This window comes from Geotrypetes seraphini, chromosome 8 (genome assembly GCF_902459505.1).
Source record: "Geotrypetes seraphini chromosome 8, aGeoSer1.1, whole genome shotgun sequence".
Classification (NCBI taxonomy): Eukaryota; Metazoa; Chordata; class Amphibia; order Gymnophiona; family Dermophiidae; genus Geotrypetes; species Geotrypetes seraphini.
Window position 1 is genome coordinate 193,146,763 of NC_047091.1, and position 237,017 is coordinate 193,383,779.

At 44.4% G+C, this 237,017-nt stretch overlaps 1 protein-coding gene across 1 annotated transcript; it reads right to left on the reverse strand.

The window, feature by feature from the left end:
• Nucleotides 1-27,063: 27,063 nt before the first annotated feature.
• On the reverse strand, nucleotides 27,064-215,081 carry SCARF2 (scavenger receptor class F member 2). The gene is made up of 11 exons (XM_033953915.1): nucleotides 214,651-215,081; nucleotides 178,389-178,450; nucleotides 150,390-150,491; nucleotides 140,276-140,795; nucleotides 127,699-127,917; nucleotides 118,123-118,251; nucleotides 67,642-67,745; nucleotides 53,148-53,268; nucleotides 46,262-46,383; nucleotides 31,917-32,069; nucleotides 27,064-29,173 (listed from the first exon to the last, which is right to left on the reverse strand). Exons 1-11 carry the CDS (start codon nucleotides 214,797-214,799, stop codon nucleotides 27,918-27,920), a joined length of 2,937 nt encoding a protein of 978 aa, XP_033809806.1. The 5' UTR covers nucleotides 214,800-215,081; the 3' UTR covers nucleotides 27,064-27,917.
• Nucleotides 215,082-237,017: the final 21,936 nt, after the last annotated feature.

Here is a 237,017-nt window from a genome sequence, read left to right on the forward strand (position 1 = left end):
CTGGGAAAGCCGTTATACTCACGTTACCCCTCTCCTACATTCACTTCATTGACTTCCCATCCATTTCTGAATACAATTCAAACTCCCCTTACTGACCTACAAATGCACTCACTCAGCTGCCCCTCATGATCTCTCTTTGCTTATCTCCCCCTATGATCCCTCCCATGAGTTCCACTCAGCTGGTAAGTCCCTCATATCTGTGTTCTTCTCTTCAATTGCCAACTCCAGACTCCATCCCTTCTGCCATGCTGCACCATATGCTTGGAACAAGCTGCCCAAATCCTTACGGCGGCCTCCATCTCAGGCAATGTTCAAGGCCCAGTTAAAAGCCCACTTCTTTGAGAGTGCTTTTGACTCCTAACTCCTCTCACCTTGGGTTCTGCATCTCCAACCCTATATGTCATGTCTATCTGTCCAAGTTAGATTGTAAGCTCATCCGAGCCGGGACCATCTATAAATGTCAAAAGGTACAGGGCTGCGTACGCCTTTCAGCGCTATATAAGTGATAAGTAGTAGTAACAGAGTCGTGGAGATCCCAATATTCAATGCAGTATAAGAGGGCAGAAGAGACTCTATTGGCAATCAAAGGCTGAAACTGGAGTAAACAGGCAGATAGACAAGGGTGACCTGGTCGACATTGTATATCTGGATTTTCAGAAGGCATTCAACAAGGTCCCGCATGAACGACTACTTAAAAAAATTGTGAGCCATGGAATCAAGGGTGAAATACTCACATAGATTTTTATAAGTGGCTGACGGATAGGAAACAGAGAGTGGGGGTAAATGGACAATACTCGGACTGGAAAAACGTCACGAGTGGAGTGCTGCAGGGTTCGGTGCTTGGACTCGTGCTCTTCAACATATTTATAAACGACCTGGAAATTGATACGACGAGCGAGGTGATTAAATTTACAGACGATACAAAGTTATTCAGAGTAGTGAAGGATTGCAAAGGAATTGCGAAGGATTGCGAAGACCTGCAACATGACATAAACACGCTCGAGAAATTTGCTGCGACATGGCAAATGAGTTTTAACGTGGATAAGTGTAAGGTGATGCATGTCGGTAACAAAAATCTTATACACGAATACAGGATGTCCGGTGCAGTACTCGGAGAGACCCCCCAGGAAAAACTTGGGAGTACTGGTCGACAACTTATTTGTCCAGGCAAATACTGACTATAATTAAGGAAGAAACTAAGAATTTTAACACTGATGTTGTTATCCATCTGGGAACAAATGACCTGGCCAACAACTCCACACTTGCAGCACAGAAAGCTTTTCGGGAGCTTGGTGAGGGCGTGAAACCTTTTGTAAAGACTTTAGCTTTTTCTGAAATACTGCCTGCATATGGAAAAGGAGAACAAAGAGTGAAAAACACAGAGGACTTTAATAGATGGCTCAGAGCCTGGTGTCATCAAGAAGGCTTCAGGTACATAGGAGGATGGGGAAATACATGGAAGGACAAGAAGCTATATTGCACTGATGGGCTACATATTACTACAGCAGGAAAAAGAAACCTTGCAGAGAAATTTAGACAATATTTTTCTAGGCATTTAAACTAGAAGGTGGGGGTGGTGTATGTACGAAGGACAATTATAGAGACCACCCCCGGCAAAAGAAAAGATGTGATAGTAGTAAAGGCTGCAACATAAGCAATATCAGCAACTCATTTCTTAGTATTGCAACGGAAAGTGAAACGACACAAAAATCCATACGAAAAAGGAGATTATCGCTGAAAAATAGCTGGAAAGCGATGACCACAAATGCTCGCAGTCTAAGCAACAAAGTTCATGATCTGCAAGCCCTGATATTAGAGGCAGATCTAGATATTGTTGCTATCACAGAGACATGGTTCAGTGAATCACATGGATGGGATGCAAACATACCGGGATATAATCTTTTTAGGAAGGACAGAGATGGTCATAAAGGTGGAGAAGTAGCTCTCTATGTAAAGATCAATATCCAAGTGACCGAAATGCAAGGGACCTGGGGAGAGGAAGAAGCGATATGGATTGCTCTGAAAAGAGAAGATGAAACTTCTATCTACGTGGGTGTAGTCTACAGACCTCCGACTCAATCGCAGCAAATTGATAAGGATCTGATTGTGGATATCCAAAAGTTTGGAAGGAAAGAGGAGGTTCTGCTGTTGGGAGATTTCAACCTGCCGGATGCGGACTGGAATGTTCCGTCTGCGGAATTGGAAAGAAGTAGGGAGATTGTGGATGCCTTTCAAGAGGCTCTGCTCAGACAAATGGTGAAGGAACCCACAAGGAAAAAAGCGATATTGGATCTGGTCCTCTCAAATGGAGAGAGTATCTCTAATGTTTGAGTGGATGCTCACCTGGGTAGTAGCGATCATCAAACGGTTTGGTTTGATATAACAGCTAAAGTTGAGAGCGGCCGCACGATACTTAAAGTCCTAGATTTCAAACGTACGGACTTTAATGCAATGGGAAAGTACCTGAAGAAAGAGCTGTTAGGATGGGAGGACATAACAGAAGTGGAAAGACAGTGGTCTAAGCTGAAAGGAGCGATAAAAATGGCTACGGACCTTTATGTGAAGAAAATCAATAAAAACAAGAGAAAAAGGAAGCCAATATGGTTCTCCAACCTAGTGGCTGAGAAAATAAAGGCGAAAGAGTTGGCGTTCATGAAATATAAAAAAACCCAAGAAGAGGAGAGCAGAAAGGACTACAGGGTGAAACTGAAAGAAGCCAAGAGAGAGATACATTTGGCGAAGGCACAGGCGGAAGAACAAATGGCTAAAAATGTAAAAAAGGGAGATAAAAATTTTTTCAGATATATTAGTGAAAGGAGGAAGATAAAAAATGGAATTGCTAGGCTAAAAGATGCTGGGAACAAATATGTGGAGAGTGATGAGGAGAAAGCAAATGTGCTAAACAAATACTTCTGTTCTGTGTTCACAGAAGAAAATCCTGGAGAAGGACCGAGATTGTCTGGCAAAGTTACACGAGAAAATGGAGTAGATTCTGCGCCGTTCACGGAGGAGGGTGTTTATGAGCAACTTGAAAAACTGAAGGTGGACAAAGCGATGGGACCAGACGGGATCCATCCCAGGATACTAAGGGAGCTCAGAGAGGTTCTGGCGAGTCCTATTAAAGACTTGTTCAATAAATCTCTGGAGACGGGAGTGATTCCTGGGGATTGGAGGAGAGCAGATGTGGTCCCTATTCATAAAAGTGGTCACAGGGATGAAGCAGGAAACTACAGGCCGGTGAGCCTCACTTCAGTTGTTGGAAAAATAATGGAAGTGTTGCTGAAAGAAAGGATAGTGTATTTCCTTGAATCTAATGGGTTACAGGATCCAAGGCAACATGGCTTTACAAAAGGTAAATCGTGCCAAACGAACCTGATTGAATTTTTTGATTGGGTGACCAGAGAGCTGGATCGAGGACATATGCTAGATGTAATTTACTTGGATTTCAGCAAAGCCTTTGATACAGTTCCTCATAGGAGGCTGTTGAACAAACTTGAAGGGCTGAAGTTAGGACCCAAAGTGGTGAACTGGGTCAGAAACTGGCTGTCGGACAGACACCAGAGGGTGGTGGTTAATGGAAGTCGCTCGAAGGAAGGAAAGGTGACTAGTGGAGTCCCTCAGGGTTCGGTGCTGGGGCCAATCCTGTTCAATATGTATGTACCGTATTTTCGCGGATATAACGCGCGCGTTATACGTGATTTTACGTACCGCGCATACCCCTCGCGCGTTATATGCCTGAGCGCGGTATACAAAAGTTTTTAAACATAGTTCCCACCCCGCCCGACGCCCGATTCACCCCCCCAGCAGGACCGCTCGCACCCCCACCCCGAACGACCGCTCGCACGCGCTCCCACCCGCACCCGCATCCACGATCGGAGCAAGAGGGAGCCCAAGCCCTCTTGCCCGGCCGACTCCCCGACGTCCGATACATCCCCCCCCCCCGGCAGGACCACTCGCACCCCCACCCCGAAGGACCGCCGACTCCCCAACAATATCGGGCCAGGAGGGAGCCCAAACCCTCCTGGCCACGGCGACCCCCCTAACCCCACCCCGCACTACATTACGGGCAGGAGGGATCCCAGGCCCTCCTGCCCTCGACGCAAACCCCCTCCCCCCAACGACCGCCCCCCCCAAGAACCTCCGCCCGTCCCCCAGCCGACCCGCGACCCCCCTGGCCGACCCCCACGACACCCCCACCCGCCTTCCCCGTACTTTGTGTAGTTGGGCCAGAAGGGGGCCCAAACCCTCCTGGCCACGGCGACCCCCTAACCCCACCCCGCACTACATTACGGGCAGGAGGGATCCCAGGCCCTCCTGCCCTCGACGCAAACCCCCCTCCCTCCAACGACCGACCCCCCCCAAGAACCTCCGACCGCCCCCCCAGCCGACCCGCGACCCCCCTGGCCGACCCCCACGACCCCCCACCCGCCTTCCCCGTACCTTTGGAAGTTGGCCGGACAGACGGGAGCCAAACCCGCCTGTCCGGCAGGCAGCCAACGAAGGAATGAGGCCGGATTGGCCCATCCGTCCTAAAGCTCCGCCTACTGGTGGGGCCTAAGGCGCGTGGGCCAATCAGAATAGGCCCTGGAGCCTTAGGTCCCACCTGGGGGCGCGGCCTGAGGCACATGGGCCAAACCCGACCATGTGTCTCAGGCCGCGCCCCCAGGTGGGACCTAAGGCTCCAGGGCCTATTCTGATTGGCCCACGCGCCTTAGGCCCCACCAGTAGGCGGAGCTTTAGGACGGATGGGCCAATCCGGCCTCATTCCTTCGTTGGCTGCCTGCCGGACAGGCGGGTTTGGCTCCCGTCTGTCCGGCCAACTTCCAAAGGTACGGGGAAGGGGGGTGGGGGGGGTCGTGGGGGTCGGCTGGAGGGTCGCGGGTCGGCTGGGGGGGAGGGGGGTTTGCGTCGAGGGCAGGAGGGCCTGGGATCCCTCCTGCCCGTAATGTAGTGCGGGGTGGGGTTAGGGGGTCGCCGTGGCCAGGAGGATTTGGGCTCCCTCCTGGCCCAATATTGTCGGGGAGTCGGCGGTCCTTCGGGGTGGGGGTGCGAGTGGTCCTGCCGAGGGGGGAGAAGAATCGGACGTCGAGGGGGGGCATCAGGCTTTCAGGATGGGGACAGGACTTCAAGGGGGGACAGGCAGATCTTCAAGGGGGACAGGCAGACCTTCAAGGGGGGACAGGCAGACCTTCAAGGGGGGACAGGACTTCAAGGGGGACAGGCACGGAGAGGCGGGGCAGTGCACCGAAAGTCAGGGCGGGTGAACGGTGAGTCGGGGCAACCAGAGGAGAGTCGGGGCAGTGCACCGAAAGTCAGGGTGAGTCGGGGCAACCAGAGGAGAGTCGGGGCAGTGCACCGAAAGTCAGGGTGAGTCGGGGCAACCAGATGAGAGTCGGGGAGGGCGAAAGGAGAGTCGGGGTGGCCAGAGGAGAGTCGGGGAGAGCGAAAGGAGAGTCGGGGTGGCCAGAGGAGAGTCGGGCAGCATGCGCGTTATATGCCTGAGCGCGGTATAGAAAAGTTTTTGTACATATCATCGTGATTTCTGCGCGCTATACCCCTGTGCGCGTTTTACAATGGTGCGCGTTATATCCGCGAAAATACGGTAAGTGACATTGCTGAAGGGTTAGAAGGAAAAGTGTGCCTTTTTGCAGATGATACCAAGATTTGTAACAGAGTAGACACCGAAGAGGGAGTGGAAAATATGAAAAAGGATCTGCAAAAGTTAGAGGAATGGTCTAATGCCTGGCAACTAAAATTCAATGCAAAGAAATGCAGAGTAATGCATTTGGGGATTAATAATAGGAAGGAACCGTATATGCTGGGAGGAGAGAAGCTGATATGCACGGACGGGGAGAGGGACCTTGGGGTGATAGTGTCCGAAGATCTAAAGGCGAAAAAACAGTGTGACAAGGCAGTGGCTGCTGCCAGAATGATTCTGGGCTGTATAAAGAGAGGCGTAGTCAGTAGAAGGAAGAAGGTGTTGATGCCCCTGTACAGGTCATTGGTGAGGCCCCACTTGGAGTATTGTGTTCAGTTTTGGAGACCGTATCTGGCGAAAGATGTAAGAAGACTTGAGGCGGTCCAGAGGAGGGCGACGAAAATGATAGGAGGCTTGCGCCAGAAGACGTATGAGGAGAGACTGGAAGCCCTGAATATGTATACCCTAGAGCAGTGATTCCCAACCCTGTCCTGGAGGAACACCAGGCCAATCGGGTTTTCAGGTTAGCCCTAATGAATATTCATGAGAGAGATTTGCATATGATGGAAGTGATAGGCATGCAAATTTGCTTCATGCATATTCATTAGGGCTAACCTGAAAACCCAATTGGCCTGGTGTTCCTCCAGGACAGGGTTGGGAACCACTGCCCTAGAGGAAAGGAGAGACAGGGGAGATATGATTCAGACGTTCAAATACTTAAAGGGTATTAACGTAGAACAAAATCTTTTCCAGAGAAAGGAAAATGGTAAAACCAGAGGACATAATTTGAGGTTGAGGGGTGGTAGATTCAGGGGCAATGTTAGGAAATTCTACTTTACGGAGAGGGTGGTGGATGCCTGGAATGCGCTCCCAAGAGAGGTGGTGGAGAGTAAAACTGTGACTGAGTTCAAAGAAGCGTGGGATGAACACAGAAGATTTAGAATCAGAAAATAATATTAAAGATTGAACTAGGCCAGTTACTGGGCAGACTTGCACGGTCTGTGTCTGTGTATGGCCGTTTGGAGGAGGATGGGCAGGGGAGGGCTTCAATGGCTGGGAGGGTGTAGATGGGCTGGAGTAAGTCTTAACAGAGATTTTGGCAGTTGGAACCCAAGCACAGTACCGGGTAAAGCTTTGGATTCTCGCCCGGAAATAGCTAAGAAGAAAAAAAAAAAATTTAAATTGAATCAGGTTGGGCAGACTGGATGGACCATTCGGGTCTTTATCTGCCGTCATCTACTATGTTACTATGTTACTATGTATGTACAATCACTGAACAGGAGCAAATGCCAACCATCCCTCCCTCCCACCCACCCGCTCCAAGTCAAAGATCAACAAACTCAATTGTCCAGAGTCCAAAATGGGTGTCCAATCACGGGTTCAACAGGTGACTGCGAGTCTTTGTGGTCAAGGTAAGCCAAAAAGGCTCCCAGATGGTGGAAAACTTATGATCCGAATCAGTATCCCGGTGCGCACAACAAAGGCGCTCCATAGATGCATATTGAAGCATAAGACTGCACCAATGAGTCAATGTTGGTGGGTCTGGTGTTATCCAGCAATGTAATATGTTTTTCTTCCCCAATAAGATTGCACTTTCCAAAAAGCCCTGAAAACCCCTTGGAGTCGTGCGTGGGAGAAACCCCAAGGTAAACAACATGGCAGGACAAAGAGTATATCCATAATTCCACATGTTAATAGTGTGCTGATGAACCTGCATCCAAAAGGTTTGCACAAGACCAGAATTGATGTCCCAAAGTAGCTGGAGATTGCCTGCATTTAAGGCATTGATTGGTAGCACACAGCTTTGCACGATACATGTTTGCTGGGGATCTATAAAGGCGTAACATAAATTTGTAATTTGTTTCAATCAACAGAACCTACGGTGTAATGCACGAGGTATGATGAAGGCTAGCCTTAAGGTCTGTTGCCGTAACTACACAAGGCAGATCCCCAGTCCATTTAACTGTGTAACGTTCATATGAGAGTTCCCCCATAGTCTCTTGCAGATATCTATGATGAAACCTTAATGGGATCTGAGTCTGTGCAGACAAGCTCAGAGCTTCCGATATAGACTCCCGTCTTCTGTTGGTTTGACTGTCCCTAGGCAAGGACCGCACATACAATGACATCTGGGAGTAAGAAAACCAATCCACAGCTTTCCAATGTAGATCTGATTGTAAAGTAGCCTGCAAGTCCAAAGAGCCAGTGGAAGTAACCACCTGAAATATATATTGTGTGTTAGTAGTCCACCACACCGAGTTAGGAAACTGAGAAGTGCCAGGAGGAAAGTCGCAATTGTCCAGCAATGGTAAAAAAAGTGTAGTGAAAAATGGAATACTCATAGCCTTACAAATGGTCCGCCAAACCTGGTGCAGAGATTTAAACAAGATATCTCCTGTAGGAGGCGGGTGTACCGGGAGACGTCTTGTATGTAGAAGGTAACTGAAATGGTAAGGTACAGCATATATCTTTAATGTTTAACTATTTTTTAGATGATCGTGTGCATGTTACTTCTGACTGATTGGTTTGAAAGATGGCTTTCTTGAAAGTTGGGGGTCAGCCATCTTGTGACTGGATGTTCTGAGGTGAAAACCCCGGATGCACCTATCTAGTAAAACAAAGAATCCTTGTCTGCTGACCTAATAATTGAAGGTGTTAGTTTTGAAGACAAAAGTTGTGTTTTTTAATTTTTTTTTACTTATTTAGTGTGTGCATTTCAGACAGACATTTCCTATTAGTTTGTGTTTTCATTAGGGATCATTTGGAAATCTATTTTGTCAAGGATTGTTTTTGGCCATTTGGTGATCTTTTTCTCCTCTTGGGTCAGACCAATGGTCCATTTAACCCAGAGTCCTGGCCAATCCAGGTCACAAGTACCTAGCAGAAATATATTGATCTATGATGGATTTCACCAATTAAAGATTCAGTTTTATCCCAGATTGCCAACAGAAAGATAGAAAATGCTGAGGCCTCCACATTATTCAAATATGATTTCATGTCAGCTTGTCTTCCAGTCCACAATCTGTAGTAAAGTGGTTGTATGTAGTAATAATATAATTTTGCTGCCCTCTAGTTGTTTAGTGGTAATTGAAATCACCCATTATCATTGTGTTCCCTAATTTCTGTTAAAATTTAATCATGTCTGTTCATTCTGGCCTGGGAACAGGATTTTCTTTCTTTCACACATAGAATTTTTATCCATAAGTTCCCTCTTTAACATATAGTACCACTCCTCCTCCAATTTGATCTACTCTATCATTGTGTTATAATTTTATCCTGGTATCATAGCGTTCTGTTTTCTTTCTTCTTCCAGGTCTCTAAGATGCATTGAATGAAGAGGTAGATACATATATTATTCTTCCCATCTTGTTTTTTAGGCTTCTAGCATTTGTATACACACATTTCAAAGTATGTTTTATTTCGGTTTTATTCATAACCTGCTTAGCAGTTGATAGGAATAATTTGCAATGTTCACTCTGCTCTTCCCTTAAACGCTCCTGGGTTACTTACCGGTATGTCTTTGTTGACACTTGTCACTATGCCCCACATTTCCTGTTGTGATATTATCCTTGAAAGATCCCTCACTCCAATTCATACTTTCTTCTGGGTTCTAGTTTAAAAGCTGTTCTATCTCCTTTTTAAAAGTTAGAACCATCAGCCTGGTTTTACCCTGGTTAATAGGCCCCCACTTCACCAAAATGTTGCCCCACTTGCTAACAAATCCAAATCCCTCTTCCCTGCACCATTGTTGATCAAAGCAAGATTATAATGATTGTGGTATCGCTTGATTTCACTGCTCCTTTCATGACCTGCTTCTTTGTAGACATTCCAGGCACATCTTGAACTAATTTACCTTTTTCTGTGCAACTGTTCTTTTCAGGTGTAACCAAATGGTTTGTGCAGGTCAAATCTCCCAGCAAACTAATATTCATTTACCCAGAGAGGCTTCCTCTGCTGACAGAATCCCCTCTTTTACTTGGGCAAAGAATATGGAATACATGCTCCACAATCAAGTCCTCAGTTGCAAGATGCTTGACCCAGAGGGAACAGTTGCCGTCAAACTTGGACAACGATGCAGAAGAGGCGGTTATGCAGTCTCGCACCTGAGTCCACTACAGACTCACCAGCATAACATGGCTACAAGGAATGAACTCGTCCATTGACATTTCATGTACATAGGTGATTTGTAGTGGTCTAGGTTTGACCATGTTTCTCATTTTTTTGAAGCAATTGCACTGGCTTCCTGTTAAAAGTAGAATTGTTTTTAAATGACTTTTCAGGCAATTCATTTTGGAATACCATGGTATCTGTCTCAGGTAATGACATGGTACTGTTGCATTGTTTTTATATCTCCCCTCTCCTGCCTTTCCTCCAAAGTATACAGCTTGAGATCTTTAAGTCTGTCCCCATACGCCTTATGACGAAGAACATACACCATTTTATATCTTTTTGAAGGTACGGCTTCTAGAATTGTACACAATATTCTAAATGAGGTCTCACCAGAATCTTATACAGGGGCATAAATACCTCCTTTTTCCTACTAGCCAAACCCCTCGCTATGCCCCCTAGCATCCTTCTAGCTTTCGCCATCACCTTTTCAACCCGTTTGGCCACCTTAAGATCATCACATACAATCACACCCCAATCCTGCTCTTCTGTCGTGCACATAAGTTCTTCACCCCCTAAACTGTACCGTTCCCTCTGGTTTTTGCAGCCCAAATGGATGACCTTGCATTTCTTAGCATTAAATATTAGCTGCCAAATTTCAGACCATTCTTCAAGCTTCGTCAGGTCCTTTTTCATGTTATTCACACCATCCTGTCTACTCTATTGCAGATTTTGGTATCATCTACAAAGAGACAAATCTTAGCCGACAGCCTTGCAGCAATATCATTTATAAAAATGTTAAAAAGAACAGACCCAAGAACAGAAACTTGAGGCACACCCCTGGTAACATCCCTTTCTTCAGAATGATCTCCATTGATCACTACCCTCAGTTGTCTTCCACTCAACCAGTTCTTGACCCAGCCTGTCACTTTGGTACCCATCCCGAGGGCACTCCATTTATTTATTAGACGTCTGTGTGGAACACTGTTGGAGGCACTCCCTCTATCCAATTCTCTAGTCACCCAATCAAAGAAAGTGACCTCTAGTGAATCCATGTTGCCTCCGTTCCTGTAATCCACAGGATTCCAGAAACTTCACCATTCTCTGTTTTAAAAGCATTTCCATTAATTTGCTTATCACAATAGTCAGACTTATCAGCCTGTAATTCCCTACTTTCTCTGTGTTTTCTATCTTTCAATCAGTTCTTAATCCATAAAAGGACATTACCTCCTATCTCATGACTTTCTAATTTCCTCAGAAGTCTTTCATGAGGTACTTTGTCAAAGGCCTTTTGAAAGTCCAAATACAGACTATCAACCATTTTGCCTTTATCCAAACGTTCATTCACCCCTTCAAAGAAATGTAGTAGATTGGTGAGGCAAGATTGCCCTTGACTAAATCCATGTTGGCTTTCTCTCATTAATCCATGCTTATGTATATCCGGCTGCATTAGGGAGGCCAAGTTCCTGGATGCTGTAGGCAATTGCTTCATGGAACAACTTGTCAAGGAAAAGACAAGAGGAAATTCAATACTGGACTTAATTCTAAACGGACTATGAGGACCGGCACAAGATATAGCACAACACGATCTGCTTCGACCTGGACGCAGGGGCGAAATATCAGTCCAGAACAACAGCCACGGCATTGAACTTACGAAAAGGGAATTACGAAGGGATGAGACTCATGGTGTGGAAGAAGATTAAGAAGAGGATAAGCACTGTAAAAACGCTAGAGCAAGCTTGGTCAGTCCCTTTTTAAGGACACAGTCACCGAGGCGCAAAATCTACATTTACCGTGTATCAACAAAGGATCCAAGAGGAAAAAGAACAAAGAACTAATGTGGCTCACTGTAGAGGAAGCAATCAGAGACAAGAAAACTTCATTTAAGGAATGGAAAAGGTCAAAAACGGATGAAAACTGGAATAAGCACAAACATCATCAACGTAGGTGCCATAAGGCGGTAAAAAGGGCCAAAAGAGACTACGAAGAAAAAAATAACCAAAGAGGCGAAAAACTTCAAGCCATTCTTTCGATACATTAAGGGGAAACAACCCACAGAGGAAGCGGTGGGGCCGTTGGATGACCGTGGAATAAAGGGAGTGCTAAAGGAAGATAAAGAAATCGTTGACAAACTAAACACATTTTTTCCATCTGTATTTACCAAAGAGGATATACGCAATATACGGGAACCATCAGGCTCTATGACATAAACAAGCTTGAAGAATGGGCATCAACATGGCAAATGAGGTTCAATGTAGATAAGTGTAAAGTGATGCATGTCGGTAACAAAAATTTGATGCACGAATACAGGATGTCCGGGGCGGTACTCGGAGAGACCGCCCAGGAAAGAGACTTGGGAGTTCTGATCAACAAGTCAATGAAGCCGTCTGTGCAATGTGTGGCAGCAGCAAAAATGGCGAACAGAATGCTAGGAATGATTAAAAAGGGGATCACGAACAGATCAGAGAGGGTTATCATGCCGCTGTACCAGGCCATGGTGCGCCCTCACCTGGAGTACTGCATCCAGCACTGGTTGCCATACATGAAGGAGGACATGGTACTACTCGAAAGAGTCCAGAAAAGAGCGACTAAATTGGTTAAGGGGGCTGGCGGAGTTGCCATACAATGAGAGATTGGAGAAACTGGGCCTCTTCTCCCTTGAAAAAAGGAGACTGCGAGGGGACTTGATCGAAACGTTCAAAATACTGAAGGGAATAGACTTAGTAAACAAAGACAGACTATTCACCCTTTCCAAGGTAGGGGAACGAGAGGGCACTTTCTAAAGCTGAAAAGGGATAGATTCCGTACAAATATAAGGAAATTCTTCTTCACCCAGAGAGTGGTGGAAACCTGGAATGCTCTTCCGGAAACTGTTATAGGGGAAAACACCCTCCAGGGTTTCAAGACAAAGTTGGACAAGTTCCTGCTGAACTGGAATGTATGCAGGTGAGGCTGGACTCATTTAGAGCACTGGTCTTTGACCTGAGGGCCGCTGTGTGAGTAGACTGCTGGGCAGGATGGACCACTGGTCTGACCCAGCAGCGGCAGTTCATATGTTCTTATGCTCTTTTGAGCGATTGTCAGCTTTACTCGAGTTTCTAGTTTAAAAGCTGCTCTATCTCCTTTTTAAATGTTGATGGCAGCAGCCTGGTTAAGGTGGAGTCCATCTATGCGGACTAGGCTCCCCCTTCCCTAGTGAACTGCACAGTTCCTAACAAATCTAAAACCCACCTTCCTGCACCATCACCTCATCCACGCATTGCGATTCTGGAGCTGTGTTTTTCTGCTTGCGATCTTGCCAGGTACTTGTGACCTGGGTTGGCCACTGTTTCAAACAGGATACTGGACTTGATGGACCTTTGGTCTGTCCCAGTATGGCAACTTGTATAACACAAGGAACAAGGCAAAGTGTTCCAGAACAATGAAACGTAACAAGAATACATTATGAATGAGTAAAAGAAAAGTCTTCTATCTTCAACAGAGGCCAAGATATATGTTTACTGTGAACATGAATGTAGCTGATGAGGCAACATATATAAACATACGCATTCTAATGAGGAATAACATCATAACTTAAACAAGAACATAAGTGTGAAATTTTATTATTTTTTAAAAAATATTGTACATTCTTCTCAATAGGCAACAACTGCAGCTGACCAAGGCAGGAGAGAGAAGATCTGACCTTGTAAGATTCAAATCAGCCAAGCAGCAGCAACTGAAGGAAATGGGGCAGACCAACAGGCAAATCAATGGCGTATCAAGGGGGGGGAGGTCCGCCCCGGGTGCAGGCTTAGTGGGGTGCACAGCCGGCCAAGTCCGGAAAATTCAGCAGTGAATTTGAAACAGCTCCCTTTCTCCCTCCCTGCCCCTTACCTTCGTGGCCGTGAGTCTAAATTACCTTCTTACAGCAGCTGGAGTTGTGTGTGGAGCCATAAAGGTCATCTCTGACGCAACCGGAAGTTGCATCAGACGACCTTTACGGCAGCCATACAGCAGCCGGCTGCTGTACGAAGGTAGTTTAGACGTCGCCGGCCACAGGGCAAGGACATTTGTCGGACCGGGCCTGTTGTCTGGGGGGGGGGGGGGGAATAAAGCGCCATGAAGGTAAGGGGCGAGGAGGGAGAAAGGGAGGAAAGGTGGGATGGAGAGGAAAAGACGCTGAAGGGAAATGGGTAAGACAGAGGGGGAGAGAAGGATACTGAAAGCACATGGGGAAGACAGAGGGGGCGAGAAGGACACTGAAAGCACATGGGGAAGACAGAGGGGGCGAGAAGGACGCTGAAAGCACATAGGGAAGACATAGGGGGAGAAGGACGCTGAAAGCACATGGGGAAGACATAGGGGGAGAAGGACGCTGAAAGCACATGGGGAAGACATAGGGGGAGGACGTTGAAAGCACATGGGAAAGACAGGGGGTAAGAAGGACGCTGAAAGCACATGGGGAAGACAGAGGGGGGAGAAGGACGCTGAAAGCACATGGGGAAGACGGGGGGGGAGAAGGACGCTGAAAGCACATGGGGAAGACAGAGGGGGAGAAGGACGCTGAAAGCACATGGGGAAGACAGAGAGGGAGAAGGACGCTGAAAGCACATGGGGAAGACATAGGGGGAGAAGGACGCTGAAAGCACATGGGGAAGACAGAGGGGGAGAAGGACGCTGAAAGCACATGGGGAAGATAGAGGGGGAGAAGGACGCTGAAAGCACATGGGGAAGACAGAGGGGGAGAAGGACACTGAAAGCACATGGGGAAGACGGGGGGAGAAGGACACTGAAAGCACATGGGGAAGACAGAGGGGGAGAAGGACGCTGAAAGCACATGGGGAAGACAGAGGGGGAGAAGGACACTGAAAGCATATGGGGAAGACAGAGGGGGGAGAGAAGGATGCTGATAGCACATGGGGAAGACATAGGGGGAGAAGGACGCTGAAAGCACATGGGGAAGACAGAGGGGGGAGAAGGACGCTGAAAGCACATGGGGATGACAGAGGGGGGAAGAAGGACGCTGAAAGCACATGGGGAAGACAGAGGGGGAGAAGGACGCTGAAAGCACATGGGGAAGATAGAGGGGGAGAAGGACGCTGAAAGCACATGGGGAAGACAGAGGGGGGGAGAAGGACACTGAAAGCACATGGGGAAGACAGAGGAGGGGAGAAGGACGCTGAAAGCACATGGGGAAGACATAGGGGGGAGGACGCTGAAAGGACATGGGGAAGAGAGAGTGGGGAGAAGATGTTGGCAGGGAAGACAGAGATGCCAGACTATGGGGAAAGTAGAGGGAAGATGACGAGTGCCAGACCAATTTGGAAGGGGGGGAGAAAGAGAGAGGCACAGTAACAGAGCAAATGGAAGAAGCAGAGAGAAGAGAGACAGTGGATGGAAGGAATTGAATGAGAAGATGAGGAAAGCAGAAATCAGAGAAGACAAAGGTAGAACAAAAATTTTCTATTTATTTATTGCTTTAGGATACATGTGTCACTGTTTCTGTGGTGTGGTGTTGCATTGTATGCAGAGTCCAGCTTCTTGCTGGTTCAATTTAACCTTTGTCTATGTATTTCTATTTTATCCCCCCTTTTACAAAACTGTGGAGCCGTGGTGGTAGCAGCTCTGATGCTCTGAATTCTATGAGCGTCAGAGCTGTTACCACCGTGGCTAAAATCCACACTACAGTTTTATAAAAGGGGGAGGGGTTAGTTTGTGATGACATATTCCATATTAAGCGAAGGTGTTTTCTGTGTTCTGTGTGTTCGAAAGACATGGTTTTCTGTTAGGATTGACGGTGTAGGATTGATCTGTACTAGTCTGGCTTTAGTTTTACAATGGGTGTATTGATGTTGTACTGCTCACTGCAGTATGTAAGATGCTGCCTTTTCCTAGGTACTCATGTGTGACGTGTGGCTTGTTACTAAAAATCATGTTTTTTGTACCGATGAGGGGGGGTGTGTGCCAAAAAAAATGATGGGCCCCGGGTGTCACATATGCTAGGTACGCCACTGAGGCAAACCTTGGAAAACCACATTTCCAAAATTGTATATAGATCAGAATCTGCTAAGATGGCATGCCTGGCCATCCCACCAGATGTGCCACCTAAAATCTGGCACTGCTCAGAAGAGAAGCAACATAGTACCATAGTAGATGACAGCAGATAAAGACTTGAATGGTCCATCTTGTCTGCCCAACCTGATTCAATCTAAAAATTTGTGTTTTTCTTTCTTCTTCTTCTTAGCTATTTCTGGGCAAGAATCCAAAGCTCTGTCTGGTACTGTTCTTAGATTCCAACCACTGAAGTCTCCATCAAAGCTCACTCCAATCCATCTACACCAGGGGTGTCAAAGTCCCTCCTCGAGGGCCGCAATCCAGTCGGGTTTTCAGGATTTCCCCAATGAATATGCATAAGATCTATTTGTATGGACTTCTTTCATTGTATGCTAATAGATCTCATGCATATTCATTGGGGAAATCCTGAAAACCTGACTGGATTGTGGCCCTCGAGGAGGGACTGTGACACCCCTGACCTACACCCTCCCAGCCATTGATGCCCTCCCCAGCCCATCCTCCCCCTTACGACCATATACAGACACAGACTGTGCAAGTCTGCCCAGTACAGGCCTTAGTTCTTCAATATTTACTATTATTTTCTGATTCTAGATCAGGGGTGGGCAACTCCGGTCCTTGAGGGCTGGAATCCAATCAGGTTTTCAGGATTTCCCCAATGAATATGAATGAGATCTATTTGCATGCACTGTTTTCAATGCATATTCATTGTGGAAATCCTGAAAACCCTATTGGATTCTGGCCCTCGAGGACCAGAGTTGCCCATGTCTGTTCTAGATCCTCTGTGTTCATCCCAGCTTTTTTGAACTCTGTCACCGTTTTCCTCTCCACTACCTCTCTCGGGAGCGCATTCCAGGGATCCACCACCCTCTCCGTAAAGAAGAATTTCCTTGCATTGCTCTTGAGTCTCCCACCCCATAACCTCAAATTATGAATGAATGATGACAGCTTACAATTCATTTTAAGCAGATGCTCACTGCATCCAGGAATGAAACATTTTTGTTTGCTTGATTAAGGCCTCTTGATAAACACTAGGGGCTGTGGAAAGATCTGTCTTCCTCCTCATCTGCCTTGAGAGGCTGTAATGGCTTTCCACGTCACTCCCTGCCCAAAATAAGCCCATATGTAGATGTATGGGGGAATATAATGTCAATAAAAGTATTAAAGAAAATAAAACACACATCATGCTTTTGAAAATTTTATTGCAAAAAAAATATCCTTTTGGTCAGAAAGATGGCAAACACCCATAGAAGTGAAAAGGTTACTGTCATTATTCTTAGGTACCACACAACACAAGTCAAAACCAGCTTGACTTTTTCATTCTAACAAAAGGAGGAGACGCAGGAGCAAGACATCTCCTGCTTTCTGCATAACCAAACCATAACCATTCACCAAATGACACAATATCAAAATACACAGAAAAAGTAAAAACTCTTGGGTCAATATTCAAAAGAACGCCCCTAGTTAACATCGGCTCTTCTGCAAGTACTTAAAAAAGAAATCTCCCATGCTGAATTAATATTTCCTGTTTATCATTTTTCCACTATCTGAATAAATTTGTGCATTCTGGGTGCTGCACACATACTCCACATAACCTGGCTTAGGCGTGAGGTTCAGACCTGCCACGGTAGGTGCAAAAGTCAGAGCTAAGCAGACTGACGTGTTGCTGAGCATCTAATAAGAAAAAAGCCTCAAACCTCACATCGATAAGATGGAAATGTGCAAAAGGCTTTGCCTGAAAAGAACCAAAACGGACCAGGTTGTTGAATACTGGGAATAAAGATAAGCAAATAAAGCAACAACTTATTTATTCAATTGATTCAGGACCTGAAGCATTTCCCCTGTCTGTCCCAGTGGACTCACAATATAACTAATGAATCTGGGGCAATGGGGGGATTAAGGCCCAAATTTTGTAACCAGCGCCTATCGAAATTGAATAACAAGCTCAATTAAGCTTTTTAATCAGCGCTAATTGAAACATAGGCGCCTATCAAGAAAGAGCGATTCTGTAACAAGGCGGCCTTCAAAAAATAGGCGCTATGCATGTAAGGCGCCTTGTTGCAGAATCGCTGCCTTTAAGCATGCTTAAGCGCTTTTAGTTGTGCCTAGAGCTGGCCTATTTCTTGGGCGTGATTCATTAAACAGCACCCAATTTTACTTGAATCGCTAATTAGGCACCTAACTTTTGGGCCTTTGGTGACTTGCCTGGGGTCACAAGGAGCAGCACGGGTTTGAGCCCACTGCGTTAGGGTGCCACACTCTCTTCCCACATAGAAGCTGTCTTTGAATATTGACCCCTACAGAAATCAGAGAAATTATTTGAAACGGAAGAAAACAACTGTTGCAAAACTTTCTCGGCGCTTGCATCACATGGAAAGTTAAAAGGCCAGACTGAGTGCTTGTACTATATCAGAAAGGCTTGAGCACAGAACAGTTTACGAAACCATTGATGAGAACCTGTGAACATAGATAACATTAAGATGAGGCAGCAGGTCACCCTTCAAAGACTTTCTCCAGACAATGTTTGCAATTGACCAGACCAACCTGAAGAGTTACAATTTTTCTCAACTCAGTGAACTTGTTACCTGGTCATGGATTCATTTTGTCTGGTTAGCGATGATGATCAGTGCTGGCTGGGCAGCCTAACTGGAAAAGGATGTCTGGTTAATTTTAGACCAGATGTTGAGCTCAAGTGGATGCGAGCTAAATATCTGATAAAATTTAACTCGGTTAGTTTTGCCTGAACACTCCGTGGCTCATAAAAATAATAATTTTTTTAAAGAAACCCCATACAAAAGTGGCCTATGTTGGTACTTGGATGATCAAAAAGACAGATCGTCCAAGTACCAATAATCAAAACTGGTTTTAGGACATATCCAAAACCGGCTTAGGCCTTTACCCTGCCTCTGTACGCTTAGAGTGAAAAGGGGCGTTTTTGGAGGAGTGGATAATAATAATAATAATAATAATAACTTTATTTTTCTATACCGCCATAGTCAGACGATAGGGCGGGAGGTGGGCCGACCTAAACTTAATCGTCTGGCAGCCATATCCAAAAAGGTTGGACAGGTTGCCAGACACAACTTATACGTTTTGACTTAGACCAAGTTAAAACAGGTATAAGTTCTGAATCAAGCTGCTGAGCTGATCGCGGCTGCCGCAATCAGCTCAGCAGCCCAGGCAACCCATCCCCCCACACTGGTAACAATTGCCTAATCTTTCCTGCTGCGATCCCTCCTAAACCCCCCGGCAGGAGAGATGCCCAATCTCTCCTGAACCCCCACGATTACCGGCAGGAGGGTGCCCAAGTCCTATTGTCAGATAGAACCCTCCCCTGCACCGCTCACCAGTAGGAGGGAGCCAAAGCCCTCCTGCCAGACAACTTCCCCCCGAACCCCCTTCCCCCTGACCGAGCCCCCCCTAAACCCCCCAACCACTCCGGACCCCCCCCCCAATAATCTTAATTGATGGCCAGCTGGATGGGTCCTCCTTCCGTCTGTCCGGAAGGCCTGCCTTCCTCGGAATGGTGGGCCTGCCCCTTCCCGGTGCATTGTGGGATGCACCGGGGAGGGGCCTTGGGCCTGATTGGCCCAGGTGCTTAAGGCCCCACCCATAGGAAGGGCCTTAGGCACCTAGGCCAGCCGGACTTGGGCCAGTTGCCTAATGCTCCTATGGGCAGGGCCTTAGGCACCTGGGCCAATCAGGCCCTAGGCCCCTCCACGGTACATCCCACAATGCACTGGGAAGGGGCAGGCCTGTTAGTCTGAGGAAGGCGGGCTGGCCAGCTGGAGGGAGGACCAGTCCGGCCATCGATTAAGGTTAGTGGGGATGTCCGGTGGAATGTGGAAGGAAGTCCGCAGGGGCGGGTTTGAGAGATTTAGGGGGTCTGGCAGAGTGTGGAGGGGGATCTGGGGGGGGCCTCAGTCAGGAGGAAGGTGGTTCGGGGGTAGGTTGTCTGGCAGGAGGGCTTTGGCTCCTACTGGTGAGCGGTGCGGGGGAGGGTTCTGTCTGGCAGGAGAGATTTGGCATCTCTCCTGCCGCGATGGTGTGTGTGTTGGGGGAGGGTGGGAGACACAGTTCCAGGATTCTATAACTGGCGTTGTTTATGACAGATGCTGGCTACAGACTGGCCCCTCCTTTGCCTAAAAGGTTTTGTTTTGGGTGTTTGGGCAATTTTTTGTTGGGAATGTATTTTAAGGATAGATGTGAGGGTGGTCTGGGCAATTAAACTGCTGAATATAGAGGTAGGCCATTCTATTAAAAGAACACCTGGATTTGGACTTTTGTTTTGAGAATGGACATTTCCCTGCTGCCCACTTTCTACGTCTAGGGACTTAGACGTTTCTTTTGATTATGCCCGCTCCACCTCCGCATCAGGCATTAGACCCTGACTGTTTTCAGCTTTGGCTAAGGGCCAGATGATGCAAAAGTACATAAAATATTAACCTGGAAGCAAAAGTATTCTTTCCCACTCACTTAGGTCTATGAATGAACCACAGGTGACAGTAGGGTCTGCTCCAGAAGCAGAGGGACTGTCCTACTGCCTAAGGCCACCCAATTTCAGTCACAAGGCGGCCTGAGAAGGATGTATTGTCATGTATTTGATAGACGTACAATCAAAGCACTTTACATACAGTTTACAGTGGTACCTCGATGTACGAGCGCCTCCCCCCGCAATCCGGCACCCTCACCCACCCGAACACTTCGCTTACCCTCCATCTGGCACCAACGCACAGGACATGCCGGTGCCGGTGCCCGAAGATCTGCAGTCCTTTTTGCTGGGCCTTGAGCATCTGCGCTTGCTCAAGGCCTTCGAGAATCTCGGAGAGACCGGGAACTCGAAGGCCTTGAGCATGCGCAGATGCTCAAGGCCCAGCAAAAAGGACTGCAGATCTTCGGGCACCGGCATGTCCTGTGCGTTGGTGCCGGTGCCGGGTGCCAGATGGAGGGTAAACAAAGTGTTCGGGTGGGTGGGGGGGTGCCGGATCGCGGCATGGGAGGGTGCTGGATCATGGTGGGGGGGGGGGGGAGTGCCGAATCGCGTGGGGGATGCCGGATCGTGGTGGTGGGGATTCCAGATCACGAGGGGGGGAGGGGCCTTCTTGAGCGGGGGTAGCAATGCCGGTTATCATCAGAGATGCGGCAAAGCAAATCAGGGCAGTAGAGGCCGCAAAGCATCGTGTTTACAGTGCTGCGGCCGCTGCTGGAGCCAGGAGGTTTCTCGACTTCCGGAAGGGAAGGGGGTGGTGGCGGCGGCAAGGGACTAAGGGAGCTGGCCAGACCGCGAAAAGGGAAAGTCGGATGGGAGGGTCAGACCGTGGTGGGAGGCTCAATGGGGATTCAGGTGTGTGTGGGGGGGGGCGAAGACGACGACGAAGATGAACTGAAAAGAACTCTAGGCGTGCATCCGCACTACTCCTGCGGCCATTGACCTACATCTCACAGATCAGGGAAAACGGAAGCGTGCAAGTAGGAGTGCGCATACGCGGCTAGCGTTTTATTATATAGGATACTGTACGTGGAAATGTTCAGTACTTTAATTCCATCGTCATGTGTTTATCTCATGTCTTTTTCAATTGAGTCATTTGTACAGAGACATTTGTATAAACCAGTAGCAGAGCCCTAAGCGAAAAGCTCAAACCCAGCCCTGATCTTCATATTTAGGCCGCCTTCATCGAGATGAACTTTCAGCCACTGCCTGTGATGATCTAAGGAAAGGGAGTAATGTGTTAACGGAACTGGAAGAGATGCTACGTTGTCTGTAAATACTCGTAAAGACTGAGGAACCAGCTTTACAATGTTACATGGATTCTGATAGTGATACCTCGATTTTCAAAAGGCTTTCGACAAGGTGCCACATGAAAGGCTGCTTAAGAAGCTGTGGAGCCACGGGGTGGGAGGGGATGTGCACAGATGGATCAAGCACTGGTTGTCGGGTAGACTGCAGAGGGTCGGAGTAAAGGGTCAATATTCTGACTGGCGGGGAGTCACAAGCGGTGTGCCACAGGGGTCGGTGCTGGGGCCGTTACTCTTTAACATATTTATCAATGACCTGGAAAAGGAGGCAAAGTGCGAGGTTATAAAATTTGCAGACGATACCAAACTGTGCGGCAGAGTTAAGACCAGGGAGGAGTGTGAGGACCTACAAAGGGACCTGGACAAGCTGGAAGACTGGGCAAACAAATGGCAAATGCGCTTTAACGTGGACAAATGCAAGGTCATGCATATAGGGAAAAAGAACCCGTTGTTCAACTACAAATTGGGGGGGGTATTGTTGGGAGACAGCAGACTTGAGAGAGACTTGGGTGTGCTGGTGGATGCATCACTGAAGCCATCTGCACAGTGCGCAGCAGCCTCGAAAAAAGCCAGCAGGATGCTGGGCATCATAAAGAGGGGCATAACAACCAGAACACGGGAAGTCATCATGCCATTGTATCGAGCGATGGTGCGTCCACATCTGGAATACTGCGTTCAGTATTGGTCGCCGCACCTCAAGAAGGACATGGCGGTACTTGAGAGAGTCCAAAGGAGAGCAACGAAAATGGTAAAAGGGCTGGAACACTGCCCATATGCCGAGAAGTTGGATAGGCTGGGGCTCTTCTCTCTGGAGAAGAGGAGGCTCAGGGGAGATATGATAGAGACCTTCAAGATCATGAGGGGCATAGAGAGGGTGGATAGGGACAGATTCTTCAGACTGAAAGGGACATGCGGAGAAACTGAAGGGAGATAGGTTCAAAACAAATGCAAGGAAGTTTTTTTTCACCCAAAGGGTCGTGGACACTTGGAATGCGCTACCGGAGGAAGTAATCAGGCAGAGTACGGTACAGGGATTCAAACAGGGATTAGACGGATTCCTGAGGGATAAAGGGATCGTGGGATACTGAGGGAGGAGCTGGGATGTAACACAAGTATAGAAAGCTAACCAAGTAATGAGTATAGAAACCACACCAGGTCGTGCATGTGCAAGACCGGAAGGTTAGGACTTCGATAGGAAGACAGGACTTAAATGAGAAACCAAGGTGGCAAGGGAGCCTCTTCTGGTGATACAGACAGGTCATGACCAGTTTGGGCCGCCGCGGGAGCGGACTGCCGGGCAGGATGGACCTCTGGTCTGCCCCAGCGGAGGCAACTTCTTATGTTCTTAATCTCCCTTAGAGATCCAACATACTTGTCCCAAACTTTCTTGAATGCAGATACACTTTTTGTCTCCGCCACCCTTGTTCTGAGTCTATTCCCTTTCACCTTCATCCTATTCCAGAGCTTCCTTTCACTTGACTATCTTTTATCTCAAAAGTGGTCGATCAGCTGGTCTGTGCCCTGGAAAAAGTATAGCATTTACAGTATTTCTGAGACATTTAGAGAAAACTTTTTTATAAAGATCAGTTAGTAAGTGCATTTAAACAGGTTTCTAACAGTGCAACATCATCTGATGTACGCTGAACTGTATAGAGTATTTGAATGTCATCTGCCTCCAAGATGCACCCCAACCCAAAGTCTGATTAATAATGGCAGCAGAGATATAAAAATATATAAACAGGAAGGGTGCTGGCAGTGATCCTTGAGCGACCTCTCAAAGAGCTTGTAATGAGGAGGAAAAAGCTCCTTCAAGCCCAGGATTCTGTTTCCAACGGTCCGAAATACCTAGCTAGATCCAAAGTAGTAAAACAGATTTTATGCTGCCAGTGGCATAGTAGGAGTGAGCGGCGCCCCTCTCCTGCTCCCCCTGCCGCGCACGTGCGCCCCCTACCTTCTTTGGTGAAAAAAGGTAACTTGATAAAGACTAGGTTCATCTGGGTTAGAGTTAATTGGTTTTGGATGGGGCAAATCACAGCATCAGACTCTTCTATCAAAGGGCAAATAACTACAGCAGTTGAAGAACTCTACGGCTTAAAGAACCCAAGACGGCTTCAACAACTTCAGAAGCTTTTCCACAAACGCCTGAGCACCTATTAGTATTAGTTACCTTATTCACATTGAATTGCCCACTACATAATACTGCTTTATTTATTTTCCCCCCAGTTCGAGGTTGTATTTATAAGAAGTTCCAGCAGGTCTCGTTCTTACATACATTTCAGATCATTCTTGTTTATCAAATTTATAGAGAATTAAATTGATTAATGATTACTCTGTAGTTCACTGGGAAGGTCGAGTTTTTTCATCGATCTGTGAGGTTTTGTGGTCTAGAAATGTAATGTAACAAGACTGTATTGTATCATCCACTGACAAAGTGCTCCTTGCTGTGAAGGATTTATGGAGTTTCCCTTAAAGTAGCAATTGTATTTTACCAAAGCAGTGGACTTAGCAAGTGGAGGAACTGAATATGTATACCCTGGAGGAAAGGAGAAACAGGGGAGATATGATTCAGATGTTCAAATACTTGAAGGGTATTAACATAGAACAAAATCTTTTCCAGGGAAAGGAAAATGGTAAAACCAGAGGACATAATTTGAGGTTGAGGGGTGATAAATTCAGGGGCAATGTTAGGAAATTCTACTTTACGGAGAGGGTAGTGGATGCCTGGAATGCGCTCCTGAGAGAGGTGGTGGAGAGTAAAACTGTGACTGAGTTCAAAGAAGCGTGGGATGAACACAGAAGATTTAGAATCAGAAAATAATATTAAATAGTGAACTAGGCCAGTTACTGGGAAGACTTGCACGGTCTGTGTCTGTATATGGCCGTTTGGTGGAGGATGGGCTGGGGAGGGCTTCAATGGCTGGGAGGGTGTAGATGGGCTGGAGTAAGTCTTAACAGAGATTTCGGCAGTTGGAATTCAAGCACAGTACTGGGTAAAGCTTTGGATTCTTGCCCAGAAATAGCTAAGAAGAAAAAATTTAAAAAATGTAAATTGAATCAGGTTGGGCAGATTGGATAGACCATTAGAGTCTTTATCTGCCGTCATCTACTCTGTTACTATGTTACTATGAGCTCCTCAGGCGCTAATGTAAAATTTTATAAGTGGGCATTTCTATTTATGCACCCCGATGACGAGCAGTGGAAGCCTTGTCTGTAAGAGTCTCACGATGCAGAGAGTTTGTTAACCCGATATTGGTACATTTTATATTTACACATAATTGCAGATGTGTAAACGTACTAGATACCCTGGTAGTGGTTAAGTGTCGAGTGACATGCATTACGGTTAGTGTTCTATACCTTAACCCACACATGAGGTACACCTAGTTGAAAGAACTGCCTTTAGCTGTTGGCTTTATCAGCTTGATTAGTTTTTTAAATGTGGACCTAAAAGTGAAGAAATTGTTTCTTGTTTAACTTGGATTCTTTGCATATTGTGCTGATACCTTTTACTATGGGAGAGATGGTGAAATGCAAGGTTTTGGGGATCTCAAACAAGATATAGTAGAATTAGAAAAGGGTGATAAAAATGATAAAAGGGATGGGACAACTTCCCTATGAGGAAAGGCTAAAGTGGCTAGGGCTCTTCAGCTTGCAGCAAAGATATTGTCAGGGGTGATTTGATAGAGGTCTATAAAATATTAAATGGAGTGAAAAAGATAGATGTGAATCGCTTGTTCACTCTTTCCAAAAATACGAGGACTAGGGATCATGCGATGAAGCTACTAAGTAGTAGATTTAAAACAAACCGGAGAAAATTTTTCTTTACACAACATGTAATTAAACTCTGGAATATGTTGCCAGAGAATGTGGTGAAATCAGTTAGCTTAGCGGGGTTTAAAAAAGGTTTGGATAATTACCTAAAAGAGAAGTCCATAGGCCATTATTGAGATGGGGTGGGGAAATCCTAGGATAAGCAGCATAAAATCTTGAGATCTTGCCAGGTACTTTGTGACCTGGGTTGACCACTGTTGGAAACAGGATACTAGACTTGATGGACCTTCGGTCTGTCCCAGTATGGCAACTCTTATGATCATTGCGTAAGTGAGTAGAGGCTGAAATGAAGGGCCATGTACAGGGCTGGTCCTGTCTATTGGATCATCATAATTGTTTTCCAGAGATGTTCTTCTACATGAGCTTTTGAGACCTCCAAATTTCCCTTCTTCAGATGTGACCATTTTGCTCATTGCTCAGTCTCTGTGTGGTTGTTCTCTACAGATAATCTCAACAGCTCATGCAAAAGAGCTTTCACAGCCCATCGGAGAGGAAGATACATACAAGTTCCTGGGTCTTCACCATGAAAAGGTGTCACATTTCCATGATTCAAGTCATATTTCCAGCATCTTAACTGGCACATATTGTTTGCTTTGAACCAAAACTAGAGAGTAGGAAGCAAAGATAAAAGTGACGTTTGGCACTTGCGTTCAGGTGGTCATTCCACTTTCCCCACTAGAGGGCTCCAAGACAGCTGTGGCAACCCATACATTACATAAGAATAGCCTTACTGGGTCAGACCAAAGGTCCATCAAGCCCAGTAGCCCATTCTCACCATGACCATGGTTGCAGGAAAGCACGATAGCACTATTAGATGTACAGAGTGCTGGACACAAACAGAGACAGTCCCTGCTCAACAGAGTTTACAATCTATTCAAAACAAGACAACTAAGGGATTAGGGATTACATTTATTATTGGTTTGGAAGAGATGAAAAGGGATCAAGAGTCAACTTGGATTTGAATAGGTCCAGAGTGGCTGGAAGGAGCACAGGGCACCAGAAGCAGAGGCCACCCTGGGAGAATAGGAGATAGGACAGCTCAATTGAAACTGTAGTATGCAGCCCCCCCAAAACTTGAAATTGTTACAACTGTGGGTGATGGTAATGGGGGAGGAGGGAGTTATGCCTCGGAAGCTCTCCTGCTTTCTAAGCAGCTGTCTGCAAGACTGCTAATATTCCCAGTGAAACTGCATCTCATTACTTATCTCTGTGGAATGAGGTTTTCAGGCTCCCATAGCGGTTTGTGCTCTCTTACCTACAAACTGACTGAGAAGAGGCTAAGGTGTCAGGACTTTTTTTTTTTTTTTGCTGTGGCCTCCATAATTATTTTTCTAAAACACATACATACGTTAGCCAGTAGGAACTCAAAGTAATGGTCTCAGAGGTGATTCTCTTGCACTCCTAGTTTGCTGAACAAAATCTTTTACGATTGACTGAGAACCTCTTTGAACTTATAGCCAAAATAGAAGGATAAAACCTCAAACTGGTATCTTTTTATGAAAATAACCACTGAATGGATTTCACCTCCCCCTTCCCCCCCCCCCCCCCCCCGCAAACAAAAAGCTAATTTATCTGTTATTGCATATAATGGTAGAGTAAAAAAAAAGTATTTTATATTAAAATAAGCACTGCTTATGCATTCATAATACTGTTGCTAAAGTTGACTTGTTTCGGTGCTGTTGAGCTAACTCCCTATCATCATGACATGCGAGTCTAGTCCTGGATTCTAAACTCAGCTTCAAACAGAAGGACCGGAAAGAAGTGGGTTGAAAAGTACCAAAGCTTGTCCATCCCAACACCTAAAAGCCTTGCCAAGGCTCACTGTGGGTGGAAGTCAGATGTGTTTTGGCTTCCAAGCAAAACCATATTCAAATAGTCATTGTTTCACCTTCCGAACCCAGGACTGAAAGTGCTCATGAGGACAGGGTTGGCTCAATCAATACGACTTCTACTGCTTTGGAGTCCCAACCAGAAAACCCAGTTACATACTCTCCAAAGCACTGTACCTCAGTCCTCGCACTGGAGAAGCCTGTAATGGCCAGTACAATGTTCAAGTCTTTTCATTTCACTATAAAAAGTACCAAAGAAACACTTTACTAATATAATTTAAAAAATTTGTCTCATATAAGGATATATTAAATATGAATAGTCAGAAATCATAAGGGAAGTTATTGCAGTTGCTGGAGTGGAAGAGGTCCCATTGCATGGAAGTGCAAGATTTGTAGACTGCAGAGTTGGTCATCTTCTGGGCTGGCTTATCCCACAATTCAGCTAGCACTTGAACACTGTTTACCGGTACTTTTATCTGCACTTTGGTTCACAGTTGGCAAAGAGCAAAGCTTATCTCCTCAACAAGCTTCCCTCGTTGGACTCCCTGTTCTCTTTGTACAAGTCACTGGAAGGGTCTTGCTTAATGCCTCTTTTGAAACAATGCTCATTATTTTACTGTTTGAGGGGGCATGATCGCTGTTTTCACTTCATTCTTAGCATCACAGTCCAAGGTTGCTTCTCTGCTCTTCTTTCGTGGGGGTTTTTTAATGGGTGTCTTTTTTACTGCTGGGTCACTCGTGTTCTGCTTGGCACTCGGAGCCTGCTCCTGGCTGCTGTTTGAATTCGGTTTCTCAACATTCTTGTCTTCACTGGGAACGGTTTCCGATACTGGACTGACCATTTTCTGTAGACTGGTTGTTGTGGGCAGAACAGCTTTGCTTGACTTCTGGTTGGCATTTGCCACAGAACGCTTGGCCTTTTGAGGAGGGGTTGGTTTCTCTTTCTGGGCCTGAAGAGGCCCCATTCCATTCAGCTTTGTGCCTTCCTCACTCCTGTTCAGGCTCTGAGTCTTTTCCTTCAGCTGTGCAGCCAGCAATGTGGCCGCCTCAAAAGACAAATGAGGGTGAACCACCTCAGATCGCAATTTACTATGGTTTGGGCTTTTGGGGGCTTCTCCTCCCTTTTTTTCAACATGGAGGTTTCCAATTTTCTTCAGGGCATTCTGCACTGCTCCATTGATATGTTCCATCTGGTCCTGGCTTGTTTTGGTTCTGGGTTTGGCTCTGGTGGGGGACTGTAGCTCCTCAGGGTTTGGGGACTCACTCCAGCTCAGATCTTTATGATGCTTGCGTGCTTTGTCTTTATTTCTCAGAATTACTTTGTCCTCAGTTTTAGTCGGGGGAGAAGCAGATGTATTGCTGGGGGTTCTCTTTCTGTTCTGCTCCTTAACATGCATCTGACTGCCCTCAGTGCCATCTGACTGGCTCACTGCTTTGTCAGATGATCTGCTCATAACAGGCAAGGAATTGGTTTGGCTGGGGTTGTATTTGCCATGAATCCAAGAGATTTTGGGCTTTGTGGATGGATCAGGGGGAGGGGGCTTTGTTCTTTCAGGTGAGGGGGGCTTGCCACCAATTGTGGCACTTTTGATGTCTATTATACTTTCGTCCTCATCCTTGGACTGCTTGGACAGACGGGCGATCTTGGCATATAGGGCACCTGCAGTAGATCCCGAGCCACAGGATGACCTTTCACTGTCAGAAGATTTCAGCAACGGCATTTCACTGTTGTCCGCCTGGAAGGCTTTGGTGGAATCCATTTCTTTCAGAAACGTGTACTCACCAGCTTCGTCTTCACGAATTGGCAGGGCTACCTTTTCTACTGGGATGGGGCTTCCTTTTTCTTTACTCTCAGACACTGAATCTGTAACAAGAGTTAGAAAAATGTCACATTGGAAACTAGAGAAAGAAACCAACTTGATCCATGAAGGGATGAGATAATAAAAATTAAATCTAGCTTGCAGGAGGCTCTCACATAATTCATCTTTTTAGTTAAAATCAAGAAACATTTCTTAGCATGGTTTCTTTTATTATCGACTATAAGGGTCACAATATTGACCGATGGCTACAGGAAAGGCCTGAGAAATCCTTCAGCCTTGCAGAACTCAGAACAGCCAAAAGCTCTTCCAGGAAGAAGTCATAAATCCGTATAACAATTATGTTACATCATCAAAGCACTCTCTATCTAATATAATAAAACGCTAGGCCACACATGCGCACTTCCTATGTGTTCGCAGGTTTTCCGTGAGCTGTAGCAACACATAGGAAGTGCGCATGCGCGGCTTACGCTCTGTCCTGCTCCCTGTTGAAAGACGCAGCGTCTCCCTTCCACTAACTTTGCCGTCGCCGCCTCTCCGTCTCTCTCTTCCTCCCCCCCCGAGGCGGATGGCCAGCGGCTTACGCGCATGCGCTGGCTTGGCGCACCAGAGGGCAAGATGAAGGGGGTGCAGAGCAGCGCTGGCGGCGGCAGTGTCCGGTAAGGAACACGTCCACGAGTCCCCCCTCCCGCATCAACTGCTGCTGCTCCTGTTTGAAGCGGCATGCTGAGGTTGCGGCTGGCTGTAGCGAACCTCGCAGGCCGCTCTCCACATGGAGCACGTTCCCGCTGACGTGATTGCGTCAGAGGGAACATGCTACCATATGGAGAGCAGCCTGCGAGGTTCACTACAGCCGTTCGTGAACCTAAGCAGGCCGCTTTGAACAGGTGCGGCAGCGGCGGAAGCAAACATGGGTGGATGGAGGGAGGGGAAGAACGGGAGGGAAAGCGAAAAATAAGGGCTATGGAGCAGGCAGGAAAGAGGGCTGCTTTGGGGGGGGAGGGGTGTGCTGGGGCCAGACAGCAATCGGGGGGGGGGGGGGAGGAACAGATGGGGGCCATGAAGCAGGCAGGCATTGCACAACAGGGGGAAAGGGGGCTGCTTTGGAGGGAGAGTTGTGCTGGGGGCAGACAGCAATCGGGGGGAGGGAGGAACAGAAGGGGGGCCACGAAGCAGGCAGGCATTGCACAACAGGGGGAGAGGTGAAAGGGGGCTGCTTTGGCAAGCAGGGGGGGGCAGGGAGACAGACAGAAAGAAAGACGCAGAGACAGGGGACCTGGGACAGACAGACACAGACACAAAGAATGACAGACAGACAGCGTCCAGGGAGAGAGACAAATAAAAAAAACAACAACACACCATACAGACATTTACTCTAGCACCCATTAATGTAACGGGCTTAAAGACTAGTGTAATAATAATATTGTCAATACATACGAGGGGGGGGGGGGGTTGTACAGAACAGTTTTCAGCCCGTCCAACAAAGTTGAGGCAGTCTCCATCAAGACTATAGACTCAGTCCAGTGATTTTCCACTTTTTTGTTCTGTCGAGACAATATGGAATAAAAAAATGGAAAATCCCTTGATGGAGACTGCCCCGGCTTTGTTGGTTGGGCTGAGAACTTTTCAGCAGCTCCTTGTACTATTCTGAAAGAGGATTTAATTATTTCACTTATTTTCAAACTAAAAACCATGGACTCCACAGCAGTTAATAGAATCTATTTGCCTGCTCTAGCTAGGTAGGTTTCTCACGTGCAGCAGTTTGTGAACCATGGCTGTAAGGAAATCCAACTCCATTGGTTCATTCTAGTTGATTTCAGTTTATGTTGTATATATATGAATTTTTCCATTCAAGTGTTTTTATAGTGTTTATATGTTATCAATTAATTTCTGTATATATGAACTGTGTGTTCAACCACTTAATTTTGTCATTTGTCAAAAAAGCAAACAGGAAGCTAGGTCTTATTAGGAAATTAATGGTACCATGAGATCAGGATTATAACGCCTTTGCATCGTTCCATGGTGCGAACTTACCTGAGTATTGTGTTCAGTTCTGGACACCTTATCTCAAAAAAGATATAGCGCACTAGAAAGGTTCCAAAGAAGAGTGACCAAGATGATAAAGGGGATGGAACTCCTCTCATATGAGGAAAGACTAAAGAAGGTTAGGGCTCTTCAGCTCAACACCTGCATGACAGGCAGGATTTATATCACCAAAGCTAATATTTTATACCTGTGTTTATGTTTATAAGACAGCTCTTCACCATAAACCATGTGTCCTGCCATAGTGTATTTTGGATACTGTAGGTGAATCTCTTCATAATAAATCTCAATAAATAAAATCTAGAACCTGGTTTCACTACATGAGCCTCTGATCTGCTGTTAAATTGCACTCCACAGCTCCCTCTATCCTTTGGGCTAAGAACTGCTGCCCTCACAACATCCTCAGCTCCAGCCTCTGGCAACCCTCTGGCAATCTTAATTGTGTAGAGACTTTATAGCCCATCAATTAGCAAATCATCCTGGCAGGATACAAAGCAAACATCAGAAATAAGACATATAATAAAAGAAAATAGCATGAAATTTCCCATCCCTCAGAATATCCACATTGAATTTGCAAACTTGATTTGCATACACTGCCTCCATTATATGCAAATGTCTTTCATGCATATTCATTGTGGATATTTTGAAAACCTGACTGGCAAGGGGGGGACTTCAGGACCGAGTTGAGAAATACTGCCTTAGAGCACTTTGGATCCTCCTTTCCTTTGGATCTCCACTTTCACTTACCCTCATGTGGGACACAGTAGACGGGCCCCTCATCTGTGGTATCGAATGATGAAAAGGACTCTCGTGAAGACCAGGATGGGGACGGCAGTTCCACAACAGAAGGTGGCTCAATGAAGCTACAGTTAAGGGTATTTTCCACGTCGTGATGTGCCACTGAAAATAAGGAGGAATGAGAGCATGAGAAGGGAGGTGATCCACTGAGCCCAGGATCCTGTTTCCAGGATAGGCTATGTGTGTGCCTGGAAGAAGTAGCCCAGGAGACGAGGTGGGACAGATTCACTCGCTTTTCTTCCTACCCATCTCCAGCAGTAAGAGGCAGTGTTTGTGATTAGACAACCTGGTGAAGAGTTAAATGGCCAAACCATTTTAAAATCGATCTATACTGCTTGCGTTGAGCATATACTGTGGCAAGAAATTCAATGAAAAACTACTTTCTTAAACTTGTTCTAAATCTACTAGCAGATAATCTCATGGTATGTTCCTTAGATCTAGGATTACTTTAAAAATTTCTATCATATGCCCTCTCAGTCATCTCTTCTCTAGGCTTACTGGAAGTCACAAGGAAGAAGAAAGACAGAGAGGAAACCACAGGAGAGGGGCAGAAAAATGGAGGGACACAAGAGGAAGGAAGCGAAAGGAAAGAGGGAAAGAGTACAGGAAGATCACAGAGTACAGAGGGGGCAAAGGAGAAGCAGAAAATGATTTAAGAGGCGTGACTGTGGAGAGGTGTGCAGGTGAATAAGAATGACAAATTGAGGAAGCGAGAGCGTCAGAAAGGCTCATGGGGAAGACAGACAGGGCACAGGAATGGGGAAGACAAGCATTAGTAGAATGAATAACAGAATGGTGATGGTGAGAGAGGTATTGAAAACAGAAAGCAAACATGGCACAATGGAGGACTATCATGGAAATAAGTTTTGTTTCAGCTTTTGGCATGGTGAGAACGCGTGGAGGGGCATAATCAAAAAAACCGTCTAAGTCCCTTTTTGGCCTAAGTCCTTAAACGTTCAAAGCAGAAGCAGGGAAAGTGTCCATAACCAAACCAAACGTCCTTGTTTTGATTATGGCTTTCCTCTGCCTAAACGCCCAATCACCACTACGTCTAAAAGTACACCCATACAACGTCTACACTTTAGCCATAATGAAACCAAAAAACGCCTAAGCCCCAAACGTCCAACAGAAGGGCTTTTAGGCGAAGGAGGAGCAAGGCCTTCGCCCAAAAGCTGGATTCTGTAACCGGTGTCTGTCAAAAACAACACCGGTTACAGAATCCCCCCCCACAACGTGCCAAAGCCCTCCTGCCATGTCGAACTGCCAATCCCCCCCCCCCCGACAACATCGGGGCAAGAGGGAGCCCAAGCCCTCTTGCCCCGCGGCAGCCACAGCACCCCCGATGATCCCCGGTGATCGTGCCCCCCCCTCCCCGCCGAGTACGATCGGGCCAGGAGGGAGCACCAAACCCTCCTGGCCCGCGGCGACCCCCGACTCGAGTGGGCCAGGAGAGAGCCCAGGCTCTCCTGGCCCCGACGACCCCCCCCCCCCCGCCGCTACTGGAATGGGCCAGGAGGGAGCCCAAGCCCCCCTGTCCCTGGCGACTCCCTACCCCTCACTACAATACGGGCAGGAGGGATCCCAGGCCATCCTGCCCTCGACGCAACCCCCCTCCCCCCAACGATCGCCCCCCCCCGCCGACCTGCAACCCCCCAGCTGACCCCACGACCCCCCCACCCCCACCCCCCTTCCCCGTACCTTTTCCAAGTTGGCCAAACAGACGGGTGCCAAACCCACCCGCCCACAGGAGGGGTCTAAGGCTCCCAGGCCTATTCTGATTGGCCCAGGCGCATTAGGCCCCACCTGTGGGCGGGGCTTTGGGACGGCTGGGCCAATCCACCCGTCTGTCTGGCCAACTTGGAAAAGGTACGGGGAAAGGGGGTGGGGGATCGTGGGGTCGGCCGGGGGGGTCGCGGGTCGGCGGGGGGGCGATCGGGGGTTCAGGGGGGCGATCATTGGGGGAAGGGGGGTTGCGTCGAGGGCAGGAGGGCCTGGGATCCCTCCTGCCCGTATTGTAGTGGGGGGTGGGGGGTAGGGGGTCGCCGGGGCCAGGGGGGCTTGGGCAGGCCCATTCCAGTAGCATGGGGGGTCACCGGGGCCAGGAGGGTTTGGGCTCCCTCCTGGCCCATTCCAGGAGCGGCGGGGGGGTCGCCGGGGCCAGGAGCGTTTGGGCTCCCTCCTGGCCCATTCCAGTAGTTGCAGGGGGGTCGCCGGGGCCAGGAGGGCTTGGGCTCCCTCCTGGCTCGATCGTACTCGGGGGGGGGTCACCGCGGGCCAGGAGAGCTTGGGCTCTCTCCTGGCCCGATGTTAATTGCGATGGGGGGTGATGGATCGCGGAAGGAGAGATGCCTCATCTCCCCTACCGCGATGCCATCACTCCTCTACCGGAACTGCTGCGACCCGCGGCAGGAGAGATAGGGCATCTCTCTTGCCGTGGGTTGCGGCAGTTCGGGTAGAGGAGTGATGGCATCGCGGTAGGGGAGATGAGGCATCTCTCCTGCCGCGATGGTTAGGTTGACGGGCCGCTGAACTGATGGCGCCAGCGGCCATCAGCTCAGCGGCCCCTTTTTCGGCACTTAGACCTGGTTTGACTACGTCTAAGTCAAAAAGGTCTAAGTGCTGACTATGCAACCTGTAAATGTTTTGGTTATACCTGTTGTACGCCTAGGTGTAGGTCGGCCCACCTCCCGCCCACTGCCCGCCCTTTCCCCTCCTCTAAACACACCTCTTTTCTCTCTGTGCATCTAGAGGCAGGGAAAAGGCCTAAGCTGTTTTTAGATACGTCTAAAAACCAGCTTTGGTTATGGGTACTTGGACGATCAGGCTTTTTGATCGTCCAAGTAGCCATTTAGGACACTTTTTAGATGTGGTTTTTTTTTTAAATTATTATTACCCCCATTTGTTTACAGACAAGCCCAAACAAGAAATATGCTATTATCCTATGTTGGTAGATTCATTGGCTTCTTCTTCAGTTGACCCCTGATGCAGTTGGGAATGCTGAAACACGGCTTTTGTCGGGTTCAATAATAAACCTGGAACTTGAAGACCCTTTGTGCTTTTTTTTTTTTTTTTGCTTCTTGAGTGCTTTCTTTGGCAGCTATTCACACGTCCTGAGGACATGGGCCCAGATATTTTTCATTGGTAGAATTTTGGTCATTAGTCCATTATTCATCATAGGGCTGGGTCAGACCCAGAGTCCATCCAGCCTAGTGTCCTGTTTCCAAGAGTGGACAGTCAAGGTTACAAGTACAGTGTGGAAGAAGAAGATACGTCAGTGGTGATCCATGTGGGGACGAACAACGTGAACAATTGGAACTACAACAGGGAAGTACAGAAGGACCAGTTCCAGATGCTAGGAAGGAAGCTGAAGACCAGAACGCAGAGAATAGCATTCTTGGAGATCCTGCCAGTACCCAGGGCTGATGAGAAGAGGCAGATGGAGCTGCATGCAGTCAACGGGTGGATGAGGCGCTGGTGTGAGGAAGAAGGATTCCACTTCGTACACAACTGGATAACGTTCTGGGGGAAGAGCAAGCTATACAGGAAGGACGGACTCCACCTCAGCAGAGATGGAACGAGGCTACATGCAAGCACATCAAGAGAGAAGTTGAGAAATTTTTAAACTAGGAAGAAGGGGAAAGCCGACAGTCAACCGAGAGAGTCGATGGTTCGAGAACCGGTATACCCAGAGGATACCATGCAAGAAGATAGAGGGAAAGATTCACCGGATCACAAGCAAGACAGATCGAAAAAGACACAAGAGGGAAGGAAATGCAAGAAAGGAACAGGCCGCAAACTCAAGTGTATGTACACAAACGCAAGGAGCCTGGGTGAATGGGTGAATTAGAAGCTATGCAACAAAGATAACGTTGACATCATAGGCATCACGGAAACATGGTGGACTGAGAAAAACATCTGGGATACTGTGCTACTGGGATACAAACTATACCGCAGAGACAGAGTGGCTCAAAAAGGTGGGGGCATTGGCATATAAGTCAAAGAGGGAATTGAATCTACTGTCATCTATTTTGTTTAGTATTTTGATAAACTCTCTTGGTTCAATTTCCATAGAAGGGAGTGTGTGGTGTAGTGGTTAGAGCTACAGTTCCAGCACCCTGGGGTTGTGGGTTCAAATCCTGCACTGCTCCTTGGGACCCTGGGCAAGTGCCCAGATACATTAGACAGACAGGGAAAAATGCTTGAGTACGTGAATAATTGTAATCCATATAGAACTGTAGGATATGCAGACTGTTAAAAAAAAAAAGGCAAGGACACCTTCTTCTTTTCTATTACACTACATTAGTATTTATGGCTTGTTAATATGCCCCAGGAGGAGTTCAATGCGATTTACAATTTAGAAGAGCCTGGACATATCCAGGGATTACATTATTTCATTAGGGTACATGACCCACATAAATTGTTTTGTGTTTGTGTAGGTGTATCATTATGGTAGATGATTTGGAGAGAAGATTGGCTATATCTGGTGTTGTAGTCTTAATATTATGGGTTCTAGTATGGGTGTCACTTATTCTGCAGGGTGTTAGCCATAATTTAGATGGGGTTGGTGGAACATCTGATTTAGATTCTCAACTTTTACAGATTTCTTCTACTCTAGGAAGCTCCTAAGAATCTTTCAGTTTATGTTCTTTAATTTCTTTAGCTAAGACCATTATAGAAATGAATTCCTTATTTTATGATCTTGGCCCTATACTGTCGGATTGGTACAAATTATCTATGCATGGCTTATCTCCTTTTTCACTTGCTACGGTAAATCAAAGTTTAAACTTAGGCATTGTTCCAAAATACTGGAAGCAATCATTGATTCATCAGATTTTGAAAAATGCTTTGGTAGATACCACTGTGTCATCAAATTAAAGACTTATAGCCAACTTATCTTTTCCGGCAATGTCCATTGTTTACCATTATTTAGAATTTAGGAGTACAATTTTTATTAGACTTTATGCTGATGATTTTTATTAGACAAGGCATTTCATTCAAGTGAAATAACAGCCCCTCTGGCAATCAAAGCAAACATTTGCATCCTCCTTTCCTTTCTTTTCTGAAAGGGTGGGAACGAGCTTCCTGTTGAAAGGTCCTGATTAAGTTCTTCAAAAGATAGGACAGGCAGAGAAAGGAGACTACATAGGGAAAAGGAAAATCAATAAACCATAGAAACAGGCATTAGACAAGATTACTCTCCTGGAAATAGGAAATGTAATGAAACCTCATCCCAGCCCCAAGTTTAGAAGATGCAAGGGGCATGCTCAAGATGGCATTCACGTGAGGACTCATGGAGTTCCCTTGCTCATCCTCTGATATGGGGAAAAAATGAAAGGGCCAGAGCTGGAAGCCCGATCCTTGGATCACTGGACTCTTTTCTCCTTCGTGGGAACTCAGGACAAGGAACTCCAAGTGCAATGCTGGCTTTGCAAGACCCTGGGAAAAGTTTGCCAGGTTCTTTCGCTTTTCAGCAAAACCACTTTAACACTGGAGAAGCGGAGTAAACCACTCCAGCCTGGATTGCTTCCTCCTGTGGATTCCCATCCAGGAGGTGCCTGACTCAAGTCGGTTGGAGATGAGGCTGAAGCAAGGGGCTGGATGCACCCATAGCCAAACATTGTGTCTTCAGATCGTTCAAATCCTTGTAGAACATGGCGCCAGGCTACATGAAAATCCAGCTTCTGCCGTACATGACGAACAGGTCCCTCCACTCCCAGGATGAAATATGCCTCAAATGGTGATGGGATAATCGCGCGTGAGACACCAGCGCGCTGACAATCCAGCGCAAGACAGAAGCGCGCTGCTGAAAGCTGCCGAAAAATGTATTTTTTAAGAGCTCCAATGGTGGGTGTGGGGGGGAACCCCCCCACTTTAATGCATAGTGTTCGCTCTGCCGTGGGGGGGTGTGTGCAACCCCTCACATTATAAACAAAACGGAACTTTCCCTGAAAAAAATCGGAAACTGTTCCGTTTTGTCTATAATGTGGGGGGTTGCACACACACCCCCCACGGCAGAGCGAACACTATGCATTAAAGTGTGGGGGGGGGAGGTTCCCCCCACACACCCTGCATCGGAGCTCTTAAAAACTAAGTTTTTCAGCGGCTTTCAGCAGCGCGCTTCTGTCTTGCGCTGGATTGTCGGCGCGCTAGTGTCTTGCGTGCTACTGACTATGAACCCCTCAAAACACCCTCTAATTATGCGTTTCAACTGCAAAATGCCAAATGACGTTCCTACTCCCACTTCATACCAAGCCACCGGAATCGACTGCCCCCGCAGATCAGATCCCTTGAAGGTCTCCTCAACTTTAAGAAAACGATAAAAACTTTCTTGCATATAGGGAGAAAGAACCCGATGTTCAGCTACCAAATGGGGGGATTAGTATTAGAGGGAAGTAACCTTGAAAGAGATTTGGGTGTACTGGTGGATACAACAATGAAGTCAACGGCGCAATGCGCAGCAGCCGCAAAGAAGGCAAACAGAATGTTGGGTATTATTAAAAATGGTATTACGACCAGAACAAAAGAAGTTATCCTGCCGTTGTATCGGGCAATGGTGCGCCCGCACCTGGAGTACTGTGTTCAGTATTGGTCACTGTACCTTAAGAAGGATATGGCAATACTTGAGAGGGTCCAGAGGAGAGCGACACGAATGATTAAGGGCATGGAAAACCTTTCATACACTGAAAGATTGGAGAGGCTGGAGCTCTTCTCCCTGGAAAAGCGGAGACTCAGAGGAGACATGATAGAGACCTACAAGATCATGAAGGGCATAGAGAAAGTAGAGAGAGATAGATTCTTCAAATTTTCAAAACATAAAAGAACAAGAGGGCATTCAGAAAAATTGGAAGGGGATAGATTCAAAACAAATGCTAGGAAGTTTTTCTTTACTCAGAGGGTGGTGGACACCTGGAATGCGCTTCCAGAGGACGTAATAGGGCAGAGTACGGTACTGGGGTTTAAGAAAGGATTGGACAATTTCCTGTTGGAAAAGGGGATAGAGGGGTATAGATAGAGGATTACTGCACAGGTCCTGGACCTGTTGGGCCGCCGCGTGAGCAGACTGCTGGGCACGATGGACCTCAGGTCTGACCCGGCAGAGGCATTGCTTATGTTCTTATGTACCTCTTCACCTAACTCCCCTGCTTATGACGATGGATTACAAAGAAACGTATATTGGTGCTAGATCTTCAATATGTCGTGTTAGGATATAAACTTGTATTGATAAATCTTACACTGTAACTATGGCACATTTAACCTGTAAACTGTATATTATGTACAGTGGTGCCTCGCATAACGGACGCCTCGCACAGCGAACGCTGCGCACAACGAACTTTATGTCTTGATTCGTACAACGAACTTCGTTTCACACAACGAAGTCGCCCGAGCTGCATCCTTCCGCGCAGGCACTGCGCTTAACTGCCCTCTCTCCGCCTGGCTCCCTCTTGCCCCCCCCGACTCCCCGACACGATCGGGGCAAGAGGGAGCCCAAGCCCTCTTGCCCCCCCCGACTCCCCGACACGATCGGGGCAAGAGGGAGCTCAAGCCCTCTTGCCCCCCCGACTCCCCGACACGATCGGGCCAGGAGGGAGCCCAAGTCCTCCTGGCCACGGCGACCCCCTAACCCCACCCTGCACTACATTACGGGCAGGAGGGATCCCAGGCCCTCCTGCCCTCGACGCAAACCCCCCCTCCCCCCAACGACCGCCCCCCCCCAAGAACCTCCGACCGCCACCCAGCCGACCCGCGACCCCCCTGGCCGACCCCCACGACACCCCCAACCCCCTTCCCCGTACCTTTCTGTAGTTGGCCGGACAGACGGGAGCCAAACCCGCCTGTCCGGCAGGCAGCCAACGACGGAATGAGGCCGGATTGGCCCATCCGTCCCAAAGCTCCGCCTACTGGTGGGGCCTAAGGCGCCTGGGCCAATCAGAATAGGCCCGGGAGCCTTAGGTCCCTCCTGGGGGCGGGGCCTGAGGCACATGGGCCCAACCCGACCATGTGCCTCAGGCCCTGCCCCCAGGAGGGACCTAAGGCTCCCGGGCCTATTCTGATTGGCCCAGGCGCCTTAGGCCCCACCAGTAGGCGGAGCTTTGGGACGGATGGGCCAATCCGGCCTCATTCCGTCGTTGGCTGCCTGCCGGACAGGCGGGTTTGGCTCCCGTCTGTCCGGCCAACTACAGAAAGGTACGGGGAAGGGGGTTGGGGGTGTCGTGGGGGTCGGCCAGGGGGGTCGCGGGTCGGCTGGGGGGGGCGGTCGGAGGTTCTTGGGGGGGGGCGGTCGTTGGGGGGGGGGGGGGGTTTGCGTCGAGGGCAGGAGGGCCGGGGATCCCTCCTGCCCGTAATGTAGTGCAGGGTGGGGTTAGGGGGTCGCCGTGGCCAGGAGGACTTGGGCTCCCTCCTGGCCCGATATTGTCGGGGAGTTGGGGAATCGGCGGGGCAAGAGGGCTTGGGCTCCCTCTTGCCCCGATCGTGTCGGGGAGTCGGGGGGGCAAGAGGGCTTGGGCCCCCTCTTGCCCCGATCGTGTCGGGGAGTCGGGGGGCAAGAGGGCTTGGGCTCCCTCTTGCCCCGATCGTGTCGGGGAGTCGGGGGGGGGGGCAAGAGGGCTTGGGCTCCCTCTTGCCCCGATCGTGTCGGGGAGTCGGGGGGGCAAGAGGGCTTGGGCTCCCTCTTGCCCCGATCGTGTCGGGGAGTCGGGGGGCAAGAGGACTTGGGCTCCCTCTTGCCCCGATCGTGTCGGGGGGGCAAGAGGGCTTGAGCTCCCTCTTGCCCCGATCGTGTCGGGGGTGCCAGGGACCACACGGAGTCACCCACCGTACCACCCGATTCGGGTAAGCGCAGGTATCGGTGGGTGGCTTATTTGCGGGGGGGTGCCTTATTTTACATTTTTTTCTAAAAAGGGGGGGCTGTCTTATTTGATGGCCCTGCCTTATCATCGGGGAAACACGGTAGAAAAAAAAAAAAAATGAACAGTTAAGTCCCAGTTTTTGCCGCTGAGACTCTGCCCTCTCTCACTGTAAAATTAGACTCTACTTAGTCTGTCTTTAAATTTAAAAAATGTGTGTTGTTTTAAAAAACAATTATGTTTTTAGATGTATCTAAATAAAAATAATAACCAAAAATTTATCTTTTTTTATGTCATCTTAGCATATTTTATGCTGCAGAACGAATTATTTTTTTTTACATGTATTCTTATGGGAAAACGCGTTTCACATAACGAACGTTTCGCATAACAAACTTGCTCCTGGAACCAATTAAGTTCGTTGTGTGAGGCACCACTGTATATTGGTATTAGATCCCTAGTAAGTGTCAAGTTACGATAAAAACTTGTACCAAAACACAAACAAACTTGAACTGTAATGATGGAAAATTGTAACCTGTTAACTCTCTATTATGTATGTTAACCTGTAACTCGTTCTGAACTCTTTGGGAAGAACGGGATAGAAAATGAATTAAATAAATAAAGTTATTTGTTTTCTCCTGATTCTTTTCCTCTTTTTTCTCAACAAGTTATGTTATTTATTTTTATTTATCCCATCCCCCATTAACTTGAGAAGATGATATAACTCCAAGCTTCCTAACATCTAAAAAAAGACGGGATCCAAGATGGCCGCAGGCTACACGGACTGAGTAACACGCTCTAGAGTACAACCTCTTCACTTTTTTATTAGAGCTTTGCTTGAAAATGCCGAAGAGAAGAGGCCGGAGTGCCGCTGGTGCTGTGAAGCAGCTCCCCTTGGCAACACTGAGGAGCTCCTACGGCGTATGCAATCAGCCCACTGGAGACACTCGGGAGAGGTGGGACCGAAGCTTGAAACAACTCTAAGCCCTGACAGAAGAGAGCCACCCCAGCCTCCTCAGAAAACCAAAAGGTTAATTGTTTTCTTCTCCAAAGGCGAGAGAGATGACATCGGAGGCTTGGTAGAGGGCAACTAGCAACAGCTAGGAAGCCCCAAATTGGTATCTGAGGATTTGATAGCTTTGGGGGAACAACAAATCCAGAAGGAAGATCAGCAGCACAATCAACAGGAAGACTTGGATTCTCAGTGTTTTTTTTTCATAAAGCAACAGCAATTTCCCATGACTAAACCACCTGAAGTGACGCTAGAATCTCTTTGGGATCTTGTGGCTAACCTAGGCAAGTCCATAAGTCCCCAATTTCAACATATTGAAGGGAAACTTATAGAACATTCAAAAGAAATAAGCAATTTAAAATCGGTTATAAAAGTCTCTAAATCACAAACTGAGAAAATTGAACAAGATTTAAGTTCTTCTAAACAAATCCAGGAAATCTTAATGAAGGATAATAAGAATCTCAGAGGGAAAACTGAAGCACTAGAAAACAATTCTGGATGTAATTGTGTTCAATTCTGGTCTCCTTATCTCAAGAAAGATATAGTGGCACTAGAAAAGGTTCAAAGAAGAGCGACCAAGATGATAAAGGGAATGAACTCCTCTCATATGTGGAAAGACTAAAACGGTTAGGGCTCTTCAGCTTGGAAAAGAGACGGCTGAGGGGAGATATGATTGAAGTCTACAAAATCCTGAGTGGAGTAGAACAGGTACAAGTGGATCGATTTTTCGCTCTTTCAAAAATTACAAAGACTAGGGGGACACTCGATGAGGTTACAGGGAAATACTCTTAAAACCAATAGGAGGAAATTTTTTCACTCAGAGATTAGTTAAGCTCTGGAAAAACATTGCCAGAGGTTGTGGTAAGAACGGATAACATAGCTGGTTTTAAGAAGTTCCTGGAGGAAAAGTCCATAGTCTGTTATTGAGAAAGACATGGGGGAAGCCACTGCTTGCCCTGGATCGGTAGCATGGAATATTGTTACTGCTTGGGTTTTTGCTAGGTACTAGTGACCGTGAGAACGGGCTACTGGGCTTGATGGACCATTGGTCTGACCCAGTAAGGCTATTCTTATGTTGAGATTGATTAATTTCCCAAGGGTCACAACTGTGACTCAGAGAGATGCTAAACTAGAAATTTGAGGTTCCTGAAGAATCTATACCTCCATTCTGAAAAGTCTATTATCTACCAGAAAAAGCCCAAAACCAGCAAAAGATTTTTCCATCTGAGCAATTGCTTTGCCTATGATTTATTCTCTAAAATATCAAGATTAAAGGCACATTAACTAAGACACTGATGAATTTAGATAATAAATCACTACTTGTGTACTTTTGATCTGGGTGTTTCTAGCATTATACTTATTTTAACCTGAAATACACTGTGAACTGAAAAAAAAACTAACCAAAATGTTTTTTGTCGCATCTTCCACAGAACTCAGCCGTTTCTTCTGAAATTTAGTGCATGAATGAAGTCGATGTAAAATGCTGTAAATATTTCCCACAGCAACATCAAAAAGTTTTATGGCGTATCTTGCAGAAAAATGTAAAGTCAAAACGTAATGTTTCACTTAAGCAGATGTTCAAAGTGCGCTCTCTTTGTACGAAGGCACACCCTCAGCCTTGGTGGCCACTCATCTATGGACTTGTCAACGACGCTCTATTTCAGCTTAGCCCAAAGAGAGATGAGCCATTGTTTGTCAACAACGCTCTACTTCAGTTTAGCCCAAAGAGAGATGAGCCATTGTTTGTCAACAACGCTCTACTTCAGTTTAGCCCAAAGAGAGATGAGCCATTGTTTAAGGTCTTCAGTATCAGATTATGATGTCTGATAAACGCATTCCTCTATCAGCCCCTAGATCCGGTATTCAACTGGGTTTAGATCTGCTAAAGTCGCAGACCAAAGGTCTGGAACAATGAAGTCTGGGGTCTCCCGATGTAGCAGTTCTATGGTATCCTTTCCCGATGCGCTGGGGCAACAGGTTCTGCATCAAAGGGACGTCCTGGTAGTATGTGCCATTCATCTTAACTCCAGGATCAATGAAGACCAGATTTGTGAATCCGAGTTTCAAGGTTGTGACCAAGACCATGACTGATTGGTGTTGTTGAAGGCATGTACAGGCGATCATTCTGTGTGTTATTCGGTGGAGCTACTATAAATATCTTTTCATCTGTAAACAAGATGAAGCTGTGCTCCGGGTACTTGACAAAAGCTGCTTGCACCATTTCAGGCATGTGTCTTTGTTCTGTAAAGTTAACTCTTGGGCATGACGCTTTTTAAAACACTTTAATTTCAGATCATCATGAATTATCTTAAGCACAGTTGTCTGGCTCATTTGTGTTTTTCTTGCTATTTGGCAAGTTGTTCGGTGTGTTTGTGGTGTGTCCTCCTAGCTCATTAAAAGATCACATACAACATCAGTGTGCTCTTGTGCGTGAATCGAGCATGGTTGTCCGCTGCCTGTTGCTTGGATCTTGCACAGCAGCACGTTGAGGCTGTTTTTGTTCCAACCCTTCTGTGGGAACTCTTTCAACAATCGTTGACTGCGGTAACTTTTTAGCAGTACCAAGTTCTTTATCAGAATTTGGTCTTCTGCAGTGAAAGCCATTTTGATACAGAGACTGTTTTCAAACTGTTGGCTGCTTCTGGGTGTATCCCATAGCAACAATTCATTTTCTCAAAGTAGTGTTGTGGTGTGGAGGGAAATATTTACAATTTTTTATATCAACTTCTTTCAGAACACGATGCACTAACCGCCCCTTTTACAAAACAGTAGCGTGGTTTTTAGCCCCAGCCCCAGTGGTAAGAGCTCCGACACTCATAGAATTCCTATGAGCATCGGAGCTGTTACTGCTGTGGCTAAAAACTGTTCTACAGTTTTGTAAGAGGGCGGAAATTTCATAATAATCGTCTGAGTTCTGTGGAAGATACGACAAAAAACATTTTGGTGTGTTTTTTTCAGTTCACAGTGTAGAGAAACATATTTATAAAACTGCTTTTCATAAAATGCCATCAGGGTAATATGCCAAAAAATACCATAAGTCAATAGCCAACAAATATGAAAATAATCCAACAAAAAATATAGGCCCTTGCTGTAGAAGCAACCCATTTTAGAACAGAGACCCAGGTCCAACATCTCCCTCCCTCTCTCCTACCTCTCCAGTCATAGTGTCTCCCACTTTATCCCCTTCGTCTAGCATCCCTCCCCTCCACTCTCGCAGGTTCATCCTCTCCCCCTCTATCTCCTCTTATCTCCCCCAGATCCATCTATCTTCCCCACTGTCTCCATTTGCCTTTCCCAAGTCCAGCATCTCTACCCTTTCTCCCACCTTCCTTTCCCTAGGTCCATCATCTCCTCTACTCTCTCCCTTTACCTTCCCTGGCTCTACCATCATAACCCCCTCTCTTTCCTCTCACCTCATCTCGGTCCAGCATTCTTCCCTCTCTCCCCTTTTCCTTCCCCTAGGTTCGTCATATCACCTTAACTTTCCTCTTACCTCGCCCTGGTCCATCATATCCCCTTAATTCCTCTTATCTCCCCCAGATCCATCTATCTCCCCCTCGCCTCTTACCTTTCCCAGGTCTATCATCTCCCTCTCTCAAATTTCTCACCCTGCCACAGCAAAAGAAGAAACAGGATTTGTGCTGTAGAGACTTCATACCCCGATGCTGTTGAAAGCTCTTTCATATCCCTGTTCCTCTGACATACACTTCTGGTTGTCACTGGGACAAGAAATTGATCAATATCACATGATATGAAGGCTCCGTGGCTCATATTATGTACAATCATTGTGCAAAGAAGCAGTAGCACAGACAGGAAAGAAGGTTTGAGGGAAGATATTGGACCCTGGGAGGTAGGGGAACAGGGAAAAGAAAGAGAGAAGAGGCTGTGGTGGTGGCAGCAGCAGCAGGGAATGGGTTACAAATTGGACAGGCTAAGGACTGCAGAGTTTGAGGAGCACATCACTCCCTGGTCCCCTTCTCCTAAAGTAAAGCCATGCATTTGATATATTTCTAATGGCAAAATTTTTCCACAACTGTGGTACTGCACACATAGGACAACAGAGGAAATCTAAGACCACCACCATTCCAGTGAAAGAGCAGCCTCTATGACATCATGAGAGTTATACCATACTGGCATCTAATAAGTGGAGTACAAGAATAGGCTGAGGACCAGGAGAATCTAGTTCAAATCCTACTGTGGGTCCTTGTGATTTTGAACTAGTCACCTAACCCTCCATTGCTCCAGGTATGAACCCACTAGGGACAGGAAAATACCTATTGTACCTGATCACAGGTAAAACACTACATCTCCCTGTTACTGTGGCTCTGCCACTGACTCATTACGACCAAGAACTAGGCAGAATTATTTAGTTGTTTGATAGCATCATGAGTCCTTGATATTACACAGCAAGTCTGCACTGTAATCTAGCGGTGGAGTCTTACCTACAACTTTTGGCAGGTTCTGGCGACGCAGTGGGATACAAGGAAGCTTCATGGTGATTCTGCTGAAGCAGCCACATAGGCGTCTCTGGGCTTTGGCGGCTGTAGCTTGTTCTTGGTTTGTGCTGTAAAAATAGAAGTTTTATTAACAGAGCAGTTCTCAAGATGTATAAGAGAAATCCAGAAAACTCTGGATGAAGAGGAAGGGTGATGATAGGAGATAGGTGGTAGCTTTCCACATCTGGACTCTGTCTCTTTATCTCCTGTATTCCTGGCGATAGATGAGTACTGTATGTATAATGATTGATCAAGTTTCAAGTTTATTAGGATTTTATATACCGCCTATCAAGGTTATCTAAGCGGTTTTCACAATCAGGTACTCAAGCATTTTCCCTATCTGTCCCGGTGGGCTCACAATCTATCTAACGTACCTGGAGCTATGGAGGATTAAGTGACTTGCCCAGGGTCACAAGGAGCAGCGGCGGGGTTTGAACCCACAACCGCAGGGTGCTGAGGCTGTAGATCCAACCACTGCGCCACACACTCCTCCACAATTGATCAATGTGAACCGCCTAGAACTCCCGGGTATGGCGGTATATAAAAATAAACTATTATTATTATTAATAAAAATAAACTATCAGTGAAAGCCAAAATGGGAATGCACTGACTTTAGCCTGTATTCATCCAGGGAGGTTGGGGTTTTGTTTCCTTTCATTTGTTTACTGTACAGATAGGACAGGAACGACCATCCAAATCTTCAGAGGAGCTGCTGGTTCCAGACAGGTGACAGGACAACAACTCAGCAGTACCCAAAGGAAGAAAATGGCAAAACCAGTGAAACCAGGTTTTTGTTTTTTTTTTAAATACTTTATTTTTGTATGCCCTTATATACACTTTTTGTATTTTATTGAACTTTGAGACTCTCTCTGGTTTTATAAGAGTCACCTAGTCAAATACTTACCTGTAGTTCTGAATATCCTGGAACAAAGTTGGTATTAAGCTGAAAGGCATGACATGTTTGTTTGAGGTTTGAATATGATCACTAGTGACCTCCTCTACGGGCAAGCGAAATAAACCCACCCCATTCTCACGCTCTTCTTCTTTTTCTTTTTCTCTTCAACAGGATAGCCGTTCATCAATACCACAGCTAACTCTCAGAAATAGATTTCAAATCCTACAAGATGGAACCACCGAGGAAATAGCAGAAGAGGCTCATGAGGATACCCAGCACACAACGTCAAATCCAGAGCACACAGACAGACCCCCTCGAAAGGAACGAAGAGTGGTAGTCATTGGTGACTCCATGCTAAGGGGCACCGAGGGACCAATTTGCAGGCCTAATTTACAGTTAAGAGAGGTCTGCTGTCTCCCTGGAGCCAGGATCCAGGATATTACCACTATCCTAGACAAAATTCTAAAACCTAATGATCATTTTCCCATGTTTCTCATCCATGTAGGCACAAACGACACTGCTAGGAACCACACAGAGAACATCCCCAGAGATTTTGGAGCGCTGGGAAAGAAGCTGAAGCAGACAGGAGCACAGGTGGTCTTTTCATCAATTCTTCCAGTGAGAAACAGAGGCAGAGCTAGAGAAGAGCGTATTCAACGGACTAACGAATGGCTCCGAGAATGGTGCATAGAAATGAACTTCAGATTCCTGAACCACGGCGATACGCTCCAGGGACTGCAGGGACCAGACGGACTCCACCTGACCAGAAGAGGTAGAAATGTATTTGGACATCGATTGGCCCGCCTACTCCACAGGGCTTTAAACTAGGTAAGTTGGGGGAGGGTACATACTTATATCCCAGAGCAGTAAGAAACCACCCTGAGGAGGCGAGTCGCACTCACACTACCAAATCTAAGGTAAGTACCAATGATATCCACAATAATTCAGGGAGAAAAATCACTGATAATTTAGGAGCCACACTAACTCATAAAGGAATCTCTTCACAGATATGGAGGGCTATGTATGTTAATGCACACTGCTTGGGCAATAAAATTCTAGAATTAGAGACTGAGATAACAAACGCCGATCTTGACGTGATAGCGATATCCGAAACCTGGTTCACGGAATCGCATGAGTGGGATATGGTTATACCAGGGTACAACCTACTTCGTTGCGACCGAGTGGGTAAATTGGGGGGAGGAGTAGCGCTATACACTAAGGAAAGCATCAAAACCACCAGAATCACAGATGTTAGATACATCGGGGAATCCATCTGGGTGAACCTGGCCAGAGGAAATGAAAAATGCCTATACCTTGGTGTGATATATAGACCTCCCAGGCAACAGGAGGACAAAGACATAGAATTAATCGAGGACATAGAGAACATCACACTGCGCGGGGACTCAGTAATGCTAGGAGACTTCAACATGCCAGATGCAGATTGGAACACACTCTCCGCGACTACGGGTAGCAGCAAAAGAATATTAAACTCCATAAAGGGTGCACGTCTCAAGCAATTGGTATTGGAGCCCACCAGGGACCAGGCGTTACTAGACCTAGTTCTCACCAACGGAGATAGCGTCACGGAAGTCTCAGTAGGAGACACACTGGCCTCCAGCGACCATAATATGGTATGGCTCAACCTCAAGAAAGGTTTCCCTAAGACAAACACAGCAACAAGGGTTCTCAAATTTAGAGGTACAGACTTCAACCGCATGGGAGATTTTGTCCATCAGGAGCTACATAAACAAGCAAAATCTGACAATGTGGAGGACATGTGGACGTCTCTGAAGTCCATACTACACGAAGCAACAGACCGATACATAAAGACAGTAAGTAAACGCAGGAGAAACAAAAGGCCCCAATGGTTCAGTAAAGAAATTTCAGACCTAGTTAAACAGAAAAAAGACGCATTTATCACCTACAAACATTTAGGCAGAGAGGGGGCAAAAGAGGACTATCTAGACAGATCTAAAGCTGTCAAAACAGCAGTCAGAGAGGCCAAACTCCGAATGGAGGAAGAGCTAGCACGGAAAATTAAGAAAGGGGATAAATCTTTCTTCAGCTATATTAGTGACAGGAAAAGAAATAAAGATGGGATAGTATGCCTGAAGAAATTGGACGGTAACTTTGCAGAATCAGATTCTGAGAAGGCAGAACTACTAAACCAATACTTCTGTTCAGTGTTCACCCGCGAAATGCCGGGAGCTGGTCCACAGCTGCAGACGGGAGATAACCAGAAAGACCCGTTTCAAGATTTCGAATTTACGCCCAGTAGCGTCTACGACGAACTATCAAGACTCAAAGTAAACAAAGCCATGGGACCGGATAACCTACATCCCAGAATGCTCAGGGAGTTAAGGGAATTCCTGGCTGAACCATTATCTGTTCTTTTCAATCTTTCTCTAAGCACAGGAAGAGTCCCCTTGGACTGGAAAACCGCCAACGTAATCCCACTCCACAAGAAGGGCTGCAGGACAGAGACAGCAAACTACAGACCAGTGAGTCTCACGTCTATAGTGTGTAAACTCATGGAAACACTGATCAAACAGAATATTGACACAATCCTAGACGAAAAAAAAACTGCGTGATCCACACCAACACGGGTTCACCCAGGGAAGATCCTGCCAATCTAATCTGATTAGCTTTTTTGACTGGGTTACTAGACAACTGGATGCCGGAGAGTCACTGGACGTGGTATATTTGGACTTCAGTAAAGCATTTGATAGCGTCCCTCATCGAAGATTACTGAACAAGCTGAAATCGATAGGATTAGGAGACACTCTAACTACATGGGTTGGGGATTGGCTGAGCGGTAGACTTCAGAAGGTGGTGGTGAACGGTACCCCATCCGAAGCATCTGACGTGATCAGTGGAGTGCCGCAGGGCTCGGTCCTGGGCCCGATTCTATTCAACTTATTCATAAGAGATATGACGCAGGGACTTAGAGGAAGGGTATCACTGTTCGCCGACGCCGCCAAACTTTGCAACATAGTAGGCAGAAGCTTATTACCTGATGATATGACACACGACCTACTGCTTCTGGAACAATGGTCGACTACTTGGCAGCTAGGCTTCAATGCTAAAAAATGCAAGATAATACACCTGGGTAAGAGAAACCCGCGCAGAACTTATGTACTAAATGGTGAGACCTTGGTTAGGACCACGGCGGAACGCGATCTAGGAGTGATCATTAGTGAGGACATGAAGGTTGCCAATCAAGTGGAGAAGGCTACCTCCAGGGCAAGACAAATGATGGGATGTATCCGCAGAGGTTTTGTCAGCAGGAGACCTGAAGTTATGATGCCGTTGTACAGAGCCATGGTGAGGCCTCACTTGGAGTACTGTCTTCAGTTTTGGAGACCACACTACCGAAAGGACGTGCTGAGGATCGAGTTGGTGCAGCGAACAGTCACCAGGATGGTCTTGGGGTTCAGGGATCTCACGTATGAAGAAAGACTAAAGAAATTGCGGCTGTACTCACTTGAGGAAAGAAGAGAACGGGGAGATATGATTGAAACGTATAAGTACATCACGGGACGCATCGAGTCAGAAGATGATATCTTCTGGCTCATGGGACCCTCGACCACCAGAGGGCATCCGCTGAAAATCAGGGGAGGGAGGTTTCATGGCGACTCCAGGAAGTACTTCTTCACCGAAAGAGTGGTGGATCATTGGAACAGACTCCCACTCCAGGTGATAAAGGCCAACAGCGTGACGGATTTTAAGAGAAAATGGGATACTCATGTGGGATCTTTAAGGGAGTAAATTCAGGGGAGGGGATACTTGGAATGGGCAGACTTGGTGGGCTATAGCCCTTTTCTGCCGCTTTTTTCTATGTTGCTAACTATAATGGTGTTATCAATGTAAATTTGGTCACACGTGAATGCTAAATTAGCTTTGCTATTAATTTATATTTAAATTTAATTTACCTTGTTTAAACAACATCTGCTAACAACAATTGGACATACCTATTTAGTTTTATCTCACCATCAATTATTATTGTTTTGGTAAGTTGCAACAAATAAATACAACTATTTAAATGTTTAACCTCTGTGTTGGCATGAATTGAAGGAGAAACCTATTGAAACATCTGACCGTGATTATAATATCTCATATATTTAATTGTAACAATTAAATTTTAATGTCATTGCATCATACCACCACTAGGGGTTTTTTTTGTTGTTTTTTTTTGCACTGAACAAATACCAAAGTTAACGACAGCTCCTCCCTCTTGAAAGCACATTTTAAATAGTTCCTTGAGACTGCAGTTGAAATGTCCAGGTCAGGACATGCTCGGTTAGTTCCTCCTGTATTTTATAAAATGCTCTGTTGGATGTGAAGTCTTCTGAAAAATACATGTAATGATTTGAATTCCAGGGCTGTTTCTGAAACTGTTTCATGGTGGTTGTATTAAGTTTTAATCTACTGATTTTTAACTTTACCTCATTCATTGTATTTATGTACTGTATAAATCTGATCTTTTTATTACTGTTATGCTGATAACAAAATCGTAAGTTTTATGTTGAATTATAGCAGCTGTGCACCGCCTTGGGTGAATTTCTTCATATAGGCGGTTAATGAAGCCCAATAAATAAATGAAGCTATGCGTGCATGCAGCACATACAGAAGGGTGAATGATTCTGTAATTACAGATGCAAAGGAAGAGGGTTATCTACTCATAGCTTCCATCATGTATAGGCTCTTTCCCAGTCCATTAGGAGCATCTGCTGTCATTTACCCCGTTACTTATTATAGAGAATCTTTGTCTGGAGCTCACTAACTCTTTTGCAGTGGAGGAAGAATGGATTGAAAACAGGGAAGCCAGGGCTCAAATCCTGCTGCTACTTCTTCTGATCTTGGGCAAGTCCTTTAATCTTTCATTTCCTGAGGTACAAAGTCTTGGACAGAAAATATTCATAGGTAGCCCATACAAGAGGTTTGGGGAGGCTAAGCATCCCCAGCCCTGAATGCCCATCATGACCAGCATGAGAGCCCCCCCCCTCCTTCCGCGGTTCCCCTGTACTTTGCTGCTTAAGTTGAGTAGCCAGAGATAAGCAGTGGCAAGGGTGACTAAGACACAAAGAAATGCAGAGCTTTTTTCCTATACTTATGCTGGAGGCTGATGTGTCCCTGTGTCAACGTGGGAGGGAATACGGCAGGCCTCTAGCGCAGGCACAGAGTGAAAAGCTCAACACTTCTTGCTATTTTGTCTGCTTCTGCCTAACTGCAGCAATATAGTACAGGGAATTAGGGAAGACAAAAGGAGAGATGCTGGACTGGAGGGTGGGGTGACAGGGGGTGCGGAATTATGGATTGGAGAAGAGACAGCAGTAAGATGTTGGGTTGCATGTGGGAAGCAGAAGACAGACAGGAGAGATACTGGACCATGAGGGGGGAGGAGGTGCTGGACTATGTGGGTAGAAGGTGAGCCAAAAGCCTTCTAACCTTGCCAACTCTGCCCACCGTGGGAGATGAACCTCATCGGGTCAGTGCTGCCTCCCATGAAGTAACTCCCCCCCCCCCCCCCCAGGTCTTCCCATAGAGTAGGGGTTCCCAGTCTGGATTTCAGGTTATCCAGAACAACAATGCAAGAGACAGACGCAAATCGGTCTTGGGCAAATTCATTGAGGATATCCTGAAAACTGGGTGTGTCCATAGCCAGTGAGGGACTACAGACCAATTTCTTTGGTTTCTCTTTCACTTTTACTTAAACCACTCTAACATTTCTGTAAAACATAGGCTCTAACTAACCGACATTTACAAGCCTTCCAAGAAGATGTTCACAGGTTTTGCTGTTTCCTAGGTGAATCCAATAAGAGAAGTTGGGCAAATGCTTTAGTGTGTTTCACTTTCAAATTGGACATTTAGGGACAAGCTTTTGAATACAATGGATAAAACAGGTGCAGAGGGAGAGAAAGCGTGTATAGTACTCACTTCATCAGCCCTTCTTTTTTGCGACAGATGCAGCAGCAGCAGCAGAAGAGACTCAGGAAAAGAATCAGCAGCATCGTTACCAGAACCCCAGCTCCTATGACCCCCATGCGCTGGTTCACTTCTGTAAAGAGAACGAGGACCAGATGAATACAAATAGCAGCCAAGTGTTTGAAATCACATCCAGATGTTTCATGCTGAAAATCTACTGCAATGCAGTGGCGTACCTAGGGGGGGGCGGGGGGGGCGGGCCGCCCCGGGTACCAGCCCTAAGGGGGTGTTCCCGGCCTTGCCGTTCAGTCCCCCGCCACCCCCGAAGGACCGCTCGCCCCCCTGGCCTCCCCGCACCACCTATGAACAGCCGCAGCAGGATCGCGAAGTCAGCGTCAGCATCCCTGCGCTGCTTCCTACGACGCGATCCCGCCCCTCCTCTGACATCAGAGGAGGGGCGGGACCGTGGCGCAGGAAGCAGCAGGGATCGCTGACGCTGACTTCGCGATCCTGCTGCGGCTGTTCATAGGTGGTGCGGGGAGGCCAGGGGGGCGAGCGGTCCTTCGGGGGTGGCGGGGGACTGAACGGCAAGGCCGGGAACACCCCCTTAGGGCTGGTACCCGACGCTGACTTCGCGATCCTGCTGCGGCTGTTCATAGGTGGTGCGGGGAGGCCAGGGGGGCGAGCGGTCCTTCGGGGTGGGTCGGGGCATCAGGCCTTCAGGGTGGGGCGGGCGGACAGGCAAGCAGGCTTTCAAGGGGGAGGGGGTGACAGGCAGGCAGGCAGGCCTTCAAGGGGGGACAGGCCTTCGGGGGGGGGGTGCAGACATTCAAGGGGTGCAGGCCTTCAAGGGGGGCAGGCAGGCCTTCAGGGGGGTGCAGACCTTCGGGGGGGGGTGTAGGCCTTTGGGGGGGTGCAGACCTTCAAGGGGGTGCAGGCCTTCAAGGGGGGAAAGGCAGGCAGGCCTTCAAGGGGGGGACAGGCCTACAAGGGGGGGGACAGGCCTACAAGGGGGGGGGACAGGCCTTCAAGGGGGGGTGCAGGCCTTCAAGGGGGGGTGCAGGCCTTCAAGGGGGGTGCAGGCCTTCAAGGGGGAGACAGGCCTTCAAGGGGGGGAAAGGCAGGCAGGCAGGCCTTAAAGGGGGGACAGGCCTACAAGGGGGTGGGACAGGCCTTCAAGGGGGGGACAGGCCTTCGGGGGGGTGCAGACCTTCAAGGGGGGAAAGGCAGGCAGGCCTTCAAGGGGGGGACAGGCCTACAAGGGGGGGGACAGGCCTACAAGGGGGGGGACAGGCCTACAAGGGGGGGGACAGGCCTTCAAGGGGGGGTGCAGGCCTTCAAGGGGGGGACAGGCCTTCGGGGGGGTGCAGCCCTTCAAGGGAGTGCAGGCCTTCGGGGGGGGTGCAGTCCTTCAGGGGTGGGGTTTAGGCCTTCAGAGGGGGACAGACCTTCGGGTGGGAGGTAAAGTCCTTCGGGGGGTGCAGGTCTTCAGGGGTGGGGTGTAGCCCTTCGGAGGGGGGACAGACCTTCGGGGGAGGGGGGGTCCTGGTGTAAAAGTACACAGAGGGAGAGAGGGAAGGGGGGGGTTCAAAGATACATGCATATGCCAGACTTTGGGGGTTAGAAATAATGGGTCTAAAAACAGAGGAGTGGGAGAGAGATGGTGCATAATGGGATTTAGGGAGGGAAGGAACAGAAAGGGAGAGAACTTGGAAACAGGGGATGGTGTGGAGGGGGGATAGAGATACTGGATAGGAGGATAGTTGGGAACAGAAAGGGAGAGATGGTGGATCCTGGGGTGGTGGGGAGTTGAGAAAAGGTGAATCTGTGGATGGAGACAAAAAAAAGGAAAGATGCCAGATCTCCGGGAGAGGGAAGGGAAACGGAAGGGGAGAACAGAGATGGCAGACGGATGGTTAGCACGGAGAAAGGAGACCCTGGCAAGCAAGACAACAAGAGCCTGGGACCAACAAGATTTGAATATTGATCAGAGAACAAAAGGTAGAAAAAATAATTTTATTTTCTGTTTTGTGATTACAATATGTTAGATTTGAAAAGTGTACATGAGACAGCTTGAAATGGGAACTTTTCTATTTTTGTGAATGGCAAGGCTGAGTTCAGTTAAAATATATGCTTTATAAGAAAATATAATAATGTGTTTTATAAAGTTTATAAGCATTGCTGGCATACTCGGTGAGGTGTTCCTAGTGTTGGTGGTGGTGGTAGCATGTCAGTGTGTTGAGAGGAAGAGGTAGTCTGGGAAATTCTGCTGAGCAAACTCTGGGCCCATTTCCACCCCCAGTTAGTCCACTCCACTCAACTGGTTCACACACTGAGTGGGTCTTTGGGTGTTATTTCTGGGTAGTTGTTTTAGAATCTCTTCCAGTGGTTTGTCATTATCTCCTTCTGGTCCAAGGAAGGAAACTTTGTCAACCTTAGCATTGACCTTCAGAATATGTTTGTAACAGCGCTGCTTGTGTGGCATTAGGCTATGTAGTGATCGAAAGAAAAAAACAGACCTTTGCACATTTTTGCACTATATGGTGGGTGTATGAGGAGATTCATTTCCTGCACAGTTAAGTCCATTTTTTCTACTGAATAATAGTATAGGTACAATGAAAGTAAATAGCAAAAATGTTTGAGTAGATAATTAAGGAAATCTTTTTCATATTGCTTGCTTATGGACTGGGAAAAAAGACTGTTCAAGCAAATGTCTCCAGAACTGCTTTAATGGAAAAATGTGATTTTTTTTTTTTTTAAGTACTTTGTGAAATTTATTGTTGTTGTGAAATTTATTGTTATACTTTGTTTAAACTTAAAAAGCGGTGTCATTAACAGTGAATCTAATCGAAAAATCGATTCAACAGGGTGAATCGGATCGAATGAAATATTTTTCTCTGAATCGGGCAGCACTATTGGCTACCATGAGAATGGGCTACTGGGCATGATGGACCATTGGTGTGACCCAGTTAGGCTATTCTTATGTTATGTTCTCATCTGTAGGGGCCTTTGTTTTCACTTCTTATTTTAATGTATTTTTTTCCTGGGAACTTATCAGTGTTTTTTTATAATGGGAACAAAAATGGAAGAGAATTAATGTGTGTGGAATGGGGGGGGGTAACTAATTTCTTCAGCTAAATAATTCAATCCACTTCAAACAGACATAGGAGAACTCACGCACCATTCACACACCCTCCAACCAAAAACGTCAAAAGAAAAAACTGTTCGACAACCTCCTAGCCATTCGAGCTGCAACACTTGACCCCCAACTCTACAACCTATTGACCTCGACCACAAACTACAAAACCTTAAAAAAAGAAATAAAAACCCTTCTATTAAAAAAACACATAAAACCAAACTAACATAATCAGAACTGTCCCAAGCATCACCTGCAACTACTCCATATGTACTTCTGATGTCATGACAATTCAGACATAATTTATGTTATGTTATGTTTGGAATAATGGTTACATAAATGAGGTTCAATAAAAGAAAATTTTCTGTGGGAGCATTTGTTGGAACTTCTGTTATCCTGATTTCTTCTATCTGTGGGCTTTCTTTAGCTAACCTACTTATCTGGGGCTTTCCACTTCTGCAGCTGCCCTTTTCACGGTCCACTTTGCGCTTGCACTCTCTGGGGAGGGGGGGTTGGGTCTGGGCTTGGTGGGGTAGGTGTGTCTGGTAGTTTTGTCTGGGTGGTGGCTGGGTGTTTCTTGGGTGCTTGTTGTGCGGATTGGTGTGTCTGGTGAGCGGTCTGGGTGTTGTTGCTTGTGGGGGTTTTTTTCATTATAAAATATGGCTGAGGGTCTAGTCCGGCTTATTATTCTTGTGGGTTCTGGGGTGGGATTTGTTTGCTTGCCCCAAGTTTTGGCCTTTTGTTGTGTATTGCTATGCCTCTCATTGGCAATTTTCTCTTGGGAGAGGCTTGTTCATGCTTGTTGTTGCTGTTACTCTCATTCTGTGTTCTTTTTGATAATGTATAAGTTTCTGTACAGACCATGGTTGCTTGTCTGGACCTTTTGCCATTCTCAATAAAAATACTTTGGAAAAAAAAAAAAAAAAAAAAAAAGAAAATTTTCACTGCCTGTTTCTATTCTGACCATTTATTCCATTTCATGGTTATTGCAAAAAAAAAAAAAAAAAAAAAAATTTACATGAGGGGGGGGGGGGGGGGGTGTCAAAAAATGATGGGCCCCGGGTGCCACATACCCTAGGTACGCCACTGCTGCAATGAATCAACTTTTTAGGACCATCAAATGGATATTTGGGACAAATGTTTAGCATAAAGGGCCTGATGACCACAGGTCCAAGGACATATTTTAAGCCTGTTTTTTAACAGCGTCTTGGGTGCCTTTGCATCTCCCGCCCCTGTAGGGTAGAAATCTCACCGCACACATATTGCCCAATCCAAACTACAATTAAGAAAGCTAAATTTTACATGGGTCACAAAGTTATCCGCCAAAAAACAAGCACTGAGCTAGAATTTTATAACAGCAGAGTCTGTTATAGAATCCTAATATTGGAGTAACACGCCAAACTTAGGCACAAGCGCTTCTGACATGTCCACGGCTGGCGTAAATTTGGCAGTTGGGTATGTAAATGCAATTATTCTATAAAATGCGTGCAAGAATAGTCAGAATGCTCCTTACATGCCCATGCCCTGCCCACATTAACGCATTTGCTGGCGGCTCATAGAATATGGGCAAAGTCTCTTCTACGCACAACTTCACATTAGCGCCAGTTAGAGCTTAACACCAATTATGTGTGCTATAACTGTGACCAACTAGGTGCCCAACGAGGATAGTGACCGTACTTCTCACCTGACTGTAGGGTTGCACTTTTTAATAGAAGCCCTTTTCTATGTGTCATATAGGCTTTATCTGCTGGATTCTACAGAGGGCAGATCCATATGTAAATTAATCAATTAGGTGATAATCAATTATTGATATTAACATTTGGGGATTAATAATTGGAAGGAACCGTATATGCTGGGAGGTGAGAAGCTGATATGCACAGACGGGGAGAGGGACCTTGGGTTGATAGTGTCCGAAGATCTAAAGGTGAAAAAATAGTGTGACAAGGCGGTGGCTGCTGCCAGAAGCATGCTGTGCTGTATAAAGAGAGGCATAGCCAGTAAAAGGAAGAAGGTGTTGATGCCCCTGTACAGGGCATTGGTAAGGCCCCACTTGGAGTATTGTGTTCGGTTTTGGAGACCGTATCTGGCGAAGGACGTAAGAAGACTTGAAGCGGTCCAGAGGAGGGCGACGAAAATGATAGGAGGCTTGCGCCAGAAGATGTATGAGGAGAGACTGGAAGTCCTGAATATGTATACCCTAGAGGAAAGGAGGGACATTGGAGATATGATTCAGACGTTCAAATACTTGAAGAGTATTAACGTAGAACCAAATATTTTCCAGAGAAAGGAAAATGGTAAAACCAGAGGACATAATTTGAGGTTGAGGGGTGGTAGATTCATGAGCAATGTTAGGAAATTCTACTTTACAGAGAGGGTGGTGGATGCCTGGAATGTGCTCCCGAGAGAGGTGGTGGAGAGGAAAACGGTGACTGAGTTCAAAGAAGCAAGGGATGAACAAAGATGATCTAGATTTAGAAAATAATATTAAATATTGAACTAAGGCCAGTACTGGGCAGACTTCCACGGTCTGTGTCTGTATATGGCCGTTTGGGAGAGGATAAAAACATAAGAAGTTGCCACCACTGGGTCAGACCAGAGGTCCATCGCTCCCAGCGGTGCGCTCCCGCGGCGGCCCATCAGGTCTGTGACCTGTGAAGTGGTTCCTGACCATTTCTGTAACCTGCCTCTACATTTATCTATAACCCTCAATCCCCTCATCCTTTAGGAACCTATCTAAACATTCCTTGAATCCCTGTAATGTGCTCTGGCCTATCACAACCTCTGGAAGCGCGTTCCATGTGTCCACCACCCTCTGGGTAAAAAAGAACTTCCTCCCATTTGTTCTAAACCTGTCCCCTCTCAATTTCTCCGAGTGACCCCTTGTACTTGTGGTTCCCCACAGTCTGAAGAATCTGTTCCTGTCCACCTTCTCTATGCCCCTCAGGATTTTGAAGGTTTCTATCATGTCTCCTGTAAGTCTCCGCTTTTCCAGGGAGAACAGCCCCAGCATTTTCAACCTGTCAGCGTATGAAAAGTTTTCCATACCATTTACCAGTTTAGTTGCTCTCCTCTGGACCCCCTCAAGTACTGCCATGTCCTTCTTGAGGTACGGCGACCAGTACTGGACACAGTACTCCAGATGTGGGCGCACCATTGCACGATATAGTGGCATGATGACTTCCTTCGTCCTGGTCGTGATACCCTTTTTAATGATGCCCAACATTCTGTTCACTTTCTTTGAGGCTGTCGCACATTGTGCTGATGCTTTCATCACCATCACCCCCAGGTCTCTTTCAAGGTTGCTCACCCCTAGCAGTGATCCTCCCATTTTGTAGCTGAACATCGGGTTCTTTTTCCCTACATGCATGACCTTGCATTTCTCTATGTTAAAACTCATCTGCCACTTTTTTGCCCACTCTTCCAGTCTCGTTAGGTCTCTTTGCAGGTCTTCGCAGTCTTCCGTGTTTCTAACCCTGCTGCAGAGTTTGGTGTCATCAGCAAATTTAATAACCTCACATTTCGTCCCCGTCTCCAGGTCATTGATAAATATATTGAACAGGAGAGGTCCCAATACCGACCCCTGTGGAATTCCGCTCGTGACCCATTGCCAGTCTGAGTAATGGCCCTTTACTCCAACCCTCTGTTTCCTGCCTGCCAGCCAGTGTTTGATCCATCGGTGGACATCCCCCTGCACCCCGTGGCTCCACAGCTTCCTAAGCAGTCTTTCGTGAGGTACCTTGTCGAAGGCCTTTTGGAAGTCAAGGTAAATGATGTCTATGGCTTCTCCTTTATCCACCTGGCTGTTTATTCCCTCAAAGAAATACAGTAAGTTCGTGAGGCATGACCTTCCCTTGCAGAAGCCATGCTGGCTCGCCTTCAGTTGTCCATTGTTTTCTATGTGTTCGTAGATTGTGTCCTTGACCAGTGCTTCCATCATCTTTCCCGGAACCGAGGTCAAGCTCACCGGCCTGTAGTTTCCCGGGTCACCTCTTGATCCAGTCCTCTGGGATCTCCCCAGTTTTCAAGGATAGGTTACAAATTTGACATAGTGTTTCCGCTATTTCATTTCTCAGTTCCTTTAATACCCTTGGGTTGGATGCCTTCCGGACCTGGTGATTTGTCGCTCTTCAGTCTGTCTATCTGTCTGAGAACATCCTCTTTGCTTACTTCTAGTTGGACCAGCTTTTCATCATGGTCTCCGTTTATGTTCTCCTCGGGTTCTGGGATATTGGATGTGTCCACTCTCGTGAAGACTGACGAGAAGAACTTGTTTAATCTGTCAGCTCTCTCTTTTTCCTCCTTAACCACTCCCTTCCTGTCTCCATCGTCCAAAGGTCCCACTTCCTCCCTGGCTGGTTGTTTCTCCTTCACATACCTGAAGAATGATTTGAAGTTTTTTGCTTCCCCCGCCAGTCTCTCCTCATATTCTCTTTTTGCTTTCCTAACCACTCAGTGACAGTCCTTTTGTGCTCCTTCTAATTGTCCTTAGTTTGGTCCTTTTTCTATTTTCTAAATGATGTTTTCTTGACACTTATCGCCTTTCTCACTGCATTTGTTATTCACGCCGGGCTGGAGAGGGATTCAATGGCTGGGAGGGTTTAGATGAGCTGGAGTAGGTTTTAACAGAGATTTCGGCAGGTGGAACCCAAGCACAGTACCGGGTAGAGCTTTGGATTCTTGCCCAGAAATAGCTAAGAAGAAAAAATAAAAAAAATTTAAATTGAATCAGGTTGGGCAGACTGAATGGACCATTTGGGTCTTTATTTGCCGTCATCTACTATGTTACTACGTATAAGAACATAAGAATTGCTGCTGCTGGGTCAGACCAGTGGTCCATCGTGCCCAGCAGTCTGCTTACGCGGCGGCCCCCAGGTCAAAGACCAATGCTCTAAATGAGTCCAGCCTCACCTGTGTACATTCCAGCACTTAATTAGTAGTACAATAATTAGGAGTTAAGCATGGATCTGCCCCATACCAGATTCTATAACATGTGCGCCTAAATTTCATAATGCACAACTTCAAAGGGAGAGGTTATAGAAAACCTGCACTTATGCACCTCCTTAGTTGGGCAGGCATGAATGCTGGTACCCACAGTTAGTCTTCTAGGGGATTTCGCAGATGAGCTGACAGGAATAGTGATAGCCAAACCAACTACTATCTACTTGCAATCAAAGGCCAAAAGCCTTGCAAATGATTTTATAAAATGCATTTAGAATAAACAAATATCCTTGGATAAATATTTGTGCCAACCATATGGACAGCAGAGACCAACACGAGCCCCCTGAGCCCCCCTTAGTCTAAAAAATCTGTTACTAAACTCACATCTTCAAAATTGAAAAGTAAAAATGCATCAGAATCCTTTGAAACAAGAGAGGCATTCAAATAGAAGGAGAACACTTTACTCAGATCCAAGGAAAGAAACTCTCCAACAACCGATGTGGATCAAAGAAAGGTTATTGGCAACTTCACACTCCGACTTTATACATCAACAAGGTAGGATGGAAAATGCCAGACAGTGGCTTAACTGAAGGTTCTAAAGGAGCCCACTCCCACATTTATGACCTAATCACTAACCATGGTTCACTGAAAACTGCCTTCATTAGTGGAGAATTAATTAATGTCTACTGACCCTGCTCTTGAAAGTGTCATTATACACACACTCACAGGACAATCAGCTTCATAGGTGACCCTAAAAGGGTCATCAAAAGGCCAAGCTCTAAGATATAAGGAGGGCCATTTTCGAGCTGACATCCAAATCCAAGTTTTGACATTTTGCAGAAGATGCACAAAAATCCAGTTCCAAACATGCCCCTTTTCAAAACTGCATAATGTCTATCTTGTTCTTTTGAAAATGGACATTTTTCACTTGTGTGCCTATCTTTTAGAACAATTTTCGTAAAACACATGTCCAAAAGAAAACCATACATAACAAGCTATTGGGATGTAGTAGGGGTCAGCATTTGTAGTAGACTGTCCACATGGACATCCCAGCAGAACATAAAAAGTCCCAGGTACACATCTCACCATAGACCTCCTTAGATTATGTGGTACGCCCTCCAAAATCCACCCCAAACCTACTGGACCCAACTGTACACCACCACAATAGCCCTTATGCTTGCAAGTGGCAGTTATATGATGGTCCAGTAGGCTTTGGGTGGATTTTGGTGGATTCAAAGATTCCACACCATGTAGTAGTTAGAGTGGGATATGGGCCTGAGTCTCCTTCTCTGCAGTCTATTGCACTGACCACCAGGTTACTCCAGAGACCTGCTTGCTGCTCCACTAGGACTGCCCATAAAACCTGAAGCTGGCATACAGGCAGGTATGTACTTTTTTTATTTACATTGTGACAGACCTACTGCAATTCCAAGGTTTATCACAGGGAAATATAGGAAAACATATAAACCCTGGTGCAGAAGGACAGACCAGGTCAGAGCCCATGACAGTAATTTAGCTGACTACCCTATGAAGCAGTGAAGATGAGACTGAGAGAACAAGAAAGGTTTGTCTTACCTAAGGCAGTGCCAAAGCAAAGCAGGAAATCTCTGCCATACTATTATCCAGTTCCAATAAAGCAGCAAACAGACAGATAGTTTTCCCTCAGAGAAAACCTGTCCCAGGCTGAGGAAGGAAAGCCCTTCCTCCCACTGAAGCTGAGGGTGTGTGGGTTTTTTCCTCAGTTTAAAGTGAGGCTCAGCAGAGAGCAGAGAGGAGGGCAGGAGGACAGACAGGAAGCTCAGAACGGGACTGAGCTTACCCCAGACCAGGCAGGTAGTCCTGACCGGGAAATGAGAGAGGAGCAGGCTGAAGAAAACCTGTCTTCAGAGCTGGATGAGGCAATGATAGTGGAAGACAGCAGTGCTGTAGCTGAGGTTTGGTCAGAGCAAATGGAAGTGGCTTGAAATAAACTTGGATGTTTTCCATGGCTGTTTTTTTTCTCTCTGGTAAGCAGACTGTATGGGCTACCAGAGAGGGTAATTTTTTGACTGTAAAGTTTTCTACATTTTTTCTCTGTACTTTAAGCAAAGGGACAGTATTCTTCACTGTATAAAACAGTGATTAAATTGAGCCAAACGCTGGGCAAGAATTTTAGCCTGTTAGTTACTGTGACTCACTGGTCACAGAGCTCCGTAGGAGAACACCAGCTGTTAGCTGTTACTATAGCAGCCTGTTAATTACATTTAGCCTTCATGCTTCTCAGAAACGTCTTGAAAATCGCCGAGTGTAAAATGGCTATGTTTTCTCTGTTAAAAACCATCCCCAGTTTTGGATTGAGTTCATCTTTGAGAACCAGTATTTGCTGTCTCCTTCCTAAATGCTACAAAGCTGTCTGTGTGCCTTGCTAAAGAACTTGCTGCACAGAAGTGTAAATTGTTCTGTCTCATCCTCATGGTTACTGGTGCAGCAGACCAGTATTGCTGGCTTATTAATCACTGCCATAGTCTCCCATCCTGCAGCTAAGGAACAGAGAGCTGCTTATTCTAACTGTTGTAAAACAGTGAAGCATTTAAACTATATGATTGTATTCTTTTCCTGCATAAAGTATGTCTAACCTTAAGACTCTGGTGAAGAGGACTGTATATAATTTGCCTACTAAAATCCAGAGCTGGCAATAGAATTAAAGATTGTTTTGAGGAACCTTTTCTTTTTGGTTATATTTTCATGCTCACCTTGAGGCCAGTGGCCAAATAAAGTTTATATTTCTTCATTAAGGCCATTCTGACTAAAGGATATTCTTTGTAAGACCTTTGAAAGAGCAATTATAGGCTGTTGCCTAGAGGTAAAAATTCTGAGAGGCTCCCCTAGTTCCAGGGGGACCACGCCGGATTGGAGCAACGTGTCACTAACTGACTGCCCATTACGCTCTTTGGGGGCACAGGTGTGACAACATCTATGTGAGGAGGGAGGGGTCAGTGCCCACTGGGGGAATATAGGGTAATAGTTTGGCTTTGTGACTGGGATCCTTTGGCACACAATGATATTATGGCCTGTGATGTGGATCCATTGGTATAGGGTGATGCAGAATGAAAAAAACTGACTTGCTTCTGTTACTGGAAACTGGGCTCACAACGCTCCCAGAGAACCCAGGGCTGGGTCTAGGATAATTCATTGTCCCACCATGAACTACAGCAATAGTGCAGCTTTCCTTGGGACAATTCAGCATTTGGGGGGGCAACCCCCCCCCCCAAAAAAAAAAATTCTACCCTTCCCCTCTGCTCCCTCTCCATGATCCAGCACCTCTCCCTCAAGCTCTCTCACCTTTTTTTCCATGGTGTCAGTGTGAGCTCTGCCTTCTTTGAAAGTCACACTTTTGAAGATAGTGTTAATCCCTTTTACTCGAAGAGGAGAAAAAATAGAAGACACTGAAGCGAGAGACGAGGTCAAGGAGTGCCAGCCTCCCTCTTCCCTCACCTCTTCCTCACTGCCTTGTTTCTCAACAGCAATCTTTAATTGCAACTAATGGGGATAACTTTAAAACAAAGAAGCTGGAGATCCGCGAACTCCTCAGGATTTTGTGCCAGGAACCTCACAGAGGAAAGAGGGGGGAGAGGGAATGGGGCTGCAATGAAATGTCCACGCTGAATCCAAGTTGGCCTTTGCCTATTTTCCTTATCTGACATGCCCGGTACACAATGTTTTAGCATTAAATCCACCTGCCACCTCCCTTTCACCTTGACCAGGTTCTGTGTATGTGCAGATTCGCTGATTGGTTATTCGGACCAGGTCCTACCCTGTTTATCCTGGGCAGAGCAAGAGTATGTTTGTAGCTAGGCACTGCTATTTTTCAGAGGGATCTTTTCTAGGAGCTTTTTTTTTTTTTTCTTTCTATTTTTTTTGCTCCAAGTTCCATCTTTATGCATTGTGGGGGCTTAGCAGCAAGTCTCTGCAGTCCAGACCTTTCATGCCTCCTCCCTCAGCTATGAAGATCCTGTGGACTGTCTTGTCATCGGAGAAGGCTCTTCATTACCTTCACTTTCTGTTCAAACTTCAGCCGACACGACTCTACTTCCTTTTAGCTCCTTTAATAGCTTCAAAATGCCCACTTTATCTCAACTACTTCTCAATTTACAATCTCTTAATCCCTCTAATAACCCCTTGGAAAGTATCCCTCCAATACTTCTTAAAAAATTCTACTCTTTTTTCGGCTCATACCTTTGGGAAATGATTTCCAAATCTCCCTCCGAGAGCTTGGTCCCAATTGCCTGGAAAACAGCACTCATCTTTCCTAAACTCAAACAAAATAATACAGATCCCACTCTACCTAAAAACTATCGACCTATAGCTAATTTACCCTTAGTTTCTAAACTTACAGAAAAAATTATTCATTCGCAATTAACAGATTTTTTCGAAAAAACCCATGCACTACATCCATGTCAAACTGGTTTTCGTTCTTCACACTCCACAGAACTATCACTCTTAGGACTTATCTCAACCATACACTACTATCAGGATCATCAGAAATCTACAATTTTAATTTCTCTCGACCTGTCCGCGGCTTTTGACACTATCGATTACTCCCTTCTTCTCCTCAGATTAAAAGACAGTGGTATAACAGGAAGTGCCCTCTCCTGGTTCATATCCTATTTTCACGAACGATGCTCCAAAATTCAAGCAAAAAACGAAACTGCTCCTACCATACCCCAAACATTTGGAATTCCTCAAGGTTCAATCTTATCTCCTCTACTTTTCAACATATTTCTATCTCCACTTCTTACTCTGGCGCAATCCATAGGATTTACTATCTACGCTTATGCTGACGACATACAACTCCTTCACCCTATCAATACTACTAACGCTTTAGACATAACCGAAATAAACAATAAATTAAACATCATAAGCGACTGGTTACATTCAAATAAACTCTCACTTAACATTGATAAATCTTGTGGACTTCTTCTTCCCATCAAATCATCTGAATCATTATTAGGAACAATCTCAATCAAATCTTTACCTTTACAAATGCTAACTAAAATTAAACTTCTCGGCGTCATCTTCGACAGAGAACTATCTTTTCACGACCACATAAGTTCGGTCGTTAAAATTTGTTATTTTAAACTTCGGATTATTCGATCACTCTGTCCTATCCTAAATACTGACTCAATCAACACCTTGACCCATTCCCTAGTCATCTCCCAATTAGACTACTGTAACTCCCTCCTTAACGGACTCCCTCAAAAAGAACTACGACGACTGCAATTAATACAAAATTCCGCAATAAAACTAATATATAAAAAAGGTAAATTTGAACATGTCACTCCCCTTCTTAAAGAGGCCCATTGGCTTCCCATCAATCATCGCATCACCTACAAAATCATCCTACTCTCTTTTAAAATTAAACTTTCCCATCAACCATTATTCCTCGATAAACTACTAATTCCACAAAGTTCCCCTCGTATATTAAGATCTACCGACCAAAAACTCTTGTTTATTCCTTCTTTAAAAGAATTTTACTACACCAGAAAAACCAACTTCGCAGTAACTGCCCCCACACTATGGAATTCTCTTCCACAATCTCCACGGGACGAACAAAATCTAACTAAATTCAAGTCTGGCTTAAAGACATTCTTATTTCAAGATGCTTTCAATTGAACCTAGATCACTTCTTTTCTCTTTTCATATCTTCTTTTTTTTTTTTTTTTTTGTCTCTTTCTCTCCTTTTTTCTACCTCTTACTGCGAATAAATACTTGCTCCAACAATGCCACCCTATCCCTCACGTTCTACCCCTTCCCCTCCCCCCCTCTTTCACTAAATTTTGTAACTTCTCCCCTACTCCCCTTACATTCCTCACTATCCAGTTTGTCTAGTCTTTGTCATCCATGTTCACTTTATCTTATAACATTTTTAGCCTATACAAAACATTGTTAACCGGCCAGATATTCACGTGATGGTCGGGATATTAAAAACTAATAAACTTGGAACTTGGAGAAAGATATTTGTGTCTTCTTCCTGGGGAATTGTGTATGTCTGTAATTTATGTACAAAAGACCCTAACAAAGGTATCAGCGGATACCTCAGCTGTTCTAAATCATAGGATCCCTTGGTAGAGACTGATATCATTTGGCTTAGAGTAATAATTTTGGGGCTTGCGACTGGGATCCAATGGTGCAGGGAATTCAGGACCGGGATTTGATGTGCAGACTCAAGTGGCTTAGTGACGATCTCATAATGATATTCCAATGGTGCAGGGAATTCAGGTCTGGGATTTGATGTGCAGACTCAAGTGGCTTAGTGACGATCTCATAATGATATTCTCCATAATTAGGTGCATTGCTGCATTTTAAATACAATCCAGGCTACTTTGGCAGCTCTCTTTCTCTGTTTAGGAAATGAGAACAGTGAGGACTGAGTGTGCAAAATATCACACTTACCCATACGGCAGGCTCCAGTAACAGGATCACACCGGTCATTGTGGCAGTCACAAAACTGCTCACAGTTGACTCCAAACTGTCCAGCGGGGCAGGTCACATTGCAGCTAGGGAGAGAAGAGCATAAAAGATTTTGAGTCGAAGAACATTCAGTTAGACAAACTACCACAGCCAAGCCTAGGCCCTCCAAAGCAGCAGCAACTCAGAACTTCCATTCCCACTGGAGCGAGAGGCGAAACAAGTACAAGAGATGCTATAAAGAGCAAGTGCAATAGAAAGATAACAGAAAAGCAAAGGATAATTCAAACTTGAATATAAACCAAGATAATTAATAATAACCAAAAGTTCTAGGCGGTTTACACTCAAAAGAGCTGGACAATCAGCAAAATACCCCAAAATAGGGGTCTCAGTTTATATTCGAGGCTTCCCCTTCTCAGACCCATCAGAGGCCTCTTCCTGGGCCTACCTTAAGCCCTGCTGGTCCAGTGATGAGCCTGGGCAAGAGCAGTCTCACTCCTCAAAGGGGCTGATGTGACTTCCCACAGTGCTTGCTAGGTTTATTTACTGCCTTTTCATGAAGATATTCACCCCCAAACTGTTACAATACATTGAATAGTATTATCTGTCCCTGCAGGTTCACAATCAGTAGCGTAATAAGGGGAATGCAAGAGGGGGGGTGCTGGCACCCTTCCTACTCTCCGCCCCCTTTCCACTCCTCTTCCTGCTGTGTGCGTGACTCTTCCCTTCCCCCCGTACCTTTTTAATTCCAGTGTGAGCAGCAATGAACAAGCGCTCGCGTTGGCTTTGGCGCTCTCACTGATGTCACTTCCGGGACCCACGCCTAGTTCGTGGCTGCTTGCGCTGAATATAAAAGGTACGAGGAAGGGATGCATACACACGGCAGGGGAGGCAGGAGAGAGGCGCCGCTTACCCCCTCTACACCACTGCTCACAGTCTAACTGGGGCAATGGAGGGATTAAAGTGACTTGAGCAGAGTCACAAGAAGGAGGCTGGGATTGAACTCAGAACCTCAGGTTGCAGAGGCAACAGCTCTAACCACAGGGCCACTCACTCCCACAGTAATCTTGTAAGACCGATGCGAGTTCAGTTTAGGCAGGAGAGGGGAGATATGATAGAGACGTTTAAATACCTACGTAATGTAAATGCGCATGAGTTGAGTCTCTTTCATTTGAAAGGAAACTCTGCAATGGGAGGGCATAGGATGAAGTGAAGAGGTGATAAGCTCCAGAGTAATCTGAAGAAATACTTTTTTATGGAAAGGGTGGTAGATGCGTGGAACAGTCTCCCAGAAGAGGTGGTGGAGACAGAGACTGTATCTGAATTCAAGAAAGCCTGGGCTAGGCACGTGGGATCTCTTAGAGAGAGAAAGAGATAATGGTTACTACGGATGGGCCATTTGGCCTTTATCTGCCATCATGTTTCTATAACCATAAAACTCTATGATCTCACAATGCGGGTGGAAAGAGCCTTAGCCTATAGGAAGAGGAGATGCAAATGTTAAGAGCCTTAGCCAATAGGGAGAGGAGGAGATAGTGGATGCTGCGGATGGGCCATTTGGCCTTTATCAGCCGTCATGTTTCTATAACCATAAAGTCCTGTGACATCACAATGCAGGTGGAAAGAGCCTTAGCCTATAGGAAGAGGAGATGCAAATGTTAAGAGCCTTAGCCAATAGGGAGAGAAGGAGATAGTGGATGCTGCGGATGGACCATTTGGCCTTTATCTGCCATCATGTTTCTATAACCATAAAGCCCTGTGACATCACAATGCAGGTGGAAAGAGCCTTAGCCTATAGGAAGAGGAGATGCAAATGTTAAGAGCCTTAGCCAATAGGGAGAGAAGGAGATAGTGGATGCTGCGGATGGACCATTTGGCCTTTATCTGCCATCATGTTTCTATAACCATAAAGCCCTGTGACATCACAATGCAGGTGGAAAGAGCCTTAGCCTATAGGAAGAGGAGATGCAAATGTTAAGAGCCTTAGCCAATAGGGAGAGGAGGAGATAGTGGATGCTGCCGGTGGACCATTTGGCCTTTATCTGTCGTCATGTTTTTATATTCAAGTCAATCTTTTTTCCCCTTTTTATGGGAAAAAGGTTACCTCAGTTTATATTTGGATGGGTTTGTAATTGAGTATATGCAGTATTAATAAAAGAAGACAGTAATTTTCAAAAGCCATCATCAATGCGCAGAATGACCTTCTGGAGAGTAACAACCTTGTGGTAAGTAAAAGTACATCTTTTTCTATAATCTCAGTGCAATGATTACAGAATACAGCAATTAAATGCCTGAATGTTACGCTCGTGTGTCAGCGCACAGGACGCATAGCATGTAATTGTATGGGGGATTCTTAGGGGGAGGTGCTTGGATGGTGCACTTGTGGGTCTCACTCTAGAATAATATAGATTATGGGCTAAAATACATCATTTCTTTTATTTTGTATTAAAATTCTCTTATATTTTGTAAACACTAAGGGCTCCTTTTACAAAGCCGCGCTAGTGGTTTGATCGCACGCACCGGATTAGTGCGCGCTCGCCAGAAATCTACCGCCTGCTCAAAAGTGGCTAGCGCACATGGCAATTTTGCACGCACTCTTCCGCACGTTAAGGCCTTAGCGCGGCTTTGTAAAAGGAGCCCTAAGTTTCTCTGCAGATTCCAACTAAGAGAAAGTCCAATTAGGAATCCTAATGAGATCTAATTAATCTTAACTACTTTCTAAATAATTCTTTAAACATCTTTCTAAATATTAGATAGTTTTGAATCATTCTAATGTGTGGAGGAAGCGAGTTCTAATCAAAAATGCAAATAACCAGGCTGAGAACCGGAATCCAAAATGAAGCAGCAAAACCCAGATGAAGGTGGCAGGAGACTAATGCATGATTGGTTTTAAGCCAAATTTCTACGATTTGATATGATGCAGCACTGATGTAGGCTGCTGAAACACGGTCCGTGTCGGGTCCTTAGTACATTTTGCTGCTTTAGTTTTCATATAGTGGTTTTCATACCACTATAGTGCTCTCATCCTGGTGAATAGTGGCTTTTCCAGCCTTTGCATTTTTGATTTGACTTTTGTGGTTTGCTGGCCCTTTGTTTTTCCGGAAGCAACTTCTAATCCATCACTGCTTGATAGGATAAGACTGATGGAAAAACATTTAGGAAAATGGGAAGGCAGGGGGTTCCGCTTAGGTGACAGGACCTAAATGTTGATGCACAAATGGTGACTTTTGCTCGATACTGTAATGGAATCTGGACAACCAAATGTCTTACAGAATTCACACTCAGTGTTATAGAACAGAATCCCCCTCCCCCAATAGTGCACCAGGATGTGATGTCAAAAGGGAAGCCGTCATGAAAGGGATTCAAGAAAGGGTTAGATAAGTTTCTGCTGAACTAGAACGTACGCAGGTTAGGTTAGACTCAAATCAGGCACTTGTCTTTGACCTAAGGGCCACCGCGTGAGCGGAGTGCTGGGCACGATGGACCACTGGTCTGACCCAGCAGCGGCAATTCTTATGTGATTCTTGATTGTGACCATCTTTGCCATTTTCAACTCCGACTGTAGAAGTCTGCCTTCCCTATTTCTCTTAAGGGAAGAAGTTATCAATATGGGCTTCCATCAAGATGGGGTATTTTACCACTAACTTGGGCTATTTTAGTACAAGTCCATTTTTATACAGGGAGACATAGTTACTAATAACTGGGGTTAACACTAAAATAACCCTTCGGAATGATAGCACATATTGATAATGTTCCATAAGAACATAAGAACCTAAGAAATGCCTCTGCTGGGTCAGACCCGAGGTCCATCATGCCCAGCAGTCCGCTCACGCGGTGGCCCAACAGGTCCCGGACCTGTGTAGTAATCTTCTATCTATACCCCTCTATCCCCATTTCCAGTAGGAATTTGTCCAATCCTTTCTTGAACCCCAGTACCGTACTCTGCCTTATAACGTCCTCTGGAAGCGCATTCCAGGTGTCCACCACACGTTGGGTAAAGAAGAACTTCCTAGCATTTGTTTTGAATCTGTCTCCTATCAGCTTTTCCCCTTAAATTAAAAAAAGAACTATCTCTATGGAGATGATGCGGTATATAAACTTAAGGTTTAGATTATGTCATGGGGGAAGTGATCAACATGGGCTACAAATTGGACCCCTGAGGAAGGAGTGTTTTTTTGGAACACGGACCGTGTCGGGTCCCGGTTCATCTACCACTTGGACCATATGTTGGATACAAACTGTTTTTTGCTTATTTTTATGTTTACTGAGTAAAGCAGGGGTGGGCAACTCCGGTCCTCGAGTGACGGAATCCAGTGGGGTTTTCAGGATTTCCCCAATGAATATGCATTGAAAGCAGTGCATGCAAATAGATCTCATGCATATTCATTGGGGAAATCCTGAAAATCCCACTGGATTCCGGCTTTTGCGGACTGGAGTTGCCCACCTCTGGATTAAAGTCTTGGCATCTTGTACACCATTCTTGCAGTTTTTTCCTTTTTTTGTTGATTTATCATCCATAAAGATCAATTCTATAACTAGGTGCTCACGGGTACATGCCCCTTTGCACACACAACACGTGTAAATAAAAATACCACTTATGCATGTCAATGCTTTCTCTATGCATGAGTACAGGTGGGTATAGAGTGCAGTTGTAGAATTTTGGATGCAACGAGCAGGACGGGGCTCTCAGTTGCAGAATTTTGCATGTCACTTGCAAGTAGGGGCTCCCAGTTGCAGAATGCCGAATGTAACGTGCAGGATATTGGATAGTAAGGCCTTAACTATATATCAACCCTATAAAAGTAACCAAATAGATAAAGGGAAGATAACCTATTAAATGTGTGGGATAATTAAATCATTAAACCTACATCATTCATAATAAAATGAAAGGCCACTATAGCTTATAATTAAATAACCTAAATCAAAATATGAATAAACAAAGTATAATTAAAATTAAATTATCATCCTAATTGAGTATATGAGTGTTTAAAAAGAACCGTGGTAGACATATCATAAATTATACAGACTTCAGACCATTCCAAGTTCCAGTCTTGTATATTGTTGTAATCATCTATGTCCACCACCCCCTACCAATTAAACATCTTTTTAAATTTATTTAAATACTATTGTATTAATCACATTAAATAGTTATAATTACTTGATTTACTGAATTCACTACTGTTATAAATACTAATTTTAAGTACTTAACATAAGAACATAAGCAATGCCTCTGCTGGGTCAGACCTGAGGTCCATCGTGCCCAGCAGTCCGCTCATGCGGCGGCCCAACAGATCCAGGACCTGTGCAGTAATCCTTTATCTATACCCCTCTATCCCCTTTTCCAGCAGGAATTTGTCCAATCCTTTCTTGAACCCCAGTACCGTACTCTGCCCTATTACGCCCTCTGGAAGCGCATTCCAGGTGTCCACCACACGTTGAGTGAAGAAAAACTTCCTAGCATTCGTTTTGAATCTGTCTCCTTTCAACTTTTCTGAATGCCCTCTTGTTCTTTTATTATTCGAAAGTTTGAAGAATCTGTCCCTCTCTACTCTCTCTATGCCCTTCATGATCTTGTAAGTCTCTATCATATAATAATAATAATAATAATAATAATAATAATAATAACAGCTTATATACCGCAATACCGTGAAGTTCTATGCAGTTTACAAAGATTAAGCAAAGGTACAAATTGATTGACTTTAAGAGGGGAGGAAGAAAGAGGGTTAATAGGACAGGAAATCCATTTTTGAGGAGAGAGTGATCAATAGAACAAGTTAATCGCTATAGAGGTGAGAGAGAAGAGAGGATCAGTTGTCTAGATACTTTAGGAACAAGTGTGTTTTCAGACGTTTCCTAAATTCCTCATAAGTAGTGGGCGAAAGCAATTGTTCTAGGTCATATCCCCTCTAAGTCTCCTCTTCTCCAGGGAAAAGAGACCCAGTTTCTCTAATCTTTCAGCGTATGAAAGGTTTTCCATCCCCTTTATCAGATGCGTCGCTCTCCTCTGAACCCTCTCGAGTAACGCCATGTCCTTTTTAAGGTACGGTGACCAATATTGGACGCAGTACTCCAGATGCAGATGCAACACCACCTGATATAATGGCAGGATAACTTCTTTCGTTCTGGTTGTAATACCCTTCTTGATTATGCCTAGCATTCTGTTTGCCTTCTTAGAGGCCGCTGCGCACTGTGCCGTCGGCTTCATTGTCATGTCCACCATTACCCCCAAGTCCTTTTTTTGGGTACTCTCATTTAATAACATCCCTTCCATCATATAGTTGTACCTCGGGTTTCTGTTTCCTACATGTAATACTTTACATTTCTCAATGTTGAACTTCATCTGCCATCTCGTTGCCCATTCCCCATCATGCACTCCTCATCCTACCTCAACTTCAGAAAACTAATCAAAACCGACTCTTCAATCGATTCGTGACCAGGAATGCCTAAAGTCTTCCCCTCACTGTATGATCTACCCTTCTTCGTAAATCTCCTCGATCTACTTCCCATTGACCAAGTTCTCCCAAAACCTTCACTGCTTACTCCTCTGTACGACCTGCTCCCCTTTGACTTACTCTTATTGTAAACCCGTCCCTACAAGGTTACCTTACTCTATACAAACAGCCATGTACTCAAAGACTTCATTATTTCTTTTTCGCTGTTTGTCCAGCTCTTCTATACTGCACTGCATTGTATTGTACTCAAAGACTTCATTGTTTTTTTGCTGTATGTCCAGCTCTTCTTTATTGTAAACCGCCTCGAACTACCTTGGCTTTGGCGGTATATAAACAATAAATTATTATTATTATTAGTTTGTTCAAATCCCTTTGCAATTCTTCGCAGTCCTCTTTAGTCTGAGCTCCATTAAATAGTTTGGTGTCGTCTGCAAATTTTATTATTTCGCACTTCGTCCCTGTTTCTAGACCATTTATGAATATATTAAATAGCAGTGGCCTGAGCACCGAGCCCTGCGGGAACCCACTCATGACCCTCCTCCAGTCTGAGTAGTGGCCCTTCACTCCTACCCTCTGTTTCCTACCCGCCAACCAGTTTCTGATCCATCTATGTACGTCTCCTTCCACCCCATGGTTTTTCAGTTTCCGGAGTAGGCATTCATGGGGCACCTTGTCAAAGGCTTTTTAGAAATCTAGATATATGATGTCTATGGGGTCTCCTTTATCCATCCGTTTGTTAATTCCTTCGAAGAAGTGCAATAAGTTCGTTAGGCACGATCTCCCCTTGCATAAACCATGTTGGCTGGTTATCAGAAGTTCGTTTCTTTCAAAATGTTCATCGATGTTTTCTTTTATCAGTGCTTCTGCCATTTTCCCTGGAACTGAGGTTTCCCGGGTCACCTCTTGATCCCTTTTTAAAGATGGGCGTAACATTGGCTATCTTCCAGTCCTCCAGGATCCCGCCTGTTTTCAGGGATAGATTGCAAATTTGCTGCAGTAGTTCCGCTATCTCCTCCTTTAATTCCTTCAGAACCCTTGGATGGATTCCGTCCGAACCCGGGGATTTGTCAGTTTTTAGTTTTTCTATCTGCCTGCGTACATCTTCAAGGCTCACTTCCATGGATGTTAATTTTTCTGCTTGATTTCCATTGAAGAATTGCTCAGGTTCCGGTATGTTGGATGTGTCTTCGTTTGTGAATACAGACGAAAAGAACATGCTAAGTCTTTCTGCCACTTCTTTCACCACTCCCTTCCTGTCTCCGTCGTCCAGCGGTCCCACCTCCTCCCTAGCCGATTGCTTCCCTTTAACATATCTAAAGAATGGTTTGAAATTTCGTGCTTCCCTGGCTAGCCTCTCTTCATACTCTCTTTTGGCTTTTCGAACCACTCGGTGACATTCTTTTTGATACTTCCTGTGCTCTTTCCAGTTCCCCTCAGTTTTGTCCTTTTTCCATTTCCTGAATGAATTTTTCTTATTGCCTGTCACTTCCTTCACTATTTTAGTTATCCACGCCGGGTCTTTTGTTCGACTCTTTTTGCACCCCTTTCTGAATCTGGGGATATACAGATTTTGCGCCTCGCTCACCGTGTTCTTGAGAAAAGACCAGACATGTTCTACCGTTTGCCATTTTTTGGAAGTGTTCCTAAGTTTCTTCCTTATCATTTCCCTCATTGCTTCATAGTTTCCTTTCCTGAAGTTGAAAGTTGTCGCTATGGTTCTCTTTCCTTTTGGTATTCCTACCTCAACCATGAACTTGATTATGTTATGATTGCTGTTTCCCAACGGTCCCACTACCTCTACTTCCTTTGCAGGTCCCCTTAACCCATTTAGGATTAGATCCAGAGTGGCATTTCCTCTCGGTTCTCTAACAAGCTGCTCCATGAAACAATCTTGTATAACCTCCAGGAATTCTGTCTCCCTAGTGCATTTTGAGCTTCCAAGACTCCAGTCTATCCCGGGGTAGTTAAAGTCTCCCATAATAACCGTGTTACCGCTTTTGCATTCTCGCTTCATCTCGGCTTCCATTTCTTCATCGATATCTCCAGTTTGCCCGGGTGGACGATAGTATAGGCCCATCTTTATTACAAGCTCTTTCCATCCCGATATTTTAACCCTTAGCGATTCCATCTTGTTGGTCAACTCTGCTGTGTCCATTTTTGTCGATTGTATGCTTTCTTTTATGCATAGGGCTATTCCACCTCCTTTCTGTCCTGACCTGGAGCTTGTACCCTGGCAGTGCTGTATCCCATTTGTTTTCTTCATTCCACCACGTTTCAGAGACTCCAATGATGTCTATGTCCTCTGCATTGGCCATGGCTTCTAATTCCCCCATTTTGATTCTTAGGCTCCTTGCATTAGTATATATGCAATTTAGATCCTGGTATTTTCTTGTCTTCATTTCCTTTCCCAGTGCTTCGGTCTTTAGTTTCTTCTCTTTTGTTACAATCCTTCTAACCTCCTCTTCTGGGTTAGTCGACTCCTGTAATTTGTCCATTGTTTCTTCCCAGACTTTTTTCCCCTCAGTATCTTCACGGGATACCTTCTTCCGAATCAATGCCTATTCAAGTTCCCATGCTTTTAAAGTTATATATTTTGTTCTGTTTACAACCATCAAATTTACTTAAATTAATTAATTTCATTTTTTATATATATATGCACTTTTTGCACTTTAGATTTTTAAATTTTTATAGCATGGGAACTTGAATAGGCATTAAAAATTAAATTCCATTTAGTACTTTCATACATGTGATTATTATTATTTTTAAATAATTTACAAGTACTTAAAATTAGAATTCAAAACAGTAGTGAATCCAATAAATCAAGTAATTATAACTATTTAATGTGATTAATACAACAGTATTTAAATAAATTTAAAAAGATGTTTAATTGGTAGGGGGTGGTGGACATAGATGATTACAACAATATACAAGACTGGAACTTGGAATGGTCTGAAGTCTGTATAATTTATGATATGTCTACCACGGTTCTTTTTAAACACTCTCAATTAGCATTATTATAATTTAATTTCAATTATACTTTGTTTATTCATATTTTGATTTAGGTTATTTAATTATAAGCTATAGTGGCCTTTTATTTTATTATGAATGATGTAGGTTTAATGATTTAATTGTCCCACTTCCCTTTATCTATTTGGAATGTAACATGCAGGGCAGGGCTCCCAGTTGCAGAATTTGGGATGTAATAAGCTGGGCGGGGCTCCCAGTTGCAGAATTTGGGATGTAATAAGCTGGGCGGGGCTCCCAGTTGCAGAATTTGGGATGTAATAAGCTGGGCGGGGCTCCCAGTTGCAGAATTTGGGATGTAATAAGCTGGGCGGGGCTCCCAGTTGCATATTGCCCAAAATACTTAGATCCATTTCTTGCACTTTCTTCTCAGCAGTAAGCAGAATTATTCCAAGATGTACTTGGATAATAATTATCCTATGGTCATTTGCCTAAACCTCTTTGAAATGTTACGAGATATGCCTTGACCCCTGTCCTTTAGAAATAAATTCCACAGTTTCTCCAATTTAATTCGTTTCAAGGAATTTTCCCTTATAGTGCAGTTTGGAGGGACAAATAACTGTTCACTCTTTACTTATTCCACCTTTCTCATGATTTTGTTACTCAGCTGAACAGCCTAATCTTTCCGCCTTCCTTCTTATCTACTACTAATCATTTCTATAGCGTTACTAGATATACACAGTGCTATACATCAAAACACAGAAGAGACAGTCCCTGCTCAAAAGAGCTTACAATCTAGTCAAGACAGACAAACTGGACAAGAAGGTGCATCAATACACTGTTCTCAAGTGGGTGAATTCCAGAGGGAATGAGAGGAAAGATATTGGTGCTTAGCAGGTGGGTTGGAGTGTGGAATTGAAGTCATTTCACTTTTCCCCGCTCTTCCTCAATCATTTAATGCTTCCCTGGGTTTCTCTGCCACATATGCATGATTCTTTGTGGAACTGCTTCTAATTCTTGCATTATGTTACAAACCTAGCTCACTTATCTGAGTTATCAGTCTGTTCGACTGAATTTGCATGCGATCAAAGTCTTGGAAAATGTCAGGCTCCTTTCAAGAAGAAAAATAAACAGCAGCTCTAAGAGCTGTTCTGCGGTTTTTCTGTTTTGTCAACCTGATATTTTCTTTCTAAAGGGTTGGAGAAACTCTTTCTGATCTAAATGGAGGGAGTCAGAGACCCTTTCACACCCTAGAAGTTCTGGGAGTCATTTCAAGCCGAGGGTTAACAAATTCTAGGCAGGCAGCAGAGAGAGGCCACAAATGTAAGGATCTGAATGTGGAAACTATGCTCCCAGCACAAGCCGGAAAATGTACAAAGCAATTTTGTGGCCTTGGAGCCATTATTATATACCATTTCATTTCATAGAGCAGGGCTGCTTTTTTTGTTGGAGAAAAGCTATTACCACAAAACCCATTGAGGAAAAAGAAGACAGCAAAGCCTTCTCCGTCGTGCAAGTTGCAACCTACCGTGTGCTTTGTTGTGTCTATTCCAGCTGCACATCCTGGTGGAAGCCAAGGTCGTAAAGCTCTCTTGGCTTGACTCGGTGACTTTTCGTTGGCATGAACCCAGATTTTCTGTGTGGTGAAGTTACTTCCAAAGCAAGACGGGGTTTTCAGCACATTGAAAGGAGGAAAAGAGGTTAACTTCAGCACACTTTGCATGTTAATGTATGCAAATGGACTCCAGATGGATGAATAGCACCTAATTTTGCTTTCATTGTCCCCCTGACGTTTTAACCATAAAAAAGGCACATCTCTGTTAAGTGCCAAAACATACGAGCATGTCTAGTGTCAGGAAATATTTCAGACTATACGTATTGTTTTAAAACTGTCCAGTATCTTTAGTTAATAACAGATCGACAAAAGAAATACCTACAAAACAATTCAGGATAACAACATTAGTTTGAAATCTTTTCCTGCCCTTTGGAACAAGACATTCCCTTTTGAGGATTTTCTGTACAAGGACCTTGAAGAAAGCTTAGCGGGTAAAGATTTCACAGTTGTGTTATTCCTGACAGTTTTTTTTGAGAAAAGAGAAACTTTGAATAGATTTAAGATCTTTTTACGGCTAATTGTATTTGGAGAAACCTGGCATTCACCGTGATGCTTCACTAGCCTTTCCTTCAGGAGAACGCTACCAGGACAAAAAAAGCTCCACCCTATCCCAGCCAAGTCTTCTGACTGAGACCCTGGGCGCCTGCACTTTGTAGAACATCTGAATTCAGCCAAAACTGCTCAAGCATTACATTGACTTGACTCCTGTCCCCTTTCAGTCAGCCATCAATCATATCCTTGTCGCTTTATTCATAAGAACATAAGAATAGATTTACTGGGTCAGACCAATGGTCCATCAAGCCCAGTAGACCGTTCTCATGGTGGCCAATCCGGGTCCCTAGTACCTGGCCAAAACACAAGGAGTAGCAACATTCCAGAATCCCAAAGAGTAACAAAAGATTCTAGAACCCCAAAGAGTATCAAGATTCCATCCAGAATCTCAAAGAATAGCAAGATTCAGGAACCCCAATGAGAGCAACATTCCAGAGCTGAGATTGTGATGTCATAATGCCTCATCCCACAGTGCCTCAGATCCAACTTCATTGAAGGAAGCGGTGGGACCGTTGCATGACCATGGAATAAAGGGAATGATAAAGGAGGACTGAACACATTTTTTTGCGTCTGTATTTACCGAAGAGGATATACACAGCATACCAGAACCCATCAGGCTAAATGCTGGAAACGAAGATGGGAAACTGGCAGGGTTGACGGTCAGTCTAGAGGAGGTATGTAGGCAGATTGTTAGACTTAAAAGCGATAAATCCCCGGGACCAGATGGCATCCATTCGAGGATCATCAAGGAACTGAAACGGACTATAGCTGGACTGTTTCAACTAATAGCCAATCTGTCAATCAAATTGGGAACGATGCCGGAAGACTGGAAGGTGATGAATGTTACGCCGATCTTCAAGAAAGGTTCGAGGGGAGATCCAGGAAACTACAGACGGGTGAGTCTGACCTCGGTACCAGGAAAGATGGTAGAGGTGCTGATAAAAGACCACATCATTGATCGCCTTGACGGACACGGGCTGATGAGGACCAGTCAGCACGGTTTCAGCAAAGGCAGATCGCGTTTGATGAACTTGCTGCACTTCTTTGAGGGAATAAACAGGCAGATAGATAAGGGCAACCTGGTCGACACTATATATCTGGATTTTCAGAAGGTGTTTGACAAGGTTCCACATGAACGACTACTTCAAAAAATTTCAAGCCATGGAATCGAGGGTGAAATACTCACGTGAATTAAAAACTAACTGGAGCATAGGAAATAGAGAGTGGGGGTAAATAGACAATACTCAGACTGGAAAAGCATCACCAGTGGGGTGCCAAAGGGCTCGGTGCTTGGACCCGTGCTCTTCAACATCTTTATAAACGATCTGGACATTGGTACAACGAGTGAGGTGATTAAATTTGCGGATGATACGAAGTTATTCAGAGTAGTGAAGACACAGGGGGATTGCGAAGATCTACAACACGACATAATCAAGCTTGAGAAATGGGCATCGACATGGCAAATGAGGTTCAACATGGATAAGTGTAAAGTGATGCATGTCGGTAACAAAAATCTCATGCACGAATACAGGATGTCCAGGACGGTAGATGAAGAGACCTCCCAGGAAAGAGACTTGGGAGTTCTGAATGACAAGTCGATGAAGCCATTCGTGCAATGCATGGTGGCAGCAAAAAGGGCGAATTGAATGCTAGAAATGATAAAGAAGGGGATCACGAACAGATCGGAGAAGGTTATCATGCCGCTGTACCAGGCCATGGTGTGCCCTCACCTGGAGTACTGCGTCCAGCACTGGTCACCGTACATGAAGTAAATGGTACTACTTGAAAGGATCCAGAGAAGACCGACTAAAATGGTTAAAGGGCTGGAGGAGTTGCCATAGAGTGAGAGATTGGAGAAATTGGGCCTCTTCTCCCTTGAAAAGAGGACATGATCAAAACATTCAAGATACTGAAGGGAATAGACTTAATAGATAAAGACAGATTGTTCATCTTCTCCGAGGTAGGGAGAACAAGAGGGCACTCCCTAAAGCTGAAAGGGGATATATTCTGTACAAATGTAAGGAAGTTCTTCTTCACCTAAAGAGTGGTAGACAACTGGAACGCTCTTCCAGAGTCTGTTATAGGGGAAAACACCCTTCAGGGATTCAAGACAAAGTTGGACAAGTTCCTGCTAAACTGGAACGCGCGCAGGTGATGCTGGACTCATTTAGAGCACTGGTCTTTGACCTAAGGGCCGCCGTGTGAGCAGAATGCTGGGCAAGATGGACCACTGGTCTGACCCAGCAGTGGCAATTCTTATGTTCTTATGTTAGTGATGTTACAATGTCTTGATTGTCCTATACTTAGCACACCTAAGAGCATAAGAATATCCTTACTGGGTCAGACCAATGGTCCATCAAACCCAGTAGCCCAGTCTCATAGTGGCCAATCCACTAGTACCGGGCCAAAACCCAAGGAGTAGCAACATTCCATATAGAAGCTCAAAGACTAGCAAGATTCTGGAATCCCAAAGAGTAACAACATTCTAGAATCCCAAAGAGTAACAAGATTCTGGAATCCCAAAGAGTAACAAGATTCTGGAATCCCAAAGAGTAACAAGATTCTGGAATCCCAAAGAGTAACAAGATTCTAGAATCCCAAAGAGTAACAAGATTCTGGAATCCCAAAGAGTAACAAGATTCTAGAATCCCAAAGAGTAACAAGATTCTGGAATCCCAAAGAGTAACAAGATTCTGGAATCCCAAAGAGTAACAAGATTCTAGAATCCCAAAGAGTAACAAGATTCTGGAATCCCAAAGAGTAACAAGATTCTAGAATCCCAAAGAGTAACAAGATTCTGGAATCCCAAAGAGTAACAAGATTCTAGAATCCCAAAGAGTAACAAGATTCTGGAATCCCAAAGAGTAACAAGATTCTAGAATCCCAAAGAGTAGCAACATCCATGCTACCGATCCAGGGCAAGCAGTGGCTTCCCCTCATGTCTTTCTCAGTAGCAGACTATGGAGTTTTCCCTCCAGGAAATTGTCCAAACCTTTCTTAAAACTAACTACGCTATCTGCTCTTGCCACAACTTCTGGCAATACGTTCCAGAGCATCCCCAAAATTCATCACTATTTTCCTTTTTATCACTTCCAATCCTAAACTACTTTGAAGTCTCAGCCCCTCAGATATGAAAAGATCTTATTTCTAAATTTCAATGTTTATCAAACTCGAATATATATATTTATAAAATCAGGTGAAATCTCTTAAAAGAAACCCGGTGCAGTTGTGGGCACTGTTCAATGGGTCAATCCTAAAAGTTCACACGTTTCTTTATAAAATGATTGAAAGGAAAAGCAACCACCGAGAACTGTATCTCCTTTTTCTACAGGTACTTCTTCCATACAAAACAAAAATGGTTTTGAAAATGAAAACTTGTATGTGATTGTTCTCTATGGCCTAAACGGTCATGAAAATGTGAGAAAAATTCCACTTGTTATGGAACAGCCCATAGTCTTATCTGCATCCAAGAAGAGCTGTTTGCCAGCAGCTCTTTCATCTGGTATATACATGGGGTAAGTTTAGACTGGCAGCTGGTACACAGAGCAGAAGGCTGCAGCCAGGCAGGGACCATATTGTTGAATTTTCACTACCAGGACAACGGAAAGTGCTTGCTTGAAAGCGAGTCTTATGTCGAGGTAGAATTGGGGACCAGATACTGACTACGGTTATCTCAAGCAAGAGAAAAACGAGGTGGGTAGAAGGACCTGGCAGAGTCTACACTTCTGTGTATTTGGAAGCTAACATCTGTCTTCCTCCTGTTATACAAACGTGCCAAAAATGGGGAAGTTTTCCTCAGAGAAAGTACAGTCTGTACTGAGGCACTCAGCGACTCGGAAACTGCCTGGGAAAAGTATGACACAGATTCCTTCCTAGTACCAGTCAGTATCTTGCAGACTCTGACAAAGACTCCAGGTCTAAGCATTTACTGTACCTTGTGCCAGAGAAAAACACCGGGTAACACCGTTGCAGAGCAGTTCTACGATGTGCATGGCAATTACATTAGAATAATGGCATATGTACATAGAAACATAGAGTATGACGGCACTCGAAGAACCCTCCCCCTAAGTACTTCCTCGAAGTGAACCCACATGTTTATCCCATTTTTTCTTAAAATCGAGCACGTTGCTGGCCTCAACTACCAGAAGTGGAAAATCATTCCAACGATCAATCACCCTTTCGGTGAAGAAATGCTTCCTAATGTCACCATGAAATCTCCCACCCTTGATTTTTAATGGATGCCCTCTTCTTGCCATGGGTCCTGTAAGGAAAAAGATGTGAAAATGATAAGAACATAAGCATTACCTCTGCCGAGTCAGACCATAGATCCATCACGCCCAGCAGTCCGCTCCCGCGGCGGCCCCCCAGGTCAAGGACCTGTAGTGATCTATTACTCAAGGGCGTTTTGTATTGTATAGTAACCCTCTAATTATACCCCTGGATCCCCTTTCCCTTCAGGAACTCGTCCAATCCCTTTTTGAAACCCAAAATCGTACTCTGCTCAACCACCTCCTCTGGAAGCGCATTCCAGGTGTCCACCACCCTCTGGGTGAAGAAGAACTTCCTAGCATTTGTTCTAAATCTATCTCCCCTCAATTTTTTTCAGTGCCCTCTAGTTTTTGTTGCCCCCGCCAGTCTGAAGAATCTGTCTCTCTCTACCTTCACCATACCCTTCATGATCTTATAAGTTTCTATCATATCCCCTCTAAGTCTCCGCTTTTCCAGGGAAAAGAGCCCCAGCTTCTCCAGCCTCTCAGCATATGAGAGGTTTTCCATGCCCTTTATCATTTTTGTTGCTCTTCTCTGGACCCTCTCGAGTATCGCCATATCTTTCTTTAGGTACGGCGACCAGTACTGGACGCAGTATTCCAGATGCAGTCGCACCATTGCCCTGTACAGCGGGAGGATAACTTCCTTGGTTCTGGTAGTGATACCTTTTTTAATAATGCCCAACATTCTGTTCACCTTTTTTGAGGCCGCTGCGCATTGTGCTGCCAGTTTCATTGTTCTATCCACCAAAATCCCCAAGTCCTTTTCTAGGTTGCCTTTTCCCAATGTCACACCCCCCATTGTGTAATTATACATTGGGTTCCCTTTCCCTATGTGCATAACTTTACATTTCTCTACATTGAAGCTCATCTGCCATTTATTTGTCCACTAGGTCAGTTTGTTCAGGCCCCTTTGGAGTTCTTTACATTCCTCAACAGATCTAACAGTACCGGAAAGTTTTGTGTCATCCGCAAATTTTACAACTTCACACTTTGTCCCTGTTTCCAAGTCATTAATAAATATATTGAATAGCAGTGGTCCTAGCACTGACCCCTGTGGGACGCCACTTGTAACCCCTTTCCAGTCAGAATAGTGTCCCTTTATTTCTACCCTCTGTTTCCTGTTTGCTAGCCAGTTTCTGATCCATCTGTGTATTTCCCCTTCCACCCCGTGGTTCCACAGTTTCTTTAGAAGGCGCTCATGAGGTACCTTGTCGAAGGCTTTCTGGAAGTCCAGGTATACTATGTCTATGGGGTCACCTTTGTCCAAATGTTCGCTTATCCCCTCGAAGAAGTGCAGCAGGTTTGTTTGGCAAGATCTTCCAGTACAGAAACCATGCTGGCTTGTTCTCATCAGCTTATTTTTTTCTATGTGCTCACTGATACTGTCCTTGATTAATGATTCGGCCATCTTTCCCGGAACTGAGGTTAAGCTGACCGGTCTATAATTCCCGGGTCGCCTCTGGATCCCTTCTTGAAGATAGGTGTAACATTCGCTATCCTCCAGTCTTCTGGTATTACCCCTATTTTCAGGGATAGGTTGCAAATCTGCTGCAATAACTCCGCTATTTCGTCTCTAAGTTCTTTTAGTATTCTTGGGTGAATTCTGTCCGGGCCCGGAGATTTTTCAGTTTTTAGCCCATCTATCTGTTTGAGTACGTCTTCGAGGCTTACCTCCATGTACGATAATTTTTCCTCTTGGTCCCCCTTGAAGAATATTTCTGGTTCCGGAACCTTGGATGTGTCTTCTTTCGTGAAGACTGACGAGAAGAATGTGTTTAATCTGTCTGCCACTTCCTTCTCCTCCTTTACCACTCCTTTCCTATCTCCCTCATCTAGGGGTCCCACCTCCTCCCTCGCCGGCTGTTTCCCTTTCACATATCGAAAGAAAGTTTTAAAGTTCCGTGCCTCCTTTGCAAGTCTCTCTTCATACTCTTTCTTTGCTGTTCTGACCACACGGTGACTTTCTTTTTGGTGCTTCCTGTGCTCTTTCCAATTTTCCTCAGTTTTATCCTTTTTCCACATCCTGAAAGATTTTTTCTTATCTCCTACCACCTTTTTAACTTCTTTTGTTAACCATGCTGGGTCTTTTGCATGACCCTTTCTGCCCCCTTTTCTAAATCTGGGTATATACCGGTTTTGCGCCTCGTTCACCGTGTCCTTGAATAAGGTCCAGGCTTGGTCCACCGTCTGTGTCTTTCTGGAGCTGTTCTTGAGTTTTCTCTTTACCATGCATCTCATGGCATCATAGTTCCCTTTCCTGAAGTTGAACGTTGTTACAGTGGTTCTCCTCCCCTTTGGCATACTTAGTTCCACTTTGAATTGAATTGTGTTATGGTCACTGTTCCCCAAAGGTCCCGCAACTTCCACTTTTTGGGCAGGTCCTCTCAGCCCGTTGAGGATTAAATCCAGAATAGCTGTCCCTCTTGTTGGTTCCATGACGAGCTGTTCCAAGTAGCAGTCCCCTACAGCCTCTAAGAACTCTAATTCCTTTGAACAATTGGAAACTCCATGGCTCCAGTCTATCCCTGGGTAGTTGAAATCTCCCATCACTATGGTGTTTGCATTTTTACATTCTCGCCTCAACTCGGCTCTCAGTTCTTCATCTATTGCTTCTGTTTGCCTGGATGGGCGGTAGTACAGCCCCATCTTTATCTCGGTTCCCTTTCTTCCTGGTATTTTAACCCATATTGATTCCAGTTGGCCATTAGTTGTTGGTGCGACCACTCCGGTCGATTGAATTGTATCAGTTACGTAAAGTGCTATTCCTCCTCCTTTCTGATGTGTCCTGTCTCTTCGGTAGAGCTTGTACCCTGGTAGTGCTGTGTCCCATTTGTTGTCCTCGTTCCACCATGTTTCCGTGATTGCTATGATGTCTAGATTCTCATCTTTGGCCCTGATTTCTAGTTCCCCCATTTTGTTCGTCAGGTTTCTTGCATTAGCGTACATACATTTTAAGTCTCGATAGTTTTGCTTTCTTGTTGGTTTCCCTTTTGATTCATTATTCTTTCATTTTTGCATAATTTCTTAGACATTCCAGGTGGGTAAATAGGATGCTATGCTATACAAAACGTGTAGCTAGTTGTTGATTTTCCATATGAAATTATACAATTTTTCACTACTGCTTTCTGAAATTATGGCATCTCCAAAACTGATGCATCCTCAAACTACATGCTGTCTGGAAAAAAGGGATTCCTGCCCCTTAGGCAGTGGAACGCTTTTTTGTTTGGAGGCACCACAAGCTCCGCCCCAGAGCCCGCCCCATAACAGTACTAATTGTAATGCCATTTTTTCCATATATACACACATTATAATCTTATTAACAATACATAATGGTTAATCAAAGGAAGATGTGGGAGAGTTGCCAGTGCCAGAAATGGTATTCAATTCAGATGAATCAGAGAAACTTAAAGAAATCTCTGTAACACTGGATGAAGTAATGGGTCAATTTGACAAATTGAACAGTAGCAAATTGCCTGGACCAGATGGTATACATCCCAGAGTGCTGATAGAATTGAAAAAAGAACTTGCAGAGCTATTATTAGAAATTTATCATTTCTGTTTAAAATCCAGTATAGTACTGGGAGACTGGAGGGTGCAAACGTGACACTAATTTTTAAAAAGGGTTCCAGAGGTGATCTTGGAAATTATAGATTGGTGAGTCTAACATTGCTGCCAGGCAAAATAGTAGAGACTATTATAAAGAACAAAGTGACAGAACATATACATAACCATGTATTAATAAGAGAACGCCAACATAGATTTAGTCGCGGTAAATTTTACCTTACAATCTACTACATTTCTTTGAAGGGGTGAATAAACATGTGGATAAAGGTGAACTGGATGATATTGTGTATTTGGAATTTCATGAAAGACTTCTGAGGAAATTAGAAAGTTATGGGATAGGAGGTGATGTCCTATTATGGATTAAGAACTGGTTGAAAGACAGAATGGTCAATATTCTGAATGGAGAAGGGTAAATAGTGGAGTTTCCTGCATCTTAACATATTTATCAATGACCGAGAGAGAATTAAATTTGCCCTGGAACAGAAATTGACATCAGAGGGGCAAAGGACTGCAGAGCCGGCAGTGTGCGCTTGAGCAGAATGGCCCTACGTGTTTCTTCGTCCTTTGCCGTTATGACGGCAGATCGCAAGGGAGGTGGGACTGGTGGTTGGGAAAAGAGTGTTCAGACCATGTAATTGCATCCCTAGACAACTGCGCCTGTATGGCTGCACTGCCTGCATAGCCCTTGGGGTAGCTCTGCTTGACGGGTTGGGGCTTACTCCTTAAAAAGAATTTGAATGCTCAATTGCAGATTCGATCACATTTCTCCTGTACTTCATTGGTTGCCTCTTTTCTATTGTTTGATTCTTCTCCAGACTTGTTACATGATTTTCCATATAATAACGTAACATAGTGATGTAACAAATGAGCTTCAATCCTACCAACATATCGGTCCGTCATCCACTTCCTATTCCCTACATGAGCACTTCCATCCACACATACTGGATGCCCCTTCCTGATCCGATTAGGTTGGGAAGCTTTTGAAAACCCGGACAAAGTACCTGGTTTTGAAAAGCCGTCCAGACATCTGGTAACCCTAAGTAAAGCAGCACCCCCACTGGCAGGACTGTAGGTGAAAGACTCCTGCGCAGCTTAAACAGGCCAGTGGACCCTTCCCCAGGCCACTCACTTATATGCTTCCTTTGAGAAATAGTATCAAAGGCTTTCCTGAAATCTAAGTAGACCACATCCTGCTCATTCTGTTTGTCTAGTTTTGTGGTCACCCATTTGAAGGAATCAGTCATTTGGTTTGGCGCAAATAGCGTTGGCACAGTCGCTCTGTGATTAAATTGTGTATGTACCATTTGAGTAATGTCCAATGATATCCGATACTGGAAACATCTTTTTCATAGAGCTGACATATGACCCCTGACTCAAGCAATCCCCCAAAACAGGGGCCAAGTCGGGTCTTTGAATAAACATTTCTTTTGCAATGTCTCCTCCTGTCCTGTAGCCCACTGCATTTGTTTTAATCTTCTCTAGTTGGCTGGATTCATTTGGCACAGTTGTTTTGGATCTCGCAACTCAGAAAATGAACTCTCCTTCCGCAGCGTCTCCGGTACTTTTCCTGCCACAGAGGTGAGGCTCTCTGGCTCACGTCCTCAAAAGAACCTCCTATATCTGAAGTATAATATTCTCAGTTTGGTTGGGAGCTATTAGGTGTAATATTTCCCACTCCCACTTCGGACTTCCTGAAGTTAGCCAGGAAGAGGGTTTTGTGCTGGGCATTGAGTTTGTATTAGTTGATGATAACTTAGGGAACGGCCTCGGAAAGGAAGGTCAAAGGTAAGGAGAAAACGATGTCATTGTCATACTGGAATTCAAAGTGAAGGTAGTGAAATCATAGCAGAGATGTGCTTGAGTGATTTGGCAAGATGCAGACCCCTTTTTTTTTTTTTTTTTTTTACTGGAGACAACCGAGTAGCCAGAGTGATCTCGCCTCAAATCCTGTGCAGAAACTTCTACTTAAACACAGATGTTTGGCTCAGGAGAGGAATTTTTCCTTCCCTATTGGTTCTTTGTGCAAGAGTTGGAAATCAGTTGCATATTTTGCTTTTTTTTCTGTAGGTTTGCTCTGTCTCAGCTCTCACTGCCTTGCCATGACCTGGACAGGATTTGGCTCTCAGTATTAGCCAAAACTGTCAGTATATTGGCAATCTGTGGGGAGTTCTATAATTGGGTGTTAGGTAGGAGCCTTTTCTGTAGAGAATACAGACACCTACCATCCCTTATAGAATACTAGTGTAACCGTGAAAATAGGTGCCTATAATGTAGCCATGACATAGAGCTAGAAAGAATGTCTGCACCTCAGGGCCAGAGATAAGCGCATAACTTATACACAGTGTAAAAAGTGTCCCCTTACTTAGTTTCAAAAGACTTTGCAATTATTTAAACATTTAGGTCCGGATGCACTAAACTCTCCAATTATCTAAGAATTGTCATTAAACCAGTTTGACTGGTTTACCAACAACCAAATTTGCTGACCCAATGTACACAGTGGCTTTTCTGCGTGCGTTCATACATCCTCTGACTCTGCCATGCAAACAACTTCTGATTGGCCCAGATACCTAAGGCCCCTCTCATAGGAAGGGCTTAAGGTATCTGAACCAATCAGAGTCTTAGGCCCTCCCAGTACATCCCAGGATGCCATAGATATCCGGGCCAGTCAGGTGGGAGTGCCTGACATGAGAATTCAAGGGAGCCAGTCAAAGAAGCCTCTGAGCACCGAGCAGGCAGCGCCAGAGTGCGCTCCTGCTGGTTGCCGCTCAGCGGTAGAAGAAATCAGCTGCCACTGACTGGGAGGAGGTAGGAGGATGGGGCAGGGTTCACTGCAGAGCCTGGGAGGGAGGGGGGGCTGGGTGCACTGCAGAATCAAACAGGGGTTGGGAGGAAAGGGAGCTGGGTGCAGAGTCTGACAGGGGAGGGAGGGAAGGAAGGAAGTGGGCTGGGTAAAGAGCCTGACAGGGGTTGGGAGGGAAGGAAGGAAGGGGGCTGGGTGAAGAGCCTGACAGGGGTTGGGAGGGAAGGGGGCTGGGTGCAGAGTCTGACAGGGGAGGGAGGGAAGGAAAGAAGGAAGGAAGGAAGGGGGCTGGGTGAAGAGCCTGACAGGGGTTGGGAGGGAAGGAAGGAAGGGGGCTGGGTGAAGAGCCTGACAGGGATTGGGAGGGAAGGGGGCTGGGTGCAGAGTCTGACAGGGGAGGGAGGGAAGGAAAGAAGGAAGGAAGGAAGGGGGCTGGGTGAAGAGCCTGACAGGGGAGGGAGGGAAGAGGGCTGGGTGCAATGCCTGACAGGGGATGGAGGTGGCTGGGTGCAAAGCCTAGCAGGAAGACGCTGGGTGCAAGGGGTGAGGAGTTGGGAAGGCAAGGAGGACAGATGCTCAGGGGGAAAAGAGAGATGCTGCACAGGTAGAGTAGTGGGAAGGGAGATAAATAAATGCTGGTGAAGGGGTAGGGAAAAGGAACGGAGAATTGTTGGACATAGGTGTGTGGTGTGAGAGGGAAAGAGAGATGATGTATATGGGGGAAAGGAAGAAAAAGGGAGAATTGTTGGACATGATAGTGGTGGAGAGGAGGGAGGGAGGAGTGATGACCCAAAGAAGGGAGAGATGTCAGACTACTGGAATGGGAAGGAAAGAGAGAGAGAGATGCCAGACCACAGAATGGAAGGGAAGGATGGGAGAGAGAGATGCCAGACTGCAGAAAGGAGAGGAGAGAGATGTTAGACCTTGGGAAGAGGGAGTGAAGGAGAGAGAGATGCCAGACCATGGGAGAGGAGAAAGATTCCAAGCTTTGGGAAGGAGGAGAAAGATGCCAGACCATATAAGGGAGGAAGGGGGAAGGCAGATGTCTGACCAAGGGAGAGGGATAAGATGGTGTATAGCAGTGGCCTCAAAGTCACAGCCCGCCAGGTACTATTTTGAGGCCCTCGGTATGTTTATCATAATCACAAAAGTAAAATAAAACAGTTTCTTGATCATATATCTCTTTAGCTATAAATTACAATATTATTATTAAGACTTAGCCAAAAGGAAAGGTTTATAAACTATAAAGAGTTTTACCTCATGTAAAATTGTTGTTTCTTCAATAAGACATTAACTATTTTTTTCTGCGGCCCTACAAGTACCTACAAATCCAAAATGTGGCCCTGCAAAGGGTTTGAGTTTGAGACCACTGGTGTATAGGGATGGAAGGGAAGGGGAGACAGAGGGAGAAAATGGTGCACAGCGATGGGTGTGACAGGGAAGAGATAAGAAGAAATGCTTCTTATGAATAGATTGGGAGTAGGGGGAGAAGAAAGAGGGAGGAGATTATGCACATGTTTAGATGGGAAGGGAAGGCATGGAAAAGTAGATTTTGAGAAGAAAGCAGAAAAATGGAAGAAAGTTGAATGTTAAAAGTTAATGCTAAAGACGGATGTATGGAAGAAAGTGAAAGAGAGAAAAACAGCAAATGGATAAGGTGGCCCTGGATATACAGTTAAGAGCACAGACAGGACGTGCAGCCAGAGACTGGGGAAGATGGTTTGAAAACCAAAATCACTAGGTAACAAAGGTAGGAGAAATTATTTATTTTCAATTTAGTAATTGAATTGTGTTAGTTTTGAGAAATGACATCTGCTGTCTATATTTTGCACTGTTCAGGAAGAAATGCATTTGTTTCTATTTCTCTGGGGGTTTACTGCCGGGTGTTCTGGTAGGAATGAATGTTGAGAAACATACAATGTGCTTTGCGTAGTTCAATTTTTTGATTAACCATTATGTATTGTTAATAAGATTATAATGTGTGTATATATGGAAAAAATGGCATTACAATTAGTACTGTTATGGGGCGGGCTCTGGGGCGGAGCTTGTGGTGCCTCCAAACAAAAAAGCGTTCCACTGCCTATGGGGCAGGAATCCCTTTTTTCCAGACAGCATGTAGTTTGAGGATGCATCAGTTTTGGAGATGCCATAATTTCAGAAAGCAGTAGTGAAAAATTGTATAATTTCATATGGAAAATCAACAACTAGCTACACGTTTTGTATAGCATAGCATCCTATTTACCCACCTGGAATGTCGAAGAAATTATGCAAAAATGAAAGAATAATGAATCAAAAGGGAAACCAACAAGAAAGCAAAACTATCGAGACTTAAAATGTATGTACGCTAATGCAAGAAACCTGACGAACAAAATGGGGGAACTAGAAATCAGGGCCAAAGATGAGCATCTAGACATCATAGCAATCACGGACCAAAGCAAAGAATTAATTTAATCTCTCCGCTACGGCCTTGTCTCCCTGAGAGCCCCCTTTTCCCTTGGTCATCTACTGGTCCAACCGATTCTTCCTTTTAATAAACCTAAAAAAGTTTTTATTATGTGTTTTTACCTCCAACCCAATCTTCTTTTCAAGGTCTCTCTTTGCCTTCCTTATCAGCCCCTCACATCTGCCTTATGCTGTTACCTATTATTTTCAGTTGGATCCTTCTTCCACTTTCTGAAGGATTTTCTTTGGTTCTAATAGCTTCCTTCACCAGTTAACCATACTGGCTGTTGATTGGCCTTTCTTCCTCCTTTTTTAATATATGGAATATATCTAGTCTGGGCTTCCAGGATGGTATTTTTAAATAACATCCACAACTGAAGTAAATTTATGACTTTTGTAGCTACTCCTCTCTTTTTCTTTTTTTATCATTCTTCTCATGTTATCATAGTCTCCTTTTTTAAAGTTAAATGCTGTTGTATTAGATTTCCTGTGTAAACTTATTCCAGGGATTATATCAAATCTGATCATATTGTAATCACTGTTATCAAGTGGCCCCAGCACCATTACCTCCCTCACCAATTCATATGCTCCACTAAGAACTAGATCTAGAATTGCTTCACCTCTTGTTGGTTCCTGAACCAGCTGCTCTATTTCATCAAGGAATTTTATCTCTCTAGCATGCCCTGATGATACATTTACCCAGTCAATATCGGGGTAGTTGATGGGTGATTAAGCTGCACTTGCTATTTTTGAGCATATGCTATATTGGTTGACTGAAGTCTTTTTTCACCACTATTTGGGTGCTGTATGCAGTAGCAGTCCCTCTGTTCCTACGGGTGAGAATAGAGTAAAAATTATTGTGTGAAAATTTGGTAGTTGAAATCACCCATTATTACTGTGTCACCCAGTTTGTTAGTCTCCCTAATTTCTGATAACATTTCAGCATCTGTTCATTCATCCTGGTCAGGTGGACAGTAGTGCACTCCTATCACTATATTTTTCCCCCTTAACCATGAAATTTCTACCCCTTAGGGATTACAAGGTATGTTTCTGCTCCTGTAGAATTTTTAGTCCGTTTGATTCAAGGCCTTCCTTAACATATAACACTACACCTCCGCTTATTCGATCCATCCTATCACTACAATATATCATGAACGCTGATATGACAGTGTCCCATTGGTCCCCAATTTATAGAAAAATACTTAATTCCCTATGAGCCAATAGATCTTCTAAGATCTGCAGACCGTAGATTATTAACTGTACTATCTCTATGTATTATAGGCACCAAGCATTAAGCTATCTTCTCAGTGGTGGCCCCCCAGCTTTGGAACATCCTTCCCACCTTTGTCAGAGAAGAAAACAACTTAGATCGTTTTAAAGTCCTTCTTAAAACACACTTCTTTAAGGATGCCTTCAATACTTAATTCCTCCCTTGGGATATTTCTGTTCTTTTTGTCAATAGACTCTCTCTCTTATTAAAGAATCAGTTCTTAGTACTTCCTTTCCCTTTGCTTTGCTCCTTTTTTGTTTTCTATCCTATATAAATTGTATTTCTACCGCTACTCCTGCTGTGTCATGTCAGTTTGTTATTTGTCCTTTTTTGTAATGCCATTTTACTTAAGTTGTATCTTTTTAATTGTACTGTCAGACGTTTTTTATTTTTTGTTTTGTTTCCCTGTTTTTATCTGTAAATCGCTTAGAATATATATGTGATAGCATAAAATTTTAATAAAAACTTGAAACTTCTTTCCACCAGGTTTCAGAGGTACCTATTATATCTATCTTTCATTTAGTGCAATATATTCTAACTCTCCCATTTTGTTTCTTAGGCTTCTGGCATTTGCATACAGATAATTCAATGTTTGTCATATCTATTTACAATTTACTCAGCAGTTGGCATGGATAATTTGCAATCTTTAAAATCAGCCTGCTCTGTATTTAAGGAAACCTGGTCTACTGTGGCCTGTATTGCAATCTCATTATTGAGATGCTCTGCTTTCCCTTTTATGATGATATCTTTTAAAGATACCTTGTCCCAAACCATGCTCTTTGAGTGACTGTCAGCCTTCCCTCAGTTTCTAGTTTAAAAAGCTGATCTATCTCCTTTTTAAATGTTGACACCAGCAGCCTGGTTCCATCCTGGTTAAGGTGGAGCCCATCTTTGCGGAATAGGCTTTCCCTTCTTCAGTATATAATAATAATAATAATAATTTATTCTTGTATACCGCCATACCCAAGAAGTTCTAGGCGGTTCACATCAGTTAATTAAGATCCGTGATGACACACGGATTTACAATATTTTGTCAAAGTTACAAGCAACAAAGAAGGGTGTGTGGGGACGTTTTAGCACCCTGTTTCTAACAAATCTAAAACCCTCTTCCCTGCACCATCACCTCATCCACCCATTGAGACTCTGGAGCTCTGCCTGTCTTATGGAACCTGAACGTGGGACAGGGAGCACTTCTGAAAATGCTACCCTGGAAGTTCCGGATTTTAACTTCCTACCTAAGTGTCTAGAGGAAAGCTGAAAGCAGAGACTGGGACCAACATGATCAGAAAAATTAAATGGCTAGACAACAAGGTAGAAAAAAGAATGTTATTTTTAATTATGAATAAAATACAAAGCTCACAATTGAAAGTCTGATCATGGGGGGAGAGCGGGGGCAGTGCAAGAAAGGATGGGGGTGGCAGAATATTGGGCAAGTCACTCGGGGAGCAATTATGACTTCCTACGTTTCTTCCAATAAGCAAAGAATTACAGTAATTCAACTTATTAAAAATAAGTGACTAAATCAAATACAAGAGATCCTTATTTACCAGGGCAAGTCCCTCCTATCGGCACCCTTCTCCTCCACTGCCAATTCCAGACTCTGTCCCTTATATCTTGCTGCACCGTATACATGGAAAAGACTGCCCGAGTCATTATGTCGTGCTCTGTCTCTATCAGTATTCAAATCCAAGCAAAAAAGTCCACTTTTTCAAGGTTGTTTTGAACTCCTAACTCCCACTCACTGTAAAACTACCATTATCCATCCTATCATTCTCTCTGCAAGTGACTCCACAATCCTTATATGTCCTGTCTGTCTAAATTAGACTGTAAGCTCTTCTGAGCAGGGACCGTCTATTGCATATTAAATGTACAGTGCTGTGCCCGCCTTTCAGTGCTATAGAAATGATAAATAGTAGTACAGAGGTAAAAAATCTAGCAGTGTTACTTTCCACAGGCTGAAAAAGGCAAGAGTGAATCACGCCTGAAATACTCTTACTGAAAGTCAAGGAGGGGTCTAATTCTATCCCAAGAAATTAGGGTGAGTTGATCTGGAATATGAAGTCACAGTGGCCAAAGATGATTTTCAAGAAAATAAACTACAAACCAATTTATCAGGATGAAATTTTAGCTTGTGAGCTTGAAATTAGTTTGTGATCACAGTTAAAAAACAACTTAACCCCCCCCCACACACACTTTTTACTAAGCTGCAGTAGATGTTTATACCTTGGCCTGGGGAGCTAAATGCTCCAATGCTCACAGAATTCCTACGAGTCTCAGAGCATTTAGCGCTCTGGGCCACAGTAGAAACCTTTACCACCACTTAGTAAAATGGAGGGTGGGAGGGTGGGAGTGGGGAGGTAAGTGGATTAAGATTAGAACTGAAGGGAAAATAGAAGCAAACTTTGAATGAAGGATAACGGTGGAAATATAAACATATTAGAAAATATAGAGGCACAGTCTAGTGGTTTGTGGACTGACATATGATTAAGCCAACAGTCCTGAAGGGATCTCCCTATTAAAAAAGAACATAACAATAGCCTTACTGGGTCAGACCCATGGTCCATCAAGCCCAGTAGCCCGTTCTCATGGTGGTCAATCCAGGTCACTAGTACCTGACCAAAACCCAAGGAGTAGCAATATTCCTTGCTAAACCACTGAAGAATCATTCCACCAAGGCAATCAATTAAATCAAAAGCTGAACTTAGGTCAACATTTACCATGATCAAAATCCTGTCTGAGTTATGGTAAACCAGATTCTGGTTCACCATAAGAACATAAGATTTGCCACTGCTGGGTCAGACCAGTGGTCCATCGTACCCAGCAGTCTGCTCACGCGGCGGCCCTTAGGTCAAAGACTAGTGCCCTAGTTGAGTCTAGCCTGTATGTTCTGTTCCAGTAGGAACTTATCCAACCTTGTCTTGAATCCCTGAAGGGTGCTTTCCCCTATAACAGTCTCCGGAAGAGTGTTCCAGATTTCTACCACTCTCTGGGTGAAGAAGAACTTCTTTACGTTTGTACGGAATCTTTTCCCTTCCGACTTTAGCGAGTGCCCTCTCACTCGCTTCACCTTGAAGAGGTGAACAATCTCTCTTTCCACAGAAAGAAGAGAAGACTTGACCCTTCAGAAATGAACATCCCACTTGTTCAAGAAAGTCCTTCAAATGTTAGAGGTCAGCCTTCTCTAGAATCAAGACAGTAGCTGAAGACCAGTGAGGGATAATTGCAGTTTTCCAGCAATCTAGATTACCCCTTAAGATAGTCTAGAATTTATCATAGCTTTATTAGTAATTCTAAAGAAGTGTTTTGACTAAATAAGGGAGGAGAGGGTCTCGACTAGATGAGGAAGAGAGAGTTTTCCCAATAGCAATGTAAGACCAGTGTGAGGAAGAGATCATCATGCAGGAGAAGACAGCATCTGTCTAACATAAGATACCTTGTCTTGGAAAATGTTAATAAACGCATCAGATGTTAATGTAATAGATGTAATGTAATCTGACGGATGAGGAAGATGAGCCAGAAAGAAGATAGAAAAAACATCTTTTAGCATGATTGTTACTGAGGGAAATCAGAGAGCTAAAGTATTTTCTTTTAAGACATTTAACTGTAGCTCTGTAGCTAGATGATCTTTCCTTATATAAAAGGAGAGGGGGGGGGGACATTCCAAGCATTCTGTCATTTCATTTCTGCATGGTGGACTTGTCTTTTTAGAGATGAGAACTAAAAAAAAATGAAATTTTATTGGTGCCAGAGTATTAAGAGCCTTAGATAGAGCAGTGTACCAGCATAAGTCTATCTTGCCTGTCCTGGGAGCTTACCTATAGCAGCTGTTCACTGAAGACAGCAGGATAGAAATGTGGGAGAAAATTTCCATTTGGGCTCTGTCAGATGATGTCACCTAAGTGTGTGTGAGAAGTCTTATCCCACTGTCCGTGGAGAACATCTGCTAATAGGGTATTTCTTGTAAATCCACGCTCTGTTCCTGGGCAAGTGGGTTATGGATCCCCAGTCGCGAGACTGCTTGTAAGAAGCCTCATTTACATCATTTTTTCAAACCCTCCCATCCTTCATCTCAGGACTGCCCTCAGGTATTCAGTTGCTTTCCTACAAGCGAGACAGTAGGAGGTAGTCTTTTCTGAGCTTCAGGCTTTATCCTGCTGGATCCATTTCTTAGGCTCACAGATTCCGGTGTGATTCTGCGCACTGTTCCCTTCTTTCTTCCCAAAGTGGTCTCTGCCTTCCATGTTAATCAGGAGGTCTGGCTTCCTTTCATTATGTCCTTCGGTTCGAGGGAACAGGACCAGGTGTTGTGGTCCTTGGATGCATGCAGGATCCTGTTGTGGTACCTGGAGGTCACAAACGAGTTTTGTGTCTTTGATCATCTGTTTGTACTGATGGGTCCCTCCCGTAAGGGCAGGTCAGCTTCCAAAGCCACTATTTTCAGATGGATCCATATGGCTATTCCCTCTGCTTACATAACGGCCAGTAAGAAGCCTCCTCTTTCGGTGGTGGCTCACTCTACCAGAGGTGTTTCTTCTCTTGAGCAGAGTCATTGTCGATCTCTTTGGAGGAGATTTGCAGGGCTGTTACCAGGTCCTCTTTGCATACTTTCACCAAGTTCTACAGGATCGATGTGGTGACCAAGCAGGATGCTGCTTTTGGCTCCTCCGTTTTGGCAGCAGGTTCATCAGTCCCACCCTGACTCTACAGGACTGCTCTGTTATGTCCCACTAGTCCTGGAATAGAGCGGAATTGTACCAGAATGAAAGATTAGGTTCTTACCTTTGCTAATCTTCTTTCTTGTATATCCACGCTCTATTTCTGGAACCCACCCTGGGAGTTGCTGATTTGCCGATTGTCTATCTTTACAAGTAAGGGTAAGCTGGACTTCTGGTTTCCTGATCAGCCTTTCTACAAGTACCATCTGAATATGTTTTGCACTTGACCTTGGGGTGACCCTAGTTGTAGCACCCCCTTCTGTTAGTGCAGGCTCTGTCTCCTTACAGCATGGTTTATGTCAGGTTTAAACTGTTTAATAACCTGTTTTGATTGTTTCAATTGTTTATGATTGTTAAGATATTTCATGTTAGAGTACCCTGCCGGATTTAGCTGGCAGGGTCATAACATTAGCTGAACTGAGGAAGAGAAGGAAAGGGTATGGTTAGGGGGGGGGAGGAGAGGGGAGGGTGAACTAATAGGAAAGATAGGCGAGGTGTGGGATTGGTGGAAATAGTTGTTAGGAAAGGGAGATAGTGGAATGAAGCATAGGGATTGGTTAACAGGGGTAGAGATTGGAATCTTGAGGAAAAAGGTTTTTGGCGGTTTAATTCATTTTCGGGTTTTGGTAGGAGAGGGTGGATGTGATGGAGGAGGGGTGGAAGGAGTGTTTCCCGCCCTCCCTCCCTGTGATGGTCTGGGTTAGCTGCTGATTTTGGATAGGGTAAAGGGGTGGGGAGGGAGTGATGTGGTGGGGGGTGGGGCGGTCGCAGCTGAAAAAAGGGAAATGTGCATAAAACATGGGGGATATTGTTTGATGTGGCTGAAAGGGGAATTGAATACATGTGATGGGGAAAATAAAGGAATTACTCATGGGCGTCACTGCCATGAGTTGGGGTGTGTGTGACCTGACGAAACCGTGGGTCATGCTATGGGGTAAAGTGGCAAGGAGTTGCCTGAGGGGCTCATGGAGGGAGGGGGGGAAAGAGGGGTTTCTGGTACAGCCGAGTTTACTGTCGTGATATGTTACCAATATAAGAATTAATTGTTGAAATGTTAAAGTTGGGGGTTCTAAATAAAAGCTGCGGCCAAACATTTTCCAGTAAAACAGTGTCTGTGATTTATTAGAGTAAATGTCTTAAGGGTTGACTGAAGATGACGAAATGTGAATGCTAATGTTATGAGCAGATGAGACTGATTTGTTGGGGCGTTTCCCCATACCTCTCCCTTTTGTCTGTGTCTTCTGCAAGTGACTATCTGATTTTCTACATACTAAATACCTGAGGGCAGTCCTGAGGTAAGAGGGGAGAGTCTGAAAAAGTGATGTAAATGAGACTTCCTACAAGCAGTCTCTTGGCTGGGGATGCATAACCCACTTGTCCAGAAACAGAGTGTGGATTTACAAGAAAGAACATTAGCAAATCCCCAACCCTATATGTCATGTCTGTCTGTCCAAATTAGATTGTAAGCTCTTCCGAGCAGGGATTGTTTGTAAAGCACTGCGTACGCCTTTCAGCTTCCGCTTCTCAAACCTTTAATTCTTGTGAAGCCTTGAAACATCAAATGCTTCTTCTGAAGCAATCCCCATCCTAATGTTTAGCCATTCCCCATTTACATTCCTTTTTTAATTAATTTTACTTTGATGTATTTTAAACAACCTTTCACTCCCCAAATTCCTTTTTGTTCCATGTATATTAATGTGAATTCGTCTAGTATTTTTAAAATTTGATAAAATATTGCTTTATTTAGTTATTTTAATTGTTTTCTACAATCTTTTTAGATTGTACACTGTTTAGACACTTGTTTTGATAGAAGGTATATCAAAAATAAAGAAACTTGAAACTATATAAATGATAAGTAGTGATAACAGTAGTTTGCTATTTAGACAGACATGGGGGATGCCACTGCTTGCCCTGGATTGGTGGCATGGAATGATGCTATTATTTTGATTTTGCTAGATACTAGTGACTTGGATTGGCCACCGTGAAGACGGGATACTGAGCTGGATGGACCATTGGTCTGACCCAGTAAGACTAGTCTTATGTTCTTCCCCAGGAGCAAGGGCCATTAATGTGCAGCCTCTTAAGGAGCATAGAACCATCAACCACCTCCCCCACATGAAGAATATAAGAATAGCCTTATTGGGTCAGACCAATGGTCCATCAAGCCCAGTAGCCCGTTCTCATGGTGGTCAGTCCAGATCCCTAGTAACTGGCCAAAACCCAAGGAGTAGCAACATTCCATACAGAATCTCAAAGAATAGCAAGATTCTGGTATCCCAAAGAGTAACAAAAGATTCCAGAACCCCAAAGAGTAGCAACATTCCATGCTAGCGATCCAGGGCAAGCAGTGGCTTCCCCCATGTCTTTCTCAATAACAGACTATGGACTTTTTCTCCAGGAACTTGTCCAAATCTTTCTTAAAACCAGTAGTACCTGAGGAGAAGCCAGGGGAGTGGATGTGCTCGCACTGGCCTGGCTTCCTCTGAAATCACTTCTGGGTTGCGGGGCCAGAAAGTTATATCAGAGGGAAAGCCAATGCCAGTGTGTGAAGCAGGCCAGAGATGCTGCTCACGCTGGCAAAGATTTAAAGAGGTACATGGGTGGGAAGGGGCCATTACTCAGAATGGCAATGGGTCACGAGTGGAGTCCCACAGGGGTCGGTGCTGGGACCGCTCCTGTTCAATATATTTATTAACGACTTGGAGACAGGGACGAACTGTGAGGTCATTAAATTTGCGGACGACACCAAACTCTACAGCAGGGTTAGAACCAAGGAAGACTGTGAAAACCTGCAAAGGGACTTAACGAGATTGGAAGACTGGGCAAAAAAATGGCAAATGAGTTTTAACACTGAGAAATGCAAAGTCATGCATGTAGGGAAAAAGAACCCGATGTTCAACTATAAAATGGGGGGATCGTTGCTGGGGGTGAGCAAACTTGAAAGAGACCTGGGGGTGATGGTAGACACAACATTGAAAGCATCAGCACAGTGTGCGACAGCCTCAAAGAAAGCGAACAGAATGTTGGGTATCATCAAAATGGGTATCACGACCAGGACGAAGGAAGTCATTTTGCCGCTATATCGGGCGATGGTGTGCCCACATCTGGAGTACTGTGTCCAGTACTGGTCGCCGTACCTCAAAAAGGACATGGCGGTACTTGAGGGAGTCCAGAGAAGAGCGACAAAGTTGATAAAGGGTATGGAAAACTTCTCATATGCGGACAGATTGGAAATGCTGGGGCTATTCTCTCTGGAAAAGCGGAGACTTAGGGGAGATATGATAGAAACCTTCAAAATCATGAAGGGTATAGAAAAGGTAGACAGGGACAAATTCTTCAGGCTGTGGGGAGCCACAAGCACAAGGGGGCACTCGGAGAAATTGAAAAAGGACAGGTTTAGAACAAATGTTAGGAGGTTCTTTTTCACTCAGAGGGTGGTGGACACATGGAACGCGCTCCCGGAGGCTGTAATAGGCCAGAGCACGCTACAGGGGATCAAGGAAGGTCTAGATAAGTTCCTAAAAGATAAGGGAATTGAGGGGTACAGAAAGAAGTAGAGGTAGGTTATAGGATTAGACAGAAACCACTTCACAGGTCACGGACCTGATGGGCCGCCGCGGGAGTGGGCCACTGGGTGCGATGGACCTCTGGTCTGACCCAGTGGAGGCAACTTCTTATGTTCTTAAGGGAGAGTGTTAGTGTGGCATGGAGGCCTAGACGGAACGGAGGGGGAGGGGGCCTCCTGCCCTCGCTATGCCACTGGCGACAATAGACTTCCTACCTTGACTGTTCTTCTCACATCCACTTCCCTGGCTTCTCCTCAGGTACCACAGCCCTCTCCCTCCTGGAGATCTCTTCCCCCAGAGCCTCCCTGAGCCCCTTGATTCAGCAGGCTTGTCCCATCTATCCTAAGGTAGCTTATTCTTAGCGTCTGTGAATTAGCACCCCCTACTGTAAGGTGGCATAATTGCAATATCAGTGAAGGCGTGCTCTCCACTATCCCACTCACTTGCCTCACAGTGAGATAACATTACAAATTGTCCTACTAAATTGTAAGAGAAAAATGGAGAGGCAACAGGCCACAAAAAAAAATATAACCCAGAAGTGGAGTAAAAGCAACGACAATTATTCTGTGAAGTTTTTGTTAAAACGTAAATATACTCTGACAGTGGTTTGACCTTTTTTGGCTTCTGAGACCACACCACTTATCTAAATGCAATTTATCAAATGTATAACTCCTAAATAACAGCTGCAAACTCCTTCCATTTCTCATTTCAAGCAGGCAACACAGCAGCCACATCTTTGACCCTATTAATGAGCATCTGATGCAGCCCCCAGTTTCAAAGCCCTGAAGATGGGCTTGCTGGAGCTGGAGCTCAAGTGAAGCTGCTTGCTAGGACAGTTTTGCTGGGAAGCTGCTTTTCAGTTGATGGGATTGGCGCAATGGAGACACAACGTGACATAAGTAGGATCCATGCTAATGAGACACAGGATTAGGCAGATGGAGCTAGGAGGAGACTGATGAGGCCACTGCTGTGGTGTTGCAATGTGTGCTCCAATGACACATCATTACAGCAGTAGGACTGATGCTATGCTGATGGAGCATTTTATTCAGTGGCCCGGGTGCAGAGGGAGCAGGTAAAACTACATTGACCTAAAACCAGTTTCAAAAATTCCAGAATTTACACTGTGAAGAAACAAATTCCAACCTTTGCCATATCCTTTTAAAGAAGCCCAGATTTGTTTTCTAAAGACAACTGGAATGACTAACTCTTGACCTCATCTATATTTAACATCTCTGCAAGGGCTCTGCCTGCTGACAGCTCCATTCCCACTCCATAATTCCTCAGCCAGGTTTAGCCTGCAATTCACTGTGTGCACAAAGGATAGAAACAAGCAACTCGCTTCCTGAGAAGCCATGGGGATCAGACTCATCCGGCTACCCTGAATTTCTATCTGCAGAACTCAGATTTTTCACACATGCTGCTCTTCGGAGCTCTCCACACACGCCACTCATAATAACATAAGAATAGCCTTACTGGGTCAGACCAATGGTAGCCCGTTCTCACAGTGGCCAATCCAGGTCACTAGTACCTAGACAAAACCCAAGGTGTAGCAATATTCCATTCTACCGATACAGGGCAAGCAGTGGCTTTCCCCTTGTCTTTCTCAATACCAGACTATGGATTTTTCCTCCAGAAACTTGTCCAAACCTTTCTTAAAACCAACTACTCTAACCGCTCTTACCACATCCTCTGGCAACGAGTTCCAGAGCTTAACTATTCTCTGAGTAAAAAAATATTTCCTCCTATTGATTTTATAAATATTCCCCTGTAACTTCATCGATTGTCCCCTAGTGTCTGTAATTTTTGATGGAGTGAAAAATTGATCCACCTGTACCCGTTCTACTGCACTCAGGATTTTGTAGACCAGTCATATCTCCCCTCAGCCATCTATTTTCCAAACTGAAGAGCCCTAACTGTTTTAGTCTTTCCTCATACGAGAGGAATTCCATCCCCTTTACCATCTTGGTCACTTTTCTTTGAACCCTTTCTAGCGCCACTATATCTTTCTTGAGATAAGGAAACCAGAATTGAACACAATACTCCAGATGAAATTGCTCCATGGAGCAATACAGGGGCATTATGACATTCTTAGTCTTGTTAACCATCTCTTTTTTAATAATTCCCAGCATCCTGTTTGTTTTCTTGGCTGCCACCACACATTGGGCAGAAGGTTTCATCATATTGTCTACAGATATGTGGAATACATCTGGTCTGGGCTTCCACAATGGTATTTTTAAATAACATCCATACCTGGTTTACAGTCCTAATCTTTGCAACCAATCCTTTTAGCTTCTTTTTAATCATTTTCCTCATTTTATCATAGTCGTCCTTTTGAAAATTAAATGCCTCTACAGTAGATTTCTTCTGTGACGTTACTCCCGGTATCAGCTCAAATCTGATCACATTATGATCACTGTCAATGTTGGGGTAATTGAAGTCCTTGGCCATAGTAATTAAAATTCCCCATTATTATAGTGTTGCCCAATTCTCCAGCTTTCCTAATCTCTGAAAACATTTCTTCATCTGTCTGCTCGTTTTGGCCCGGGGGACAGTAGTATAATCCAACCTTTATATTCCTTCTCTTCACACATGGAATTTCTATCCATATGGATTCCACACTGCTATCTATGCCATGCAGGATGTTTATTTTATTTGATTCAATTCCCTCTTTAACTATTATTATTATTAATAATAATAATAATAATAACAACTTTATTTTTCTATACCACCAACACCCAAAAAGTTCTAGGCTGTTCACAGAATAAAAATAAAAATAATAATTTTATTCTTATATACCACCAAAGCCGTAGTAGTTCAAGGCGGTTTACAACAAAGAAGAGCTGGACAATCAGCGAATATAGGTACAATGTATAGTTATCAAAATATAGGTGAACAGGATACAGAGGTAAGGCATAAGAGATCTTAGGAAACAATTCGGTTAGAGTTGGAGAGATAAGGCTTAAGAGGTCTTAGGTTACAAATCAGTTAAACAAGTTTGTTTTTACTAATTTTCTGAAACTTAGGTAGGATAAGGAGTGCATGATAATGTTACCCAGCCAATCGTTTAGTTGATGATACAAAGCACACAGAAAGCAATACAATATTTCAATAGTGAAAAAACAATAAGAAACTATGACAGTCATCAATCAAGTAACACATTTTTGAACAGATAGGTCTTAACCAGTTTTCTAAAGGTGCAATAAGATGCAGATTGTTGAATCAAATAGCGCAACCCCCCCCCCTCCAATTTGATCTACTCTATCCTTGTGATATAATTTGTACCTAGGTAACACAGTGTTCCATTGATTGTCCTCCTTCTACCAGGTCTCTGAGATGCCTATAGTATCTACCTCATCATTCAGTGCTATATACTCTAACTCTCCTATTTTATTTTTTAGGCATAAGAAATGCCTCTGCTGGGTCAGATCAGAGGTCCATCATGCCCAGCAGTCTGCTCACGCGGGGGCCCACCAGGTCCAGGACCTATATAGTAACCCTCTATCTATCCTTCTATCCCCTTGTCCTTCAGAAAATTGTCCAAACCCTTCTTGAACTCTAATACCATATCTTGTCCTATCACGCCCTCTGGAAGTGCATTCCAGTTGTCCACCACCCATTGGGTGAAGAAGAACTTCCTAGTATTGGTTCTGAATCTGTCCCCTCTTAATTTTTCCGAATTGCCTCTCGTTCATGTAGTTTTCGAAAGTTTGAAGAATCTGTCCCTCTCCACTTTCTCTATGCCCTTCCAGATTTTGTAAGTCTCTATCATGTCCCCTCTAAGTCTCTGCTTCTCCAGGGAAAAGAACCCCAGTTTTCTCCAATCTTTCGGCATATGAAAGGTTTTCCATACCTTTTATCATATGTGTCGCTCCCTTCTGAACCCTCTCGAGTATCGCTATATCCTTCTTTAGCTATGGAGACCAATATTGGACGCATTACTCCAGATGTGGGCGCATCATCCGCCCGATACAATGGCAGGATAACTTCTTTCGTTCTGGTTGTAATACCCTTCTTGATTATACCTAGCATTCTATTTGCTCTTTTAGCGGCCGCTGCGCACTGCGCCGACGGCTTCATTGTCTTGTCGACTATTACCCCCAAGTCCCTTTCTTGGGTACTCTCACTCAATAACAGCCCTCCCATAGTGTAGCTGTATCTCGGGTTTCTGCTTCCTACGTGCAAGACTTTACATTTCTCTACATTAAACTTCATCTGCCATCTCATCGCCCACTCCCCTAGTTTGTTCAGGTCCCTTTGTAAACCTTCGCAGTCCTCTATAGTCCTAGCCCCACTAAATAGTTTGGTGTCGTCTGTGAATTTTATTACTTCGCACTTCGTCCCTGTTTCTAGATCATTTATGAATACATTGAATAGCAGCGGTCTGAGCACCGACCCCTGCAGAAACCATTCATGACCCTAGTCCAGTCAGCGTAGTGGCCCTTCACTCCTACCCTCTGTTTCCTACCTGCCAACCAATTCCTGATCCATCTGTGCACGTCTCCTTCCACCCCATGGTTCTTCAGTTTCCGAAGTAGGCGTTCAAAGGCTTTTTGGAAGTCTAAGTATACGATGTCAATGGGGTCCCCTTTGTCCATCCGTTTGTTAATTCCTTTGAAGAAATGCAATAAGTTCGTTAGGCACAATCTTCCCTTGCAGAAGCCATGTTGGCTTTCATGTTGTTTTCATAAGTTTATTCCTTTCTAGATGCTCCTCGATAGTATCTTTTATCAGTGCTTCAACCATTTTCCCCGGAACTGAGGTCAGACTTACCAGTCTGTAGTTCCCCGGGTCACCTCTTGGTCCCTTTTTAAAGATGGGCGTTACGTTGGCTATCTTCCAATCCTCCGGGATCACGCCTGTTTTCAGGGATAGATTACAAACTTGCTGTAGTAGTTCCGCTATTTCCTCCTTAAGCTCTTTCAGCACCCTAGGGTGGATTCCGCCCAGGTGATTTGTCAATTTTTAATTTTTCTAATTGCCTGTATACGTCTTCAAGGATTACTTCCATGGATCTTAATTTTTCTTCTTGTTCTCCTTTGAAGAATTGTTCAGGTTCCGGTATGTTGGATGTGTCCTCATTTGTAAATATTGACGAAAAGAATGTGTTTAGTCTTTCTGCCACTTCTTTCTCCTCCTTCACCACACCCTTCCTATCTCCGTCATCCAACGGTCCCACCTCATCCCTAGCTGGCTGCTGCCCTTTAACGTATCTAAAGAACGGTTTGAAATTTTGTGCTTCCCCGGCTAGCCTCTCTTCATATTCTCTTTTTGCTTTTCTAACCATGAGGTGACATTCTTTTTGATACTTCCTGTGTTCTTCAAATTTTTTTCCTTGCAACTACAGGCTGCTGAGAACATATTCCCTCAAGCTCTTCACGTGTAGACTATGGAATTCCCATACATCCTGTTCCTCGCGCCATTCCTCCGAGCCCTCAATGTGTAGATCATAGCTCCTACATGTGCCTCTCTTCTGAGCCTTCTGCATACAGGCTGCAGCTCCCACACGTGCCATTCCTCCAAATTGCAGAGTTCCCACCCACCCCACTTCTCCAAGTCTTCAACATTTAGATTTGCAGAGTTCCCATATATTCTGTGAATTTACATACTGTTACTACTACTAATCATTTTTATATTGCTACAAGAGATATGTTGTGTTATACCCAATCATAGAAGAGATGGTCCTTACTTGACAGAGCTCATAATCCATTCAAGACAAACAGGACAATTAAGGAGTTCGAGAGTTATTATAGGAATGACTATAACATGGGTATTGAAGAAGTGAATAGGGGTTAAGAGTTACCAGTAGCCTGGAATTGAAAAGGACCAGAGATGCAGCATGATCGTAAGGCCAGTAAGACAGAATGAACAGAGTTGACATGGGGAAGGCAGTTACAGATAATAATGACTTACCTGATGAGTGGAGTTACTTTGGAGGGTGTAGGGAACGATGAGAGATACCGAGGAGCTGCAGAATGAACGCACTTGTAGTCAGTATAAGGAGTTTATACTGCTTATGGAAATGGATAGAGCATAATGGAAAGAACTTAAAGAGAAGGGTTACACGAATATAGCAACATTGGTGAAGAGAAGTTGTGCAGCAGAATTCTGAATAAATTGAAGGGGAGAGAGATGGAGAAAGTTACATTAATATAAGCGGGAGGCATTGTACATCGCTTGGAAATCTGAGAAGCAATCAAATCAAATTTTTAATAAACTTGATGACTATGGACAAGGGTTTCCAGAAAGGAAGGGATGAATTTTAGTGATGATACGGGGAAAGAAGTGACAGGATATTTGTAGAGAAAGACAGCAAGGAGTCAAAGATGACCCTAAGGCTATAAGTTGAGGAGAGAAGTGTTATCTGCAGAACTACAGAATGAGGGGGAGAGGAAAGATGGGTTTAAGGGGAAAGATGAGAAACTCAGTCTTGGCTGTGTTCACTTTCAAATGACAGAGAAGTAGGCTGAGACTCGGACTTGGATTCCTGATGTAGACAAGGAGATTGAGGAGTTGTTAGCAGAAAGATTGATCTCCTATCATGGTTTTCAGAGCTAAGCAAGAAAAAGTACAGGGAGAGCCAAGAAGAGACAGCTCTGAGGCAGTGGCGTACCTAGCATATATGGCACCCGGGGACCCATCATTTTTTGGCACCCCTCCCCCATCTGTACGAAAAACATGATTTTTACTAACAATCCACACGTCACACAAGAGTGTACCTAAGAAAAGGCAGCATCTTACATACTGCAGTGAGCAGTACATCAATAAACCCATTGTAAAACTAAACAAGCCAGACTAATACAGATCAATCCTACAGTCAATCCTAACAGAAAACCATGTCTTTTCGAACATACAGAACACAGAAAATACCTTTGCCTAGTATGGAATAAGTAATCACAAACTAACCCCTCCCCCTTTTACAAAACTGTAGTGTGATTTTTAGCCATGGTGGTAACAGCTCAGATGCCAATACTAAAAAATGCTCTACAGTTTTGTAAATGGGGGAGATAGAATAAAAATACAAAGATTAAACTGAAGCACCAAGAAGCAACACCACAGAAACATCAATGCATCTCCCCTAAAGCAAAAAAAAAATATATATAGAATTTTTTTTTCTACCTTGTCTTCTCTGGTTTCTGCTTTCCTCATCTTCTTGTCACTCTCTTCCTTTCATCCACTGTCTACACTCTCTCTGCCCCTTCTATATGACATCTTCTCTCCTTCTATTCACTTTCAAGAAACTTTATGCCTTCCCCTTCCATCTCTCCCACACCCCCATGGTCTGGCATTTCACTCTCTCCTCCTCCTTCCCCCCACTTCCATCAGCATCTGCCCATTTTTCACCCTTCACGCTTCCATACCACCCTGACCCCCTTTCTCACCCTTCACCATGCTTCAATACCACCCTGACCCCCTTTCTCACCCTTCACCATGCCTCCATACCACCCTGACCCCCTTTCTCACCCTTCACCACGCTTCCATACCACCCTGACCCCCTTTCTCACCCTTCACCACGCTTCCATACCACCCTGACCCCCTTTCTCACCCTTCACCATGCTTCAATACCACCCTGACCCTCTTTCTCACCCTTTACCACGCTTCCATACCACCCTGACCCCCTTTCTCACCCTTCACCATGCTTCCATACCACCTTGACCCCATTTCTCACCCTTTACCATGCTTCCATACCACCCTGACCCCCTTTCTCACCCTTCACCACGCTTCCATACCACCCTGACCCCCTTTCTCACCCTTCACCATACCTCCATATCACCCTGACCCTCTTTCTCACCCTTCACCACGCTTCCATACCACCATGACCCTCTTTCTCACCCTTTACCACGCTTCCATACCACCCTGACCCCCTTTCTCACCCTTCACCACGCTTCCATACCACCTTGACCCCCTTTCTCACCCTTCACCACGCTTCCATACCACCCTGACCCCCTTTCTCACCCTTCACCATGCTTCCATACCACCCTGACCCCCTTTCTCACCCTTCACCATGCTTCCATACCACCCTGAACTCCTTTCTCACCCTTCACCATGCTTCCATAACACCCTGATCCCCTTTTTCTCCTTCCACCACCCTGCTATGCTTCTTTCTCTCTCCATCGAAATCAGAAAGGTCCCACGATGATTACTTTTGCTGCCGCTGCTTCGGAAGAGGTAAGTGACGTCGGAGGGGGGCTGGACCGGCAGAGGCAAGGTCCTGCGATGACTGCGGCTGCCAGTCCACCCCTCTCCGACGTCACTTACCTCTTCCGAAGCAGCGGCAGCAAAAGTAATCATCGTGGGACCTTCGTGCACTTCAGCGCAGCTGCTGACTGCTCTGGAATAAATACGGCAGCCGCGCTGAGGTGCCGTTTCCAGCAGCGCAGGAGCTTCCGGACCGGTTGTGCACCCCTTTGGAGCGTGCACCTGGGGCGGACCCCCCCCCCCCTTTGGTATGCCACTGCTCTGAGGTACAGTAGCAGTGGAAGATCTAACAGAAAATGAGGAAAAAACCAAGACAGAGCAGAGCTCTGAAATGTAAAGAAGACAGAGGAGGTAGCTTGGTAGTGATCAACATTGTCAAAAGCAGCAGAGAAGTCAAGAGTTGAAAAAAGACACTTGGATCTGGCCAGGAGCAGGTCACTGGAGACTTTGCCAAGTGCTTACAGACATATCAAAACATATAGAAGAACATCAGAATATAAGCCCTAATGAGTCCATCTTATTTGCAACAGTGGCCAGTCCAGGTTTCAAGTACCTGGCAGAGTCTCAAAGTGTAGCAACACTCCAGGCTATTTAACCTCAGGGAAAAGTAATGGCGCTTCCCAGATCTACCTTAATAGTCTACAAGACTTTTCCTCCAGGAATTTGTCCAAACTTTTTGTAAACCCAGCCTACATTAACTACTGTTACCACTTGCTTTGGCAATGAGTTCCAGCGCTTAAATATATGTTGAGTGAAAAAATATTTTCTCCTATCGGTTGTAAACATGCCACTATGTACTAGAACTTCATGGATTGTCCCCTGGACTTAAGCAATTTCGTCTAAATTCTATAGACAACGTCTACATTGTAGGCACCCGCTCGGTGTGGCTCTCAATCAACCACTAGGTGCCATTTATAAAATCCCATCAGCAGCACCTAGGTGTCACTAGGCATCCTGGAGGTAGGCATCGGTATATTAGCTCAAGTTTTATTTGGGCTAATTTACCAGCACCTAATTACAACGCCTAGCGATGCCTATTCTCCACCCCTAACTATGCCTACTTTTTAGGGCGCCTGCACTTAGGTGTCGCCAAACTTTTAATTGCTTATTTTAAAAAAATTTTCTTTTGCTGAAAGCTGGCACGATCAATTACCATACCAATTTTTTAAAAAAGTTGAGTATGGATTCTGAAGTTAAGTGTTGCTAGGCTTAGGGTGCCTATTGATGCCTAATATAAATGTCCTATATAGAATTTGGCCTTCTGTGCTTAGCTGTTCAACTCCAATCAAGACCTCGATCATATCTCCCCTCAGCTGTTGCTTCTCCAAGTTGACGAGCCCTGGTTTCCTTATCCTTTCCTCATATGAGAGTCATTCTATCCACTACATCCTTTTTGAGATGTGGTGACCAGATTTGCACACAATACTCAAGGTGCGGTCTCACCTTGGAGAGGTACAGAGGCATTAAGATATTATTTGTTTTATTCTATTATGTCTTTGCTAATAATTCCTAATATTATGTTTTTGGCCACTGCAGCACACTGAGCAGAAAATTTTAACGTATTGTCCATGATGACCCAAGTTTAATCAGTATTTGATACACTGCTGAATGAGACCCCCCTGAGCGGTTTATAATACGTCAGAAAAAAAAAAAAAAAAGAAGATATGGGAAAGTATTACATAACTACAGGAGAGCATAGAAATACAAAGATAAGCAGACGTATTGTTACTGAAAAATCCTAAAACCTTCACCCTCAAAGGAGGAGCCACGGCCAGAAGAGGGAAATTATCCTCCCTAATCATCTCAAATAAAGGTCCGCTTTAAATGTCATCAAAGAGTGCTCTAACCAAAAGGATAACGTAAGTTTATTTCAAAGCAAAAGGCTATCAACTGAAGCATGAGTCCTGTAAGACCAATGACCTGTACAGAGTGGCTAAGGTATCTCTGCTGGAATGAACATAGTGGCCTAGATGATAGATAGGAAATACGAAGTTGAGAAATATACTGGGGGGAGGGGGTGTGCCTAAATGGTAAACCTTGCCGACCAGAAGCAGGGTTTTATAAGTGATCCTATCTGAGATGGTTAACCTTTGTTTGGAATGAAGTAAAGGTGTGACATGATCAAACTTCCTAAAGTTGTAAAGTAATTTCACTACCAGATTTTGGACAAGCTGCAAGTGTTTCATACCAAAAGAACATAAGAATCCAATACAGGGCACTTGTACTTGGCAGAAACCCAAATAGAAGCAACTTCCTTGGTGCGGTTCCTTACTCAAACTAACATACACTAAGACAAACCTTCTTCTGCTTATTTTAATCTCTCTTCAGCTACCTTTAACACTAATGGAAAATACAGCTCTCCTGATTCCTCCCAAAGAAGGTAAGTCCCAATTACACTATTCCCCAGCATATATCGAAATCCCTTTAACTCCTTTACACCCTAATTAAACATCAAATATTGCAATAGGTTTAATTAATGTAAGATCTGTTAAAACCAAATCTTATATAATTAATGATTTAATACTTCAATCTAATTTGGATATACTATGCATAACAGAAACTTGGCTTTCTACAGGAGAAGAGGCATATCTTTCTTTTGCATGCCGCTCCTCTTACATTTACAATCACAGAAAAGGAAAAAAGGGTGGCAGTTTAGCCGTCATTTTTAAACATTCTCTATTAGTTAAAGTCGATCAATCTCCAACTACACATCTATTGAATTTCAACAATTCAAAATTAACATTTCTCCACCAACTGATTTTTTACTTTTATATATTCCTCCACCAATGAGACGCGATACCTTTGACTCTTTACAGGCACTACTATTTGATTTCAGTTCATCATCCAATAATGCTATATTACTTGGTGACTTTAATATCCATTTAGATGACAAATCTAATCCTTTGACAGAAGAATTTTCAGAATTAATCTCAAATCTATATCTTATTTCTTTGATTAATATACCAACTCACTCTGCAGGCCATACATTAGACACAATTATTACTTCTAACCTCAAAATTACCCCTGTCCCTTGGTCAGACCATTCACTAATCACCTTGAACCTTCTTTTTAAAATTGTTAGGAACAACTACCACTCAAAATCTATCACCTATCGCAATTATAATAAAATAGAACTTTCTTCCATAACCGCATCATTTAACTTAAAAATAGAAGATTTTCATCTCTTACCAATTAATGAACAAATTAAAGCTTGGTCCACTGCCATGGAAGATTTAATGGGAAAATTAGCCCCATTATGTACAAAAAGTATTAACTATAAGAAAAGAAGAAACCCTTGGTACACAGAAGAACTTAATCTAATTAAAAAACAACTTAGGGCATTAGAATGGAAATGGAGAAGAAACAAATCACAAGAAAATTCAAAAAGATATAAAGATCAATTATCATATTATAAAACCAAAATAAATTCAGCAAAAACATCCTTCTTTGAAAATGCCAAAAACTCCTCTGTCCTTTTCGCTATTTAAAAAAATCTTACAGCTCCAAAAAGAATAGAAAACCCAGAATTAGTAAATAAACCAAAAGCTCAAACTTTAGCAAATTACTTTGTAAATAAAATACATAAAATCAGAGATAGCATTAAAGCAAAAAGTAACTATAATATAGATATGGAACCAATTTCAACTCTACCCATCTCAAAATGCACTAATTTTCAAATACCATCTTTAGAGGTCCTTAAACAATTACTACAAAGTATTAATATTAAAGGTGCGGACTCTCATTCAATCTCTCCATCCTTTATAAAACGTTTCTTTCCCTTCTTCGGTCCTTTTATTCGGTCCATGATTGAAACTAGTTTAACAACAGAATGGAAAGAGGCAATCATCCGACCAATAATTAAAAATCCTAAAGACCCAATCTCATCTGAAACAAACTATCGACCAATTTCCAACCTGCCATTCCTCGCTAAGATAATACAAAAAGTTGTTTTCAATCATGTAAGCAACTTTATTGAAAAACACTCATATTTTACATCCGAACCAGACCGGCTTTTCCAGCTTTGGCGATTCAAATGAGTTAATGAACATAAATAATAAGTTAAAACAAATTAGCCAATGGTTAAAAGACAATACGCTATCCCTTAATCCATCTAAATCTTCAATAATGTTCTTGCCATGGAAAAAAGATATTACACTTGCAGCAAAAAATTTTTGGGACAGTTTTCCATTACAAAAAGTAACGACGACCAAAATATTGGGAATATTATTGGATCACGAGCTCTCCTACCACGATCAGATTAGCTCCATAGTCAAGAATTGTTTTTACAAACTTCATCTTATCAGATCTTTAGCCAAAGTTTTAGAACCTAAAGCTTTAAATATTTTAATTCACTCTTTGATAATCTCTAGGTTGGATTATTGCAATACATTATACCAAGGCATAACACAGAAAGAAATACGAAGGTTGCAAATTATACAAAACACTGCAATAAAAATTATTACCAATTCAAAAAAATATGATCATGTTATCCCTCTTCTGCGAGAAGCGCATTGGCTACCGATCCCACGTAGAATAACATACAAAATTGCGCTGCTAACATTCAAAATTCAGAAAACTAATACTCCAATATTTTTATATCGATATTTAATACCTTATTCCACAGCTAGATCTCTTAGATCAGCAGATCAGTATTTGCTGACCATTCCATCATTGAAAGTGATTGGCACTAGAAGAACTACAACCTTTTCTATTTTGGGACCTCAGATCTAGAACAAATTTCCAACCTTTTTACACGCCGAAACCTCTCTAGAGAAATTTAAAAGTAATTTAAAAAGCTACCTTTATAAAGATGCATATAAATCTTAGATTAGATAATTTTTTCTCTTTTTATGATCCTCCTACTAACTCTTAGATTAAGTTTTCTTTTAAATATGTATTTTAGACCAAGTTTCACAAAAATCAATGTTTTTTTTTACCCTTCCTAATGTTGTTCTTCCCTAAATGTTTTTTCTTTTGTTTTGTTTTTTTATTTTAAACAAATGTAGTTTATCCTTGTGTTCCTTATGTATTTTTAATCATCTTTGGATATGTTTGTATGTTTATTGTTCAAATGGTTTTATTTATTTCCCCGAATTTATTTTTGTTATACGCATTGAAAATATTTGATATTGCGTTTAAATCAAAATCTCAATAAACTTGAAACTTTGGACATCGCTTAGAATTTTGAATAAGCAATTAATCAAATTTATAATAAACTTGAAACTTTCCATGCTTCCAATACCAGGGCAAGCAGTTGCTTCCCCATGTCTGTCTCAATAGCAGATAAAGCACATTGCAGTAGTCTAGGTTGCTAAGAAACAAAAAGTGGAGGAGAACATGGAGGGCAGATACAGTGAACAAAACTCCAACCAAAAGACCATTCATAAATTATAGAAACAAGGGAATGGGGACTTGTATACCACAATTTCAGGGCTAGCCCAATAGCCCATCCTCACGGTGGCCAATTCAGGTTACCAGTACCTGGCAAAAACCCAAAGAGTAGCAACATTCCATGCTACTGATCCAGGGCAAGAAGTGGCTTCATATTCGTATTTATGCACATAGAAACTTATGAGGCAAGGTGAAGATGCCCCAACCCAGGAAGGGTTTAAGGGAGCTAAGATAAGGGTTAAGCAAAAATCAGACTGTAGAAAATACTACCATGACGTTATTTGTACTAGCAGTGTGACCAGGTAGCTTTCTGCGCTGAGTGTGGAGAACAAAATAAGCCAGAATCAGACCTGCCAAGTTACCCAGATATAGGAACAGAAATTTCAGCCCGTCTTGGTTTAGAGTGTCCCAAAGCAGGATGTTATTTGTAGCCCTTAATTCGATTCATTGAAATGTATGCTGCAGGTCCCATAATGTACCAGGAAGGCATTGTCGAAATCCAGGATTGCCCTCCTGGAACTAGCAACTTGACAGCTGTGTAACTCAGTTATAATGAGTTCTACCAGGCTGGTTAAGGCATTTTATGAGCTCCAAAAAGAGGCCCTATAAACTTTAGAGCTTAAGATCCTACCCAACCCACCCAGTTTCAGGTCTATACCCTTCATGGAATGCACAAAATTAACCCATTTGGAGATGTTACTTTGTGAAGGAGCAGTAGTCCTCTCCCCACCCCAACTTCTTCACACCTGGAATCCAGAAGAGTATCGAAACAACTTCATCCTACGCAAAGCACATTGCAGGAGTTGCAGAACATTCACTTGTCAGGTTCAGCTGAGATGCTCGAATGGCCTGATTCAAGTTCATTGCATGGGGAATACTAGGGCTTTATTTACCGCAAATTGGCAGTTCTGATGCCTTTTAGATGTTCTTTCTTTCTTTTATTACCTCTCTAGTAATGATGGAGTTCCTTTCTGCTTAAGATTAAATTTCAATGTGAACCTCTCTGACATTGTTTGAAGGCTGGTAAGAGGAAATGAGTCAATCAAGTGCCTATAGCTCAACTTGATAGGCGAGCTCAATATCCAACAATTCAAGAAGCAAGGGATGAAGGATCAGCCCACACTAAATGGAAAGTTAGAGATCATAATGGCCACCGTTGGGGCATGCTGACTGGACAGTAGAGGCACAAGCTCCCTTCCATCCTTGGGAACAAATAAACAAAACCAGTCATGCATGTCAGGAAGTGTTTTTTCCATCATATAAACAGTTTCTAGGGCTGCAGGGCCTTAGCAGCTGTTCCAACTGTTTGCTTGTGTATGTAATAAATATTTCAGACGTCCTGGGAGTTTATTCACTGGGCCATGTCGAGATCAGCAGAAAAAAGGCACAGGCAATGTATTTGTTTAGGACATTGATGAGAACACATCTCAAGTATCTATGTCCAGTTCTGAAGGACGTTCCTCTGAAAGGATATAGACAGCAAGGGGCAAATTCTGTAAAGGACATCTAAAAGTTTGGCGTCATTTAGACGTCCAGCAGCATAACACTGAGCGAGATTCTATTAAACATAGACACACAATAGAGAATCGCACTCAGCGAATGTAAACATGTCTATATAGTTAGGTATACTTTGTAGAATCGCATAGACATCTTCACAACATCTATAATGTTATCGCATTTTAGCATTATGACATCATTAGAATGACAATTTTATGCTGGTTTTTAACATTAAAATTGTATGCAAGAAAATGGCAAGCAGAAGGCACCCCAATTTTATATTCGGTTAATTTATCATATTTCCTTTCTGTCCTGGTGGGCTCAAGGGGATTAAGTGACTTTCCCAGGATCACAAGGAGCAGTGAAGAGTTTGAACCCACAAGCTCAGGGGACTGAGGCTATAGCTCTAACCACTGCACCATGCACACCATCAATTCAAAAGCCAAGATTATATCCTCTTGATTCATAAGCAGTCATTTCTCTAGGATAAATATTAAACATGTACCTTCAACACTTGTCCAGTTCCTCTTTTGATCTCTCTGTTTCTCAATCAAAGCACATGAAAAAAATATATATATTGCATACTAAACCTTCTACTTTTGGGTGTTAGTTGGGCGCGAGTTATGTGGACACAACTTCGGCATGCCGGAGTTGTCCACATATAAGTGAACGAGGCTTTAATTTTTGGGGGTATAGAGGACTCCTCTTTAATAATAATGGAAAAAGATGTTTAATAATGCATTATTTAAGCAAATCACCTGAAAAATATATATCTATATTGCATACTAAACCTCATTTCCAAAAGGTTAAAAAAATAAAAAGAGAAACTCTACTCACAATAGCTGCGGTTCACAGCAAGTAGACGGTTTACAATCAATTTAAAGCATAAAAAAAAAATACAATATAAACAATTAAAATTTACAAAATAAAAGAGGGTATTAGAAGACCAAGAGGGACTAACATGACAAGAGGTAGTAAAAATACACCCGACCAGGAAGTGATATCAGAGGGAGAGCCAAGGCCAGCGCGAGGTAGGGGGGAAGGAGTGGGAGCACAGAGAGGAGGAGAGGTGCCAATGCCCCTGCCAAGGCAATATCCGCGGTGGTCTGCCTCCCCCTCCCCCATTACTACGCCACTGCCTGGAACAACAGGAAGACAAGGGTGGACTTACTATAGACCGTAGGAGCCAGCACTGCACAGACATTTCCCCGTTTCAAAATGACAGTCACCACTGAAGCAGCTGCTGCAGACGAAGGCGCAGTTCTCACCGAACGTCCCGTTGTGGCATTTGATTTCACAGCTGAGAAAAGCAAGAGAGTTTTAGCAGCTCGCCTCAGACATTTCTCAGACTTTCATTTCTAACCCAGGGCTAGTCAAGGCTTTGAATTATACTCATAGATTCAAATATTCATCCTATCAAAATGAAAAGTAAAATTCTTAATCATATCTGATCACAAATATCTCAGCCCCTCCTGTTTTCTCTTCTTTAGAGGATCATACAGTTATTGATTAAAAAATATTTTGCTATTCATTGCAAACTACGAACAATTAAAAAATATTTTGATATAACATTGTTCAGATTAGTAGTTCTAGTCTATCAGTTCCTGATTATTGTAATATAATCTATTTAGGGTCCCATAAAAAGATTTGTCACAGATTGCGTTTAATAGAGAATACAGCAGTTCGCTTGATTTTTGGCCTTAGAAGTTCGATCATGCAAGTTCGAGGTGAGAATTCTGTTTAAATTTGGATGTCTCTGTTTCAAGGCTATATTTGGCATAGCCCCCGAATATCTTTCCTCTCAGTTCAAAGTTCATAATTCTAATAGAAATACTCGAAATAATACTATGTTTATGTATCCATCTTTAAAATCTGTTTGATAGAAGAGATTTCATGAATGAACGTTTGCTTTCCAGGCAGGGAAAATGAATGCTTTCTCATTCCTTTAGTCGATTCTTATTTTTCTTTTAGGAAGATACTAAAAACAAAATTATTCGATAAAAGTGAAATTTGACGAACTTCTTAACTATTTGTTTGCTTTGCCGAATGTGTGGAGGGGCATAATCGAAAGGAAGGTCTAAGTCTGTTGTTGTCTAAGTCGCAAGTCATCCAAAGTAAAAAAACAGCCTAGGAAACAATTCGCAAAATACGTCCAAAAATTTTTTTGTTTCGAAAATCGTCTATCTATACGTCCTGCCGATCTGATCGTCCAAGTCGCTAAATCGTCCATCTTTATACCACATTTTCATCCAACTTTTCATCCAAGTCAAAAATGCCTAGAACAAGCCCTGTTGAACGTGGGATGGGTCTGCAAAGTGATAGACTGAACACCCAGACATGGCACCTAAATAGTGGGGTAACTTACAGGGCACTGCTGTGAACTTCACAAAAAGGGTGCCATGTCTTCTCCTCACTACAGCTCCCTTTTAGGTCATGATGAGCCCCCCAAACCACCTCCAGAATCCCCTAGACCCACTTATCTACCACCCTAATAGCCCTTATGCTGCAGGAGCCACTTATATGCCAGTAGAAAAGGGTTTTTTTGGGGGGGTATAGGGGAGTGCACATGTATTATTATCAATACAGTGATTACAGGGGCTTATGGGCATGGGTCCTCCTCTCCATGGGCCCCTAACCTACCCCCAAGACAGCTTAAGCCGCCTCTGTGCTGGATGACTAGGCTTTCCTATGCCAGGCTGCCAGGTGATGATCTGGAGGCTGAATTTTAAAGGTGTGATTACGATTTTTATGAGGTTGGGGGGGGGGGGTTGGGTGATCACAGGGGTAGTGTGTGGGGGTCTGTTTTATGTGTTTGCAGTGCTTATCTGGTCACTTTAGGTGGGTTTTTGTGACTTAGACCATGTTTTAAATGGTCTAAATCATAACGTCCAAGTTCCATCGATCCTGGGCTGTATAACTTTTGGTCATACATGCTGTACGGCTAAGTCTAAGCCGACCCACATCCCACCCAACTCCCGCCCTCGACACTCCTTCTGAAACGCCCTGTTTAGCTTTGTTCGTTCCGCAGCACTATGAAGGCCTAGGTCTCTTAGAAATACGTCCAAAACCCGTTTTTATTATCAGCACTTGGACAAATTTTGACAATGTTCGTCCAAGTGCCGACTTAGGCCGGTTTTTGGACGTTTTTCTCTTTCGATTATAAGCCCCATAGCGTTTATTCTTATGTATTTTGATGATATTTAAATATTGTATGTATCACTGAATGTCCAGTGTTCTTTTATGTTAACCGCTCAGAATTTATGGTATATAAATAAAATTTATTATTATTATTATTCTGCAACAAGAAAAGTTCCATGAAATGTTTAGGCTTAATTATCAGTTTTACAAGCCTTATTTGGGAAAGCAAGGCTTGTGTTGCCATTTTTCCCTCTAGCCAGCTGGCTTAGGGCTCTCTCTGACCAGGGGGCAGTCGCCCTAGTTGCATCCCCTAACACTATTCCTGTCATGTGTGACTGTTAGCATGATACTTCTGTGTAGCATTCTGTAATAATTTGGCTTATTCAGTTCTCTTGATAGTAGAGGGGAGGGGAGACAGGGGTTTTCTTGATCCTTGCTCTGTATTATTTGTATTTATAAAATGACAATTGTACAGAATATTGTTTCTTTTTATACTTTAATAAAATACGTTCAATATAAAATCATAACTGAGGCTTGTGCGGATGGGATCAGATGGTTTGCAGGGACAGGTCGGAGATAGTTTTTTAAAAATTTCAGTCTTAGTAGTTTATTGGTCCACAAAATAATTCTTTTATATCCGCCGATCCATAGGTGTAAAAGGGTTGAAGAACACTGATATAGAGGGTCATATCCTAATGCTTCACCACAGTTAGCCCAAAGAGAACTGTAGTAGTGTTTAATTTGCAACTAGGTCCCGAACTGAGACGTAGAAATTCACCAAGTATCCTGAAGCTGTTGAAACGCAAGGATAGAAGTACCCCGCCCTTCTAAAAGCTAACCCAGAAACTTACAACCCCTCTTTTCCCAGTCCTGAAAACAGGAGCGCCCAAATCCCGGGGAGAAATCTCCATCCCCCACCATGAAGAGGAACAGAAAGGCCTCTGGGGACTTTGCATTGCCTTCTCTTCCACCACCTCCAAGCATTTTGAAGGGGTAGCAGAAAGCGGATTTTGTGCAGACCTGCTCACATGAATCGGATTCATAAGAGCGTAGGGGACACTCCAACTCTCCAACCATTCTTCAGGCAAGAATTTTGACTGCCCAGCAATAGCCTCAAATAATCCTCATCAGGACAGCTATATTGTACAGGTGAATATCTGCCAGGCTCACTCCCCCCCCTCTCGTGGTAGCGGTCCATAGAAAGTTTACATTAGCTGATTCCAGGTTTTTTTATCTCTCCAAATGAAAGTGGCGATAATAGCCCTAAACACCCATAGGGTATAGCAATTTAGGAAGCATGACCATCTTTACTAGGGCTATCCTACCCCACAATTTTAAAGGAAGGTCCTTCCACTTTGCACAGAGAGTCTAGATCTTATCAATGTGGTCTAAAATATTAGCTTTGTACATAGTTTTTAAGTTGGTTCTGAGATAAATGCCCAGATACCACATGGGGTTTCTTACCGGTGGGATGGTCAATTGAGCATGCCAGGGTACTGATTTTCCAGACCCTAAGGGGAGAAGCTCCGATTTGGCACAGTTAAATATGTCCAGAGATCATACCAAAGTCCTGAACCAATTTCAATGCCACTTCTAGGTGAATGGGCACCTGGTCTAAATTAATTCTGCTTTCCTGAGTTTCAATTTGAATAACTGTAAGTTGTGGTTCTTGTATTATCTTAATGACCAACGGTTCAATAGCTAGCAGGGGACAGAGCGCATCCTTGCTGGGTTCCCTGCACCAGTGGAAACCCCCCTGTCAATTTCCCATTAAGAGTTTTGCCTGAGGGGTATGAGATAAGCTCCCCCAAAACAGATATTGCCAGGAGATGTTGTCAAATGTCTTCTCCATATCAAGACCAACAATAGCTGTTTGGCCTCCCTTGCTCTGGCAAGATTCATATAGGCATATCGTCCAGGGACAAAGCCAGCCTGGCCATCGTGTATAAGAGGGGAGGAAAGCATTCAAGTGCACTGCCAAAATAACTGCTAGCAATTTGACTTCCTGATTTAACAACCTGAGCTGGGTTCTTCCCAAGCTTGGACAGTAACAGAATATGAGCATTGCCAGAGGTTGTAGTAAGAGCAGATAGCGTAGCTGGTTTTAAGAAAGGTTTGGACAAGTTCCTGGAGGAAAAGTCCATAGTCTGTTGGAAGGGAAAAGATTCCATACAAACGTAAGGCAGTTCTTCTTCACCTAGAGAGTGGTAGAAATCTGGAACGCTCTTCCGGAGGCTGTTATAGGGGAAAGCACCCTTCAGGGATTCAAGACAAGCTTGGATAAGTTCCTACTGGAACAGAACATATGCAAGTAAGGATAGACTCAAATAGGGCACTGGTCTTTGACCTACGGGCCGCCGTATGTGCGGACTGCGCTGGGCACGATGGACCTCTAGTCTGACCCAGCAGTGGCAAATCTTATGTTTCAAGTTTATTTAAAATTTGTTATACCACCCAATCAGCCTTCTAAGCGGTGTACAAATTTATAAAAACAGAAAACAAACTTTAACTAAGATACAAGTTTGAGGTGTCAATACGTCCCCAAACTGTAACTATATAAACTTTTAAAAACTATTATAAACAAAGACAAACAAGAACAAAAGGTAAAAGGCAAGAACTTCTTATGGGGGAAGCCACTGCTTGCCCTGGATCAGTAGCATGGAATGTTGCTACTCTTTGGGTTTTGGCCAGGTACTAGGGATCTTGATTGGCCACCGTGAGTATGGGCTACTGGGCATGATGGACCTTTGGTCTGACCCAGTAAGGCTATTCTTATGTTCTTATGATCTGCCATTAAGCCATTGAAAGCTGCACATTGCGGGTCCGGGATTAGATCCGATAGGATTTTGTAGTCCTCCGGGCTATAACCATCTGGACCAGGTGTTTTTGTTACTTTTAATCTTGTACTCCACTTGAGATATTGGAAAATTAAGGTAATTAAGCATTAAGTTGGTATTCCTGAAGTTTAAGTAGCATGATATCCCTGAAAAAGGTATTTTTAACCTCTTTATCAAGGGGTCTAGCATTACAAAGCCCCTGGTAATATTGGAAGCATGATGTCACTCTCTTTTGTGTAAGTATTGCCCTTCGGATCTTTTATTGAGAGAGCTACCTGGTTCTTCCTAGGGGGTTGGACCAGATTTGCCAATAATCTTCCCGCCTTGCCATCCCATTTATGTATTTTATAACATTGAAAGTAAAGGTCCCTAGCTGCCCGCTACATTAAAATATCATCAATTTGCCTTTTAAACTCCCCAATCCTGTTCTTATCAGTCACATTCAGAGAATAACGATGAGTTCTGCGCAGAGTTTGAAGCTCCTTGAAGAGTTGTAGGAGAGTGGCCTCTGAGGAAGCATCCCACAACACGAGAGGGTCAACATTCAGCGTGACATTATTGTGGCAATAATCTAGCTACTGCTCTCATAAAAACCTATGAAATTCCAGGTCACTGTAGAAAGCCAAGAAACTGCCACACTCTCTCCATTGGCTTTGAAACTACCACCAGGAAGTGGTCTGAAAATATGGCCTCCATAATCGAGATCAAAGACTTCGCAAGTAGCAGTTAGTCCAGTCTGGCATACAAACCATGTGGATTGGAGTAGAACATATAAGAATGGTCGGAGGGATGAAAAGTCCGCCTTATATTCACTGCATCCAGTTGCTCTATAAGAAAATGAACGCCTTTGTGGTAATGGTCACTTGGCCGGATTGCAATCCAAAGCGGGGTCAGCCGTGATATTTAAATCCCTCCCCCCACCCCTACAATGGGTATAATGCTATTTTAGAAATCAAGTATTGCACCGCAGTAATTTCTTTCCCCACAAATCCCTCAGTGTCCGTCAGAATTTTGTGGGTAATAAATGGCAGTTGTTTATGAATTAATATAGCTAACCCCCTCTTCCGAGAATTGTAAGTAGAGGAGCCCAACTCTCCAACTCAGTCGTGATTCATCTTCCATGTTCTAAATGACTAAGGTGGGTCTCCTGGAGGAATGCAATATCCGCTTTTTCTATGCGGTTTACAAAAGAGTTAAAACAGACCAGTGTCAATAAGACTTGGGAAGGAGATAGCAGCGGAGTTACAAAAGTGGGTGACAGTATATATTTAAGAGGGAGAAAGATTAGTGACAAGGGGCTGCCATAGAGCTTGGCACCAGTGGTAAATTGGAAGGTTCAGAGCTAGGCAGATGAGCTTACAAAGGCAGTAGAGCAGATCAGGATAAGTGAGCCATGTCATAAGTGACAAGCTTTCTTCTCATTTGGAGTGCGGTATAAACGACAGCTCAATTCCTCTTTTGCTTACGCTGCAATTACAATTTGGAATAATCTACCTGTTTACATTAGGACCAATATCAATTACTTAAGGTTTTGTAAAAATTTGAAAACTTTTTATATGACTTGTTGTAATATTCATGTTATGATGATATTTTAATTATTGGTTTTGTACTTTCCCGTAGATTTTATGGCCTCTTTGAATGTTAATCGCCTTGAACCTTTTTGATGCACAATACCGGGCAGAGCTCTGGGTTTCTGGCCCAGAAATAGCTAAGAAAAAGAACAATTTAAATTAAATCATTAAATTAGAGAGAATGTATGTTTGGGCAGACTGGATGGACCATTCATTTACTATGTTACTATGGTATAGTGCAAATAATAAGTTGTGTATTAGATTAGATTCTGTCTTTTCTTTGTGGGACAATCCAAAGATGTTCTCTAGGCATGTCTTAATCTTGTGTTTAGTCTTCGTGTCCTGTCTCCTCAATGGTACGATTAATTGGACGTCATCTATGTAAATGTAACATTCCCACCCCAGTTTTCTGATGAATTTTCCCAGTGGTTGGAGGAAGATTGGTGACATTGCGGCCCCCTGTGGTACCCCTATTTCGGTTTCTTTCCAGTTGCTGGTATCCCCTTGCTATTCTACTCTCGTTAGACTTTTAGATAGAAGTGATTCTATCCATGCCATGGCTTTACCTTTGAGGCCTACTTCTCTGCATCATGATTTTAGCAGTGTGTGTTGGACTAGGTCGAAAGCTGCTGAGAGGGCTAGGAACTCCAGTAGCATGTCTTCTCCATTAGCCTGATGTTTAAGGATGGAGTTCTGCATGGCTACTAGGAAGTCTTCTGAATTCTGACTGGGCTTGGTCCAGCTTAGATGAGTTTTCCATAAGGTGACCATTTATTTTTTTCATCAAAAGGGGACATGTATTAATTGTCAGTCCTGCCCCCAATCCCGTCCTAGCCCCGCTCACAATCCCGCCCACAATTTCTTCCATTCATTTTTCATGTACACATAATATCTTCATATTAATTCATAATGGTAACCTTAAAATTAAAAAAAACTACAAAGCGCACTATACGCAGAGAAAATGTTAATTATCATTTATATTTGGAGGGTTTCAAAGATGTCAAGGCAAATAACTTTAAAATATGCAATGTCACCTCAGTAACTACAGAAAAATAGATAAATATAGTGCAAAATATAGACAGCAGATATAAATTCTCAAACCTGACACGTTTTGATCACTAATTAAAAATAAAATCATTTTTCCTACCTTTGCTGTCTGGTGATTTCATGAGTCTCTGGTTGTGTTTCCTTCTGACTGTGTATCCTTTCTTTCATTTCTTTCTTTCTGCACTCAGGCCCAACAATTGTCCCTTTCTATTCCCTCCCTCCTTCCTTCCTATGTCCTTAGTGCCCCCAGTGCCTCCTTTCCATGTCCATAGTGCCCCAGTGCCTCCTTCCCATGTCCATAGTGCCCCTAGTGCCTGTCCTGTGTCCCTAGTGCCCCCAGTGCCTCCTTCCCATGTCCATAGTGCTCCCAGTGCATGTCCTGTGTTCCTAGTGCCCCCAGTGCCTCTGTCCTGTGTCCCTAGCATCCCCAATGCCTCCTTCCCATGTCCATAGTGCTCCCAGTGCCTGTCCTGTGTCCCTAGTGCCCCCAGTGCCTCCTTCCCATGTCCATAGTGCTCCCAGTGCCTCCTTCCTATGTCTTCCCTTGCCTTTGTCCCTTCCCCGAAGCCAGCCTGCCTGCCTACCTCTTTCCCTCCCTCCATTGCCTGATTCAACATCACCACCCTGAGATTCACACCGCCCGTCCGTCTGCCCATGTACCGCCGCTGCCTGCCAGTCTGCCTCCCTGCCGCGCCAATTCAAACCCTGGGCCTCCGCCACTGCCTCTTCCCTTCTTCCCGTCAATTTTGACGTCGGAGAGGAAGTTCGGGCTAGCCAGGCAGCGATTGGCTGGCCTGAAACATCCTCTCTGACATCAAAATTGACGTCGGGAAGAAGGGAAGAAGCAGCAGTGGCGGCCCAGGGTTAGAATTGGCGCGGCAGGGAGGGAAAGTGATCGCCCGTCCTGGTGTCCCCGCGCACAGCTTCGGGATGCTGTCCCTGAAAACGGGACATTTCAGTGTCCCAAAGCGGTGGGTCGGGACAACAGGATGGTCGGTCCGAAAACGGGACTGTCCCGTTTAAAGCGGGACGTATGATCACCTTAGTTTTCCAGGAAGTCTGATATTTGTTGTCAAGCTAGTTTGGATACCCATGGCTGGTTAGCTACCAGTCTGCGCAGATAGCGTTTGACACCACGAACGTGAGCACTGCACCTGTAGCTATCCTGCCTCTTGGATATTGACAGAGTCCTAATCTATTTTTAAAACACGGTCGTGGCGAGTTTTTTTTTGTTTTTTTTTAACAAACTGACTTGTTAAATAAATAATAATATCTCAGACTCTCCGTTTTGTAGGACCTCACGTCTTCTGTTCTTTACAGTTGCTCATCCATTACTCGGTTATGAACACTGAAGTGCCCATTACACGCGTGAATATTTGGAATGGCACTGCAGGTGTGTGTGAATGTACAGAGGTAAATGCTAAATCTCTGCCTCAGGGCCATTCAAAACACACCCAGGTAAGGGTCAAACTCTTGCCTCGGTTCCCAAAGAAATGCTAAAATTGCACCTAAGTGCTGATCTGCCAATGCCTGCTGAACTTACATAAGACATTTGCAAGGGATAGGGATATACATACGGATGAAGCCTGGTTGGGTGGGGGAGGCCAACCTTCACAGTGTACATTAGAGAATACTGCAAACGCCAGAGAGATCACAACATTCTTTGCTTCTAAACATTAAGTGTGTTCGCAGTCCGTTAACTAAGTGTGTTATGAAGGAAAGCAAAGAGCAAGTTCCCGTTAGAGCCCAGGCGGTCCTTTTATATAAACACCTACCAGCCACCTTAGTGTTTATGCCCAGAGGACCCTTTAACTTTGCTCGTCTTTACTAGAAGAGACTGAGGAAGACATGTGCACTATTTTAACTGATGGCACAAATGTTACCATGTGGAGGGAGCAGCTGTATATGACAGTTAATTAAATCCCAGCCAAGTAGCAGTATATTAAGTTTGGTAATAAAACCTCTGCAGTCCGATCTCTTTCTTCCTGCCTATTCCTAACACTTAGCAACCATCAAGTGCCATTGTACAAAGCACAGCTTCATCCACCGGCTGTACCTTTTCAGGAGGAGCAGAGCTATATGTTAGGATCACCCAAAGCCCAGAGCCAATGCCGTCCATAACATCTACCCAACTTCATCAGCACAAGTCCTTACCGGTCTCCCATCCAGCCAGGATTGCAAAGAGAGCATTTGCCATCAATGTGGTTGCAGATGTGGCCATCCTTACAGGGGGGGCACACTTTGTCACAGCCCTCACCGTAAAACCCCGGAGAGCAGACCTGGTCACACTTGGTTCCATTCCATCCGGGTTCACAGGCAATGCATCGGCCTTCAGCCACAGTGCAGGGCTGCTGTTCTTTGCACTGTCCACACCTGGAGCAAAACCAAGGAGACAGCAACAAGACTAGGTCACCAGGTCATGGTAGATGGCAAAATAGATGAAGCCTCAAAGAAATGCAAACTAACATTTCTATTTGGTTTCTTAATTTAACTCCACTTAATAAACTGCTTCATCCCAGAAAGACAACTGCCATGCATCTGAAATACATCTTTACACATTAGATAAGCCATCTTAAACTGCCGTGTATGTCTTTATCTGCTAGAAGGATGCTAGGGTGCATAGGAAAAGTTAACGCCAGTAGGAAAAGGGGGTATTGATGCCTCTGTATAAGACTGATGAGACCTCATTTAGAATATTGTGTACAATTTTGGAGGCCGCACCTTCAAAAAGATATAAAAAGGATGGAGTCAGTCCAGAGATAGGCTACTAAAATGATACGTGGTCTGTGTCATAAGGCATATAGGGACAGACTTAAAGATCTCATTGTGTATACTTTGGAGGAAAGGCAGGAGAGGGGAGATATGATAGAGACGTTTAAATACCTACATAATGTAAATGTGCATGAGTCGAGTCTCTTTCATTTGAAAGGAAACTCTGCAATGAGAGGTCATAGGATGACGTGAAGAGGTGATAAGCTCCGGAGTAATCTAAGGAACAGTCTCTCAGAAGAGGTGGCGGAGACAGAGACTGTGTCTGAATTCATAGGGGCCTGGGATAGGCACGAGGGATCTCTGGGAGAGAGAAAGATAATGATTACTGCGGATGGGCCATTTGGCCTTTATCTGCCATCATGTTTCTATTTTTTTTTATTTTATTTTTATAAGATTTACAATAATTATCCAAGAATCAACTCTTGTACAGAAATAATGGAAATAGTCATTAACAATTTTAACCAGGAAAACACTGAGTTACATACAGAGTAATGACTATCCTTCTAAAGTCCACAAGAACAGGATCCAAGAGTAAAATAAAGCCGATCATTCTCTATCAGAAAAAATATAGGCAAACAAGGCTGAGTAAAATATTGGAAGAAGGACCTAATTACCAACTAAGATCTTATTATTACTCCCCTCTAGATGTTTAGAAGATATGAAAGTTGTCAATCGTGCAGGTTCAAAAAGCACATATTTAACAGAAGCAAAATTAACTAAACATTTACATGGATACTTAAGGAAAAAGGTCCCACCAATTGAAGTGACTCCTGGTCTTAGGAGTAAAAATTGCTTTCTACGTTTCTGGGTTTCACGAGAATCATCAGGAAATATTTGTATACGAAAACCCAGAAAGTCTTTTTGTCTATTTTTAAAAAATAACTTCAAAATCCACATCTTATCCGACATTAAAGCTACTGATACCAATAAAGTAAAAGAAGGTTGAGCTATGTCATGATCAGATTTCTCCAAAATGTCAGTAACATTTCATTTCTCTTCCGCTTGTTCTGGCTATTGGAGTTTAGTCGGTAGGTAGAAAACTTGTATACATGGCGGAACTGATTCTTCTGCTATCCCCAATATTTCCAAGAAGTATCTCTTCAGCATTTCCCTAGGTCAGGGGTAGGCAATTCCGGTCCTCGAGAGCCGGAGCCAGGATAAGTTTTCAGGATATCCACAATGAATATGTAAGAGATGGATTTGCATGCACTGCCTCCTTGAGATGCAAATCTATCTCGTGCATATTTATTGTGGATATCATGAAAACCTGACCTGGCTCCGGCTCTTGAGGACCGGAATTGCCTATCCCTGCCTTAGGTGATAAAAGTATATAGCTTTGGGAAATTTATAAAACGGGAGTTGTTCTCTAATGTCTCAGATTTTCTTCTCAGATATAAATTATCTTTGATTAATGTATCTTGAACACGATAGATATCTATCAGATCTTTATCCAGTTTATCAGTTTGGGATTTAACAGAAGCCATTTCTTGTTTCAATTCTCAGATTTCCCTCCTTTTCTTCATGTACTTAAGCTCCATTGCCTATATTTGAGGAATTAAGAATTTTCCTCGGTTTACCATTAAATCCCAAAGGGAATCAAGTGTCACTTCAGGTGGCTTTTGTATGGTAAAGGATTGTAAATGAGTAGCAAATATTTGCTCACCAGCAGATCCCACAGCTTGCCAATCTCCTGCTTGAGGTTGCTCAGCTGCCTCCGATGATAGTTGCTCAGGTTTCTTCAGACTCTCCTTTGGAAGGGGGGAGACTGAATCCACGCTCACCATACTAGAACTTTCAGCCTCCTGGAACAGAGACGCGGCCGACCCTGAGGTGAGCTGGAACTCTGAGGCTGTGGAGGCGGAGCTCTAAGGTCGGGGCTCAAAGTTGTATCCGGCCCAGGGAGATCCATACCAGCTCTGCTTGCTACCGGCAGCTCCTGTGGGTGAGGCTCCGACATCAACGGGTTGCTCTGAAGGCGTCTCAGATACTTGTCAATAGTAGCGAATGAGGGAGCACCAGATCTTCGCAAGGTCCAGCAGCACTCTTGCCTCTTCTCTTCGGCATTATAGGTAATCTGCTCTATGCAAAACGCTAGAGTGCCAAAGGAAATACTTTTTAATTGTAGGAGTTCCGGGACATCTTCCCAGCTTCAGTCAGCCACGGCCATCTTGGATCCCTGCCATTATGTTTCTATGTTCTTTAATATAACAGTTACTATGAGCAGGGCCAGATTTTCCTATAGGCTAACTAGGCTTCAGCCTAGGGCCCAAAGATCCGTGTCACATTTTTTATAAAGGTTAGTACCAATAACAACATGTTTCATTTAACATATTGATATATATCACAGTAATGATGTATATTATTATCTCTCATGTAATTTACAAACTTAAAAATGGGAGGTGAAAGGGCCTCATAAGTGGAATAGCCTAGGGCCTCTTTTCATCTAAATCCGGCCATGACTATGAGCAAATAAATTGCGATTGTAGCATGGTTAAATACTGTGTGCAATTCTGGTCACTGCATAGCAGAATTAGACAAGGTACAGAGAAGGGCAACAGAAACGATAAAGGGGATGGGACAACTTCCCTATGAGGAAAGGTAAAATGGCTAGAGCTCTTCAGCTTGGAGAAGGGATGGCTCAGGGGTGATATGATAGAGGTCTATAAAATACTGAGTGGAGTGGAAAGGGGAGATGTGAATCGCTTGTTTACCCTTTCCAAAAATACTAGGACTAGGGGGCATGTGATTAAGCTACTAAGTAGTAGATTTAAAACAAAATGGAAAAAATATTTCTTCACTCAACATGTTATTTAACTCTGGAATTCATTGCTAGTGAATGTGGTAAAAGCAGTTAGCTTAGCAGGGTTTTAAAAGGGTTTGGATAATTTCTTTTTAAAAAAGCTCATAAGCCATAATTAAGACAGGCTTTGGAAATCCACTACTTATTCCTAGGATAAGCAGCATAAAATCTGTTTTACTACTTGGGATCTAGTTGGGACCTGAGTCAGCTACTGTTGGAAACAGGATACTGGACTTGATGGACCTTTGGTCTGTGCCAGTATGGCAACTTTTATGTTCTTAAGATATCTGCAATATTTTACTGCAGGTTAGCAGACAATAGATTCAGTTTGAATGTTCCTGGCTAAAGCTTTATAAAGACACCAGGCACCACGTGGGCCCCTTTAAAATGCCAGACCTTTACAAAAATGTTTCCCACCCTTTAAAATAACCCCTTTCCTAATGCCGCTTAAGAACATAAGAGTTGCCATAATAGGACAGACGGAAGGTCCATCAAGCCCAGTATCCTCTTTCAACATATCATCAACAATAACACCTAGATCCTTTTCCTGGGTCATGACTCCTCATGTGGAACCTTCCATTATGTAGCTATAGGAGTCACTGCCAGGAAAAGGATCCAGGTGTTATTGTTGATGATACTTTGAAACCCTCAGTTCAATGTGTGGTGGATGCTAAGAAAGCAAATAGAATTTTAGGAATTATTACATTACATTAGTGATTTCTATTCTGCCAATACCTTGCAGTTCAAGGCGGATTACAAAAGAAGTTATCTGGCCATTTTCCAGAGAAATTGAAGAGAAGAGCGAGTTGTTTCAGAGAATTGGGAAGAGTCTTGCAGTGTTAGTTTGTCTTCAAGGATTTCTTGAATAGCATGGCTTTTATTTCTTTTCTGAACGATTTTTAGTCTGGGGGTCGTTATCAGTAAATTGGAGAGTTGGTGGTCCAGTTTTGCTGCTTGTGTGGCTAGAATGCCATCGTACTGTTTTTTTTTTCATTTGACGTCTCTGACTGGGGGATACGTGAACAGTTTGTGGATTCTCCTATGTCTGGTTAAGAACATAAGAACATAAGCAGTGCCTCCGCCGGGTCAGACCATAGGTCCATCCTGCCCGGCAGTCCGCTCCCGCGGCGGCCCTAACAGGTCACGACCTGTCTGAATCACCAGAAGGGGCTCCCTTGCCATCTTGGTTTCTCATTGAAGTCCTATCTTCCCATCGAAGTCCTAACCCTCCGGTCTTGCACATGCACGACCTGGTTGGGTTTCTATACTTATTACCTGGTTAGCTTTCTATACTTGTGTTACATCCCAGCTCCTCCCTCAGTATCCCACGATCCCTTTATCCCTCAGGAATCCGTCCAATCCCTGTTTGAATCCCTGTACCGTACTCTGCCTGATCACTTCCTCCGGTAGCGCATTCCAAGTGTCCACGACCCTTTGGGTGAAAAAAAACTTCCTTGCATTTGTTTTGAACCTATCTCCCTTCAGTTTCTCCGAATGCCCCCTCGTACTTGTTGTCCCCTTCAGTCTGAAGAATCTGTCCCTATCCACCCTCTCTATGCCCCTCATGATCTTGAAGGTCTCTATCATATCTCCCCTGAGCCTCCTTTTTTCCAGAGAGAAGAGCCCCAGCCTATCCAACCTCTCGGTGTATGGGCAGTGTTCCAGCCCTTTTACCAGTTTCGTTGCTCTCCTTTGGACTCTCTCAAGTACCGCCATGTCCTTCTTGAGGTGCGGCGACCAATACTGAACGCAGTATTCCAGATGTGGACGCACCATCGCTCGGTACAATGGCATGATGACTTCCCGCGTCCTGGTTGTTATGCCCCTCTTTATGATGCCCAGCATCCTGTTGGCTTTTTTCGAGGCTGCTGCGCACTGTGCAGATGGCTTCAGTGATGCATCCACCAGCACACCCAAGTCTCTCTCAAGTCTGCTGTCTCCCAACAATGCCCCCCCCAATTTGTAGTTGAACAACGGGTTCTTTTTCCCTATATGCATGACCTTGCATTTTTCCACGTTAAAGCGCATTTGCCATTTGTTTGCCCAGTCTTCCAGCTTGTCCAGGTCCCTTTGCAGGTCCTCACACTCCTCCCTGGACCTAACTCTGCCGCACAGTTTGGTATCGTCTGCAAATTTTATAACCTCGCACTTTGCCTCCTTTTCCAGGTCATTGATAAATATGTTGAAGAGTAACGGCCCCAGCACCGATCCCTATGGCACACCGCTTGTGACTCCCCGCCAGTCAGAATATTGGCCCTTCACTCCGACCCTCTGCAGTCTACCCGACAACCAGTGCTTGATCCATCTGTGCACATCCCCTCCCACCCCGTGGTTCCACAGCTTCCTAAGCAGCCTTTCATGTGGCACCTTGTCGAAAGCCTTTTGAAAATCGAGGTAAATGATGTCTATGGGTTCCCCATTGTCCACCCGACTGCTTATTCCCTCAAAGAAGTACAGAAGGTTCGTTAGGCACGACCTTCCCTTACAGAATCCGTGCTGGCTTGTTCTCAGTAGGCCATTCCTCTCGATGTGCTCGCAAATGCCGTCCTTGATCATAGCTTCCACCATCTTCCCTATAATTGAAGTCAGGCTCACCGGCCTGTAGTTCCCGGGGTCACCCCTCGATCCCTTCTTGAAGATAGGTGTGACATTCGCCAATTTCCAGTCCTCTGGTACCTCACCAGTTTTCAAGGATAGGTTGCAAACATGCTGGATTGTGCCTGCTATTTCTTGTCTTAGTTCCTTCAGAACCCTTGGGTGGATCTCGTCCGGGCCCGGTGATTTACCGCATTTTAACCTGTCTATCTGTTTGAGGACACTTACCTCTATGTGCTCCAATTTTTCGGCCTGTTCCCCACTCATGAGCTCCTCTGAGTCCGGTATATTAGATGTGTCTTCGCTCGTGAAAACCGACGAGAAGAATGTGTTCAACCTCTCAGCTACCTCTTTATCCTCCTTAATCACTCCCTTCCTATCCCCATCATCCAACGGCCCCACCTCCTCTCTCGCTGGTCGCTTCCCCTTTACGTAACTGAAGAATGCCTTGAAGTTTTTCGCCTCCCTGGCCAGCCCCTCTTCGTATTCCCCTTTCACTTTTCTAACCTCTCGGTGGCATTCCTTTTGGCATTTCCTGTGCGCCTGGTGATTTTCCTCCGTTGGGTCCTTTTTCCATCTCTGGAAGGATACTTTTTTGTCATTTATTGCCCTCTTTACTTCAGTTGACATCCAAACCGGGTCCTTTGATCGCTTGTTCTTGCAGCCTTTCCTGAAACTGGGGACGTACATTCTTTGTGCTTCCTGCAGGGTGTCCCTGAATAGGGTCCAGGCGCTTCCCACAGTCTCCATCCTAAAGATGCTTCTGAGCTTCCTCCCCACCATTTCCCTCATAGCAACATAGTTCCCTTTCTTGAAGTTCAGCGCAGTTGTTGCGGTCCTCCTTACTATGGGTGTCCCCCTTTCTAATGTGAATCTGATTGCGTTGTGATCACTGTTGCCTAGTGGTTCTCCCACTTCTACCCCTCTTGCAGGCCCCCCTAATCCGTTTAGGATGAGGTCAAGAGTAGCACCCCCTCGCGTCGGTTCTTTGACTAGTTGCTCCATGAAGCAGTCCCTCACAGCTTCTACAAATCCTGTTTCCCTAGTGCAGTTGGAGTGACCCATACTCCAGTCTATTCCCGGGTAGTTGAAGTCCCCCATCACTGTTACACTTCCAGTCCTGCATTCCTGTCTCAGTTCCGCTTCCAAGTTGTGTCCGACTCCTTCTGGCGTACCAGGTGGGCGATAGTACAGCCCCAGTTTTATGCCTGCACCCTTGTTTCCCGGCAATTTGACCCATAGCGATTCCAGCCCCTCTGCCTTCGTTGCCATATCCATCCCGACCAAGTGGATAGAGTCCTTTATATATAGTGCTATGCCTCCCCCTTCTTGTGGGTCCTGGTTGAGATAGTTTGGATTAGGTGGTTGTTTAGGTAGGCTGGGCTGTCTCCGTTTATGGCTTTAAATAGTGGCAGTAGAATTTGAATTGCACTCTTGCTTGTATTGGGAGCCAGTGTGAGTCGAGGTATGCCGCCGTGATGTGTTCTTGCTTCCTCAGTGAATAGATAAGTCTTAGCACTGTGTTTTGAACTATTTGTAGTTGTTTTATCATGGTTGAGGGACAGGGGAGATAGAGTATGTTGTAGTAGTCTAGAAGATCAAGGACTAGGGACTGGGCCAAAAGCTGGAATTGTGTTCTGTCAAAGAATTTTCGAACTTGCCTCAAGTTTCTCATGACCGCGAATGATTTTTGTATTGTTTTGTTGATTTGTGGTTGCATAGTGCATCAGTCTATCGTCATTCCTAGACGTTTTAGAGTGGGTTGTGATTGAGTTTATTACTAGATTTGTTATGGTTGGGGTTTTATTATTTTCTAGGAGAATGAATTTTGTCTTGTCTAGGTTCAGTTTCAGTTTGTGATTTTTCATCCATGTTGTTACTGCTTCAAGTGTCCTGTGTAGATATAGGAGGTTAAGCCTAAGTTGTCCAGGCAGGTGCCGAGGGATGCAATGTAGAGATTGAAGAGAGTTGGGGGTATGCTGCAGGGGTTGGACCATGGTTCTGAATTTTCTTTGTTCAACTTTACTCTGTAAGTTCTGGATTGTAGGAATCCTTGAAACCATGTGTGTACCTTGTCTGTGATTCCTATTGTTTCTAGTATTTGTAGTAGAATGTTGTGATCCACCAGGTCAAATGCTGCATTGGGAACCAGTAGTGTAATCAGCATTTTTCTACCTGTGCTGAGGTGTTGTCTAGCAGTGTCTGTGCTGTAGTTGGTTCTGAAACCAGATTGTGTAGGGTGAAGTATGTTGTGGTCTTCTAGGTAGTTTGTGGGGAGTTTGGCTACCAGGCCTTCCATTAGTTTGACATAAAGTGGTATTGAGGCTATGGGTCTGTAGTTGGATGGTTGATCCTTTGCTCCTTTAGGGTCTTTTAGGATCAGGGTGATGATGATTTCACTGAGGTCTTGTGGGAAAAGGCCATCTGAGAGCATGGTTTGTATCCATTGTAGGAGGAGAGCGTGGAATTTGGTACTGGAAGATTTTAATAGGTATGGAGGATAGTGGTTGAGGTCGCAGGCTGCGTGGCTGTATTTTTTGTAGAGTTTGTTAAGATTGGACCATTGTATAATGGGGAAATGGGACCAAGTTATGTCTGCCGCAGCTGATTCTTTTTCTGTGGGGGGCATTGTGATCTCTTCTAGGTGGGTTGGGGTTCCGGTGAGGGTAGTCCTGGCAGTTGTGATTTTGTTTTTAAAGTATTCAGCTAGAATGGTGGCTGAGGGTGGAGGGGTGTCATTATTGGCCAGGTAGGGTTTGGTGTCTGTGAGTTCTTTTAGTATTTGGAATAATTTTTTTGTGTCTTGGATTTCTTTGTCTATTAGGTTGGTGTAGTGTGTCTTTCTTTTTTCTTTTAGTTTTAGCTTGTATTGTTGGTTTAGTTTTCTCCCTGCTGTTTTTGTGGTTTCTTGGTTATTCTTTCTCCATTTTCTTTCTCGTTGTCTGCATTGTCTTTTGAGTAGGAGTAGTTCGTTATCGAACCATTTGTCTGAGTGTCTACTAATTCTGGTTTTTGTTTGTATTGGGGCTAGCTCGTCTAGGGTAGCTGTGCTTAGCCTGCACCATTGTGAGATGAGGTCTTTGGGGTTGCATTCTTGGATTGTTGCGTCTGTTTTAGTCCAGAATTCAGAGGGGGGTCGATGTAGTTACGTGGAAAGGAATGGAAAACAAAGATGAAAATCTTATAATATCCTTGTATCGCTCTATGGTACAGCCACACCTCAAATACTGTGTGCAATTCTGGTTACTGCATCTCAAACAAACAAACAAAAAAAGATAAGTTATACAAGTATAGAGAAAATATGCATCCATGAAATCCCTTTCTGCAAAGGGCACCCCCAGTAGCTACTGAGGTTTCCCAGGGAGAGCAAATTGATTCCATGTCTCTCCAGTTCCAGCGATACCTAGGATCAAAATACCAGCTAAGGTCTCCTAGTGCTAGTTTCGCACTACCATCATTAGGGACTGCTGAACATTTCGGACTACAGTTACTTAGGCTCCTATCTGTTATTTATGCAACCCAGCTTAACTGGACAGCACTCTTGGCCCTGCCTCAGCTTGCATCGGAGATCTCAGTTTATACCAAGCTTCAACAAGAAAATAAGCCAATTGTATGTTTCACTCCCAAAGTTAACTGTATACAAGGATGTGAAGATCAACTCTGTATTTCTATATTTTCTGTTTGTAGTCTTTGGCTTTATTTTGCATGCATTTATAATCTAATCTAATAGGATTTCTTAATCACACTTCTCCAGAATAGGTTCAAGGTGATTTACAAGATAAGAGTCTGATGCAACATCATGGGGAAATTTACGGGACAACACATTGACGGAGAAGATAGAACTGTCCTAAGAGGGAGAAACATTGTGGAAGAGGGTTACACTGTAGCGAGAGGAAGCGGCCCATGTCATAACACAGGGAGAAGCAGTGGTGGCACTCGTCCCCCCGTCCACTCCTTCTCTGCCCCTTCCCTTTCCCCAAACCTCTTTAATATATGTGGCGCAAGCAGCATCCCCATAAACCCTCATGCCAGCGTTGGTTCTTCCTCTGATGTCACTTCCTAGACGTAGGGCCAGGAAGTGACGTCAAAGGAAGAGCTGACACTGGCGTTGCTGCTCATGCCATGAACAAAGAGGTACAAGGGAAGGGATGTGTGCATGGGCAGTAGTGGGGGGGAGGGGGGGGAGATGGCGCCCGGAGCAGATCACCCCTCCCCCACTACGCCACTGGGGAAAAGTTACATCAAATGGAAATAGGAAAGGAAGAACTCCAATAGGGAGAAAAAGTACTGTTGATGGAGGCTACAGTGTTGGCAGTTCCAATGTCCTGTGGAGAACGGTTGCAGAGTCACCGAGTTCAAGGAATTGAAGGAGTGCTAAGTCCTTGTGAGTGTTGGAAGGGTATTCCCGGTGGAAGACAAAGAATAAAATCTATTTGTAACTATAACTCCAAGATCTTTAGATCCAGAAACTCACTACATAGCAGCACGGATGCGACCTGGCTCCATTTCTTCTACTTAAGCTGATCCAGTTCTGACTTTTCCTTGTTGCGTACAGGGAGAGCGAGTTTTCATATGGATTTCAATAGGGAGGCCAGGCGGTAAAACCAGGACTGGATCAATCTCTTTTGAAAATGGGAGCTATGAGAGACGTCCCTGCCTGGGCACAGGAGAACGACACATTCTAAGACAGAGGAACCCAAGCAAATTGATTGTGAAGAGTAAGATCACGGGTGGCTCGGCATTTGGTGTGTGCAGCATGGCTTTGCGGCATGATTTGAGGTAAAGGACTATTTTTGATGGACATGAATAATTTTTATGTTTGCAATTTTGTGCGTTTCAGAAAATACATCGAGAATTGATTTTTTAATGATTAATTTGATATGAGCTCATGTTGGAGCTTTTTCTCATATAAGGATTTTTTGGAAGAAAAAATAATGGCGAGGGGCTGAGTTTGGGTGAAATTTTCTTTTTAAAAAAAATTTTCAATTTACATTTATGGTGAATTTTTTGGGGACCATATGAGTCTAATTAGGAAATGATTTGCATTGTGTCACCTCTTTTGGTTCTTTTTGGATATCCCAGAGCGAGTGGAAAACATGAAGAAGGATCTGCAAAAGTTGGAAGAATGGTTAGTTTGGCAATTAAAATTCAATGCAAAGAAGTGCAAACTAATGTATTTGGGGAGTAGAAATCCGAGGGAAATATATGAGCCGGCAGGCAAGAGGCTGATATGCACAAATGGGGAGATGGGCCTTGGGTTGATAGTGTCTGAAGGCGACAAAGGCAGTGGCTGTAGTCAGGAGGATGCTAGCCTGTATAGAGAAGCATAACCAGAAGGAGGTGTTGATGCCCCTGGACAGGTCATTGGTGAGGCCCCACTTGGAGTATTGTGTTCAGTTTTGGAGGCCGTACCTGGCCAAGGATATAAACAAAGTGATCCAGAGGAAAACAACAAAAATGGTAGAGGGTTTGCACCAAAAGAAGTATGAGAAGAGACTAGAAGACCTCAACTTGTATACGCTGGCGGAGACTGTCCTATAATTGGCTCACATAAGAACATAAGAGTTGCCATATTGCAGGGGTGTCCAATGTCGGTCCTCGAGGGCCGCAATCCAGTCGGGTTTTCAGGATTTCCCCAATGAATATGTATGAGATCTATTAGCATACAATGAAAGCAGTGCATGCAAATAGACCTCATGTATATTCATTGGGGAAATCCTGAAAATCCGACTGGACTGCGGCCCTCGAGGACCGACATTGGACACCCCTGCCATATTGGGACAGACCGAAGGTCCATCAAGCCCAGTCTCCTCTTTCCAACAGTGGCCTACCCAGGTTTCAGGAACCTAGCTAGATCCCAACAGAACTCTATTATCCTCTTCTGTGAGGGGTAAGAGTTTTTTTGCTCTGAAGAGTGAGGTCAAGGCATCTATCAGACCTGAATTTTAAAGGTTTAGACCAGTGGTTCCCAAACCTGTCCTGGGGGACCCCCAGCCAGTCAGGTTTTCAAGATATCCCTAATGAATATGCATGAGAGAGATTTGCATATAATGGAAGTGTGCAAATCTCTCTCATGCATATTCATTAGGGATATCTTGAAAACCTGACTGGCTGGGGGTCCCCCAGGACAGGTTTGGGAACCACTGGTTTAGACAAAGTCCTGGAGGAAAACATCACAACCATTAGACTTGGAAAAGCCACTGCTTATCCCTGGATCTTGCTTCCAAATGACGGAGAAAGGGTGCTAGGCTTGAGGACCCTTGGTACAACTCAGCATGGCATGACTTTTGTTCTTTAATAAATTAATTATTTTTTTTTTTGGGGGGGGGGGGGGGGTAATCAGTTGACTCGCAAACATCTCTTTGAAAAGAAGCTACTTTTGCTCTTGGTCTCTTTCTTTCAAGCTCTCAGTTTATCATCAGAAATGTATCAATAAAAGCAATACCAGTTTTTTTACCATGAGAACACAAAGATGATTTTTTTAAAATACACCATACTATCTGAATCTGAATTTTATAAGTAAACCTACGAAACTCCCAGAAACAGGAAAAGACCAGCACTTACCGTTTCCTGCATCCTTGCCCATACAGTCCTGCGGGACACGGCTCCCGGCATAGTTTGCCCCGATAGCCTGGCTCGCAGGTGCACGTCCCATCGAGCGGGTTGCATTTGCCTCGGAAGCACTGGCAGTAATTCTCACAGCGTGGCCCCCAGTGGCGCTCCTTGCACTGGCAGCGGCCAGTGAACTGGTCACAGGGAGAATTATTGCAGGTACACTGAGTATTGCAGCTACGGCCCCACCAGCCAGCCTGGCACAGGCAGCGGCCAGTCAGCTGGTTGCACTGAGAGGTGGAGCTGCAGTAACAGGCGTTGGAGCACTGAGGTCCCCACCAGTTGGGCTCACATGCGCACTTCCCAGAGTCCTTGTTGCACTTGCCATGCTTGCACAGGCACGCATTCTCGCACTTGGGGCCCCAGCGGTTCGGGTTGCACGTGCACTGCCCCATGACATCATCGCACTGGCCGTGGGGGTAACAGGTGCACATTTCCTTGCAGTCTGGACCCCAGAACTGGCGCGGGCATTCTAGCGAGAAAGAGAATCAAAGGAGAAGGTAGGTCTCAGAGGGAATCTACTGATGCATGTACCAAAGAGCAAACATGTTTTGAAGCTAACTTCGGCACATCTGGTACATCTGATGGCATGCCTACAACGTGCCTGCAATCATTTTCAGAATCTGGAAAATTTTGATGTCTTCAGTGCATGCAATGATGTGGCGAGGGGCGGTGGTGCCCCTCCCATGCCCTCTTCTCCTTCCTGACTCTCCCCCACCCGTGCACACAACCCCCTTCCTGACCCCTAGGCTGCGAGCAACACCACGAACATGTTGCCCGCGTCATGTCAGCTATCCCTCTGATGTCACTTTCTAAGTCAGAGAGAGGGGAGGGAAGGGGGTAAAACGCGGACCTGACGGACCTCATGGATCTAAACCCGTACGGCCTTAAAAATCTGAGGTCCGTGTCGGTCTGTGTCCGTGGCGCTTGTAGTTTCTGTCGCTTACAGACCTTGATGAGATTTTTGCACTGACGGATCCATCTCAGCATAGGGAGGGAAAAGTGTTAGGATCCGTCAGCGCTAAAAATCTCTTCGAGGTCTGTCAGAGCCAGAGACTAGTGCTGGAGCGGCAGAGCAGAAGCCAAGAGAGTGGGGACATAGGTTTTGGACGTGCATTATGGAAAAGAAGTCTTCAAACTCCAGCACTAGTCTCTGGCTCTGACAGACCTCAAAGAGATTTTTAGCGCTGACGGATCCTAACACTTTTCCCTCCCTATGCTGAGATGGATCCGTCAGTGCAAAAATCTCATCAAGGTCTGTCAGCGACAGAAACTACAAGCGCCACAGACACGGACCGACACGGACCTCAGATTTTTAAGGCCGTACGGGTTTAGATCCACAAGGTCCGTGAGGTCCGCGTTTTACCCCTTCCCAAGAGGGGACGCTGACGCGGGCAGCAAGTTCACACAGGGAAATTTAAAGAGGCATGAGGGAAGGGGCGCACGCGGAGAGGAGGACCCCGCCTGGGGCGAACACTGAAAGCACTGCTCCATCTTTCAGTGAAGTAGAAGTCAGGGTTGGTCCAACCATCAGACAAGACTAAGCAGTCGCCTCAGCTGTAACGGTCAAAACAAAACCATAGACTTGCTAGCTACAGAAACTCCCAAAACTATCAATATCTAAGAAGATAAGAATAGCCCCACTGGGTCAGACCAGTGTTTCCCTGGACCTTATTAAATCTTTGCTACTGAAAGCAGCTTCTCCAGCCTGCTGCTCGTGCTGGCTTTCCTTCTGATGTCATTTCCTGGCCCCGCAGCCTGGAAGGGATTTCAGAGGGAGCCAGGCCAGCACAAGCAGCAGCCTAGTGTAGTTGTTCACGCTGGCAAAGATATTAAAAAGTTACGGAGGGCAGGGAAGGGAGGGCGGGAGCATGGCTTATGGGGTGGCAGCCCCCCCCCCCCCCCATTTCTATGCCATCATGTTTCTAAATGTACCTACAGCACTGCAAGCCCTCCACTGGGTTCAAAAATTGCCCAAATCCTTTCATTCCACCTGACCTTCTGTAGAACCTCTGCCCTGACCTGCAAATAGGAAGGAAGTGGGGAGAAATGCTCTTGTGCAGCATCTTCTCATTACCCTGCATTCAGAAATGGGTTAAAGGTTGGCTTTTGAATCAAGCGTCCTGGCACAAACATTCCGGAATCTCAGTAAGCAAGATTCCGGAACCCCAAATAGTACCAACATTCCATGTTCCTAATCCCGGTGCAAGTTGTTTGATTGCGGCTTCTAATTCCTACCAAACGTTTAGGAAAAATGTTAAAACTTATCTTTTTGATAAATTTAGCTGATGTTCTCACAGATTTTAATGCTATCGCTGTGTTGTCTAGCTTTTCATGATTGTAAACCGCATAGAACTAAGAGGTACTGCGGTATAAAAATAAAATTCTTCTTCTTCTTCCATGTCAATAGCATAAGAACATAAGAGAAGCCATACTGAGTCAGACCAACGGTCTATCTAGTGGCCAATCAAGGTCACAAGAACGTGGCAGAAACCCAAATAGTAGCAAAATCCCAGAATCTCAAAGAGTAGCAAGATTCCATGTTACCAACCCTAGTGCAAGCGCTGGCTTTACCTGCAGGAAGGGTGGGAAATTGCACTTATTTGCATGCATATGATCCACCCTTAATATTTAAAAGCAGATTAGGGACCTGAAAGTTAATTGAGGGGTACCTAGGGATGCCAAATACTGTTGCACTAGTCCTGGTGGATATCATTCTCTATTTGGTCAAATTGATTTGAGGCTTTTATGGATGGGGACAGGGACAAATATTTTCCCCATGACATTCTCTATAATTTGTACTTGCATGTCATAAGGAATTGCACTGGAGCAAAAGCAGCACAACCGTGCTGCACTATTTCATGAAGGATGCTGCTGCCACTCTTATAGAATACTTTTGGACCCTGCCTCCGGAACGGAAATCCATACGTCTTTATTACAGACTTACAGCTTCCCTCTTTGATGAATATTGCCCCTCCCGGCTGTCACTAAAGGTAGATATTATGAAGGGGTAAAGGAAATGAAAGGACTTGGCCCATGGTGGACAAATGGAATCAGGATTTTGGAGTCTCTTCTTTGGATGCCTTTAAACTTAGTTGTGGAAAGTGTGAAGTTTCAAGAGTTACATTATAAGTTCCTCATGCATCTGTATATTGATCCCTCTCTAGGGCAAAGAAAATGGGATTCCCCAAATGTGGGATGCTGTGTTTGGGATTTATGACTTTTGGAAGATCAAACGGGACCATTTGAGACATATGCACAATTGAACTTGGGCCCTGACCCTGTTCAGAAGTCTGTTGGATCTTATGGATTCATGTTTTAACGCTTTCTTTGTAAAACATGTTTGATGCCATGAGATGCATCGTCCTAGAATGGATTCATAATAGTCTACCAACATGACTTCTTTGGTGTAACCAGATGGTGAATTGCTGAGAATGGAGCAGATGGTCAGTGCAGTGGCCTGAGCAACTGGGTTCAACGCCCACTACACCTCCTTGGGTCATTGCCCCAGCTACCAAATAAGTTCCTGCTTTGATTGTAGCCAGAGAAAGGCAGCAGAGCAAAGCCTACCCTCATGGTTCCCATGCTGAGACAGAGATCCCATAATTTCACAAATTGTTTGGGGTTTTATTTTTCTTTTTGTTTTATTAAACACCCTGGAGCTCTAAGGGACTTTAAGACACTAAGGGACGGATTCTAGAAACGGTGCCATCATCATTGTCCACCTAAAAAACAGCCACCGATTACGTAACAGTGCCATTTCTGGAATCGTGGCTTCAGGAAAGGTAGGCGCTGGAAATGGATGCCAAGGTTTTAAAGGCCTACATGACCAGCGGCTACCTTTCACATGAATTGCAGCTATGGAGGTGTTTTATGACGCCTGATGCTACTTCTGGCATTAGCCATGCCTACAGTGTAGAGAGTTGCATGGGGACAGAAATCCCACCCGTCCCCAACAAAATCCCACCTGTCCCCACCCGTCCCCATGAGGAATCCCCTCTGTCCCCACCCATCCCTATAAACTTCAGAAATAGTTATTTCATTTAATTATGCTACTGAATTAAAGGCTCTGGTAGAAACCCATTTACAAATAAGCAAAAAGACTTTATTAATTTGGAAATATTAATACTTTGTAAATGGGTTTCTACCAGAGCCTCTAATGTAAATATAAAATATAAATACTCAGCTGATGAGAACCCCCAAGCTGTCAGTTGAGGACTTCCTTTGCAGTTGGCCGGGGGTCCCTTTTGCCAAGCTTGGCAGGCAGCAGTAGCGTCCCTGAGTCACAGATGCTGGCACCTCAGTGGCTCATGGATGTTGCCAGCGACTGCTGTGCTTGGTGGAGGGGAGTTCTGGCCGTCTCTAGAGGAAGTCCTCTGCTCGTGGTGCTTGGGGATCCCCACCAGTCACAGCAAGGGTCAGCAAGTACTTCAACACTGTAGAAATAAAACCAGAAATGCATTTCCTTTTCTTTTGAACACAATACAAAGACATCTGCTATATATATTTCCCAAAGCTAACATATTTTAGTCAATAAATTCCGTTTTATACCTTTGTTGTCTGGAGACTTATTTTTCCATAAAGTTGGTCCCAGTTTCTTTTTTCCGCTTTCCCATCTTCTGTAAATTCTTCTGTTGCTGTCCATTTATCAACTTTTGTGCCTGCCCACCAGCCCCATGCCCAACATTTCTCCTTCTATCACCCCTCTCCAGCACCATGCTGGAGAGGGGTGATAGAAGCTCCCTCCAACATTTCCGTAAACCTCTGAAAACTTGGCTATTCTCAAAAATGTAACACTTCCTCCCTCTCCGGTATTTTACACCCATCTAAACCTTCTTTACACTTAATTCTTTAACCCTCCATTGGAGTTCCTTTCCATCCCAACTCCTGTAAACCGTGCTGAGCTCTACAATTGCGGAGATGGTACGGTATACAAACCTAAGGTTTAGTTTAGTTTACAATGCCACATCTCTCCCTCCATTCTCTTCACCACTATGTCCAACATTCCTCCCTCTTGCATCCATTTCAATCTGTCCCACTGTTCCCTTTCCACCACAATATTTCTCCCTCTCATCTGTACCTCACTCCCTCCCTATGACCAAAAATTTTCCTTTCTTCCATTCCTGTGTACACAACCATCTCTTTCTCTCCCTTCCTCTCTCCCAAGTACATGCCTTCTGTGTCCAAAAACGCATTCCCTCCCCCACCTCAACATCTCTTTCCCTCCCTTCCTCTCTCCCAAGTTCATGCCTTTTGTGTCCAAAAACGCATTCTCTCCCCCACCTCAACATCTCTTTCCCTCCCTTCCTCTCTCCCAAGTCCATGCCTTTTGTGTCCAAAAACGCATTCCCTCCCCCACCTCAACATCTCTTTCCCAAGTTCATGCCTTGTGTCCAAAAATGCACTCCCTCCCCTACCTCAGCATCTCTGTCCTAAGTTCATTCCTTGTTTCCAAAAACGCTCTCCCTCCCCCACCTCAGCATCTCTTTCCCTCCCTTCCTCCATCCTCTTTCCCAAGTTCATGCCTTGTATCCAAAATGTACTCCCTCCCCCACCTCTTTCTCTCCCTTCCTCCATCCTCTCTCCCAAGTTCATGCCTTGTGCCAAAAATGCACTCCCTCCCCCCTTTTGTGTTCTGCCTCCCAGCCCTCATCTGTAAGCAAAATGGAGCTCGAGCCACGAGGCTCGTCTTCTTTTCCCTAGCTGCTCTGCCGCAGCACACAGCCGACCGGAAGTCTTCCCGATGTCAGCGCTGACATCGGAGGGAGGGAGGGCAGGTAGGGAAAAGAAGATGAGCCTCACGGCTCGAGTGCATCGAACCCCGCAGGATCCCCGTGACCCTAGGGGCGTCCCCAAGGGATCCCTGTGACCTGAAGGGGGAACCCGCAGGATCCTCATGGGTCCCGCGGGATTCCCGTTGTCCCCATTCCCGTGCAGCTCTCTACTACAGTGGTGTTAGGCGTCATGAAGCACCTCTGAGGCAGCAATGAAGGCGCCATTTTTCTAGGTGCCTACATTTCTGGTTTTAAAACAATTTTAATCACTTTCAAATGGCTTTTTCCACTTACGTTAGGCACTGTTTAAAGTCAATGGGGCTCTTAATCGAAACAAAAATACATCTTAAAACCCACCCAAGTTGGCACTTAGATGATCTAAAAGACAGGTTGTCCAAATGCCGATAATCATAATGAGTTTTTAGATGTATCCAGAGACTTTTTAGGCCTCTGAATCCTGCTGTGCACCCAGAGCAGAAAGGGGAGTTTTTGGAGGAGTGGTTAGGGTGGGATGTAGGCAGGATGTGGGATGACCTAGACTTAGTCGTCCTGCAGGAATAATCGAAGGTTTGATGAGACTGCTTAGACGGAACCTATACGTTGTGACTTAGGCAATCTAAAAACAGGTATAAGTGCCCAAAAGGTATCCAAAGTGAACACAGAACCACTACAGGGACAAAGTAAAGACCTCCATACACCCCCCCCCCCCATGTTCACTGACCCCCTCACAGCACCACAAAAATCAGAATAAAAACGTACATACTTGCCTCCAGAACATCAGCACCTAGCATAGGAAAGCCTAGTAGAGCTGCACAGAGGTGGCTTAAGTTGTCTGGGGGTGGGCTAGTGAACCATGGAGAGGAGGACCCAGGCCCCTAAGCCACCTAACTATTTCATTCATGGTGGAAAATGTGATCCCACCAACCCCCTCTCCCTCAAAATCCCACTCTTCTGCTATATAGGTGCCACCTGAAGCCATGAGCTGTTGGGGTTGTAGACAGGTGGGTATAGTGGGGTATTTTGGTGGGAGAGGCTCACCATAACCTATAAGGGAGTTGTGGTGAGATGTTTATGTGAAGTTCATAGCAGTGCCCTGTAAGGTGCCCCACTGCTCTGTTGCCATGTCTGGGTAGCCAGTCCATCACAATGCTGGTCCCACCCAAGTCCACAAGGTCTTGTTCTGGACATTTCAGACTTGGACAAATATTTGGATGAGAATGTGGTATAAAGATAGACATACTGGCGATTTGGATGATCAAACGCTTGGATGTACAGAGAGACAATTTTTGAGGAATGGGCATTGACACAGCAGATGAGATTCAATGTGGATAAGTGTAAAGTGATGCATGTCGGTAACAAAAATCTCAGGCATGAATACAGGATGTCTGGGGCAGTACTTGGAGAGACCTCCCAGGAAAGGGACCTGGGAGTTCTGATCGACAAGTCGATGAAGCCGTCTGCACAATGTGTGGCGGCGGCAAAAAGGGCAAACAGAATGCTAGGAATAATAAAGAAGGGGATCACGAACAGATCGGAGAAGGTTATCATACCGCTGTACTGGGCCATGGTGCGCCCTCACATGGAGTACTGCGTACAGCACTGGTCGCCGTACATGAAGAAGGACATGGTACTACTCGAGAGGGTCCAGAGAAGAGCAACCAAGATTGTTAAGGGGTTGAAGGAGCTGCCGTACAATGAAAGATTTGAGAAACTGGGCCCCTTTTCCCTCGAACAGAGGAGATTGAGAGGGAACATGATCGAAACATTCAAGGTTCTGAAGGGGATAGACTTAGTAGATAAGGACAGGTTGTTCACCCTCTCCAAGGTAGGGAGAACGAGAGGGCACTCTCTAAAGTTGGAAGGGGATAGATTCCAGATGAATGTAAGGAAGTTTTCTTCACCCAGAGAGTGGTGGAAAATTGGAATGCTCTTCCAGAGTCTGTCGTAGGGGAGAGCACCCTCCAGGGATTCAAGACAGGGTTGGACAGGTTCTTGCTGAACAAGAAGTGCGCTGGTAGGGCTAGTCTCAGTTAGGGTACTGGTCTTTGACCTGGGGGCTGCCGCGTGAACGGACTGCTGGGCACGATAGACCACTGGTCTGACCTAGCAGCGGCAATTCTTATGTTATGTTCTTATAGATATACTTTTCGAGCATGGACCTTTTGAGGCTGCCGACTTTGGGTGACTAGTGTCCTATGTTCAAATTAGGCTCAGATGTGGAGGCTGCGGCCAAGATGGGTCGGGGTACGGTGCTTAACGGGGAGGGGGGTATTGCATCTACTGTAATGCATGATGAGAATTTTATAAACGATCTGGACATTGGTACGACGAGTGAGGTGATTAAACGACTCACACTGGCTCCCAATAGAAGCAAGAGTACACTTCAAATTCTATTGCCTACTATTCAAAGCTATTAACGGAGACAGCCCAGCCTACTGGAACAGCCGACTAATTCAAGTCACCTCAACCAGACACAGAAGAACCCACTCACTATTCACACACCTGCCAACCAAAAATGTCAAACGAAGAAAACTATATAACTACCTAATGGCCACCAGAGCAGCAAAACTAGACAGACAAATCACCAATCTGCTGTCTTCGACCACAGACTACAAAACCTTCAAAAAAGAACCAAAAACTCTACTCTTCAAAAAATAACACAACCAGTTCCTTCCCAAGCTCCACCTACCACACTGTCTACTCCTATCAAATCTAAAATGTTCTAATTACCCAACATGTATTACCTTAATTTCTCGACAATTCTTATGTATTCCACCAATATATCTTGTAACTTCATGACAATTCTTACGTAATCCGCCTTGAACCGCAAGGTAATGGTGGAATAGAAATCACTAATGTAATGTAATGTAGTGTAAATTTGCGGATGATACGAAGTTATTCAGAGTAGTGAAGACGCAGGGGGACTGCAAAGATCTGCAATGTGATATAATCAGACTCGAGGAATGGGCATCAACATGGCAGATGAGGTTCAACGTGGATAAGTGCAAAGTGATGCATGTAGGTGACAAAAATCTCATGCATGAATACAGGATGTCCGGGGCGGTACTTGGAGAGACCTCCCAGGAACAAGACTTGGGAGTTCTGATTGACAAGTCGATGAAGCCGTCTGCGTAATGTGCGGCGGCAGCAAAAAGGGTGAACAGAATGCTAGGAATGATAAAGAAGGGGATCACGAACAGATCAGAGAGGGTTATAATGCCGCTGTACCGGGCCATGGCGCACCCTCACCTGGAGTACTGCGTCCAGCACTGGTCACCATACATGAAGGAACACACGGTACTACTCGAAAGGGTCCAGAGAAGAGCGACTAAGATAGTTAAGGGGTTGGAGGAGTTGCCGTACAGCGAAAGATTAGAGAAACTGGGCCTCTTCTCCCTTGAACAGAGGAGATTGAGAGGGGACATGATCAAAACATTCAAGATACTTAAGGGAATAGAGTTAGTAGATAAAGGCAGGTTGTTCACCCTCTCCAAGGTAGGGAAAATGAGAGGGCACTGTCTAAAATTGAAAGGGGATAGATTCCGTACAAATGGAAGGAAGTTCTTTTTCACCCAGAGAGTGGTAAAAAACTGGAACACTCTTCTGGAGTCTGTTATAGGGGAGAACACCCTCCAGGGATTCAAGACAAAGTTAGACAAGTTCCTACTGAACCAGAACGTACGCAGGGAGGGCTAGGCTCAGTTAGGGCGCTGGTCTTTGACCAGAGGGCCGTCGCGTGAGCGGACTTCTGGGCATGATGGACCACGGGTCTGACCCAGCAGTGACAATTCTTATGTTCTTATGTCCAGATTAGGAAAAGGAAAATGCATTCTCTCTTTAATTAGCTCAGGGGTGCGCAGTTATTTTTCAGCTGATCCCTATTCTGAGCAGAGGGACAGGCGCAACCCTTCCATGACCAACTTAAACATCTCTGTTTCTTGCTTTCCTTTGATTTGATTTGCTCTGCTCTTCCACTGCCAGTGCCTGTCCCATCACCTCTCCTTACCCAGCTCGCCTCTCTTGCAGGCTAGGCCCACTCATCCCTCCACTCTTCTCTCTTCCCTGCCCCAGACTTTCAGTTATCTGAAGACTGATGATATCAGAAGGGGAAAGAGCAACCGAACATTACAAAAGGCTCTTGGATCTCAGTTCTTCTGACTGTGCTAGATTTTGATGCAATATACTAATTTGGTTTTTATATTTTATGTAAGCCACTTTGACTTTGATAAAGCGGGATATCAAACTTTTCATAAACTTAGAAGAACAAGAACGAAATCTATTCGAGTACTCACTGGTATCACAGTTGGCACCAAAGTATCCGTGACGGCAGCGGCACTCACTGGGTCTCACACATACCTCATTCGCTTTGCACGTGAAGTTCCCATCACAGATGGCTGCACAGTGATTTGGGGGACAAAAGAAGCAGAATTATTAGTGTATTAGAAGCATGTCCAAACTCTGCTCCAATCCAAGTCTATATAGTCTGATTACATTATAAATGATTTATTTCAATTCATTATTCATCTTAAAGAATTTTGCTGTTCACGGTAACTGTAATAGCAAGACAGATTGCAGAAATAATTTTAAAATGAAACATTCAAACACTATAAAACATCAAACACTATAAAAGTATCTTTCATTAGACCATAAGCAGAACAGCTCCCTAATTATTTTTTTTTTTTAATTCTTTATTGAATTTTCACATAATTCACAAGATATCCTTGCACAAGAAAAAACAGATGAAACAACCCTATAATGTATCAAGTCCAAAGGTAATAAAATAAACTTTTTTAGAACACTATAAATGAGTAGGAAGGATCCGAAAAAATAGTGGAGAGAAACTAATATCAATAAAAAATCATAAGATAAAAGGAAAAGGCTTAAAAGAGATTCCCGTTACATAGTATGTGTTCCAGATATTAAACTCTAACAGTACCCAACTTCATGTCAAGAAATGCTCGCAAGTGTTCAGGCACAAAGTAAACATATTTGACTCCAAGGTACTTTACTAAACGTTTACATGGGTGGGCTAAGAGAAAAGTTGCCCCAAGTGTCAGAGTTTCAGATCTCATCATCAGGAAAAGTTTTCGCCTCTCTTGTGTTTGCCTCGTGACATCTGGGTAGACCCAGACTCTTTTCCCCAGAAATAGAGATTGAGAATTCCGAAAATATATTCGTAGGAAAGAATTTGTGTCTTGCTCAAAAATAAAGGAAATTAGTAGCTCGCTCTGTGGTCTCTGAAACAGAAGTTTCAAGTATTTCAGTGAGATTCAGTAAATCCGTAGCTCCAGCTCCTTGATCAGGGGCAGCCCCTATTTCCTTCTTTGGGAGGATATAGTATATACCATTAATTGGTGGGATTAAGTCTGAGGAATAAAATGGGGGGGAGATTGCTGGAAGACACCGGACTTGAGAGAGACTTGGGTGTGCTAGTGGATCCATCCATGAAACCATCCGCACAGTGTGCAGCAGCCTCGAAGAAAGCCAACAGGATGTTGGGCATCATCAAGAGGGGCATATCAACCAGGACGCGGGAAGTCATCATGCCACTGTATCGAGCGATGGTGCGCCCACATCTGGAATACTGCGTTCAATATTGGTCGCCGCACCTCAAGAAGGACATGGCAGTACTTGAGAGAGTCCAAAGGAGGGCAACAAAACTGGTAAGAGGGCTGGAAAACTGCCCATATGCTGAGAGGCTGGATAAACTGGGGCTCTTCTCTCTGGAAAAGAGGAGGCTCAGGGGGGATATGATAGAGACCTTCAAAATACTTAGGGGCATAGAGAGGGTGGACAGGGACAGGTTCTTCAGACTAAAAGGGACGACAGGTACGAGGGGGCACTCAGAGAAACTGAAGGGAGATAGGTTCAAATCAAATACAAGGAAGTTTTTCTTCACCCAAAGGGTCGTGGACAAATGGAATGCGCTCCCGGAGGAAGTGATCCGGCAGAGTACAGTACAGGGATTCAAACAGGGATTGGACAGATTCCTGAGGGAAAAGGGGATTGTGGGGTACTGAGGGAGGTGCTGGGGTGTTGCATAAGTATAGACAGCTCACCAGGTCGTGCAGGTGCAAGGCCGGAGGGTTAGGACATTGATGGGAAGATAGGACTTCGATGAGAAACCTAGGGGGCAAGGGGGCCCCTTCTGGTGATTAAGGCAGGTCATGACCTGTTGGGCCGCCGCGGGGGCGGACTGCTGGGCGGGATGGACCTCTGGTCTGACCCGGCAGAGGCACTGCTTATGTTCTTATGAATACTTCAAGCTCCCTAATTATTTACTTATTTAATTCATTTTCTAGCTCATAGAAACATAGAAAGATGACGGCAGATAAGGGCTACAGCCCATCAAGTCTGCCCACACTATTTACCCACCCTCTTAAGTCTACTGACCCCCTAAAGTATAATTGTATAATTGTAATTGTACTGTCACTCTACTGACCTGCTCATTCAAGTCCATACCCTAGTGACCCTATCCCTTGGCATGACCCTCGTAGGGATCCCACGTAGGTATCCCATTTGTTCTTGAAGTCTGGGATGCTGCGTGCCTCGACCACCTGCACTGGAAGCTTGTTCCAACGCTCAATCACTCTCTCCGTGAAGAAGTACTTCCTGGCGTCTCCACGAAACTTCCCTCCCCTGAGTTTGAGCGGATGTCCTCTTGTGGTCGAGGGTCCCTTGAGAAGAAAGACATCATCTTCCATCTCGACCCGTCCTGTGATGTATTTAAATGTCTCAATCATGTCTCCCCTTTCCCTACGCTCTTCGAGAGTGTAGAGCTGCAATTTGCTCAGTCTTTCTTCGTACGGGAGACCCTGTAGCCCCGAGACCATCCTGGTGGCCATCCGCTGAACCGATTCAATTCTGAGCACATCCTTACGGTAGTGTGGCCTCCAGAATTGCACACAGTATTCCAGATGAGGTCTCACCATGGCTCTGTACAATGGCATTATGACTTCAGGTTTCCTGTTGACGAAGCTTCTCTTGATACAACCTATCATCTGCCGTGCTTTAGATGAAGCCTTCTCCACTTGAGTGGCTGCTTTCATGTCAGCACTGATGATTACTCCTAAGTCTCGTTCTGCCGTAGTCCTGGTTAAAGGTTCTCCATTCAGGGTGTAAGTTCTGCAAGGATTTCCGTTACCGAGATGCATGACCTTACATTTCTTGGCGTTGAAGCCCAGCTGCCAGATCGAGGACCAATTTTCTAAAGTACGCAGGTCTTGCTCCATAGCATCCTGTAGATTATAGCCGTTTACTATATTGCATAATTTGGCGTCATCAGCGAATAAGGTTACCTTGCCTTGAAGCCCTTGAGTCAGATCCCCAATGAATATGTTGAAGAGGAGTGGGCCCAGGACTGAACCCTGTGGCACTCCGCTAGTCACCTCTGACATTTTAGAGAGGGTACCGTTAACCACCACCCTCTGAAGTCTGCCACTAAGCCAATCTTTAACCCATGCAGTTAGAGTCTCTCCTAATCCCATCGATTTCATCTTGTTCAGCAGCCTGCGGTGTGGGACGCTGTCAAACGCTTTGCTGAAGTCCAGGTACACGACGTCCAAGGACTCTCCTGAGTCCAGTCTTCTTGTTACCCAGTCAAAGAAGCTGATAAGATTGGACTGGCATGACCTACCCTTGGTGAATCCATGTTGACTGGGATCCCGGAGATTTCCCTCGTTCAGGATCGTATCTAATTTATACTTAATTAGTGTTTCCATGAGTTTACACACTATTGAGGTGAGGCTTACCGGTCTATAGTTCGCAGCCTCAGCCTTGCAACCCTTTTTATGTAGAGGAACGACGTTGGCTGTTTTCCAGTCTAACGGAACTTTCCCCGTACTTAGTGAGAGATTGAAGAGCACTGCCAACGGTTCCACCAGAACATCTCTCAATTCTCTGAGCACTCTTGGGTGTAAATTGTCCAGTCCCATGGCCTTGTTTACCTTTAGTCTTGCCAGTTCATTGTAGACGTCCCCAGGTGTGAACTCAAAATTCTGAAACGGGTCATCCACGTCTTGTTTTACCTTCAACTGTGGTCCGTGTCCCGGTGCTTCGCAGGTGAAGACTGAGCAGAAATATTCATTTAATAGTTCTGCTTTTTCTGAATCCGCCACCGCGTAGTTTCCGTCCGGTTGTCTAAGGCGTACTATACCGTCTGTGTTCCTTTTCCTATCACTGATATACCTAAAGAAGGATTTGTCCCCTTTTTTAATGTTTTTTGCCAGAGTTTCTTCCACTCGAAGTTTGGCCTCCCTAACTGCTGTTTTGACCGCTGCAGATCTGGTCTTATATTCTACTTTAGTTTCTCTTATCTGCGTACGTTTGTAGGAAAGAAATGCTTTTTTCTTCTCCTTAATGAAGTGCGAGATCTCTTCAGTGAACCATTGTGGTTTGTTGTTTCTTTGCCGTTTATCTACTGATTTTATGTAGCGATTAGTTGCTTCATGTATGGATGATTTCAGGTACGACCACATAGTTTCCACATTGCCGGACTCTGCTTGGTCCTGCAGCGTCTGATGAACGAAATCTCCCATGCGTGCAAAGTCGGTGCCCCGGAATTTGAGCACCTTTGTTTTTGTAATTGATTTAGGGGATCCTTTCCCAAGGTTGAAACATACCATGTTATGGTCGCTGGAGGCTAGCGTATCTCCTACTGAGACCTCTGAGACGCTTTCCCCGTTGGTGAGTACCAGGTCTAGGATCGCCTGGGCCCTAGTGGGCTCCGTCACCATCTGTCTGAGATGTACTCCTTTTATGGAGGTCAAAGATATAGCTTAACTAGAAAAGGTTCAAAGAAGAGCAACCAAGATGATAAATGGGATGGAACTCCTAAACTAAACTAAACTAAACTAAGCCTTAAGTTTATATACCGCTTCATCTCCACGGAATTGGAGCTCGACACGGTTTACAAAGCTTAAAAATATAAGAAGAGAGGGGAGAAGGGTTTACAAAACCATATAAAAAGAGGGGATGTAGACAGAAGGAGAGATGTTATATGCTAGGGAAAAGCCAGGTTTTCAGTTGTTTTCGGAATAGTTGGAGGGAACCCAGGTTCCGCAGCGGGACAGTGAGATCGTTCCAAAGGCCCGTGATTTTGGAGAGGAGGGATTTTCCCAGTTTACCTGCGTGGAGGATGCTGTGTAGAGAGGGGAAGGATAGTTTATGTCTGTGGGCTGATCTGGTGGTAGCAGGCGACTGGGCGAGGAAGGATAGAGGGATTAGGGGCGGAAGGATGCCGTGAATGATCTTGAAAGCCAGGCAGGAACATTTGAAATGAATTCTAGAAAGTACTGGGAGCCAGTGAAGATTGGTAAGTAGTGGGGAGACGTGATCAGATTTGCGTTTAGCAAAAATCAGCTTGGCCGCAGTATTCTGGATAAGCTGGAGTCTGCGGAGACTTTTTTTAGTTAGGCATAAATAGATGGCATTACAATAATCGAGTTTGGATAGGATGATAGATTGTACAAGGACGGTGAAATGTTTTTGGTGAAGTAACAAGATTTTGCCAAGGAATTCAGGTGATCATTGAGGGAAAGGGAGGAGTCGATGGTGATGCTGAGGACCTTGCTTGAGAACTCAAGGTGAAGAGCAGGGCCTGTGGATAGTGTGAAGAGGGTGGGCAGGTGTGCTAGTTTTGGGCCGAGCCAGAGTAATTTTGTTTTTGATTCATTTAATTTCATCTGTACAGAGAGGGACTAGGCGTGAAGTCTCGTTATGCATGAAGTGATGTTCTCTTGAAGGTTTGTAAGGTTTGAATCTGTTTCGAGGAGGATAAGGATATCGTCTGCATATGTGTAGATTGTTTCAAGGGGGGATAGTTTGAGGAGCTTCAGGGAGGTCATATACATGTTGAAGAGAATAGGGGATAGGGGAGAGCCCTGAGGGACACCACAGGATGGTGTCCATGAAGCGGATTTGGAGCCATTTGTGTTGACAATATAGGAACGAGCGCGGAGGAAGTTTGAGAACCAGTTTAGAACAGAGGAGTCTATTCCTATCTCTGAAAGTTGGTAGATTAGTATGTCATGGTGTACGACGTCAAAAGCCGCGGAGAGATCAAACTGTAGGAGAACAGCAAATTTGTTTTGGGCGTGTAGTGGTTGCACCTTTGAGATTAAGAAAACTAGGAGGGACTCGGTGCTGAAATTGGGCCTAAATCCGTATTGGTAATGTTGGAGAATGGAGAATCTCTCTAGGTAGGAGGAGAGCTCTCGTATGAGGAAAGACTAAAATGGTTAGGGCTCTTTAGCTTGGAAAAGAGATGGCTGAGGGGAGATATGATTGAAGTCTACAAAATCCTGAGTGGAGTAGAACGGGTACAAGTGGATTGATTTTTCACTCCGTCAAACATTACAAAGACTAGTGGACACTCGATGAAGTTACAGGGAAATACTCTTAAAACCAATAGGAGGAAATTTTTTTCACTCAGAGAATAGTTAAGCTCTGGAACGCATTGACAGAGGTTTGTTGTAACAGCGGATAGCGTAGCTGGTTTTAAGAAAGGTTTGGACAAGTTCCTGGAGGAAAATTCCATAGTCTGTTATTAAGACATGGGGGAAGCCACTGCTTGCCCTGGATCAGTAGCATGGAATATTGCTACTCCTTGGGTTTTGGCCAGGTACTAGTGACCTGGATTGGCCATTATGAGAACGGGCTATTGGGCTTGAAGGACCATTGGTCTGACCCAGTAAGACTATTCTTATGTTCTTATATTCAACTGCAAACTGCCAAACGACATTCCTACTTCCACTTCATATCGATCCACTGGAATCAACATTATAACATTCTTAGTCTTGTTAACCATCCCTTTTTAAATAATTCCTAGTATCCTGTTTGCTTATTTGGCCACCGCCGCACATTGGGGGAAGGTTTCATCGTATTGTCTACGATGACATCCAGATCCTTTTCTTGGGCGGTAACCCCTAAGGTGGACCCTAGCATCCGGTAACTGTGATTTGGTTATTCTTCCCAATGTCCATACTAAATTTCATCTGCTGCTTGGACACCGTCTTCCAATTTCCTAAGGTCTGTCTGCAATATTTCACAATCCTCAACTTTGAACAGTTTAGTGTCATCTGCAAATTTAATCATCTCACTCGTTCCAATTTACATTTTAAGCCTATTGAATGATGGAAGTAGCCTCTACATGCCTGTTTTTAGCACTATTGGCCATATGCATAGTTGAATATATTTATTAAATCACCATATTAATCATCAGTGCCAGAAATTTTCATTAATTTTGGAGGTGGGCACCTAATACATACACATTCTGTTCCATGGGCCAAAGGAACACAATGGAAAGTAACAAATTAAGAGCTTGTGCATGCGCGCTTCCTGATGTGAAAATTAGATGGAGCGGAGCCTGCATGATGACACCCAGTTGAGAGCCAGATGGCAAGGAGTACGAGAGAGACTGCTTGATGGCTGTCTAATGAGAGCCACATGTGAAGGCCTAAGAAAAAGACTGCACATGAGGCTCCCCGAGGAGGGTCAGGCAGGAAAGAATAAGAAAAAAGGTCACATTGAGGAAGATAAAAATAGAAGCAGACAATGAGGAAAGTTCAGTCTTGCAAATATCTGGGCACAGCTTCTTGCACTGACAGGAAGTCCAGCTCTCTGTGATAAACTGTTCAGCGTAGCCCTGCTTCGGAACTGCCCAGCTTTCTTTAGCAGGGCTTGGAACGTCACCAAGGGGCCAAGAGCTGTCAAACCCTGGGAGCCTGCCAGCTTCTCCCACTGCAGCAGCTGTTCCGCTGGCACCCTGCCTTGCATTCTCTCCACTCTACCTCTCTAGAAGAGAAAGCACGTGCCCCAAGGAACCCGCACACAATTTGGATTCTGACTACTGCAGATCTGCCGCCTATGGAGTATTGTGAGGCAGTGTATGTGCCTCCCTTCCAGACTTACATCTTCCTGTTAGGAGAGAAATCATGCGAGCTAGTGGGGTCTCTTTGCAACTCTACCCTACAGATGTACTAAAGCTCCAAACCTGATTCTGAGTGCTTCATCTGTGCTTCTGGGTTGTCTCTTAGCCTGCATTCCCTCTTCGATGTGGTGCTCCCAATTTCAACTTCCTCAGTTCAGCCCTAGTGAAACAACTCCAATGAAAACCTTGATCTTGGGATTTGCCTTGTTTAATTTGACTGGGCACATGTTTTAAACCAAGTTGGCTGAAATTGTCAGAGAAAAGCTGGCACAGCTCTGCTCAAATCTTCAGGCACACAGAAGATATCTAGTGATCTCAGCAGCCTCCTCAACACTTCTAGCAGTCCGACATGAAATATGATTTTGCAAAGGACACCGAAGTAGGAACTGGGAAATCCAGAATGGCATGAAGGCTCACCAAAGGAAGATCCATGTAGATGACAACATGCAATCAGCACAGCCAGTTTAAGAATAAACTTGTTCCAAAAATAACATGACTTGGAATTCTGAATGGGAAAATGCCAGTAGCTCCTACAGGATGACTTGGTTGTGTTGGTGTATGCCACTCAGGGGTGTGAGGAAGGGAACAACTTTGGAGGAGGTTCAGACCAGGGGTCCATCGTGCCTAGCAGTCCGCTCCCGCAGCGCCCCCCCCCCCCCAGGGCCATGACCTGTAAGTGATCCTTTCCCTAAATCTTTTATTCCCTAATCATTTAATATCCTGTATAATAACCCTCTATCTATACCCTTCAATCCCCTTCTCAGTGGCATACCATGAGGGGGGAGGGGGGGCAGTCCACCCTGGATGCAAGCCCTGAGGGGGTGCTGCCGGCCTTGAAGCCGTTGGCGTCCGGTTCCCCCCCCCCCCCGACGTTCGGATTCTCCCCCCCGCACTGTTTGCAGTGGAGAAGCTGCCTGCAGCGGGATCGCGATGCCAGCGATCCCTGCGCTGCTTTCTCAGCCGCGGTCCCGCCCCTCCTCTGACATCAGAAGAGGGGCGGGACTGCGGTGAGGAAGCAGCGCCGAAGTCCCACAGGGATCGCTGGCATCGCGATCTTGCTGTGGGCTGCTTCTCTACTGTAGGTGATGTGGGGAGGCCAGGGGGATAACGGTCTTTCAGGGTTGGGGGGCGAGCGGTCCTTCGGGGTGGGGTGGGGCGGGGCATCAGGCCTTCAGGGTGGGGCGGGCAGGCAGGCATTCAAGGGGGGATAGGCCTTCAAGGGGGGGGACAGGCAGTTAGGCCTTCAAGGGGGGGACAGGCCTTCAAGGAGGGGGGACAGGCAGGCAGGGCTTCAAGGGGGACAGGCCTTCAAGGGGGATAGACAGGCAGACCTTCTAGGGGGGGAAGGCCTTCAAGGGGGACAGGCAGGCAGGCCTTCAAGGGGGGACAGGCCTTCAAAGGGGACAGGCAGGCAGGCATAAGAACATAAGCAGTGCCTCCTCCGGGTCAGACCATAGGTCCATCCTGCCCAGCAGTCCGCTCCCGTGGCGGCCCAAACTGGTCACGATCTGTCTGTATCACCAGAAGAGGCTCCCTTGCCACCTTGGTTTCTCATTTAAGTCCTGTCTTCCTATCGAAGTCCTAACCTTCCGGTCTTGCACATACACGACCTGGTTTGGTTTCTATACTCATTACTTGGTTAGCTTTCTATACTTGTGTTACATCCCAGCTCCTCCCTCAGTATCCCATGATCCCTTTATCCCTCAGGAATCCGTCCAATCCCTGTTTGAATCCCTGTACCGTACTCTGCCTGATCACTTCCTCCGGTAGCGCATTCCAAGTGTCCACGACCCTTTGGGTGAAAAAAAACTTCCTTGCATTTGTTTTGAACCTATCTCCCTTCAGTTTCTCCGAATGCCCCCTCGTATTCGCTGTCCCTTTCAGTCTGAAGAATCTGTCCCTATCCACCCTCTCTATGCCCCTCATGATCTTGAAGGTCTCTATCATATCTCCCCTGAGCCTCCTCTTCTCCAGAGAGAAGAGCCCCAGCCTATCCAACCTCTCGGCGTATGGGCAGTGTTCCAGCCCTTTTACCATTTTCGTTGCTCTCCTTTGGACTCTCTCAAGTACCGCCATGTCCTTCTTGAGGTGCGGCGACCAATACTGAACGCAGTATTCCAGATGTGGACGCACCATCACTCGATACAATGGCATGATGACTTCCCGTGTTCTGGTTGTTATGCCCTTCTTTATGATGTCCAGCATGCTGTTGACTTTTTTCGAGGCTGCTGCGCACTGTGCAGATGGCTTCAGTGATGCATCCACCAGCACACCCAAGTCTCTCTCAAGTCTGCTGTCCCCAACAATACCCCCCCCAATTTGTAGTTGAACAACGGGTTCTTTTTTCCTATATGCATGACCTTGCATTTGTCCACGTTAAAGCGCATTTGCCATTTGTTTGCCCAGTCTTCCAGCTTGTCCAGGTCCCTTTGTAGGTCCTCACACTCCTCCCTGGTCCTAACTCTGCCACACAGTTTGGTATCGTCTGCAAATTTTATAACCTCGCACTTTGCCTCCTTTTCCAGGTCATTGATAAATATGTTAAAGAGTAACGGCCCCAGCATCGACCCCTGTGGCACACCGCTTGTGACTCCCCGCCAGTCAGAATATTGACCCTTTACTCCGACCCTCTGCAGTCTACCCGACAACCAGTGCTTGATCCATCTGTGCACATCCCCTCCCACCCCGTGGTTCCACAGCTTCTTAAGCAGCCTTTCATGTGGCACCTTGTCGAAAGCCTTTTGAAAATCGAGGTAAATGATGTCTATGGGTTCCCCATTGTCCACTCGACTGCTTATTCCCTCAAAGAAGTACAGAAGGTTCGTTAGGCACGACCTTCCCTTACAAAATCCGTGCTGGCTTGTTCTCAGTAGGCCATTCATCTCGATGTGCTTGCAAATGCCGTCCTTGATCATAGCTTCCACCATCTTCCCTATAATTGAAGTCAGGCTCACCGGCCTGTAGTTCCCGGGGTCACCCCTCGATCCCTTCTTGAAGATAGGTGTGACATTCGCCAATTTCCAGTCCTCTGGTACCTCACCAGTTTTCAAGGATAGGTTGCAAACATGCTGGATTGTGCCCGCTATTTCTTGTCTTAGTTCCTTCAGAACCCTTGGGTGGATCCCGTCCGGGCCCGGTGATTTGCCGCATTTTAGCCTGTCTATCTGTTTGAGGACATCCTCCTTACTTACCTCTATGTGCTCCAATTTTTCAGCCTGTTCCCCACTCTTGAGCTCCTCTGAGTCCGGTATATTAGATGTGTCTTCGCTCGTGAAAACCGACGAGAAGAACGTGTTCAACCTCTCAGCTACTTCTTTATCCTCCTTAATCACTCCCTTCCTATCCCCATCGTCCAACGGCCCCACCTCCTCTCTCGCTGGTCGCTTCCCCTTAACGTAACTGAAGAATGCCTTGAAGTTTTTCGCCTCTCTGGCCAGCCCCTCTTCGTATTCCCCCTTTGCTTTTCTAACCTCCCGGTGGCATTCCTTTTGGCATTTCCTGTGCACCTGGTGATTTTCCTCCGTTGGGTCCTTTTTCCACCTCCGGAAGGATACTTTTTTGTCCTTTATCGCCCTCTTTACTTCTGTTGATATCCAAACCGGGTCCTTTGATCGCTTGTTCTTACAGCCTTTCCTGAAACTGGGGACGTACATTTTCTGTGCTTCCTGCAGGGTGTCCCTGAATAGGGTCCAGGCGCTTCCCACAGTCTCCATCCTAAAGATGTTTCTGAGCTTCCTCCCCACCATTTCCCTCATAGCAACATAGTTCCCTTTCTCGAAGTTCAGCGCAGTTGTTGCGGTCCTCCTTACTATGGGTGTCTCTCTTTCTAATGTGAATCTGATCGTGTTGTGATCACTGTTGCCTAGTGGTCCTCCCACTTCTACCCCTCTTGCAGGCCCCCCTAATCCGTTTAGGATGAGGTCAAGAGTAGCACCCCCTCGCGTCGGTTCTTTGACTAGTTGCTCCATGAAGCAGTCCTTCACAGCTTCTACAAATCCTGTCTCCCTAGTGCAGTTGGAGTGACCCATACTCCAGTCTATTCCCGGGTAGTTGAAGTCCCCCATCACTGTTACACTTCCAGTCCTGCATTCCTGTCTCAATTCCGCTTCCAAGTCGTGTCCGACTCCTTCTGGCGTACCAGGTGGTCGATAGTACAGCACCAGTTTTATGCCCGCACCCTTGTTTCCCGGTAATTTGACCCATAGCGATTCCAGCCCCTCTGCCTTCGTTGCCATATCCATCCCGACCGAGTGGATAGAGTCCTTTATATATAGTGTTATGCCTCCCCCCTTCTTGTGGGTCCAGTCCCTCCTGTAGAGCTTGTATCCCGGCAGCGCCACATCCCATTGATTTTCCTCTGTCCACCCTCCTCTGTCCACCCACCTCTGCACCCCCCTGCCTTCAGGGGGGTGCAGGCCTTCAAGGGGGGGGACAGGCCTTCAGGGGTGGGATGCAGACTTTTAAGGGGGACAGGCCTTCAGGGGAGGGGGGGCCCTGGTGTAGAAGTACACGGTGGGAAAGAGGGGTTCAAAGAGACGTGCATATGCTGAACTTTGGGTGGGAAGAAATAATGGGTCTAAAAATAGAGGAGAGGGAGAGAGATGATGGACCATGGTTTTTAGGGAGGGAAGGAACAGAAAGGGAGAGAAGTTGGACACAAGGGATGGTGTGGGGGGGGGATATAGATACTGGATAGGAGGGTAGTTGGGAAAAGAAAGGGAGAGATGGTGAACCCTGGGGTGGTGGGGAAGAAGGGAGAGATGCTGGATGAAAGGGTAGTTAAGAAAAGATGGATCTGTGGAGGGAGACGAAAAAAGGAAAGATGCCAGACCTCCTGGGGAGGGAAGGGAAACGGGGAGGACAGAGATGGCAGATGGATGGTTAGCATGCAGAAAGAAGGAAGAAGGAGACCCTGGCAAGCAAGTTATCAGAAGATTACAATATGTCAGATTTGAAAGGTGTATCCTGCCAGAGCTGGTGTTAGACCGCAAACGTGAGCTAGGATTTAACAGAGAGAGGAAAAGTCCTTTTTGTTTCTTTATTTTATTTACACTACAGCGCCAGTGTGGTTAGGAGAAGCCAAAGGGGGGTGAAAAAGCTATAAAATAAACCCATCAGGATGTATGAAAAAAAAAAAAACCACCCAATTGGGCAGGAAAATCGAATCGAACAACTTTAACTTTCAACTTTCATTAAAATTTGATAAAACGCTAATCATAAATTCTAAGCGTTTCACAATTAAAATGGGGAACAATTAAACTTATTAGTGACACGATATTACTTACATGAAAACAACAGGATAGTAGGGAGAAATACAATTTTAAAAAGAAGAGAGTACAATTAAGGTTAAAAACGAGTGGGAAATGGGAGGAATCATATTAATGTTGAATATAAGTAAAACAGAATTTGGCAAGGAAGGACCTAGAGATCAATTAGCAATCATAAGCATCTTTAAATAAGAAGCTTTTAAGGTTGCCCTTAAACTTATCTATATTTTGCTCAGCCCTTAAATGTAATGGTAACGAATTCCATGCGTGGCGGTGGCGAAAAGGGCAAACAGAATGCTAGGAATGATTAAGAAGGGGATCACGAACAGATCGGAGAAGGTTATCATGCCGCTGTTCCGGTACGCCCTCACCTGGACTACTGCATCCAGCACTGGTCGCCGTACATGAAGAGGTAGGGGGGTCCGCAGGTGAAGGTGTGGCAAACAGGGCCGTGTCATCAATGACGTCCGCGCCAGCGTCGGCAGTCTCACCCCGTTGGGCCTTCTCCTTGTGAGGTTGTAAGGGTGGAGCTGTTTGGCAAATAGGCTGCTGTGATTTTTCCACATTGTCGGCGTCTAGGGCTTAGGCGGCCTGAGTGGATAGCGGCAATGCTTTCCTGGAGACTGAGGGGGTAAGCGGGAGGCCCGGGGCGCCAGCAAGGTGGGTTGTGATGCTGCTGGGACCCCTCCTGAATAGGCTGAATCGAATCAAATTTTTTTTCCTGAATTGGGCAGCACTAGTTTGCGCTACTGTCTTAGACTTTAGGACCTGGGATTGGGGAGAGATGGCATCTTCAGTACTTTATAATGCAAGTGAAACGAGGGTTTGGTCAGACTTTTGAAGGGTCTGCAGAAGAAAAATATTGTATAGGCCGGGGACATGAGACAGCAGAAAACGGGAACTTTTCTTCCTTCTATTTTTGTGAATGGAAAGGCTGAGGATGTCAGAGAGTTCAGTTAAAATATGTGCTTTATAAGAAAATATAATAACGTGTTTTATAAAGTTTATAAGCATTGCTGGCCTACCCGGTGAGGTGTTCCTAATGGTGGTGGTGGTGGCAGCGTGTCAATGTGTTGAGAGGAAGAGGAAATTATGCTGAGCAAACTCCGGGCCCATTTCCAACCCCCGGTTAGTCCACTCCACTCAACTGGTTCACACACTGAGTGGGTCTTTGGGTGTTGTGCCTGGGTAGTTGTTTTGCGATCTCTTCCAGTGGTTTGTCAGTATCTCCTTGTGGTCCAAGGAAGGAAACTTTGTTAACCTTAGCATTGACCTTCAGAATATGTTTGTAACAGCGCTGCTTGTGTGGCATTAGGCTATGTAGTGATCAAAAGAAAAAACCAGACCTTTGCACATTTTTGCACTATATGGTGGGTGTATGAGGAGATTCACATTTCCTGCACAGCTAAGTCCTTGTGAAGTTACCTTGTTCTTTCTGCATTTGACATCTAGCAAGGTCTCTGTTTGGAAGGAAAGATCTAAGCTTAAAAATGAAGTGGCCAGAAGTTATGGTAAAAGCAGATAGTGTAGCTGGTTTTAAGAAAGATTTGGACAAATTCCTGGAGGAAAAGTCCATAATCTGTTATTAAGACATGGGGGAAGTGTCTGCTTGCCCTGGATCGGTAGCATGGAATGTTGCTACTCTTTGGGTTTTGACCAGGTATTAGTGTCCTGGATTGGCTACCATGAGAATGGGCTACTGGGCATGATGGACCATTGGTCTGACCCAGTTAGGCTATTCTTATGTTATGTTCTCATCTGTAGGGGCCTTTGTTTTCATTTCTTATTTTAATGTATTTTTTTTCTGGGAACTTATCAGTGTTTTTTAGAATGGGAACAAAAATGGAAGAGAATTAATGTGTGTGGGATGAGGGGGTAACTAATTTCTTCAGCTAAATAATTCAATCCACCTCAACCAGACATAAGAGAACTCACGCACCATTCACACACCCTCCAACCAAAAACGTCAAAAGATAAAAAACTGTTCGACAACCTCCTAACACTCGACCCCCAACTCTACAATCTATTGACCTCGACCACAGACTACAAAACCTTCAAAAAAGAAATAAAAACCCTTCTATTCAAAAAAACATAAAACCGAACTAACACAATCAGAACTGTCCCAAGCATCACCTGCAACTACTCCATATGTACTTCTGATGTCATGACAATTCAGACATAATTTATGTTATGTTTGTTATGTTATGTTTGGAATAATGGTTACATATATGAGGTTCAATAAAAGAAAATTTTCACTGCCTGTTTCTATTCTGACCATTTATTCCGTTTCATGGTTATTACAAAAAATATTTTTTTACATGGGAGGATGTCAAAAAATGATGGGCCCCAGGTGCCACATACCCTAGGTACACCACTGCCCCTTCTCCTTCAGGAAATCATCCAATCCCTTTTTGAAACCCAGTATCGTACTCTGTCCTATCACTTCCTCTGGAAGCGCATTCCAGGTTCTACCACCCTCTGAGTGAAGAAGAACTTCCTAGCATTTGTTCTGAATCTGTCTCCTTTCAATTTTTATGAATGCCCTCTTGTTTTTGTTGTCCCCGCTAGTCTGAAGAATCTATCCCTCTCCACCTTCTCTATGCCTTTCATGATCTTATAAGTCTCTATCATGTCCCCTCTAAGTCTCTGCTTTTCCAGGGAAAAGAGCCCCAGCTTCTCTAGCCTTTCAGCTTATGAAAGGTTTTCCATGGCTTTTATCATCCTTGTTGCTCTTCTCTGGACCCTCTCGAGTATCGCCATATCCTTCTTAAGGTATGGCGACCAGTATTGGACGCAGTACTCCAGATGCGGGCGCACCATTGCCTGATACAGTGGCAGGATAACTTCCTTCGTTCTGGTCATGATACCGTTTTTGATAATGCCCAACATTCTGTTCGCCTTCTTTGAGGCTGCTGCGCAGTGTGCCGCCGGCTTCATTGTTATATCTACCAATACCCCCAAGTCCTTTTCTAGGTTGCTTTTCTGTATTGTACGTATGTCAAATTGCAATCCATTTTGACTGTATATTATGTATGTTAACCTGTAACCCATTCAAGTTTTATTTAAAATTTGATATAAATGCTTATATTACATTACATTGATGTCTTCTATCCCGCCAATACCTTTCAGTTCTAGGCGGTTTACAACAAGAAATTAGTCTGGGCATTCCCAGGGAGTTGACAAGGTTGATAGTTATAGTATGCGTCAGGATCTGGGAATAGTCGATACGGTTTGGTTAGATCATTTAACAAATTTATTGAATAGTATGACTTTCAGTTCTTTCCTGAATGTTTTGTAGTTGGGCGTTGTGGACAGCAGATTTGAGAGGTGGTGGTCTATTTTTGCTGCTCTGGTGGCTAGTAGACCGTCATATATTATTTAAGCGATGAACAATATAAAAACAGGCATCTTGAAATATATAAACAACAGATATTAACCTTAACGAACTTGGGGAGGGGTAAAAAGTAGAACTACAATTTATCAAGAAAAAGCACATAGATGGCCAAAAGCATTCGGGAAGGGATTACGAAGTGCCTGAGCAGAGCTGAACGGTGAAGCTGATCTGGTTATTTTTCAAAAGCGTCTATACAAAGGAAGCTTTTGAAAAAGCCTTTAAATCTCTCCAATATAGTTTCCTCTCTAAGATGGATTGACAAGCAATTCCAAAGTTGGGGAGCAGTAATCGAAAAGATTTCAGTATGCCTTGTATTTATGACCTTTAATGATGGAATGGATAGGAGGTGTTGGTTTGTTGATTCGAGTGTCCTGGGGATTGCGTGTAGTATTAGAAGCTTATCAAAGAATGCTGGTGATTTGGACTGTTGAATTTTAAAGGTCAGAAGGGCTATTTTGTAAGTAATTCGGTGAGAGATAGTTGGAGAGAGCGGGAAAAACTACAGTAACTAAAGAAATAAATAGCATATGCTAGACACAAAACTGGACTTCCTGGAACAGAGGATTAAGGAGTCAAGTGAAGAGACTTAAAACTTTTAAACACCCCAGAGAGAAGCATCTTTGCCCCTCATACAAATTGACACTCATACCCTGCTTCAAAGCAAATGGAAATGACGACATGCAGTGTTCAGAGCAGACACAGCTTTTGCTGGGAAGTGACCAGGAAAGATGGTAGAGGCGCTGATAAAGGACCGCATTATTGATCACCTTGATGGACACAATCTTATGAGGACCAGCCAGCACGGCTTCAGCAAAGGAAGATCTTGCTTGACGAACTTGCTGCACGTCTTTGAGGGAGTAAACAGGCAGATAGACAATGGTGACCTGGTCAACATTGTATATCTGGATTTTCAGACGGCGTTCACAAGGTTCCGCATGAACGACAACTTTGAAAAATTGCGAGCCATGGAATCAAGGGTGAAATACTCATGTGGATTAAAAACTGGCTGGCGGATAGGAAACAGAGAATGGGGGTAAATGGACAATACTCAGACTGGAAAAGTGTCACGAGTGGAGTGCCGCAGGATTTGTTGCTTGGACCCATGCTCGTCAACATATTTAAAAACGACCTGGAAATTGGTACGACAAGTGAGGTGATTAAATTTGCAGATGATATGAAGTTATTCAGAGTAGTGAAGATACAGGAGGATTGCAAAGACCTGCAATGTGGCATAAACACGCTCGAGAAATGGTTCGCAACATGGAAAATGAGGTTTAACGAGGATAAATGTAAGGTGATGCATGTCGGTAACAAAAATCTTATACACGAATACAGAATGTCCGGTGCGGTACTCAGAGAGACCCCCCAGGAAAGAGACTTGGGAGTACTGGTCGACAAGTCAATGAAGCCATCAGTGCAATGCGCGACTGCGGTGAAAAGGAATGATTAAGAAGGGGATCACGAACAGATTGGAGAAGGTTATCACGCCGCTGTACCGGGCCATGGTATGCCCTCACCTGGAATACTGCATCCAGCACTGGTCACCATACATGAAGGACACAGTACTACTTGAAAGGTTCCAGAGAAGAGTGATTAAAATGGTTAAGGGTCTGGAGGAGTTGCCGTACAGTGAGAGATTAGAGAAACTGGGCCTCTTCTCCCTTGAAAAGAGGAGACTGAGAGGGGACATGATCGAAACATTCAAGATTATGAAGGGAATAGACTTAGTAGATAAAGACAGGTTGTTCATCCTCTCCAAGGTAGAGAGAACGAGAGGGCACACTTTAAAGTTAAAAGGGGATAAATTCCGTACAAATGTAAGGAAGTTCTTCTTCACCCAGAGAGTGGTAGACAACTGGAACGCTCTTCCGGAGTCTGTTATAGGGGAAAACACCCTCCAGGGATTCAAGACAAAGTTAGACAAGTTCCTGCTGAACCAGAACGTACGCAGATAGGGCTAGTCTCAGTTAGGGAACTGATCTTTGATCAGAGGGCTGCCGCATGAGTGGACTGTTGGGCACGATGGACCACTAGTCTGACCCAGCAGCGGCAATTCTTATGTTCTTACTTGCTAAGTTCCCCTGAGATAGGCAAGACTTACACTTCGCTGTAAATGTACAGTCTCTTATCCTGTAAACCGCTCTGAACTGTTTTGTGGTATTGCGGTATAAAAAAATAAAGTTATTATTATTATGATACGAATGAGATATAAAATACGCTCCTGATCCATCCATCTTGCCATATTCAGGACACAGACCGTAGAAATTTCATCACCTTTTTTCTCTACTCTTACATTCAGTATCTACCCTCTGTCTCCCCCCCTCCCTTCAATAAAGCATCTGCCCCTCTCCCCTTCCACCAGTCTTCCTCCCCCTTCCATCACCTTCTACCTCTGTCTTTTCCCCACACTTTCTGCCCTCTTTCTCTGCTCTCTTCTTTAAAGCATCTGCCCCTCTCCCTTTCCATCCAGTGTCTTCCTCTCTCTCACTTCCTCCCCCTTCCATCACCTTCTACCTCCATCTCTTCCCCACACTATCTGCCCTCTTTCTCTGCTCTCTTCTTTAAAGCATATGCCCCTCTCCTTTTCCATCCAGTGTCTTCCTCTCTCTCATTTCCTCCCCCTTCCATCACCTTCTACCTCTGTCTCTTCCATACACTATCTGCCTTCTTTCTCTGCTCTCTTCTATAAAGCAACTGCCCCCTCCATTTCTATCCATCTCTCTCACTTCCTCCCCCTTCCATCACCTTCTACCTGTCTTTTCCCCACACTATCTGCCCTCTTTCTCTGCTCTCTTCTTTAAAGCATCTGCCCTCTCTCCCTTTCCATCCAGTGTCTTCCTCTCTCTCACTTCCTCCCCTTCCATCACCTTCTACCTCTATCTCTTCCCCACACTATCTACCCTCTTTCTCTCCTCTCTTTTATAAAGCATCTGCCTCGCTCCCTTTCCATCCAGTGTCTTCCTCTCTCTCACTTCCTCCCCCTTCCATCACCTTCTACCTCTATCTCTTCTCCACACTATCTGCCCTCTTTCTCTCCTCTCTTTTATAAAGCAACTGCCCCTCTCCCTTTCCATCCAGTGTCTTCCTCTCTCTTCTTTACCCCAGCTGCTGTTTCTTGTGCTTTCCCAAGGCCACCCCAACCACTGCTGTTACGTCTTGAAATGAACAGCAGCCCACCTCATTCTCTTAAGTTGGCGCTCACAGCTCAGTTTGCATGGCTGCTGGTTATGCCCCTCCAACGTCCTCTTCCGGTTCCAAGATAGAGCCAGCTGCTGATCAGACTGAGTCTGCGGCCCTGTGGAATAGTATAGCGAGCTGTTCTGCTACTGTTGCTGATTATTTAGAGAAGCAGCGGCAGCCAAGAAGGTGGGAAAGTGCTGCTCTTGGTCCATGGCAGTCCTAAATTGTTGTGCAAGGTCTTCAAAAGTGGTACCAACCACGCCACCTCACAGCTTAGAGAGAACATTGCTTCTTGGTGCTGCAAACTTTAGTTCCATAATTGGAATTTTATCATATCACCAAACCAAACCAGTTTTTAAAAATTAGCGTATCTACATATCCAACTCATCAATACAGTAGACTCTTAGTTAACCGGCACCCATGGGGGTTGTTAGATGCTGGATAAATGTAGTTTCTGGTTGCTTGAGAGTTACTATTAGAAATAGGCCTAACTAATACTATACCCCATACTATGCCATACCATAAACTGGTCCAGACAAGCTACCAGAGATGTGGTAGGCAAAGCGTGGGCATGCTCAGGTGTGGTGTGCTAAGTTTACACTGAAATTGCCACCAGAAATTGATTTGATTTTCATTTTTATTTAAAGTATTACAGTATTTCTTAGAGTTTTTTTTGCTGGCTGCTTGAGTTCTGGTTAATCATAATAATAACTTTATTTTTTCTATACTGCCACTATCTTACGACTTCTAGGTGGTTTACAGTGAAGAGAGCTGGACAATCAGTGAATTACAGAATACAAATAGAATGCATTTAGGCAGTACATAAGAACATAAGAACATAAGAACTGCCATCTCCGGATCAGACCTTCGGTCCATCAAGTCCGGCGATCCGCACACGCGGAGGCCCTGCCAGGTGTACACCCGGCTTAATTTATAGTCCACCATATCCTTATATGCCTCTCTTAAGGAGATATGCATCTAGTTTGCTCTTGAAGCCTAGGACGGTCGATTCCGCAATAATCTCCTCTGGGAGGGCATTCCAGGTGTCAACCACTCTCTGAGTGAAGCAGAACTTCCTGACATTAGTCCTGAACCTGTCCCCCCTTAGCTTCATTACATGTCCTCTAGTCCGTGTCAAATTGGACAATGTAAATAATCTTCTCTGCTCTATTTTGTCGATTCCTTTCAGTATTTTGAAGGTCTCGATCATATCCCCACGCAGTCTCCTTTTCTCAAGTGAGAACAATCCTAGTGTTATAAGTCTATCCTCGTATTCCAGTTTCTCCATACCCTTCACCAGTTTTGTTGCTCGTCTCTGCACCCTCTCCAGCAGTTTTATATCCTTCTTTAGGTAGGGAGACCAATGTTGGACGCAGTATTCCAAGTGGGGTCTGACCATTGCCCTATAAAGCGGCATTATAACTTTCTCCGATCTACTCGAGAATAAGAATAAGGAACACGAGTATAGACTCTGGGTAAGAGCGAACAAGAAAAGGACCTGGGTGTACTGATAGATAGGACCCTGAAGCCGTCAGCACAATGTGCAGCAGCAGCAAAGAAAGCAAATAGAATGTTGGGCATGATAAAGAAGGGAATCACGAGTAGATCGGAGAGGGTCATAATGCCGCTTTATAGAGCAATGGTCAGACCCCACTTGGAATACTACGTCCAACATTGGTCTCCCAACCTAAAGAAGGATATAAAACTACTGGAGAGGGTGCAGAGGCGAGCAACAAAGCTAGTAATGGGTATGGAGAAACTGGAATACGAGGATTGTTCTCCCTTGAGAAGAGGAGACTGCGAGGGGATATGATCGAGACCTTCAAAATACTGAAAGGAATCGACAAAATAGAGCAGAAAAAACTACTTACATTGTCCAATTTGACACGGACAAGGGGACACGGAATAAAGCTGAGGGGGGACAAGTTCAGGACGAATATCAGGAAGTTACATAGAAACATAGAAGATGACGGCAGATAAGGGCCATAGCCCATCAGGTCTGCCCACTCTACTGACCCACCCCCAAGTCTACTATCCTAGGGATCCCACTCCTGGTGACAGGTTCCCTTGGCTTAACCCTCTGAGAGATCCCACATGGGCATCCCATTTGCTCTTAAATTCTTGCACGCTGTTTGCCTCGATCACCTGCACCGGGAGCTTGTTCCAAGGATCAACCACTCTCTTAGTGAAGAAATATTTCCTGGTGTCGCCATGAAATTTCCCGCCCCTGAGTTTGAGCGTATGCCCTCTTGTGGCTGAGGGTCCTTTGAGAAAGAGAATCTCTTCTTCCATCTCGATACGGCCAGTAATATACTTAAACCTCTCGATCATGTCTCCTCTCTTCCTACGTTCCTCGAGTGAGTACAGCCACAAATTTTTCAGCCTTTCCTCGTACGATAGATCCTTCAGCCCCGAGACCATCCTGGTGGCCATCCGTTGCATCGACTCTACTCTCAGCACATCTTTTCGGTAGTGTGGCCTCCAGAATTGCACACAGTATTCCAAATGAGGTCTCACCATGGTTCTGTGTAATGGCATTATGACTTCAGGCTTCCAGCTGACGAAACTCCTGCGGATGCAACCTAACATCTGTCTTGCCTTAGATGAAGCCTTCTCCACATGATCAGCAGTTTTCGTGTCTGCGCTGATGATCACTCCCAAGTCTCGTTCTGTTGAAGTTCTAGCTAAGGTCTCACCATTCAAGGTGTAAGTTCTGCACGGATTTCTGCTGCCGAGGTGCATGATCTTGCATTTCTTAGCATTAAAACCCAGCTGCCAGATCAAGGACCAAAGCTCCAACAAATGTAGGCCCTGTGTCATACTATCGGGTGAATTGCCGTCTCTCACTATATTGCATAGTTTGGCGTCGTCAGCGAATAACGTTATCTTACCTTGAAGCCCCTGAGTTAGGTCCCCTATGAATATGTTGAAAAGGAGCGGGCCCAAGACTGAGCCCTGCGATACTCCACTGGTCACCTCTGATGTTTTAGAGAGGGTACCGTTAACTACCACCCTCTGAAGTCTGCCACTCAGCCAGTCATTGACCCATTTAGTTAGTGTTTCTCCCAGCCCCAATGATTTCATCTTGCTCAACAGCCTGCGATGCGGGACACTATCGAAAGCTTTGCTGAAGTCTACGTATACGACGTCCATGGATTCTCCCAATTCTAGCTGTTTTGTTACCCAGTCAAAGAAGCTGAGGAGATTGGATTGGCAGGACCTACCCTTGGTGAATCCGTGTTGACTGGGATCCCGTAGATTCTCCTCATCCAAGATTGCGTCTAATTTACATTTGATTAGTGTTTCCATGAGTTTGCATACTATTGATGTGAGACTCATCGGTCTGTAGTTTGCAGCCTCTGCCCTGCAACCCTTTTTGTGCAGTGGAATGACGTTAGCTGTTTTCCAGTCTATGGGGGACTCTCCCCGAACTTAGGGAGAGATTGAAGAGTCCTGATAGCGGTTCTGCCAGGACATCACGCAGCTCACTGAGGTGTAGATTGTCCAGTTCCATGGCTTTGTTCACCTTGAGTCTTGCCAGTTCGTAGTAGACATCGCCAGGTGTGAACTCGAAATTCTGAAATGGGTCTTCCACGCTGGGCCTTGCCTGCAACTGCGGACCGTGCCCCAGTGCCTCGCAGGTGAAGACCGAGCAGAAGTATTCATTCAGTAGTTCTGCTTTATCGGAATCTGATTCTGCGCAGTTACCATCTGGTTTTCTAAGGCGTACTATCCCGTCTGTGTTCTTTTTCCTATCACTAATATACCTGAAGAAGGATTTGTCCCCTGTCTTCATGTTCTTTGCCAGAGTCTCTTCCACTCGAAGTTTGGCCTCCCTGACTGCCGTTTTAACCGCTGCAGACCTCGCCCTATGTTCTAGTTTAGCTTCCCTAGTCTCCGTTCGTTTGTAGGAAATAAATGCTTTTTTCTTCTCCTTGCTGAGGTGCGAGATTTCTGCGGAGTACCATTGGGGTTTGTTGTTTCTCTGCCGTTTGTGTACTGATTTAATGTAGAGGCTTGTTGCTTCATGTATGGTAGATTTCAGGGATGACCACATAGCTTCCACATCTTCGGTCGTAGCTTGGTTCTGCAGTGTCCGGTGGACGAAATCTCCCATGCGTTTGAAGTCAGTGCCTCGGAAGTTGAGTACTTTTGTTTTTGTATTTGATCTAGGGAAACCTTTCCTGAGGTATAACCACACCATGTTGTGGTCGCTGGAGGCTAGCGTATCTCCTACCGAGACCTTCGAAACGCTATCCCCATTGGTGAGTACCAGGTCCAGGATCGCCTGGGCCCTAGTGGATTCCAATACTATTTGTTTGAGTCCTGCTCCCTTTATGGATGTTAACAGTCTCCTGCTGCTGCTGGTTGTTGCTGAGTATGAGTTCCAAACTGCGTCAGGCATGTTGAAGTCCCCTAGCAGAACAGCGTCTCCCCGTAGAGTGATATTCTCTATGTCTTCAATTAATTCGGAGTCTTTGTCTTCCAGTTGTATTGGAGGTCTATATACTACACCAAGATACAGGCATTTTTCCCTGCCTCTGGCCAGGTTCACCCAGAGGGATTCCCTGGTGTACTTGACATGTGTGATTCTGGTAGTTTTGATGTCTTCTTTAATGTATAGTGCCACCCCTCCCCCTGACTTTCCCTCTCTGTCCTGACGAAATAAGTTGTATCTCGGTATAGCCATATCCCACCCATGAGAGTCTGTAAACCAAGTTTCGGATATTGCCACCACGTCAAGGTCGGCATTCATTATTTCAGTCTCTAATTCTAGAATCTTATTGCCTAAACTGTGTGCATTAACATACATAGCCCTCCATTCATGCAGAGAGTGGTGGACACCTGGAATGCTCTCCCCGACGAGGTTATTGCGGAATCGACCGTCCTAGGATTTAAAAGCAAACTAGATGCACATCTCCTTATGAGAGGCATAGAAGGATATGGGTGACTACAAATTATACCAGGTGTATACCTGGGAGGGCCTCTGCGTGTGCGGATCGCCGGCTTGGTCTGATCCGGAGATGGCACTTCTTATGTTCTTATGTTATGTTCTTATGAGGATGTCACAGAACAGTCAGCGAATTACAGAATACAATTAGTAAAATAGAATCCAATACAATTAGTACAATACACATATTTCTCAAGTTATCAGCATGGTGTTAATCATTTTAGAAATGGTAACTGATTAGGAGATAAATCTATTGAATAGTGCTGTCCTAATTTCTTTCCGAAATGTAATATTTTTGAATAATGCTAAAGTATCTTCAGAACCATCCATTGTTGGACACAGCAAAAAATATAATCAGCATAAGAATAAAAGTTGAAATTCACAGTCAAATCATAACCTAAAGCCCTCAAATAAACATTAAAGAGAGAAGGTGAAAGTGGGGAACTTGTGCTATCCCCAAGAAGTCTGCCAAGGGAATGAATTAGAAGAGCCCTTTCATATGTCAAATGATCTTTAAACCATGTAAGGCAGAGCCACCTAGAATTCTAGGATCGTATGGCCTATACATTTTGTAAAATTAAATACATAAATAAATAACCTTCTGATGCGTGGCCCTTGATACTGCAGTGACTGGGCTCAATGAGATGAAAGGGGCAATATAAAGAAGGAGACTCGCCCCCCCTTCCCCCCAAGGCTCAAGGTGGCTACAGCCCAACAGAGGCCAGTTCCAACTGCTGGAAGTCCAGAGCACTAGAATTATTATTATTATTAATTTTTTTTTTACCATTTATGGTCCCCTTAGCCAAAAGTTACAGCAGATTATAACATTATAACAAGACTCAATACAATTATTCACTAAAAACATTATTACAGAGCCCATCAACCACATCTTAATTGTCAGCCAATCTACACTGCACGCTGAAACAGATGAACTTTTAGGCCTAGATTCACTAAACTCATCGATCTGCATCGTTGTTGGGCGATTTGTGGTCGAATTTTGCCGAGTGTCCGATTCACTGCAGATTCAGCATGCAAATGATCTGATCAGACGCACACCCACAAGCAAACCCACGGATCGCTGTAGAGCGATCGAGATGCATGCGCAGGTTATCCTTATTGGTTGTAGATGCCATTTGCACATGCACTTACTCCTCGCCCAGGTGAGCTCAAAATAAAGGGAGGAGAGGGTTGGCTAAAGTTTACTTGCTGGCCCTACGAGTGGACATTTTAAAGGGAATCATTTCAATTTGTGCAGCCAGATTATGGAACAAGGACACGCTTTAAACCCGCAGGTTAAAACCATGGCCTCACACTGCACTTTTTGAAGAATAAAAAGGGAGTTTGTATGCATATATACAGTTTTATTTTATTTTGATAGTTGTTTTGTAACCTCGATACTGGGATTTCAGGGCAGCAGAGAGCAGGAGAGTCGGCAAGGACAGGAAGCGACTGATCCTCAGCAACCCAATTGGTGTTTCTGCTTAATAAATCGATGGCTTCCTACTTATGCATGCCATTTCCCCTCATTTGCATGGGCAGATCGGATTGGGTGGGAGATTGATCAGGCAGAAGGGTTGGGGTTGAGATCGGTGAGTTTAGTGAATCTAGCCCCAAGTTGTTTCTGGAACTCAAAAGTATCTGTTATCAGATGTGGATTTAGTGGAAGAGTTCCATTGTTGATAACTGGATTGATCTACAAGACAATTATTTTCTTATCTCAGTGCTCTTGGTGTTCCATCGTGCTATAAGCACATCATTAGTCAAAGCTTTATGTACCAATGACAGGATGAAGGGCGATACCAACTCAAATCTGTTAACTCCCTATAACACTTTAGCAGCATTCTCAGTCATTTGTAAGGCCTCGGAGATGAATCAGGAGGAAAACCTATTAACAACCAAACTATTGGCTCAAAAAATATGTGGAGGTTGGAAATGTGACAAGCAGACAAACCAAAACTAAAATTATGAGACACAGAGAACTAGTGGAAACAGATCAGCTGAGAAGAACCATCACAAGGGGTGGTGACAAGATGGATGCTGCCCAGGATGGGAGAGAGCATCCCACTGCCAGCATTGGACCAGCAGCCACCATACCACCTCTTCTGCCTTAGTGTGAGACCACGCAATGGCTCAGAGCAGCGAGACATTCACATCACAAGCGTAAGGCATGTTCCGGCAAAAGGATGGGAGGCAGAGAGCTTAGGATGAAAATGAATAGATGGCTGAACATGTGACGAGCAAAAGAAGAAATATGGAAGGGCAAGATAAGAATGATGAGACAGGATTAAACAAAATAAATCACAATCCAGTCAGTAAAATTGAGCAAACTTCTACAGTACTTAACTACCAAATCCAAAACAAGATGAGTCAGTGGTGACAAATTCAGCAGAAAAAAATAAAAAGGACACACGGCTACCCAGAGCTGAGTGTGAGTGAGTGAGAAAGAGAATAAGACACACGGCTACCAGAGCTGAGTGTGAGTGAGTGAGAGAGAGAGAGAGAGAATAAGATACACAGCTACCCAGAGCTGAGTGTGAGTGACAGGGAGAATGAGGCACGGCTACCCAGAGCTGAGTGTGTGTGTGAGAGAGAATGAGACATAGTAACACAGAGCTGTGTGTGAGTGAGAGAGAGAATGAGACACCCAGAGCTGAGAGTGAGACAGAGAGAGAGAGAATGAGACACCCAGAGCTGAGTGAGTGAGTGAGAGAGAGAGAGAACACGAGAAACCCAGAGCTGAGTGTGAGAGAGAAAGAGAGAACACGAGACACCCAGAGCTGAGCGTGAGAGAGAGAGAGAAAGTAAGAGAGAACACGAGACACCCAGAGCTGAGTGTGAGAGAGAGAGAGAGAGAGAGAGAGAGAACACGAGACACCCAGAGCTGAGTGAGTGAGTGAGAGAGAGAGAGAACACGAGAAACCCAGAGCTGAGTGTGAGAGAGAAAGAGAGAACACGAGACACCCAGAGCTGAGTGAGAGAGAGAGAGAGAGAAAGAGAGAACATGAGACACTCAGAGCTGAGCGTGAGAGAGAGAGAGAAAGAAAGAGAGAACACGAGACACCCAGAGCTGAGTGTGAGAGAGAAAGAACACGAGAAACCCAGAGCTGAGTGTGAGAGAGAAAGAGAGAACACAAGACACCCAGAGCTGAGCATGAGAAAGAGAGAGAGAGAGAGAAAGAGAGAACACGAGACACCCAGAGCTGAGTGTGAGAGAGAAAGAGAGAACACGAGACACCCAGAGCTGAGTGAGAGAGAGAGAGAGAGAGAGAGAGAGAACACGAGAAACCCAGAGCTGAGTGTGAGAGAGAAAGAGAGAACACGAGACACCCAGAGCTGAGCGTGAGAGAGAGAGAGAAAGAAAGAAAGAGAGAACACGAGAAACCCAGAGCTGAGTGTGAGAGAGAAAGAGAGAACATGAGACACCCAGAGCTGAGTGTGTGAGAGAGAGAGAGAGAGAGAAAGAAAGAGAGAACATGATACACCCAGAGCTGAGTGTGAGTGAGAGAGAGAATGAGACACGGCTACCCAGAGCTGAGTGAGCAGCATCAAGCACTGTAGCAATGTACTTACCTATTAAACATTCATCACTTTGCTGCTTCCAGCCCGGACAGCACTCGAATCCAGTAGAACCCCTGGAAAGAAAAGCATTCCCTCGGTAAGACTCCCCGGTCATTAGTAGCAATAGAGAAGCTTTCAATAAACAATATTCCATCTGATGACACAAAGTGCGAGACCGCCTCCCGGAAAACACCCTTTTATCCTTTTGTGCCTTGTCCGTGTACACCAGGGGTGTCCAACCTGCGGCCCGAGGGCCGCATGTGGCCCCGTGAAGTATTTTGCTCGGCCCCGGTCAAGGGCAATGCAGTGTTTTCCTCTGCTGCCCCCGGATGTTTACCGTCTTGCCGGCTCCCTCCTCTGTCATACTGCAGCGTTTGCATGTTTGTGCGGCCCCAGTAACATTTCTTTCAGCCAATGCGGCCCAGGGAAGCCAAAAAGTTGACAACCCCTGGTTGTACACGGATACTTTCTAAAGAAACATGCCTACAATTAGGAGGGTGCCTTCCTTCCAGCCAGCTTGGATTGTTCATCTGCATAGCTCTTAATGATTCCAGCTTCCTGACGAAGGGATTCCTTGTCACCGAAACCGGGCTTGGTTGAACCCTGCTTGAAGGGAATATATTGAATCAGTTATTCCCTGGATTCTTCTCCTATTGGAGGAAACTGTTCATTCTCAATCCAAGTTAAGTCTATGCTTATTTTTATTTTTCTTTTGGAGTTGGCTAGGGGATTCTTAGAGTGGTATTTTGGTTTTAATTTAACTTAATTGTGTGATTTTATAATTTCTCACAAGTTTTTCTTGAGACACACGTGAGATATCCAATGATGGTGTGCAGGTAGGTGCTATTTGCCCTTGCCTTAGCATGTGAAGCGCTGGAGGTTCTTCCTTCACACTGAGGATATCCCGCTTCAAATAAAAATCTTATACTTATTATTATTTGACAGTCTTTCACACTTTTTAAATGCCATAATACCACTCTCAGAACTTTTTGACTTTGTACTGCCCTTTAGGTCGTTTCTTTTGTGTTATGTACATGCCGTCATTCTAACCATGTCCCGTGGAACGGGTGTGTGCACATTCATACCTATGTTACATACAAAGCTCGCTTAAACAATGGCAATGTGGTTTAAGTAAGTATTTTATCCAGTCCAAAAGCACTATCAATGTTCAAAAAGTGTGTCTGGATCAATATAAGATTTTAATAACTTGTGATAAGTTCAAAAAGGACACCTCAGCCCCACCATTCCACCGAATGTAATAATTTCTATAGCGGGAAGCAAATTGTGGTGCTTCATCATTGGCTGTCACTTTTTGTTTTTGCACTGTTGTTTTTTGTTATTTTTTTATATATATGTATATTTTCTTTTAAATTTCTTAATTTTTATATCTCAATAATTTAAAGAAATAAATATTTCCTTAACACCAAACATTCTCAGTGTCGTAGTGTATAGTTTATAGTTTAAAAGTAAGTAGTACTTATCTCAGCCAACACCTAGGGAGTCTGAGCCGACATTTCACACAACCAAGTGTTTTATCAAGGGTCTCCCAAAGCTGCCGCTGTCATCCGACTCCTTATGGAATCGGATGACCTTTATGTGAAGAAAATCAATAAAAACAAGAGAAAAAGGAAGCCTATATGGTTCTCCAACCTAGTGGCTGAGAAAATAAAGGCGAAAGAGTTGGCGTTCATGAAATATAAAAAAACCCAAGAAGAGGAGAGCAGAAAGGACTACAGGGTGAAACTGAAAGAAGCCAAGAGAGAGATACGTTTGGCGAAGGCACAGGCGGAAGAACAAATGGCTAAAAATGTAAAAAAGGGAGATAAAAATTTTTTCAGATATATTAGTGAAAGGAGGAAGATAAAAAATGGAATTGCTAGGCTAAAAGATGCTGGGAACAAATATGTGGAGAGTGATGAGGAGAAAGCAAATGTGCTAAACAAATACTTCTGTTCTGTGTTCACAGAAGAAAATCCTGGAGAAGGACCGAGATTGTCTGGCAAAGTTACACGAGAAAATGGAGTAGATTCTGCGCCGTTCACGGAGGAGGGTGTTTATGAGCAACTTGAAAAACTGAAGGTGGACAAAGCGATGGGACCAGACGGGATCCATCCCAGGATACTAAGGGAGCTCAGAGAGGTTCTGGCGAGTCCTATTAAAGACTTGTTCAACAAATCTCTGGAGATGGGAGTGATTCCTGGGGATTGGAGGAGAGCGGATGTGGTCCCTATTCATAAAAGTGGTCACAGGGATGAAGCAGGAAACTACAGGCCGGTGAGCCTCACTTCAGTTGTTGGAAAAATAATGGAAGTGTTGCTGAAAGAAAGGATAGTGTATTTCCTTGAATCTAATGGGTTACAGGATCCGAGGCAACATGGCTTTACAAAAGGTAAATCGTGCCAAACGAACCTGATTGAATTTTTTGATTGGGTGACCAGAGAGTTGGATCGAGGACATATGCTAGATGTAATTTACTTGGATTTCAGCAAAGCCTTTGATACAGTTCCTCATAGGAGGCTGTTGAACAAACTTGAAGGGCTGAAGTTAGGACCCAAAGTGGTGAACTGGGTCAGAAACTGGCTGTCGGACAGACGCCAGAGGGTGGTGGTTAATGGAAGTCGCTCGAAGGAAGGAAAGGTAACTAGTGGAGTCCCTCAGGGTTCGGTGCTGGGGCCAATCCTGTTCAATATGTATGTAAGTGACATTGCTGAAGGGTTAGAAGGAAAAGTGTGCCTTTTTGCAGATGATACCAAGATTTGTAATAGAGTAGACACCGAAGAGGGAGTGGAAAATATGAAAAAGGATCTGCAAAAGTTAGAGGAATGGTCTAATGCCTGGCAACTAAAATTCAATGCAAAGAAATGCAGAGTAATGCATTTGGGGATTAATAATAGGAAGGAACCATATATGCTGGGAGGAGAGAAGCTGATATGCACGGACGGGGAGAGGGACCTTGGGGTGATAGTGTCCAAAGATCTAAAGGCGAAAAAACAGTGTGACAAGGCAGTGGCTGCTGCCAGAAGGATTCTGGGCTGTATAAAGAGAGGCGTAGTCAGTAGAAGGAAGAAGGTGTTGATGCCCCTGTACAGGTCATTGGTGAGGCCCCACTTGGAGTATTGTGTTCAGTTTTGGAGACCGTATCTGGCGAAAGACATAAGAAGACTTGAAGCGGTCCAGAGGAGGGCGACGAAAATGATAGGAGGCTTGCGCCAGAAGACGTATGAGGAGAGACTGGAAGCCCTGAATATGTATACCCTAGAGGAAAGGAGAGACAGGGGAGATATGATTCAGACGTTCAAATACTTGAAGGGTATTAACGTAGAACAAAATCTTTTCCAGAGAAAGGAAAATGGTAAAACCAGAGGACATAATTTGAGGTTGAGGGGTGGTAGATTCAGGGGCAATGTTAGGAAATTCTACTTTACGGAGAGGGTGGTGGATGCCTGGAATGCGCTCCCGAGAGAGGTGGTGGAGAGTAAAACTGTGACTGAGTTCAAAGAAGCGTGGGATGAACACAGAAGATTTAGAATCAGAAAATAATATTAAAGATTGAACTAGGCCAGTTACTGGGCAGACTTGTACGGTCTGTGTCTGTGTATGGCCGTTTGGAGGAGGATGGGCAGGGGAGGGCTTCAATGGCTGGGAGGGTGTAGATGGGCTGGAGTAAGTCTTAACAGAGATTTCGGCAGTTGGAACCCAAGCACAGTACCGGGTAAAGCTTTGGATTCTTGCCCAGAAATAGCTAAGAAGAAAAAAAAAAAAAAATTTAAATTGAATCAGGTTGGGCAGACTGGATGGACCATTCGGGTCTTTATCTGCCGCCATCTACTACTATATGTTACTATGTTTATGTTACTATGTTACTATGTTCATGCCTGTGTTACGTACAAGCCGTCATTCTAACCATGCCCGTGTGTAATGGGTGTGTGCACCTTTATGCCTGTGTTACATACAACTTCAAATGTGCAAGTGGTCTGGATTCTACTTTCATTTATTGTGTCTTATGTCTATTGAACAGACGCCTCAGCCCCACCACTCCACCGCTGTAAATGATTTCATACTGCGGGAAGCATAGTGTGGTGCTTCATCATTGGCTGTCTATTTCAACCCTTATTTTGTAATTTTTAATTTTTTTGTTTAATTTTTTAATTTCTAGATTATTAAATACTTTTTTTTTAAACTCTTGCATGTATTTTCATTTCAAACTTTTAAGTTGTAGTAATACTTATCTCAGCCAAACCTGGGGAATACAGACTGCAATTCACAGGGAGTCATTTATGCGATAACCTGTCCCTGCGACCTTATCTATATAGGTCGCACTAATCAGAAAATAAAGACACGACTTACAGAACACAAGTCCCGCATATTGAATAAGGTAGCTCAGGCTCCCTTAGTAGAGCATTGGCTTAAGCACAAGCACACCATAGACGATTTGAGATGGCGTGTTATTAGCAAGATTATGGGTACAGACGGTGAGGTTGATCATAGACAGTTAAATGAGAGTGAGCAGAGGCACATTTTTAAGGTGGACACTATTGAACCCCGCGGGTTGAACAGCGAGATTGAATGGGGATCTGTGATGTAATGAATGAAAGGGTTGGACCAATGAGCTGCAGGGGGGCGGTGACTTTTTGTTTTGAGAGGGAGGATTTAAATTGGGTGCGTAGGACGCCGGCGCCATCTTTTGCTCATATTAAGATTGGAGTCGGATGACGGCGGCGACCTTGGTAAGCTGGACATTCTTATACGATATTTAATAATAATAATAATAATAATAATAATAATAACTTTATTTTTCTATACCGCCACAGTCAGACGACTTCTAGGCGGTTTACATAGTAAGAAGGCTGGACATTCAGCGAATATTAAAGGTTTTAAAACAATACAAAACAAAACAATAGATCCACATACAATACGATACTATACAATACCGTGAGTCTGAATAACAATACTATACATTAAGTCTAAATACAATACTATACATTAAGTCTAAATACAATATCGTACAAAGAGTCTAAATGCAATACAATAGTTTAGAGGCGAAAGTTACGTATTAATTGATTGGAGATCTAAGGGTAATGAGTGTCTGAGGGATTTAGAACAACCATGAGTTGGAGTTCTGGGTTCGAGGAGATCAAAGTATGAGGGGTTTGTAGAGAGAGAGAAAATGCGTTTAATGGGGAGAGGAGACCTGGTGGCGTTGGGGACCGTTTTAGTCAATGTATTTTGCGAATAGGGCAGTTTTGATTGTTTTGCGGAATGCATTTCAATTGTACAAACTTGTTCAGGGAGGGGGCTAGGCACAACTGTATGTTTATAGCTTCGTTTCTGTATTTTTTAGGGAGACCCTTGATAAAGCACTGATTTTGTGCGAAACATGTCGGGTCTGACTCCCCAGGTTTGGCTGAGATAAGTATTACTACAACTTAAAAGTTTGAAATGAAAATACATGCAAGAGTTTTTAAAAAAGTATTTAATAATCTAGAAATTAAAAAATTAAACAAAAAAATTAAAAATTACAAAATAAGGGTTGAAATAGACAGCCAATGATGAAGCACCACACTATGCTTCCCGCAGTATGAAATCATTTACAGCGGTGGAGTGGTGGGGCTGAGGCGTCTGTTCAATGGACATAAGACACAATAAATGAAAGTAGAATCCAGACCACTTGCACATTTGAAGTTATATTGATGATTTAAAGGTTGGATTAGAGATATTATTACAATTGGCCACTTGGTTACTAGGCTTTGTGTTACATACAAGCCATCATTCTAACCATGTTTGTAACAGGTGTGTGCACATTCATGCCTGTGTTACGTACAAGCCGTCATTCTAACCATGCCCGTGTGTAACAGGTGTGTGCACCTTTATGCCTGTGTTACATACAAGCCATCGTTCTAAGCATGCCCACTTGTAATGGGTGTGTGAACGTTCATGCCTGTGTTACGTTCAAGCCGTCATTCTAACCATGCCCGCTTGGAACGGGTGGGTAAACGTTCATGCCTGTGTTACCAAATCACCCTGTGATGCTTTATTGTTGTTCTTTGACTGTTTAGGGCTTTAAAAATTGTTCCATGGCCGTATGATGTTATGTATGCTGCACATGCTCACTATTTTAAGGGGAGCTTGGCCAATGATATATATTTGATTGGATTTTCAAATTGAACAAAGAAGGCTTCTTTCAGTTGTGTTCCAACAAAAATCTTTGCAATATCTGCACCTAAAGCTCATTCAACAGACACATGACTAACACTGAAATAAAAGAAGTCAGCTGTATTTCAATAGAAATATTACATCGCTTCAGAATTAATTGAGTTACAAATATTCATTTCTTAATTTGTGTCACTTAATAAAATATTGAATTTTAGATACAGATGTCAGGCAGATGTAAATGCGAGATCGCTTTTCACTCCACATGGGATTAAATGATCTCTAGTTGGGAACTGAATAGTTTTCATGTTTGATGCCACATCTGAAAAAGCAACTTCTTCAAGACTATCATCTCTAGGAAATATATAAACAAAAGAACAAAGATCCCCTCTATGGGTGGGCTAGTGGCTAATCTAATGGGATAGCCAAGACTTCCCCATCATGATTCACACTCTATTCCCAGGCAGTATGAATTTGCCTCACATTTTATATACATATATATATATTTATATAATATCTGTTTATTAAGTACATACAATATCCACAGGTCCAGAAACATACATTTCGATAAATAAAGAGAAGATATAATTAAACTACAAAAGACAAGAACCTAAATTACGAGACATGTAGTAGACTCTTATCTGCATGTATCACCAAAGCTAAGAGGGAAGCCTCCATTACCTATAGATTGTTATTGAGAAAAACACTGGGGAAGCCACTGTTTGCCCTGGATCGGTAGCATAGAATGTTGCTACTCCTTGGGTTTTGGCCAGGTACTAGGGACCTGGATTGGCCACCGTAAGAAAGGACTACTGGGCTTGATGGATCATTGGTCTGACCCAGTAATGCAATTCTTATGTTCTTAGATCCAAAAGTTATACATAAATCACTTGAGATGGAGCCACAATTAACCAAATCAAAGCCATCAAAACAAAACAGAGCATCTCATTGTGGTACAAGGCAGAACATTATTAATGCTCCTAAAACACAACAGTAACAACACAATATAAGAATAATGTCAACAATAATACAATAATACAAAATATTAAAAATAGTCTCCCTGTGAGGAACCGAATCAAAGGTTTTGCTGAAATCCAAGTGAACTTCTCAATTTCTTCCAATTTTCAGCTAAGGGATTCCCACTCTTGGAGAAAACAGTTAATTGATTTAAGCTTTTTCTTAAAAGATCTCATCCACAGAGAAATGGTAATTTGAGAAAGTTGACACAGATTTCAAAGGGACATGACTTGGAGATAATATATCAATTCAAACTTACTGTTTAACATTGGTTTTAATGTGAATCAAACCAACAAGTACTCTTGAATATTTTTTTTTTCCTATAATTCATTCATTCATTCAGTTTTCTATACCGTTCTCTCAGGGGAGCTCAGAACAGCTGTCAAGCATTTTGTCCTGTTGGGTTCACAGTCTAATCTGATGTTCCTGGGGCAATAGGGGGATTAAGTGACTTGCCCAGGATTATAAGTGTGGGTTTGAACCCGTCACCTCAGGGTGCTGAGGCTGTAGCTTTAGCCATTGTCCAACACTCTCCCCTTTTAAGGAGATATATTATGTATTATTGGATATGGTTTGGGCAGGCCAAAAGTCGATATAAATATCCCCATCTTACTTAGAGATTATCAGGGTCATAATAAAAAAAACAAAGGCATCTTAAAAGTATCCTAAATCGGCACTTGGACATCCAAGTGCTGATAATCGAAACCGTCTTTCTGTACGTCTAGTGAGGTGTTCCAGCCTCTGTATGTCCAGAAGACAAGATGGGCTTGATAGAGGCATGCTTTGGGCAGGTTAAAAATGGACGTCTTGCAGTGATAAACATTTTGCAAGACGTCCTGGATGGAATTTATACGTTTGGAACTAGACCTGTTTTAGAAGGGTCTAAGTGCCACAAAGGTGCCCAAACCAACCAGATGCCCACTGCACGCATCAAGGTAAGACACCCCCACACTCCCCCAGTGCTCATTGACCCCCCCTTCCACCAGACAAAAATGAACACAAAATGGTACATACCTGTTTCTAAAATAGCAGCATCTGATATGGGGAAGCCTAGTAGAGCATCACATGGGTGTCTTAAGTAGACGGGTGGGTGAGTAGGTGGGCTAGTGAACCACAGAAAGAATGACCCAGGCCCATTAGACATTCTAACCACTACATTTATGGTAGAATGTGTGAGGCCACCCAAAACCTACTATACTGCCATATAGTCATAAGTGCTATTGGGTGGTATTCAGGAGTTTTGGGAGGGCTCACTATAAATTATAAGAAGGCACCCTTTATGTGAAGTTCACAGCAGTGCCAAGTAAGGTGTCCCATTGCTCTGTTGGGATGTCTATGTGGCCAGTCCATTACTATGCTGGCCCCACCCACATTCAAACGGTCAGGATTAGGACATTGGAACTCATTGCCTCACCATTTACGGATGGAAACTTCAATAAAGCAATTTAAGGCAAACCTCAAAACTTTTTAATTTAAGGATGCTTTCGGATAAAACTGTCCTTTTCAGGACTAAACTAATGCAGTCTCTTTTCCCACCTTTTGTTTTTACCCTTAATGTTCGCTTTACTTAAAATATTGTAGTTCTTCCCTCTTTCCCATCTATGTAGTCAACTTATGTGCTCTTTGTCAACGTCTATTAGACTAACACTGTCTTGTTTTTAATATTTTAATCTCAAACGTTTTGTTTTAAAACTCTTACTTTTTTTTATTGCTGTACACCGCCTAGAAATTTGAATAAGCGGTATAACAAATATTTTAATAAACTTGAAACATTCTCAACATGGATGTTTTTCTGATCTTAAATGGACATTTTTGTTCCTCCAACTTTGGATGTTCAGCTTGAAACATCCAAGTTGGCAGATGTTTGGTTTTTCAAAAATGCCCCTCCAAGCATCTATGTGGACCAGGATAGAGGCACCTAGCATTATTGAGCTGTGCACCCTAAAGTCCCCCATGCCATGCACCCCTTCCCAATGTACACTTCCATGTGCCCTGGAGCCTTCCCCTTGTACCTCCTCAAATCTTCACTGGCCCTGAACAGCACCTCTTAGGCACTGCTCATGACAGCCTCATCCTTTCCTCTGATATCAATTCCTGTTCGCAGGGATCAGGAAGTGATGTCAGAGGGAAAGATGTAGTTGGTACGAGCAGTGGGTAAGAGATGGTGCTTGCAGATGGTAAGATTTGAAGAGGTACAGGAGAGAGGAGAGGTGTTGGTCCCCCCCACCCCGACTACATCAGTGATAAGAACAGATTTTCCTGTTGGGTTTTGCATTGGCTCAGAGGCATACACAGATTTTTAAAATGTTCATTTTGGCCAGGGCTTGACACAAGGGATTAAGGGAGTAATTCTCCTTAACTACTGTTTATTTCTGACTTAAAAATCTAGAAACTTTATCTTATACTTTAAGTAAAAAAGTACCAGAGCTTAGTAATGGCAGCTCTGGCCCCTCTTTCCAAGAAGCCTGTCCTATGAAACAGCGTCAGACTGAGGTTAGCAGCTTCGTCTGAAGAGAAAAATACAGAAGAGGAACTTGTCAAACCATTTGAGCAGTGTTCAGTGCCAGAACAGGAGCAAAGGATTAAACGAGATGGCTATGCCAACTCTCCTTCAACATTTATGGTCTTATTTCACAGTTTATGCATGTTTTAGACTTCCATCTCGCCATTAAGGATGGGCTTTTCTGAAATAAATCCAGTCAAGTCCATCTTTTTTTATAGTCAGAGATGCTGTACAAGATGTTTAAAATCACAATGTGCATCTATTGACTAGCCAAAGTTTATTACAATTTATTTTCTACTCAAGGCTGTGGATAGCAAAAAAAAAAAAAAAAGCTAAGCTTAGCCAAGAGAAATTATAGCAGTTAAGCATTCAAATAATGTACATTATAGTACAGTATATTATGTGATGTAAGGAAAGGGTGAGATAGGACAGAATCAGATAAACAAGTCCAGTTTCAATCCAGTGTTAGTCCCTGTTTGTGAGAGACTAGTTTGCTGTCTCCTCTACGAAAGGCTTGGGAGAAGAACCAAGCTTTCAACTACTTCCTGAAGTACAGATGTCTTGCGTTGAGCAAAGCCTTTAGGGGAATGCATTCCAAGTGCAAGGGACTACTCCAGAGGCTTATTTGTGAGTGTCATATCACGGGATATTCCTTGGGAGAACCTTAGCAACCTTTGAAGTGTTCTTCAAGAACTCTGGCCTTCAAAATCAGTTAGTTTTAAATTCAACTCTTACTGCACTGGTAGCCGGTGAAGTTTTGGAAGAAATGGTGTGATATTATCGCATCACTAACAACCTTCTATCAGTCACAGTGTGGCATTCTGAAGAGACTGGAACAAACTCTTTGTAGAAAGACCAGTGTAGAGTGCAGGCAATAGAGTTTTCTTTAAATGGAGATTGGGAAAGAGATTGTGTGATCTGTTGTCTGCAGTGGTACAAATTTGCCTCATGCTAGGATTTGGCTATTATAATGCCTTTTATTTAGGAAGACCAGGGTATTGCCCAGAATGTAGTGTTGCTAGGCTTATCTTGATTTGGGTTTAAAAAGTCTCCACTGGTTCTCAATTACATGATGAATTCTCTTTGGTTTACAGAGCTCTGTCTAGTGAGCTACTTTGAAAGTTAGTTCACAGTTTCAACTGCATCAGCTGATAAGTTGCTATTAATAATAATAATAATAATTTTATTCTTATATACCGCCAAAGCCATGGTAGTTCGAGGCGGTTTACAACAAGAAGAGCTGGACAATCAGCGAAAAGAAATTACAAAGACGTTGTCGAGTACAAATGGAGAAGGGCGGTTACAAGTAGAGTGGGAGTAAATCAAGGGAGTAAGTCAAATGATAAGCATAGAGTACAGGCAATGAGTACGTGTAGGAAGCATTCATGGTAAGGCATTAAGAGTTCTTGGTTACAAATCAATTGAAGAGGTTTGTTTTAACTAGTTTTCTAAAGTTAAGATAGGATGAGGCGTGCTTAATGATGTTGCCCAGCCAACCATTCTGTTGGCCTGCCTGGAAAGCAAGAGATCTGCCCAGATATCTCTTGTATCGGTAGGCCTTTAATGTTGGGTGGTTAAACATATGTACTAGAGAATGACATGGGGAACAAATCTGTCCCCGTCACCGCCCCGTCCCTGGCCCACCGTTCCCTTCACCGCCCCGTTTCCGCCATTCCCTTCACCACCCCGTCACCGTCACCGCCATCCCCTTCACCACCCCGTCACCGTCACTGCCATCCCATTCACCGCCCCATCACCGTCCCCGCAGCATCCATATAAGCCTTAGTACTGCAATATTTAGCTTATTCCTTTCTTATAAATCAAAGTTCTGGCTGCTGAACTAGAGAAAGAGATGTTCAGCTGGCAGGACTTTGTTTATAAATTTTTATCAACACAACTAATATACTACTTTATCCTAAAGCAAAAAATAAATAAATATAAATTTTTTTTTTCCTATCTTTTTTGTCTGGGTTCTGCTTTCCACATCTTCTCATTCAATTCCTTCCATCCACTGTGTGTCTTCTCTCTGCGTCTTCCATTTGCTGTTACTGTGCCTCTCCCTTCACCCCCCCCCCCAATTGGTCTAGCACCCATCTTCTTCCCTCCGCTCCCCCATAGTCTGGCATCTGTCTTTTTCCCTTCAGGGTCTGTTCCTCTCTACCCTCTTTCAATGTCTGTTCTATTCCTTTCTATCACCACCCTTCCCACCCTTCTTCACCATCTGTTTCTTTCTACCACCCTTCAGCTCCTCTCACGTGGCTTATCTATCTACCTCCCTACTTAGTCCACTTATGATAGCTGATCTTGGATTCCCTTGCGATTAGCTCAACTGGACACTGGAGCAAAGAAAGAAACCCACCCCCCCGGGAACCCTGGGCAGGCAAGAAAGCAGAAAGTGTGGGGATGCGGCCCACCTTAACCGAGTTTCCAGGGAGCAGGGAAGGATGCAACAATTTCTCCCATACCACAATTCTGAGGAGGTTTTGATTTTTCCGTGAGGCAGGGCTGATCCCACCACTGAGCACAAGGCCTCACATTTTGGCCCCATTTCCTTGCTCTTACTGATGAAAAGATCTTCAAAAGGTTTTTTTTTCTCCTGGTTGGTTATTCTTTTCAGGATCTTGTCAGTGTGGTTAACCATTTTCACTATTCTTACATTTTGGCCCCATTTACTTGCTCTTACTGATGAAACCAAATGAGGCCCTGCATCCCTTCGCATCTTCCATGGACTGCTCCGTCTTCAGCATCTTCTCCTCTCCATCCTCCCACCCCCAGCACCCTTCACACGGTCCAGAAGCTCCCTCCTGCCAGCCAGCCGTGGATTTCCCTCACTCCCTTTCCCTTACCTTCTCTTCTCTTGATGAAACTGAAGATTTCTATAAGGCTATATGCTGTATTACAGCCGGAGCCTTGAAGTCGTGTCGGGTTGCCTGCTAGAAAAGTCTCCTCCGATGCAACCGGAAACAGGAAGTTGCGTCAGAGGAGACTTTCCCAGCAGGCAATGCGACACAACTTCAAGGCTCCGGCTGTAATACAGCATATAGCCTTATAGAAATCACCAGTATCAACAACAAGAGAAGGTAAGGGAAAAGGAGGGAGGGAGATGCATGGCCGGCTGGCCGGCCGGCCGTCAGGAGAGAGGGGGCTGTCGAATCAAACGCTCTTCACCGCGTGTTCATGCTCGTTCACCGCCCCGTGCTAACCATTCACCGCTCCAAGAGGCAGTGAATGGCCTTGTCCCCGATTTCATGGTGACCTTTTTTTTTGGTCATCGTTTTGGCGGGTTACCCATGGCTAGCCACGGGTAACAGCCACCGTGTCATTCTCTAATATGTACCCTGCGAATAGCCTGGTGGAACAGTCCAAGTTGAAGTGGGAAACCAGGTAAATGGGGGCCAGACCTTGAATGGATTTGAAACATAGACAGGCAAATTTGAACAGCACTCTTGCTTCCAGGGGCAGCCAGTGAAGTTTTTGGTAGTAGGGGGTTATATGTTCCCATTTTTTTAATACCAAAAATCAGTCGAACTGCCGAATTTTGTATGATTCGGAGTCTTTGGATGGTTTTCTTGAAGGACCCTAGATAAATGATGTTGCAATAATCTAGCAAGCTTAAAATGGAAGATTGCATCAGTAAACGGAATGATGCTGCATCAAAGTACTTTCTGATGGTTCTTAGTTTCCACAGTGCCAAGAAGCCTTTTCTAACCAGTAACTCAAGTGTAACATCAAGAGTAAGGTAGCGGTCCAGCGTCACTCCCAGAACTTTTATAGTGTCAGCAATAGGAAAGATCTGACCGTTTAAGGAAATTGAAGAATCTTTTATTTTGTCATTCGGACTTGCCGGGAAGAATTCGTTTTTTTCTGAGTTGAGTTTGAGTTTGAATTCGGCCATCCATGATTCAATTTGCTTTAAAATTAATGCCAGGTGATTCTTGGTCTCAGAAGTCAGGCTTGTTAGGGGAAGAATTATGATGATGTCGTCAGCATAGATATAAAATTTGACTTTTAAGCTTTGCAGTAGATTCCCCAAAGGGGCTAGGTAAATGTTGAATAGAGTGGAGGATAGGGGGGGGACTCCGTATGGGTTTACCCAGCTGGTAAATGTGTCCTCATTTCACCAGATTAGACCCAAGATCTATTGGGCAGCCATTTTGGGTTCACTGAGGCAGTTTTGTGGAATTCCTTGCCAATGGAGTTAAGAACTAGTACCACCTGTGGTTTAGAGGTTAGAGCACCCTGAGATTGTGGGTTCAAACCTTGTGCTGCTCCCAGTGACCCTGGGCAAGCCACTTAATCCCCCCATTGCCCCAGGTACATTAGATTGATTGTGAGACCACTGGGATAGATAGGGAAAATGCTTTAAGTATCTATGTGTAAACCGCTTTGAGTGTAAAACTAGAAAAAGGCGGTATACAAGTCCCAATCCCTTTCCCTTACATTTAACAAAACAACTGAAGGCTTGTTTGTTTGTGAAACCTTTTCAATTTTCAATGAGTCCCATATATCACAAATCAGTTTTTGAGATATAGTGACTAGGACTGAACGCAATACTCCAGGAGAGGTCACACCATGGAGTGATTATAGAGGCATTGTAACATCCTTAGTCTTGTTAACCATTCCCTTTTTAATAATTCCTAGCATCCTGTTTGCTTTTTTATGGCTGCCACCACATATTGGGTGGAAGGTTTCATCGTATTGTCTACGATGACACCCAGATCCTTTTCTTGGACCCTAGCATCCTGTAACTGTGATTTAGGTTATTCTTCCCAATGTACATCACTTTGCATTTGTCCACATTAAATTTCATCTGCCACTTGGACACCTAGTCTTCCAATTTCCTAAGGTCTGCCTGCAGTTTTTCACAGTCCAAATGTGTCTTAACAACTTTAGGCCCTCTTTTACTAAGCCACAAGAAGAGGTTCCTACTGTGGCCTGGAAAGCTAAATGTTCCGACACAGAGGAATTCCGAGTGTCAGTGGAAACCTCTACTGGGGCTTAGTAAAAAGGGGGGAGGGATTAAATAATTTTGCCTCATCTTTCAACTGTTTACATTAGGACTGATATGAAGTACTTAAGGTTTCTTAAAAATCTGAAAACTTTTTCATGACTTGTTGCAATATTCATCTTATGATGATATTTTAATGATTGTTTTTGTATTTTCCCATTGATTTTACAGCCTCTTTGAATGTAAGTCACCTTGAACCTTTTTGGTATAGTTGTGTATTAGATTAAACCATTTCCAGAATCGTGTCTATTTTCTTCTGCAGATGCCTTAAATGTAGGCCAGCATTTTACAGGCCTACATTTAAGATGTCTGACTCAGGCCTATGAGAAACACCTAGGCATGCCTAAGATCTCTTCCAGTGTAAACTACACCGGCCTTAGGCATCCGTAGATGTGCCTAGACGTCTCTGTATGGGCGCGAACAACACTTACATTGTAGGAGTTCTTCACCCCATCAATTTTTTAAAATACATACGTCCCAATTGGTCTATTGGGATGGTAATAGGATATCTACCATCGCCTACAATCAGGGCATCGGTTTTAGAATCAGGCCCTATGGGTTTCATTCTGTGAAAGGCACCTAGATCAGTAGGTGCCTACTGCATGCCAATGAAATTTAGGCACTGTTTGTAGAATTGCACCTAGTGGTGCCTAATTTGACTTAGGCACCGGTATATTAGGCCAGAATTTTTTGGCCTAATTTACTGGCACAAAACATCAATGCCTACCAGCATCTAAGGCAATCCACGCCCAAATTCCACCCATACCCACACTTACAGTAATTAATTGTTCAATTGGTTTTGAATGACGCTTTGAATTACTGCACCAATTAAGCCAATTAAAAGTAATTGTTTGGTACCTAACGAAGTAGCTGCCATTTATAAAACCAGGGCCTATATGTTTATCGAAGCATTACACTGACTTGCTTTGTCTTCACTAAGGAGCTCTGTTGTGAATGGGATTTATTCAGGGTGAAGGTCCGTCTGGATCAAAAGGTAAGAGGAGCTCAGGGGATCACCACGCAGTCCTTGGGACACACCTAAACTAAAACTAAACTAAAACTTAACCAAATCATTTGCAGTTATGAGAAACTTACAGACAAGTTCAAAAATTCTTCGATAGAACACAATTCCAGTTCTTAGTACAATCTCTAGTCCTAGGTCTTTTAGACCAGTGGTTCCCAACCCTGTCCTGGAGGACCACCAGGCCAGTCAGGTTTTCAGGATAGCCCTAATGAATATGCATGAGAGAGATCTGCATATAATGGAGGTGCCAGGCGCAAATCTGCTCCATGCAAATTCATTAGGGCTATCCTGAAAACCCGACTGGCCTGGTGGTCCTCCAAGACAAGGTTGGGAACCACTGTTTTAGACTATTGCAACATTCTCTACCTTTCCCTGCCCAGCATCAATGATAAAACAACTATAAACAATCCAAAACACAGCACTGAGACTTATCTATTCATTGAAGAAACATGACCACATCACAGAGGCATACCTCAACTCACACTGGCTTCCAATTCCGGCAAGAATACTATTCAAATTCTACTGTCTACTATTTAAAACCATAAACAGCGACAGCCCAACCTACCTGAACAACTGTCTCATCCAAACTACATCAACTAGACATAGGAAAATCCATACTCCACCCTCCAATCAAAGAAGTCAAACGGAAAAAACTATATGATGGCCTCCTAGCCACACAAGCAGCAAAACTGGACCACCAAATCTCCAATCCACTAATTATGACCCCAGACTATAAAACATTTAGAAAAGAAATAGACTCTACTCTTCAAGAAATTCCTGCAAACCACTTAACACTGCTAGCTCCTTCCCACTTCCCAATACTACTCCCCAATACCTTCCCGATTCCCCAAAGCAACCTCCTCTACTCCTTATCTCCTCTAGAAATTACCAGATATCTTCTTCATGTAATACCTTTTTTGTAATTCTTTTGTAATCCGCCTTGAACCGCAAGGCAATGGCGGAATAGAAATCTCTAATGTAATGTAACCTTATATACCAGGTCTTCAACCAAAGGAAGCTCGACACGGTTAACAATAAATTTAAAAAATAAAAGTAAACTGAAATACAAGAGTTAGGGCTCCTTTTACGAAGCCGCGTTAGTGGCTTTATTACACGTGACTTTTTATCACGCGCTAACCCCCGTGCTAGCTGAAATCTATAAACATTCCATAGCAGAGGAACAAGAGGAGCAAAGATACCATGTAAAATCTTAAAAACAATACATAAACACTTAAACTGAATTCTAAAATAAACTGGGAGCCAATGGAGAGAGAAAAGCAAAGGAGTCACATGGTCAAATTTGCTCTTTTCATAGATCAGTTTCGCGGCGGTATTCTGAATCAACTGTAGTCTTTGAAGGCAGTTCTTAGTGATGCCTAGATACATGATGTTGATGGAAAAGAGATCTGATCTTCCTCAACATTCGTAAGCTGAAAAAACATTTCTTAACCAGAGAGTTTATTTGATCCTTAAAAGTAAGAGAAGAATCAAAAAGTATTCCCAACATCTTAGAGCAGAACTCAATTTGTAGGGAGGCTCCAGAATCCAAAAGTACAGTGGAAGGAAGATGATCCAATTTTGGGCCTAACCACAGCATTTAGCTTCATCTGGACAGACATAGCCCAAGTTTGAAGATTAGAGATACAGTGATTTATTTTAAAAGATAAATTGGTACTATTTGGGTCAATCTCAATCAGTATAAAAATGTCATCCATATAAGTAAAAAGCGTTTCCCATGCTGAGAGCTTATAAATATTCAAAGTTGTCATATAAAGATTGAACAAAATTGGGGAAAGCAGAGAGTCCTGGGGAGCTCCGCAAGGAAGTTGCCAGGAATTAGACAGTTGGGATTTCAGGATACGCCTGAGATAGATTTGATCCAGTGGAGGTCAAATTCTTGCAAAGATATCTCATGCATGTTTATTAGGGGTACCTTGAAAACCTGACTGGGCTCAGATTAGACAAATTTGTCCCTGTCTCCACGGGCTCTATCTCCATCTCCATCAGTTCTGTCCCTGTCCCATCCCTGCAAGCTCTGTCCTCATCTGCACAAGCCTCAAACACTTATGAGTTTAAAGGGCAGATGAGGACAGAGCTTGTAGGACTGGGGCAGGGATAGCCATTGACCAAATCAGTTTGGCTAGTGGATTGATTGAGGTACACATTAAAGACCCTGGGGATAGTCAACAGTCTGTGGTTTTCAGCAACACATCACCACCACCACCATGTGATGGGGGTGGGGGCAATAGGCCGTTTACGGAGCTGAATAGCTGTTTCTGTTCATTGCCTTGAAAGAAATATTGGTTTTTTTGCTGCTGTTCAGCCTTGATGGCACTTTTATCCATTTATTTATATTCCACCTTTTGACTAAGTAGAATGCAAAACACATCTAAAAGTAACAAATGCTAAAATACAAAATACAGTAGACTGTTAAATGGAACTCAAGCAACCAGGAAAAAGAAAGTCAAAGAAATACTGTAATACAAATGAAAATCAAATCAGTTTCTGGTGGAAATTTCAGTGTAAACTTGGCACGCCACACTTGAGTATGCCCACGCAGGTACGTTAGATAGATCGTGAGCCCACCGGGACAGATAGGGAAAATGCTTGAGTACCTGATTGTAAAAACCGCTTAGATAACCTTGATAAGCGGTCTATCAAATCCTAATAAACTTGAAACTTGAAGCTTTGCCTACCAAATGTCCGGAACAGTTTATGGCATGGCATTGTATAGGGTATAGTATTAGTTAGGCCTATTTCTAATAGTAACTCTCAAGCAACCAGAAAATACATTGATCCAGCATCAATAGGTGCCAGTTAACTGAGAGTCTACTATTTACCAAAACAAACACATTCCTCTCTGCTCTTAGATCCCTAGACAACTTTTTACAAATAAAAATGCTTTAAGCTGTTTCCTACAACGCTGATGCATTGCAATCTGATTCCATTCGCTTGAAACCGCAACTGAAAATGCACGTCTAGTCTCTCCTTGGTGCTAGAATCATCAAAGATTTGGCACCAAGATCTAGTTTGTTTAAAGTGATAGAGAAATAATAAGGGGAACTAATTTTCAATGCCCTATGAATCAAAAGAAGATATGAATAGTCCTACTGGGTCAGACCAATGGTCCATCTAGCCCAGTCTCTTGTTTTCAGGTCACAAGCTTCTGCCAGAAACCCAAAGAATAGCAACATTCCAGAATCTTAAAGCAAGCATCATTCCGGAACCCCAAACTGTACCCATGTTCCATGTGGAATCCCCAAAGCGTAACATCATTCTAGAATCTCAGAGTAAGCAAGATTCTGGAACCCGAAATAGCAGACTATGGACTTTTCCTCCAGGGACTTGTCCAAACTTTTTAAAAAACCTATCTATCTACATTAACTGCTGTTACCACGTCCTCTGGCAACGAGTTCCAGAGTGAATGTTTTCTAATTCTTTGTTCCATCAGAAGCAAATTTAATTCCATAAGAACTAGGTTTATGCACTAAAAGTGTGAAATCCCTGTAATAAGATGGGCATCAGCATTTTATATGATTTGCAAGGCCCTAATGTTGGTTTTCAGAAGGCCTAAATATTAGGAATTACAATAGTCCAATTTAGCTACGACAGTGCCTGGCACTTCTGATCATTCTGGGCTTCAGTTTGTGCAAAACTCACAATTTAAAGAATGCAGCTTTCATTGCTCCTTATCACACCTACGCTTCAAATTTGATATACGATCTCAATTTCTTGGTCCTCTAATTTGATCTTATCTAGAATTTGCTATGATGGAGTTCTGCAAATTGCCATCAGCTCAGTCTACAACTGTCTGTGCGCCTCGGAAAAGTGCAATTAAACAACAACCAAAGAATTGCATGTCTATATCGAAGGTTTAGTGACTTCAAATGGCAGGTGGATATGAAATGAAATAGCCAAGCATCAGAGACCTTGAGGAACTCCCGTTTTAAGTGTCAGTGACATGAAGGAATGAGGAATCACCAGCAAACCCAAATGCCATCAATAGTATAATAAAATACCAAGCTTAACAGTGCCAATTGCAGCGGAGATGTCAAGTGAAAATCAGAAAGTGCCTGATGAATAGCAGAAATCAATAAAGACTGTCCCAGGACTCAGTAATAAATCTGAAGACTCAAAGCTGCGATTGGTCTTAAGCCCATCTACTAACAGCTCGCATAACCTATAACTTATGTTATATGCTGCAGGAAACAAGAAGAGTCAGCCAAGTGTTGTGGAGCCCTGAGCCATTTCTTGGTCATTCTTGTGGGGTCCGTTTTCAACCAGGGAGGCCACTGACTTACAGCACCAACTCTCTCTCTATTCAGCACCAAGCCACCTAGGTTGCGATGTATAATTAAATTCTTAAATTAAATTTATTAGGATTTTATATACCGCCTATCAAGGTTATCTAAGCAGTTTTTACAATCAGGTACTCAAGCATTTTCCCTCTCTGTCCCGGTGGGCTCACAATCTATTTAATGTACCTGGGGCTATGGAGGATTAAGTGACTTGCCCAGGGTCACAAGGAGCAGCGTGGGGTTTGAACCCACAACCCCAGGGTGCTGAGGTTGTAGATCCAACCACTGCGCCACACACTCCTCCTTTATCTGGGTAGTGTCTGAATATTGTTTATTCATTCATTTTTCAATATCATTCTTCCAGTGGGCTCACAATCTATCTCATGTACCTGGAGCAAGGGAGGGATTAAGTGACTTGTCCAGGGTCACAAGGAGCAGCGTGGGTCAGAACCCACAACCTCAGGGTGCCAAGGCTGCAGCTCCAACCCTGCGCCAAACTAGACACATTATGGTAGAAGATAGCACGGCAAACATCGTCTGATAGGGATGGCAAAACATAGTTAACAAAGCCTGGTAAGATATTAGATGACAACATGGCATGGTGAGAAATGGTCTGGTGAGCCTAGTATTACAAAGCATGAGTAGCCCAGAATGACACGGCTTGGCAAAATTGGTAAGGCAAGCGTGCGTGATGAAACGTAGCATAGAAGACGTAGAACAGCAGATGCGACATGAGAGACTGAAGCATGGCGTATGGTGGGATCTCTTGGAGAGAGGAAGTTGCTGTGGTTGTGTAGACTGGAAGGGCCATTTAGCCTTTATCTGCCATCATATTTCTATGTATGGCTAAAAGTGAATCCATTTTTACTCTTTTTTTTTTTTTTTTTAATAATTTTATAACAATTTTAACAAGAAAAAAACCCCCTTCTTGTTAATGCAACTCAGTAAAAATAACATTTTTAGGTATAAACAAATTAGGAACAATGAAATCCTTCCTTAGACCACAAAATTTGCTTTGAGAGATCAAACAATAATTTTCAATAATGAAAAAGAAACAAGAAATACAATGCATGGCTATAACATGATCTTCTTTCATTCTCAGCTGCAACTTAAGCAATTTTCTTCATTTCCAAAAAGGCCCTTAATTACTCTGCAGCGAAAAAAACATATTTAACATCTGCATGGGTAGGCTAATAGGAAAGTGGCCCCCAAAGCTTTTGTTTCCTGTCTTATTGAAAGAAATAGCCTCCTTCAAAATCTTTTCCAGAGAAAGGAAAATGGTAAAACCAGAGGACATAATTTGAGGTTGAGGGGTGGTAGATTCAAGAGCAATGTTAGGAAATTCTACTTTACGGAGAGGGTGGTGGATGCCTGGAATGTGCTCCCGAGAGAGGTGGTGGAGAGGAAAACGGTGATGGAGTTCAAAGAAGCGTGGGATGAACACAAAGGGTCTAGAATCAGAAAATAAGATTAAATATTGAACTAAGGCCAGTACTTGTATATGGCCGTTTGGGGGAGGATGGGTTGGAGAGGGCTTCAATGGCTGGGAGGGTGTAGATGGGCAGGAATCAGTTTTGACGGAGATTTCGGCAGTTGGAACCCAAGCACGGTACTGGGTAGAGCTTTGGATTTTTGCCCAGAGAAGGCTAAGAAGAAAAAATTTAAAAAATTTAAATTGAATCAGGTTGGGCTGACTGGATGGACCATTCGGGTCGTCATCTACTATGTTTCTTTCCTGTGTTGTTCATGTCACATCTTGGTATAACCAAACCTTTTTTCCATAGAAGAAATCTTTGGTATGATGGATGTAAAGTTTCATTATGGCGTTTAGATCTTGTTCAAAGATAAAGGAGATCTTGCGGAGGATTCTGTTATTGATTCCTCAAGAATAGCAGATATATTATTAACATCCAATGTAGAAGATTGACAACTGGCAATACCAGCTTCTTGATTCTTAGGTTTTCAAGAGGTAGGAAGATAATACACTTTATTAACAGGTGGTATATAGTCCGCGGAGTATGTAAGTATTTCTATCAGGTATTTTTTCAACATATCAAGAGGAGGTATTCCAACAATTTTTGGAAAGTTCAGAAAGCATAAGTTTAACCTCCGGTTATAATTTTCCCAATTTTCCATCTTCTTACGCAAGGCTAAGTTATCTTTAATTACCACATTTTTAAATTCCTGAAGTGACTGTAGTTCTGTCTGCCTTTAATTTCTAGTTTGGTTTGTTCTAAGGATTTTGCCAAGTCATCCATTTTCCCTCCCAGAGCATTTACCTCTCCAGACAATTTAGTAATCACTGTGTTCATACTAAATTTCTTCTAGGGGGTTTTGTACCCTCTTGAACGACCTGCATCGGCAATATTCTCCCCGCAGATGAGTTCTCCTTTGCGGGAACAGTTGTTGCAGCCTCGACAGTCAAAAGTCCCGCTCTCTCTGCAGTCAATCGCCGGATAAGGAGGAGCATCTGACAACAGGGGCGAGAGGGGAACTTCCTGCTCCAATAGAGAAGAGCTTCCTCCTCTCTCCTCTAACGTGGAGACCGTCCCCCCGGATCCTGACAGTGCAGCCACGGTGAACCGCTCGATGGTCGGCTGTACAAGCAGTGGCAGAATTGTAATGCCTTTCCTCTTATGCGGCATAACAAAAGTATAATCGCCAAAATGTGATTAAAGGAATATAATTCCAGCTGAAAGAATGGAAATAATCGTGCGAGCTCATGCTCTGCTCATGTCCATCTTTTACTCTTTTAAAAAGTACAAAGGTTAGGGTCACTCCATGAAATACTTTTAAATCAAATAGGGGGAAATATTTTTTACTCGAAGCATAGTTAAGCTCTGGAACTTGTTGCCAGAGGATGAGCTAACAGTGGTTACTGTAGCTGCATTTAAGAAAGGTTTGGACAAGTTCCTGGAGGAAAAGTCCATAGTCTGCAATTGAGACAGATGTAGGGGAAGCGACTGCTTGCCCTGGATCGGTAGAATGGAATGTTGCTACTATTTGGGTTTCTGCCAGGTACTGTAACCTGGACTAGCCACTGTTGGAAACAGGAAAGGGGGCTGAATGGCCCACTGGTCTGACTCAGGGCTGTTCTTATGCACTTATGAGCAGCATTTTATAAAGAAAAATATATGACAAGAAGTACACCCATGAAGAATATTGGTATGTAGACATACAGTAACATAGTAACATAGTAGATGACAGCAGATAAAGAGCCGAATGGTCCATCCAGTCTGCCCAACCTGATTCAATTTAAATTTTTTAATTTTTTTCTTAGGTATTTCTGGGCGAGAATCCAAAGCTTTACCCGGTACTGTGCTTGGGTTCCGACTGCCGAAATCTCTGTTAAGACTTACTCTAGCCCATCTACACCCTCCCAGCCATTGAAGCCCTCCCCAGCCCATCCTCCACCAAACGGCCATACACAGACACAGACCGTGCAAGTCTGCCCAGTAACTGGCCTTAGTTCAATTTTTAATCTTATTTTCTGATTCTAAATCCTCTGTGTTCATCCCATGCTTCTTTGACCTCAGTCACAGTTTTACTCTCCACCACCTCTCTCGGGAGCGCATTCCAGGCATCCACCCCCTCTCCGTAAAGTAGAATTTCCTAACATTGCCCCTGAATCTACCACCCCTCAACCTCAAATTATGTCCTCTGGTTTTACCATTTTCCTTTCTCTGGAAAAGATTTTGTTCTACGTTAATACCCTTCAATTATTTGAACATCTGAATCTTATCTCCCCTGTCTCTCCTTTCCTCTAGGGTATACATATTCAGGGCTTCCAGTCTCTCCTCATACGTCTTCTGGCGCAAGCCTCCTATCATTTTCGTCGCCCTTCTCTGGACTGCTTCAAGTCTTCTTATGTCCTTCGCCAGATACGGTCTCTAAAACTGAACACAATACTCCAAGTGGGGCCTTACCAATGACCTGTACAGGGGCATCAACACCTTCTTCCTTCTACTGGCTACGTCTCTCTTTATACAGCCCAGCGTCCTTCAGGAAGCAGCCACTGCCTTGTCACACTGTTTTTTCGCCTTTAGATCTTCGGACACTATAACCCCAAGGTCCCTCTCCCCATCCGTGCAAATCAGCTTCTCTCCTCCCAGCATATACGGTTCCTTCCTATTATTAATCCCCAAATGCATTACTCTGCATTTCTTTGTATTGAATTTTAGTTGCCAGGCATTAGACCATTCCTCTAACTTTTGCAGATCCTTTTTCATATTTTCCACTCCCTCTTTGGTGTCTACTCTGTTACAAATCTTGGTATCATCTGCAAAAAGGCACACTTTTCCCTCTAACCCTTCAGTAATGTCACTCACAAACATATTGAACAGGATCGGCCCCAGCACCGAACCCTTAGGACTCCACTACTCCACCTTTCCTTCCTCTGAGCGACTTCCATTAACCACCACCCTCTGGCATCTGTCCAACAGCCAGTTTCTAACCCAGTTCACCACTTTGGGTCCTAACTTCAGCCCTTCAAGTTTGTTCAACAGTCTCCTATGAGGAATTGTATCAAAGGCTTTGCTGAAATATAAGTAAATTACATCTAGCATATGTCTTCGATCCAGCTCTCTGGTTACCCAATCAAAAAATTCAATCAGGTTTGTTTGGCACGATTTACCTTTTGTAAAGCCATGTTGCCTCGGATCCTGTAACCCATTAGATTCAAGGAAGTACGCTATCCTTTCTTTCAGCAACACTTCCATTATTTTTCCAACAACTGAAGTGAGGCTCACCGGCCTGTAGTTTCCTGCTTCATCCCTGTGACCACTTTTATGAATAGGGACCACATCCGCTCTCCTCCAGTCCCCAGGAATCACTCCCGTCTCCAGAGATTTGTTGAACAAGTCTTTAATAGGGCTCGCCAGAACCTCTCTGAGCTCCCATAGTATCCTGGGATGGATCCCGTCTGGTCCCATTGCCTTGTCCACCTTCAGTTTTTCAAGTTGCTCATAAACACCCTCCTCCGTGAACAGCGCAGAATCTACTCCATTTTCTCATGTAACTTTGCCAGACAATCTCGGTCCTTCTCCAGGATTTTCTTCTGTGAACACAGAACAGAAGTATTTGTTTAGCACATTTGCTTTTTCCTCATCATTCTCCACATATCGGTTCCCAGCATCTTTTAGTTTAGCAATTCCATTTTTCATCTTCCTTCTTTCACTAATATATCCGAAAAAAAATTTTGTCTCCCTTGTTTACATTTTTAGCCATTTGTTCTTCCGCCTATGCTTTCGCCAGACATCTCTCTCTCTTGGCTTCTTTCAGTTTCACTCTGTAGTCATTTTTGCACTTCTCTTCTTGGGTTTTTTTATATTTCACGAACGCCAACTCTTTCGCCTTTATTTTCTCCATCACTAGTTTGGAGAACCATATCAGCTTCCTTTTTCTCTTGTTTTTATTGAGTTTCTTCATGTAAAGGTCCGTAGCTATTTGTATCGCTCCTTTCAGCTTAAGCCACTGTCTTTCCACTTCTCTTATGTCCTCCCATCCTAACAGGTCTTTCTTCAGGTACTCTCCCACTGCATTAAAAAGTCTGTACATTTGAAATCTAGGACTTTAAGTATCGTGCGGCCGCGCTCCACTTTAGCCGTTATATCAAACCAAACCGTTTGATGATTGCTACTTCCCAGGTGAGCACCCACTCGAACATTAGAGATACTCTCTCCATTTGTGAGGACCAGATCCAATATCAATTTTTCCCTTGTAGGTTCCGTCACCATTTGTCTGAGCAGAGCCTCTTGAAAGGCATCCACAGTCTCCCTACTTCTTTCCGATTCCGCAGACGGAACATTCCAGTCCATATCTGGCAGGTTGAAATCTCCCAATAGCAGAACCTCCTCTTTCCTTCCAAACTTTTGGATATCCACAATAAGATCCTTATCAATTTGCTGTGATTGAGGCGGAGGTCTATAGGCTTGGAATGCAAGTCCATGGGGGAGGGGGTAGGAGAGACTAGACAGGAAATGCCAGGAGGAGAGGAAAAGAAGCACAAGTCAGACTTTGGGGTGGGGGGAGTTGGATTATGCTGAGTCCAAAGTGGGTGGGCCTGTGGGTGACTTGTTTTTGTTTTTTTAAACCCGGAAAAACACCCCCAAATTCCCCTAAGTCTAAAAAACTGCCCAGACACCACTCTAAAAAGAGGACATGTCCAGGGAAACCCAGACGAATGGTAACCCTATCTGTCCTGGTCTCTCGCAATGATGCTGTGGGTAAAGGCTGAACAGTAATAAACTGACGCTGTAAAGCATTTGAGAAGAAAGATCTGCAGGAAAAGTTAGAATTCAAGTTAAGTGAGGAGCCCCGATCCTGAAGAAGGAGCATGAAAAAATGCTACTAGGAAAATCTTCCCCCCATTCTAAATAGGGCAGTAGCGGTAGAAACCCGACAACCCATATTTGTTGCATTGTTATCCGTTCTTTTGGGTTGTTGGGTTTCCATTGCTACTGCCCTATTTAGAATGGGGGAAAGATTTTCCTAGTAGCAAATAGTAAATTAGCATTGAATATTTATAGAAATGTTGATTTATAAAATATGAACCTCTGAAGAATTGAGACTATATGAAGTACTATGTGCATAACTCAAAGCAGCTGTCTGGGGATCCATTAAAAAAACGAAAATATTGTCTTAAGGGTTGACTTGGATTGATGTGAATAGTGAGTGAAAGTTAGTTAGCAGTGTGGTGACTGCTGACACCGTGGGATTGCTCTCATGATCTTGGGGATTGTGGAGCGGTGGGAGCCAGGGTCTTCCTGTACTCTTCTCACCCCTGCAGCGGACGTTGACGAAGACAGCACCGGAATTGCTCCCTGTGGTTAATTGTACCCAAAACTGACAGACGGTTGGGTGACCTCGAGGTACCCATGTTATGCAGACTGGAAATAAGACATGGAGGTTTCATGCAGTTCACGCTGTGTTGATGTAAGATTCCAGGGCTAAATGTCCACCTACAGGTACACACGAACGAGTCGTCTTTTAGATGAGCAGCCATTGATGTGGATGGACTGTGCATGGAAGGTCATCTTGAGGTCAGTCATCCCGATGAGTGTTGTTTTCTTGGAATGACATAGTTGGTGTTGTTTTGGGGGAGTCAGCAGAAGTGCACGTATCCATCTTTCCCTGTTTTGGAATGGTTGGCAATGACCTTCTTTGTATGTATGGCTATTTATTTTCATATCTTGGATTGAATACCTCCCATTCACTCGTTTTCTTGAATACAGAACTATTTTGCATTGAACATAAGAATTGCCACTGCTGGGTCAGACCAGTGGTCCATCATGCCCAGCAGTCCGCTTACGCGGTGGTCCTTTGGTTAAAGATCAGTGCCCTAACTGAGACTAGCCCTACCTGAGCACATTCCGGTTCAGCAGGAACTTGTCTAACTTTGTCTTGAATCCCTGGAGGGTGTTTTCCCCTATGACAGACTCCGGAAGAGCGTTCCAGTTTTCTACTACTCTCTGGGTGAAGAAGAACTTCCTTACGTTCATATCGAATCTATCACCTTTCAATTTTAGAGAGTGCCTTCTCGTTCTCCCTACCTTAGTGAGGGTGAACAACCTGTCCTTATCTACTAAGGCTATTTCCTTCAGTACCTTGAATGTTTCGATCATGTCCCCCCTCAATCTCCTTTGTTCGAGGGAGAAGAGGCCCAGCAGGGGTGAGAAGAGTACAGGAAGACCCTGGCTCCCACCGCTCCACAATCCCCAAGATCATGAGAGCAATCCCACGGTGTCAGCAGTCACCACACTGCTAACTAACTTTCACTCACTATTCACATCAATCCAAGTCAACCCTTAAGACAATATTTTCGTTTTTTTAATGGATCCTCAGACAGCTGCTTTGAGTTATGCACATAGTACTTCATATAGTCTCAATTCTTCAGAGGTTCATATTTTATAAATCAACATTTCTATAAATATTCAATGCTAATTTACTATTTGCTACTAGGAAAATCTTTCCCCCATTCTAAATAGGGCAGTAGCAATGGAAACCCAACAACCCAAAAGAACGGATAACAATGCAACAAATATGGGTTGTCGGGTTTCTACCGCTACTGCCCTATTTAGAATGGGGGAAAGATTTTCCTAGTAGCATTTTTTCATGCTCCTTCTTCAGGATCGGGGCTCCTCACTTAACTTGAATTCTAACTTTTCCTGCAGATCTTTCTTCTCAAATGCTTTACAGGGTCAGTTTATTACTGTTCAGCCTTTACCCACAGCATCATTGCGAGAGACCAGGACAGATAGGGTTATCATTCGTCTGGGTTTCCCTGGACATGTCCTCTTTTTAGAGTGGTGTCTGGGCAGTTTTTTAGACTTAGGGGAATTTGGGGGTGTTTTTCCGGGTTTAAAAAAACAAAAACAAGTCACCCACAGGCCCACCCACTTTGGGCTCAGCATAATCCAACTCCCCCCACCCCAAAGTCTGACTTGTGCTTCTTTTCCTCTCCTCCTGGCATTTCCTGTCTAGTCTCTCCTCCCCCCTCCCCCGTGGACTTGCCTTCCAAGCCTCAGATTCATTGCCTGAAGCATCAGCGATTGAGACACCTGCTGCCGGCCGGCTCCTGAGCTCTGCTCGCTGCCGCAATTTCTTATTCCCACATAGACAGGACGTGGCAGAGAGCAGAGTTCAGGAGTCGGCCGGCAGCAAGTATTTTGAGGAATGGAAGACCACATTGGAGGGGGGAGGGAAACAAATGAGAAATACCAAATCAACAGTGTAAGATGCTGCTTGGAGGGGGAGAAAGGAAGGAAACAGAGAGCTGGTAGGGAGATTGGAGGAGAGGAGGGGGTGGTGGAGTGGAGAGATCAGATGAGGGAGAGGAGAGAGACAGGCATGAGAAAGAAAGAATGTGTCAGCAGAGAACAGATGGAGAGAGGGACAAAGTGATGCTGGATCTGGTGTTGATGAAAGAGAAAGAGGGTGCTGCTGAGAGAAGGGACAACAAGCACAAGGGTAATGGGGACAAAGAGTGCAGATGTTGGGAGGGTGAGAAGAGAAAGATGCCAGACCATGGGGTAGGGTAGAAGGGAAAGATGGAAGGGGACAGAGATAGCAGACCTTGAGGGAGGAAAGGAGAGGAAAGAGATGCCAAACCATTGGGGGAGGGGGAGAAGAAGAGAGGAAGAGAGAGATAGGTGAAGATATGGAAGGGAAGGAGATAGAGATGCCAGACCATGGAATGGGGTGGGATGGGGAGTGAAGAAAGGAAAGGAGAGGAGAGACATGCCAGAGCATGGGGGGAGGGGCAGAAAAAGGAGAGAAAAATGAAGAGAGGGGTGAAGCTGGAATGAATCATGTAAAAAGGAGAGGGGGTAAAGGCTGGATGGAAGATGCATAGAAAAAGGTCAGATGACATATGGAAGGGGAGAGAGGGCACACAGTGGATGGATGGGGCAGAAAAAGAGGGTAGGAAGGAAGAGAATGAAGAGAAGATTAGGAAAGCAGAAACCAGTGACGACAAAGGTGAATTTTTTTTTTTTTTTAATTTAGCTTTAGAACACCGCCGTCTGCCTTATATTTGGCTTAAACAAAAGGGAGCACATCACCCCTTTCTACCATAAACTGCACTGGCTGCCATTTGAATCCAGAGTCATATTCAAGTTTGCATGCCTCTGCTACAAAATTGTATTTGGCCTATCCCCAAGCTACCTCAACCCTCACTTCAAGCTAAATCACAACAATAAGAACTCTCGCAGAATTCATCTATTCGCCTTCCCCTCCCTAAAATTATGTTGTTTCAAAAGGTTCCTTAACAAAACCTTCTCCTTCCAGGCAGCTAAATTAAACTCATGGCTAGCCCAAATTGTACTCGACGCCCCCACCTACCTTGACTTCAGAAAAAAATTCAAAACTCACTTATTCCACGGACAGAACCCTTAACACACCCTCACACCTCTTCAACTCCCATCAATACATGTGAACCCCCTCCTTCCCTCTTATCGTACCCTCCAAACCTATTAACTGAAATGACCGGTATATTCCTGAAAATAAAATATTACCTTCCTATTGTACATTCTTGTACATTCCTTGTACATTATTGTATATTCCTTGTACATTCTTGTATATTCCTATCAACTTCAATGACCTCTACATTCCTAAAATGTTAATTCCAATGATCTCATCGTTTGTAATCTTAATTAATTGCTGTGAACCGCCTAGAACTCTCTGAGTATGGCGGTATACAAAATAAAATTATTATTATTATTATTAAAGTAGTATTGTAGCTGTTTATATAGAGGGGGGGGGTGGCAAAATGATTGGCCCTGGGTGTCACTGCAGTCACCTGATCTACTGGCGCGTGCATATGGCTCAGTTTATGGGAGGCTGGAGGCGGGAGCCATGTGTCGTCTTTTTTTGTCTTCATAAATATGATAACCCTAAGGATAACACTCGCTGGGAAAAGCAGTGCATTAGGGTACAAATGTACAAAGGAGATGCCAAGATGCCTCAGGCCTGTCTGCCCACATCCTAATATAACTGCTCTGGCCTGTATTTTCAGTACTAAATAAGCTTAAATAAAGGTTCCCACATACCCGTTTACAATGAGCTGTACTGCCTGAAAAGTCTGAACACAGTAGCTCAATTTTTTTTCTCACTCACTAGATATGACACAATTTCTGTGCAAACTAGATGCACATCTCCTTACGAGAGGCATAGAGGGATATGGGTGACTAGAATTACGCCAGGTGTACACCTGGCTGGGCCTCCGCGTGTGCGGATTGCCGGACTTGATGGACCAATGGTCTGATCCGGAGATGGCAGTTCTTATGTTCTTATGGAAGCCAATTCTGACAAAATCCAACAGACACAATCAACCTTCAAGAAAACCCCATCCACCCAGAAATCTGATAGACTGTTCAACGATCACCTACAAAAGCATCCCCCCCCAGTTGGGGAAAAAGGCCATTTCCCAAGCCAAAAACAACAACCCATAACACCCATCCACAACCAAGAAGCCTCCTCCATCCAAAATGCACCCACAATCCCAATACAACTTACACATCAATAGCCTGTGCATATATGAACATAAGATCGATAAGCCCAAAGGCAGACCTCATTAAGGACTGGATAATCAAAGAACAACTAGGCTATCTATTCCTAGCTGAAACCTGGTTAACATCTGACTCAGACCCTTGCATAACAGAATTCTGCTCTAAGGGATACAAAGTAGAGCTTATCTGCAGAGAAAAAAAAGGGAGGGGGAGGATTGGCAATTCTAGCCAAAAACAATCTCAACATAAAGATCCTAGACAAACACACAACACCCGATCTAGATCTACTAGCCTGCCAACTATCTGGCGATACACTCAAAGACACCATAACTTGAATTCTCTGCTATATAGCACCAGGAAAATGGAGCACTACAAAACACATGCTTGAAGACTTCATCTTCCAGAATTCACTAACATCAACTTACAACCTACTACTAGGAGACATTAACCACCACCTCGAAGACCATACCTCCAATCAAACAGAAAGCCTACTCGCCTACCTCAAAACGCTATCCTACCAAATACTCAACCCCCAACCCACTCACGAAAAAGGCCATCAACTAGATATTGCTGCATTCATGACCCAACAACCACAAACACCTGAAATCCACATCTCAAACGGATCATGGATTCCCTCACTCTGGTCAGACCATTAGAAATATACCTTCAACATCAACTGGGCTCAATGCAATTATAAACACAAACCCCACAAATCCCCCATCAAAACCCGTCCAAAAATCGAACCAACCACTTTCTGGGACAAAGCAGATCTCGCAATCGACTCCATAGACCCCAAAGAATTCATAGCACAATGGCAAACATTAAGCGAAACAATACTAAATGAGCTAGCTCCAATAAAATCAAAACACAAAATCTGCAGACAATCAGACAAATGGTTCGACCCTGAACTGCTCCAACTCAAAAGGCACTGCAGACAAATGGAAAGAAACTGGAAAAAAAAGAACCAAGAACAATCCAAAATAGCATGGAGAAGTCTAATCAAACAATACAAGACCAAACTCAAAGAAAAAAAGAAAAGATTACTACTCCAAGCTGGTAGGCATGGAGTCCATAGATTCAAAAAAACTTTTCAATCTAGTAAAAAACCTCACCAACACCAAACCTTACCTAGCAGCACAAGGAAAGCACCCTCCAACAGCCACTCAACTCGCAGACCACTTCAAAAACAAGATTACAACAATCAGGACTATCTTCAATAACACACACACCCTCCTCGACGAGATAACAACAAATCCTCCAATAGGAGAAGCCATTGCAGCAGACAGGACCTGGACCGAATTCCCTGCAGTAAACTGGACAGACATGAATCGACTCTACAAAAAATACAGTCATGCCTCATGCGACCTGAACTATTGTGCCGCGTATCTAATAACCAATGCCACCCCCAAATTTAGGGCCAACCTCATGCAATGGATCCAAATTACACTCACTGAAGGTCAATTCCCGCAGCACCTAGGAGAAATCATAATCACTCCAATTGTGAAGGACCACAAAGGCCTTATAGATAACCCCACTAACTATAGACCCATCGCCTCAATACCAATATATGTCAAACTTATAGAAGGACTAATTGCACAATTCCTCACAAATTACCTGGAAGACCACAATCTTCTCCACCCCTCTCAATCGGGATTCAGATCCAACCACAGCACGGAGACTTTACTAGTAACTCTACTAGACACAGCCCGACAGCACCTCAGCAAAGGCAGAAGGATGCTGATAATTCAACTCGATCTATCTGCAGCATTCGATCTGGTCGACCACACCATCCTACTACAGACACTAGAAGCCATAGGGATCTCAGGCAGGGTATACAATTGGTTCGAAGGATTCCTTAAATACAGATCTTATAGAGTAAAGTCAAACAATCTTAAATCAGAACCATGGTCCAACCCCTGTGGAGTTCCTCAAGGATCACCTCTCTCACTTACTCTCTTCAACCTCTTCTTATCTTCCCTTGGGTCTACCCTAGACAATCTGAATGTAACTTCATTTAGCTACGCTGATGACATCACCATACTCCTACCCTTTGATGCTCCTGACCCAACTTCTACAGAAAAATTGGAAAAAACCCTTCAAGCAGTAGAAAAATGGATGGCAGATCACAAATTGAAGCTGAACATTGACAAAACAAAATTTCTACTACTTGAAAAGGATAAGAATCCCTCCATCACAGAACTAGAAATAAACGCCTCCAAATACCCTATACAACCTACCTTAAACTCCTAGGAGTAACAATAGACAGATGCTGCACAATGCAGGCCCAAATCAACAAGACTACCCAGAAAGCATTTCTAACCATGCGCAATTTAAGAAAAATCAGAAAATTCTTTGACAAAGAGCAATATAGGCTAGTAGTCCAATCCCTAGTACTAGGTCTATTGGACTACTGCAACATACTCTATCTGCCTTGCCCTGCAACAATGATAAAACAACTACAGACAATTCAAAACACTGCACTCAGATTAATCTACTCACTGAGAAAATTTGACCACGTCACCGCGGCCTACCTGGACTCACACTGGTTGCCAATGCAAGCACAAATTCAATTCAAACTATACTATTATTCAAACTATTCTATTATTCAAAGCAATAAATGGCACAGCCCCCAATTACCTAAACAACTGCCTGTACCACTAGGCAAAGAAGAACTAAGACCCTTTTACCTACCCCCCACTCAAAGGCACCCAGCGCAAGAAGATATTTGACAGTCTGCTGGCGACTCATGCAGGAAAACTGGACCACACTATCTCCAACCTGCTGATAACAACAAACGACTACAAATATTTTCGCAAAGAAATCAAAACTCACCTATTCAAAAAATTTATACAGATGGCTTAACCCCAACCGAACCCCCCTCAACGCAACTCCCCTCTCCTCCCCCCTTCGCCAGTTCCCTTCTCTTTAGCCTCAAGCATGTCAACTGCTTCCCTAACGGTATATATACTGGATCTGCACTATTTCCTATTTGTACAGCATCTTGTAGCTCTTGAAATATACAGCTCCATTATTCTTGTAACTTCTCCTGGAAATGACCAGAATTCTCTCTGTAATTATCCTGGAAATGTCCAGTTGTCTCTTTTGTAATCCGCCCAGAACTGCAAGGTTGAGGCGGAATAGAAATCAGTAATGTAATGTAATGTAATTTAACTTTTGGATACATTTTCAAGACTACAGTAAAAGTCCAAAACACAGTATCTCATCTACAGTGGGAGATATTTAAGCCAGAACCAGTACTGTATTCGTTTTGGTCAAGACTTACATCAGGTTTGGGGCTTTTCTCATATTTACATTCTCAACAGTTATCGTGTTAAGGCTTTTCAGGGCTACAGATTGCAATGCAGAGAAAAAACACATTTCACTGACAGATGCAATTACAGGGTGCTTTGTATGGGCTACACCATACGCTCTCATTGAAAATTCATCTTTAAGGTACTTCAGACAAGTTCCCTCCCTCTCTGAAGTCCGTTTATCATTCATACACTGTGTACATTTGGATTTTGGGCACAGAAGGGTTAAGCACAGTGGCTTCTGTGGTCCAACATCTGCAAGTTCAGCAAAGCTATACTTCCCCAAAAAACAGCTGGGAAACACATACATACATGCCTGTACATAAACATCAAAACATCTGCATATGTAGCAAAAACGGTTACACACACACCAGTCCATGACATGCTTCAAAACAAGTGGCATTTGAACATAGAACTGTGGCTGAAAATCCATCTCATCAGCTCAAGTTCTCCTCCTATAGTGAAGGAGGGCGGATCTAGAAATAACCCAGATGTGTTCTATGCCCAAACTACATGAATAACGACAGCAGCAGTGACCACTGCTGACGACACGGAAGCAGGTCTATAACTGGAGCCTTTAGTCAGGCGTCCAGGGGGCGCCACCAGAGCCTACTTCCTGTTATAGACTGCTGGCATAACCGGATATGAACGCATTATTATGCCAGCCATAGAGGTAGTGTACATATGAGAAGTTTTCTGTAAGGTACATGCAATACGCGCTACGTAAATTAAGTAGTTGTTTGCAGAATAGCCCTTAATTGCAAGGCTAGGATTTGCTCACATTTTAAAAATTGACATGTAAGTGCCAAGTTTATACAATTACCCTGATCATGGCACAATTCTGAGGCCAGCGTTTTAACTTATTCCAGTCGCTGGTGCTGCCACTGAATAATCGACCCCTGTGTATATAACACACAAATAAATCTTGAAACAGTAAACGTAAGGCACCCAACAATTAATGTATACCCAAACGAACAGCAACACCCAAAAAGCAGACATGAATACTGCTGAATTTCAAGCGGTCTCTCATGCTCTCAAACTATTTGTACTTCTGATGAGGGCTGGCCCCGTTCAGGCGCCACAATCCCGCGCCATGAGAGCAAATTCTGTACGGACACCAGAATAATCCAGCACTGGCGCACCGACCTTTGATCTGGTGAATGGCGGTCGTGCTACTGGCCCTGCCCCGGCCATGTGAACACTCCCCCAACTTGCATTTCTAGGCTATGCCGCTTAAACACACCCTTACAGAATAGTGATTAGTCCCTCTAATGCCAATTACACACGTGAAAGGGTTGGTATTCTCCACATTTACCACCTTGACTTGGTTACAGTACAACGAAATTCACAATCAGGAGAATTCCCAGATTCTCTCTCTCTCTCGTGCCCTCAGGCTGTCTCTGGCTGTCTCCTGTGCTCTCACTTTCTGTCACATGAGGGAAGAGAAGGCTGAGACTCAATCTTTTCTTTTTCCCCAAATGTCCCTCCTAATAGGTTTCAAATGTTGGCACAGCCACGCAAGCGCACACGCACTCACAGGACAGACCCCTCTGCTTTCATGCAGACATACTTAGCACAGGCGTGTTTGCATGACATACACACAGAGCACAAGCCATCCTCAAAGGCATCCCAACCACAGCCTCACCGATATTTTGTCCAACACATCAGCGGTTAGAGAGGCTTGGGAACAGGCTGGGGATTGGCCCTTTCAATGTCCTTGTTCTGGTTACTTAAACACCACATATCAGGATGGTGAAGTCTCCTTTTCTTGTGAATAACTCATGTCATCATTGGATTAAAAACACAAACTCTTCCCCACCTCCCCAACCAGAGCCCAAGGCTGTACAGCCCTAGTGATGCCACACACAGGACCCCAGGGCTGCAAAGGAGAGAACGCATTGTACAAACACATTGCCATTGAAAACTACAGAGTAAATGAAAACATTTCTTTCCTTACCCAGGAGATCTGCAGACATTCCTTCCTCTAGGGTTCAGTTCCTGGCCCTTTCCAAAGTTCAGGCAAAGCAAGAGCAGCAAAAGCCACAGTGAGGACCCGAAGATCTCCCAGAGAAAAATGCATTTCCTTGTGCCTTGCTTCATCCCCATCACGTCCCAGTGACTGCCACAAATTCGGCTTAATTCCTGACTTTTCAGCACTAAAAGAAAAGCTTTGACGTAGGCTATCGCAAAAGTAATGTGTGGCAAAGCTCTTGCAAAAGTACAGGGAGCAGAACAGTGGACCAGCCCCCTGATGGACCCCCGAGGAATCCTGCAAAGAAAGTTTACAAGCCCCACACTCTGGACTGCGACTCCAAACTCTGCCAGCTGCAAGCGATAAATCCACCCCCCAAGCAGTCTCAAATCTGTTATTCCGTTACTCCAACAAGTACCACATCCCAAATGTTTGTTGCCCTTAATTTGTGCAAAAGAGCAGGATGAGTGAGCAGCTGCTGGATGTGACTGTGCAAAGAGAGAGAGAGCAGCCTGGGCCGGAAACAGCACTCAGCTCCCCTCTCTCCTTGGCACAGAGTTCTCCCTCCCTCTCCCAGCATCAGTGGCAGAAGGAAATTCCACATTTGTTACCCTGGGCTTGGGCCAGGCTCAGGGGACCCTTGGAAAAGCACTTCAGACTTCCCTGAACTGACTGTTTCAGAAGAGGGAGGCAGATCTGAGGCTAATCTAAGCCAGAGTGCCTTAACCTTCAATTCTTACTGTGGATGGGGTGGGAGTACGTTGAAAAGCAATGGAGCACCTAGAAGCAGGGTTGCAATTTCAGATCAAGTGAGGCTCTAGTCCACAAACAATATATAAACTAGGGATAAGTTGTAGAAAGAAAGGAAAGGGATTTAAGCTGACACCTTTCTCAGTTTTAGATGAAGGTATAGCCAGGTCCTAGTCCTGGAGGGCTTACAAGTTGTACCCAAGGCAATAGAGGGTTAAGTGATTTGATCAAGTTCTCTTATAAGATGCCTCAAGGAAATAAGGCTTCAAAGCTGATCCAGCTCATATTCTAAAAACTGAGGGGTCAATATTTGGCTAAAGGCTTTCAATGCTTTTTTTTAAATGGACCTGGATTGTGGTAGCACAGAGACATGGCCAGGTTTGGAACTCTCAAATAAAGCACGGATTTTCTACATTTTTTCATGCTGGATCCTTGGAGCCTTGTCCCCAAGAGGCTGTGCAATTCAGTGTACTCCGTCAAACATTACAAAGACTAGGGGACACTCGAAGTTACAGGGAAATACTTTTAAAACCAATAGGAGGAAATTTGTTTTCACTCAAAGAATAGTTAAGTTCTGGAATGCATTGTCAGAGGTTGTGGTATGAGCAGATAGCGTAGCTGGTTTTAAGAAAGGTTTGGACAATTTCCTGGAGGAAAAGTGCATAGTCTTTTGAGAAAGACATGGGGGAAGCCACTGCTTGCCCTGGATCCTTGGGTTTTGGCCAGGTACTAGTGACCTGGATTGGCCACCGTGAGAACGGGCTACTGGGCTGAATGGACCATTGGTCTGACCTAGTAAGGCTATTCTTATGTTCTTATCTCAGCCTGTCCCGGACTTGGCTTCCACAATCACTTTCCTTAACTCCAAGACTCCGGTAATCGACACTCCCTCTTCTCAACCTAAGGTTCAAAGGAAACATCTCCTACCTCTCTGAAGCCTCTGCTTTAGGCAAATATAAAAGGGTATCAATGTCCATCGAAAGCCACTCCTCATGCCAGGGCTCTCCCCAGTGCTGCAGCCACCAGGAACACCCTGGGAGGATTCCTTCACTCAGGGCCTCCAAGGGCATTTAACTACCTTCCTATGCGAGACCCACCCCTCTGACTTAGGAGGTTAACGCCACTTGAATACTGGCGAGGGAATGTTCATAGGGACAGCTGCTGCTAAACCACTCCGACCCTCAGACGGATATTCAGTACCGGACTTTGGTGGTCCTTAGACGCTGTCTGGGTAGAGTCCTAGTACTTGCCTAGATAAATGAACAAAGTTAGGGCTGCTTTTATGGTCCTACACAAGTACTAGCATGATCATCTACAGTGTGGATATAATTCCCAGCTCCTCCCCCCCCCCCCCAGTGAGTGCCAGGGTGGTCAGAGCAGTATTGTCCGACTATCTTCTCCCAAGCCACTCAGCATGACTTCACAGGGCTGGAGCCTCTCCTGCTGGGTTAAATTGCTTTGAATAATCAGCCCTGGAAAATTATGTTGGTACCTTTGTCTGATCCTTTATTTATCCTTGTAGGTTGGTTCTGCACTTTCCATCATATCCTCAGCAAACTCAAATTAAACACATCTTAAACCAAAATCCTTTGGTTCCCCATTACCTCACAAAGAGCTCCCCACACCCGACTCCAAATGTAGATAAAACATCCAGAGTACTCCTCTCTTTCCTACATACCAGAAGTCTCCAACTTACGGAAGAAAGCCTTTCACAGTATGAAACTACGAAGGCTGATCAGATCCTTCTTCTATGAACAACACTTTGTGGTTCTGCTGATCATATCACAATTGGATTACTGCAATGGGCCTATGGATTAATTACATGGGCCTATGTTCCTCACAACTACTCAGGTTACAAATGATTCAAGATATGGCTATAGACTAATCTTCAGATTAAAGAAATATGATTCAATATCCAAATATTTCTACAAACTTCAATAGCTCCCCTTTACCTCTCGAATATCATTCAAGTTTTCCTGCATTGTGTACCACATACTACACACTAATTCATCTGAAGCACCAATCCACTTTTTCTCCGACTCACACTTATCCAGAATCAATGACACTTCACACTGCTCTTTACATCATCCAAAGGAGTCAAATATAAAGGAATATTTAATTCTCTGTTCACTTACATTGCTACTAAAACTTGGAACAGCCTACCAATAATCATTATGATGGAACCAAGCTACCTCCAATGCTCTGAAAAATGACCACACATATACCTCTGAGATCACAATCAACAAAAAACTACCTTACAACCCAACCAATACACAGACGAATGTATACTCAAGTGAATGCATAAACCGAAATCCATCAAAGATAGAGCTTCTCCAAACAATGGAATCTTAACATATTAAGAATCTTAAAACCTAAAAACAGAACTTCTCCCTCAACCTGAAAAATGATGACTGACTTAGCTCTTGGATTCTAGTCGTCGGCCACCTAAGACATGGCTGATCACATATCAATCACGCCACGGCACCGTTTATAGAATCATGACTTCGTGAAAGGTAGGTGCCGAAAACGTAGACCAGGGTTATCAAGGCCTACATTTCCAGCATGAATCATGGCTAGAGGCACTTTATAATGTCTAATGTACTTCTGGCATTAGCTACACCTACAGTGGCGTTAGGCATCGTAAAGCACCTCTATAGCTGCGATGCAGATGCCAACTTTTTTTTAACACTTTTATTTTTGGGGGTTGTTCTCCACTTAAGTTAGGCTCCAGTAGGGCATCTATCTTAAGGTGTCATTTATAGAATATAAGCCTTAATGTAAATGGGATTGGGATATTACTACATGGGCTTCTTTGTTTTGTAAATTGCCTTGAACCTAGGTAGACACAGTGCGATACATAAATCAAAAGATTAGATTAGATCTCGAGATGGAAATAACTATTAAGGTAATAAAATTTGCTGATGTCTAAAAGAAGCCATAATCCGAGCAATTTAAGGAAATAAAATTTGCTGATAAGACAAAGTTATTCAAAGCTCTTCAGCTTGGAAAAGAGACAGCTGAGGGGAGATATGATTGAAGTCTACAAAATCTTGAGTGGAGTAGAACGGGTACAAGTGGATCGATTTTTCACACCATCAAAAATTACAAAGACTAGGGGACACTCGATGAAGTTACAGGGAAATACTCTTAAAACCAATAGAAGGAATTTTATTTTCAGTCAAAGAATAGTTAAGCTCTGGAACGCGTTGCCAGAGGATGTGGTAAGAGCAGAGAGCGTAGCCAGTTTTAAGAAAAGTTTGGACAAGATCCTGGAGGAAAAGTTCATAGTCTGTTATTGAGAAAGACATGGGGGAAGCCACTGCTTGCCCTGTATCGGTAGCATGGAATATTGCTACTCCTTGGGTTTTGGCCAGGTACTATTGACCTGGATTAGCCACCATGAGAACGGAGCTACTGGGCTTGATGGACCATTGGTCTGACCCAGTAAGGCTATTCTTATGTTCACAAGAGGATTATGATTAATTGCAAAAGGACCTTACAAAACTGGGAGATTGGGCATCCAAATGGCAGATGGCATTTAATATGAGCAAGTGAAAAGTGATACATGTAAAAAAGAGGAACCCAAACTATAGTCACACGATGCAAAGTTCTACATTAGGAGTCACTGCCCAGGAAAAGGATAGTGTCATTGTTGATGACACATTGAAACCCTCAGCTCAGAGTACAGCAGTGGCTAAGAAAGACTAAAGAATATTAAGAATTATTATGAAAGGAATAGAGAATAAAACTGTGACTATTAATATGCCTTTGTATCGCTCTATGGTACGACTGCACCTTGAATAAGAACATAAGAAGTTGCCTCCGCTGAGGCAGACCAGAGGTCCATCTTGCCAAGCGGTCCGCTCCCGCGGCGGCCCATCAGGCCCATTGCCTGAGCAGTGGTCCCTGACTAGCTCTATAACCTATCTCTACTCCTATTCCTATAACTTACCTCTACTCCTATCCCTATAACCCATCTCTACACCTATCTATACCCCTCAATCCCTTTGTCCTCTAGGAACCTATCCAAACCTTCTTTGAAGCCCTGTACAGAGCTCCTGTCTACCACAGCCTCTGGAAGCACATTCCATGTATCCACCACCCTCTGGGTGAAAAAGAACTTCCTAGCGTTTGTTCTAAACCTGTCCCCTTTCAATTTCTCCAAATGCCCCCTTGTACTTGTGGTTCCCCTTAATTTGAAAAATCTGTCCTTGTCTACTTTCTCTATGCCTTTCAGGATCTTGAAGGTTTCTATCATGTCTCCTCTAAGTCTCCATTTCTCCAGGGAGAACAGCACCAACTTTTTCAGTCTGTCAGTTTATGAGAGGTTTTCCATACCCTTTACTAGCTTAGTTGCTCTTCTCTGAACTCCCTCAAGTACTGCCATGTCCTTCTTGAGGTGCGGCAACCAGTACTGGACATAGTACTCCAGATGCGGGCGCACCATTGCACGATACAGTGGCAGGATGACTTCCTTCGTCCTGGTCGTGATACCCTTTTTAATGATACCCAACATTTTGTTTGCTTTCCTTGAGGCTGTGGCGCACTGCACCGACGCCTTCAGTGTTGTGTCTACCATCACTCCCAGGTCTCTTTCAAGGTTACTTACCCCTAGCAGTGATCCCCCCATTTTGTAGCTGAACATCGGGTTCTTTTTCCCCACATGCATGACCTTGCACTTCCCTATGTTGAAACTCATTTGCCACTTTTTGGCCCACTCTTCCAGTGTCGTTAGATCCTTTTGGAGATCTTCGCAGTCTTCCATGGTTTTAACCCTGCTGTATAGTTTGCTGTCATCCGCAAATTTAATGACCTCACATTTTGTTCCCACCTCTAGGTCGTTTATGTAGATATTGAACAGGAGCAGTCCCAGCACTGACCCCTGCGGAACTCCGCTCGTGACCCATTTCCAGTCTGAGTAATGTCCCTTTATTCCAACCCTCTGCTTCCTGTCCGCCAGCCAGTTTTTGATCCATCGGTGGATCTCCCCTTGCACCCCGTGGTTCCATATCTTCTTAAGCAGTCTTTCGTGTGGTACCTTGTCGAAGGCTTTTTGGAAGTCAAGGTAAATGATATCTATAGATTCCCCTTTATCTACCTGGCTGTTTACCCCCTCAAAGAAGTACAATAAGTTTGTAAGGCATGACCTACCCTTACAGAAGCCATGCTGACTCGACTCCAGCTGCCCATTGTTTTCAATGTGTTCACAGATGCTGTCCTTAACCAGCGCTTCCATCATCTTTCCCGGGACCGAGGTCAAACTCTGGTACTTCATTTCAAAAAAAGATATGCTGTAGCAGAATTAGAAAAGGGTGAGAAAATGATAAAGGGGATGGTACAACTTCCTTATGAGGAAAGGCTAAAGAGGCCTGGAGAAGAGATGTTGTGCAGGGGTAAGATTGTGGAACTCCCTCGTTGAGCACATTTAGAAAACTACTTAGAACACAATGGTTTGTAAATGCGTTTCGTTAAGTAGTGATTTTCTGAAGGATTTGATTATTTGTGATCATTGTTTTATTTGTTGTAAAATTTTATGTATGTAATATCTTGTAAACCATTTTGGTTTAAAATGGTATAGAAATGTTAAAAATAAATAAATAAATGGCTGAGGAAAGATATGATAGAGTAGGGTGGAACAGGTAGATATGAAATGCTTGTTTGCTGTTTCCACAAATACTAGGAATAGGGGGCATGCAATGAAGCTACTAAGTAGTACATTTTAAAAAATTAGAGAAAACATTTACGGTAATCAAAGAACAAGTAATTAAACTCTGGAATTCATTGCCTGTGAATGTGATAAAAACAGTTAGTTTAGCAGGGTTTAAAAAAAAGTTTGGACCATTTCTGCCATTATTAAGATGAACTTGGGAAAATCTATCATTTATTCCTGTTTTACTCTTTTGGGTCTTGCCAGGTACTTGGACTGACCACTGTTGCAAACAGAACACTAGGCTTTATGGACATTCGGTCTGTCCTATTATGACTGTGCTTATGTTTTTAAATCAGCCAGTAGCTCATAGGTGCTGAAGGCAGGCCCAATATAATAAGATTCTGCTTCTTATCGTATGTCTTTGGTCACAGTTTCCACAGAGGATTTAGTCAAATTTGTCCATGCATTAAGATGATGAAAATTTGTGTGGATTCTCTGGTATAAACCCACTGATGAAGGTGGATTGAAGTAAAGCTCTGTGCCCTACACTGCTTACAGCATCGTATGACCCCTTCCAGATCATTTATAAACAGGTTTAAACGCACTAGTGCTGTATAGAACCCTGTAGCATGCTCCCGTTTACCCTTCTCCACTGTTTGCTGTCTCTTTACCAGTTCACAACAGAACATTCTCTCTTATCCCATGGCTTTTAAATGGTCAGGAATCTCTCATGAGGAACTTTATCAAAATTTTTCCTGAAAAAGATTGAAAACTTCCCTCTTTCATAAGTTGATGAACATAGCAAATACCTCTGCACATCTGCCACTTGTGCTGGCCCTGCAGGCTTCCCTCTGCCACATCCCGCCAGAAAGAATACAAGATGCGACATCAGCAAGACTCACCAAAAGTTTCAACCTCTATAAAAGACATTGAAGAGCACGGGTCCAAGCACCGAGCCCTGCGGCACCCCACTGGTGACGCTCTTCCAGTCCGAGTATTGTCCGTTTACCCCCACTCTCTGTTTCCTATGCTCCAGGCAGTTTTTAATCCACGTATTTCACCCTCGATTCCATGGCTTGCAATTTTCCGAAGTAGTCGTTCATGTGGAACCTTGTCAAACGCCTTCTGAAAATCCAGATATACAATGTTGACCGGGTCACCCTTGTCTGTCTGTTTGCTCCCTCAAAGAAGTGCAGCAAGTTTGTCAAACACGATCTGCCTTGCTAAAACTGTGTTGACTGGTCCTCATCAGCCCATGTCCGTCAAGATGATCAATGATGCGATCCTTAATAATAATAATAATAATAATAATAATAATAAATTTTCTTATATACCGCCCCACCAACAGTTCTGGGCGGTTCACAACAAGAATAAAACTGAGCAGTTCAGCGAATAATATACAATTCCACAGTGGTAATACATCGTAATATACAATTTAAAATCCTATAAACTAATAGAATAGATGCATAATATAAAAAACAGCCTCCAACTGGTTCAGCGACTCTACCATCTTTCCTGGTACTGAGGTCAGACTCATCGGTCTGTAGTTTCCCGGATTTCCCCTCGAACCTTTCTTGAAGATCGGCGTAACATTCTCCACCTTTTTTTAGTTTCAAATTTATTAGGATTTTATATACCGCCTATCAAGGTTATCTAAGCGGTTTTTACAATCAGGTACTCAAGCATTTTCCCTATCTGTCCTGGCAGGCTCACAATCTATCTAACGTACCTGGGGCTATGGAGGATTAAGTGACTTGCCCAGGGTCACAAGGAGCAGCAGCGGGGTTTGAACCCACAACCCCAAGGTGCTGAGGCTGTAGATCCAACCACTGCGCCACACACTCCAGACTTCCTGAATCTTTCACGATTTGATCGACAGATTGTCTGTTAGTTGAAGCAGTTCCTTGATGACCCTCAGATGGATGCCATCCGGTCCCTGGGATTTATCACTCTTAAGTCTATCAATCTACCTACACACCTCCTCTAGACTGACCGTCTATCCTGTCAACTTTCCGTCTTCGTTTCCAGCATACAACCTGATGGGTTCCGGTATGCTGTGTACATCTTCTTCGGTAAATACAGATGCAAAAAATGTGTTCAGTTTGTCGGCGATTGCTTTGTCCTCCTTTAGCACTCCCTTTATCCCATGGTCATCCAACGGTCCCACCGCTTCCTTCGCGGGTCGTTTCCCCTTAATATATCGAAAGAATGGCTTGAAATTCTTCGCCTCCTTGGCTATTTTTTCCTCGTAGTTTCTTTTGGCCCCTTTTACCACTTTATGGCACCTGCGTTGATGTTGTTTGTGCTTGTTCCAGTATTGTCCATTTTTTGTCCAGTATTGTCCTTTTCCATTCCTTAAACAAAGATTTCTTGTCTCTGATCACTTCCTTCACCTCTACAGTGAGCCATGCCGGTTCTTTGTTCTTTTTCCTCTTTGATCCCTTGTAGAGAGCTGCACGGGAACGGGGATGATGGGGATCCCGCGGGTTCCCCCTTTGGGTCACGGGGATCCTGTGGGGACACCCCCTAGGGTCGCGGGGATCCCGTGGGGACACCCCCTAGGGTCGTGGGGATCCCGTGGGGACGCCTTCGAGGGTCGCGGGGTTCCTGCGGGGTTGGATCGCAGTGCACTCGAGCCGTGAGGGTAGTCTCCTTCTCCTTACCTGCCCTGTCGCAGGACACAGCCAAACGGAAATCTTCCCGATGTCAGCGCTGACGTCGGAGGGAGGGCTTAAGCAAAGCCCTCCCTTCCTCCGACATCAGCGCTGACATCAGGAAGACTTCCGGTCGGCTGTGTGCGGCAGGGCAGGTAGGGAGAAGGCAATGGCGTACGAAAAGAGGGGGAGGGGGCGGTCCGCCCCGGAGAATGTGCACAGCCGGTCAGGTCCCCCGATCGACTGACAATAGGCCCGGCCGACAAATCTCCCTGCCCTGTAGCCGCGAATCTAAATTACCTCTTACAGCAGCTTCACTACTCCAGCTGCTGTAAGAAGGTAATTTAGATTCGCGGCTACAGGACAGGGAGATTTGTCCGACCGGGCCTGTTCTGTTGTCGGTCCGGTGCAAAAGCGCCACAAAGGTGGAGGCAGGGAGGGAGGAAAGGTGGAGTGGAGAAGAAAAGACGCTTAAGGCCGCTGAAAGCACTGGGGAAGACAAAGGGGTGGAAAAGAACGCTGAAAGGACATGGGGTAAACGGGAGGGGGGGGGGGGAAGGACCCTGAAAGCACTGGGGAAGACAAAGGGGTGGAGAATGCCACTGAAAGGACATGGGGAAAACAGGGGTGGAGAAGGCCGCTGAAAGGACATGGGGAAGACAGAGGGGGGGAGAAGGCCGCTGAAAGGACATGGGGAAGACAGAGGGGGGAGAAGGACGCTGAAAGGACATGGGGAAGGCAGAGGGGGGAGAAGGATGCTGCCTGACAGGACATGGGGAAGATGGTGGGGGAGAAGGACACTGAAAGGAAATGGGGAAGAGGGAATGGGAAGAAGACGCTGGCAGGGAAGAAGGCAGAGGTGCCAGACTATGGGGGGAGCGGAGGGAAAAAGATGGGTGCCAGACCAATTTGGGAGGGGGGAGAAAGGGAGAGGCAAAGTAACAGAGCAAATGGAAGACACAGAGAGAAGAGAGGCAGTGGATGGAAGGAATTGAATGAGAACATGAAGAAAGCAGAAACCAGGCAATAAAGGTAGGAAAAAAATTCTTTTTTTTTTTATTTTTTTGCTTAAGGATAAAGTAGTATATTAGTTGTGTTGATAAAAATTTATAAACATTAGAGGCTCTGGTAGAAACCCGTTTACAAAGTATGTATTCTTCCCAATTAATATTTCCAAATTAATAAAGTCTTTTTGCTTATTTTTAAATGGGTTTCTACCAGAGCCTTTAATTCAGTAGCATAATTAAATGAAATAACTATTTCTGTAGTTTATAGGGACGGGCGGGGACGTAGGGGATTCCTCGCGGGGACGGGCGGGGATGGAAGGGATTCCTCGCGGGGACGGGTGGGGACGGAGGGATTCCTCACGGGGACGGGTGGGGACAGGTGGGAGTCCTCACGGGGACGGGTGGGGACGGGTGGGACTTTGGCGGGGACGGGTGGGGACAGGTGGGATTTCTGTCCCCGCGCAACTCTCTAATCCCTTGTTGATACGCGGTATATATAGATTTTGCACCTCGGTGACTGTGCCCATAAAAAGGGACCAATCTTGCTCTAGCGTTTTTAGTGCTTATTCTCTTCTTAACCTTCTTCACTATCATGAGTCTCATCCCTTCATAATTCCCTTTTCAGAAGTTCAATGCCGTGGCTGCCGTTTTAGACCGATGTTTCTCCCCTGCATCCAGATAGAAGCGGATCATATTATGATCGCTGTTTCCCAGCGTCCCTTCTACTTCTACATCTTGTGCCGGTCCTCACAGGCCATTTAGAATTAAGTACAGAATTGCATTTCCTCTAGTATTTTCCTTGACAAGTTGTTCCAGGAAGCAATTGCCTACAGCATCCAAGAACTTGGTCTCTCTAATGCAGCCGGAGGTGCCTAGGTTCCAGTCTATTCCTGGATAGTTGAAGTCACCCATGATAACTGCGTTGCTTCCCTTGCAGTTGCGTTTAATCTTGTCCGTCATTTCTCCATCAATTTCTTGGGACTGCCCTGGGGGTCGGTAGTAGATGCCTATCTTTGTTTCCAGGCCATTTCTTCCCGGAATTTTTGACCTATAGAGACTCTAACTTATCCGTCAGTTGTGGCGTGTTCTCTCCAGTAAATTCAATTCCCTCTTTGACATATATGACAATGCCCCCACCTTTTTGAGCCACTCTGTCTCTGCGGTATAGTTTGTATCCTGGTAGCACAGTGCCCCAGACGTTTTCCTCAGTCCACCATGTTTCCGTGATGCCTATGATGTCATCAATGTTATCTTATTGTGCCATAGCTTCTAATTCACTCATCTTATTTCTAAGGCTCCTTGCGTTCGTGTACATACACTTGAGTTTGCAGCCTGTTTTTTTTCTTGCATTTCCTTCCCTCTTGCGTCATTTTCGATCTGTCTTGCCTGTGATCCAGTGAATCTTTCCCTCTATCTTCTTGCACGGTATCCTCCGAGTATACCGGTTCCCGAACCATCGACTCTCTCTCTTGGTCGACTGTCGGCTTTCCCCTTCTTCCTAGTTTTAAAACTTCTCAACTTCTCTCTTGATGTTGTTTGCAAGTAGCCTCGTTTCGTCTCTGCTGAGTTGGAGTCCATCCTTCCTGCATAGCTTGCTCTTCCCCCATAACATCGTCCAGTTACGCACGAAGTGGAATCCTTCTTCCTTACACCAGCGCCGCATCCACGCGTTGACTGCTTGCAGCTCCATCTGCCTCTTCTCATCAGCCCTGGGTATCGGCAGAATCTCCGAGAATGCTAACCTCTGTGTTCTGGTCTTCAGCTTCCTTCCCAGAATCCGGAACTGGTCCTTCAGTACTTCCCTGTTGTAGTTCCTGTTGCTTGCGTTGTTTGTCCCCACATGGATCACCACCGCTGTATCTTCTTCTTCCACACTGTTGATGATCCTGTCAATGTGGCTCACTATGTCTTCTACCTTGGCTCCCGATAGGCAGGTCACCAGCCGATCCAGTCTTCCTTCCGCTATGTGGCTGTCGACTTGTCTAATGATGGAGTCCCCCACAACAATTGCTGTCCTCTCTGTAATAATAAGTTTATTTTTATATACTGCCATATCCGGGAGTTCTAGGCGGTTCACATCAATCAATCAATCATAATACATACAGTACAAATAGATATATAAAATTTAAATCATCTAAAATTTCGGCAAAGTTGAAGCTTACAGTGGGAAGATACAAACAAATTAAAATGAGATAAAATTATTAAGTAATAAGATACATTAGGATGCCAGTCTGTTGAATAATTGGGTTTTTATCTGTTTTCTAAAATCAAGATAAGAGGAAGCTTCTAACGCAGTTTTTGCAAGCCATGTATTCAGTTTGGCCGCCTGAAAAGAAAAGGTTCTGTCAAGGAACCTTTGTAATGACAGGATTTTATTGAGGGATATGCAAACAAGTGAACTCTTCGAGAGCTCTTATTAATGTAACTCAAAAATGAGGGGTAAGATAGCCTGGTAGCATACCAAATACTGCTTTGTAGCAGATACATGAGAACTTCAATAAGACTCTGGATTCCAATGGCAGCCAATAGAGCTTTTGATAGAATGGAATAATATGCTCCCATTTTTTTTTAAACCAAAAATACGGCGAACAGCCTTATTCTGAACTACTCTCAACTTTTTGAGAATTTTCTTAAAAGCATCAAAATATATGATGTTACAGTAGTCAAGAATACTGAAAATGGAAGATTGAGTTAAGCGAAAAAAGGCTTCATCAAAGTACTTCTTGATGGTGCAGAGCTTCCAAAGCACCAAAATGCTTTTTTAAAATATTAAATCAGAATGTTTTTCCAATGTGAGGTGGGTGGGTCAATAGAGTGGGCAGACTTGATGGGCCTTGGCCCTTTTCTGCCATCACTTTTCAATGTTTCTATGTTTCTCCAAAGTTACTCCCAATATTTATAAAGATTGTTCGATAATGTAATCCATCCCATTTACATGTATCATTGTTTCTTTGATTTTATCATTGGGAGTTGCTAAAAAAAAATTATTTTTTTTTAAATTTAATTTGAGTTTGAAGGCAGCCATCCAGAGTTCAATCTGATTTAAAATAGTTGATAATGAATTTGTAAACTCAGATGACAGGTTAGCGGGATGACTATAGTGATGTCATCCGCATAACTATAGAATTTAAGTTCTGTAAAAAAATTTCCCAAAGAAACAAAATAGATGTTAAATAGGGTGGGAGACAAAGGGGAATCCTGAGGAACTCCGCAGGAATTAACCCAGCGGTAGGACAGAATATCGTCCTTAAGCAACTGATTAAGATCTTTTGCCCAGGAACCCACAAACCCAGTTCAGGACATTTCCCAAAATTCCAATAGATTCTAAGCAATACAGAAGAATGTTATGATCGATCAAGTTGCAAGATCATAGCACTTGAACCTTGACTAAATAGTGAGTGCAGGTAGTCAAACAGAGAAGCTATGACTGTTTCGGTGCTGTAACCTGATCGAAAACCTGATTGGTTATCATGCAAGATGCTATACTTCTCCAAGTAGATAGATAGTTCAACATTTACCACCCCCTCCAATTATTTTGTGGCCAAGGGGATATTAGCAATAGGTCTGAAATTGGATGCAATATTAGATGGTTCTTTAGTATTTTTTCTAATTGGTGTGATCACAATTTGACCTTGTTCCACTGGAAATTTTCCTAAGAATAATAAAGAATTAACCCAAATCAGCAATTTAGCCTTCTCTTGATTCTCCAGCCGCAGGTCCGTGTCCCTGGTGTATGTCCATCTCTCCTGCCGTAGGTCCGTATCCTTCGTTCTCGCTGCTGTCACCCATTTCTTCGTGGTGGTTGTCTGTCAGGTGGTCCACACTCTCTGTAGGTGTCTTTCGGTAGTTCCACTGTTGCTGGAAATTTTCCACGGCCTCTCTGTATGCCTCTTCTATGAACTTCTCGAGCTCTCGGACTTCTTCCTCGATGGTGTCCTCTGTCTTGTTCTCTGCTTCCTCTGTCTTAATGTTCTCTGCATCTCTGCCTCCCTCCTCCGCTGCTTGAAGTGCCTCCAGTTCCAGTAAATGAGGTTTAATGTGGATAAGTGTTAGGTGATGCATGTTGGTAACAAAAATCTTATACACAAATACAGGATGTCCGGTGCAGTACTTGCAGAGACCCCCCCCAGGAAAGAGACTTTGGAGTACTGGTCGACAAGTCAATGAAGCTGCTTGTATAAGATCTAGCCCAAAAGCACAGTTACTTACCGTAACAGGTGTTATCCAGGGACAGCAGGCATATATTCTCACATGTGGGTGACGTCATCTACGGAGCCCCGATGCAGAAGCATTTTCAAGCAAACTTGATTGAAGATTTAAGTTTGCTCTGCTGCTCCACGCATGCATGCCTTCCTGCTCCACTAGGGGGTGCATCCCCTCGTGGTCTCCAGTTCACTTAACTAGCAAAGAAGCCAACCTCGGGGAGGTGGGGCGGGTTGTGAGAATATATGCCTGCTGTCCCTGGATAACACCTGTTACGGTAAGTAACTGTGCTTTATCCCAGGACAAGCAGGCATGATATTCTCACATGTGGGTGACCTCCAAGCTAACTGAAAAGGGATGGAGGGAAGTTGGCAATTTAAGCAAATAGATTTCGCAATACCGATTGGCCGAACCGGCCATCGCTTCTGGACAGTGAGTCCAGACAGTAGTGGGAGGTGAAGGTATGAACCGAAGACCACGTGGCAGCCTTGCAGATTTCCTCAATAGGTGTGGACCTGAGGAATGCTACGGAGGCTGCCATCGCTCGGACCTTGTGTCCCATTACTCGACCATGCAGCGCGAGACCAGCCTGAGCATAGCAAAGGGAGATGCAATCGGCCAACCAGTTGGACAAGGTGCGCTTGGAAACTGGGTGACCTAACCGGTTTGGGTCGAAAGACAAAAACAATTGTGGGACTTTCCGGTGTGGTTGAGTGCGTTGGAGGTAAAAGGCCAACGCTCTCTTGCAGTCAAGAGTGTGCAGTGCCACCTCTCCGGGGTGAGAGTGGGGCTTGGGAAAAAACACAGGTAAGACAATGGACTGATTGAGATGAAAATCAGACACTACTTTAGGCAGGAACTTTGGATGAGTGCGGAATACCACCTTGTCATGATGGAATACCGTGAAGGGTGGGTCCGCTACCAGAACTTGTAGTTCACTAACCCGCCGGGCAGAAGTGAGCGTGAGCAGGAAAATCACCTTCCAAGTGAGGAATTTTGGATGGCATTTGTCTAGGGGCTCAAATGGAGGTTTCATTAGTTGAGCCAGAACCACGTTAAGGTCCCAAACCACCGGAGGAGGTTTGAGAGGAGGGTGAACATTCAGAAGACCCTTCATGAAGCGAGAGACTAAGGGATGGAGCGAGAGGGCTTTCCCTTCCAGGGGCTGATGAAAGGCCGCAATCGCACTGAGGTGTACTCGAATGGAGTTGGTCTTTAGGCCAGAATGAGATAGTTGAAGTAAATAGTCCAGGACCAGAGGGATGGGGACCGACACCGGGTCCTGGCTGTGAGAGGAGCATCAGGCTGAGAATCTGGTCCACTTTTGGGAGTAGCAGGTTCTCGAGGTCTTTCTAGAGGCCTCCAGTATCTCCTTGACTGACTGGGACACTAGGAGAGAAGTCAGGGGGAAAGAAACCAAGCATTCAGATGAAGAGATTGAAGATTGGGATGTAACAGCGAACCCTGACCCTGTGATAGTAGAGAGGGAAACTGAGGCAGAGGTAGTGGATCTCTGACGCTGAGTTGGAGCAGAAGGGAAAACCAAGACTGGCGTGGCCAGCGAGGAGCAATCAGGATCAGGGTGGCTTGCACCGTTTTTAGGTGGACCAGCGTCCGCAGGATCAGGGGAAACAGCGGAAACGCGTACAGAAACCTTCCCTCCCAGTCGAGGAGGAAGACGTCGGCCTCGAGCCGGTCCGGGGAGTACATCCAGGAGCAGAAGAGAGGCAGCTTATGGTTGTGGGGGGATGCGAACAGATCTATTTGAGGCGTCCCCCACTGTTCGAACACCCGTCGTAGGGTCTGAGAGTGTAGTGACCACTCGTGTGGCTGGAGGAGGCGGCTGAGTCTGTCCGCCAGACAGTTTTGTTCTCCTTGTATGTACACCGCTCGAAGGAAGGTGTTGTTGGAGATTGCCCATTTCCAGAGGCGCAGGGCTTCCCGACAAAGGGACCAAGACCCTGTCCCCCCCTGTTTGTTTATGTAGTACATCGCTACCTGGTTGTCGGTTCGGATGAGAACCACCCGGTCGTGGAGCAGATGTTGAAAAGCTACAGCTGCAAGATAGATGGCCCGAAGCTCTAGCATGTTGATGTGGCAGCGACGGTCCTCTGCTGACCACATCCCTTGAGTGCGTAGGCCGTCCAGGTGGGCTCCCCAAGCGTACTCCGACGAGTCCGTGGTGAGTACCTTGCTATGGGGTGGGGCGAGGAAGAGCAAACCTTTGGAAAGATTTGAAGAGTCGGCCCACCAGCGGAGCGATCGTTGCAATGAAGGAGTCACTGTCACGGGACGGTCGATCGGGTCCCGGTCTTGACGCCATTGAGCGGCCAGGGTCCATTGAGGGATTCTCAGATGGAGGCGGGCGAAGGGTGTGACATGGACGGTGGAGGCCATGTGGCCCAGGAGAGTCATCATCTGTCAAGCTGATACCGAGGTCAGCAGGGAGATCCTTCGACTCAGACTTACTAACGCCTCTAGGCGCGGAGGGGGGAGGAAGGAACGGAGGCGAACCGTGTCCAGCATGGCCCCGATGAACTGTAGGGACTGTGAGGGGCGTAGTTGGGATTTTGGGAAGTTTATTTCGAACCCCAGACTCTGTAGGTAGATAATAGTCTGTTGGGTCGCTGAGATAACCCCTTCCCTGGACGGGGCTTTGATCAGCCAGTCGTCCAGGTAGGGGAATACCTGAAGGGCCTGGGAGCGTAAGGTAGCAGCGACCACCACGAGGCACTTGGTGAAGACTCGAGGTGACGATGCTAGGCCGAAGGGGAGGACACGGTATTGTAGGTGCCAGTCCCCTACCTGAAAACGCAAGAACTTGCGGTAGGCGGGGTGCACCGGGACATGTGTGTACGCCTCCTTCAGATTGAGGGAGCAGAGCCAGTCGCCCTCGTCGATCAGGGGTAGAGGGTCGTTAGGGAAAGCATCCAAAATTTTTCCCGTACCAGAAATTTGTTGAGGCGTCTCAAGTCTAGTATTGGGCGTAGGTCTCCCGTTTTTTTTCGGTACCAGGAAGTAACGGGAGTAGAAGCCTTTCCCCCGTTGATCGGGGGGAACCTCCTCCACTGCTCTCAGGCGAAGCAGGTCTCGAGCTTCGGAGAGGAGCAGGGGTAGCTGCGTCCGGTTGGGAGGGCAATTCCTTGGAGGGTTGTCTGGAGGAATGGCCCGAAAGTTGAGAGAGTATCCTGATGAGATCACGCCAAGGACCCATGCGTCCGACGTGACTTGTTCCCAGCGAGGGTAAAAGGCTTTGAGGCGACCCCCGATGGGAAGGAGACCTGGGACTATGGCGGAGGGGGCCCGCCCCCTTCTGCGTATCCGCCCCAGGCAGAGGATGCACCGGCGATGCGGGTCTGTGATGGAAAGAAGCCGCTCACACCGGGTGCACTTTTTAAAGCCGGTCAAAGGCCGGGACATAGAATCGAAAGTAGCCGCGGCTCGAGTAGCCACGCGGCCACGGGGACCCGGAAGCCTCCGGGTCGTCAAAAACGAAGCAGGAATCAAGTTGAAAGTAAAGAATTCGCGCACAGCGACTTAATTGAGAAAAAAAACAAGAAAAAATCGCGGTGCTAGAAGGCAGTTGGGGCAGAGCCTGAAAAACACGAGCTCAGCGGAAAATTTTTGAACTGGAGACCACGAGGGGATGCACCCCCTAGTGGAGCAGGAAGGCACACATGCGTGGAGCAGCAGAGCAAACTTAAATCTTCAATCAAGTTTGCTTGAAAATGCTTCCGCATCGGGGCTCCGTAGATGACGTCACCCACATGTGAGAATATCATGCCTGCTTGTCCTGGGATAAATCACTAATGTAATGTAATGTATTTTCCACTCAAAAGGCCTTGTGCAATATAGACAGAGTGAGATAGAAATCAAAAGACCTTGGGAAACCCTTAGATTGATTGTGCTTTAGACTGGATGACACACTAGTGAAAAGTTTCAGTAATATTATGGGGTTTTATATTTGGTGAGGTTTTACTATCAAAAGTCTTTGTAGTTTACCTGTGCCAGTTTGCATTTTATGCTTTGCTAGAGTGTGTTGCATGTAAGAATATTTGAGCTGCTCTGAAGAAAAGCCTGTTCCAAAGTTAATTAAGACGCCACATCTGTACTAATAACTTGTGCTTTTAATTCTATTTCTTGTCAGTCTCTGCCCTGGTGAAAAGCCCAGTGCGGACTGGAGCTGGCAGCTGGCATCTCTCCTCTTCTAACAGACTTCTTATATTTTTTTCTGCTAAACTTCTGCCTGTAAATTTCAGGTAGTAGCCAGTGTGGGCATAAGTGTATTCTTTATGCCAATGACTCTTCCTAACACGTTTTACCTCATTTTTCTACCTATTAACTAAAGTCTCCCTCCTTCATCAGTGGGAGCATTTCAATCTCAAAGGCTACACACACAGACAGGGATGAGCAAGGCCCAGGTACCAAGGCAGACTGCAGCCTCAAATATAAACCCTTTTGATTTTCAAGAACTCACAGATATTGTACACAAATATTTTGACAAGAAGGGGGGTCCATATGAGGGTAATTTTCCAGAACACACATGGCACGAGATTCAGAAACAAATGGTTTATCATTCTCAGGAGTTTAGAAAGAAAACAAATAAACGAAAGTGTCTTTTCATTCAAGGCCTCTATAGGGGAATTATTAGTATCAGACATGAAAATGCTGACTTGAACACTCAGTGCCATCAGCTGTCCAAAGACTTAGATGAAGCACAAATTAATATATCCATGCTAAGAACCCAAATTGTTCAAGCTACAAATTCCTTTTTAGCTGTAAATGAACAATTAGAAGAGGCCAAGGCAGAATTAAAGTATTTAAAGTCAAAATGTGCCTCACAGGGACAGGTTAATGCTGTCTCCTCACAGATTCTGCCGTCTGCACCAGTGCCACCTTCACCATATAATCCATGTAGTCAGTTTATAGAGAAACAGAACACAGTTTTTGTAGCAGGTCAGAGAAAAGGTAAACTAGCTACAGATGTAGAACAGGAGGAAGAACCGACAAATGAAGATGAGGAAAATTCATTACCAGGCCAGAGCAATACCAATAGTACCCCTATAAGTGACACAGCTCCAGTAACAGTAGTACTGCAGGGACATATGAAAGATAGTGACAATGAAAGAATAGTGGAGAAAGTGGGCCTTTTAACATAAATGAATGGTGCAAATGGGCTACTGACATACTGATTCACTGGGGTCTAGGGAAATACAAAAAGAACAATGCAGATTTTGATAAGCTTATGCACCTAGCCCTGGGTCCACATTATAAATTTGGATCGCTTGTTCATCCATACCAGTTTGTATAGATGGGCATCGAACAACTATTTCGATGCACACCCTGCGAGTACTTAGAACTCTTTCACCCCTGCCAATCGATACACTAGGGCAGTTTGCATATAGGGTGTGGGTAATAAATGCTATACTGCATGAACATTGGCCCAGGTCTTCAGATTATGGTCAGAGAGAACATAAAGAATTTCTATTAGAATTATTATCCCCCGAGATTACTAAACACCTTCTGTTATTTTCAGAGGACCCTAAAGCTACCCCTTTTGACACTTTACTGCTCAGGATTGGGTCTGTGTGGAAGACCCAGCCAGCTCAAATTATTTCAGTATCAGAAGCTAGGAGGTGGCATGCTGAGGGAGCACCCCAATGCATTAAAACACCACACACAGGAAATAGAGGGCATGGCAGAGGTAGTTATAGAAATTCCTCCACTTACATTCCTTTCCATGAACTCAGAGCACAGACAGAAGCATTAGAAAAAGAGAAAATTAAATGGGAACAGGATAGACATACAATGCAGATAGAATTGGACAGAGTAAAAAGTGATTTAACAGCCAGGAAAAACAGTGTTAGTGCAAAGGGCTGTCCTGACTCTGTGTCCGAATACTCAGGCCTTCACAGCCCAGCCAGACTTCTTTTACTTACCTGTGGACTCACTTTTGGAGACGCAGGATAAGGGAAAGAAGTCAGACTCAGAATTCAGCTTGAGGTATGTGGCACCTTTGATTTTGGACACTTCCGACTGCCCCAATGTTAAAACTACAATAGAGGGTCAGGATAAATTAACTTTAATTGATACAGGGGCAGAATCAGTTTTACAGATAGAGCGCCTCCTACTGGAGATCAGAAAATATGGAAATTTGTGAGATTCAGGGTCTAAATGACAAAGCTTCAAAGTGTGTATCTATCCCACAAAAGGAACAAATGAAAGACATTGTAGAGACTAATGCCTGCACGAGTGAGAATACAGACAAAGAAATAGTTGAGGTGGCTGGTCTTGCATTGGGTACAGGAATCCCAAATGCTTCTAAACCTTTGGTTCATGAGGTTATTCCTGTGCAGTTAGCCATACAGTGTTGCCTGCCAGTGCAGCTTGATCGTAGTGTAACTCACTCAGAAGCTGCAGATGTTCCTGTTTGGGCACAGGAGAAGTTAGATTGTGGGAAAAGGTACACTGAAATTTTGTTTGAGGCCGAAGATCCTCAACCACAAACACAGCATCCAGTACTTCCTCCAGCAACAGAACTAGTGCCTAAGATGGAAAGGGGTCTGAGTGGACCTATCTCTTCAGCATATGGCTCTCCAGCTTGGTCAGATGCTAAATCAGGGAGCTCCGTTAGACTCACTATAGACTCTCGGGCCCTAACTAAGATTTCAAAGCCTGTAGCACCAGTGGCAGCCTCTTACTCTGACATTACTGTGAAATTTAACCCTAAATGTGCATTTTTCTCTGTCCTAGACATAACTAATGATTTTCGGAATTTGCCCCTTGCCTCTGAATGCCAGGACACGACAGTGCAGATAGAAGACAAATCTAGTCTGCACCGCAGTGCCCATTCCTCCGAGTGCAGTGGGATCCAGGTGGCAAACATGTGGTCCAGGTCAGCCTGAATGGAACATGGACAAAGTTTGCTCTAAGTGACCTTGAGGTTGCTGCTAATTTAAAATGTTTTTTTCTTTTTCTTAGCAGCAGTTCGGATATGTACATAGCCATCCCAGACAAGTTTTGGCACAAAGATTTCTAATGTATTCCAAGGATCCTCTTTATCACTGCAGAGATAAAGACGCTCCAAAGAGACATTAGCTTTATGCCTTTTCTGAATATGAGATGGTTATGCTATGCATTATTTGTACATATATTTTACTCATGTATTCATCTTTGTTTTGGTTTTCTATAACAATGTGTTTATTTGCAGAGTTAAATTCAGCCCTGCACACTTGACAGATGGAAGAATAGCTTGTGTTTTATGTTTTGTCTGTGCCATGTAGTCTGTATTTTGTCTACTTGTTTTAATTTAGTGGGTACCCCAGGATACATAACATTGGCCATTTCTAGAGCTCTTTTCCCTTTTTTTTTTTTTTTTTAAATTACTAGCCCAATTGCACAATGTTCTTTTTACCTAGTTTTCATATCCTAAATGTAGCTTAGTTAGGGGTTATATTTTTAAGAAAAGGTTTTACTCTATACAGTGTTTATTCCGTGGTGTTCACTAGATATGATCCATTCAGTATACATTTCCGAATACATTCAGTACATAATTATGGTCTCTCTGAAGTGCCATAATATTTGTGTGCAGCACACAAAAACATATCTTTTTGGAATGTCCGATTAAGAACCTTAAGTAACTGAATATTGTCTCTCTTTTGCCATAACTAAACCAAGTAAATGCATTAATATTGTCACATGTTGCCACATTTAGTACAGGCAACCTGGTCATGTCTGTGCATACAGGGAGGGATACACCAGCTTGAAAAGAGTCCAGATATCATTCAGCAGCTGTACTCCAGTGTGATCCAAATAAGAGATAGAAAACGAGAGAGAAACCATGTTGCCTGTACTGAATGTAGAGAGAGAGAGACATTTAATCCCAAAGGTGAACACCACCAGTTTCTAGTGACTGACAGATCCTGTGCAGACATATTTCATCCCAAGTATGCATCTCACCAGTTTAAAGAGACTGTCAGTTCCTGCTGGACTAATTCATCTTCCTGCACCCTGACTGCAAAGATCTACTCCTCTACTTCCTCACACATGCTGTGAGGAACATCCCCCTCTCTCTCTTGCCGGTCTTTC

Excerpts from the sequence above, each read along its gene's own strand:
- SCARF2 (XM_033953915.1), bottom strand. The coding sequence starts at position 214,799 with ATGGGGATGAAGCAAGGCACAAGGAAATGCATTTTTCTCTGGGAGATC. Across the intron at positions 53,269-67,641 it reads TACTGGAGCCTGCCGTATGG|AAGTGAACCAGCGCATGGGG; the intron begins GTAAGTGTGATA and ends TTCTCTTTACAG. Across the intron at positions 46,384-53,147 it reads AAAAAAGAAGGGCTGATGAA|CACAAACCAAGAACAAGCTA; the intron begins GTGAGTACTATA and ends CTATTTTTACAG.